The sequence below is a fragment of the Musca autumnalis genome, unplaced genomic scaffold (genome assembly GCF_047663935.1).
Source record: "Musca autumnalis isolate F117 unplaced genomic scaffold, ASM4766393v1 scaffold_2, whole genome shotgun sequence".
Lineage (NCBI taxonomy): Eukaryota > Metazoa > Arthropoda > Insecta > Diptera > Muscidae > Musca > Musca autumnalis.
In genome coordinates, this window is record NW_027411755.1 from 255,374,734 (window position 1) to 255,633,106 (window position 258,373).

General features: G+C 36.1%; 3 protein-coding genes across 16 annotated transcripts; 2 read left to right on the forward strand and 1 right to left on the reverse strand.

Moving 5' to 3' along the window:
• The first annotated feature begins 34,907 nt into the window (after nt 1-34,907).
• Nucleotides 34,908-227,199, forward strand: Ndae1 (Na[+]-driven anion exchanger 1). 14 transcript variants are annotated; one of them, XM_073971531.1, is made up of 15 exons: nt 34,908-36,373; nt 78,999-79,425; nt 178,898-179,004; nt 185,690-185,824; nt 186,023-186,496; nt 191,313-191,432; nt 193,149-193,316; nt 194,239-194,470; nt 198,409-199,219; nt 199,284-199,418; nt 199,487-199,989; nt 202,950-203,262; nt 203,333-203,575; nt 214,469-214,734; nt 214,957-216,023. In XM_073971531.1, exons 2-15 carry the CDS (start codon nt 79,139-79,141, stop codon nt 215,108-215,110), a joined length of 3,948 nt encoding a protein of 1,315 aa, XP_073827632.1. In that variant the 5' UTR covers nt 34,908-36,373; nt 78,999-79,138; the 3' UTR covers nt 215,111-216,023. The 14 variants fall into 14 exon arrangements, with proteins under 14 accessions (XP_073827632.1, XP_073827635.1, XP_073827640.1 ...); XM_073971534.1 differs by lacking the exon at nt 78,999-79,425 and having other exon boundaries at nt 191,313-191,420; XM_073971533.1 differs by lacking the exons at nt 34,908-36,373; nt 78,999-79,425 and adding an exon at nt 159,238-159,581.
• A 3,130-nt stretch (nt 227,200-230,329) lies between these two features.
• Nucleotides 230,330-233,092, forward strand: mEFG1 (mitochondrial translation elongation factor G 1). Its single transcript, XM_073971530.1, has 3 exons — nt 230,330-230,584; nt 230,695-232,715; nt 232,779-233,092. The coding sequence occupies exons 1-3, from the start codon at nt 230,513-230,515 to the stop codon at nt 232,921-232,923; spliced, it is 2,238 nt and encodes a 745-aa protein (XP_073827631.1). The 5' UTR covers nt 230,330-230,512; the 3' UTR covers nt 232,924-233,092.
• Nucleotides 233,093-234,679: 1,587 nt separating this feature from the next.
• On the reverse strand, nt 234,680-235,806 carry mRpL4 (mitochondrial ribosomal protein L4). Its single transcript, XM_073971547.1, has 2 exons — nt 235,036-235,806; nt 234,680-234,956 (listed from the first exon to the last, which is right to left on the reverse strand). The coding sequence occupies exons 1-2, from the start codon at nt 235,719-235,721 to the stop codon at nt 234,737-234,739; spliced, it is 906 nt and encodes a 301-aa protein (XP_073827648.1). The 5' UTR covers nt 235,722-235,806; the 3' UTR covers nt 234,680-234,736.
• Nucleotides 235,807-258,373: the final 22,567 nt, after the last annotated feature.

Consider the following 258,373-nt stretch of genomic DNA (forward strand, 5'->3'; position numbering starts at 1 on the left):
CTTTAATGAATGAATTATGGCATTCGATTCTCGGAAACGACCGGAGGGGTATAGATCAGGTTAAGAACATTGCTAACCCTACGTTTTACACAGTCAATGAGGACGCCCCTACCACAATTAGTGGAGATTTTCACAATTCGCCAGACATAGCCATCGTGTCACCTGGTCTGACAAATGACGTCAACCTGTGTTCTCTTGGAACACATCATCTCTCCATTACTGTCTCCATCAGTAGACCGCCCGATTTAATCACCTCCGAACGCTAACTGGCCTAGATTCAGAGAGTTCACTAATCACCGCTTCCGAGGATTGGGCAGATAATCCTTCTGATGTCCGGATAAGCGAAAGGACGTTCCGACGGCACTAGCAAATGAGTGTGATGAGTTTTGTCGTGTCAACCCCAGTGGTCCCAGAGTCTGGGAGCTGACACTGGAAGTTAACATCTTGGTCGGTGATCATAAGCGGAACAAGTGATTAAATCATCTGAAGTGTTGCAACGTTGGAGCCGAAATAAGTGAATTGTGGGCAACGGTTAAGTAACTCTCGAACCCTGGAAAGAAGGAAAATAGGACTTCAGTTAGATTTGGCGACGTTACGCTGATTGGGTGAAGGGAAGAGTACGACTTCGCATTGAATCTCTTCCAGCCGAGGTTGACAACCACAATTTACAATGCATGATGTTGCGAATGTCACCAGGAACGCTAAATCATCCAAAGCATTGGGCCCTACAGGAATCTCCATGGTAATGCAGAAACAGCTGGATGAGACGGAAGTGGAGTATCTCATTAAAATGCTCAACCTGTCGCTAGCCACCCACATCGTTCCCGAAAAATAATAAAGGGGCAGGGTGGTGCCGCTACTGAAGCCAGGCGAACATGCCAGCAAAGGTGAAACGTACAAACCTATTCCATTTTTGTCGCCCGTAGCAAAAACCCTTGAGGTTTTAATCCTCCCCAGCATCAGTGTCATAGCTCTCCAGCACTACAACAGCCCTGCACGGTATCTCCATACATATTAGTCGAGGACTCAACCAGAACTAGTCGTGTGATAGAACAGTGATGGTGGCGCTAAACTTGTGAGAATCCTTTGACACTGTCAGGCGTTCCATGCTGTTTGAGGACATGTAGCAGACTACCCTACGGTCAAGTTTGAAACGTTGGATAATCAATTATATGTTGAACAAAAAGTCCAAACCCCTTAGAGTGAAACAGCGAGTTTCCCAAGGTGGACTGATATCTCCGGAACTGTTTAACATCTACCTCTCCTGTATTCCACCCCCTTTAGACGGCATTGAAATCGGAACGTATGCCTATGATTGCACGATCTTGACGTCAGTTACCTTCTCTGATGTCATTTGTTAAAAGGTTGAGCTCCACGCTAGGAATATGCACCATATGGACTGCTGGGGTGAGCACTGATTTGAATGTCATGGCCGATGGTAGCAGAATTTCGACCACCAACTACCCCAAGATTCTAGAAATAACATTCGACAGCATGTTTACGTCGCATTATGTCGCGAGTTCATTTTAACTGTGGCCAAAAATAGAAGGAGTTCTTGTAGGTGCATCAATTTTGGTACACGTACCTATTATTGACATACAAAAAACAGGGATGGGAATGGAAAAGAAAAAACAAATCCCTCAAAAGTTGATGACCCCGTAAACGTTTTAAGGACCATGATCTGCGAATCTGCACCCGGAATGTTAGCACTCTTTATAGAGAAGGTGCAGTTTAGGCATTGGCAGACGTACTTGAAAAGTACAAGGCCGACATTACTGTCATACAGGAAATACGATGGAACAGGAAAGGCGTCACAACAACACCTAAAGGTGACGCACTGTATTATAGCTGCCATGACACAAGGCATGAGTTTGGTTGCGGATTTGTAGTTGGTCGGAGGTTAAAACACCTGGTCTCCAGCTTCAACCCAGTGAATGAAAGACTCGCTGCAATTCGATTAAAAGCAAAATTCTTCAACATCAGCTTTATTTGCGCTCATGATCCCACTAAAGACAAGGACGAACTGACCAAAGATATATTTTATGAGCGCTTAGAAGAAACATATGACCGTTGTCCTGCCCATGAAATTAAAATTATTCTAGGCGATTTTAATGCCAAAATTGGAAAGGAAAATATCTTTGGCCCAACGGCCGGAAAATTCAGTCTCCACAGTGTAACATCTGACAATGGTATGAGGCTGATAGCGGCTTCGCAGCGGCAAAAAACATGGTAGTTAGCAGCACCAGATTTCAACATCTCGACATCCAAAAGGTCACCTGGCTGTCTCCAGATCAGAAAACTAGAAATCAAGTTGATCACGTTGTGATAGAGGGAAGACATTCATCGAGCGTGTTGGATGTGCGTTCGTTCTGAGGAGCAAACATAGACTCGGACCACTACCTTGTTGCAGCAAAGGTACAAAACCGGTTAAACGTAGCAAACAAAGCACGAACAGACACAACACGAAAGTTAGACATCGGTAAGCTGCAATCACAACAGATAGCCACAGCATATTCCACTCAACTAGCCCAATTGCTTAATCAAAGCACTCCTCATCCCGATAACATATCAGGGCAATGGCAAAGCATTGCCCACTCCATGCATACAGCCGCAAAATCCATACTTGGAAACCAGAGACCTCCACCAAAGAATCCAGGGTATGATCAGGAGGGTCGTGCTGCTACCGAAGAGAAAAATGCGGCATATAGGGCTACTTTACAATCCGTAGCAAAGCGTAGCGCACGAGAGAGATATCGGGAAACAAGGAAAGAGGAGAAAGGTCTTTTCCGCAAGAAAAAGAGGGAGATGGAAAAGCGGGAGTGTGAAAAATCGAGATGTACAGGAGACAGAACGAAGTCCGAAAATTCTACCAAAGTATCGAGAATCAAACTGATGGCTTTGGAACAGGCTTTTCCTTCTGTAGAGACCAGCAAGGTAATTTGGTAACTGATGCAGATAGTGTGCTCAGGATATGGAGAGAACTTTTTCCAAACGGTTGGTACCCAATAGCAGCGAAGACGACGAAGATACCCCAGACTCAATCCCAGAAGATGGTATTGAATGTATACCGCCCAGCCAAGATGAGGTAAAGGCAGCAATAAATCAGCTGAAGAATAATAAAGCAGGAGGAGCCGATGGCTTACCTGTTCAAAACCGGAGGCGACACGCTGTTAAGGTGTATTAATCCGCTGGTTAGAACCATCCGGCAGGAAGAACGAGTACCCGACGATTGGAACCTGAGTATCCTGTGCCCCGTCCACAAGAAAGGAGATAAGACTGTCTGCTCTAACTATAGGGGCATAAGTCTACTCCCTATTGCCTACAAGATCGTCATGGCGGTGCACGCGCAATTGGCAGGCCAAAGAATAGATGGCGCAAGTTGATGAAGATATATCAAGGCGCGGTATTCCAAAAAATGCATAGATTGTGCCACTTCTTTTGACGTTGGCCTCTCGTATAACCTTTTCTAGCAGGATGTTGAAAAGATCACACGAAAGGCTGTATCCTTGCCTGAAACCTCTTTTGGTACAAAACTCTTCGGAGAGCTTCTTTCCTATTTTAACTGAAGATCTTGTGTCAGTTAGAGTCATTTCACAAAGCCGAATGAGCTTTGCGGAGATACCAAATTCAGACATTGCTTGGAATACCTTTGAACGTAGCGGGCTGTCGAAGGCTGCTTTATAATCGACAAAAAGGTGGTAGGTGTCGATCTGCATCTCTTGGGTCTTCTCCAGGATTTGCCGCAGGGTAAATATATGGCCAATGTTGGACTTGCCAGGTCTAAAGCAATGTCGTGCTTTGATATTTTTAAAGTTACGAAGTTTTTCGGCAACGTTACTAACACACTGTCAAAAGTTGCAAATATTGAGAATTTTGTGTGCCCTCTTCTTGGTCGGCTGTGGTCTAAAGCCGCATTGGTATGGTCCAATTATTTCGTTGACCATGGGCTTTAGTCGTTCGCACAATATCCCTGACACTATCTTGTAGGCGATAGGGAGAAGACTTATGCCCCTATAGTTGGAGCATAAAGTCTTATCTCCTTTCTTATGGACGGGACACATGATGCTCAGGTTCCAATCGTCGGGTACGCGTTCTTCCTGCCAGATGGAGCTAACTAGCTGATGCATACACCATATCAGCGTGTCGCCTCCGGTTTTAAACAGCTCGGTTTATTGCTGTCTTTACCTCATCTTGGCCGGGTGGTATACATGCAATACCATATTCTGGGATTGGATCTGTGGTATCTTCGTAGACTTCGCTACAGTTTGGAAAAATTTTGTTTCCATATCCTTAGCACACTATCTGTATCATTTACCAGATTACCTTGCTGGTCCCTACAGGAGGATGTGCCAGTTCCAAAGCCATCAGTTTGATGTTTCACTCTTTGGTAGAATTTTCGGACTTCATTCTGCCTCCTGAACATCTCGATTTGTTCACATCTCCCTCTTTTTCCTGCGCAAAAGACGTTTCTCCTCTCTCCTTTTCTTCCGATACCTCTCTCGTGCGCTACGCGCTGCTTCTGATTGTAAAGTAGCAGCACGACACTCCTGGTCATACCATGGATTCCTTGGTGGAGGTCTCTAGTATCCAAGTACTGATTTTGCGGCTATTTGCATGGAGTGGGCAATGTTTTGCCATTGTCCCGATATGTTATCGGGAGGAGGAGTGCTTTGATTAAGCGGTTGGGCCAGTTGAGTGGAATATGCTGTGGCTATCTGTTGTGATTGCAGCTTACCGATGTCCAACTTCCGTGTTGTGTCTGTTCGCACTTTGTTTGCTACGTTTTATCTGGTACGTACCTTTGCTGCAATAAGGTAGTGGTCCGCTTGATGCATGTCTTCCATGATTTCTTGTTATTTGATCTGGCGACAGCCAGGTGCCCTTATGAATATCGACATGCTTAAATCTGGTACTGCTATATACCATGTTTCTCAAAGTCTATTAGCCTCATACCATTGTCAGATGTTTTACTGTGGAGACTGAATTTCCCGACTGTTGGGCCAAAGATACTTTCCTTTCCAATTTTGGCATTAAAAACGCCTAGTATAATTTTAATGCCATGGGCAGGGCAACGGTCATAAGTTTCTTAAAAGCGCTCGTAAAATATATCTTTGGTCTGTTCGTCCTTGTCAGTGGGAGCATGAGCGCAAATAAAGCTGAAATTGAGGAATTTTGCTTTTAACCGAATTGCAGCGAGTCTTTCATTCACTGGGGTGAAGCTGTTTTAACCTCCGACCAACTACAAATCCGCAACCAAACTCATGCTTTGTATTATGTCAGCTATAATACAGTGCGTCACCTTTAGGTGTTGTTGTGACGCCTTTCCCGTTCCATCGTATTTCCTATATGGCAGTAATGTCGGCCTTGTACTTTTCAAGTACATCTGCCAATGCGTAAACTGCACTTTCTCTATAAAGAGTGCGAACATTCCAGGTGCAGATTCGCATATCATGGTCCTTAAAACGTTTGCGGGGGTCGTCAGCTTTTAAGGGATTTGTTTTTCTGTTCTTTCGTTTTTTCATAGTAGGCTGTTTTTTTTCTAGGGGAGGGTTACTAACCCGTCGCCAAAACCGAAGTTTTTAACGTTCTTATGGGTGAACGCGCGGCACATGTTAGCTCACTACCTTTTACGGGTGTTTAAGGCAGTTCCCCAGGTGACACCACGGGGAGTTTTGAGTTGTAATTTTCCCCTGAATCAGTTTCCAGGCGGTATTCACTGATATGTAAGCTCCCCTTATATCTTCGTAAACTCCTTAGACTTTTAATTCCTTTTTTTAAAACGGTCTATTTTTCGCTCGGCTGTTGCTAAAAGAACTTAAATTCCTTTATCCTAGCAAAAGCCCACATGTTATGCTTATTTACGTCTTTTACTTTTTTTCGAAATGATTTCCTTGTTTACAGCGAACGAATGACGCAAGGATATTAAATCTCTCGAACATAAACATTGTGCTAAAGATAGACCTCGAGAACAACCTACCTCCCCATTGAAGGACAATCTCAAGTGCTTTAAATATTTACATGACCTTTGATTGAGGCGGCATCATTTAATCCTTTCTCAAAGACACACCTTAATGGGACCCCCCGACATAATCAACATCATCGTCAGCATGTGCAACAAATGAGTAGCAGCTACGTCTTGTCTTTTTGTTATCAGAATGTGGAAGCTTGTTGTGTGTAAGTGTAGACGACTACTGTTGCCATCGTCTACACTGTATTTAACTTCTTGACATACATTTTGAATGTGCATTTTATCGACTTGCCTATCTATTGGATGGTTGCTCATGTTCGTACTAAAGGTATGGTCGGTAGGTTGCTTGGAATATAATGCAATTCACATTTAAGTGCATCCAGACTTTTGAGTGTCTCGGTGGTTTTTATGTGTTGATGGAAAGGCAAACACTGACACTGATTATGCCTTCTCAAGTGGTTAAGTTCTGGATGACATCAGAGATGTGTTGGGAAAGAGAAAAAGAGGAGGGATGGGGGTAGAATTTATATTTCATTGTGTGAAATGTAAATAAACACCTCCGCCGAAAACACACAAGAACATGACTTTTAATTTGAGCTCCGAGTTTTTAGTTTTCGAAGTCACGTTCATTATCAATGGCATAGCCCTCACCTGCCGTTCTCCATTCATACACTTCGAAATGCATTCGAATTGTAAATTTTTAATGATTTACTATGAAAACAAATACATATTCTGTAATTAGAAGACATGGGGGGTTTATTTCACAGCTTTTGGGTGACAAGCAATAGCTTGTTATATGAGCTGACTGTAGTTGCAGAATTATGAGTTATGGTTATGATTGGAAATTTTCTTGAATAAAACCCAAACTCAATTTTGGGTATTTAAAGAATGTCATTGCCGCTCATTATTCGACATTGTTTAGAATAATTTCAGGTTTGGTTTGAAAGAAGTAAGACGGGAAGAAAACAAAAACATGTTGGTTTTCGAATGGTTAATTGTGTTAAGTGTTTTACACCAGTCAAGGGCTACTCTAATGGCTGATGAACCTAAAACTCCAAATCAAGGGTAAAAGATTTTAACACCTTTCTGGAAAAACAACAACAATGACAAGAATTTTTTTTATTAATTTACAGAAATTTACAAGCAGATAATTTGAAACCTGATGAGACGAGATCTAAGCGTCAACCATATCATGACTATTTACATTATCTAATTGAGCAGCGGGCTAAATATGCTGATCACATTCTAAAACCGGAACCTTTAGCTCCAGCTTATGATATGTTCGAATTGCCGCATGCCATGAGAGCGGCACAAATTGGTTATAGGAATCCCCAAACTTTTCCGGGATTTTCTCATTTCCCATTAGTTCCCTCAATGTATCGTCCAGGAATTGGAATAGGTGGCCACAATTCTTACCGAAGAATTCCCCATAGTGATAATTGCAACGAAGGACCAACGGCTACCAAAAATAAGTCACGTTCCAGAAGCAAAGCGAGAAAAACAAAAACTAAGGCAAACAAGGATTCTCCAAAATCAAAAGAAGAAACGAGCAGAACTGGGGATAAGAATTTAAATAAGTTATGTACAGATCTTGGTTCTGCAAAGACAAATTCCACACAACAACTTGTTGTTGTTAACTTGAATGTCAACAATTGTCAAACTGAAAAGGGGATCGATAAAGCTGGAAGTAATGAAACTTCGGCAGAAAAATTTGTCAAATGTGCAGCTTGTTTTGGAGAGGAGATAACCAAGGTATTGGCAGGCTATGATAAGGCCCAAGAAAGTACAAACAAACAGAAAGGTAATGAAGAGCGCCAGGAAGAAAAGGGTCCATGGAAGAATAACGAAGAAAGCGGAAAAAGAAAGGAAGGATATGGAACAATTAAAGAAGATGGTTATGAAGAAGGAAAAGAAGGACAAACTTCTCATCTTGAATTGGAAGGTCAAGATAAAGCGCATGGAGGATCAACAGAACAAAAGAAGGAATATGGGGAAACTAAAGATGAAACAGAAGAATATGGTGAAGTCCCCAAGACCAAAGAAAGAAAGGAAGGATATGGCAAAAGGAAAGAAAAAGACTTCAAAGAAAGAACGGAAGGAAAAGGACAATGGAACAATAAAGGGGAAAGCAAAACAGGTAATGAAGGATATGGAGCAACTAAAAAAGAGGGTTTCGAAGAAGAAACGGAAGAGTATGGAGGAAAGAGCCGAGAAAGTCAAGAGAAAGGGTATGGAGACTCAAGTGGACAAACGAAAGTATATGTGGAAACTAAAGATGAGAAGCAAGGATATGATGAAGCCCCCAAGAATAAAGAAAGAAAGGAATGGTATGAAAAAGCGAAAGAGAAAGGTTACAAAGAAAGAACCGGGGAAAGAAGACAAGGTGAAAATAATGAAGAGAGCAAAACGGGAAATGTAGGATATGAAAAACCTAAAAAAGAGGGTTACGAAAAAGAAACAGAAGAAAATGGCATGTATAAATTAAGCGAAGAACAAAAGACAAAACCTCATGAATCTGTAGAACCAGTGGAGGGATATAGAGGACCAAAAGGACAAAAGAATGGAAATATGGAGACCAAGGATGAGACACAAGGATATGATGAAGCTCCCAAGATTAAAGAAAGAAAGGAAGGGTATGGACAAAATAAAGAGAAAGATTACAAAGAAAGAACCGGAGAAAGAAGACATTTGCACAATAAAGAGGAGAGCGAACAAGGAGAGAAGGAATATGGAACAACTAACGGAGAGAGTTACGAAAAAGAAACAGAAGATAATGAAAAGTATGAAATGAGCGAAGAACAAAACACAGAATATCCTGAATCTGAAGGTCATGTAAAAGGATATGGAAAATCAAAAGGACAAAAGAAGGCTAATGGGGAAATTAATGATGAGAAGCAAGGATCCTATGAAGCCCGCAAGACCAATGAAAGAAACAAAGGGCATGGAAAAAATAAAGAGAAAGATTACAAAGAAAGAACGGAAGAAACAGGACAATGGAAAACTAATGTGGAGAGCGACACTGGAAATGAAGGATATGGAACAACTGAAAAAGAGGATTACAAGGAAAGAACAGAAAAAAATGGAATGTATGAAACGAGCGAAGAACAAACGAGAAAACATCTTGAATCTGAAGGTCAAGTGAAGGAATATGGAGGATCAAGAAGACAAAAGAATGGATATGGAGAACCTAAAGATGAGAGGGAAGGATATGAAGCTCCCAAAGTTGATATGGATGAAAATGAAAGAAGCAAGGAAAAACAAACAGAGAATCATAGCACCAAAGATCCTAAGGAAAGATATAGAGGACCTAAAGGAGAAACGGCAGACTATGAAAAAACCAAAGGCCAAAGGGAAGAATACAAACAACGCAAAAGTGAAAAGAAAGCAAATGAAAAAGCTTTGGGACTCAAGGAAGAGGAAACCGAAGAAGAAAGATTTTATGGAAGGAGCAGAGGACAAGATAAAGGCCAAGGAAAAATTAAAGGCCAGGAAGTAAGTAAAGATTACGAATATAATAACATGGACTTGGAAATGTTGGCAGGAAGCATTGAAAAATCGGATACAATGGTACTCTCAGAAGATAAAGAAATTAAGACCAAGGGAGGAACACAACCTCGAGGAAAAGTATCACCATCCAATACATCCAAGAATGGCAAGAAAGAACAAGGAACTAATAGAGGACAAGATAAAGGCCGCAATATAGGCCAAGCAAAAATTGAAGATAAAATACAAGGCAAGAAACTAAATGAAGAAGATGAGGAATTTGATGGCATGGACTTGGGAAAGATGGCAGGAAGTATTGAAAACACGGATACAATGGTACTCTCAGAAGATAATGAAATTAAGACCAAGGGAGGAACACAACCTCGAGGAAAAGTATCACCATCCAGTACATCCAATAATGGCAAGAAAGGGCAAGGAACGAGTAGAGGACAAGATAAAGGCCACACTAAAGGCCAAGAAAAAATTGAAGATAACATACAAGGCCAGGAAGATAGTAAAGAAGATGAGGAATTTGATGACATGGACTTGGGAGGAAGCATTGAAAAATCGGATACCATGGTACTCTCGGAAGATAAAGAAAAAACACACAAAACTGTATCAAATTCTGCAGGAAATATATCGCCATCAAGCACCTCCAAAGGTGGCCCTGCTAAGAGTTCTAAATCCACTGACCAGAACTTCGGCAAATTGAAGGGACGCATTGAACAACCGGATACAGTGGTACTGTCGGAAGATAAAGAAATAACGCCCAAAAAGGTATCAACTTCGGGAAGAAAGATGTCGCCATCAATCATCTCCAAGGATGGCACTCCTAAGGTTCCCAACTCCACCGATGAGGAATATGATGAAATGGCCTTGGAACAATTGACAGGAAACATTGAACAATCGGATAACATGGCACTGTCGGAAGATAAGGAAATTAAGACCAATGGAAAAACACAACTTCGAGGAAAAGTGTCGCCATCCAGGACATCGAAGAGTGGCACGAGCAGAGGACAAGATAAAGACCACAATATAGGCCAAGGAAAAATTGAAGATAAAGTCGAAGGCCAGGAAGTAAGTGAAGCAAACAAGGAGATAGAAGGCGAAGAAGAAAGAACTTATGGAACGAACAAAGGACAAGTTAAAGGCCACAATATAGGCCAAGGAAAAAGTAAAGACCATGAAGAAAATGAAACAGATGAGGAATTTGATGAAATGGACTTGGAGAAATTGAGGGGAAATATTGAACTTTCCGATAAAATGGTGCTGTCTGAAGATAAAGAAATTAAGACCAAGGGCTTTACAAATCCTCGAGGAAAAGTGTCGCCATCCAACACATCCAAGGATGACAAGGGAAAAGGTAAGTGGAAACCTGAAGATGACTTTAAAACCGAAGAAAAAGGCAGAAGCACCTCATCAGAAGAAAACCTAAGTCAAGAATTTTCGGCAAAATCTGATAGTAAAAGTCATGAGGAAGGCGAAGAAGAAGGATTTTATGGAATGGGTAAATGGCAGGTAAAAAGTGAAGATAAGACGGAAAGTGATGAAGAACGTGAAGCAGCCACTAGAACATATGAAAGAAGCAAAGGCCATGGGAATGAACGCTACGACAGCAAAGAATCCAAAAATGCATATCGAAAATTGAAAGAAGAAGGAGAAGAGGAAGAAAAATATAATACACCTAAAGGCACAAAGGAAGGAAGGAAGTGGACAAACGGAAAGAAGCATAAGGCCAATGACCCCATGGACAAGGAAGAATTAGAAAAAGATGAACATGAAAAGAAAGTATATGAGAAAGAAGGTACCAATGATCAAAAGGATAGCCTTAAAGAAAGAGAAAAAGAAAGTAGAACATATAAAGGAAACAAAGACCAAGATAAGGAATACCGAGGGATACCAAAAGCTCAAAAGAAGGGATATGAAGTATCAGAAGAAGAGAAGCATATACTTAAAGAAAATGAAGAAAACGAAATGGGACAACAATCCCAAGACAAAACTAAAGTGAAAGGCGATAAAGGAACAAAAGATGCAAGAAAATATAAGTCCACAAACAAAATGGAAGATGAGGAAAATATTGAACATGATGAAGAAGACGAAAGTGAAGAGAGAATAAGTGAGAAAGAAAACGCGAAAAATCAAAAGAAACATCATAAAGTAAACGAATGGGAAAATAAGAAACAAATCAAACCCACAAAGGTAGGATATCATGAAACCACCCTTGAAAAACGAATACATGGAGAAGCCGCAAAGAAAATTGAGGAAAGTTATGAATCAAAGGAATATCAAAATATGGGAGAAGGAGGAGAAAAAGAAGAGGATGATAAAGAAAAGGCAATAAAAATGGAAAATGAGCATAAAACCACTTACAATATGGAAATCGATAAAGGAGATGACGGGCAACAGCAGAAACATGACCTTAACCAGACAGTCGGATCAACGAACCGAGGCGATGTGAATACTTCTTGGCCAGATTTTGACACATCAACAGCAGAAGAAACTGGTGTTTCCACGTCTACCAAACTGCACGACCCAAAGACTCCTCAAGCAACGGCTAGTTCCCCTGGAAAATTGCTGGAACAACACGAAAAACATGACGTTAGCCAGACAGTGGGATCTACGAACCGAGGCGATTTTACTAGATTTGAGACCTCAACCGTTTCTGAGGAAGCAGAGGTGGTAATAACTGAGGATTCCACATCAGTCAGATCTACGATCCCACACCAACCAAATTCTCCTCTACCAACAATCAGCACCACAGACTCCGAACATGGCATGGTTTCCCTGACCGTTGGGTCTGTGAGCCAAGACGATCTGAATATTTCAGAAGATCCAAATACAAAAACAGAAGGACAGCAAATAACTGGCACATCTCATAGTACCAGGACTAGCGACTCCGAAGACCTTAAAAAGCATGGTCAGATAGGTTTATCTTCACATGTCACAACCAATAACAATGTGAACAGCTCCTCATCTGGTTTGGTTTTCCCCTCGAAAAATAAGCCAAATACATCCCGATCAAGGCCTAAACTGATACAACAACAACAAATACATGGAACTACCATAAAAATTTTATTAAGGGAGGATAGTCCAAGACGAAAATCTTCACATTCTAAAAGCAATGTCAAGGCGAACATGAACTCATCTGACATGGCCATGTTTCCCTTGGAAACCCTGTCACATGACCATAACTCAACCAAAACAATATCCTCCGGAACAGCACCAGTTGGCAAAACATCTCTGAAACATCATCCATCAAAAACTTTAAATAAAACGTCTACTCCCAAGGTTCTCAACTCCGACGATGAGGAATTTGATGACATGGACTTGGAAAAATTGAGGGGAAGCATTGAACACTTGGATACAATGGTATTGTCGGAAGATAAAGAGATCAAGCCCAACAAGGTATCCACTTTAAGCGGAAAATTGTCACCATCAATCACAACTAAAGAAGGTACTCCCAATGTTCCCAACTCTACCGATGAGGAATTTGATGATTTCGACTTGGAAAAATTGTCAGGAAACATTGAAAAATCGGATACAATGGTACTGTCGGAAGACAAAGAAATCAAGCCCAAAAAGATATCCACTTCAAGCGGAAAATTGTGGCCATCAATCACACCTAAAAGAGGTATTCCTAATGTTCCCAACTCTACCGATGAGGAATTTGATGATTTCGACTTGGAAAAATTGTCAGGAAATATTGAAAAATCAGATACAATGGTACTGTCGGAAGATAAAGAAATCAAGCCCAAAAAGATATCAACGTCTAGAGGAAAAGTATCGCCACTAGTCGTCTCCAAGGATGACACTCCTAACTCAAAAGATGTGGAATTTGGTGATCTAGACTTTGAAAAATTGAAGGGAATCATTGAAAAACCGGTCACAATGGTACTGTCGGAAGATAAAGAAATTGAACCCAAAAAGGCATCAACTGCTGGAGGAAAAGTGTCGCCATCGATCACCTCTAAACATGAAATCCACCAGGATTCTAAATCCATCGATGCGGAATTTGATGACATGGACTTGGTAAAGTTAACGGGAAGCATTGAGCTACCGGATACAATTGTGCTGTCTGAAGATAAAGAAATTAAACCCAAAGAGGTATCAACTTCTAGAGGAAAAGTGTCGCCACTAGCCGTCTCCAAGCATGGCACTCTCAACTCAAACGATGGGGAGTTTGATGATCAGGACTTCGGAAAATTGAAGGGAAGCATTGAACAACCCGATACAATGGTACTGTCGGAAGATAAAGAAATAAAGCCCGAAAAGCCTTCAACTTTTGGAGGAAAAATGTCGCCATCATCCTCCTCCAAGGATGATACTCCTAAAGATCCCAGCTCCGCCGACGAGGAATTTGATGACATGGACTTCGGAAAATTTCAGGGAAGCATTGAACAACCGGATACTATGGTACTGTCAGAAGATAAAGAAATCAGGCCAAAAGAGTTATCAACTTCTGGAGGAAAAGTGTCGCCATCAACCACAACTAAAGATAACAAGAAAATCCACAGAAAACTACCCGAACAACCGAAGGGAACTGAGTTGAAATCTGAACATAATTTTGAACCCCTAGAAAGGGGATCATCTCCAGTTTCAGCAAAAGCATACGATGTAGCCACTGTCACCGGAGCTTCCATAAGCGAAGACTTTCCAATCAATAAGAAGGCAGTTCATAAAGGTTCTGTTTCATCCCATCCAGAAAAAGTGGCAACTGATAATGAAACTGAATATGTCCGCGAAAAATCTATATCCTCCCATACATCAAAATTCATTGCTGAGGATTTGGCTACTGAAAGTCCCACAATCAAGATCTCAGGTGAAATGTCATCAAAAGAAGAGATTTTCGATATTAATTTTTCATTAAATGCAACTGAGGGTTTAAATTTAACCAAAATCCTTGGAGGACCTTCAATCAAGGTCGAGGAAGATACTGAAAAGCCCCAGAAGGCTAAAGCCTCAGTATCCCGGAAAAGGCAGAGAACATCAAAACCTAAAGGTAAGCCAACCAAAGCTCCATCACAATTGTCTTCCAATTCGCCTTTCCAAACAGATTTCCCCAAAGAATCTGGCGATATAATCCACATACCTGTTCAAAACAATGGTAAATTCGAAATATTAATACTGCCACAGAATCCCAAAAAATCAAAAACTGGATCTTTGCGCCAGGAGGTGGAGAAATATTTAGCCGGAAATATTTTTCAAGATGCTCCACAAGTAAGCGATGAAGGGCATTTGAAATCTAAATCTGCCAACAAGAAGCCCTCATTCGATGATGAAGAGGAATTAAGGAAAACATCAGGAGATCTTAAGCTTGAAAAGAATGTCAACGGAAGGGGCCGTAGAAAAGAAAAACGTCCTAAAGTTACGCAAGAAATTCCACTCAGTGTTTCCCGTGACAGTAAACAGGCAACGAAGTACGAATCAAAAGAGGGATTTGAAAATAAAGAACCCAAGTCCCCGCAACAAAATCATCAGAACGTTCCTAATTTTACCAACAATGGAAAATCAGGTCCTTCGCAAGTTACTGATGAATATACAGACAAACCTGAGGTATCTGAAGGAAATAATTACAATTTGCCTAACTCCTCAGATGGTATTATTAAATATGTCCTGCCAGAAGCTCAAAAAACGGAAGAGCCTTTAACCAATAAAATCAATAAATCACCTATCAGTCCTTTCCCTATCAATGACTTAGTGGTCAGTAGAGAACATATCTCAGACTCAAAGTTTCCCGAAACCAGAAACTTACCATTTCCCACCAAGAAATGGGAAGAAGAACAAGCTGAAAACGTCCATAACCATCGCCAACTACAGAAATCTTTTGCCCATAACTTTGATAATACTGATCAGGACCACCCTGATGATTTTCATCAGCAGCATCAAACTGAAGTAAAGTACTATTCGTTCTCTAGTACAAATCGGAAGCTACCTCAAGAAGCCACCTTTTCTGATAATAGCCAACAAATTTCGGGAAATGTGTTTAGAGATTTACCCGAAAAGAAGGCAGAAGCCAGTTTCCAACCTCTTACAAAGCAATCGCCTTTGTCTGAAACCAATGAAAAGAAACCACTGGAAATTCACTTAAAATCTCACGGCAATTCGGACAACATATCACCTGGATCCCATACAAAAACTTTCTCAGAAGTCGACGAAAATGGAAGACAAACAAATTGGGCGCCATCTTCAAGATCACAAAGCCATAAGGAACCCACAGATTATGCTGATTCCTTGAACATTGAAGAATTTAGTCACCGTTCTCATAAAATCCACGAAGGTTCCACAATTGTTGAGTTTGTGGAGAAGTCCACAAAACGAAAGTCTAGAATCGGTAAGAATTTAGAAAATAGCAAGGAATTTAGCTCAGATCTAGGCCTTGGCTTTGATGATAAGGAATTTATAAGCACTCATCATCATCAGCCCTTAAGTGAAAACACTGGGTGTACAAGTTCTGAAAGTAATGGTGCTATTCACTCCCCTCCCCCTTCCTTTAAAACATTCGTTGATCATAATCAGGCATTAAACGGATTCCATCGTGGAAATTCCCCAAATCAAAAAGCAGTTTTTTATCCCTCTTCTAACAAAAACGAAGGCATTCCGTCAAAATTCCTTAAAGAAGATCCCAATGCGAAATCCCACAGTGACGTATCCTCACAGAAAGAAGTAAACATTCGAACATTTTCTATTAGAAAATCTACAAAAGAACGCAAGAAATACTTCACCAATGGCAACTTTGCGATCTTTCCCACCGAAGCCAATATGTTATTAGCCTCAGAAGAAGATAATACAAATATCAAACGAATTGATGAAACAACAGCAGCTCCGTTTGTTTCCTTTCCCACCGAAGAAAATATGCTACCACCATCAGCAGATGACAATTCACAGCTGCGATCATTTAATGGAAAAACTTCAGCATCTTCATCAGATTCAATAAAGAAATTAAATTGGATGTTTGATTCAAAATCCTCCGGTAATCAACAGCACTATGATGACGATGATCCGTTCTTTTTCTCCATTAATGGAGGCAAGAGCACCAGAAGCATTGTCATGAAATCAGTTTTGGATGATGATGATGACGACACGGACTCGGCATTAGGTAAGCTACTCAAGCATTTCCTGATGTTCATTACTCAAATTATAAGTCTAATCTGCAGAAAGTGATGGTACGCAAGTTAGGAGGCCTAATGACATGATGGGTACTGGCACGAGTTTCGTAAACTATTTGCGAAAACCAAAAAAGAAGGGTAAGTGGAATGGGTTAAATATCAAAAGATAATTGTTTTCAGGGTTAGGTTGGGAAGGGACAGATCGTATGAATTGAAAGCTATTAAATTATTTCAGGTATTTAGTCATAGATTAATATATATCCATGTGAGTAGACTCCTCCTTTATAAATTAGTCTACTCCGATTCTAATTTTTATGGAACCACGTTTTTATCACGGAGTTCGAAGTGGATTTCACTGAATGATTTGCATTAATTCAAATGAAGTCGTGAAACATTCAATATTTTCTTCAGCATTGAAACCAATTAGAACCAGTTGGATTGAACCAAGAACAATGCGATCACTGTAGGAATTGAGAATGATACTGTAACCGGATTAGGGATAGGTAATGGAACGCAATAATCGATTTTTCGAATTTTCTGTAGATATTTATGACTTCGGAGACCGCCAGTTGATGTTCGGTGTTTAGAGAGTTCGCTATCGACAGTCAGTTGACGACCGTTGGAATGACGTCTTGGATGTTCTGACATAAGAACCTTATGTCCTCACGGATGCCTCTAGATGGTCACAACATGATGGTTAAGGTAATTTGGCTGATAACATACCAGCAGATTCTGTCTAGTCGGCATCGCCTTATGTTGCCTCATTGACAGATGTGTTCTCTACTGACCACTAAGTCCTTGGCAGGAAGAGAATTGATAATGAATTTGCTGATTTGTTATAGAATCTAAAATATTCTGAGCTTCTGGGAGGACATCTTTGATAACACCATCCCTGATTGCAGATTATTTAAAATTATTTTTTTCGGATATATCTAGATTGTCTGTACATTCGCCAGCAACTTGCAAAAGAACTGCTTCCCCAGTTTTAGTAAAAATAAAGGGATTTTGGTATTCTCGTTGTGGGGATTTGGGTCGGTTATCTTCGAATTGCGTTGCCTGGCTGGTGGCACCAGAAGCTTTGGGTCGAAATTCTTGCTTAACTTTAGGACGTTTCTCTTTTCTGCATCACCTTCCATTGACATACTTTTCAGGTTTAAGATTTCCTTGTGTTTTTCTTCAATCCTTTTGGCCATCGAAGGATAACTGCTTATTGTCTGACTTATAGTGGCCCTCATGCCACGTCTTGAGAATTGACTATAACAGTAACATTCACATTCCGGTCTGCCTTAGAGCTGCTCACTATCCGAAATTTCTGAAAGATGTAGGTTAGGGACTTTGTTGCTTCCGTATCCAGCTCCGTTAATGCTTCGGAGACCGTCTGTCGATGTACGGTGTTCAGAGAGTTCGCTATCGACAGTCAATTGACGGAATGACTTCTTGGATATCCTCCCAATAGCACCTTAATTCTTTACGGATGCGTCTAGGTGATATATCTTCCATCACTACGCAATTGTTAGAGTGCCTTGGCTGATAACAAGCCAGCAGGAACAGTCTAGTCAGCAACACATTATTTTGACTGACTGACCGCATGCTGGTCCCTTTATGAAGATGCTCCACAATTCTCATCTGGACGTAGTAATTCGGAGAGCATTATTTTTCCACGTTTACGTTTCAGTCAGGAAGGAAGTTCAGATCGGGGCGGCATAATTGAAGACTGAGCGACCAATGGCCTTATACATATATTCCTACCTTATCTTTACACCAGCAGGTGCCTGCTAATGCATCAGGACTGGATTTCACCTGCTGGTTGTTGTTGTAACAGTATTTTGATATGTTCATTTATCTTTTTAATCTAGCTCTGAGTCTATCTTCAGTTACAGAAATGTGGATATTTTGATGGGATGTAATGGGGGATGTTCTCCGAGGACCGCATTCATACGATAGTGGTTTTTGACATCTGGTACTGCATCGGTGTGTATGCTATTTAAATCTGCTTGATAGGCTTGTTGATCTAGGGGTTCTCTCTTGTAAAGTTGGACCTTCTTTCTAGATATTGAAGATCTCTCCTGACATGCTAGGGGTCCTATCCTCATATGGTGATTAGGATGGCTTTCACGGTAACACCCGAGCAAGTACTGCAACGAAAGCATACCATTCTGTTGCTGCAGTGGCAGAACCTTTGTCTCCTCATGTACATGGCCCACTGAAGACATAAGTAGGCAACCTGTTCCACTTCTCAGGGAAGCATTCGGACAGGTTTGAATATTTTTTCATCGCGTTGCACTTATATTCTCTTACCACAGACCGACCTATCGCGTTATATATGGTCAACAAGTTTTCCATACATATTTGCACCCTAGTGCTACCGGCTAGGACTTGAAGACCTTATTCCTATAACTCAGCTTGTTGCAAATAGCCTGCGTAGACAACATGAGCATGCTGTCGAATGTGACCCCTAGAATTTTGGGGTAGATTGTGGTCGGAATTCTACTACCGTCGACCATGACATTCAACTCTAATCTCACCTCTACCGTCTACGTGATGAAAAGAGTGACCGTAGATTTAGTGGCGGATATTTGCATATACCTTGCCTGGAAAAATGTGGTGAGATCTGTCAAATAGCAATTCAGCCTTTCGCAAATGACATCAGGGAAGGAACCTGACGCCATGATCGTACGGTCATCCGCATTACGATCTCAATGCCGTCTGAAGATAGAAGTTAAACAGTTCTGGAGATATCACCCCACTTTGGGGAACTATCTGTTTCACTCTAACCGCTTGGACTTCTTGTCCCTGAATTCCACGTACGACCGGCGTCCACACATATTACTGATTATCCAACGTTTCAGACTTGGCTGGAGGGTTGTCTGCTCGATGTTCCATACAGCTTGGAATGCTCGACAGTACCAAAGGCTTTGGATAAGTCGACCCCAACCATCACACGGCTTGCTCTGGTTGAGTCCCCGACTAATATGTGTGGATATGGCGTGCAGCGCTCTTGTAGTGATGTGCTGGTTACGGCACCCATACTGATGATCGACAACTGGATAGATATTTCAGCCTCTGTACGATTCACTCTTGCTGGCATCCTTGCCCAGTGAGAAAGATATCCCATTTTCCAGACTTCGGAAATGATTTGAGTGGCTAGCTACAGGCTGAAATTTTTAGTGAGATACCCGACTCCCGGCTTATCCAGCTGTTTCAGCATTACCATGGAGATTCCATCAGCACCCAATGCTTTGGATGATTTAGCGTTCCTGATGACATTCAACATCATCCACTGTAAATTTGTACACTTCTCTTCGCCCTGTCGCTCCCGAGGTTCTCGACAAACTGCCGATTGGATAAGTCTGGGTAACGTTGCCAAACGTGTCTATCCTTCTTTCCAGGATTGGAAAGTGACTTAACCATTGTCCACATTTCATTTACTCTAGCTCCAATGTTGCAACTCTTCAGATGTTTAACTACTTGCTCCGCTGATGTTAACAGGCCAACCTGTTTTCTTCCAGAGTCAGCTCCCTGATACTGGGGTTGACACGACGAAGGTCATCACTCTCATTTGCTAATACCTCTGCTGGGAAGTTTGGTCTCACTTCGGGTATTCGGCCAGCAGCTATATGACAAGCGGCTGCAGCAGTGATGATGTCTGAACTTCGGAAGGGTTGGGCAGATCTATGAAGCGGTGATTTGTGAACTCTCTGAAACTAGTCCAATTAGCTTTCCCATGATTGATGAAAGTGCGGTATTTAGAGATGACGAAATCGGGTGGTCTGTTGATGGAGACAATTACAGGGAAATGGTCTGATCCAAGGGAAACGACTAGTTGCCATGTGACGTCATTTGTCAGTCCCCCAAATTTGCAAAATATATGTTAATTAATATGGGGAACAATAATCCGCCTTACGGTATTGCCATTTAGATCTTGCGGAAACTGGATTTTTGGTCTCTATATTCAAGAAAGACTTGCCTACGCTTTAGGTAGTTAGCAATCCAGCATTTGACATCATTAGGAAGAGAGATTATGATATCGGAAACTGCCATGGAATGTTCGACCGTATCGAACGCTTTGGACAGATATAGTGCTGTCACGGAAGAGAGTTTATGATATCGAAACTGCCATGGAATGGTCGCCCGTAGCGAACGCTTTCGACAGATATAGTGCTGCCACGATGGTCATTTCGCAATCTTTGTGGTTGTCTCTAGGAAAGCCGTGGTTGTGCCATGTGCAGATGGAAATGCGGTTCCAGGGTTGGAAACAATAGGGATTCTAAAATCTTTCCTACAGGTGAAAGAAGGGAAAGGATACTCCATTGGTAGCTAATCTTTGTGGCTTTCGAATGGGAATTATGGAAACCACCTTCCAAATGTCCGCAATTACTAATTGGGAAATTAATATTTCTAAGACTTTTGCAAGAAGTTCAACTCTACTGCTCCCAATTTCATTAACATTACCATTGATATGCCATCCGGACCAAAGTCTTTGGATAGTTTGGGACATAATTCTCTCAAATTCACGCGATGCGAAGAAGGTGGGCTGCAAAACACGCTTAACTGACTTGGATCTCTCCCACCAGAGACTGCAGAAATCGTTTCTCCTCCATACCAACCAAGATGACGTAAGAGTCTGGGAACTGCTGTTCGAGATCAATATGTTGGTAGACGGTAGACAAAAGAAACAAATGGCCAGAACACCCGGGAAACTTTGGTCAACGGTTAAATCGCTTTCCACCCTGGAAGGAGGAACAACCGTACACCTGGCATTGTTGGCGACGATATTGTGGCAGATTCGCAGTGGTGTGCCTGTCAATTCAACAGGCAGTTTGTGATAGGGAAAGTGGTAGGGCGAAGAGAAGGGTTTAGTTTCGAATTAGACTTTTTTCAAAGGAAATTGAACTGCCACAGTTCTTCAGTTTTAGAGTTTCAGAAGTGATTTGGAATACAGAGCAATTGGTCTATAACCTGAACTCAATTTGTCCTAAGCCATCCACATAGTTTTCGAAGCTTGGCCACAATGCCACGTGGCCACGTAACTGAGACCTGGGACAAGTGGGAGAAAGGAAGAATCTTACAGGCCAATCTCTCTCTTTCTCGCCATTAGCAAAGATACTTGAGGACTTATTGGTACCAAGTTTAAGAGGAAGTTACCTATTTGTAGATCACAACATGGTTTCCGCATTCCTATCAGTTTGGCTATAAATCCAAAAAGCCTTGCACTCTGTATGGCCGCGATCGATTCTGAGGCCTGCAAATATCACATTTTTAACGGAACGTCTTAGTATACATCATATTGGGGACATTTCCTGAGTATTTCAGTCATATAAAACTTTTCTATAACGCCGTTAGGACTCGGCTATAAAAAGTTGGTCCAATATCATGGAGCTAATGTCAATTGGGGTGCACTCCCACACAAAATTTTGGATAAGTTCAGTTTAGGACCTGCTCTCGAATCGCTTTGATTTTTGTTGCAACAACTTGTATTCACTTCCCCCTATATGACGGTACAAGTTTTATCAGGGGCAAGTCCATACTTCCTGAAAAAATGACCGGAAAGGTGCAAAAAACCCCTATGACACCATATGTTCGCTTTACATTGGCTGAGGGTATACATCTGTCAGCAAAGCCGACTGACACTTTTTTTACTTGTTTGGAGAACATACGAATGTACACGCCAACGGAAAATCAATAGTCTCCACACTTTGTGTACCTTATACATAGGCCTTGGTATGTCCACTGTTCAAGAATAGTTATCCCCATGACTTAATGAAGGTGCCACTGTGGTACAATGTTATGCACACCCACCTTGCACTCTGAAGGTCTGCAGTTTGATTCCCAGGTCAGGCACATCAAATATTCAACGTTGACATTTCCTGAGTATTTCAGCATGAAAAACTTCTCTACAAGTGGTGTCGTAAGACATGCAGTTCGGACTCGGCGATAAAAAAGTATTTCCATATCATTAAAATCCCGTGGACATTTATATTAGAAAAGTCACCCGTGTCCCTTCTGGGATGTTTCTGAAACAATTATATTATGACCTAATGAGATTTGATTTTCTTTATTTTTATTTTTGTCATTTTTCGTTATCAATCATCAATCAAAGCAATTAATAAAAAATCCGTTTCCTTTTTAGTGTCCTTTTCTGAACCCATACTTTCGGAAATATATCCCGCCCAAAGACGTTACCATGACACACCACCCAGCATTTATTGGCATACCATTGAACCACTGTCGGAAGCAATAACACCAAGACTCAACGGCCTGCGTCCATTCGATTCTGATGACTTTGAAGATCTTCCCGAAGATTTCGTCAGTGTTTCCAAAGAATGTGAGAATTATGATGAAATCTATGAAGGTGATATGCAAGAAAAAATACTTAAGCCGAATTTTCCCGAGCTGATAAATCTCCATAAGAATAGATTTAAGCAAGCTAAGAACTAGAATTTTTGAACTGCGGAATTTATATTGCGTTGTTTCTGCTGTTGTTGTTAAGTTAGAAAATAAATATTGAATTACGAAGTTTCGCCATGCGTATTACTCATGGGATCTGGGAATACATACATACATATGATAAATCATTTGTGTGACAATCTTGTGACTGTCGTCGATCAATCAAAATTTAAGTAGACAAGTCTACAGCTATGTATTGGAGGGAAAAATTTACGCAGCTCTTTTGGGAGCGTCGTTCTAGGACTTCTTAATAAAACAATGAATCGTCAATATTGCCCTGACATTAACATAACCAGGACATTAAATATGGACATGGCCACAAAGTCATTTAAAGACAAAATTATAATAGATTAACCTTAAAGAGACATCAAGGCATGAAAAGAGATTCAAGACCTGAGGCTCAATTCTGTTTCTGTGACAACTTTTATAAAGGAAAAAAGTGTCAAATGAAAAAAATTATAAAGAAAATATTTTTCAATTTAAATTTTCATAGAACAAGAATCCAGCCGCAGACCAAATACTGAATCTAAGCGCAACATTTTGGGCGTTAATGGAAGAGTTACCAAAAACACTGAACCTAAACCAATATAATTCTCATCGGCCTATACGGACCACTACACCTTGACTTTAGACTTCGTACATACCAGATTCAGATACGCAATAGCGTTTACGAGAGTCGTCAACTTCATAGGAATTATTATTTTCTTTGTTCTTTTTCTGGACTTAGCGATGATAAAGTCGACCTCGGCCGTTTCTGGGTGTCTGTCGTCCCACATGTTACCTTAATAAGAACTTAATTGCATTAATTTCTTCCACTGCAGGTAGAAGTTCGCAGAACTCAAAGGAATGAAGTTCGAATATAGAAAGGATTTTCAATGAAACAGATTTCTTAATTTTTTTAAAGATACCGCCTTCAAAGAGAAGGAAAGAGATTTATTTTCACTGATAACATATTGGCATATTCCTATACTTACAATAAAGAATGTCGTATATTAAAAGAATATATGTAGTTGTCTCCAATAACCGTGGTTGTCTCCCAATAACTTTTTTTGTTACCAACGAAACCACTCGTAAATACCGTCACAACGTAATTTCAAATTCTTCAAATTCTTATCGATCGATATGTGCGTACAATTCGCCAGGTTAAAGACAATTTTTCCATTGATTTCCACCTTCTCTTCCACCGCCTCCCTCCCCCCTCTTAGTGATGACTTGTCGGGATTAATTGATATCGACAATTTAACAAATTCAATTATAATTACTCCAAAAAACACACAAAAAAACATAAAGGCCACATTCGACAGTTATCAGTCAATATGTTTTACAGGGACATTAAAAATGCACAAAGAACAACAACAGCAATATCACTGAATAACGATGACAAACCTGCCGCCAGCCAGCCAGCCAGTCAACCAGACAACAGATCAATGGTTTTTCTGGCGCTTAAAAATCGAACCAAAATAAAAAAATAAAAACACAAATTAAAACAAAGGCGGCACAGAGAAGACGGGGCACGCGCCAAATTTATGAATTTGCAAAACTTTTAAAACAACAATTGGATAGAATGGAAATTGAAAAAAAAAAACATATGACCAGCGATAAAATAACAAACAAAATAAATCGAAAACCAATTGGAATTTAAGAATGGGACATAGTGTAATTTTATCGGCAAACAAAAAGAAATAATGGTGGATAAATTACGAGAAAATGTGGTTTGGTGTTTTCTACAGTATGGGGTGGTGGTGTTAGGATGGACGTGCTAAATTATAATATCGAAGATTGAGTGGCCGTTCAAAGCATTTATGCATATCGACACTACCCCTGGAAAAAATATAGAAAATATGGAAAACGAGTTTGTACAAAAGTTATCACTAGACATCGGATTTTAGCATGTTTTTTATTTCTTATCCGATTGGACTCAAATTTTGGATCTAGGCGTTTTGAGGGTCAATTTTTCGATATTTGGGGTCATATCAAAAATATGCAAAAAATATGCAAAAAATATGCAAAAAATATGCAAAATATATGCAAAAAATATGCAAAATATGCAAAAAATATGCTAAATATGCAAGTGTTTTTTTAACAAAAATCGTCAATTAAATTTAGAAAATCATCAAAAAAGCATTCTAAATTACGTTTTTTGACGTTTAACATAGTTTTTTGCAGATTATTATGTTATTGAGACTCTCCAGATATTCCGCCACAGCAATATATCTAGACTAACAAGACTTAAATCAATTTTCACAAGGTGAGAAAATGTCAAATAACCCAGCATTCCTATTACAACATAATTTGCCTTCTATACAAATGTAGATAGATAATGGAAAAATTTCAAAAACTCAATCAGAAATGTCAAAATCAACATGTCCAAATATGGTGATAGTCTAATCGGCCAAAATTGTCTAGCAAAAAAAAGGAGCTAGAGTTAGTCATCGCTATTTTTCTTTAGATAAAAGCGCAATTTTTTCTAGTTTTTGGAAAAAGGGTTCGTTTTTTAGCGCAAAATGGGAAAAAAGTACTAAAGTACCTTTTACGATTCCAGGTTCTGGAATATAACTATAATTAGAAGTATACGTTTTGAATATCCACCTTTGGAAAAAATGCTCTAACTGCAGCTTTAATATTGATGACATGGTTTTAGTTTAATGCACTAAAAATACATAATTTTATATGTATATTGTAAGTATACAACCGCTTAATGCAGAATTGGGAAATGTTCACTCCTCGGCGAAAAGTAATGCATTATTTTTAGATTCACTTTTGCCAGTTTTGTTGAGATGTGTATTTATTATTGTTGTAAAATAATTTCAGCTTAATCTCGGGTTTTGTTGTTTTCAAATGTTTAAAAACAACAAGTTTTATTTAAGTGGAATATAGTTAAAATTGATGCGAAGAACACCAAATGATTAGTGCAAAATGACATCACTCAGAAAAACCACACAATAGCGTGGTAGTGGTAAAATAAGTCAAACCCTTGGAATTATTTTTAATATGGCAAAACCACTCACATATTTCTGCTAGAAAAGCATTTTGAATGCTAAAAAATATAGTTTTTTCATTCCTGCTACAGGAAAACAATTTTGATAACACAGTCGAAAAGAAAATATACAATTAATTAACTTATACCTGACCGTGTACTCGATAATTTGAACTAATTATTACAAATGTTTCGAATTTGGACAGTTGTTTAATGGAGGAGTTGCTGTAAAAATTGTTTCAGAAACATTTAGAAAAAATTATCGAGTACAAGGATATAACACCTTTTATAACACATTAGTCTTGTTGTCTAGGATATAAATAAATATATTAAGAAAAAAGTTCGCCGCAATATTGTCATTAAAGTTGCCAAAGGCACTATACACCTAAAAGGCAAAGATTTCAAGGAATCTTAATTTTCAAAAAAATTAAATTTCACACTTGTCCGTGTTTTGCTTACATCCTGATGTATACTTTAAAAACGTCATATTTTTCATATATTTCACAATCTGATTGGCGTTTTCTGTAATTTGGGAAATTGAGTCTTGTTGCATGGTAAATTGGTAAAAAGTAAGGAAAGGAACAAGTACGGGCAATGCCAATAAAAATGTCCGGATTGTCGTATAGAAAAATCTCACTATTTTTAACACTTAGAGCACGTAGAGTATTATATAACTACCACGAGTTTTTATGCGAAGTGGTCTATAAATGTGACCTGTACTTTGTTTTCAAAAAGACCTGACCAGATGGATAAGTGCGAATCTATGCAGATCATCAAAAGGAACTGTGGATCTATTTCGTTTCCTTTTGCATGTTGCAAACTCATTCACTAAGACAAAATACCCTTAGGGTATTAAAATATAGTTATCAGTGCAATCATGAAAATTCCGTGCATAATTTGTTTCCTTTCCCAAATTTCACAATTTTTTTTCCATATTTATACCCAAAAGGGAATATTATTGTCGATTCGACTAGAATATGCCATCATGAAGCGAATCTAGTAGCTTTCAACTTTTAACAAATATTGATTTTAAAAGAGTTTCACTTTCTACAATTATTTTCCGTGCGGAAAATTCGGACGGAAATATTCATGATTACCCTGTATATGTTTTTATATGTTATATGTTTATAGTAAAATATGAAAGATTTTATGTAATATTCAATATTGTCCTAGTCTTAATTTCTAGCTCATTTGTTATTCTGTCACACAATTTGGCCGAGCAGAAACTATCAACATATTTGGATACGTTCATTTTGACATTTCTGATTGAGTTTTTGAACAAATTTGTATTAGAAAGCAACTTATGTTGTAATAAGAAGGCTGGGTTATAGGAAATTTTCTAAGTCTTTTAGTCCAGATTTATTGCTGTGGCGGAATAATAATTAATAACATAATAATCTGTTAAGAAATCGACGTTTAACGACAATAAACTTAATTTAGAACACTTTTTGATGACTTTCCAAATATAATTTGACGATTTTCGTCAAAAAAATTAGTTGCATATTTTGCATATTTTGCATATTTTTTGCATATTTTGCATATTTTTTGCATATTTTGCATATTTTTTGCATATTTTGTGCATATGCAAAATATGCAAATATGCAAAAAAATAAAAAATATGAGCCTGTCATTGCATTCAGTTTTCTTCAAAACGAATTTTGGTCCAATCAGAATTTTCGTATCTTTATTAATAAAAAATATGCAAATATGCAAAATCCGATGTCTAGTTATCACCCTATTGGATATTAGACATAACCCTAGTACACACGCGATCGTCTTCATTGAAAACAAGTAAAAAAGTATCAGTCAGCTTTGCCAACTGAGATATACCCTCAGTCTGCTACATAAAAAAGAAGCAAACCCGATATGGGTTGCTTGTCCCAAAATATTACTGTTGTAATATATTTTTATTAATTTTCTCGTTTAACTTGAGTTGAATGGTCGAAGAGTTTTTTGCATGTGAAAGAGGAAAGCCGAAGATTTGAACCCACAAAACCACCACTATGTGACCGGGTTTCGTTATTGGTAGCAGCTCATCAGACATATTGGCTGTGGAGTCAGTTCTCTGTCATCGAACTTTTCATCTCTCAAATGCAATGTTGTTTTTTACAGTGCTGACCTTTTTATACCCCCTGCCTTTAGGCTGATATGACCAAAAATGTGCCTCATCGAAATAACGGTTTTAGATCCCAAGTATGTTTGGACAAAATTCATTTCAGACAATTTGGAGTCGATTTAGCAATGTCCGTCCGTCTGTCTGTCTGGCTAGCTGGTGCGCACGATGACTTTCGAATGGATTAACCGATTCGGGTACCTCCCACACAAAATTCGGATAAAATGAAGTTTAAAAGCTCCTCTCGGATCGTTTTGAAATATGTTTTAGCGGGTTGTCCTTGCGGCCTCCTTTACAACGCGTCGAACGTCGCGACGGTACAATTTTTTTCAGGCACAAGTCCATACTTCCTGAGATAATGGCATAAAAGCTTCAAGACACCCTGAGGGCGCTACCTAAAATGAAAAATTCACAAGATAATTCTAGCAGGGAGTATCAGGTTGGAACATGGACTATATCGGTCACTCCTTCGCGTACCTCCCACACAAAATTCGGAGAAAGCGAAGATTAAGAGCTCCTCTCGGATCGTGTTGATTCTTTTTTCAGGACAACTTATCCTATTGGCCCCATTTACAACGGTACTATTTTTTTCCGGAGTAAGTCCATACTTCCTGAGATAATGTCTCAAAACTCCAAACACCTGTCGGCACATGCTAAAATGGTTATTGTGCAAGACAACCCTAAAACTTTTTCAAAAATTTCTTCCTAAGAGTTGACTGATATATTTTTACTTGTTTCCCATTCAACCTGCATGGCTTTCACGACAAAGCCTTTTTAGCACAGCTATTGGAAGTTATGAGTTTGGATTTGAACGCTTACACGTCGTGATAACATTTTCATAAGTTTTCAAGGACATGGGTCCAAATCCCTGTCTGGCTCAAGCTCTTTTTTATTTGTTAAGGCTAAGATCATTTAATGATGGAACATTTTTTTACAAATGAAAAAGGAAAGCCTAAAGTTTTGAGTGTCGATTTTTCGCAATCATCAATAACTGTCCAACAAAATAATTTGTGACAAAGCTGTCATTCAAAACTAGCAATGTGTACCCAGCTTTAGATTCGAACTCACATGTGGCCGATTTCGCTGATAGTTACGCAGCTCATAGGAAATGAAGTTTACAATAAATACGCGAACTCGTGTGAACCTGTTCTTAAGCCTAAATCAGCAATGGGCAGCCACACAACAAATACTGTAAGCAGATATGTACATATGTAATTGAAAATAAACTTTGGAGCCACATTAGATAACTAAACTGACATAACAGTTAGTGAGAAATGACATCCTTTAATTCTGAAAATCATAAAGAATGCCGTCAACGCTTTTTTCAAGGATATACTTAATTTTTTTAACAAAAAAAAAAAATCAAAAATTTTTCACAGTGGTTTGTGCATGACCTTTTATATTTGAATGGAGTAAACGTTATTGTCGTTATTAGTAGACTTCAGTTTAATCATTCGTGCTACAGGAAATAATTTTTGAAAAAAACCATTTTCATTTCATATATATTTTTTTTTAAATCGTGAACTTTCTTTATATTTTAATGGAATAAACGTTATTTTTTGAGAAAAAAATTTCGAAAAGTCATAATCATATTGTACATGTGCGAATGTTTGTCTTAGCTATGCCCAAGACCATAGGAAAGTTTGTACGGATGTGTGTCGGTGCCAATTGCTGGCCTAAATGTTTAAACTTTTGTGGGGAGAAGTAGCCGAAGATGTGGACCGATATATCCAGGACTCAATTTAATAGTCATTTTAGTTAGATGACCTTAGGTTTTATACAACATTAGTGAATCTCATGAAAGTGTGGACTTACCCCAGAAAAAATAATACTGTCGCAAATAAACGGTGGCCAAAAATAGAAAGAGTTGGCGTAGGTGGATGAATTTTGTTACAAGTACTTATGGCAGCGTCTAGGACAAAAAATTGGGAGGGTCGGTCAACGTTTTAGCATAGCCCCCATATAACTGTACCTACCGATTTTCTATATATTGAAGATTTACCTATGTTTCCCGACCAAATTGGCTGAATTTTTGCATTGAGGATTCCCAGAGGATAACAAAATGTTCTGATAAAAAATATGAGCACAGGTCCGCGTTTTGATATAGCCGTCATATAACGGTACCTCCCGATTATAGATATATTGAAGATTTACATATGTTTCCCGACCAAATTGGCTGCATTTTTTACATTGAGTGTTCCTAGCGGACAACAAACTTTTTGGAGGTCTTAGCCACATTATAAAACCGAAGTACCTGATATTTGGTACTTAGTCTTCGCCAAGGCTGTGAAATATTCATACAAAGAATTGTGAGTATTGGCCCATATTTTGGTATAGCCCCCATGGAACGGTACCGTCCGATTTTCGGTATTTTGAAGGTTTTAGCCACAATATCCACCCGTGATGACTGAAATTTGGTGTTCAACCTTCATATATGTTTGTGGGCTTATTAAATACATCATTACATATTTTTATACCCTACACCACTATGTGGAAAGGGTATTATAAGTTTGTTTTGGTAAAAATTCATGTAACACCGCGAAATATTCGTCGGAGACCCCCAATGTGGTATACCAATTTTCACATCACGACGAGATAAAGCCATTTTTAGATGTGTGTCCGTCCGTACGTCTGTCCATTATAAATTGTAATCAAACTCCAGGCCGCAATTATGGACCGATCATCACGAAATTTTGTATGAAGGTCGGGTTCAGACCTGAATAGATCCCTATTTTTATTGGTGATGATCGTGAAATATTTAGCGAGCGAAATGGACCAAAAACATAATTTTTGTCCGATTTTGTAGCTGATCTGTAGATCGCAATAATAGTCCGATCGCCTCGAAATTTTAAATAAGGTAAGAGTATATTGCAAAGAAGACGCTTGCAATTTGAGATGGCGATCAGATAATATTTAGAGGGTAAAATAGACCACAACTTTTGTGTGAAAATTGTGAAAGTTTTTGATATACAGCTTATATCTTCATTCCTGTAAGAGACATTCCCGGCAAGTAAGCTATACTTGGAATAGGAACGCTTGACATTTCTATTGATGTCAATTGTGATGGTGTACATGATAAGATAACAGAGTTACAGCCTAATATACGCAATTTGTAGTTTGTAGTGTAATCATAAACTTTCACCTCTAAATTTGTCGGTACAGGTCCACGCCTTCATATAGAACGGTACATTCAAGTTTCGATATTTTGAAGGTGGTGGCCTCAATATTCCCCCGAAAAGGCTGAAATTTGGTATTTAGTCTTCCTTGGGGGTACAACACTTTCCACCTTAAAATTTTTAGATATATTTCCACTCCTTCATATTGCCCTTATAGAACGGCACATTCCGATTTTCTGTATTTTGAAGGTTTGTGGCCACAACCTTCAAAATATTGAAAATCAGCCACCGAAATGGCTGAAAATTGGTATTTAGTCTACGTTGGTGGTAAAACCCTTTCCGACTGAAATTCGTCGGTATAGTTCCACGTTTTGATATAGCCCCCATAGAACGGTACTTAACGATTTTCCTAATTTTGAGGGTTGTGACGTCAATATTCCACCGAAATGACTGAAAATTGTTATTTAGTCTTCCAAGGGGTTATAAAATATTCCAGAAAAGAATTATCAGCATAGGTTAACGTCATCCTATATCCCCCATAGAAGCGTACCTCTTGATTTTCGGAATTTTGAAGGTTTTAGCCACATTATCTTAAAGAAATATAGGAAGTTTGGTATTTAGTCTTCTTTGAGTCTAAAAACTTTCCGCCAGAAATTTGTGGGTATAGATCGAACGGTACCTCCCGAATTACGGTATTTTGAAATTGCTGAAATTTGGTATTTAGTCTTCTTTATAAACTAAAGGGAACTAATTTTTCCATTTTACTTCAATACAACTCGTGGTGGAGGGTATAACAAGTTCGGCCCGGCCAAACTTAACGCCGTTCTTACTTATTTTTAATAAGACACTTTTCCTTAAAAAAGTTGTTTGAGCGAAATCAGGATATTGGTAGCGATCAGTAAAATTTTGCAACACTGTCAGTTCGTTTTGAAAAACATAACTCACAGCAACAGAAAGTAATGATTATACTCCAGACTAAAAAACAATCAAAAGAAATTGAAACTTCAACCAAAAACAAAACAAACAAAACACCTTTTCTATAAGACGATGTTTTGATATACTGTAGGAAGATCTCTTATCGGAAGACATTTTAATGTTCTACAGGAAGACCTTATGGTGTTCTATAGAAAGACATTGTGGTCATCTATGAGAAGATTGTTTGGTGTTCTGTGAGAAAAACTTCAGGACTTCTGTGAAATGACCTTCAGGTCTTCAGTGAAAAGACTTTCAGGTCTTCTATAAGAAAACCGTTTGCTCTTCAATAGGAAAGACAATTTGCTATCCTACAGGAAGACCTTTAAGTCTGCTATGAGAAGACGTTTGTGTCGTCTGTGAGAAAACCTTTTGATCTTCTATGAGAAGATCTTCTGGTATTCTATATGTAGGTCATTTAGTCTTCTGTAGCAACACCTTTTGGTATTCTATAGGAAGACCTTGTGGTCTTCTATTAGAAGATTTCTTGGTCTTCTATAGGGAGACCTTTTGGTCTCCTATAGGAAAACTTTTTGAGTTACTATAGGAAGACCTTCGATCTTCTATAGGAAGATTTTGTTGTCTTCTACGAGAAGATTTTTGGTCTTCTAGGAAAAGACGTTGTAGACCTCAATGAGAATTTTTTCTGGTTTAGTATAGGAATATCTTTGGTCATCACAAGACCTTTTAGTCTATTATATAAAGACTTTTAGTCTCCTTTAAAAAGACATTTTGGTCTTCTATAGGAAGACCTTCTATGAGAGGATTGTTTGGTCTTCTAGGAGATGATGTTTCGGTATTCTGTGAGAAGACCTTTTCGTATTCTATGAGAAGATCTTCCGGTCTTCTATGACATGTTGGAGATCTATAGGATGACAATTTGGACATCTATAGGAAGATCTTGTGTTCTTCTATGAGAAGATTTTTTTGTCTTATGTGAGAAGATCTTTTGGACTTCTTTGATGATATCTTCTGGTCTTCTGGGGGAAAATCTGTTGGTCTTCTATAGGAAGACCTTTTGGTCTTCTTTGGGAACGGGCAAAATGTGTCTCATCGAAATAATTATTTTTGACCCCAAGTATGTTTGGACGAAATCCGTTTCAGACCATTTGGTGTCGATTTAGCAATGTCCGTCTGTCTGGTTGGCTGGTGCGCACGATAACTCTCGAACGGATGAACCGATTTGGTCCATAATTTGGCTTTCGTAATATTTTGTCCAAACACAGTTTAAGTTCGAAGATGGGTTATATCGGTCCATCCCTCACAAAGGTTCAAAAATGTTCGGAAAAATTGTGACTGATTTCGTCCATACATTACACATCCTAATATATCTACCAGATATAGATCAAGATCGAATGTGGTCTATATTTTTCCACTCCTTCTGGTACCTCCCACACAAAATTTCGGATAAGTTCATTTTAAGATCTGCTCTCCAATCACTTAGATTTTTATTGAAGCGACTTGTTTACGCTGTCTCAATTACGACAGTAAAAGTTTTTTCAGAAGCAAGTCCATACTTCTTGAGAAAACAGCTTGAAAGGCGTAAAAACCCCTATGGCACCATATATAGGGGCTGGAGAGCACGATAACGCTCGAATTGATCAACCGATTTGGTATAAAATGTGCCTTCGTCATATTTTGTCCAAACTTAGTTTCAGTTCGAGGATAGGCAATACAGGTCCACAAATTCCGGTAAATTCCAAATGGTATGCACGACATCTCTTGAACGCGGTAACCAATTTGTTCCAAACTTTGGATTTCGTAATATTTTGTCCAATTGTAGTTTAACTTTGAAAATGGTCCATATAGGTCCTGTCCTTATGGGGCCTCCCCCACACAAGTTCAACATTTTTATTTAAGTGCAGTTCAGAATATTATGTTTTTCTTGGTCAAGTCCATGCTTCCTGACATACTGGCCCAAAACGTTTAAATTATACGGTGACCGACTGAAATGACTCATTAAATAAGATCTACTATGGGTTATGTCGATCTAATGGGTTATGTCGATCCATTCCTCTGGTACCTCATCCGCATTATTAGTGAGCTTTAGGTCATACGCCAAAAAGGGCCACAATATCTAAAACTCCCTAATACATAATTATTAGTGAAAAGGATTTTGGTTGCGTAGGCGTTATTCGATTCTGTTGGTCCACAGATGAAGTTTTGAACTCGCACAGGCTGAGGGTATATCTCTGTTGGCAAAGCCGACTGATACATTTTTATTGTTCTTTCCTGTAGTTGATTAAAAAAGAAAATAAAAGTTCACTTTTCACTTTTTAATTTATCTAATTCCGTGGCGTAGCACTGTATTATAACACCTCAAAATCTTGTCTGATTCCCATGGTCATAACAATAATTAACCCCCCCTAATATTTCGCATAGACTACTGTCTCCCTTATGACTTTTGTTTGTACGTCCCGCAACAACAATAAACACGTTGTATCCATTTCAGTAAATATAATGAATACTTTGACAACTATCGGTCAAATGACAATCATGATTTGAAATACCGTTAGATATCAAAAAACAAAGAGAAATTTATCGAGAGCGAGAGAAGACTTGCGCACAATGGGTACTAAGAGAATTTACCAACATAGCGCAAATTACCCACTCTATTCTGCAGCTGTTTCTGAGCATTGGAGAAGAAACAAAAAAAAGGGTACCACAAATGAAGAAAATCGCTTTTCTAGGGGAACCAAAGAAAATTCTGTATTTTGTGAAATTTAGGTGCTTCTGTAATTTTCTGATAAACGGACGTGTTCTATCGTGTTGTCGGTCGAGTGTTTTGAGTGTTGAAGAAAAAAAATTGATGTTTGAACAAGAAGAAGTTTTGTTTCTAAAAAGAAAAAAATAATAATAACAAAAAGCGATAAATAAGATTAACAAAACGGAGTGTGTGAATTTTTGGAAAGAAAAATTCTGAAATAAGTGTTACATTAAAATAAATCTGAAAATGGGCAATTGAATGGAAATTATGCGATTTTGTATTTGAAAAATCGTAACCATAACCCATTTTGTCGCAACCCATTAAAAAAAGCAAAAGAAACCTTTTAAGTGTTAAGTGTTTTTATGCCAATAAGTGAAAAATATTAAAAAAAATTAAATTAGAAAAAATATTAAAAAATATATTTATTGCAAGAAATATCGCATTTATTTTGAATGATATAAAACTTCGGTAGATTTGTTCTGTGTCCACCCACACCCACCTACTTCTACAATAAAATTTGCATGTTAATTAAAATTCAAAGAAAAGAAATCCCTGTCCTCGTCAATATCGACGACTACAGTTCCAATTAAGAAAAAAATCACAGTGGTTTCCTAGTAAACCGACAGGTCGCCCACATTTGGGCGATTTGAGTTGATTGGAAATTGAGAACAATAAGCCTTCTTTCTATAAATATGATAAATATGCCCTCCTGCTACTTCTCCTAGAGGTCATTCCCAGAAACCCATGAATAATTGTCAACTTAATTGACATAGTTATGGACAAAGAACGATATTCTGTTACACCAACAGCAGCAACAACAACAAAACCACTGCCACAACAAGCTAACCAAAGCAGCTTAGCAGTTCATCACAGGAGTGGAAGGCCCAGTTAACTTGGCTTACCTACCACAACAACAGCAACAACGTTTGCAGAGTCGACCAAAGGCAAGCAGCAACAGCAGTTACCGGAGGCAAGAGAAGAAACAACAAAAGCCCCAACCAGTGATTATAACTTTTTGCCAACAAAAAAAAAAACCTAAATATAGGCCGTTCTCTAAAAGGGTCATGTTTAGAGGGTGGCTGGAAATACAAACAGACACACATTCACACATCAGCCTCACTCAAAAATAGTAACCAATACGGACAGCCAGAACAAAAACAACAAAATCCATTAAAGCAGAAAAAATAACAACAACAACATTAGTCGACAGTAGGCCAAACACCTTGTCCTCCTATTCTGATTTTCCATTTTCTTGGTGGAACACAGAAAGGAAAAATCTCTGCCACCAATGTACATTGTCGGGGAGTGTAACTGTGGTGGTATTCTTTATGGTTTTTGCAACTAAGAAGAAGAAGCAGAAAAAGTTAACTCTTGGAATTGCCATTAAAGTATAAAAACAGAAGATCCAGCCAACAACATCGCCGGTCTTCATACTTTTCAAAAGTTGTCAACAACAAAACGAAACGAAAAAAATAAACAACTTGGTAAGTAAGAGATTTTCCATATCCATTCCATGGATTATGTCAGCCGTATTGACTTAAAGATACACATCTCTCTATCTGTCTGTTTGTATTGACAGGATATAAATTTGTTTTGAAAATGTTGTCAGAAAGGCGCGTGAAATATTTTTGTAACTTTAGAGGAAAATATTTGGAAATTATGTTAAGCCTGTGCACGAGTAGTGGAACTTTTTGATTTGCTTTATTAAAATGGTTGGAAAGCTTGGAAAGACACTATATGATGTTTGGATATATTGATGAAATTATTGAGTGCAGACAAATTGTATTACATTTTAAACAAACACTACACAACCAAAATTCTTTCTTCAATTTTGGACAAAATATTAAAATTTTGTACCAAAAAGATTGATCCGTTCGATAGTTATCGTATTCTCCAGGGCTTTCGGGATATTTTCTCAAGAAGTATGGACTTGGCCTTGAAAAGAACTTGTACCGTCGCAATGGGGACAGCGAATACAAGTTCTTAAAACAAAATTCAAAGCGATTCGAGAGCAGGTCTCAAAATGAAATTTGCCGAAATTTGTTGTGGGAGGTAACCGTAAGGGGATAGAGTCCATATTTAAACCTCATCTATGTCTGGTAGAAATTTCACGATATGTAAATTATGGACCAAATCGGTTACTACCTTCGAGAGTTAGGTGTGCACTATTTTAATGAAAAGTGTTGAACTTTTTTGGGAGAGGTACCTATCTTCGACTTAAACTATGTTCGGACAAAGTAATACGATGGCCAAATTTTAGACCCACTCTGCAGATCCGTTCGAGAGTTATCGTGCGCCCCAACCACTACACTTGGTTCCATAGGGTTTTTTACAACTACAGGTTACTTTCTCAGGAAGTATGGACTATCCCCTGATGGAACTTGTACCGTCGCACAGTGTCCGATTTTCCGAAAAACCTGGCCAAAACTCTAAAAATGAATGGATTTTGACCTAACCTTTGGTTCTTATGTTTTTCGGGCCGCTGATTACATTTTTGATATAGTTTAACCCTCAGCCGGTCATTTAAGGGGTCTTTTGGGTCCCTCCTCCTATAAAATGTGATCTTATCGGATCAAAATATTTTACAAATTTGTTCGCCATCAATTTTTACTATGGGTCCTAGAATACACCAAAACTCTATACCTTACCTAAACTCCAGAAATATGCAGAATTATAAACACATTTTAGGGTTAAGGGCGTACTTCATGTGAGTTTTGGCAAAACTGTCATACAAAGCATCATTTTAGAAGAATGCCGTCAAAGACAAAAATGTTCTCTGCTAAATTTCAGTATAAGTTAGAAAAGAAATCTCTATTTGCATTACGTACCAAAAAAATATCGGTATCAATTTTGCCAAAAAAAAAAAACCAAGAAACTAAAATAGGGTTGCAAGCTTCCACCATTTCTACAGTTTTGGAAATATTTGAGTTAAGATCACTTGGAATCCTTGCACTTTAGGTGTATAATGTCTTTGGTAACTACACTGACAAGAATTCGAGTACTTTTTTCTTAAAAAAATTAACCCTCGTGCGAGTCATAAAAGGGGTCCTTTTGGTCCCTTTTTCCACAAATCTTTGAAATCTCCTATAAAATGTGATCGGATCAGACCAAAATATTCTAGAAATTTGTTCGCCATAAAATTTTACTATAGGTCATAGAATATACCAAAACTCCAAATTATACCCAAACGCCAGAAAGTGACCCTATACTATATTCTGACATTCTGAATGAAAGAAAATCTGTACATACCTGAAAGACAAAATATCACATAAAAACAAAAAGTGCAAATATGTGCAGGATGTTTCGATGGAAATTGGTAAAAAACCCTTCCTTTTTTATGAAATGATAAATTGCACGGCCCAACTCGATGTTGCTCACAACTATTTTCATAATTTATTGTGAAAATTGATCTTGAAAAAAAAATAACAAGTACGGACATCAATTATTTAAGAACGCACAATTCATTGGCACTACTGAACATCTTAAATACGTTTCACATACATTTCATTACAATTACAAAAAGAAAATATTTAATAACCGTTGTTTATTTTGCATATTATCATAGATTTACAAACAACTTAAATATTGACAAAAAAAAAAAAAAAACAAATTCCAAATAGGGTCACTTCGACCTGCATTTATACCCACTTATTAAACAAGAAATGTATATATTTTTTCATAACTACACGCACTGGGATCCTATAAACAATATCTGACCCTTTTTAGTGTAAATTGATAAATTTTTTTTCGATTTTTGGCCAGTTTTTTTGGATAATCGGACACTGTGCGTCGTATGGGGGGCAGTGAATACAAGTTGTTACAACAAAAATCAAAGCGATTCGAGGACAGGTTCTAAACTGAACATTTCCAAAATGTTGTATGGGAGGTACCCGAAGGAGTGGAATTATTGATTCCATATTGGAAACTCATCTATGTCTGGTAGAAATTTCACGATGTGCCGCATCGAATTAATGGTTTTGGGCGAAATACGTTTCAGACAATTTGGAGTAGATTTAGTTCATCAGTGTGGCAGGCTGGTGCACACGATGACTCGCGAACGGATTAAACGATTTGGTCCAAACTTTGATTCTCGTCATATTTAGTCCACACTTCTTGAGACCAAAACACTGTATATTGTTAAATTTCTTCCAAACGTACATCAAGTACAAATACCTCTCTCCACTTTCGGGTAGCTCCCTCACCAAAGTTCAATATTCACTAAAGTGCAATTTGAGGGCTGTTCGAAGAAAGCAGAAAGTTTTGAAAATTTTACTGTTTACGGCGATATAATTTTTTCCTGTACAAGTCCATGCTTTCTGACATAATGAGCCAAAAGCTTTAAAAACCCCTACAGAGACCAATTAAAATGACTAATTGCTGCAAAAACTATCGACAGGAATGATTCCCAAATTATGAGCGGTTACAGTATCGGTTATGTCGATCCGCAACAGTTCAACACTTGCACTCTTTGTCTTTGGGGTCTTTGTACAACTCTATTCATTTTGAACACACAAAATCTTTCCTAAGGGCCCAAAAAATTCCTCCCAAGTTCTATTCTTGCAATATGAGGATGATTAAGTTTTTTTCTGTCAGTGGAATAATAAAGTCCACAGTTTATAATACCTACTCCACAAATGGTTACAAATGTGGGACGGATCTAACACCTATGAAAATGCTGATGCGGCTGCTGATAGTGTCACGACAGCGGCCAAAAAATTGTCAAAACCAAATACCTCGGAGTACAAATATATGTATATACTGATGTGAGTCGATAGAAAACATACCAATTAGAAGGATTTTGAATTTTGGCATTTGATCTATATGAGAATTCAAAGAATTCAAATACAATGTGAATTTTTCTCCATATTTCCCAAAATTAGCAACATGTATTGTCTTAAAATATTTGAATATTTAAAGTAACCGTAAATATAAAACTGATTTTTAAGGTTGATTTAGATGTAATAAAATTGGCGTCACCTTTGTTTGGAAGACAACAAAAACTGTTGATACATTACTAGTGACTCTGAAGACATGAAGATGCCGCTGTATTTTTTGACGAGAGTGGGTGGAGTTGATGATTACACTGTGCTACAGTGAAAATTTGCAGGGGTTCTGATGCATAAATTCGGTATTGTGGGAGTCCATGGAAGACGAAAATACCTTTGGTTTCTTTGGGTCACTTCGTTTTTTGATTTTATAAAGCTAAATGTAGTGAAAAACGGGATTTCTTGGATTTTCAACTTAAAACGGACATAACTTCTTTTTTCCACCTCGGTCTTATAGAGCTTATTTTTTATTTAAAAGGTGAAAATCAATATTTTGAATAAGCCATAATTTTTAAAAATCGGGTAACAAATGGTTAAGTTATAGTGATTTCTGTGTGACAAAAACACATTAAAAAACAGGAAAATGCTTTTACTCGTGCTCTAAGTTGAGCAGAAGACACCAAACTGCGTAATAATTTACTTTTATCAAGAAGAAAATTTAGTTAGCTTTACAAAATGGGGAAAACCAATGAAATCGCTTGAAAAATAGATGAGTTATGTATCGTTTTTATACCCTCAGCATTTATTTAACGGATTTGGACGAAATCCGTTTCAGACAATTTGGAGTTGATTTAGCAATGTCCGTCCGTCCGTCTGTCTGGCTGGCTGAAGCGCACGATAACTCTCGAATGGATCAACCGATTCGGTCCAAAATTTGGCTTCCATAATATTTTGCCCAAACTTAGTTAAAGTTCAAAGATGGGCTATTTCGGACCACTCTTTCCGGTACCTCCCCCACAAAAGTTCGAAAATGTTCGGAAAATTTGTGCGCACGATAACTCTTGAAGGAAGTAACCGATTTGATCCATACTTTGCACATCGTGAAATTTCTACCAGACTTAGATGAGGATGGACTCAATCGGTCCACTCCTTCGGGTACTTCCCACACAAAATAAGTTCAGATTAAGGCCTGCTCTCGAATCGCTTTGTTTTTTGTTGCAACAACTTGTATTCACTGCCACCCATACGACGGTACAAGTTTCATCAGGGGGAAAGTCCATGCTTCCTGAGAAAATAGCCTGAAAGATGCAAAAAGCCCCTATGAAACCATGTTTAATGGTTGGAGCGCAAGATAACTACCGAACGGATCTGCCGATTCGGTCCAAAATTTTGCCTTCGTAATATTTTTGTCCAAACATAGTTTAAATTAGAAGATAAGCCATATCGGTCCACTCCTCCACAAAAGTTCAAAAATGTTCGGAAAAATTGTGCGCACGATAACTCTTGAAGGGAGTGATCGGTGTAAGCTATACTCTTCACATCCTAATATATGTATCTACCAGATATAGATCAGGTTCGAATATGGACTATATTTGTCTACTTCTTCTGGTACCTCTCACACATAATTTCGGATAAGTTCACTTTAAAACCTGCTTTCGAATCACTTTGATTTTTGTTGAAGCGATTTGCATTGTCGGAGAGCACGATAACTCCCGAACTGTCCAACATTTAGTCTTCGTCATATTATATCCAAACTTAGTTCCATGGGACAAGGCCGGTCCACAACTTCCGGTACTTCTCCCCAATATTTAAAAAATGTCACTAAAATGATAGGACATTATCACTTGAATTAGGGAACCAAATTGGTCCAAACTTTGGATCTCCTAATATTTTGTTAAAATTTAGTTTAACTACTAAAATGACTCATATCGGTCCTCCCTAAGGGTACCTCCCCCACAAAAGTTCAACATTTGTGTCTTAGTGCAGTTAATTCCTAATCCACATTTTTGTCGGCAAGTTCAAATATCCAAAAAGGGCCACAAAATTCTGAAGAGACCTTAAATACATTCGATCTGTCCGTAGGTTAAAGTTTTACTTCACATTGGCTGAGGGTATATATCTGTCGGGAAAGCCGACTGTCGGGAAAGCCGACTGACACTTTTTTACTTGTTTTGGAGTTATTTATATCAATTAATTAATGGTATACAACTAACATTAATAGGTTTTTAGATAGATCTTCTTATCAGCATCGGTCCTCCAGGTAAAAATGTGTCCAATGGATAATTTAATAAGGCAAAAGTAACACAAAACTTTTTACTGGGACTGAAGTTAATATATGATATATGGATATGTACTTTAAAGAATAAGAAATACTGAATGGGGACTATACTGAACGTATTATGATATGCTTAATTTTCCTCTGTTCCAAATTTCAAACATATATGTATCTATAATATTCTAAACTCTCTCTATTGAAATTATATAGTTTGTGTCAATATTTCATATAAAATCAACTAAAAACCCTTTAAAATAGCTTTATGTAATGCTATACAACATTTTTTAATTTCATGATTTTTTTCTGAAAATGTTGTTGATAATATTAAAAGTTTTGAATGGAGATTTGATGGGTGGGCTATAAGTACACAATTTTGGATATGGGCAAAATACCGTTATCAAGAATAAAAAATTTTAAATTTTTATTTAAATTTGATAAAAAATATAAATTCTTAATATTTTGTAGAGTATATCTTTGGATTGCCACCTTGGCTCTTGGCATCTCTTCCGAAGCGAAATGTGTAAAAAGATTCTACCATTGGGGCATCAGAGTTTCCATAGTAATTTGTATGGGGCCAAAGGTGAATTTTCACGAAATTGCTCTAAAGGCCACATTTATTGTCCAACCAATTATAAATTTTTACCAGTTCATTTCTGTAGCTAATCCCACAACGGTAATGTTACAAAAAATTTTGAAAATCGTGTCGAATTTTTATATTGACTACATGGCCCATGGAAACTTTGAGGACCCAGTGGGACGTGTTAACATATTCCGATTGTGCTCAAACTTTGGCAAGCTTTAGGGGAGTGCCGCTTAAAAAATCCTGATGAGGTAATTAACCACCAGCGAAACGATCGTAGCCAATTGGTTGGGTGTGTGGAACTTCGCTAGAATTCACTTTTTCAATACAAACTCCTTAGGTCTAGCTAGCTAGCTCAATTTATTCAATTAATTAAAACTTTCATAAATAATTAACTTCGTCTTAATAAGACAACAATAAAAAAAACCGTAAGGAGTTATTTGAATTTCCATCAAAATTTAATTTTATATTTGGAAATCATTGCCATAACAGTGCTGTTCCACTCTTATATTTATTATAAATTTGCCATAGGGAAATTGGATTTTTCTCTAAAATTCCCTTAAATCTATTCTTTAAGAAAAGTTCATGGTAAAGCATGGTAAAGAGTTTAGTGATTTAAAGTTCGCCCGATATATTAGTTTTATTTTCAACATACACATCTTCCCCCTCCCAATGAATTGTTAATTTTACTTTCTTACTTCTTTTACTAAATTCTGTGAAAACAAAAACATTGTTTTCCCAAAAAAAAAAACCTTTTCAAGTTTTGCGATTCAATACATTTGTGCTACATTTTAATATTATATTATCTTCACCCCCACTACCGTGGACAACGTAGAACTTTCTGATTTATATTCATTGTGGTATTGGTGAAGATGACCTCCTCGACACTAATTTTACTTTAAGACAACTTATTAACAGCATTACAGTTTTCCTGTTTCAATAGACAATTTAATCGATACGCTACTGATTTCGAAAATAAAGGTTATTTAAATGTCAACCGTAACAAACATCAGCAGCAGCGGTGGTAGTAGTTGTGGGATACATTGTTAACAAGAAGTCTCTTGTTTCTTTTCGTTCTTTTTTTGACAGATGATAGAGATTAAATATTTAAAAAGAGATTTTAAAAATCTACGCAGAACATAAAAGAATACTACTTTCTAACCAGCAGTGCGAGTGGGCGGGAGTGCATTTGTTTGAAACTTAATTCGCTACAAATCAAGTGGCAGAAAAAAATACATACAGTGAGTGTCAAAAATATTCGGTTTTCAATTTCACCAATAATAACACCTCAGTATTTTAGAACCCCATAACCAATATTCAAAAAACCAAATACTTAAAAAAATGTTGGTCCTGTGGCTATTAAAAAATGTATGTAGCATGGATCCATGGCAAACCTATAAGCGAGAATAACAAAGAACACGTTGTTAACCCTGTTTTCTATGCGTCAAAAATATTCGGTTTTTGTAACTTTTGTTAAATATTTTGGCAAAAAACCAGTCAACATCCAACTTTTTCTGCAATATTAGTATAAATTTCAATAATTGCGAACAGAATCTTTGTTCCTGTGTGCAAAAATATTATATTTTATAACAAATTATTACAATTTAGGGCTAAGGAAAATCGCTATCCTAGAAAAGAGTAAAAATTTTATATTTCATTATAAAAACGGCAGAAATAAAGGGAATTTTTGCTTATTATTGAATATTTAGTCGAATACATTTGAAATAATGTGCAAAAGTCACGAAAATATAGAAATAATCGATTTCGTGAAACACATAAGCCAGCCAAACCAAGGCCTGGGAGGGAAGGTGGAGGAATATCCTGAAAAATTACGGCTAAACCACCCTTAATTTTCTTGAAATTGGTCACCGAGCCCTAAATGACTTTCAGAAGATAAAAAATATGCACTTACTTTCCAAAAAAATCGTAAGGATAAAGCCTTTCATGGCCTTGTAACACATCATAAGTCATTGATAAATACATGTCTCCTATAAGCTCCTTCGTACTTTTTGTGTTGGAGTACACAGAAAGGCCGGAAACTTGGTGGTATACTGATTTTCCTGCTTAGACATTCAAAACTAACTCCAATTCACCAGGTTTCTGATGTACATCAAGTTTTGAAGGTACATCAAGGCGAAATTTGAACTAGATTTTTGGTTATGTAAATAAGCCGATGGTGTGTGATGTGTTACAAGGCCATGAAAGGCTTTATCCTTTCGATTTTTTTGGAATGTAAGTGCATATTTTCTATATTTTGAAAGTCATTTAGGACTCGGTGACCAATTTCAGGAAAATTGAGGGCGGTTTAGCCGTAATTTTTCAGGAGATTCCTCTACCTTCCCTCCCAGTCCTTGGTTTGGCTGGGTTATGTGTTTCACGAAATCAATTATTTCTATATTGTCGTGACTTTTGCACATTATTTCAAATGTATTCGACTAAATATTCAAAAATAAGCAAAAATTCCCTTTATTCCTGCCGTTTTTATAAAGAAATATGAACAGTTTTCTCTTTTCAAGGAAAGCGTTTTTCCTTAGCCCTAAATTTTAATAATTTGCTATGAAATATGATATTTTTGCACACAGGAACAAAGATTCTGTTCGCAATTATTGAAATTTATACTAATATTGTAGAAAAAGTTCGATATTGACCGGTTTTTTGCCAAAATATTTAACAAAATTTACAAAAACCGAATATTTTTGACGCATAAAAACAGGGTTAACAACGTGTTCTTTGTTATTCTCGCTTATAGGGTTGCCATGGATCCATGCTACATACATTTTTTAATAGCCACAGGACCAAAATTTTTTTAAGTATTTGATTTTTTGAATATTGGTTATGTGGTTCGAAAATACTGAGGTGTTATTATTGGCGAAATTGAAAACCGAATATTTTTGACACTCACTGTATGTATTTGTAGAAATGAATTGAGATGTTATTTTGTATTCGAAAATAACATTTTATTTTACAAGGATATTTGATTACTATTTTTAAGGGGAATGTCTACAATTTCCAATTTGAATTTAATTAAGTTTGAATGGGAATCAAGCAGAGAGAGAGGAAAGGGTATCACTAATTAGTATCTAGAGATTTATGTTTGTATATAAATAGGTTTGGAAAAGAGTGACGGATTGATAATCAAGATGGTCACTCCCAATACAAAGATCACTGGTTATTGTGTGTTAAAAAAAATCAAATTATACGGATATGAAATGATCATAAATAATATTTTACTGTACAGTACTTACTAGCCGACCACAATATTGTCTGAATTCAACTGATGAATGGTGCATGTTTTTAGGCGCAAAAATTCAATGCAAAAGATGAAAATTAAGACTACCCGATTCTATATCAGCTGTAAAATTCATTGTAATTGTGAATTAATCGCATAAAAACGTAAATGAACATTTCGATAGCTAGGATATTTTTCGATTTAAAAAGTTATTTACAAATTCTAATTAAACGTTTAACGTGTTGATTTTTACCAGAATCCCATCGTTTACAAACTCAACTACTGTCCACTTTGTGACATTAAACTGGACAAAGATATTATTGGAACAATTTAAAAATTTGATTAAATAAAACCAAATGTTAAATACTAAAATTCCTGAACAACAACTCTTTGTATTAAATAAATATATTAAAATGTTGTGATTTGTGACAATCGCATATTCAGAAAATGAAAGAAGCTATCTAAATGTTCACAATACAAAAGAACCTTTTTACAGCAAATCACCCGGAACAGAGGACCTGAGGGAACAAGCTTTTTCCACATTTGCCCTTCTTAGGATTTTTAATTCCCATTTGGGTTTGCTACGATTTATAGCTTGGGCGCCATTTAAAACATTTCATGTTTTCAAAAAGAGTAGAAGCTCTAACATGTAACAAAATACAGTGGTTAACAAGTAAAAAAGTATCAGTTGGCTTTACTTTCAGCCTGTGTGAATTGAGACTATGTATATCGGCTACACAATCGGAATTCTTTCCCCAAAACTACTTTTTTTGAGGGTCTGGTCGGTAGTTTTGAAAAATTTGGAACAATATCGAGAGAATATCGAAGAATATTGGAACATTTTCGGACCAGTAGTCAGCAAATATCTGCTTCCCCTAGTAAAAAAAATATGCAACACTGTTATTTACTGAGATCTATGGTACATTTTTGTGGTAGTTTGGTTTCATGAGATTTGATCGGTTTGGTATCTATGGACCAGAGTCGAAGAAAGGGGTTAGAAACAAGTAAACATTTATCAGTCGTTTTGCAGACAGAGATATGCCCTCCGCCTGTCTGAATTGAAACTTTCATCTATTGACAATATCAACGGTATTCAGTCTACGGAACCGAAATTCTTTCCCCAATAATTATATATTAGAGGGTTTTCGGGTTTTGTGGCCCTTTTTAGAAGTATGAATTTGCCGACAAAAATATATTGTAAAAATAAATTGTAACGTTCGAGGTACCTGAAGAAATGCATAGGTCCATTGATCCATTAGTCCATTTTGGAAGTGGATCTTATTTCATTTCAGTTGGTCACCGTATAACTTTGAGGTTTTGGACCACTATGTTGTGAATCATGGACTTGCCCATCAAAACATAATATCGCTGTAAACTGGACCACAAGGATTTCCTATGTTAATCCTACATTTTGTAAATAGTGGTTTTATAAAAGGCTGAGGTTACATCAGCCGCTGCCAGGGTCGACATAAGGACCTACAAACCTTAAGTAAGGAAAACGATTAATTGTACTTCACTTCTTTGTTTATAGAATTACGGACTATTACGGAATAAATAAATAATTAGTAAATATGACGTTTAAGTGTATTTGTAGCTAGTGTATGTCGGCTTGACGCGTGCTAGTCTGGGAGCTGCATCGGACGGATGTTGTTGGCTCGATGGTGATCGGGTTAATATTATCGTTTGGATAACAATCGGGTACCTATTGTTAGATCTAGGTGATCGGATTGATATAATCGGCTCGATGGTGATCGGTAGCAATCGTCGGGAGTGTCGCTCGGCTCTGGGTGATCGGATGCTATCGGCTCGTTAGCAATCGTCGGGAGTGTCGCTGGGCTTTGGATGAAATGGTTAGACAAGAGATCGAACGGATCGCAAAGAACGAACGAATCGCAAAGAGCGAACGAATCGCAAGGAGCAAACGGATCGCTGGGCCGACGACTGTTGGTACATTCGGTTCAAGTGACTGCGGTCTACGTAACACATCTTATATTGTACTTCGTTTAACGCCAGCACTCGACAAATTCAGCGACGAAAACTAAACATCTTATCAGTCTGGGTTTACGGAGTGAATGAGAATTATTTGCAAGTTGAGTCACCCAGAAAATACACTGTAGCCAACATATCTCTTAGCGATGGTAGTACAAATTAGGAGTAGGTAATACAAGTGTGTGTAGTGTTGTTGTCTCTACTGCAGTAATGAGACCGATCGAACATTAGGGTGGGTTGCATTTAAAGTAGGTAGGACAGTATGTAACGGTCACGTTACAATCTTCAAAGGTTCTTCGAACAGAGCTTAAACTGCACCTAAACAAAAATGTTGAACTTTTGTGAGCGAGGTACCCTACGGAGTGGACCGATATAGTCCATATTCGAACATTATCTAAGATTCGCAGATATATTGCTATGTGCAAAGTGTAGACCGACTCGGTTACTGTCTTCGAGAGTTATCGTACGCACCACTTTAGCGAACAAATTTTGAACTTTTGTGTGGGGGTACATGAAGGAGTAGACCGACATGGCTCATCTTCGAACTTAAACCAAGTTCGGACAAAATATTACGAAGCCCAAATTTTGGACCAAATCGGCTCAGTCGTTCGAGAGTTATGGTGCGCTCTAGCCACTACACATGGTGCCATAGGAGTTTTTACACCTTTCGGTCCATTTTCCCAGGAAGTATGGACTTACCCTGAAAAAAACTTGTACCCACGTAAGATGGGGCAGCGAATACAAGGTATTGCAAAACAAGTGAGCCAAGGCTATAGTCGGGTCGGGGCTGACTATGTGATACCCTACACCACTACCCCTGTTCATAAGCTTTTGACTAATAAAATTCAAAATATTAAAATTGGGATAGCTTAGCGCCTTTGCTCTGAATGTCTTCATTAACACAGGTCAATTTTTTTGAATCGCATTTAAGTGCACCGACAGTACAACCCAAATAAAAAATGGAAAATTGGGATGTATGCCAACCATCAATAGGCTTCTTTCTCTGTTAGACCCCCATCAACCCCCAAAATTTCGTGAGGATCCCATCAAAATTTTGTAGTGTGATTGCACAAAAATGGAAAAAGGGATGCATTACCGACTATTGCGATATCTCTGTTGTTTGACCACCTATGACAACCTACTTCACATCGTTGTAAAGGCGATATTTTCTACTTTCCTTGCCAGGTTTTGCTTATTAACTTTTAACTATTTAATTTATTTAACTATTATTTGGATACCTACGCCAACCTGCTTTACATCATTGTAATGATGGGATTTTTTACTTTCATTGTCAGACTTTGCTTTTGGAAGGTCCCGAACCAAGGCTGTTATTTTCGTCATTATTATTAAAATTATTATTAAAATCGCAAGTTGTGTTCTATTAGCGGCTTTTGCGATATCTTCGTTGTTTGACCACCTACGACAACCTACGTAACATCGTTGCAAAAGTGATATTTTCTACTTTCATTAGCAGGTTTTGCTTTTGATATACCCCTTTTAGAAGCGGAGATATTCGCTTTGAAATAAAACGTTGACTTTTTCTCCAAATTAGTTTTTTGCCCATTCCGAACCCTGAGTATTATCCGACCATCACCAAAATCAATAGGCTTCTTTCTCTGTAGGATCCCCATTAGCCCCCATCCGATCCGATCAAAATTGCGACCTGTAGCGTGATTACAAAAAAATGAAAAAATGGGATGTATTGCCGACTATTGTGATATCTCCGTTATGTGGCCACCTACGCCAACCTACTTTGCATCACTGTAAAGATGGGATCTTCTACTTTCATAGTCAGACTTTGTTTTTGGAAGATCCCCAACCGAAGCTGTGATATTCGTCATTATTATTAAAATCGCAAAAATAAAAAGTTGGGTTCTATTAGCGACTATTGTGATATATTCGTTGTTTTATCACCTACGAGAACCTACTTTACATCATTAGAAAGGCGATACTTTCTACTTTCATGGCCAGGTTTTGCTTTTGGTATACCCCATATTGAAGCTGAGATATTCGCTTAGGAAAAAAACGTTGTCTTTTTTCTCCAAATAAGTTTTTTGCCCATTACGACCCTTAAATATTATCCGATCATCACCAAAATCAATAGGCTTCTTCATCTGTGTGACCCCGACTAACCCTCGAAATTTCGTGACAATCCGATCAAAATTGAGACCTGTAGCGAGATTTCCAAAAAAGTGGAAAAATGGGATGTATTACCGACTATTACGATATCTCCGTTATTTGGTCACCTACGCCGACCTAGTTTACATCATTGTAAAGATGGGATCTTCTACTTTCATAGCCAGGCTTTGCTTTTGGAAAGTCCCCAAACAAAGCTGTGATATTCGTCATTATAATTAAAATCGCAAAAATGAAAATTTGGGTTTTATTTGCGACTATTGTGATATCTTCGTTGTTTGATCACCTACGAGAACCTACTTTACATCATTAGAAAGGTGATATTTTCTACTTTTATTGTCAGGTTTTGCTTTTGGTAAACCCCGTATAGAAGCTGAGATATTCTCTTTGGAAAAAAACGTTGTGTTTTTATCCACATAAGTTTTTTGCCCATTCCAACCCCTAAATATTATCCGACCATCACCAAAATCAATAGGCTTCTTCCCCTCCGGGACTCCCATCAACATCGTGACGATCCGATCAAAATTGCGACCTGTAGCGTGATTACAAGGTTTAGATGGACAGGAGGACAGACGGACGGACGGACGGACGGACTGACGGACGGACACACATAGCCAGATCGACTCAGCTCGTCGAGACATTCATTTTGGTATATATAAGTATGGGTCTACGACCATTATTTCGATGAGTTACAAACTTTTTGGCCAAAACAAACTTATAATACCCTCCCCACATAGTGGTGTAGGGTATAAAAATCAAAGCGATTCCGGAGTAGGTCTTAAAATGAACATTTCCGAAATTTTGTGTGGGTGGTACCCGAAGGAATCGATATACATATATAGTCCATATTTGGCTTGATCTATGTCTGGTATAAATTTTACGATGAGCAAACTTGAACAGCTTAGTGCCTGGAGAGTTAGCGTGCGCACAATTTTAGCTAAAAATTTGGAATTTTTGTAGGGGAGGTATTCGAAGGAGTGGACCGATATGGCCCATCCTCAAACTTAAACTATGTTTGGACAAAATAATACAAGGGCCAAAATTTGAACCAAATCGAGAACCAGCTAGCCAGACAGCGGACAGACATGGCTAAATCGACTCCAAATTGTCGGAAACTAATATCGTCCAAACATACATGGGGTCTGAAAACATTACTTCTATGAGGCATATTTTGGTCGTATGGAAGTGTAAATACCATACGCTTCTTGTTAGGTTAAAGACTGAGGGTTTAAAAATTCAAAAACAAACAAAAAATACTGGAACTGCTCGCAGACCACTTTAAAGAATGAATCTCAGTGAGAGGTTGTCCTTCTAACGACAGGAGTTGTATAAATCTTGCATAACTTAAATCGCACGCTCACAGCACTGGTTGCTACGGGTAATGTCGGCTGTGGTAAGCTATGCGGCGCCAGTTTGAGGTTAAGTGCAATGCGATGTAAAGATATTCAAACTTGTCAGAATGCCGAAAGTTTTTGCGGGTATCAGGATATCATCAGAATAAACGGAAGAAGAACTAGAATGTCACGAGAGTTCCCAGCGTGCGTTGTAGATTGTTGGGATATGCTTAAACTTTAGAAAAGGGATCTCACTCCTCTCAGTGAACTTACGGAAGAGAAACTTCATGTTGCCTCCGCAGCCGCCTGTTTCCTTAATATCAGTTTTACCATTGGTGAAGGCTGCTTTCAATTGAGCACAATTGTTCATCAAATTCTGGACAAAGAAGTTATCGGTGTTTGGTGATTTAGTCGAGCCATGGAGCTCATATTCCATGACAACGCGATCCACCACATAATTCTGTACATGTGTGCGGGGTGACTTTTCTCTTGAAACATTTGCTGCAGTCGAACTACAACGCCTGTCATTCAGCTGCTATTCACCCTTGTCGTATCTGCAGCAATCATCACAATTGATGCCGACTTCTGAAATCCTTCTGCGTTTGTCATCTTGCCATATTTTAATTTGATCGCAGCAAATTTATGGTCTGTTCCAGTGCATAAAGGAGAAAATGTTATCGTAATAAAAAATAGTAGCTTCTTGCAGTTTCTGGAACAGAGCATTAATTTCATTAATGCTCTAAAGTTGTTTATAGTTACAGTGCATACTCTACTTATCCATATAAATCGCGCTTACCAAGTACTCATTAACCCGAGCACCTTTCTTTTTCTTCAGGACTTCACACTGACATGCGGCCGCCCTCAGCAGAAAGCTGATGGCGCACCGTTCCTGCTTTGTGGGACGAAAGTTTTGAGTGTGTACTATTTCAAAAATCCACGTTTATTGTCCTCATTGGTGGCTCCTAAAATATTTAAAAAAATCCCTAAAAATATTTAGAAAATCCTCGTTTATTGTCCTCTTTGGTGGCACCTAAAAATATTTATAATAATTGATGTTTATTGTCCTCTTTGGTGGCTGTTAAAAATATTTAAAAAAATCCATGTTTATTGTCCTCTTTGGTGGCTATTAAAAATATTCAAAAAATCCAAGTTTCGGTTCCTCTTTGTTGGCTGTTAAAAACATTTAAAAAATCCAAGTTTATTGCCCTCTTTGGTGGCTGTTAACAATACAGCTCTCCTATGCATAGTAGACATTACACAGATCTAGTATAGCTAGTAAGTATAGCGTTTATTGTCCTCTTTGGTGGCTGTTAAAAATGTTTAAAAAATCCACGTTATTGTCAGAAAACTCTATGGCTTAGCCAAAAGTCACCGTTTTTAGTTTAAAACTACTGTGCCACTCCACACTAATGTAAACTTCACATCTTAACATATATGCTTATTTGACTACTAAGCGGCTTCTTTTATGAAAAAAATCGTAAATTCATCCATTTCAGAATGAATTGATTGTCCTAAAACGAATAGAAATTTCAATTTAAAAATAGCAATTTCTGTTCAATTATGATGGATGGATGGAAGGATGAATGGGTGGATAGGTGGTAGGCAAGGCAAACAACAGAAAAAGTCATACGCCCAAATAGCACACAGACACTCTCACACTGAAAGGAAAATATGATACACGTTTTGTATTATTTTTTTGTAAGGACAACAAAATGGTACATGTGTGCGTGTGCTAAGAAGCAAGACTCATTGGAAACACATAAATCCTAGGGATACATACATACATATGTATATTTACCCATTAACACTGTAACCGATATATGTATGTATGAAAGTATGTAGGTACATACATGTGCAAATTATTATATAGATACAAACATAATTGTTTGTATGTATCCTAGCAAAATGTTATTTGTATCCTATACACAAACCAACTGAAGGATACACAACATTTTGGTCTATACAAATAAAAGTTTTATCATAAATGTGTACATTTTGTATGCGCGTGTATGTGTCCTTTTCAGTTGACAATTGTCATTTAAATGATTCGTCGTTTCCTGCTGTCTTCAAAAGTATCCTTGTACGTGCTGCGTGTGCTGCCATCGACAACTTGAATGTGTAAATGTTACAATTTCAATGCTTGTTGCAGCAAATCACCATCAACACGCATTTTCCTCTTGAACATGATGTTTGCAGGGGAAGTGCTGAGAATACAGGAAACCTTTTTTGGTTGAGAGGGAGAGAGAGTGAGGGAACCAATGTAATTGAAGAAATATTGATTAGAAATTATTGATTCTATTCATTATTAATGTAAAAGTTGAATTTAGGGAAAGACATATTGAAGAGAAGAAGAAATTGGAATATCAAAGTCAAGTGAGACGTTTGATGATAATTGGATTCTATTCACTAAGTTTTCAAGTGATTCAAACACACAGTAACTTTAAAATACTTGTGTATATCAACAATACAATATTTAAAAAATCCACGTTTATTATCCACTTTGGTGGCTGTTAAAAAATTTAAAAAATCCAGGTTTATTGCCCTCTTTGGTGGCTGTTAAAAATATTCTAAAAATCCACGTTTGTTGTCCTCTTTGGTGGCTGTTAAAAATATTTTAAAAATCCACGTTTATTGTCCTCTTTGGTGGCTGTTAAAAATATTTAAAAAATCCACGTTTATTGTCCTCTTGGGTGGCTGTTAAAAATATTTAAAAAAAATCCACGTTTATTGTCCTCTTTGGTGGCTGTTAAAAATATTTTAAAAATCCACGTTTATTGTCCTCTTGGGTGGCTGTTAAAAATATTTAAAAAAAATCCACGTTTATTGTCCTCTTTGGTGCCTGTTAAAAATATTTAAAAAATCCACGTTTATTGTCCTCTTTGGTGGCTGTTAAAAATATTTAAAAAATCCACGTTTATTGTCCTCTTTGGTGGCTGTTAAAAATATTTAAAAAATCCACGTTTATTGTCCTCTTTGGTGGCTGTTAAAAATATTTAAAAAATCCACGTTTATTGTCCTCTTTGGTGGCTGTTAAAAATATTTAAAAAATCCACGTTTATTGTCCTCCTTGGTGGCTGTTAAAAATATTTAAAAAAATCACGCTTATTGTCCTCTTTGGTGTCTGTTAAAAATATTTTAAAAATCCACATTTATTGTCCTCTTTGATGGCTCCTAAAAATATTTCAAAAATTCACGATTATTGTCCCCTTTGGTCGCTGTTAAAAATATTTAAAATATCCACGTCTATAGTCCTCTTTGGTGGCTGTTAAAAATATTTAAAAAATCCACGTTTATTATCCACTTTGGTGGCTGTTAAAAATATTTAAAAAATCCACGTTTATTATCCACTTTGGTGGCTGTTAAAAATATTTAAAAAATCCACGTTTATTGTCCTCTTTGGTGGCTGTTAAAAATATTTAAAAAATCTACGTTTATTGTCCTCTTTGGTGGCTGTTAAAAATATTTAAAAAATCTACGTTTATTGTCCTCTTTGGTGGCTGTTAAAAATATTTAAAAAATCCACGTTTATTGTCCTCTTTGGTGGCTGTTAAAAATATTTAAAAAATCCACGTTTATTGTCCTCTTTGGTGGCTGTTAAAAATATTTAAAAAATCCACGCTTATTGTCCTCTTTGGTGGCTCCTAAAAATATTTAAAAAATCCACGTTTATTGTCATCTTTGGTGGCTGTTAAAAATATTTAAAAAATCCACGTTGATACTCCTCTTTGGTGGCTGTTAAAAATATTTAAAAAATCCACGTCTATTGTCATCTTTGGTGCTAATAAAAATATTTAAAAAATCCACGTTTATTGTCATCTTTGGTTGCTGTTAAAAATGTTTAAAAATCCACGTTTATTGTCCTCTTTGGTGGCTGTTAAAAATATTTAAAAAATCCACGTTTATTGTCATCTTTGGAAAAATATTTAAAAAATCCACGTTTATTGTCATCTTTGGTTGCTGTTAAAAATGTTTAAAAATCCACGTTTATTGTCATCTATGGTGGGTGATAAAAATATTTAAAAAATCCACGTTTATTGTCATCTTTGGTGGCTGTTAAAAATATTTAAAAAATCCACGTTGATACTCCTCTTTGGTGGCTGTTAAAAATATTTAAAAAATCCACGTCTATTGTCATCTTTGGTGCTAATAAAAATATTTAAAAAATCCACGTTTATTGTCATCTTTGGTTGCTGTTAAAAATGTTTAAAAATCCACGTTTATTGTCCTCTTTGGTGGCTGTTAAAAATATTTAAAAAATCCACGTTGATACTCCTCTTTGGTGGCTGTAAAAAATATTTAAAAAATCCACTTTGATACTCCTCTTATTTGACTACTAAGCGGCTTCTTTTATGAAAAGAATCGTAAATTCATCCATTTCAGAATGAATTGATTGTCCTAAAACGAATAGAAATTTCAATTTAAAAAATAGCAATTTCTGTTCAATTATGATGGATGGATGGAAGGATGAATGGATGGATAGGTGGTAGGCAAGGCAAACAACAGAAAAAGTCATACGCCCAAATAGCACACAGACACTCTCACACTGACAGGAATATATGATACACGTTTTGTATTATTTTTTATAAGGACAGCAAAATGGTACATGTGGGGGTGTGCTAAGAAGCAAGACTCATTGGAAACACATAAATCCTAAGGATACATACATATGTACATATATTTACCCATTAACACTGTAACCGATATATGTATGAATGTACGTAGGTACATACATGTGCAAATTATTATATAGATACAAACATAATTGTTTGTATGTATCCTAGCAAAATGTTATTTGTATCCTATACACAAACCAACTGAAGGATACACAACGTTTTGGTCTATACAAATAAAAGTTTTATCATAAATGTGTCTATTTTGTATGCGCGTGTATGTGTCCCTTTCAGTTGACAATTGTCATTTAAATGATTCGTCGTTTCCTGCTGTCTTCAAAAGTATCCTTGTACGTGCTGCGTGTGCTGCCATCGACAACTTGAATGTGTAAATGTTACAATTTCAATGCTTGTTGCAGCAAATCACCATCAACACGCATTTACCTCTTGAGCATGATGTTTGCAGGGGAAGTGCTGAGAATACAGGAAACCTTTTTTGGTTGAGAGGGAGAGAGAGTGAGGGAACCAATGTAATTGAAGAAATATTGATTAGAAATTATTGATTTTATTCATTGTTAATGTAAAAGTTGAATTTAGGGAAATACATATTGAAGAGAAGACGAAATTGGAATATCAAAGTCAAGTGAGGCGTATGATGATAATTGGATTCGATTCACTAAGTTTTCAAGCAATTCAAACACTAAGTAACTTGAAAATACTTGTGTATATCAACAACAAAATATTTAAAAAATCCACGTTTATTATCCACTTTGGTGACTGTTAAAAAATTTAAAAAAATCCACTTTTGTCGTCCTCTTTGGTGGCTGCTAAAATATTTAAAAAATCTACGTTTATTATCCTATTTGGTGGCTGTTAAAAATATTAAAAAAATCCACGCTTTTTGTTCTCTTGGCGGCTGTTACAAATATTTTTTTAAAAATCCACATTTATTGTCATCTTTGGTGGCTGTTGAAAATATTTAAAAAAATTCACGCTATTGTCTTCTTTGGTGGCTGTTAAAAATATTTATAAAATCTATGTTTATTGGCTTTTGTGGCAGTTAAAAATATTTAAAAATCCACGCCTATTGTCCTCTTTGGTGGGTTTTACAAATATCTAAAAAAATCCACATTTGTTGTCCTCTTTGGTGGTTGTTAAAAATATTTAAAAAATCCACATTTATTGTCCTCATTGGTGGCTGTTAAAAATATTTGAAAACTCCACATTTATTATCTTCTTTGGTGGTTGTTAAAAATATTTGAAAAATCCACGTTTATTGTCCTCTGTGGTGGGTGTTAAAAATATTTAAAAAATCCACGTTTATTGTCCTCTTTGGTGGCTGTTAAAAATATTTAAATAATCCACGTTTATTATCCTCTTTGGTGGCTATTGGAAATATTTAAAAAAATCTACATTTATTGTCCTCTTTGGTGGATTTTAAAAATATTTAAAATATCCACGTTTATTGCCCTCTTTGCTGGCTGTTAAACATATTTAAAAAATCCACGTTTATTGTTCTCTTTGGCGGCTGTTAAAAATTATTAAAAAAATCGAAATTTATTGTCCTCTTTGGTGGCTTTTAAAAAAATTTAAAAAATCCACGTTTATTGTTCTCTTTGGCGGCTGTTAAAAATTATTAAAAAAAATCGAAATTTATTGTCCTCTTTGGTGGCTTTTAAAAAAATTTAAAAAATCCACAATTATTGTCCTCTTTGGTGGCTATAAACAATATTTAAAAACTCCACGCTTATTGTCCTCTTTGATGGCTCCCATAAATATTTAAAAAAAATCACGTTTATTGTCCTCTTTGATGGCTCCTAAAAATATTTAAAAAATCCACGTTTATTGTCCTCTTTAATGGCTCCTAAAATATTTAAAAAATCCACGTTCATTGTCCTCTTTGATGGCTCCTAAAAATATTTAAAAAATCCACGTCTATTGTCCTCTTTGATGGCTCCTAAAAATATTTAAAAAATCCACGTCTATTGTCCTCTTTGATGGCCCCTAAAAATATTTTAAAAATCCAAGTTTATTGTCCTCTTTGATGGCTTCTTAAAATATTTAAAAAATCCACGTTTTAAAAATATTTAAAAAATCCAAATTTATTGTCCTCTTTGATAGCTGTTAAAAATATTTAAAAAATCCAAATTTATTGTCCTCTTTGGTGGCTTTTAAAAAAATTTAAAAAATCCACATTTATTGTCCTCTTTGATGGCTCCTAAAAATATTTAAAAAATCCACGTCTATTGTCCTCTTTGATGGCCCCTAAAAATATTTTAAAAATCCAAGTTTATTGTCCTCTTTGATGGCTTCTTAAAATATTTAAAAAATCTACGTTTTAAAAATATTTAAAAAATCCAAATTTATTGTCCTCTTTGATAGCTGTTAAAAATATTTAAAAAATCCAAATTTATTGTCCTCTTTGGTGGCTTTTAAAAAAATTTAAAAAATCCACATTTATTGTCCTCTTTGATGGCTCCTAAAAATATTTAAAAAATCCACGTATATTGTCCTCTTTGATGGCCCCTAAAAATATTTAAAAAATCCACGCTTATTGTTCTCTTTGGTGGCTTTTAAAAAAATTTAAAAAATCCACGTTTATTGTCCTCTTTGGTGGCTGTTAAAAATATTTAAAAAATCCACGTTTATTGTCCTCTTTGATGGCCCCTAAAAATATTTAAAAAATCCACGCTTATTGTTCTCTTTGGTGGCTCCTAAAAATATTTAAAAAATCCACGTTTATTGTCCTCTTTGATGGCTCCTAAAAATATTTAAAAAATCCACGTCTATTGTCCTCTTTGATGGCCCCTAAAAATATTTTAAAAATCCAAGTTTATTGTCCACTTTGATGGCTTCTTAAAATATTTAAAAAATCCACGTTTTAAAAATATTTAAAAAATCCAAATTTATTGTCCTCTTTGATAGCTGTTAAAAATATTTAAAAAATCCACATTTATTGTCCTCTTTGATGGCTCCTAAAAATATTTAAAAAATCCACGTATATTGTCCTCTTTGATGGCCCCTAAAAATATTTAAAAAATCCACGCTTATTGTTCTCTTTGGTGGCTCCTAAAAATATTTAAAAAATCCACGTTTATTGTCCTCTTTGATGGCCCCTAAAAATATTTAAAAAATCCACGTATATTGTCCTCTTTGATGGCCCCTAAAAATATTTAAAAAATCCACGCTTATTGTTCTCTTTGGTGGCTCCTAAAAATATTTAAAAAATCCACGCTTATTGTTCTCTTTGGTGGCTCCTAAAAATATTTAAAAAATCCACGCTTATTGTTCTCTTTGGTGGCTCCTAAAAATATTTAAAAAATCCACGTTTATTGTCCTCCTTGGTACCTCCTAAAAATGTTGAAAAATCCACGCTTATTGTCCTCTTTGGTGGCTCCTAAAAATATTTAAAAAATCCACGTTTATTGTCCTCTTTGGTGGCTCCTAAAAATATTTAAAAAATCCACGTTTATTGTCCTCTTTGGTGGCTCCTAAAAATATTTAAAAAGTCCACGTTTATTGTCCTCTTTGGTGGCTGTTAAAAATATTTAAAAAATCCACGTTTATTGTCCTCTTTGGTGGCTGTTAAAAATATTTAAAAAATCCACGTTTATTGTCCTCTTTGGTGGCTGTTAAAAATATTTAAAAAATCCACGTTTATTGTCCTCTTTGGTGGCTGTTAAAAATATTTAAAAAATCCACGCTTATTGTCCTCTTTGGTGCTGTTAAAAATATTTAAAAATCCACGTTTATTGTCCTCTTTGGTGGCTGTTAAAAATATTTAAAAAATCCACGTTTATTGTCCTCTTTGGTGGCTACTAAAAATATTTAAAAAATCCACGCTTATTGTCCTCTTTGGTGCTGTTAAAAATATTTAAAAAATCCACGTTCATTGTCCTCTTTGGTGGCTGTTAAAAATATTTAAAAAATCCACGTTTATTGTCCTCTTTGGTGGCTGTTAAAAATATTTAAAAAATCCACGTTTATTGTCCTCTTTGGTGGCTGTTAAAAATATTTAAAAAATCCACGTTTATTGTCCTCTTTGGTGGCTGTTAAAAATATTTAAAAAATCCACGTTTATTGTCCTCTTTGGTGGCTGTTAAAAATATTTAAAAAATCCACGTTTATTGTCCTCTTTGATGGCTGTTAAAATTATTTAAGAAATCCACGTTTATTGTCCTCTTTGGTGGCTGTTAAAATTATTTGAAAAATCCACGTTTATTGTCCTCTTTGGTGGCTGTTAAAAATATTTAAAAAATCCACGTTGACTATCCTATTTGGTGGCTGTTAAAAATATTTAAAAAACCCACGTTTATTGTCCTCTTTGATGGCTGTTAAAATTATTTAAAAAATCCACGTTTATTGTCCTCTTTGGTGGCTGTTAAAATTATTTAAAAAATCCACGTTTATTGTCCTCTTTGATGGCTGTTAAAATTATTTAAAAAATCCACGTTTATTGTCCTCTTTGATGGCTGTTAAAATTATTTAAAAAATCCACGTTTATTGTCCTCTTTGGTGGCTGTTAAAAATATTTAAAAAATCCACGTTTATTGTCTTCTTTGGTGGCTGTTGAAAATATTAAAAAAATCCACGTTTATTGACCTCTTTGATGGCTGTTAAAATTATTTAAAAAATCCACGTTTCTTGTCCTCTTTGGTGGCTGTTAAAAATATTTAAAAAATCCACGTTTATTGTCCTCTTTGGTGGCTGTTAAAAATATTTAAAAAATCCACGTTTATTGTCCTCTTTGATGGCTGTTAAAATTATTTAAAAAATCCACGTTTATTGTCCTCTTTGGTGGCTGTTAAAAATATTTAAAAAATCCACGTTTATTGTCCTCTTTGGTGGCTGTTGAAAATATTTAAAAAATCCACGTTTATTTTACTCTTTGGTGGCTTTTAAAAATATTTAAAAAATCCACGTTTATTGTCCTCTTTGGTGGCTTTTAAAAATATTTAAAAAATCCACGTTTATTGTCCTCTTTGGTGGCTGTTGAAAATATTTAAAAAATCCACGTTTATTTTACTCTTTGGTGGCTTTTAAACATATTTAAAAAATCCACGTTTATTGTCCTCTTTGGTGGCTGTTGAAAATATTTTAAAAAATCCACGTTTATTGTCCTCTTTGGTGGCTGTTGAAAATATTTTAAAAAATCCACATTTATTGTCCTCTTTGGTGGCTATCAAAAATATTTAAAAAATCCACGTTTATTGCCCTCTTTTGGCTGTTAAAAATATTTAAAAAATCCACGTTTATTGTCCTCTTTGGTAGTTTTAAAAAATATTTTAAAAATCCACATTTATTGTCCTCTTCGGTGGTTGTTAAAAATACTTAAAAAATCCACATTTATTGTCCTCCTTGGCAATTGTTAACAAATTTAAAAAATCAACGTTTATTGTCCTCTTTGGTGGCTATTAAAAATATTTAAAAAATCCACATTTATCATCCTCTTTGGGGGCTGTTAAAAATATTTAAAAAAAATCCACGTTTATTGTCCTCTTTGGTGGTTATTAAAAATATTTAAAAAATCCACGTTTATTGACCTCTTTGGTGGCGGTTAAAAGTATTTAAAAATCCACATTTATTGTCCCCTTTTGGGGCTGCTGAAAATATTTTAAAAATCGACGTTTATTACCCTTTTTGGTGGTTATTAAATATATTTAAAAACTCCACGTTTATTGTCCTCTTAATGGCTTCCAAAAAATAATAAAAAATAAATTAAATAATCATCGTTAATTCGTCTTTAAAATTCTCTTGTAAATTCATGAACATTTTCATTGGATTTAATTTCAAATAATGGCCATAAATCTGTCATTTATTGCATTTCATAATATTTTCGACATTGAGATTCATTCATTCCTTAATTGTTAATAGGAAACTCGTGTTCAAGACAATAAAAATAAAATGTGCCAACGTTTTATTTGTATTCGAACAACAACACAACAAGAAATGGTTTAGACAGCAACTATTGTTGATCCTGTCTACAACAGCTTAAACGCGATTTCAAAATCATTGCTGTAACGCCCTTTTGTTACGCGGTCTAAACGAGGAAAAACAAAAAAGAAAAAAAAACAACAACGGAAAATAGAAAAAAACGATATGTTTACACATAAGACGACTAGGATGATATCATGCAAAACCAAAAAAAGAAAGGGACCATCACAAATCACATGGATGGGTGGCGGGTTGGTTTGTTTAGTTGGTTAGTTCGCAACATGGCAACAGCAGTGCGAATTTTAAAACATTTTCAAAACAGAAAAAAAAACTCAACAACAAAAAAACAAGTGTTAGTGTCGAAGACATTAGTACCACATTGCTACTGACATCCATCAGTCCGTTCCAATGCCATTGTTAACTACTGCCACAACATGGTAATGATGATGAAAACCTTGTTCTCCATATTTTGATTGGGTTAGTTAATGTCTTCTGCATAATAATAACCTTGAAGTAAACTTGACTTGTTTGATTATCCTTGACGAGAAACCCTGGCTAACGAAATTATAGTGTGGAAAAAGCGAAAAACTGTAATAACAGCTCTTTTTGGGAGGATATAGGTTTTCGTCTAACATCTAATTTTTAGGTATGTCAGCAAAGCGGCTTTTTTGGTTTGCATGTGAAATTAATGAAAATTACCAATTCCAAAGATGCCAAGGTTGAAAAATTCGTTAAAAGAATACAAACACACAAATCACTCTCGCGTATTATTCCATCCTGACATTATAATTTTGGCGCCTTCTTCTTTGACACTGAGTGGCCAGCAAATTAATGAAATCATTCGTCTTGATATGAACATCCTTTTGTTGTATTTCCTTGGAAATGATACCACCAACAGACTTGTCTTGTTATTACGATAACGCTCAAAGCCATTCATTTGCTTCACAAGTTGAGAAAATTGATATGTTATTATTTTCCATGATGTTTTAATATTGAAAGGGATTACATTATAACTGTCAATATAAGATTTATTATTATAGCAAGCAAGAGAGGTAATTTGTTCTTAGTCCTTTAACAAAGAAATTAATTTTAAAAAATAAGGGCAAACCAATAAAATTTTTTACTGCTGTTAAAATTATTTAAAAAATCCACGTTTATTTGGATACTTTAGTGGTTGTTAAAGCACAAACAAAGAACAATAAGCGTGGATTTTTTAAATAATTTTAAGAGCCCCCTATGAGAACAGTAAACGTGGATTTTTTAAATATTTTTAAGAGCCCCCTATAAGAACAGTAAACGTGGATTTTTTAAATATTTTTCAGAGCCCCCTAAGAGAACATTAAACGCGGATTTTTTAAATATTTCTAAGAGCCCCCTAAGAGAACATTAAACGCGGATTTTTTAAATATTTTTAAGAGCCCCCCAAGAGAACATTAAACTCGGATTTTTTAAATATTTTTAAGAGCCCCCTAAGAGAACATTGAACGTGGATTGTTTTAAATATTTTTAAGAGCCCCCTAAGAGAACATTAAACGTGGATTGTTTTAAATATTTTTAAGAGCCCCCCAAGAGAACATTAAACGTGGATTTTTTAAATATTTTTAAGAGCCCCCTAAGAGAACATTAAACGTGGATTGTTTTAAACAATTTTAAGAGCCCCCCAAGAGAACATTAAACGTGGATTTTTTAAATATTTTTAAGAGCACCCCAAGAGAACATTAAACGTGGATTTTTTAAATATTTTTAAGAGCCCCCTAAGAGAACATTAAACGTGGATTGTTTTAAATATTTTTAAGAGCCCCCCAAGAGAACATTAAACGTGGATTTTTTAAATATTTTTAAGAGCCCCCTAAGAGAACATTAAACGTGGATTGTTTTAAATATTTTTAAGAGCCCCCCAAGATAACATTAAACGTGGATTTTTTAAATATTATTAAGAGCCCCCTAAGAGAACATTAAACGTGGATTGTTTTAAATATTTTTAAGAGTCCCCTAAGAGAACAATAAACGTGGATTTTTTAAATATTTTTAAGAGGCCTCTAAGAGAACAATAAACGTGCATTTTTTAAATATTTTTAAGAGGCCTCTAAGAGAACAATAAACGTGCATTTTTTAAATATTTTTAAGAGCCCCCCAAGAGAACATTAAACGCGGATTGTTTAAATATTTTTAAGAGCCCCCTAAGAGAACATTAAACGTGGATTGTTTTAAATATTTTTAACAGCCCCCCAAAGAGAACATTAAACATGGATTGTTTTAAATATTTTTAAGAGCCCCCTAAGAGAACAATAAACGTGGATTTTTTAAATATTATTAAGAGCCCCCTACGAGAACAATAAACGAGGATTTTTTAAATATTTTTAAGAGCTCCCTACGAGAACAATAAACGTGGATTTTTTAAATGTTTTTAAGAGCCTCCTAAGTGAACAATAAAAGTGGATTTTTTTAAATATTTTTAAGAGCCCCCTAAGAGAACAATAAACGTGAATTTTTTAAATATTTTTAAGAGCCCCCTAAGGGAACAATAAACTTGGATTTTTTAAATATTTTTAAGAGCCCCCTAGGAGAACAATAAACGTGGATTTTTTAAATATTTTTAAGAGCCCCCTAAGAAAACAATAAACGTGGTTTTTTTAAAATATTTTTAAGAGCCCCCTAAGAGAACAATAAACGTGGATTTTTTAAATATTTTTAAGAGCCCCTATGAGAACAGTAAACGTGGATTTTTTAAATATTTTTAAGAGCCCCCTATGAGAACAGTAAACGTGGATTTTTTAAATATTTTTAAGAGCCCCTTATGAGAACAGTAAACGTTGATTTTTTTAATATTTTTAAGAGCCCCCTATGAGAACAGTAAACATGGATTTTTTAAATATTTTTAAGAGCCCCCCAAGAGAACAATAAACGTGGATTTTTTAAATATTTTTAAGAGCCCCCTAAGAGAACAATAAACGTGGATTTTTTAAATATTTTTAAGAGCCCCCTAAGAGAACAATAAACGTGGATTTTTTAAATATTTTTAAGAGCCCCCTAAGAGAACAATAAACGTGGATTTTTTTAAATATTTTTAAGAGCCCCCTAAGAGAACAATAAACGTGGATTTTTTTAAATATTTTTAAGAGCCCCCTAAGAGAACAATAAACGTGGATTTTTTAAATATTTTTATCGAGTGGATTTTTAAATATTTTTAATAGCCCCTTAAGAGAATAGTAAACGTGGATTTTTTTAAATATTTTTAAGAGCCCGCTAAGAGAACAATAAACGTGAATTTTTTTTTAAATATTTGTAAGAGCCCCCTAAGAGAACAATAAAAGTGGATTTTTAAATATTTTTAAGAGCCCCTAAGAGAAGAAAAAATAAATAAAAATCCACGTTTTTTGCCCTTTTTGGTGGTTGTTAAAAATATTAAAAAAAAAAAACACGTTTATTGCCCTTTTTGGTGGTTGGTAAAAATATATTATTGCTATCGATATAAGATTTATTATTATAGAATACAAGATACGTACTTTGTCCTTTAATAAATAAATCGATTTTAAAAAAAGGATAAAGCAATAAACTATTTTTATTACTAATCAAATTATCATTTAAAAAAATCCTAAAAGGTTTAAGAGGGAGCACATTTAAAAAAATATATATAAATAAAGGAATTGTCAGCCTTCAAATAAATAACATTTTCCTGTAGTATTTGGGGAATTATCATTTAGAATAAGCGGATTAACTGTAAGAAAATTCAAATAAAACATTTTGTATTTTGTTCAGCACAAATCATATCCTTTGCAAAACATTCACCTTCTTTGTCGTCAAATTGGTCTACATATTTTGATGGAAAACTTTTATTGATTTTCGTTTAACTTTTTTTCTTACTTCCAATTCTAGCAAAATTAGATTTCCGTTAAGAAAATTCAATTTTAACACAAATTCCGGTATTGTTTTTTTTTTTTTGTCATTTATTCACCTTACCCAGAATGTGGTTGATGCCCTTACAACGCATGGTGTAATAACGGCCTGTAATAAAAAGAGAGCAACAAATTGAGTTTTATAAAAGAGAAATTAAACAAAGAGTAACACATTTTCACACCTGCAGGCGAAAGAGTATAATAAAATTTTCTTGTAAATAAACGGAAACCGGCAAAGAAAACCCCCGAGAAAGAAAAAGAGTAAATAAATTATTTTTCAAACATTTATTCTTAAATAATGATTGTTTACATTTCCATTAATTGTTGTTTTAACAAACACATACGTACCCACGCGAACACACACACTGATAACTACAAACATTATTTATGTATTGAAGAAAATCTTTTTTTATAAATAATGTATGAGCGTGTATTTGTGGCCTAGAGGCGGTCATGAATGACAGACATTGGTATTTTCCATCATCATTGACAACGAGCGGCCTAATGATTTTCCATTTGCTTTCAAAGTTTTCCTCCATATCTTGGTATGGCAACCAATATTTTTTTTCGAATTTCATTGCCATAGTCAATGTGTTGTGTCATACATTTAAAGCTCAGTGTTAAATTATGTCCAACCTTTCCCACCCTCCCTCCAATAAGTTCAATCGGAGAAGATGAACATGGGGCTACGCCCTATACGGACATTGTTGTTTGTTTCTTACTCTCTAAACGCTGGAAGATCGGAAAAGACAGAATTCCTTCGGAGAGTCTAAAGGACTCGACACATAAGAAGCATTGCATTCTTGCTTAAGTCACATCTGGTAAATGACTAAAGACCATGTTCGTTCTGAAATCTGTTTATTAGGTCGAAGGTCTTTAGTCTTTTATCAGATATGACTTCAGCAAGAATGTCATGCTTCTTATGTGTCGAGGACTTAAGGCCTGGGTACATAAGCTGCCTCGCCTGCTTGACTTGCTTGCTTCTGATAAAAGAATAAATAAGACCGAGCCAATTTTTGAACTAGGTTGCCCTTTTCCTTTTTATTATTTTATCAGAAGCAAGCATGGCAAGCAGGCGAGGCAGCTTATGTACCCAGGCCTTAAGAGTCTATCGACAAGACCTTCTAAGGGACTTTTATAGGCAGAAGACCATCTAAGGGTCTTCTATACAAAGAGGAAGAGGTGTATTCTATAGACAAAAGTCGTTTAAAAGGTCTTCTATAGGCAGAAGACCTCCAAGAGGCCTAGGTACATAAGAAGCCTCGCCTGCTTGCTTCAGATAAAAGAATAAAAAAGAAAATGGCAAAATAGTTCAAAAATTGGCTCGGTCTTCTTTATTCTGTTATCAGAAGCAAGCAAGTCAAGCAGGCGAGGCAGCTTATGTACTCACGCCTTAAAGGAGTTCTATAAACAAAATACCTTTAAAAGGTCTTCTGTAGACAAAAGACTTGGGAAGGACTTCAACATTTGAACAGAAAACTTGTAAAATGACTTCTATGGACAGAATATCATCTAAAAGTCTTCTATAGACAGAAGACTTCATAAAGATTTTCTATGGACAGAGGACCTTCTAGAGGTCTCCTTTTACATAAGACTTTATAAAGGTTTTCTATTGACAGAAGGCCTACTAAAGGTCTGCTAGAGGTTTTCTATACACCAGAAATCTACTATAGGTTTTCTGTAAGCAGAAAAGCTACTTAGGGTATTCTAAGGATAGAAGACGACCTGCTAAAGGTTTTCTATGGAAATAACACTTGTCATTGGTCTTCTATGGAAGAACACCTGCTAAACCTCTTTAATAAACAGAAGACCTATTAGAGATCTTCCGTAGACGAAGTACCTTTTCAAAGGTATTCTATATATAGAAGACCATCAAAACGTCTTCTATGGACAGGAAACCTTCTAAAGGGTCTTTTATAAATAAAACACCTTCTAAAGACAGACGATCTTTTAAGGGTATTTTACAGATCGAAGACATTCTACGGGTCTTCCATACAAAGAAGACCCTTTAAGGGTCTTCTATAGACAAGACTTTTTAAGGGTATGTTTCAGACGGAAGACACTCTAAGGGTAAAAGAAAACCTTCTAAGCATCTTCTACACATAGAAGTTCTAAGGCTCTTCTAAACACAGATGACCTTCTAAACGACTTCTACAGACCTACTAAAGGTCTCCTATAGAGAGAAGTCCTTCTAAAGTTCTTTTATATAGAAAATACCTTCTAAACTTCTTCTGTAGAGAGAAGACATTCTTAAGATTTTTTTATAGGCAAAGGACTTTTCTTCCACAAGTCTTCTATAGACAGAAGGCCTGGTAAAGATAGTATACAAAGATGACCTTAACAAGGTCTAAATAACTTCTAAAGGTTTCCTATGAACAGAAAACTATGTGTCTTCTATAGGCAGAAAATTATCTAAGGGTCCTCTATAGGCAGAGACAGAAGACCTTCTAGACATTCTAGACAGTAGATCTTCTAAAATTTTTCAAAAGACAGAAGACCTACGAAGGGTCATCTGTAAACAAAAGACCTTCTATAGCAGGGTCAGCAAAGCAAAAGTTCTGTTTGTGTGAGTCACATGTACGAGAGTTATTCTCCCTCTCTCTGCAACCACAGCCTGTTTATTTCTTGTAAACCATAAGTGAGTTTGTGTTTGTGCACACAGCAAGCGCCCGCGTGCGCAGTGGTGGCTGAGGCTATTCTATAGATCATTTTGATCACATAACCTTCTAAAGACCTTCTATAGTCGAAAGATCTGCTAAAGCTCTTCCACGATCTTCTAAAGATTTACTGGAGACAGAAGACATTCTAAAAATCTTCTATAAAAGGAAGTGCTTCAACTTGTCTTTTATAGACAGAAGACCTATAAAGGTCTTCTATGGATAGAGAGGCACACTAAGGTTGTTCGATTCTTATCCGTTTCATGAGACTTGTCTGTACAGTATACCTGCTACAGGTCTCCTGCATATGGAAGACCTTTTTATACCCTCAGCATTTGTGCTAACGAGGGTATATACACGTTCAGACGTGCAAAATGTGCCCACCGAAATAATGGTTTTAGACCCCAAGTATGTTTGGACGAAATCCGTTTCAGACAATTTGGAGTTGATTTAACCATGTCCGTCCGTCTGTATGTCTGGCTGGCTGGAGCGCACGATAACTCTCAAAGGGATCAACAGATTCGGTCCAAAATTGGTTTTCGTAATATTTTGTTCAAACATAATTTAAGTTCGAAGATGGCTTATATCGGGCACCTTACCCACAAAAGTTTGAAATTGTTCGGAAAATTTGTGCGCACGATAACTCTTGGAGGGAGTAACCGATTTCGGAAATGTTCAGTTTAGGACCTGCCCCCGGATCGCCTTGATTTTCGACGACACAAATTTCATCAAGGGCAAGTCCATACTTTCTGAGAAAATAGCCTGAAAGGTGCAATAAACCCCAATGACACCGTGTGTAGTAGTTGGAGCGCAGGATAACATACGAACGGATCTGCCGATTCGGTCCAAAATTTGGCCTTCGTAATATTTTGTCCAAACATAGTTTAAGTTCGAAGATAAGTCAAAGTCAAAAATGTTCGAAAAAATTGTGCTCATGATAACTCCATACTTTACACAACCTAATATATCTACCAAATATAGGTCAGGTTCGGGTACTTACCACACAAAATTTCGGATAAGTTTTTTTTAAGACCTGCTCTCGAATCACTTTAATTTCTGTTGAAGCGACATGCATTCGCTGTCTCAATTACGAAGGTAAAAGTTTCTTCAGGGGCAAGTCCATACTTCTTTAGAAACAGGCCGAAAGGTGTAAAAACCCCTATGGCAGCATATGTAGTCGCAGGAGGGCACGATAACTCTCGAACTGATCAACCGATTTAGTCCAAAATTTGGCCTTCGTCATATTTTGTCCAAATTTAGTTTCAATTCGAAAATGGGCAATACCGGTCCACAACTTCCTGTACTACCACCCAATATTTAAAAAAGGTCACTAAAATGGTATGCACTATATCTTTTGAACGGGCCAAGTTGGTCCAAACTTTGGATCTTATAATATTTTGCCAAAATATACTTTAACTTCTAAAATGGCTCATATCGGTCCTCTCTTTAGGGTACCCCCAAAATAGTTCAACATTTGTGTCTAAGTGCAGTTTAGGGTCTGTTCGAAGATCCTTGGGAAATGTATACCGATGCTTTTCGTTGTGGTCCTGTTTACAGCTATAATATTTTTTTCGTGGACAAGTTTATGCTTCCTGGCATACCGTTCCAAAAGTTAAACGATGACCCACTGAAATGATTAGTGGGCGCGACATCTATCAAAAAGATATGATTCTCAAAATAAGATCCCGGTCCATATTGGACTCTGTCGATCCTTACCTTTAAGTACCTCCACCGCTTAACTTTTGAACTTCAATCCTAATCCACATTTTTGTCGGCAAGTTCAAATGTCCAAAAAGGGCCACAAAATTCTAAAGAGACCCTAAATTCATTCGATCTGTCCGTAGGTGAAAGTTTCAATTCACATAGGTTGAGGGTATATCTCCGCCGATAAAGCCGACCAATATTTTTTAATTGTTTAACAAGTAAGAAGGTATCAGTCAGCTGTGCTGATGGAGATATACCCTCAGCCACCGAAAAAATCACAATAATAACGAATTAGCTTTAAAATACATGGAATCTGTAGGTACTATACGAGTAATGTAGAGAAATACCAAATCATCGACGTATACAAAGTTTTAGTAAGCAAACTTCTGATTCTCTATGAATCGAAATACATATTAAAAACACATTTTCATTTGAAAACGAAAAGTTCTATGACAGAGAAGCCATTCCACAGTCGATACGTCTGAAGAGCTGCTGATGTGTGGGTTAGAGTCGTTTCCTTTTTCACTTGCAAAAAATTTCCGATCATCAAGCTTAACTTTAAACGAGAAGATTAATAAAAAAACGTTAAATTAATTTTGGAAGAAATTTTTGAAAAATTTCTAGAGTTATCTTGCGCAATAAGCATTTTAGTATGTGCTGGCAGGGCTTTTGGGCCATTATTTCATTAGTAGGACTTACTTCATTGGGTGCCACCGTGGTGCAATGGTATGCACACCCGCCTTGCACGCTTAAGGTCGTGGGTTCGATTCCCCGGCCAGTCAACATCAAACACTTTTCAACGGTGGCAAAATACCCCTCAGTAATGTTGGCGACATTTTCTGAGTATTTCAGCCTTGTACAACTTCTCTACAAGTGGTGTCTTAGACACGCCGTTCGGACTCGGCGATAAACAGTAGGTCCCATATCATTGAGCTAATATGAATCGGGGTGCACTCTTTGATATGAGAGGAGTCTCCCCTGTCCCGCCTGGGATGTTTGTGGAACAATTATTATTATTATTAGGACTTACTTCAGAAAATATTGGACCGTTGTGAAAGGGGTCAAGAGGACAACCTACTGAAAAAAGAATCAAAACCATCCAAGATGGGCTTTAACTTCGCTTTTACCGAAATTTATGCAGAAGTTACCCGAAGGAGTGGACCGATGTGGCCCATATTTCAACCTGATACGATGTGCATAGTCTGCACCATTCAGAAACGCCCTGCGAGATTTATATTTCTTTCTTTCTTGAAGTTTTTAGGTCAATATCTCAGGAAGTATGGACTTGCACGGAAAAAAATTTTACCGTCGTAAAGGGAGTCGCAAGGGCAACCTGCTGAAAAAATTTCAAAACTATCCGAGAAGAGCTCTTAAACTTCGCTTTTGCCGAAATGTATGCAGAAGGTACCCGAAGGAGTTCACCGATGTAGACCCTATTCCAACCTCATACATGACTGGATGAAATAATACGATGTGCAAAGTCTGCATCAATCAGAAACTCCCTGCGAGATTTATCTTGCAGATTTGTCATTTTGGTTTGTGCCGTCAGTGTTTCTTGGAGTTTTTAGGCCAATATCTCAGGAAGTATGGACTTGCACGGAAAAAAATTGTACCGTCGTAAAGGGAGTCGCAAGGGCAACCTGCTGAACAAATTTCAAAACGATCCGAGAAGAGCTCTTAAACTTCACTTTATCCGAATTTTGTGTGGGAGGTACCCGAAGGAGTGGTCTGATATAGTCCATATTCCAACCTGATACATGAGTGGATGGATGTGCAAAGTTTGGATCAATCAGAAACTCCCTACGAGAAGTATCTTGCGGATTTGCCATTTTGGTTGGTGCCGTCAAGAACTTTTTCTTGGAGCTTTTAGGCCATTATCTCAGGAAGTATGGACTTGCACGGAAAAAATTGTAGCGTCGTAAAGAAGGTCGCAAGGACAACCTGCTGAAAAATTTTCAAAACAATCCGCGAGGTGCTCTTAAACTTCACTTTATCCGAATTTGGTGTGGGAGGTACCCGAAGGTGTGGACCGATATAGTCCACATTCGAACCCTATCTATGTCTGGAGGGAATAATACGATGTGCAAAGTTTGGACCAAATCGATTGTTCCCTTCGAGAGTTATCGTTCACACCATTTTACAGAAATATTTAGAACTTTTGTGGGGGAGGTACCCGAAGGAGTGAACCAATATGGCACATCTTCGAACTTAAACTAAGTTTGGACACAATATTAGGATCCCCAAAATTTGGTTCGCATCGGTTGATTCCTTCAAGAGTTATCGTGCGCACCAGCCAGACGGACGGACAGACAGACGAATGACATGGCTAAATCGACTCCAAATTGTCTGAAACGGATATCGCCCAAACATACTTGGGGTCTAAAACTGTTATTACGATGAGGCACATTTTTGGTCGTATGAAAGTGTATACCCTCTCCAGCCTAAAGGCTGAAGTATAAAAAGACTTCTTGAAAGGCACCCTAAGGATGTTAGATTCTTATACGTTTCAAGAGGCTTGTCTGTAATCTTTTTAAAATTTATCTCACACATAGAAATTTTTATCTCAAATTGTCCTTCCTAGTTCTCCGTTCACTCTCTCCACACATACATACTTCTTTGGAAAACCAAATACTTCACTAAACAAATCTCTTTTCTTTTTTAAACAGCTGGGTATGTCGTTAGTCGGTCATATGCCGACAGTGCTGCACTTCACCACTTATAGAATAGTGTGGTTACAGGGGCGCAAGATACTTTTCAAAATACTTAACTATAGAAAAGCGTGAGAGTAAGTAGTGGGAGATGGCAGGCAGACAACAAAGACAATTTTATCTCAATAAGTTATCTGACATTCTCCTCTTAAAGGTGAGAAGATGATGTGCATCATTTGCCTATTGTTGTAATCAATGGATGAATAGATGGCTGGGCAGATAGCCGAGCAACAGTTCATGAACTATACATGGGGAAACAATGGGAAATAGTTCCTGTGGCAACAACAAAAACTATACGTGTCGAGTGGCTTGGTAGTGTAACACACCGGGACGACTATGACCAGCTAGTTCATTGTTGTTTACCGCTGTTTGCCGAGGAGAGTGAAATGCACAAAGAGTTTTAGTTTCTCCCGCCATTCAACAAAGTCACATTCACGGCACTGCACTCATCATAGAATTGCAACTTCAGTACAACGCACGGCACGACCTAACAAAGAAAGGAACCGGAACATTTTATATTCGAATGAAAAAGCACGAAATCTTTTTTTATTGTGAGATAAATTGCACTTAATGAAAAGAACAAAATACGTGATTGGAAACATAATAGAAATTTTATATAAAAGTGCATAAAATTTTTATATTTTTTATATAAAAAATTTAATTTTTATAAAGTCCCTAATAAAGTAAATTTTCCACAATAAAGTAAATCTGATAAAGCACAAAGAATTGTAACAAAGAAATTTCCATTCCAGAGAGTGCTGTTTGTGAGTGCGTGTGTTTTTATTTTTGATGCATCAATAAAATACAGTGGCTCAGTGTAAAAAACTTACAACAAAATTAATAGCAATGTTGGGATTTTTATAAATCTTCTACGCCAATGGAGATATTTGAAAGAAAATATAAAAATTAGAAAAATTAAAAAGAATCTACACACAAAGAAAACATATGGTCACTGGAATTCTATATGGAGAGTTTTTATAGAAATACATACCCAGCAAACTAAAATTGAAGTAGTTCCAGATAAATTTCTACTTCCATCAAAAATAGAAAAAAAAAAAAAATGCGAAGTGGATTACTTCCTAGCCGTGCCATCCTGTTGTAAAGCTTATCGCCGGGCTTACTACCGCTTCAACTACTTCTTTGTCATAAAACATTTTGCTGGGTATTGTTGGCTGGACTATTTAAGATGATGTCAGATTAAAAATATATGGGGATTTCTGAGTGAAATCGGACACTTTTTGTAAAAGTGGTTTTTGATTTCCTTTACATAATGATGCTACTCATCAGCAAAACTTACTTAGTCGGCCATTTGTGCTATAAGCCGAATTAAGAAAATATTTCTATTCCTCTCTGTTTGTTTTTTGGAATACCGCGTCTTTCCATCTCTTCTTCATCCACTTGTGTACCACCATGTGGCCCGTATTTATACGCCTTTTTAGCGGGTTCATCATTGCTGATTCTTATGAGATGGCCTAGTCAACGTAATCTTTGTATCTCGATACGTTTTACTATACTGAGGCTGTTGTATAGCAGATACAGTACGTGGTTCAATCGACGTTGATATTCACGGTCAACACAGATTGCCCCGTAGATCTGTCGCAGATTTTCTCTCTAAAACAACACTGTTTTATCTGCTTGCGCACGTAACCAGGCTTCGGAACCATACTTTAACACGGGTAGTATCAGTGTTTAGTAACGCGTTGTTTTTGTTTGGCGAGTTGTGGCTTTGTTTTTAAACTGCTTACTTAAGCCAAAGTAGCTTCTGTTGGCCAATACAATTCTTCTTCTTATTTCACAACTTATGTTGTTTGTTGTATTTACGGCTGTGCCGAGTTATACGAAGTCTTTTACTACCTCAAAATTATAGGAACCAACTTTAACAGTTGGTCCGAGCTCAAGAGACACATTGCGCGTCGACCCCATCAACTTGATCTTCTTGCCGTTTACCGCCAGACCCACTTAGAAGATTCTCATTCGACCTTCATAAAAATATCGGTTACTTCTTTTATTGATCGTCCCATGATGTCTATACCCAGCTGAAATTCGGATCCGTTAGTCATTACGTAACCCATTACAAAGTAATGTAAACAAGCTTCTTTTCGCATTACAAGTAATCTGAAAAGTAATGGGTTACTTCTTAAAAAATTTACAAGGCAAACCTACTTACTTTACTCCTCACTAAGCAATGAGGACGGTGGTACAGTGTGTGTGTACGACTATATATCCTACGGTTGTGTGTTCAACGCTCGCCGTCGGCACGCGATTTTTTGTCATTTAAAAAAATAACAGTTCGTGGTGCACATGTGTACTGCACATTTAAGTTCTTAAGCAATCCTTAATATTAGTGTGCGTGGCACAGTGTGTAGTGTCTTTGGCTAGAAATCAGAGGGTTCGTGGGTTCAACTCGGGCAGACAGCGAAATAAAATAAAGTAAAATAAAAGTAAGAAGTGTGATGAAATTAAAAACAAATTTTCTACATCAACTGTTCTAAAAATAGAATTTTTTTCACCTTACTTTTCAACTTCTAGTGTTCACAGAATTACTAGTTATTCTAGTGGTCATAAAATAACTAGAAACTGAGTGCGACATGCCCTTGTAAAAATAATGGGGGAGAAATGGGGTTTGTGAGTAGTTGCCAAAAATCCCTTACAGAACCCGTGATTTTGGTAGGATTTTTTGCTGGGTATCATCAGCATACGTAAGTAACATGTGGCTATTGGTGTGGATTGTGCCACTTCTTTGACGTTTCTAGCAGGATGTTGAAAATATCAAACGAAAGGCTGTCTCCTTGTCTGAAACATCTTTTGGAACTGAATTGTTCGGAGAGGTTCTTTCCTATTTTAACTGAGGACCTAGTAGTAGTTGAAGTCATCTTACAAAGCCGAATGAGCATTGCGGGGATACCAAATTCAGACATTGCTTGGAATACCTTTGGGCGTAGGGGGCTGTCGATGGCTGCCTTATAACACTGTGCAACAAAATGGAGCTCAAAGTCTGGGGGGTGGAAAATTCCTTTTGGGGTTGAAAGCTCTTGGTGAGTATATACAGAGCCCAGAAGGACAGATCCGCCGTGAGTCAAACTTTAGAGATATGGCGTGATGAATATTTTGCTGGGTACTCTATAAGCCCTCAGATATTAGCGTTATATCTTTGTCCGCTGTTATTTTAGCTTATTTTTGAGATCACATTTCTTCAGCCAAATCAAATGAGGATTATTTTCGTAGAGCATTTTGACCTTCTATCTCGCTTCCTTCAATGTCCTTTTCGTCCTTTATTTTAAGAGCCGCTATAAAAGTACCACAAGATGACGTTTTTCAGCTTCGAAATGTTCTGCAAAAATGTCGGCCAGAAAATTTTAGGTACGACTCTCATTGACAACAAATCGATTTTGTCGCGTTTTCGTGGTCGTTTTGTGTATTTACCCTGTTTTTGTTCAGAAAAAGACTATATTTTGTTTTTTGTATATTCGTTACAGAACATACAAAAACATAAAACACAGTTTTTTTCTGAGCAAACAGGGGTAAATTTAAAAAATGACTATGAAAACGCCGTACCTAAAATTTTCTGAGCGACATTTTTGTAGAATATTTCGAAGCTGAAAAACGTCATCTTGTGGTACTTTTATAGTCGCTCTTAAAATAAAGGACGAAAAGGACATTGAAAGAAGCGAGATAGAAGGTCAAAATGCTCTACGAAAATAATCCTCATTTGATTTGGCGGAAGAAATGTGATCTCAAAAATAAGCTAAAACAACAGCGGACAAAGATATAACGCTAATATCTGAGGTCTTATAGGGTCTCCAGCAAAATATTCATTACGCCATATCTCAAAAGTTCGACTCACGGCGGATCTGCCCTTCTGGGTTCTGTATATACTCACTAAGAGCTTTCATCCCCAAAAGAAATTTTCCACCCCCCAAAATTTCGGTTCACAGTGTAATCGATAAAAATGTTGTAGGTGTCGATCTGCATCTCTTGGGTCTTCTCCAGGATTTGCCGCAGAGTAAATATCTGGTCAATGGTGGACTTGCCAGGTCTATGGCCGCATTGGTATGGTTCAATTATCTTCGGGTACGCGTTCTTCCTGCCAGATGGTGCCAACTAGGTGATGCATACACATTATCAGCGCGTCGCCTCCGGTTTTGAACAGCTCGACTCCTGCTGCCTTATTGTTCTTCAGCCTGTTTATTGCTGTCATTACTTCATCTTGGCCGGTCGATATACACTCAATACCATCTTCTGGGATTGGATCTGTGGTATCTTCGTTGACTTCGTTAGTATTGGATACCAGCAGTTTGGGAAAATGAATTTCCCATATCCCGAGCACACTATCAGTATCAGTTATCAAATTAACTTGCTGGTCTCTACAGGAGGATGTGCCTGTACCAAAGCTATCAGTTTGATGTGGGCTAGTTGAGTGGAATATGCTGTGGCTATCTGTTGTGATTGCAGCTTACCGATGTCTAACTTTCGTGTTGTATCTGTTCGCACTTTGTTTGCTACGTTTAATCTAATATGTACCTTTGCTGCAACAAGGTAGTGGTCCGAGTCTATGTTTGTACCTCGGAACGATCGTACCTCCAACACGCTTGATGCATGTCTTCCACCTATCACAACGTGATCAATTTGGTTTATTGTTCTTTGATTTTGCGACAGCCAGGTGCCCTTATGAATATCGAGATGCTTAAATCTGGTACTGCTAACTACTCTTGCAGCTGCAAAGTCTATCGGCCTCATACCATTATCAGATGTTTGACTGTGGAGACTGAATTTCCTGATATTCTCCTTTCCAATTTGGGCATTAAAATCGCCTAGCATAATTTTAATGTCATGGACAGGGCAACGGTCATAAGTTTCTTCTAAGCGCTCGTAAAATATATCTTTGGTCTGTTCGTCCTTGTCTTCAGTGGGAGCATGAGCGCAAATAATGCTGATGTTGAAGAATTTTGCTCTTAATCTAATTGCAGCGAGTCTTTCATTCACTGGGGTGAAGGTGGATCCCAGATGTTTTTAACACCGACCAACTACAAATCCGCAACCAAACTCATGCTTTGTGTCATGGCAGCTATAATACAGTGCGTCACCTTTAGGTGTTGTTGTGACGCCTTTCCCCAATCCATCGTATTTCCTGTATGGCAGTAATGTCCGCCTTGTACTTTTCAAGTACATCTGCCAGTGCGTAAACTGCACATTCTCTATGAAGAGTGCGAACATTCCAGGTACAGATTTGTAGATCATGGTCCTTAAAATGTTTGCGGGGGTCGTCAACTGTAGAGGCGTTTGTTTTTCTTTTCCTTTGTATTTTCATAGTAGCCTGTTTTTTCTAGGGGAGAGTTACTAACCCAACGTCCAAACCCAAGTTTTTAACGTTCTTATGGGTGAACGCGCGGCACATGTTAGCTCACTATCTTTAACAGGTGTTAAAGGTAGTCCACCAGGTGACACCACGGGGAAGTCAGTGTCCACTTGAGATGAAAGAGGGACCAAGATAGATCCTGATCTTTGCCATGTTAAAGCCAGTCAGGACCGTTCTTTGGTATCTTTCATCCCCTACGTCACCCATGTATTTAAAAATAGTCCTCAGGTGAAACCACGGAGAGGTCAGTGTCCACTTGAGATAAGAGAGGGACCAATATAAGTCCTGGGCCTTGTCATATTAAATCCAGTTAAGACCGTTGCTTGGTATCTTTCATCCTCCTACGTCACCCAAAATCGAACTAGTTCCGGATAAATTTGTACTTCCATCAAAAATAGTGAAAAGCATTTAACAAAAGTAGACTGCATTCCTATGCGTACCACCCTGTTGTAAATATTTTGACATCTTTTAGGAAAAATATGTAGTTTGCTATGTTTTAGCTTTCATTGTGTTCTTTGTTAGCACCGGTAATATGCAGTGCTATTCCCCCTTTACATTGATCCACTGTACCTACAACCCCAACAAAGCAGTTGCATGCAATGCAAAATGTTATTGAACCCACTTCCCTAAACAAACTCAATCCAACACACATTTCACAATAGACAACAAACTTCCTATACGATAAGACATGCCGTACATCCTTTCATAGAACAGGATACAGGAATTTTTAGTAAATTAACCCTCAAACAAAAACGAAAACAATAACAAAAAGAACAGCTGTGTTACAAAAATAATTGCACCCACGTTCTTCTAAAGAACAAAAAAACACCACCACCAACAACAACAAAATAAAAACAAAACAGATTTTTTTCAATCATTTAAACAGCAGCAACACCAACAACAACAAAAATTTAAACATAAACCTATTTCAACAGGCTGGAAATAACAAAAGGGAAGGTGAGAGAAGAGAGCAACATCAAAAAGAGGGAAGAGAACATTTAAAAAAGGGGAAAAAATTCAAAATCAAACCAATTTGGACACTTTCTGCTGTCCCACCGAATAAATTTCATTCACAATGAAAACACAACAAGATCCACATGGCAATACCGAAGATGACAATACCTCCGTAGCCGATGGTATCCACCTAACAACAACCCCACCACCGCCCTCAAATGCCATTGCATGCACCAATGTCTTAAAGAAAGACTCCGAAGATGACACTGATTTTATTGCTTCCAGTATAGGGAGTGTTGATAATGCCTCAACAGCTTCGGCAAGCTCAAATCGTCAGGATTCGATTAAATTTACAAAAGCAATAGTTGTTGGTATTGTCAAGAAATCGGATAAGGATACACGAAATCGGTATGTACCCAAAAACATTGTTTTAAAGGAGTAATTAGCTACTAACACCAATGTCCTTGATACTAATTTGCGGAAAAGGGGTTCCGGAGATAGGAGTAGTTTAGCTAATATAATGTTATATGTAATTATAAAGTAATAATGTTAAATGTTAGATAACATTTTACACCTAGCGAAAGGGGATGGATGCATATGGGCAGAAAAAAATCGCTCTACTAATATCCCCACTACAAGAGCTTTGTGGCGTATTATTATGTTATGGCAAAGCCTTTAAGCCATGAAATGAGACCCCCTTAAAAAGTTATAATCAATCTAGCAATAGTAGAGGGATTCTGCCAAAAGAAGAGCTTAAGACGGATGTTCTAATGAAAGCTAACAAAAGTTCTCCTTCTATTAATATTTTCTATTTAGAGCAGGCCAATATGAGGGTACTATCAACAAGAATCATATCATTAGAAGTCTTACGTGGTGATTTTCTTAGTCAAAAACAAATATCGAAGTAATTGTGAATGTACAATATATTAAGCAGGAATTCATCAATGGAATATCTACGGGATATCTTTTACCAATACCAAATCTTTATATAGAAATCTTTATATAGATTACTACCCTGCACACATTTTTGCAAAGTCGATTTGTACATCCCTACAAGTAGCGACATCAAAACAAAAGAGTATACATTTCCAAAATTTTTGTTATAAAATTACAAATTAAATGTAGGTTCACGAACTAGAAATTCTTAAAGGAGTGCTGTTGGAGTCCATGTCGAAATCTGAACAAGTGATGAGAAGATAATAGAAAAGCTTTTGTAAGATGAAACAAAATCAGTGGCTGAGAGTGGACGGTGCCGTCGGTGCAGCGGCGGTGATTAAATTTAAATTATGGGTGTAAACTTTATACTGATAAATTAGTTCTAGTTATTTCATGAATTAGTTTGAATTAATAAAGAGTTTGGTTTGTCATGAAAATCATATCGTCTGCTCCGTCGGAAAAGGTCGTAAGTCCACTTTTTTTTGGAAATCGCGTTTTTGTTACAGGATGATAGTACAAGTCATAACACGTCGTATGATACAAAGAAAATGGTAGTATGTCGCGTTTTTCTATATGTTTAGCCCTTGTCGGAAAAGGTCGTAAGTCCACAAAACGTACAAATTTGAGTACGAAAAAGTCGTAAGTCCACAGGAAAATGTATACTTTAGAAGAATACTACAGCTAATGTAGTTCAGATATAATGTTTAACGTCATCCATGGTTGGGGTACAATGTAAAGAACTAGCCTACACTTTTGGATGATAATCGGATGATATTTGGCGGAGCCTGTGGACCAAACTTTTAAACAAAAATGTGATAATTTCTGATACAAATTGGGTTGCTGTATGTGTTCAAATACCTCATATATTGAAAATTTTAAAAAAATATATCAACATTTTTACTGTTTTTACTGTCGTATATCTTACTTAACTTTATCAACTGGTCATTTGTGGTTTCTCTAGGGACATTCATAGGACATTAACATAACGAGATTAGTTTGTATTCTGAATTCAATAAAGTAATACCTTCCAACGGACGGATAAGTGCAATATTTATATTATTAAATGATTCTAAAATAATAATTGATTGCTAACAAAGAGCAGTATGAATTTGGAATGGAATTAGACGATGGTGTCATGGGTCTAGTTCCCTATGGTTTTCACGGTGATTCTGAAAGCTCTGATGACGTCAATACCAAACATCCTAGAAGTAACAGAAACTTCTATACCATAAAAATTGCGAGCTGTATCTTAATTTCAAAAGACGGACAGACGGTCATGGTTATACCGACTTAGAATTTTACTCTGGTCGGGTATAATTGCTAAAATATGTACCCAGGATTGGAGAAACGGAATCGTTCGTAAGTTTTATATATATGTAGCGCATTTAAAAAATAGGGTACAGTTTTAACCCGCTCCTCCGAAATTCAACAAAATATATAGCCTACTTCCACCAAGGGACATTCCTGTGCATAATCTGAAAATTACATGGAATAAGTACTTAGGGTCGGAGATTCAGCAACCGTTGCCTCGCAAATTAATTTTCTGACCAATACTTTCATAATTTTTGCAAAAAAGCGTTTTTTAAAAATTGGGCCTGCCCCGCACCCTCCGAAATTCAAAAACTATAAAGCCTATTTTCACCTCGGTTGTTCCTTGTATATTCTGTGAAATTTTCAAAAAAAAAAAAATCGGTTCAGCCGTTTTTGAGTCTATGCGGAACATACAAACATACACACATTGTCTTTTACATATATGAGATTTCACACAAAAGTTTTGGTCCATTAAACCCGCTAATAATTATCTCATCACCATGTCAAATTGCAAGCTTAAACTCAAATCATTCTTAAAATTTCGCTCCGATCGGAATATTACTGTGATCTACAGGACAGCTACAAAGTCGGGTAAAAACTGTGGGTTTGGTCTATTTCACACCTTTCGATCATAACCAACATCTAATGGGGTCACTTCTGGTCGGAACCCGACCTCTCCACAAAATTTCGTGACAATTGGTCCAAAATTGAGGCCTGGAGTTTTATTACAATTGTTAATGGATAGACGGATACACATAGCTAGATCGCTTTATCTCATCAAGATGTGAAAAAATGGCAAGGGGAGAGGGTCTACGACGAATACTTCGCGATGTTACATGAATATTGGACAAAACAAACTTATAATACCCTTTCCACATTGTTTTTTAAAGTATAAATATTTTATTTTAAAAACGTCCGTAAATTGTAGGAAAAGGTCGTAAGTCCCTACAAAAATACAAAACTGTACAAGGAAAAGGTCGTAAGTCCAAGGACATCCAATTATCTCTCAAACGCGACGGAATTTTATCAAACAAAGTACAGGATTTGAAGCGGAATTAATAAACGAAAAATACTGCCTTTACCACCGTAATAAAATCTTTAATACAGAAAACGCTTGAACGTTTTTTCTTCCTCCTGAAAAATTTATTGAGAGGGACTTACGACCTTTTCCGACGGAGCAGACGATATTTCAATACAGAATTTTTCCATTTTCCAAACATGCCAGATTACTTGCACCCATGATTCAATAGCACACTTGGCATCGAACATTTTGCTGGGTATAATCTGGATTCGCGTAGGAGATCAATTCAATTGCGGAAGAGCGCACCTAAAGTTAAATGACACTGTGCAACATGAAAATTATTAACCATATTCTGACACTGCAGCGTGATAGAAGACCAAAAAATAAAAAAAACACGTGCCTCAGCATTTATGCTATCGAGGGTATATACACTTTCATACGGGCAAAATATGCCTCATCGAAATAATGGTTTTAGACCCCAAGTATGTTTGGACGAAATGTGTTTCAGACAATTTGAAGTCGATTGAGCAATGTCCGTCCGTCTGTCTGGCTGGGTGGAGCGCACGATAACTCTCGAACGGATCAATCGATTCGATCCAAAATTTGGATTTCGTAATATTTTGTCCTAACTTAGTTTAAGTTCGAATATGGGTTATATCGGTCCACTCCTTCCGGTAGCATAAAAGTTCGAAAATGTTCGGACAATTTATACGTACGATAACTCTTGAAGGGAGTAACCGATTTGGTCCATGCTTTGCAAATCGTGAAATATGGACTCCAATCGGTCCACTCCGTCGGGTACCTCCCACACAAAATTTGGGATAAGTTCAGTTTAGGACCTGCTCGCGAATCGCTTTGATTTTTGTTTTAGCAACTTGTATTCACTGCCCCCCATACGACGGTACAAGTTTCATCAGGGACAAGTCCACACTTCCTGAGAAATAGCCCCAAAGTAGCAAAAAAAAACCCTATGACCCTATACGTGTGATGTGGTTGGAGCGCAAGATAACTCTCGAACGGTTCTGCCGATTCGGTCCAAAATTTGGCCTTAGTAATATTTTGTCCAAACATAGTTTAAATTCGAAGATATGCCATATCAATGCACTCCTTCAGGTACCTCCCCCACAAAAGTTCAAAAATGTTCGGAAAATTGTGCGCACGATAGCTCTTGAAGGGAGTGACCGATGTAATCCATACTTTGCACATCCTAATATATCTACCAGATATAGATCAGGTTCGAATATGGACTAAATTTGTCCACTCCTTCTGGTACCTCTCACACAAAATTTCGGATAAGTTCACTTTAAGACCTGCTCTCGAATCACTTTGATTTTTGTTGAAGCATCTTGCATTCGCTGCCTCAATTACGATGGTAAAAGTTTTTATACCCTCAGCAGGGTATATACACTTTCATACGGGCAAAATGTGCCTCATCGAAATAATGGTTTTAGACCCATTATATCGGTTATATCGGTCCACTCCTTCCGGTAGCATAAAAGTTCGAAAATGTTCGGACAATTTATACGTACGATAACTCTTGTAACCGATTTGGTCCATGCTTTACAAACCGTGACATATGGACTCCAATCAGTCCACTCCGTCGGGTACCTCCCACACAAAATTTGGGATAAGTTCAGTTTAGGACCTGCTCGCGAATCGCTTTGATTTTTGTTTTAGCAACTTGTATTCACTGCCCCCCATACGACGGTACAAGTTTCATCAGGGACAAGTCCACACTTCCTGAGAAATAGCCCTAAAGTAGCAAAAAAAACCCTATGACCCTATACGTGTGAGGTGGTTGGAACGCAAGATAACTCTCGAACGGTTCTGCCGATTCGGTCCAAAATTTGGCCTTAGTAATATTTTGTCCAAACATAGATTTAGTTCCAAGATAAGCCATATCGGTCCACGCCTTCAGTTACCTCCCCCACAAAAGTTCAAAAATGTTCGGAAAATTTTTTCGTATGGTAACTCTTGAAGGGAGTGCCCGAATTGGTCTATACTTTACACATCCTATTATATCTACCCGATATAGATCAGGTTCAAATATGGACTATAATTGTCCACTCCATCCGGTACCTCCTACATAACATTTCGGATAAGTTCACTTGAAAACCTGATATCGAATAACTTTGATTTTTGTTGAAGCAACTTGCATTCGCTGCCTCAATTACGATGGTAAAAGTTTTTATACCCTCAGCATTTATGCTAACGAGGGTATATACACTTTCATACGGGCAAAATGTGCCTCATCGAAATAATGGTTTTAGACCCCAAGTATGTTTGGACGAAATGTGTTTCAGACAATTTGGAGTCGATTGAGCAATGTCCGTCCGTCTGTCTGGCTGGCTGGAGCGCACGATAACTCTCGAACGGATCAATCGATTCGATCCAAAATTTGGCTTTCGTAATATTTTGTTCTAACTTAGTTTAACTTCGAATATGGGTTATATCGGTCCATTCCTTCCGGTAGCATAAAAGTTCGAAAATGTTCGGACAATTTATACGTACGATAACTCTTGAAGGGAGTAACCGATTTGGTCCATGCTTTGCAAATCGTCGGGTACCTCCCACACAAAATTTGGGATAAGTTCAGTTTATTACCTGCTCGCGAATCGCTTTGATTTTTGTTTTAGCGACTTGTATTCACTGCCGCCCATACGACGGTACAAGTTTCATCAGGAACAAGTCCACACTTCCTGAGAAATAGTCCCAAAGTAGCAAAAAAACCCTATGACCCCATACGTGTGAGGTGGTTGGAGCACAAGATAACTCTGGAACGGTTCTGCCGATTCGGTCCAAAATTTGGCCTTAGTAATATTTTGTCCAAACATAGCTTTAGTTCCAAGATAAGACATATCGGTCCACGCCTTCAGGTACCTCCCCCACAAAAGTTCAAAAATGTTCGGAAAATTGTGCGCACGATAACTCTTGAAGGGAGTGACCGATGTAATCCATACTTTGCACATCCTAATATATCTACCAGATATAGATCAGGTTCGAATATGGACTAAATTTGTGCACTCCTTCTGGTACCTCTCACACAAAATTTCGGATAAGTTCACTTTAAGACCTGCTCTCGAATCACTTTCATTTTTGTTGAAGCGAATTGCATTCGCTACCTCCATTACGACGGAAAAAGTTTTTTTTCAGGGGCAAGTCCATATTTCTTGGGAAAACAGCCCAAAAGGCGTAAAAAATCCCTTTGTGACTATATGTGGCGGTCGGAAAGCACGATAACCCTCGAACTGTTCAACCGATTTGGTCCAACATTGGATCTTTGTCATATTACATCCAAACTTAGTTTCATGGGGCAATACCGGTCCACAACCTTCGGTACTTCTCCCCAATATTTAAAAAAATGCCACTAAAATGCTATGACGACATCACTTGAATGGGGCAACCAATTTGGTTCAAACTTTGGATATTTTATATATATTTTATATTTATATATTTTTTTTATTTCAAAATTTAGTTTAACTTCTAAAATGGCCCACATCGGTCCTCCCTAAGGGTACCTCACCCACAAAAGTTCAACATTTGTGTCTTAGTGCAGTTAGTTCCTAATCCAGATTTTTGTCGGCATGTTCAAATGTCCAAAAAGGGCCACAAATTTCTGAAGAGACCTTAAATACATTCGATCTGTCCGTAGGTGAAAGTTTCACTTCACATTGGCTGAGGGTATATATCTGTCGGCAAAGCCGACTGACACTTTTTTACTTGTTTTTAAGCAACTTGCATTCGCTGTCTCAATTACGACGGTAAAAGTTTTTTCAGGGGCATACTTCTTGAGAAAACAGCCCGAAAAGTGTAAAAAAAACCCTATGGTACCATATGTAGTGGCTGGAGAGCACGATAACTTTCGAACTAACCTATTTGGTCCAAAATTTGGCCTTTCTGATATTTTGTCATACTTTCAGTTCGAAGATAGGCAATACCGGCCCACAACTTCCGGTAGTTTCCCCGAATATTTAAAAAATGTCGTTTATATTGTATGCACGATATCTCTTGAACAAATTTGGATCTCCTAATATTTTGTCCAAATTTATTTTAACTTCTAAAATGGAGGTACCTTCGGGAACCTCCTCTACACAAGTTCAACATTTGTATTTGAGTGCAGTTTAAGGTCTGTTAGAAGATCCTTTGGAAATGTATACCGATATTGTTCTTTGGGGTCCTGTTTACAACGATATTATGTTTCCCATGGACAAGACCATGCTTCCTGGCATACTGGTCCATAAGTTATACGATGACCCACTGAAATGACTAGTGGGCAATATATACCAAAAGAAAGGCCGCAAAATAATGAAAATACCATAAATACATTCGATCTGACCGTAGATGAAAGTTTCAATTCACACAGGCTAAGGGTATATATCTGTCGGCAAAGCCGACTGATACTTTTTTACTTGTTTTTTGTTCTTGTTTGTTAAGTGCAGTTTGGGATCAGTTCGAGTTTTTCCAAGATCCTTTGGAAAATTATACCGATGCTACTCTTTGTTGTCCTGTTTAAGGATCCTTCCAAAATGGACTATGCCTTCAGGTACCTCCTCCGCAACACTTTTTAGCTTAAATCCACAATATGGTTGTTCCAATAATTTTACAAGAGCAAAATATGTAAATGTGGGTGCCATCGTGGTGCAATGGTATGCACGTCCGCCTTGTACGCAGTAGGTCCGTGGTTCGATTCCCCGGCCAAGCAACATCAAACATTTTTCAACGGTGGCAAAATACCCCTCAGTAATGTTGGCGACATTTCCTGAGTATTTCAGCCTTGAAAAACTTCTCCACAAGTGGTGTCTTAAGACACGCCGTTCGGACTCGGCGATAAACAGTAGGTCCCATATCATTGAGCTAAATATGAATCGGGGTGCACTCATTGATATGAGAGAAGTCTCCCTTGTCCCGTATGGGATGTTGTGGAACAATGTTTTAAAATATGTAAATGTAAACATATTGTTAGATTCGGTATATATGACCACTCCACACAACAATAAGTCTGTCTGGCTACTTTCCCACCAAGAACTTTCTCAGAGAGTAAGGGGTTTTTATTCTCTTTTACTAGAAAATTGTAAAAAGTAAACAGACACCTTTCCAGCAAAAACCAGCAAGCAATCAGCTGGCTTGCCAAAACAGAACATTTTTTCCGCCAATAAAGGTACCAAACACGTTGTATTTTATTAAAAATAAAAAAGAAAATGAAACAAAAAAGTATTTTTCCACTTTACAAATTTGTTCTGCATAAAACAATACAATTAGACTATGTTATTTCCACAATAAAATTGTTTTTAATTTTCACAAACATAAATCAACAACAAATTAAAACAAGTAAAAAAGCATTAAGTTCGGCCGGGCCGAACTTTTCATACCCTCCACCATAAAATATTCTGAACTAAAATGGAATGGAATCGGTACATAACGTGGAACTTCAAATGTCATTAACAGCTAGTTTGGAGGTATCTGGGCTATACGAAAATATGAACTTAAATGAACCGTTATATGGGGGCTATACCAAAACGTGGACCTATGTCCACAAGTTTTGTCATATAAGTTTATTGACATTTAAGAACTTTAAATGTCAAATTATAGCTACATCGGTCTGAAAATGTAGCTACAAACGTCAAAACACCGCAAATCGGGGGTACCGTTATATGGGGACTATACCAAATCGTGGACCTATGTCCACAAGTTTTGTTATATAAGTTTATTGACACTTAAGAACCCTAAGTGTCAAACTATAGCTAAATCGGTCTGAAAATGTAGCTAAAACTGTCAAAATACCGTAAATCAGGGGGTACCGTTATATGGGGGCTATACCGAAACGTGGACCCATGTCCACAACTTTTGTTATATAAGTTTATTGACATTTAAGAACCCTAAATGTCCAATTATAGCTACATCGGTCTAAAAATGTAGCTAAAAACGTCAAAATACCGCAAATCGGAGGGTTCGGTTATATGGGGGCTATACCAAAACGTGGACCTATGACCACAAGTTTTGTTATATATGTTAATTGACACTTAAGAACCCTAAATGTCAAATTATAGCCAAATCGGCCTGAAAATGTAGCTGAAAACGTCAAAATACCGTAAATCGGGGGTACCGTTATATGGGGGCTATACCAAAACGTGGACCGATATATCCCATGTTCGAACTTGATCTTCCGACGGCTAAAAAAATGGTATTCCCCAATTTTCAGCGAAATCGGTCAACAAATGCGACCTGTATGTTGCGAACGGACGGACGGACGGACATGCATAAATCGACTCAGATCGACTCCTTAGAAGGAACTATGGGTCTATCTCGCTTCCTTTTGTATGTTACATACAAATGCACTAACACATAATACCCCTTACTACATAGTGGGGTAGGGTATAAACAGATGACTGATTGTTTTCAGGAAGAAGAAGAATTGCTAGTTGCTGCTAGAAGAAATTTGTCCAGCAAGAATTTGCAATCTCTCAGTGAAAGAACTGTCAAAATGTCTCTCTCGAATCGCTCTCTTTTGCTGGTTTTTTTGTGTTAACAGACGACCTCCAGCAACAATTGGTACAAATTGTTACAAATTTTAGGGTAACCAGACAGACCTAATATGTATGATCAAATCAACTATACATACAGTCGGAAGATCTTTTTTCGATATCGTAGTAAAGAAAAAAAATTGATAAGATATTTTATATGACGATTTCGTATTTGATTTTTTACACCAACCGTGAAATTCGTATTTGATATATTTCTATCTTTCTATGGAATTCTTTAGTTTTTGTTCAGGTGAGAGTAATGTGCAACCGTTTTTAATTTACTTTGTTGTGTTACGCCAACAGAATCTTATGTATTTTTGAACAATAACAAACAAACAATTAAATAAATCTCAAGGTATCAAAAGTAATTTCTTTTGAAAATTTTAAATTTTTCTATCATATAAGCCCTCGAGTCTATAGCATTTATTCTGTCTAGAAAAATCTAAATGAAGGTTTTTTCCTTAAGAAGGTCGATCTTCTGCCCTAAATTCTCTGCACCTTCTTGCTATTACAAACAAACTAAGACAAATAACAAAGTCATTAATTCCTGTTGCCTTGCCATGAGAAACTAAATAAAAGATGTTGGAAATGTCAACACCAATTAAACAAATAATATTTCCTTGTGAAAACAAAATGAATATTTATTTGCTGTAGATTCTGGACTATCAGGTCGACAAACATTAGTCACCATGACCTATGCGTTTAGTGTGTGCTGGCAGGCCGGCTGCCAATAAAACTTTGTTTGTTAAAACCGTCGCACGTCCACATATTTTAACAGTTTCATTACGTTAATTCTCTACTCTGATGTCAGTAAGGGCAATAACAATTGCCTTAACATCCACCCTGTTCGTAGGTGGGTGTTGGTATTTGGTTGCCTTAATATCCATTCAGTAGGTTAGTGAAGATATTTGGTAGCTGGATACACGTAATGCGGAAAAAAGTAATCACAGTAAATCGTTTCATTTGTCCTTGTCAAAGCGAGAATAATAATTCAGAGGCTTTGTGACGAATATACACGATGACATACATATGTATGTAGATACGTACATACATACGCATGTATGTGTCGTGTTCGTGGTTCAACTGAGGCGCTAAAAGTAGATCCAAAGAAAATTTCAACATGAACTATTTAAGTTCAGTTAACGAGAAAAACTTAAGTTAATCACATAATCCGTAGATAAGTAGAACAAATGATAAACTTTGATGTTTATATTTATTTGAAAATTTTGCCTATTAGGCGAAGGTCATTTTTTATTAATTTTTTAATTAATTTCTCGTTAGAGACGAGCTTACTGACCAAGATGCTTTTTGAAAAAGGAAAGCCGACGATACGAACCCACACAATCACCACTGTGTGACATGCATGTTTCGCCTTTGGTTTAGGAAGGCTCCTCAGACACATCGACTGTGGGGCGGCTTCGCTATCCTCTAACTTATTTCCTCTTTCAAATGCAAGTTGTTTTTTTACAAAGTTGAATTTTTTGTTCAAATCTTTGTATGGCTTTCATGACAAACGCTTAGCGTAGCCTTTGAAAGTTATGAGTTTGATGTTTATATATCAAACGTCCCAAAAATGATATTTAGAAATTAAAAGTAAATTTTAGAAATTAAATTTTTGCAATTAAATATGTTTGTAGTAGTCTTTTAAAATTATAGATTTATATTGAATGCCCAATGATTCTTCAAGAATAAAGCGCTTTATAGAAATGTCGTTTAAATATCAAATGTAAAACTTTATCCTCCAGCAAATAAATTTTCCTCCATCCATTATTTGATCTAATAAAGCAATTTCTTAATTTAGAATTTACTGCAGAATTAAATTTTTTTTAAATTAATTATTTGAAAAATTATTAAATTGAAAAAAATTTCAATTTCTGAAGAAATCCAAACATCAAACAATTAAAATTTCTTCTTTAATTATAAAATATTGCGAACAATGTCTTTTTACTTCACAAATGAAATGTTGATAATTAAAAAGAAGAAGAAAATCTTCAAATATTCCATTAAAAATAAGTTTTGCACACAACTTGGCTTGAGAGGACCCTTTTAGTTGTCAAAGACAAACTTTAAGGAGGTCAAATAACAAAGTTAACAAAGAAATTGTTACGAGACATTGGGTTAATAAATAATAAAATTTTATTGGAGATATGTGATTGGGAGGTAGACATTGTTGCATTTCATGAAGAGCTTTAATTGGGAACAAAAAGTTTCGGAACAATTAAAAGTAAAAATGGTGTGATCATCGGATTGTTTTTAATATCAATTAAGAAGAATATATTATTTTCAAATAAAAATATTTTTCTATCAGAACATTGGTGGCGTTTTTTACAGTGTTTTATTTAACTTACTTTGGTGTCGGTTTAGTTCAAATCTGGTAACTCATTTTTAACACGGATGCAGTCGACCAATCGAACTAAAACTTTGCACACTTTTCGAATTTGGATGACAATACATGAATATTAAACCAAAACTAATATGAGTCCATTTTTTCCTATAGCCCCCATATAACGGTACCACCCGATTTCAAGTATTTTGAGGATTTAGTCTTCAAGCATTTTTATGTTTTTATATACATTTTCTGCTCAAATTGACTGTAATTTGGCATTTGGGGTTCTCAGTGGTCAAAAAAATTTATTTACTAAAAATTTGAAAATAAAAAATAATTAAAAAAATTAAGTTACAGTGTTTTATTTATAATAGCTGAACCCGGTGCGCTTTGCTGCCCCGACTACGATAAAACGTTTTTAATATTTTAAGGAATAAATATGGGAGATATGAAGGCGTTATATACCTATTCAGGGTTGTTATGGAGTTACTATGGTATTTTTGTATGTTTCAGGAGGTAACACTCGTCCGAAAGCCTTTCCGCCTATAAGTATTCCTAATGATTTAGATATATCATAATAAAACATAAATCTTAAGACGTCTCTCAAAGATATGATACTTAATAGCTGTAGCCTTCACCAATTCCTTTCCAACTATAAGTACTTGTGTAAATAATGATGACTTCTGTTGACTGCTAAGTCTTCAAAATTTCATTGAAATTGAACATATGTAACTATATTTCTATATGAATCGATATCGATATAATTTGTCAAATTTATTTTTAGACCAAATCCCGTCTCACATTCCATATTTCATTGAAATTGAACATACATAGCGTGTTTTGTGCATAAAATACAGAACATCAGCCGAAAATATATATGGGAGCTATATTCAAATCTGAACCGATTTCGATATAATTTGTCCCACTTATTTCTAGAACGAATTCAGTCACGCTTTCCAAATTTCAGTGAAATTGGACATATATAGTGTGTCCAAATCTCAACCGGTCTCGATATAATTTGGCACATTTGTTTTTGGAACAAGTTCCGTCAGACATTCCAAATTTCAGCGACATTGGACACATATAGCTTGTTTGATGCATCAAATACCCAAAATCGGCCGAAAATATATATAGGACCAATATCCAAATCTGAACCGATTTCGATATAATTTGGCACATTTATGTCTAGACCAAATCCCGTTACGCATTCAAAATTTCAGCGAAATTGGACATATATACCGAGTTTGGTGCATAAAATACAACAAATAGGCCGAAAATATATATGGGAGCTATATCCAAATCTGAACCGATCTCGATATAATTTAGCACATTTATTTCTAGAACAAATTCCGTCAGACCCTCCAAATTTCGGCAAAATTGGACATAATAGCGTGGAAAATCGGTCGAAATTATATGTTGGAGCTATATCCAAATCTGAACCGATTTCGATATATTTCGGCACATTTATGTCTAGACCAAATTCCATTACACATTCCAAATTTCAGCGAAATTGGAAATATATAGCGTGTTTGGTGCATCAAATGCGGAACATCGGCCGAAAATATATATGGGAGCTATATCCAAATCTGAACCGATTTCAATTTAATTTGGCACATTTATTTCTAGACCAAGTTCTGTAACACATTCCAAATTTCAGTGAATTTCGACATACATAGCGTGTTTGGTGCATCAAATGCGGAAAATCGGCCGAAAATATATATGGGAGCTACATCCAAATCTGAACCGATTTCGATATAATTTGGCACATGTATTTCTAGACCAAGTTCAGTCACACGTTCCAAATTTTATTGAAATTGGATATAAATAGCGTGTTTAGTGATTCAAATACATGAAATCGGCAGAAAATATATATAGGAGCTATATCCAAATCTGAACCGATTTCGATATAAATTGGCACATATATTTCTAGGCCAATATCCGTCACACATTCTAAATCGCAAACGTTTTAAGGACCATGATCTGCGAATCTGCACCTGGAATGTTCGCACTCTTTATAGAGAAGGTGCAGTCTTCGCATTGGCAGACGTACTTGAAAAGTACAAGGCCGATATTACTGCCATACAGGAAATACGATGGATTGGGAAAGGCGTCACAGCAACACACAGTGGATCCACTTGTATGGAGAAAGTGGCTAAAAATATTTAGAGTGTAAAAATCAAGCTAATGCGCCTGTTACAGCTTTGTGCTGCTGCGAAGAGTGTTTTAAGAAACCAAGAGCGTAACATGCTCCCCCCTTTCCCCTCTGGAGGGGGTATACGGAACGAATTGTTTTATGCTGTTAATACAAAATGACATGAACCAAGGTCCCGATTATCTTATGATGCAAAAATAGACTTGGCGAAACAAAACCAATCTCCAAAACAACATAAAATCCAAGCAATTTAGCGGATTAAAAAAATCAACATTTTTGTCTGAAAATTGGTAAAATTTTTAATATAGATCTTACAGCGTTCTTCCTGTAAGACAAATTTGGAAGAAGATTTCTTCATCCTGTCACTGATACCAATTATGTTAATGTACGTGGTCAGATGACGGAGATATACGCTAATATATCCATAGAAACCCTATTCTAGGGTAGTTTTAGTCTGCAACCCACCATTTATAGTCTGGCACTAGATGGCAGCTGATTTTAATACTGATTAATCTTAAACCCATGGCCTACTTTGGAAAATTATTCCCGAGGTGGGCACTGGTGGGCATCATGACTAAAACCTTAGGTCAAAATTAAGTATATGATCGAATTGGCATTACAAAATACACTAAGAAAATATGCAGCTAACTAGAATTCCACAACACGCTAAAACACTATTTTTCACTGAAAATTAAGCTATTACCTCCTCCTTGAAAATCCACTATAATATTTTGCTATACGTATTAGTTTCGCGATAATTTGAATATATTTACTTGCACATAAAATATGGGTTGTACTCACAACAAAAAATATTAGTATATGTTCCGACTTTTGAAGCTATTTTTCAGAAGATCGCGTTCGAATGAAACAAAAACTAATAAAAAGGTCCATGTCGTAGCTGTAAGAGTTGCCAGATATTGTATCAAAATTTTGACATTCTTTTTTTTATTTTTGGCCAATGGGTGGATCGACTGTGCAACACCTAAAAGTGACTCACTGTATTATAGCTGCCATGACGTAAAGCATGAGTTTGGTTGCGCATTTGTAGTTAGTCGGAGACTAAAACATCTGGTATCCAGCTTCACTCCAGTGAATGAAAGACTTGCTGCAATTCGAATAAAAGCTAAATTCTTCAACATCAGCTTTATTTGCGCTCATGCTCCCACTGAAGAAAAGGACGAACAGACAAAAGATATATTTTACGAGAACTTAGAAGAAACATACAGTTTGACAAGTAATTGTTTTCAAACTGAGAAAACGAACACTTTTCATGCATTAATTACTAAAAAATTACAAATAGTTGTGATAAAAATGTCGGGTTTTTTGCAAAAATTAGTTCGTCGACTTACTTAAGACCAAATTGAATGGATAAATAAAAAATTAACCCGCTTAGTTCAACAATAGTAACCAAAAGAATAATAAACATGTAATGCAAGGTGCCAAGAAAATGTTTTCAAAATGTAATTAAGGTTCCAAAATACCCCATGTTTTCGGTAAATGCTTAAAAATCATGACATTTTATGAATTTCATTCTTAACAAGGACTAGTTGCTAACAAGTATCAGCAATATTAGGCATGGGATATCCCCACTAAGAGGGTTACCATATGGACCTAGGGGGTATCAGATCATATTGCATGTAAACAATGTCCTATAAATCTCAAGCAGAGGATATCTAAAAACTAAAACGTTTTATGAGTATTTTGGTTTACCAAGATGGTATGACATCAATTACAATGAATATTACCTACAGCAGAACTCGATCAGGAGAGTTGCCAGATCGACTAAAAATGTACCAGGTCTTAATAACAGTAAACTGGACCTCCTAGGCCCACAGTTAGATCTTAAAAGTGGTTTATTTAACTGAAATTTAATTTAATGATAAGTATATTCACTAAAACAAACCAAAATATAACCAAGAAGTACAAAAATCGGTTAGTAATGCATATGGAAGATATTGCTGAATTTTACTGAGCTTGCTATAGACATCCAATTTTATCTATTAACAGCCAGAATGAGGAATTCCCGTAAGTTTTTTGGCTTTGATGGTATACCATGGTAACACTGTAGCATTATTTCCCCGTCACTGAGAAATTTTTGTCACAGTATTACTACACAGTACACGAAATGTCTCCAGTTGGTCATAGTACGCATTTGCGAAAATTGTAGAAATCTGTACCCCATAAATTTCTAAGGAATATTAGTCTCCAAATGGGCTATTTTCGACTGTTTCATGAAATATTCTTATCTCTTAATACAATTTGAGTTGAATGAACCACTTGTAGGCTGTGGTTGTGGGCCTAGTTGGTCCCTTTCACTGTTAATAAGACCTGGTACTTTTTTAGTCGATCTGGCAACCCTCCTGATCGAGCTATTCTGTAGGCAATATTTATTGTAATTGATGGAAGTCCATCCTGGTGAACTAAAAATACTCATAAAATGTCTTAGTTTTCAGATATTCCCGGTTTGAGACCTATAGGACATCCTTTACATGTAATATGATCTGGTACCCCCTTGGTCCATATGGTAACCCTCTTATTGGGGATATTCCATGCCTAATATTGTTGATACTTGTTAGCAACTAATCCTTGTTAAGAATAAAATTCATAAAATGTCATGATTTTTATGTATTTACCGAAAACATGGGGTATTTTGGAACCTCAATTACATTTTGAAAACATTTTCTTGGCACCTTGCATTACATCCCAGCAAAATAAATTGGAAGTAGTGCAATGTAGACTAGTTCTTTCACGGCATGTTTTTATGCAGTTCAAACGGAGTCGTGAAAAAGGCACTCCATTCCTCACATTTTAACCGCATTTGGATGCAATCCAAAGAATCACATCCATTTGTCACATTTTAACAACATCCGGAGGCAGTTCAACGGAGTCGTGAAAAAGGCACTCCAATTCCTCACAATTTAACAGCATCCGGATGCAGTGCAAACGGAGTCGTGAAAAAGGCACTCCGTTCACTACATTTTATTAGCAGTTGTTAGAGATCCCTACATGTACATAAATCAGTTTGTACATCTCTACAGGCAGCGGAATAAATTTCCAAAAAGAGATAATCGTGTTAACATTTGTTAATACAAACTAAATAATATTTAATTTGTGGACATTTTTCCGGTAACTCACGAGAAGAAAATTTCCCAATGGAGTGCTGTTGGAGTACATGTCGAAATCTTAACTAGTGATGGGAAGACAATATCAAATCCATTTAGCAGATGAAGCAAAAGCGCTTAAGCTTGGATTAAATGAAGAGCGGAGGAAACACACATGTTTGCGATTGAATTCAATAGAGAATTTTCATAATTTGTGTTAATTTAATAAAGTTATTAATATTTTTGTTTTACACAAATAATAAATGCATTTTATTTTGTTATTCAAAACACGTGCTCTGGACTGCCTCCTATTCAACCCCAAAGGGTCAGTTAAAATGCAATGCCAAAGGGTCAGTTAAAATGCAGTGCCAAAGGTTCAGTTAAAATGCAGTGCCAAAAGGTCAGTTAAAATGCGGTGCAATGGAGTGCCTCTTTCCGAGGTCACTCCCTTGTAAAAATCATGAGTGAAAATGCATAATTTGATGCACTTCCAAATCACTTGTACATATCATTTAACTGCCTCTTTGGAGGCAAACTTTTCGCTGGGATGTTAATTATTCTCTTGGTTATTATTGTTGAACTAAGCGGGTTAAGTTTTTATTTATCCATTCATTTTGGTCTTAAATAAGTCGACTAACTAATTTTTGCAAAAAAAAAACGACATTTTTATCACAACTATTTGTCATGTTTTAGTAATTAATGCATGAAAAGTGTTCGTTTTCTCAGTTTGAAAACAATTACTTGTCAAACTGTATGACCGTTTTCCTGCACATGACATTAAAATTATTCTAGGCGATTTAATTGCCAACTTTGGAAAGGAGAATATCTTTGGCGCAACAGTTGGGAATTTCAGTCTCCACAGTGAAACATCTGACAATGGTATGAGGCTGATAGACTTTGCAGCTGCAAAAACATGGTAGATAGCAGTACCAGATTTAATCATCTCGATATTCATAAGGGCAACTGGCTGTCTCCAGATCAAAGAACAAGTAATCAAATTGATCATGTTGTGATAGATGGAAGACATTCATCGAGCGTGTTGGATGTACGATCGTTCCGAGGCGCAAACTTTGATTCGGACCACTACCTTGTTGCAGCAAAAGTACGTACCCGTCTAAACGTTGCAAATAAAGCACGAACGGACACAACGCGGAAGTTGGACATCGATAGGCTGCAAACACAACAGATATCCACAGCATATTCCACTCAACTAGCCCAGTTGCTTAATGAGAGCACTCCTTGTCCCGATAACATAACAACACAACGGTAGTGTGAAAAATCGAGATGTACAGGAGACAGAATGAAGTCCGAAAATTCTACCAAAGAGTAAAACATCAAAGAGATTTCTTTGGTACAGACACATCCTGCTGTAGAGACCAGCAAGGTAATCTGGTAAAAGATACAGATAGCGTGCTCAGGATATGGAAGGAACATTTCTCCAATCTGCTGGTATCCAATAGTAGCGAAGACGATGATACCACAGATCCAATCCCAGAAGATGGTATAGAATGTATACCGCCCGGCCACGATGAGGTAAAAACAGCAATCAACCGGCTGAAGAATAATAAAGCAGCAGAAGCCGATGGCTTACCAGCCGAGCTGTTTAAAACCGGAGGCGACGCGCTGATAAGGTGTATGCATCAGCTGGTTAGCACCATCTGGCAGGAAGAACGCGTACCCGACGATTGGAACCTGAGCATCCTGTGTCCCGTCCACAAGAGAGGATATAAGACTGTATGCTCCAACTATAGGGGCATGAGTATTCTCCCTATTGCCTATAAGATAGTGTCAGGGATATTGTGCGAACTACTAAAGCCCATGGTCAACGAAATAATTGGGCCATACCAATGTGGCTTTAGACCTGGCAAGTCCACCATTGACCAGATATTTACCCTGCGGCAAATCCTGGAGAAGACCCAAGAGATGCAGATCGACACATATCACCTTTTTGTCGATTATAAAGCAGCATTCGACCGTCCCCTCCGATCAAAGGTATTCCTAGCAATGTCTGAATTTGGTATCCCCGCAAAGCTCATCCGGGTTTGTAAGATGACTTTAACTTATACTAGGTCCTCAGTTAAAATTGGAAATAACCTCTCCGAACAGTTCAGTACCAAAAGACGTTTCAGGCGAGGAGACAGCCTTTCGTGTGACCTATTCAACATTTTGCTGGAAAAGGTAATACGAGATGCAAATGTCAAAAGAAATGGCACAATTTGCACCAATAGCCACAAGTTACTTGCTTATGCTGATGGGACATCATGGGACGATCAGTAAAGGAAGTAACTGATACCTTTAGGAAGGACGAAGCAGAATCTGCGAAAGTGGGTCTGGCGGTAAACGGCGAAAAGACCAAATTGATGGTGTCGACGCGCAAAGCGTTCATTGAGCTCGGACCAACTGTGGAAGTTGGTATCTATAATTTTGAGGTAGTAAAAGACTTCGTCTATCTCGGCACTGCCATAAACACATATGGAAACAAACAACATCAGTTGTGAAATAAGAAGAAGAATTGTATTGGCTACTATGGTTTAAGTAAGCAATTTAAAAACAAAGCCACATCTCGCCAAACAAAAATAACGCTTTACAAAACGCTGATACTACCCGCGCTAATGTATGGCTCCGAAGCATGGATACTTGCGCAAGCAGATAAGGCAGTGCTTGATGTGTTTGAGAGGAAAATTCTTCGAAAGATCTACGGGCCGATTTGTGTTGACGGTGAATATCGTCGTCGTATGAACCACGAGCTATATCAGCTATACAAAGACATGAATATAGTTAATCGTATCGAGATGCAACGATTGCGTTGGCTAGGCCATATCATAAGAATGAGCGATGAGCCCGCTAAAAAGGTGTATGAATACATGCCACATGGCGGTGCACCCAGAATTGGCAGGCCAAAGAATAGATGGCGCAAACAAGTTAATGAAGAGATGACAAGGCGCGGTATTCCAGAAAGCGAAGCGAAAAACAGAGAGTTTTGGAGATCTTTTCTTAGTTCGGTCTATGGAACAAATGTTCTGTAATGAGTAAGATTTGGAAAGTGGATATAGGAAACATTAGATTCCTTATCTTTAAGACTGAATAAATGACCAAGTGGAGAACGATATTCACAAGAAAATTATAGACTGAAATGTAATACTGAAAGAAAATGAGCCAGGGAACGACAAGTGTGAGCTGGCTTCTTCTCTGAGTCTATTTACAGTTTTAGCAATGTGGCTGCTTCGATGTGATGTGCCCACAGATCTACTGGAGTTTTTTGAGTAGGTTTGGCAGGACAGTTGGAAGGTGTAGTGAGTAGTGCGGGCCTGAGCCGCATGCTGGGCAGGTGTTGTTCACGGTGTCATCGATTCTTGTCATATAGGAATTTAGACAACTGTACCATCCCGAGCGTATTTAAGCCCAAACTACTTTGGTTTGTAGTGGTAGCTGACGCTCCTCAGCTGCGAAATGGGCATCTGCGACTGCATTCGCGTGAATGCTATTTAAACCTGTCTGATAGGCTTGTTAATCTAGGATTTCTCTCTTGTAAGATTGTACCTATCTTTCTAGATCATAACGATCCCTCATAACATGTCTGATTGTGGGGGTCTTGTCCACCACATGGTGATTGAATGGCTCTCACGGTAACACCCGAGTTAGTACTGCAACGAAAGCATGCCATTGTGTTGCTGTACTGGAAGATTCTTTGACTCCTCATGTAGATGGTCCACTGAAGATATGAAGACCCACACTGTTGCAGTTCTCAGAGCGGCATTCTGACAGGTTTGAATATTATACTTTGTTATACTTTGGTGGAGTTATACTTTGGTGGAATTCTGTAACTTATTTTTGGTTACCGATAGAAATCGGTAAAATTAAAACGCAAAATTATGTCTGTAAAGTACCAATAAAAGTTGAAAACACGGTTGCTATCGGTAGGACTTAGCAACACCTTTATTTTGACTGCTAACTTACCGATAAATTATCGAGATTATAAAAATTCTAATTTTACCTACTTTTATCGGTAAGTAAAAAATGAGTAAGAGAATTCCACTTCTGATGTATTTATGTTTCGTTCTCTACTTCCGGTCTACACTAGAGTAATTTCATGAAAGAAATGACATGAAATTAAGGGTTATTAGATAAAACAACCGACAACACTCAATCTGAGAACGCATAACTTCATGATATTTCTTTAATGAAGGTACTCCAGTGTAGACCGCGACTAACATTAGTAAGTAATACTGGAAATCGCAAATGTGATGTCTTGCGATACCTTATATTTAGTTTCATGGTGGGTCACCATTGGGTGTTGTTATGTTTCTCATCCCTTTTCCTCGCACTGAAAGTTAATTGAAAGTTCACAGTCGAGTGTGGTCATTTTAGGTGAAGATTCTCGCACTAATCATAGATTGAACCCTGTAAAAATAAATAAGGTCCATTCCTTGCTTTTAACGTCCTCTACGCCACCCACATTATGAAACATGTAGTCCAACTACATATATGTGTTATTCACTTGTGAGTTTCAAACTTTTCATACATGTTTTAGGGGTACATAAATATTACTTAAACTACAAAAAATGTATACAATTCCACATAACTAGTTGACCTTTATTATTTCTGTTATTATCCTTACACGTGTTTGCAATAAAGTGACCTCCCATCCCTAACTCCCATCAACGCACAAAAAAACAAAACTTATTTATTTGTATTTCAGTTTAATCAAAAATTTTCCTAGAAATGTCAAAACAATTGAATTCTGCAGAAACACAGGAAGTTTCATTTGCATTCCGATGTGACACAAAAATGAAAGAATTTCCTTAAAAAACAACAATTCAATTGTACGTGTGGGTGTATCCTCTTGCTGCCAATAAAATGCTTACATTTTCTTTTCATTATATCCATGGGGAGGAAGTTTGCTTGGGGAATAATGGAAGAAAATTAAAGTTAAAGAGGATACAATACAAAGGATACAAACAATTTGTTGGTTAATGATGATGTAATTTGTGCTTCATGTGGACATTCGAAAAATTGGAATACGATTCGGAAATTTAGGATACAGTAGTTGATATCATTCATATAAAATATTAATAATTTTTAAAACAAATTAGAATTCCTTGACATTTTTTTTATTTTATATTTTCTTGAGTCATTGTTAAGACCAAGGTAAAGGAGAAGGCGATTTTCCGAAATAACTGCTTAAAGTGACCTCAAAGAATTGTGCAAAGTTCTGAAAAATAAAGACTTAAATGGCTTTTTGTGCGGAAGCTTTTTTATCGAATGACTTTATTGCTAAGATTTTATATAATCTTACCTAAAAAGTCATCAAAATATCATACAGAGATACGAGGTTGTAAAAAATCATAGCCCTAACGCTTATACCCTTTTGCTTTGTAGAACAAGTGAACAGTAACACCATCTACCCACAAAGTCTTTTTAATCAAAAACGTCCTGTCCTCATCGCTTTAAACATTTCTCTTCAAGGATACACAACGCGCCTTTATCTTCCTTTTAAAAAGAGCATCATATTCTTTGCCATGCTATGTGTTGTCATTTATTCTCTTTGTCGGCTATAACAAGCCCTTTCACCGAGAACGTTTTTAAAAGAGCATCGCCAAGGTGCCAGTCACAACGTGTTATTATCAGGCATTGCACGCTTTCGGTGTTGCTGCTGGTGGTTTATTGACCCCTTAAGGTCATTGTGACCACTTTTGTTTGTCATGTTTCGTTTTCAGCCTCTTTTTTTAAGTAGATAAGAACATCACCTCCTTCCACCCATCCACCCACCCAGTCTCTCTTGAGAGAATAACAACAAACAACTGCAATAAACGGGAAAACAGATGTAAAGCCATGCCGCCGACAATGACTGCAACAATTGTTTTAAATTGTTATCGAGAATGAAATGAACAAACAGCCACCATAAAGTCAGTCAGTCAGTCAAACAATCATTCATCCAACCAGGCAACGAAACAACCTTCATCCGCAACATCATCATCATCATCTGTTTATCTGGTTTAAAGGGGCAGATTTTTAATTAAGCGTTACTACATTGCATCATTGTTATAATGCAACTTTTTCGTCTGTTCGCTGTTATATATTTGTTTTTATTTACTTTTTTTTGCAAATGAGCTGTGAATTAAAAAGACCGTAGGGTTTCATTATTTCACGAAAGTCTTGGTGGGGAAAAATCTCATGAGAAATTGATATTAAAAACAAGTAAAAAGTTTCCCCTGTCCCTTCTGGGATGTTTGTGGAACATAATTATTATTAATAAGGCCGGACCGAACCACGAGTTTTATTAAAGTATTAAGCTTTTCCGCGCGTTCACCCATAAGAACGTTAAAAACTTGGGTTTGAACATCGGGTTAGTAACCCTCCCCTAGAAAAAACAGCCTACTATAAAAAAAAAACGAAAGAAAAGAAAAACAAACCCCTCTAAAGTTGACGAACCCCGCAAACGTTTTAAGGACCATGATCTGCGAATCTGCACCTGGAATGTTCGCACTTTTTATAGAGAAGGTGCAGTCTTCGCATTGGCAGACGTACTTGAAAAGTACAAGGCCGATATTACTGCCATATAGGAAATACGATGGAACGGGAAAGGCGTCACAACAACACCTAAAGGTGACGCACTGTATTATAGCTGCCATGACGTAAAGCATGAGTTTGGTTGCGGATTCGTAGTTATTCGGAGGCTAAAACATCTAGTATCCAGCTTCACCCCAGTGAATGAAAGACTTGCTGCAATTCGAATAAAAGCTAAATTCTTCAACATCAGCTTTATTTGCGCTCATGATCCCACCATGATCCCATATTTTACGAGCGCTTAGAAGAAACATATGACCGTTGCCCTGCCCATGACATTAAAATTATTCTAGGCGATTTTAATGCCAAAATTGGAAAGGAGAATATCTTTGGCCCAACAGTCGGGAAATTCAGTCTCCACAGTGAAACATCTGACAATTGTAAGAGGCTGATAGATTTTGCAGCTGCAAAAAACATGGTAGGTACTAGATTTAATCATCTCGATATTCATAAGGGCTCCTGGCTGTCTCCAGATTAAAGAACAAGTAATCAAATTGATCATGTTGTGATAGATGGAAGACTTTCATCGAGCGTGTTGGATGTACGATCGTTTCGAGTCGCAAACATTGATTCGGACCACTACCTTGTTGCAGCAAAGGTACGTACCCGTCTAAACGTTACAAATAAAGCACGAACAGACACAACGCGGAAGTTGGACATCGATAGGCTGCAAACACAATAGATAGCCACAGCATATTCCACTCAACTAGCCCAATTGCTTAATGAGAGCACTCCTTGTTCCGATAACATAACAACACAATGGCAAAATATTGCCCACTCCATGCAAACAGCCGCAAAATCCATACTTGGATACCAGAGACTTCCACAAAGGAATTCATGGTATGACCAGGAGTGTCGTGCTGCTACCGAAGAGAAAAATGCGGCCAATAGAGCTACTTTACAATCACTAGCAACGTGTAGAGCACGAGAAAGGTATCGGGAGAAAAGGAGACAGGAGAAACGTCTTTTCCGCAGCAAAAAGAGAGAGATGCAAAAGCGGGAGTGTGAACAAATTGAGATGTACAGGAGCCAGAATGAAGTCCGAAAATTCTACCAACGAGTGAAACATCAAACAGATGGCTTTGGAACTGGCACATCCTCCTGTAGAGACCAGCAAGGTAGTCTGGTAACATATACAGATAGCGTGCTCAGGATATGGAAGGAACATTTTTCCAATCTGCTGCTATCTAATAGTAGCGAAGACGATGATACCACAGATCCAATCCCAGAAGATGGTATAGAATGCATACCGCGCGCCCAAGATGAGGTAAAAACAGCAATCAACAGGCGGAAGAATAATAAAGGAGCAGGAGCCAATGGCTTACCAGACGAGCTGTTTAAAACCGGAGGCGACGCGCTGATAAGGTGTATACATCAGCTAGTTAGCACCATCTGGCAGGGAGAACGCGTACCCGACGATTGGAACCTGAGCATCCTGTGTCCCGTCCACAAGAAAGAAGATGAGACCGTATGCTCCAACTATAGGGGCATAAGTCTTCTCCCTATTGCCTATAAGATAGTGTCAGGGATATTGAGCGAACGACTAAAGCCAATGGTCAACGAAATAATTGGACCATACCAATGTGGCTTTAGACCTGGCAAGTCCACCATTGACCCGATATTTATCCTCCGGCAAATCATGGAGAAGACCCAAGAGATGCAGATCGACACATATCACATTTTTGTCGATTATAAAGCAGCTTTCGACAGTCCCCTCCGATCAAAGGTATTCCATGCAATGTCTGAATTTGGTATCCCCGCAAAGCTCATCCGGCTTTGTAAGATGACTTTAACTGTACTTACAAAGCAAAACAGTTAAAATTGGAAAGAACCTCTCCGAACAGTTCAGTACCAAAAGAGGTTTCAGACAAGGAGACAGTCTTTCGTGTGACCTATTCAACATTTTACTGGAAAAGGTAATGTGAGATGCAAATGTCAAAAGAAATGGCACAATTTACACCAATAGTCACATGTTACTTTCTTATGCTGATGACAAAGACATCATAGGACGATCAGTAAAGGAAGTAACTGATACATTTAGGAAGGTCGAAGGAGAATCTGCGAAAGTGGGTCTGGCGGTAAACGGCGAAAAGACCAAATTGATGGTGTCGACGCGCAAAGCGTCCATAGAGCTCGGAGCAACTGTGGAAGTTGGTACCTATAATTTTGAGGTAGTTAAAGACTTCGTCTACCTCGGCACTGCCATAAACACAACAAACAACATCAGTTGTGAAATAAGAAGAATAATTGTATTGGCCAATAGATGCTACTATGGTACAAAACGCTGCTAATGTATGGCTCCGAAGCATGGGTACTTGCACAAGCAGATAGGGCAGTGGCATGACATGATAAAGTTAAACGTATCGAGATGCAGCGTTTGCGTTGGCTAGGCCATATCATAAGAATGAGCGATGATGAACCCGCTAAAAAGGCGTATAAATAGGGAACGCTTGGCGGTGCACGCAGAATTGGCAGGCCAAAGAATAGATGACGCCAACAAGTGGATGAAGAGATGACAAGGCGCGGTATTCCAGAAAGCGAAGCACTAAACAGAGAGAATTGGAGATCTTTTCTTAGTTCGGTCTATGGAACAAATGTTCTGTAATGGACCAGCTAAGTAAGTAATATCAAAACGTGGACCTATGCTGACAAATTTCTGGGGAAAGTTTGCAAGCTCCCAATGAATACTAAATGCCAAATTTAAGCCACTTCAGTAACATAATGTGACTAAAACCTTCAAAATACCAAATATCCGAAGGTAACGCTCCATTGGGGCTATATCAAAACGTGGGTTTTTACTGACAAATTTCTTGGGGAATGTTTTGTAGCCCCAAGGAAGGCTAAATGCCAAATTTCAGCCATTTCGGTTAGATAATATTGCAGAAACCTTCAAAATACGGAAAATTCGGAGGAACCGTTCTACGTGAGCTATATCTAAAAGTGGACCTATACTGACAGATTTCTTGGGGAATGTTTTGTAGCCCCAAGAAAGACTAAACGCCAAATTGCAGCAATTTCGTTTGGATATTGATTCCACAACCTTCACTAAAACCGAAAATCCGGAGGTACGGCTCCATGGGGGGCAATACGAAAATGTGGACCTATACTGACAATTTTCTGGGAAAACGTTTGGAAGTCCCCAATGAGTACTTAATGTCAAATTTCGGACTCTTTTGTAAGATAATGTGGCTAAAACATTCAAAATAGTGAATATCGGGAGGAACCGTTCTATGGGGGCTATATCTAAACGTGGACCTATACTGACTATTTTTTGGGATAAGTTTGGAAGCCCCCAATGAAAAATAAATACCAAATTTCAGTCATTACGGTGTGATATTGAGGCCACAACCTTCAAAATGCCAAAAATCCTGAGGTACGGCTCCATGGGGGGTTATAAAAAATGCGGACCTATACTGATAATTCTCTACTGGAATATTTTATACCTCCATCGAAGACTAAATACCAATTTCGGTTTGGTAATGACGCTGAAACCTTTAAAATACCGAGAAAATTATGTATAACGAAGGCTAGATACCAAATTTCAGCTCTTACGGTGCGATATTGAGGTTACAACCTTTAAAATATCGAAAATCGATAAGCGGGGCTATATTAAAATGTGGACCTATACTGATAATTCTCTACTGGTATATCTTATACTCTTATAGAATACTAAATGCCAAATGGAAAGGTCTATAATCTCAGCGAAGACAAAATCTCAAATTTCAGCCATTTCGGAGGTCACAGCCTTCAAAATACCAAAAATCGGACGCTACCGTTCTATGAAGCTATATCAAAACGTGAACCGAAATAGCCCATTTTCAATACCAAACATCCTAGGAATAATAGAAACTTCTGCAAATTATATACCTCTATCTTAAACAATGCGAGCTGTATCTTAATTTCAACAGACAGGCAGGCAGATGGACAGACGGACATGGTTATATCGACTTAGAATTTTATGCTGATCAAGAATTTACTTTATAGGGTCTCCGACAAATATTTCGATGTGTTAAAAACCTGAATCACAATATAATTATATATAAATAGAATTATACGCTCCGTATTATGGTGGAGGGTATAAAAACCGGAAACACTCCGAGAAGCGAGATGGGATTTTTAACAATTTAAAGAGTTCAGTTCAATTTTATTTTAGCTTATGAAAAAGATCCTTATTATTTCCGTTAACATAGTACGACAACGCTTATAGGGAAGATTCACATCACGGTTTGAATATTCATGAGGATTCGAACGTAAGTACGGTAGTGAACGTAAGCGAGGATCTACCAAATGGAACTGAGGGAAAAAGTCCAGAAGCCCAATAAAACCTTACAAGACTTTGTTGCAGTAGAGCGGTTGGCACAGTTGGCATATCCAGAAGAGATACGTCCATTGGTGAACCTCATAATGAGTGGAGAAAGTGAACAAAAGAACTAGAGGAACTATATGAATGATGTAAATGCCAGTCCACGCTAGAGCGATTTTAATAAAATAAATTAGTAAAATTAGGCGTTCTTAGATCAAGTTCCCCACTACAGGAGTTGCATAAAATTACTTTAGTACGGAACTCGATCTAAGAATGCATAATTTCATGAAATTTTTTCAATGCAATCACTCTAGTGTGGACTGGGACTAGCTGAATCTAGTTCTCATAGTTCTAAAGGACAAGAAATGTGTGTGGGATTAAGAATAAAACACCACCTTCTTCCTTCTGCATCTATATGAAATGTTTATTTCATTACTCTTCATTCATCATTTCCTTTTTGCCTGAAATTTTTTGTTTTTTAAATAATTTTTTAATTCAGGCATGTCATAATTTATTTTTTTTTTCGATTCTCTTATTTATTAGGGATGATAGTGATATATAGAATCTCTACAAAAAAGGACCACAATATGTAGTTCGAAATCGAGTTCTTTTTAAGCGAATCAGAATGAAACAGGGGATTAAAGAAACTAAATGAACCAAAGGAACTAGACCAGTGTGCAATTAGAAAAATCTTAGAAGAGATAAGTCAAATTTCAATCCATTGGCATGTTATGATTAGAAAGATGTACTCAAATTGTTGTGAAGTTCCTTTAAAGCAAACAAGAATGAACAAATTCATTAAAGAATCTATTTGAGCCAATGGAACTAGAGGAACAAAATACGTATATGAAATATGTAGTTCATAAGTTCCTTGCAGTTTCTAATTCCACAAAGACAAAACTCCGAAAAGAAATAAGTCACATTTCTTTAGGGTCGAAATTTTATGTTAATTTTCTCACAAACATAAGGTAACCGCTGTATTTAATTCTCTTTCGAGTTGAGCTGTTAGACCTTAGATATACATTGAAAAATTAGGAGTCTACCGAAGTCCCACGCATCCAACCATTACGCTACGTTTCACGGGTGGTTAAGCCGACCTTCAGGCGTATTAGGATGTTGTCTTTGTGGCAGACGAAGGCAAAGCTTGGTAACTAGTATATATCGCACTTCATTAGATAAATGCATATGCGAAATTATGTCAGTTATTTATTTATAGCTTTAATTTTCGTATTTGTTGCTTTTAACTTTTGTGATTGCAATAATGTCATCATTTTGTTTTCGTTGCATTGACGTTCCACTAAAATTTATTTTATTTGGCAGACCAGCCCTCTGTGTGTCAGCCGGTCATTCAGTCAGCAATGCAATTGCCAATAGACAACAAGAACAACTTGCTAATTGAACTATTACATGGTTTTGAGGCAACAATGATTCAAGAATTATGATAATGATATTTTTTGTTGTATTGCGAAGGCGGAATATAATCAGTGTGCCATATAATTTTTTTAGAGGGACAATGAGTTGAAAATTAGCTGCTGCTGTTAAGTAGACTCATTAGCTGTAATTGTATTTTGTAAAATTTATATTTGGATATACATAAATAATTCATATTGAGGAAGAAAGTGCAGACAATCACTTTCTTCCGTCTGACTTTTAATTAGTCAATGAAGATAAATCAGTGGAAAAGCTTGATTTTCAGTCTGTAAGACTTAAATAATAATTAAAGAGATAAAATTCTATTTGAGGGTCAGGAAACAGACAGCATTGGTTGTAGTTTTTATAACAAAACATCAAAATATTTTCTGCTGATTCTCAGCAATGCGGGAAGTTGTTATTGTTTTTTATTTATTGTTTATGCGGTACGGTTACAAATATTTGTTGTATGTGGAATTTATTTGAAGTATATTTGGTGAATGCTCATTCAAACAAATTCACCAATCATACTTAAGGTAAGGTCACATTAGCCAAATATAGACTCCAGCGACCGGCAGTGGGCGCCTAGTGAGAGCTAGTGAGCTTAAACTTCAACGCATTATTTACGCTCACTTGCGCTCAGTAAGCGCACACTGCCGGTCGCTGGAGCAAATATTTGCCTAATGTTATCTTACCTTTAGTCTTGAGTACGTATCTATATAAAATTGGGAAAGAGTTTTGGTTTTTCTAAATAATATATATCAAACAAGAGTTTTAGAGTTTCAATAGAAAAAAGAAACCAAGAGAATTGTTGTGGATTTGTAGCAAAATCACAAACTATCCACCTTTGCCTTTCCCTAAACAAGCACTTTTAAATAATGTCCCCTTGTTTTTCCTTTTAATTCGAAAAAACTACTAAAAAGTATAGAAGTGGTAAGAAGTCACTAATTATATTCGTGAATGCGAACAAAACGAATAGCGAAAAGTTCTCAATTCCACAACAACGGAAAAAGTTCAAAACACATGAATGATTCGTTTGGTGGTTGAAAAACAACAAACACAGCAACATGTTCCAAGTATGTTGATGTTAGCTTACAGAGTTGCCATTGATCATTTCGCTCAGTAAATGTTTGCCAACAAATATTTTTGTTTCGTTATTGAATGAAACAATTCGGCACAGCATAGCCGAAGTACATATCAGCAATCGTACGGTTTTCATATTTTTGCATTGAAAAGTGTGTGGTTTTGTTTTGTTTTGAGAACGAAACGATTCAGAGAAACTGGCAAGTTTGTGACTTTGTGTGATTTGTACGGAAATCCTTTCGTTTGTTTGCGTTCATTGGTTACTTCGTTCGAGAGTTGACTTGCCCTCCAGCCAGCTAGGCAAACTGACATCGCTAAATCGCCTCCAAACTTTCTGAAACGGATTTGGTCTTAACATACATATATGTGGGGTCTGAAACCATTAAGTAAATATACCCTCATTGGCCACAAGGCTTAGGGTACAAAGAAAAACATTATTATGGTTATACCCTCCACCATAATTTGGTGGATATAATTAAATTTGTCATACCTTTTATAACACATCGAATATTCGTCGGGGACCCTATTGACTTAAAATTTCATGCTGATGAAGAATATATGGGGATTTCTGAGTGAAATCGGACACTTTTTCAAGATGAGGTTTTTAATTTCCTTTATTTTTTACTGTGGTGATGCTGCTCATTAGCAAAACATTTTAGTATATTTTCAGATTTTTTTTGACTAACGGTTCCAGAGATATCGCGCCTTGAAAAAGTCAAATTTTGTAAAAACTACATGCAAAGAAATACTCATAACTTCTTTAATATTGGTCCAATATGAAAAAATCTTTTTTGCATGTTTTCTTGTTTTATCAGCTATTAAATAAAAAATATCAAAAAAATTGCACAGTGGGCTTGGATGCTATTTTCGCGATTTAATATTTAAAATCAATTTTTAAAGATGTTCGACCCCTTCGATTTTCTTTAAATTTTTTGTATTAAACTACGTTCAATTACAAAAATTTTATAGTCATATGTAGTAATGGGGTTTGGACGATTTCTATTTTTTCAGAATTTTTTTTAAAATTTGTCAATTCAATTTTTCCTGTAATGCCTTTGGGATCCACGTCTACCGATTTTCGGTATTTTGAAGGTTGTGATCTCAATATCCAACGTAAATGCCTTAAATTTGGCATTTAGTTTTAGTGGATGGTATTAAACCTTCCATATTAAATTTGTTGAAATAGGTCCACTTCCTTCATATAGCACCCTTTTAGTCGTACCTCTCGATTTTCGGTATTTAAAAGGTTGTGACCTCAATATCCCACCGAAATGGCTAAACTTTGGTATTTAGTCTTCAAAAGGGGTATAAAATATTCCAAAAGAGAATTATCCGTATTGGACTACGTCTTCATATAGCCCCCATAGAAGCATACCTTCTGATTTTTGTTAATTTTGAATATTGTGGCCTCCCAGCGAAATAGCTTAAGTTTGGTATTTAGTCTTAGTTGGGGGTATAAAACGTCTTCATATAGCCCCCATAGAATGGTACTTCCCGAATTTCAGTTTTTTGAAGGTTGTGGCCTCAATATATATAAAACTTTCCACTTGAAATTTGTCGGTTTAGGTCCACGCCTTTTTATAGCTCCCAAAGAATGGTACCTCCCGATTTTCGGTATTTTGAAGGTTGTGGCCTTAATATTCCACAGAAATGGCTGAAATTTGGTATTTAGTATTCGTTGGGGATATAAAACATTCCACCTGAAATTTGTCGGTATATGTCCTGGTCTTCATATAGCCCCCATAGAATGGTGCCTCCCGATTTTCGGTATTTTGGAGGATGTGGCCTCAATATTTAACCGAAATCGCTGAAATTTGGTATTTAGATTTCGTTGGGGGTATGCAACTTTCCACTTGAAATTTGTCGGTATAGGTCCACGTCTTTATATAGCCCCCACAGAAAGGTACCTCCCGATTTTAAGTATTTTGAAGGTTGTGACCTCAATATCCCACCGAAATGGCAGAAATTTGGTATTAAGTTTTCGTTGAGGCTATAAAACTTCCCACCTGAAAGTTGTCAGTATGGGTCCAAGCCCTCATATAGCCCCCATAGAACGTTACCTCCACATTTTCGGTATTTTGAAGGTTGTGGCCTTAATATCCCACCGATATAGCTTAAATTTGGTATTTAGGGCCTGTTCATGTATGTCGACAAGAAAATGAATGCGCAAGAAAAACTACCAGATTTGAGTGTGGTTTTCAAATTTGTTTCTATTTTGAAGCAAAAGCGAAGGCAATAACATTTCCAAAACTAAAGTTGTGTTTCATGCGCACACATTTTCGTTTCGAAATACATAAAGAGGGGGTTAGCCTTAGCTAGAGGTATACAAATTTCCACCTGAAATTTGTCGGTATTGGTCCACGTCTTCATATAGCCCCTATAGAAGAATACCTTCAAATTTTCGGTATTTTAAAAGTTGTGACCTCCATATCCAACCGAAAAGGATGAATTTAGCATTTAGTTCCCGTTGCGGGTTTAAAATTGAAATTTTTTGACACAAGTCTACGTCTTCATATAGCCACCATAGAAACGTACCTGCCACATTGTAAAATTTTTGATATAGTCTCCATAGAACAGTATTCCCGATTTTCGTGATGTTGAAGTTGTTATCCACAATATTTAACCGGAGTAACTGACATTTGGTATTTGGTCTTCTCTAAGGGTACAAAATAGTATTACAGGTACAATACATGCCTTGCAAAAAAACCGGCAGTCTATGTCCATGTTACTGTATAGTCCCCATATAGGGTAGCCTCATTTAAAATTTGTTAAGATCACATTTTTCTAGCAAATTGGTTGGAAATTGGAATTTTGTGTTCCCAGAAAGTAGAAAACTTACTCCCACAAAACTATCCAAGTATATCCAGGTTTAAGTCTAGCCACTATGAACCGGTATTTCGAGAGTTGTTTGTGCAATTTTTGAACCGAGAATACTGTAATTTAATATTGTGTGTGTCAGAGAATACAAATCTCAATTCGGAAAATTGTTCAGATTGCTTCATGTTTTGGAAAGAACAACGATGACGCCCCACATGAACTCTTTATCAGTTAAGATACTCTGCTCCTGCATGGAATAAAACGAACTGCTTAGTACTTTCCCATTTACTTCAATACTGTTCGTGTTGGAGGGTATAAAAAGTGCGGGTCTGTTAGTGGATTAATAGACCCAAAACCTCCTCCATCTCCTGCTAATTCCTTTTAAAAATTAGGAATAAGTTCATAGGAAATTTAGTTCCACCACTCCTGTAATTATTTTGTACATACCTAGACTGAAGTAATTTGACTGTCGGCAAAGCCAGTGAAATTGTTGGCGAACTTGCGTTAGACTTGTTAAACCTATCCATTGTTAGCTCTTTCTTGATACTTTTAATGGAAGAGGATCGAATATATTGGACATTTATCAATATTTCTTTAATACAACACTTGTTTGTAGTCGAATGTGGCTAACTTTCAGTGTGACTCACTGCATAATGAAATGACTGAATATGATGATGCTAACTACCATGTTCTTGCCGCCACTAAGTCTATCGGCCTCATTTCGTTGTCATTAAAATGTTCTCACGGTCAGGACAGCAGTTATATGTTCGTTCTAAGCGCATGAAAGACATATCAGTGGTCTATTTATTTTTTCTGTTATCGGCGCGTGGTGGATAGAGATAAGACTGATGTTGAAGATTTGAACTTTCAAGCAGATTCTCGCAGGTCTTTCATCTACAAGATGATGTGATATGATGTTTAAGACTAACCTATTTAGGCAATTGGGGTGGCTCGTCATTTTTCATTGTTCATGGTGACATATTTTTAATGCATTATTATTCATATTGGCGAAAGAGCACTTTCCACGTTACCACCAATAACGGGTATTAAAAGTAACTTTCCAAATGACGTAGAGGAGAGGTAAATGTCCACTTGAGTTTAAAAAGGGAACAATATATGGATGGCATGGTTTGTTTTTCATATTTTCAAATTAATTTATAATATTGTTTGGTATCTATCATACGCTATGTGAAATGAAACTGGCATAAAAATGAAGTATTTTATTAGTATCCGCTTGCAAAATTATATAGTGTATGTTTGTATTTTCCCTTTTGTAAGTCTGCCGGTGGTTATTCCCCTTTTTATAAATAAATATGTATGTTGTGCCCAACAATATTTACTAGGAAACTCCAGTTTAATGCGAAATTATCTCCCCATAGCAGAAAATATCAAATTTATCTCAGATTTTATTTAACAATATTGTGTAAAAAAAAACAATACGGAAAAAAATCGTTGACAATATTTAGAGTTAATTAATAAAACATGCTGTTGCTAATTAATATGATAAAATGTGTGTGTTTAAAAACAATAACATAATTGTGTTAATATGTATTAACACATATGTTATATATGTCCATATATAGATAAATACATATGTATATAGGAAGAAGTAACATAAATCAAGTTAATGACGACTGTTCATTAACCGTACGGACGAAATGTTTTATGATGTTGCTAAGAAGAAGGTTTATTAGAAATAAATAAAAAATATTAGAGACAAACTATTCCAAATATAAAACTTCCCTTTAAAATTAGTGACTATTAACATTAGGAAGCAAATTACCCTTAAGAAAACGTAGCTGATCGATAATTTTTGTTGTAAATTACTCACAAGTCATTTTATTTTTATTTAGAAATAAATTCCAAATAGAAAATATTTGGTTTGGTTGCGGAAAAGGGATGACATTGCAAATTTAAAAATTGTATTCAACTTAGCCAGTCTGGCGCTACGACTTGTCACACAGTTAGTTGTATTTTTATTATTTTAGTTTATTTGATATACCCAAACCATATTTTATTGTTAACCTATAGAATCGAATCATCAATTCTTTAATTCATGAAGACAATTTAAATTAAAAAAAAACGTTAGGTTGTAATAAAAAGGAACGGTCTAAGGTATTATTGTAGATACTGGTAAGGTTTATTAATACTACCTTTATATATGTATGTACATAGGCATATTGAATAAGGTGGTATTGGCGAATTACAAAAATATGTAAATATATTATAAACTTTTAGATTCACTTTGGCAGTTTTGTTGAGATGTGTGTTTTACTTACTATGTGTAGGTAAGTCAAGCTTAATCTCATATTTGTTGTTTTCAAATTTAAAAACAGTTGTTGTTTATTTTACTTTTATTTTGCAATTTGGCCTAACAATGAAAATCGAAATATGTTTAATGTTTTCTTAAGAAGTCTCCAGCATAATTTAGACGCTTTTTCATGCGCTCGAACCAATTGGTGAATCCCTCCAATTGTAAAGCTAACAAAATTTACTTATTGATAAAAGTAAATAATTACGCAGTTTGGTGTCTTCTACGCAGAGGAAAATCATTTTCCCATTTTTTAATGCGTTTTTATCACACTTAAATCACTATACCTTAACCATTTGTTACCCGATTTTTAAAACTTATGGCTTGAAGACATGATTTTCACCTTTTAAATAAAAAATAAGCTGTAAAAGTCCGTTGTGGAATAAAGAAGTAATGTCCGTTTTAAGTTGAAAATCCAAGAAACCCCGTTTTTCACTACATTTACCGTTATAAAATAAAAATAACGAAATGACCCAAAGAAACCAAAGATATTTTCGTCTTCCATGGACTCCCACAAAACTGAATATATGCATCAGAGCCCCTGCACATAATTTTTGTCAACTTTTGTAGCATAGTGAAATTGATGTTCATGCTTGTTGAGTTTTTTAAGATCAATTTTCACAAAAAGCGTTAAAACAGTTATGAGTAAGATCGACTTGGGCTGTGTAGCTTATCATTTCATAAAAAGGGAAGAGTTTATTTTACCAATTTCCATCGAAACATCCTGCACATATTTGCACTTTTCGTTTTTATGTGATATTTTGTCTTGCAGGTATGTAGATTATACAGATTTTCTTTCATTCAGAATGGCAGAATGACGTTTGGGTATAATTTAGAGTTTTGATATATTCTAAGACCTATCTTCTTCTGTATTTGCAAATCCGTATTCGGATATTAGCGATCATACCATGTTAATTATTACAAAGTTATTTGGTTATATATTATAAAATTAAAAATTTCATTCAATTATAGCTATTTCTCTGTTTCTGGCGGCGCTTAAAAGTCTTATTTCATCTTGATGTCCTGTCCATTCCTGAATGTTTTTGATCCATGTTATTTCTCGTCTCCCTCTCGGTCGGCGTCCTTCTTTTTTGATTCTTATGATAGCTTGGATGAGATTATATTTGATATTTCTCATAAGATGTCCCAAATAAGCAGTTTTTCTCGATTTTATCAATCTGATCATTTGACTTTCGACATTCATTCGTCTCAGTACTTCTTCATTAGAGATGTGATCTGTCCAGGATATCTTTAAGATCCGTCGGTATATCCAAACCTCAAACGAGTGCAGTCTTCTCTCGTCTGCTACTTTTAGCGTCCAGATTTCTGCCGAGTATACTAAGACCTATAGTAAAATTTTATGGCGTACAAATTTCTAGAATATTTTGGTCTGATCCGACCACATTTTATAGGAGATTTTAAAGATTTGTGGAAAAAGGGACCAAAAGGACCCCTTTTATGACTCGCACGAGGGTTAATTTTTTTAAGAACAAGTAAAAAAGTATCAGTCGGCTTTGCCGACAGAGATATACCCTCAGCCTGTGTATATTGAAACAATTTTTTTTCCAAAATACGGTTTTAAAAATGTTGATTAGGATTAAAGATCAAAAGTTTTGCGGAGGAGATACTAAAAGGAATGGATCGACATTGACCATTATAGAAGTGGATCTCCAGCCACAACATATGGTGCCATAGGGGGTTTTTACACTCTTCGGGCTGTTTGCTCAAGAAGTATGGACTTGCCCCTAAAAAACCTTTTACCATCGTAAATGAGGCAGCGAATACAAGTTGCTTCAACAAAAAACAAAGTGATTCGATATCAGGTCTTAAAGTGAACTTATCCGAAATTTTGTGTGGGACGTACCTGATGGAGTGGACAAGTATAGTCCATATTTGAACCTGGTCTATATCTGGCAGATATATTAGGATGTGTAAAGTATAGACCAATTCGGCCATTCCCTGCAAGAGTTAGCGTATGAACAATTTTTCCGAAAATTTTTGAACTTTTGTGGGGGAGGTACCTGAAGGAGTGGACCGATATGGCTTATCTTCAAACTTAAACTATGTTTGGACAAAATATTACTAAGGTCATATTTTTGACCGAATCGGCAGATCCGTTCGAGAGTTCTCCTGCGCTCCAACCACCTCACACGGTGTCATAGCGGCTTTTGTAACTTTCATGCTATTTTCTCAGGAAGTATTGACTTGCCCCTGATGAAACTTGTACCGTCGTATGGAGGGCAGTGAATACAAGTTGCTAAAACAAAAATCAAAGCGATTCGAGAGATGGCCCTAAACTGAACTTTTCCGAAATTTTGTGTGGGAGGTACCCGAAGGAGTGGACCTATTGAGACCATATTAAAACCTCATATTCCTCCGGTAGAAAGTTTACGCTATACAAAGTATGGATCAAATCGGTCACTCCCTTCAACAGTTATCGTGCGCACAAACTTTCCGAACATTTTCGAACTTTTGTGGGGGAGGTACCGAAAGGAGTGGACCGATGTAGATCATCTTCGAACTTAAACTAAGTTTGGGCAAAATATTACGAAAGCCAAAATTTGAACCGAATCGGTTCATCCGTTCGAGAGTTATCGTGCGCTCCAGCCAGCAGGACAGACAGACAGACAGACGGACGGACATGGCTAGATCGACTCCAAATTGTCTGAAACACATTTCGTCCAAACATACTTGGGATCTAAAACCATTATTTCGATGAGGCACATTTTCATCGTATCAAAGTGTATATACCCTCCTTAGCCTAAAGGCTGAGGGTATAAAAATGTTCCTCGCATTCTTGTCAGTAAAGTTGCCAAAGACATTATACATCTAAAGTGCAAGGATTCCAAGTGATCTTAACTCAAATATTTCCAAAACTGTAGAAATGGTGGAAGCTTGCACCCCTATTTTAGTTTCTTAGTTTTTTGGCAAAATTGATACCGATATTTCCTTGGTATGTAATGCAAATAGAGATTTCATTTCTTTTGTGACTTATACTGAAATTTAGCTGAAAACATTTTTGTCTTTGACGCCGTTCTTCTAAAATGATGCTTTGTGTGACAATTTTGCCAAAACCCACATGAAGTATGAATGTACGACCTTAACCCTAAAATGTGTTTATAATTTTGCATATTTCTGGAGTTTAGGTAAGATATAGAGTTTTGGTGTATTCTACGAACTATAGTAGAAATTGATGGCGATCAAATTTGTAGAATATTTTGATCTGACACGATCTCATTTTATATGAGAAGGGACCAAAAAGACCCCTTTAATGACCGTCTAAGGGTTAAAAAATACGAAAAATGAAATTAGCGACCCCAAAAACATAAGAACCCAAACTTATGTCTAAAACCATTAATTTTTAGAATTTTGACCAGGTTTTTTGGAAAATTTGCCTCTGTGCATTGCTGCAAACAGGGCCACTAGGAGTACCTTCGGTAAAAATTTATAAAGGATTCTCGAACAGAACCTTAACCGCACAAAAATGTTGAACATTTGTGTGGGTGGTACGCCAAGGAGTGGACATAAACTTAGTTTGAATACATTATTCCGAGACCCAAAATTTGGAGCAAGTCGATTGCTCCTTTATGAGATATCGCGCATACCATTTTAGCGAATATTTTGGAACTATTGTTGGGGAGGAACCGAAAAGAGTGGACCGATATATTCGAACTTCATCTATGTCTAGTTGAAATATTACGATGTGCATACTTTGGCAAATCGTTAAGTCCCTTCAAGAGTTATTGTGCCCATAATTTTTGTGAAAATGATGAACTTTTGTGTGGGAGGTACCCGAGGGAGTAGACCTATATGGCCAATCTTCGAACTTAAACTAACTTTGGACAAAATATTACGAAAGCCAAATTTTGGCTTTAGACAGAGGGACGGACATTGCTAAAACATCCCAGGAGGGACAAGGGAGACTTCTCTCATAGCAATGAGTGCACCGCGATTCATTTTAGCTAATTATATGGGATCTGCTGTTTATCGCCGGGTCCGAACGGCCTATCTTAAGAAACCACTTGTAGAACAGTTTTACATTGCGGAAATACTCAGGAAATGTCGCCAATATTACTGAAGTGTATTTTACCACCGTTGAAAATTGTTGATGTTGCCTGACCGAGAAATCGAACCCAACATTTTCAGCGTGCAAGGCAGGTGTGCAAAGCATTGTAACCCCGTGTCACCCTTCTTCCAAACATACCATTATTTCGATGAATCACATTTTGCCTATATGAAAGTGTATATACCCTCGTTAGCATACATTTTTTTTACAAATGTAATTTCAATAAATTAAAAAAAGTGTTAAACGGACGAAAACGGGCGTGTACAAATGTACATAGGACACTCTCAGAAATTGTTCCCTCAAATTCCACTAAAATTGGAGAAAAATAAAATACCTCACTACACACAGAAAAAAATGGCCTCTCTAACATATGTCCCAAACATATTTTACAGCAAGCATATATTTGTTTGCAAGCAATCCCAAACATAACATACATATGTTTCGGTCCTGCAAACAAATATAAGTTTGGGTGCAAACAAATACAAACCCAAAAGCCAGAAAAAATGTCAATGTGAAACACATTGAAATGTACGCTCACTTGCTCTCAGCAAGCGCTCACTGGCTTTTTCTAACATGTAAACACATTTATAAATGGTGGTGTTTTATTGAAGGGCATAGAAAAAAAGCAACAAAGACATATAGGTACATACAAAATTCCAAGGACATACATAACACATTTTAATAAAAGAAAACCTGAATGAAATAAATTATAAAAAGTCGCTATCAGTCCCAAACAAATATTTGTTTGGATCCAAACATATTTCTAACATATATTTTTCTGCGTGTACGTGTTAACACTATGACAATTTGCTAAAACAATTCTTAAAGACAAATATCCCACCTACTGCACAAAAGAAATAATGAACACAATATCTTCCAATATTTTGACCTAACTTATTGGTTTCCTTAGTTTCAATATGTTTACTATAGAAATCCCATATAGAAATTAATAACACATTTTTCACACACATTTTTTGAGTCATGGAAGATTAACAATACTCTGACACCGCAGCGTGGTAGAAGACGAAAAATAAGAGAACACATGTCCCGACGTTTTTCCCTGTTACTTCGACTTTCGCAATTGTTTTGCTATTTTGACCTTAAATTACAATATGTGTGTATGAGATCTAAGGTACATTTTTGTAGTTGGTTGTTTGATTCAATTTTGATCGGTTTGATATCTGAAGACCAAAATCCGAGAAAAAATTCTATAGCAAATTTGACCTTGAAGATGAGGTTGAATGGATTTTGTGTGTTTACAATTATTATTCTTTGAGACGAGAGCTACAACTCTGTCTCCCCGAGTAAACCAAAACTCTTAGCGGCTTAGAAGATATGAGCCTGACAAAATGATCCTTTTGACATCAAGATCTCAAGTCTTTGGGGGCCCATAACCGCGAAAGTCGAAGTAACAGGGAAAACCGCCGGGACACGTGTCTTCTTATTTTTCGTCTACTATCACGCTGCGATGTCAGAATATGGTTGGTTAATTTTTTTGGTGTCGCACAGTGTAATCGATGACGACAAAAAATTAGGGGTTTGGGCAGGAAAATCGATTTCTGAACCATTGTGCGGCGTGTCTTCAATTGAGTTGATTTAGTTTATAGGAAGGAGCGCCTATAATGGAGCTCTCATTCTAACTTCTTACCCATAAATTTAAAACGTGTTAATGGAAATTTTCAAAGTCTGAAGCAAGTGTAAAAATTAAATTTTGCAAATTTATTTTTGCATTTTCATTGTGCACAAAATAAAAACCTTAAACAATAAAAACCCGTTTTGCAATTTTGTTTTCTTCCATTTAATAACCAACCAACAAAAACTCTGACGTCAATCATATGTGACAGAAATGTCTTCTCATTGATTCTGGGTGGGTTGGGTGACAAATAATAAATGTCAAAAAATATTATTATTTTTATTCCACAATTTGTTTTCAAGTGCGCTATCGGCTGAGAAAACAAAGCAAAAAAACACACGAAAGGAATGAAACGTGATTAAGGAGAACATTAAAGTGAAACAAAAAAAACGGAGAAGGAAATAAAAACGAAAATATTCAAATAAAATGCGTCACAGAATGGTTGTTGAAAATTGGCCAAGAGAAATGTGGCACAGATTACGTTACGCGGTGTGTTATCGCAGCTGGTAGTGGCGCTGGAAGCCAAAAACAACAACGAAAAGAACACGAGCCACCACCAACAATGGTTGGCGCTTTGCAAAACTTCACGAAAAAACGCTTGGAATTTGCTGTGAAAAATAGTCACAGCTGGTATTTGATAACGCACTTAAATGCTGCTGTGACTCTATGACTGTTACAGTGATATGACAAGTGGCGTTTAATCGAAAACAAACAAAATTACACGGTACTACAAGAAAATAGAAATAATTTGTTTCAATTGTGTTGTTTGCTATATTTTTCAAAACACTTTTAAGGCCTGGGTACATAACCTGCCTCGCCTGCTTGCCTTGCTTTCCTGCTTCATTTCTGACATAACGAAAATAAAAGAATAAAGAAGGCCGAAGCAATTTCGAACTATGTTGCCCTTTTCTCTTTCAACCTTTTATTAGAAGTAAGCAAGGCAAGTAGGCGAGGCAGCTTATGTACCTAGGCCTTAACTGCTTTCCATAGACGTTTTAGCTTGCCACTGTTGTTAGATTTATATTCAAACAATCTGTTCTGTTGTTGGATCCCTCAGCAGGACTGACCAAATCTAATGGTATCTACATATATTAGTTATATTATAGGGCCTAAATTACCTACAATTGCCCAAGTATGCATATTGGAGCAATATCAAAATCTGGGCCGATTTTCATAAATTTTTGTACGATTCCTTTTTTATTCATAACAATGAACCGGTAAGTTTTGTCATCGATTGCAACTACGGCAACTTTCGAACGGATCAACCGATTCGGTATAAAGTGTGGCCTTCGTAATATTTTGTCCAAACTTAGTTTAGGTTAGAAGGTGAGCCATATCGGTCCACTCCTTCGGGTACCTCCCCCTTAATTGTTAAATGTCACTAAAATGGTACGCGCTATATCTCTTGAACTGACATGCTTTTTATCCCCCAATATTTTGTCCAAATGTAGTTTAATTTCGAAAATGGTCCATATCGATCTTCTCCTTCCGGTACCTTCCTCATAAAAGTTCAATATTTTTGTTTAAGTGCAGTTTAATGTCTGTTCGAAGATCCTTTGGAAGTTCATAGCGATGCTACTCTTTGTGGTCCTGGTTGGAGATATATTATGTTTTTAGTGGGAAAGTCCATGCTTTCTGGAAAAACCAAATGCTTTAGATTACACGGTGACCAACTGAAATGACTGGAGGGCGCGCTATCTATAGAAAAGAAATGTCTCCCAAAGTAAAACCCACTTTCAAAATGGACTATGTCGATCCAAACCTTCAGGTACCTCCTCCGCAACACTTTTGAGTTTCAATCCAAATATATTTTTTGGCGGCAAGTTCATACGTCTAAAAAGGACTGCAAAATCTGAAAACCTCCTAAATACATAATTATTGGGGAAAAAGATTTTGGTTGGGTAGCCGGTATTCGATTCTATATTGTCCATAGATGAAATTTTCAATTCACACATACTGAGGGTATATTTCTGTCGACAAAGCCGACTGATACGTTTTTACTTATTTTTGGTTCCGACTAGTACGAACTTGAAAAAAATGGGGCCTAGGTAACACGTACTGTTGCCAATCGCCATTTGGCATTTTTTGGAAAGTTTGTCAGTTTTTAGCCAAAAAGCGAATTTAAGAGCTGTAAGGAAAAACAATTTTTCGTAGATATAAAATTTTGAAAAACACTTAAATATACATCATACACACTTCGAAGCACAGCATGAACTTATTTAAAAATTTGTAAAACAGTGTTGTTACCATTATTCACACTGTGCTTAACTCTGACGCCGATAAATGTCAGTCAGAATAAAGGCAATTGTTTATTTCATCATAAATGATTTTGAATTTGCAATAAAAAAATATGGTCATAAATCGATTGTTAACTCCTAAAACGATATTGTATGAGAGAATAGAAATTCAAAACACATGCTAAACTTTGAACTCTCTTTAATATTATCTTTTAATTTTGTTTCGGAAAGTGAAAGAAGCTTTGAGAAATTTAAGAATAATGGAATTCAATTTAAGTGGAGAAGGCGTATACTATTTTACAGCTACGGAATTTATCGCAAATAAAAATTAGATGGAATTTATAACAGTTTATCAATCACTGCAAATGATTTGCTAAAAATATAACAAACTTTTAATGCCGTTAATTGGTACTATTAATGGTATTGTTTTTCTAACGCTTAGAGCATAATTTTTTATTTGAAATAAACAAAAAAGTGTGGTTTTAGCGGTTTTTTCTAGACCGACTGGTTGCTATATTTGCACAGGAATTTTGAATCAGGAAAATACTCGTACATCCATATCTATAAAATAGGGAAATCTGTTTACGTTTGTTTGTAATTTATGGAATAACAAGTGAGCAAAGGCTATAGTCGGGACGGGGCCGACCATGTGTTACCCTACACCACTACCCCTGTGCATAAGCTTTTCACTGGTAAACATTTCTTTTAGGGAATATAATCCGAATACCATCAAACATAATATGCCTCTTTCTCTCTGAACCCCCATAAGCAACCAAAATTTCGTGACCATCCGATCAAAATTGCGACCTGTAGCGTGATTGCAAAAAATGGAAGAATTGGATGAATTGTGGTATCTCCCTTGTTTTGGCCACCTTCGCCAACCTACTTTACACCAATTTAAAGCTAATATTGTCTTCTTCTATTGACAGGCTTTGCCGTTGGAAACCCCTACTAGAAGCCGATATATTCACAAAGAATAAAACTTTGAATTTGTCGCCACATGGGTTTTTCCCCCATTCCGACCCCTAAATATTATCCGACTATCACTACAATCAATAGGCTTCTTACTCTGTGGGGCCCGCATCTACCCCCAAAATCTAGTGACTATCCGATCAAAATTCCAACCGGTAGCGTGATTACAAAAAATGAAAAAAAAAAATTGATATATTATTGACTTTTGCAATATCTCGGTTGTTTGCTCACTTACGCCAACATACTTTGCATCAATATAAAGGAGCTCTTTTCTTCTACCATTGGCGGGTTTTCTTTTTGGAATGCTCCTACCAGAAGCGGAGATATTCGCATAAGAAAAAACTTTGACTTTTCTCCACATAAGCTTTTTGCTTATTCCGACTCCTGAATATTATCCGAACATCACCAAACTTAATAGGCTTCTTCCTCTGCGGGACTCGCATCAACTCCCAAAAAATTCGTGACGATCCGATCAAAATTTCGACCTGTAGCGTGATTACAAGGAAATCGGAAAATGGGATGCATTACCGACTATTGCGATATCTTCGTTGTTTGACCACCTACGACAGCCTACTGTACATCGTTGTAAAGGTGATATTTTCTACTTTCCTTGCCAGGTTTTGCTTTTGATATACCTCTTAAAAAACAGAGCTATTGGCTTTGAAATAAAACGTTGACTTTCTCCAAATAAATTTTTGCCCATTTCGACCCCTGAATATTATCCGACCATCATCAAAATCAATAGGCTTCTTCCTCTGTGGGACCCCCATTAACTCCCAAAATTTCGTGACGATCCGATCAAAATTGCGACCTGTAGCGCGATTTTGAAAATAATTGATAAATGGAATGTATTACTGACTATTGCTATATCTCCGTTATTTGGCCACCTACGCTAACACGCTTTGAATCATTGTAAAGGTGGGATATTCTTCTTTCATAGTCAGGCTTTGCTTTCGGAAGATCCCCAACCAAAGCTGTGATATTCGTCATTATAACTCAAATCGCAAAAATAAAAAGATGGGTTGTATAAGCGGCTATTGCGATTTCTTCTTTGTTTGACCACCTATGACAACCTACTATACATCGTTGAAAAGGTGATATTTTCTACTTTCATTAGCAGGTTTTGCTTTTGATATACCCATTATAGATGCGGAGATATTCGCTTTGAAATAAAACGTTGACTTTTTCCCCAAATAAGTTTTTTGCCCATTCCGACCCCTGAATATTATCCGACCATCACCAAAATCAATAGGCTTCTTCCCCTCCGGGACCCTCATCAACACCCAAAATTTGGTGACGATCCGATCAAAATTGCGACCTGTAGCGTGATTACAATGTTTAGATGGACAGACGGACGGACGGACACACATAGTCAGATCGACTCAGCTCGTCGAGAGATTCATTTTGGTATATATAAGTATGGGTCTAGGACCATTATTTCGATGCGTTACAAACTTTTTGGCCAAAACCAACTTATAATACCCTCCCCACATAGTGGTGTAGGGTATAAAAACGGCTGAAGAGATTTTACTGAACATTTGAGAGTATAAGGCGGCGGTACAGTCAATCCATTGTCCTAATTTGAACTTCTATATTTAGAAAACGGTAGAACCTACGAAAGTACCACAAAGGTCAATCTTGTAGAGAATTTTCATGGCTACAACATTTTCTTTCGTCCCATTTCGATAGGAAATGCGGTTTCCAAACAAAATTTTTTGTTTATTCATTTTTCTCATCTATGAAATTGTAGTTTAAGAATCCGCAAAAACTTCCCCAGGTGTAAGCACCTTCCATTTAAAGTTGCTTCAAGCACCGTGTTATGAATGAAAAGTATCGATAAAAATTGGCAACACTGTTGCTGTCTTTAACACTTAGCGACAACTTTATTTTGGTTGTTAACTTACCGAAAAATTTCGTTAATTACCGAAATTATAACCCCCATTATTATAAGTCTTCCTTTGTTATAGTTTTTATAGTTTACCGAACAGATTTGTGGCGTTCCGGTCAACTTAAAGTTAAAAGTGATAATTGAATTTCAAGGAGGAGCTTCAAGTCATTAACTTTCAATGTGAAAATTATATTTTTAATGCCTCCAAATTAGTTTATTTTGCATTTTCAAAGCCATCAGATAGTTAAAGAGCACATGTAATAATGGCCCTAAGCATTTTAATTTTACCGATTTTTTTCGGTAACTCGAAAAATGAGTTACAGAATTCCACTACTGATAAAAACAAGTAAAAACTTTCAGTCGGCTTTGCCGACGGAGATATACCCTCAGCCTATGTGAATTGAAACTTTCATCTATTAACAATATCGAATTGTATACCGGCTACGCAACCAAAATCCTTTTCCCCAAAAATGTATTAGAGGGTTTTCAGATTTTGACCCTTTTTGGTTGCATGAACTTGCCGAAAAAAATAGTGTTGCGGAGAAGGTACCTGAAGGAATGCATCGGCATGTTCCATTTTGGGAGTGGATCTTATTATGGGAGTGGATCTTATTATGGGAGTCATTTCTTTCCGATAGAGAGCGCGCACCACAATTATATCAGCTTGTAATCGTATAACTTAGAGGTTTTGAACCACTATGTCAGGAATCACGGACACAACTTAATATAGTTGTAAACAGGACACAAGGAGTAGCATCGGAATAAATTGCCAAAGTATATTCGAACCGACTGTAGACTGCAATTAAACATACATGTTGAACTTTTTTGGGAGACCCTGATTTCGCCTCCTTTGTGACCTTTTAAAATAGAGAGAATTATATTATTTGATGGGTGCCACGCAGAAAAATATATGTTAGAAATATGATTGGATCCAAACAAATATTTGTTTGAGACATATCTAAATTTTATTTGTTTGGGTACCAACATATTTTTTATGTTACAACATATTTTGTATGGGTGGAGAGAGGATTTTTGCCAAAGAGAGTAACAACAGGGCTTTCGCGGCTGCGGAATGTTGTTTTATAATAAAGAGCTGTGTGTTTGGTGCTTTGTTGTTGTTAACCAACGTAGCAAGCGAAGAGGAAAAGGAAAAATGATATTAATTATGTTGTTCTTTTTTCTTCTGTTTTCTACATTCAATCGTTAAGTAAAGACGGTAAAGTGAGTGAATAAATCAGTGTTTTGTCTTTTCTGAAAGAAATGGTGCTTTTTAGTAAATTAAATGCCCAATACATTTTATAATTGAATCAAAAAGGTGAATGGAAACTTGTTATTGGACAAGGAAGAAATCGCATTTAATATTGGTAATTACATTACATATATTTTTCATATAAATAGTACATACATATCGCTCATTTACTCAAAGAGTGACACATTTCAAAAAATCAAGTTTCGAGAAAAGCGCGTTTTAAGTTGGCTGTTGAAATTTGACTTCCCAAATTAAAAAGATTATTACACAAAAACTAAAAGAAGTACTTGGACCATACTTTGCAAGCACCTAGCCAGATATCACTGCTACATTTCTCTGCAAGATCAGGCATGATTTGAAGTGTTTTAGTGCTTCATAAACTCAAAAAACATTTTTGTTGAATTATGCCAAACTCTAAGTAAATGAGCTGCAACTCATTGAGTTTTAGAGATATCAACATGAAAATTTTACACAAGATAAAATATAAGTCGTAGAAAAAATAGATATTGCTAACTCAGAAAACGCATTTTTTGAGTTATGCCACTCTTTGAGTAAATGAGCGATATGTATATTTGAAATATGGATGTACCTATTTATTACATTATGTAATCATTTGATTGCAGATGCCGATTTCCCGCTGATGATTTCATTTTTGAGGAAAATGTGTTTTATGTTATATATTTTTTTCTTTTTAAAAGTGCGACTTTTTATAAATTATTTCATTCAGTTTTTTTTTTTTTTTTTGTCTTGTACCAGACTATGAAAATGTTCATGAAAATGTTTTGAGCTTATGGGTAGAAGGGAGAAAGAGCTCCTGCACTTCCGCTCTCTCCTAAACGCTAAGAAATTTCATGTGTTATTTTCAGTGTTATTAAAGTCTGTTATGTATTTATTGGAATTTTTATGTACCTACGTGTCTGTTGTTGTTTTTGCTTTTTTTCTATGCCTTCAATAAACCACCACCATTTATAAATGTGTGTATATGTTTGAGATAGCCAGTGAGCGCGTGGAAGCGTAAATTTCAATGTGAAACACATTGAAAGCGCCCACATCAGATAGCGACCACTGGTGCACGTTTTTGCATTTGAAAAACCAACAGTTCGATGACAGAGAAGCCACTGCACAGCCGATATGTCTGAAGAGCTGCCAAACCAACAGCGAAACTAGTCACATAATTTGGTGGTTGTGTGGGTTCGAGACTTGGCTTTCCTTTTTCACTTGCAAACATTTTTCTATCATCAAGCTAAACTCTAAGGCCGCCATCAGACCATCTGCTTTTTCACATGTATGACATCAGCTGTTCTGTAGTATTAGTATACCCAAAGTCACAACAAACATGTGAAAAAGCATATGGTGATGGCCGCCTAAACGAGAAAATGAATACAATTCGTAATATTTTGTCAATGAAGATGTACCATAGCGCTCCACTTTTTCAGGTGGTTCCCTCACAAAGTTTCAAAACTTTTCACTAAAGCGGTGCTTACAACAATTCTCGAAGGAAGTAACTGTTATAGCTCAATTTTGAGCACATCGTAATTTTTATAAAAGGCCTCTCACACAAAATTTAAAAATTTTTCAAAGAAGTGCAGTTTAAGGACATATCATAGATATCGTTTGTTCTTTTTCGAGGGTAAAATTTTTCGTAGAATGTCCAAATTTCCTAAAGTAGTGGCAATAAGACTCCAAAAAACCCTGCCGACACCAACTAAAACAACCGATAAGAACGATAACATACGAAATGGGTATCCGATTTGGCCGAAACCATCCACATAGTAAAATATATTCCAACAGTTCCATGAAATTTGTCATCATAAAACTATTCACAAATTATCCTCACACTTCTGTAGTGGAATCAAATTTGGAAAAATCGGTAACATTAAAACGCAAAATTATGAATGAAAAGTATCAAAAAAAAAATTGACAATACTTTTGCTATCGGTAGAATTTAGCAACAGCTTTATTTTGGTTGTTAACTTACCGAAAAAATTCGTTAATTACCGTAATTATAAACATTTAAATTTTACCGATATTTATCGGTAACTCGAAAAATGAGTTACAGAATTCTACTACTGATATCGTCATCTATGAAGACAAAATCTTCTTTAGAGAAGATTAACAACACTTCTAATTGAACAACAACACGATTTGGCACAAAATACTAGTAGGTATTTTCGTAGAACAAGAAAAGATCAGGTACGTTTTCTTACAGAAGACCACTTCTAAAACGATAGACGTCCTCATAAAAGACCACTGGTTCTTCAATAGTCCTCCGAAAAGTCTTCTCCTAGGAAACTAATACCATTTCTCTTAGTATTCGAATAGGGTTTCCTTACAGTAATGACAGGAAAAGTGATCTTATAAAAGACCTTTTGTCATAGAAATTCAGCACGAAGTAGAGATCATAGGAGATCAATATAAATTTTATAAAGGATAATTTGGTCTTCTTATTGAAGGTGTTTCATAGAAATCTACAGGTCTTTTCATAGACGACAAGATGAATAGACCAGTGGGCCTTCTAGAAGATCTTCGCCAGGAATATGTGGCATCTAAAACAATGTGTATTCTTAACAATAAAATGTTAGCGGTTGACTGAATAACTGTGCAACCACAATTTTTTCACTACTCCGGCTCCGATTCCAGCAACATTTTCCCTTTAACTTATTTTTCTTGTCATCTTTTCTGAGTATTTTGTACGTCTATAACTTCTCTAAAAAGTTGTGTCGTACTATATTCAACATTAGGACTTGTCGATTACACTGTACAACAAAATCGAACTTTTTTTAATTACAAGAAACCCCGCACAGATTATGAAAGAGGCGTTTTGAAAGTTTACGTCGCGAAGTAACCCAAATAGGCGTGGCAAGTTCAGCCCATTTCTACAGGTTTTGAAATATTCGACATCAGATTCCTTGGAATCCTTGCTTTTAGGTATAAAGTGTCTTTGGCAATATTACCGACAACAATACGGGGTATCTTTTTATGAAAAAAATTAACCATCATGCGAGTCACTAAAGGGGTCTTTTTGGTCCCTTTTTTCAAAAACGTTAAAAAACTCCTCTAAAATGTGATCGTATCAGATCAAAATATTCTACAAAATTATTTGTCATAAAATTTTACTATAGGTCTCCGAGAACACCAAAACTCTAAATCGTACATAACACCAGGAATTTGTCAAAAGTAAAATCATGTTTTAGGGTTAATATTGTACTTTATCTGAGTTGATTAAGTTTTGTCCCACAAAACGTCATTCTAGATAGAAGACGTCAAAGACAAAAATAACTTCCATCAAATAAATGAAATATGTATTTGCAATATATATCAAGAAAATATATGGTAAATTTCAAATTTCCTTTACAATTACATAGAAAAAAAAATTAAAAACTTTTTTGGCGAGCACATCCGCCATTTTTGGTACATGGGTTACGAAAAGAAATCGTGGTTTCAAATCTGTTCACGTTCACAAAATTGGATGCTGCACTTAAAAGTTATGGAGGGTTTTAATCTCTTATAAAGAAAAAATATTTGAAAATTCCTATTGTGTTGTAATAAGAACATGTATATATGAATCGTTAACAACATTTGATATCTATTCGTAGATGCTAAAATAGTTGCTAAATTTATTTTTATTTTCGCGGAAAATCAAAAGATATTGAACAAATCATGGAGTAAATTTTATTTATTCTAACTCAGGGTCCATAAAAATCTCTAAACAAATAATTTAAAAATACGTACATCATCTAGACAACGCGCAGAAAAATGTGAGACCAAAATTATAAAGATCGCGTTTATAACTTGCATATTACAGCAACAACAAAGAACGGAAACTTATTGTTGGGAATTATTTCAAACAAATATTTTTGGTTAAATACGAAAAATTTGAAAAAAAAGTGTTGGGAGTTATTCTATTATTTCGCTAAATTTCTATACCTGAAGTATTTTGCTTAAACTTCTACAAGAAAAGTAATTAGTCATCGTGAAAGTATAGTTGCTTTCTGTGATAAGCAATAGAAATAAGAAGCAGAGAGTAATATTGAAATTACAATCAAAGAAAAAACATAAAAGTTAAAAACCGTATAATTCACGAATCCGTTTAAATTAGTTGAGGTGCACGTGATTTTCGGATACAGGGAGTCCATGTCTATCAATATGCATGGATTTTCCCATGTTTCATTCAACGGCCAAAGTGTGCCATCAGTTGCATCTTACTATTCAAAAAACCTTCAAGTGGGCAAAAATTACGCGATGTGCATATGATAATAAGGTGCATCCGATTTCAATGGCCGCCTATTAAAAATACGTCAATATAAATTATTTTAGACAGATTCGCCAAGAACTGCGGATGTGCCACCACATTCTATTTTGGGATAAATAGGGATATTACTCCCGAATCTTTGTAATGTGTGACACACCTTTTTGGAAAATATTATAATCGCGTATAAAGGATTACATTTATGCAAAAATAATCAAAGAAAATCGCGGTTCAATTCGCGGAATTGTCAAAATATATTTTTGCAGATTTTTCTACTTTCAAGGTATCTATATCCCGCGTTTTAGTAGATGGATTCGACCGCGGAAGATCTCATTAGATCCGGCACGTAAAAAAACTAAAATCACGCGGGGTTCAGGGGTACCTGTACGACAGTTGTAAATTTTAAAGCCAAAAATAGGTTTTTTCAGAAAATTTACGCACCAAATTTTCGCCTTTGGACTCCTATTACTAGGAAGCTGTACGGAGCACACTCATGAGATATACATCGAACGACGTGGAATCGCGAGTTCTACAATCCTACAAACTAGTTTGGATTATTATCTAGTTGCACCCTCAAATTATAAGAAAAATTCGAAAAACCCACATTTCAAAACTTCAAAATGTCAGCATCGATTTTAGGGGGATGCAGTGTATATATCGAAAAGTCATACATAAGAACCATGTTGCCCAAGCGGTATTCCTCAATTCTTTCTTTGAGCTCAGATCTGAATTTTCCGTGGTTTGACCAGAAATCAAGAAAGAACACAAAAAAACTTGTAAACTTCAACACATTTTTACCCATTTTTTAATATTACCACCGACACAGCTTCCACATAAATTATTTGCGACCCCGGCTAAAACACTTCAATTAATAGAAATATATTCATATTGTATAAAATATATTGACAGTTCGCGACTTATTAAATGGTGAACCTCAACTTCAACGATTGTAAAACATTTTTGAATATTACCATATACCCTCGTTAGCATAAATGCTGAGGATATAAAATGATTCCACACAAACCACTATGAAAAAGATTTTTTTTTGAAAAATACAAACAAACAAAAAGCTTTTAATTTTGTTGCGGAAGCTTTTTTCATCGATCACTTTATAATTAAGATTTTATGTAATCTTAGGAAAAAACTCATCAAAATATCATACAGGTATACGAGGTTAACCATAACCCTAACATGCATATGTATAAACAACCGTTAACGTTCGTTTGTTAGCGTGAGTGTGTAGTGTATTCGCACAGCTATTCTGATAAAAAATTAAGAAAAATCATCGCACAGTGGGCAGAAAGAAACACATGAAAAATGACAGCTTTTGTCAGTGTAAACATCTTTGTGACCCTCCCCAATACACTTTTTAACTAGAGTATTAAATACTTTGATGGGTGCCACCGTGGTGCAATGGTATGCACAACCGCCTTGCACGCTGAAATACTTTCAACGGTGGCAAAATTCACTTCACTAATGTTGGCGACATTTCCTGAGTATTTCAGCCATATAAAACTTCTCTGCAAGTGGTGTCTTAAGGCACGCCTTTCGCATTCGGAGATAAACTGTAGGTCCCACATCATTGAGCTAATAAGAATCGGGGTGCACCCATTGATATGAGAGAAGTCTCCCTTGTCCCGTATGGGATTTTTGTGGAACAATTATATATGTATTGTATTATATACTCTGATACGACCAAAACTATATCTTATCGCTATACTGGTTTCGGACCTAAGGTATGTTTATACGAAATTCACGTTTCAGATAATTTAGATTCGTTTTAGCGCTGTCCGGATGTCTGTCTTTAACGGTTGAACCGATTTGGCCCAAAGTTTGAACTTCGTAATATTTTTGAAATTTTGCCTGTTAGGGCGAAGATCATTCTTAACGTTAATTTTATTAATTGAAAATGGAAAGCCAAGGACTCTAACCCACACAACCACCAAATTATGTGACTAGTTTCGCTGTTGGTTTGGCAGCTCTTCAGACATATCGGCTGTGAGGCGGCTTTTCTGATAACAAACTTTTGGTTTTTCAATGCAAATGTGTTTTTATACAATAACGGATATTTGGCCGTTCAATTGTATTTCTTCATGACAAACACGTTTTTTGCGCTGCCTTTGAAGTTATGAGTTTGGCTTTGAACGCTAACGCGTCGTGACAACATTGTCATATGTTTTCGAATATTCGTTATTGTTTAAAAACACATTTGCATTTGAAAAACCAAAAGTTCGATGACAGAGAATCCACTCCACGGCCGATCTGTCTGAAGAGCTGCCAAACCAACAGCGAAACTAGTCACATAATTTGGTGGTTGTGTGGGTTCAAGTCCTTGGATTTCTAAACGAGAAAATTAATGAAATTCGTAATATTTTGTCAATGCTTAGATCAAGTTCGAAGACTGACCATAGCGCTCCACTGCTTCAGTTGGTTCCCTCACAAAGTTTCAAAACTTTTCACTAAAACGGTGCTCGCAACAATTCTCGAATGAAGTAACTGTTTTGGCTCAATATTGAGCACATCGTAATTTTTATTTGAGACCACTCACACAAAATTTAAAAATTTTTCAAAAAAGTGCAGTTTTAGGGCATATTCTAGATATCGTTTGTACATTTTTCATAGCATATCCAAATTTCCTAAAGTAGTGGCAAAAAGACTTCAAAAAACCTGCCGATTTTTGGTGGTAACTCAAAAAATGAGGTAGAGAATCGCACTGCAGGTATGTTTTCATACAGAAGACCACTTGGTATTTTCTAAAAACTATAGACTTCCTCATAAAAGACCAGTGGTTTTTCAATAGTCCTCCGAAAAGTCTTCTCCTAGGAAACTAAAACCATTCCTCTTAGTATTCGAATAGGGTTTCCTTACAGAAATGACAGGAAAACTGATCTTATAAAAGACCTTTTGTCATAGAAATTCAGCACGAAATAGAGTATGTTTCCTCATAGGAGATCAATATAAATTCTATAAGGGATAATTTGGTCTTCTTATTGAAGGTGTTTCATAGAAATCTACAGGTCTTTTCATAGACGACTAGATGAATAGACCAGTGGGTCTTCTATGAGATGACGAGTAGGTCTTCTAAATTATTTTCGCCAGGAATATATGGGATCTAAAAAAATGATTCTAAAGTGTATTTTGATCAATAAAATGTTACCGGTTGACAGATTTAGGCTTTGTTTGAATAAATGTGCAACCACAATTTGTTCACTACTCCGGCTCCGATTCCAGCAACATTTTCCCTTTAACTTATTTCTCCTGTCATCTTTTCTGGGTATTTTGTACGTCTATAACTTCTCTAAATAGTTGTGTCGTATTATATTCAACATTAGGACTTCTCGATTATACATATATCATTGAGCTGAAAAAATTCAAGCCACACTCAACCCACAGTTTGTGTGATATCTATCGAATCTTCAAATGTCCCTGTGAGAAAAAATTTTCTCCGTCCCTTTCAAACAGTAGCAGCCAAAAATAATGTAATCAAACTCATTTATGTCTGTATAACAAATCACGTGCTTTATCGTCGAACCACTTAAAAAAGTCACTTGCGTACAAGATCAAAGTTTAAGTGATAATTCTATTAATTATACTCAAACCCCAATGACACCTCAAACGTATCTAAAATAAAAATAATAATTAACACTTATTTTCATACCGCAGTTACGCTTTCAAACAAGAAAATAATACGAATTTTTGACAATCATCAGACAAATCAGAGGCTTTTAAGTGCCATCAATGTTAACATTGCGTTGACAAACACCTTTCGATAATCTCAAAATATTGAAACAAATGAAAATGGATTGGGTTTTTGGTGTCTTGGAGGACGTTCACGTGCACCTAACAATTATACAAAAGCATATACAGGAATACACATTTGTGCACGTCATTCGATTGCTTAACATTATGACAAAATCTGATAAATATGTCACGAAAAAAAATTCCTTAAAAAAATTGGCGGTGATTTCAATGGGGGTACTTCACATAAAATAATGACGAAAACAAATTCTCGTTTATCATTTTGCAAATACTTAAAAAAAATTAACAAACAAAATGCAACAACAACGATGTCATTATAACGTCAAAATAACACTTAAAACGTTCCGCGATGATAAGTGTTAAGTATCTACAAAATGTTTTTTCTTATTTCGTCCGATTAAAAAAAACAGGTATCGTTGAACATTTTAAAATAAAAACCACTTGTGAGATAGTCGAGCAGTTCTTGTTCGTGGTGATAATTAAATTTCTTTAAAATATAATGTTTTTCTTCGCAATTCATTACTAAGGGAGCCATGTTATATATTTCGGTGATAGATGGACGGACTTTCTATTTAAAAATATGATATTAATTCCATTTAATTATACTTATCCGCGTGTCAATAATTCCAAGCCATTTTTTCAAGATAAACCAACATTCAATTTTAAACCGCAAATTAATTTTTCTTTTTTTAATAAATATTTTTTTCTTTTAATCCAAGGATTAAGTTTACTGTCAAGGATAATACCACGTTGTTCATTTGTTTTCAAGCGAACGAAAAATGCTAGTGTAGAAAATCTATTTGAGTAGGTGTAACAACATCCAGGATATTGTTAGCACCGACATGTGCACAGTTCAGTTGTGTGTGTAGGTACATATATGTATGTGCTGGGTAAATACAAGTGTACTTGTATTAGTTTAAAGTTTATAACATTTTTGCAATTTTATGAAACTTAAAGGATATTAGAGAAGCATCCCCCACATATATATATCTTAAAAAAGCAGTTCAAAAATATTTTATAATCTTGCAAGAGGAGAACGGGAAAACTCCCGTCAATTCGATCAACATAAATATTAATAATTCAATAATTCAACTTATTCCACCCTAATGTATATTCTGTATGACTGCTTGTTATATACATATACACATACATACATATTTGCAAAGCTGTTCTGACACAAAGGATTATTTAGTTGTACGTTAATTGGACAGAGCATCACGTCTGGACAAGCACACACACAAACACACGTTGAACTATGTACATAATTTTCAAAGAAGAATTAAAAGGCTTTTACTTTGGCATTGAACGTTTAAAACAGTGTCGTTTATGCACATACCAATGAAGCATAGGCAACCAATGTAAAAGAATAAACGCGAATAATTTGAGCAACTGTTTAGGTCATGTTGTGATAACGGATGATGACTCAACAGCTAAATTTTTGTATAATACGAAATAGCTTAGAAGACCGAGATGCATGAAAATCCATCCTAAGTTCGGCATTAAGTTCTGAGGGCGCAGAAGTAGTTACTTCAAACCCTAACCCATGAAAGATTTGGAAACCACGTTACAAAATAAGCCTAAATTTTTTATAACCAGTGAAGAATAAGAGAATAGGTAATTTCTCAGAATTTAGGCTAACGAGGCACAGTGGATCAGAATCGTTTTTTTCTGGTCCACACTCTGTTACTTTTGAACTGATAGAAATATTTTCATAATTTTTTTTTTTTTTTTGTTTGACAGATAACACTTTCAGCTTTCCGACACATCAAAGCCGATTTCGGTCTAGCGGTTGTAGAGGAATTCTAGGTCAAAGTTAAGCTTTTGAGTTTTTTTTCATATTTTGCATCAAAATATGTGTATTTTTGAGTTTTTCATATCTTCTAACTATTTAAAAACAGCGATAAATAAACCATAAATATACAAAAAACAAGTGAGCAAAGGCTATAGTCGGGACGGGGCCGACCATGTGATACCCTACACCACTACCCCTGTGCATAAACTTTTCACTGGTAAACATTTCTTTTAGGGAATATAATCCGACTACCTACTTACTTACTTACTTACTTAGCTGGCCTTTTACAGAACATTTGTTCCATAAGCCGAACTAAGAAAAAATCTCCAATCCTCTCTGTTTGCTGCTGTATTTTCCCAATCTGGGATATGTAGCTTTGTGATATCTCGTTTCACTTGTTCGCTCCAACGAAGCTTTGGCCTTCCAGATCTGCGAGAACCTCCATGCGGCCCGTATTTATACGCCTTTTTAGCAGGTTCATCATCACTCATTCTTATAACATGGCCTAGCCATCGCAATCGTTGTATCTCGATTCGTTCAACTATATTGATGTCATTGTATAGTTGATACAGCTCGATGTTCATACGACGCCGATATTCGCCGTCAACACAGATTGGCCCGTAGATCTTTCGAAGAATTTTTCTCTCAAACACACAAAGCACTGCCTTATCTGCTTGAGCAAGTACCCATGCTTCGGAACCATACATTAGCACGGGTAGTATCAGTGTTTTGTACAGTGTTATTTTTGTTTGACGAGAGGTGGCTTTATTCCTAAACTGCTTACTCAGCCCAAAGTAGCATCTGTTAGCCAACACTATTCTTCTTCGTATTTCACAACTGATGTTATTTGTTGTGTTTATGGCGGTGCCGAGGTAGACGAAGTCCTTTACTACCTCAAAATTATAGGTACCAACATTCACAGATGGTGCGGTGTTTATGGACATATTACGCGTCGATACCATCAACTTGGTTTTTACGCCGTTTACTGCCAGACCAACTTTAGCAGATTCTCTTTCGACTTTTGCAAAGGTGTCAGTTACTTCCTTTACCGATCGACCCATGATGTCAATGTCGTCGGCATAAGCCAGTAACATGTGGCTGTTCGTGTATATCGTTCCATTTCTTTTGACCTTCGCGTCTCGTATGACCTTTTCCAGCAGGATGTTGAATAGATCACACGACAGGCCGTCTCCTTGTCTGAAACCTCTTTTGGTAGTAAACTCTTCGGAGAGGTTCTTTCCAATTTTAACTGAGGATCTCGTCTCAGTTAATGTCATTCTACAAAGTCGAATGAGCTTTGCAGGAATACCAAAATCAGACATGGCTTGGAACACCTTTGAACGTATAGGGCTGTCGAATGCTGCTTTATAATCGACGAAAAGATGGAAGGTGTCGATCTGCATTTCTTGGGTCTTTTCCAGGATTTGTCTCAAGGTAAATATCTGGTCAATGGTGGATTTGCCAGGTCTAAAGCCGCACTGATAGGGTCCAATAATTTCATTGACCATAGGCTTTAGTCTCTCACACAATATGCCAGATACTATCTTATATGCAATAGGGAGCAGACTTATGCCCCTATAATTGGAGCACACAGTCTTATCACCCTTCTTGTGGACTGGACATAGGATGCTCACGTTCCAATCGTCGGGTACGCGTTCTTCCTGCCAGATGGTGCTAACTAGCTGATGCATACACCTTATCAGCGTGTCGCCTCCGGTTTTGAACAGCTCGGCTGGTAGGCCATCTGCTCCTGCCGCCTTATTATTCTTCAGCCGGTTTATTGCTGTCCTTACCTCATCTTGGCTGGGCGGTATACATTCAATACCATCATCTGGGATTGGATCTGTGGTATCTTCGCCGTCTTCACTGCTATCGGATACCAACAGTTTGGAAAAATGTTCTTTCCATATCCTGAGCACACTATCTGTATCAGTTACCAAATTACCTTGTTGATCTCTACAGGAGGATATTCCTGTACCAAAGCCATCAGTTTGATGCTTCACTCTTTGGTAGAATTTTCGGACTTCGTTCTGTCTCCTGTACATCTCCATTTGTTCACACTCCCTCTTTTCCATTTCTCTCTTTTTCCTGCGGAAAAGACGTTTCTCCTCTCTCCTTTTCTCCCGATACCTCTCTCGTGCGCTACGCGTTGCTACTGATTGTAAAGTAGTCCTATATGCCGCATTTTTTTCTTCGGTAGCAGCACGGCACTCCTCGTCATACCACGGATTCTTTGGTGGAGGTCTCTGGTATCCAAGTACTGATTTTGCGGCTGTTTGCATGGAGTGGGCAATATTTTGCCATTGTGCTGATATATTATCGGGACGAGAAGCGCTATCATTAAGCAATTGGGTCAGTTGAGTGGAATATGCTGTGGCTATCTGTTGTGTTTGCAGCTTGGCGATGTCCAACTTTCGTGTTGTGTCTGTCCGTGCTTTATTTGCAACGTTTAGACGGGTACGTACCTTTGCTGCAACGAGGTATAATCCGACTACCACCAAAAATAATATGTCTCTTTCTCTCTGGGACCCCCATAAGCAACCAAAATTTCGTGACCATCCGATTAAAATTACGACCTGTAGCTTGATTGCAAAAAATGGAAGAATTGGATGCATTACCGACTATTGTGGTATCTCCCTTGTTTGACCACCTTCGCCAACCTGCTTTACACCAATGTAAAGGTAATATTTTCTTCTTCCATTGACAGGCTTTGCCGTTGGAATACCCCTACTAGAATCCGATATATTCACAAAGAATAACACTTTGAATTTGTCTCCAAATGAGTTTTTCCCCATTCCGATCCCTACATATTATCCGACTATCACCAAAATCAATAGGGCCCCCATCTACCGCCAAAAATTTCGTCACTATCCGATCAAAATTCCAACTTGTAGCGTGATTACAAAAAATGGAAATATTTTGTATATTACTGAATTTTGCAATATCTCGGTTTGCTCACTTACGCCAACATACTTTGCATCAATATAAACGAGATATTTTCTTCTTCCATTGACGGGTATTCCTTTTGGAATACTCCAACCAGAAGCGGAGATATTCGCATAAAAAAACGTTGACTTTTCTCCACATAAGCTTTTCGCTTAGTCCGACTCCTGAATATTATCCGACCATCACCAAACTAAATAGGCTTCTTCCCCTGTAGGACCCGCATCAACTCTCAACAAATTCGTGACGATCCGATCAAAATTGCGACCTGTAGCGTGATTATAAAAAAATCGGAAAATGGGATGCATTATTTACTATTGCCATATCTCTGCTATTTGACCACCTACGACAACCTGCTTTACATCCTTGTAAAGGTGATATTTTCTACTTTCCTTGCCAGGTTTTGCTTTAGATATACCTCTTAAAGAAACAGAGATATTGGCTTTGAAATAAAACGTTGACCTTTCCCCAAATAAGTGTTTGCCCACTCAGACCCCTGAATATTATCCGACCATCATCAAAATCAATAGGCTTCTTTCTCTTTGAGACCCCCATTAACCCCCAACATTTCGTGACGATCCGATCAAAATTGCGACCTGTAGCGTGATTACAAAAAAATCGGAAAATGTGATGCATTATCGACTATTGCCATATCTCTGCTATTTGACCACCTACGACAACCTACTTTACATCGTTGTAAAGGTGATATTTTCTACTTTCCTTGCCAGGTCTTGCTTTTGATGTACCTCTTAAAGAAACAGAGATATTGACTTTAAAATAAAATGTTGACTTTTCTCCAAATAAGTGTTTGCCCAGTCCGACCCCTAATAATTATCCGACCATCACTAAAATCAATAGGCTTCTTCATCTATGAGACCCCCATTAACCCTCAAATTTTCGTGACGATCCGATCAAAATTGCGACCTGTAGCGTGATTTCCAAAAAATAGAAAAATGGGATGTATTACCGACTATTGCGATATCTCCGTTATTTGGTTACCTACGCCGACCTAGTTTACATCATTTTAAAGACGGGATCTTCTACTTTCAGAGTCAGACTTTGCTTTTGGAAAGTCCCCAACCAAAGCTGTGATATTCGTCAATATAATTAAAATCGCAAAAATGAAAATTGGGGTTTTATTTGCTACTATTGTAATATCTTCGTTGTTTGATCACCTACGAGCACCTGCTTTACATCATTAGAAAGGTGATATTTTCTTCTTTCATTGTCGGGTTTTGCTTTTGGTATACCCCATATAGAAGCTGAGATATTCGCTTTGGAAAAAACCGTTGTCATTTTATCCACCTAAGTTTTTTGCCCTTTCCGACCCCTAAATATTATCCGACCATCACCAAAATCAATAGGCTTCTTCCCCTCCGGGACCCCTATCAACATGCAAAATTTCGTGACGATCCGATCAAAATTGCGACCTGTAGCGTGATTACAAGGTTTAAATGGACAGACGGACAGACGGACGGACGGACTGACGGACGGACACACATAGCCAGATCGACTCAGCTCGTCGAGACATTCATTTTGGTATATATAAGTATGGCCAAAACCAACTTATAATACCCTCTCCACATAGTGGTGTAGGGTATAACAAGTAAGAACGGCTTTAAGCTCGGCCGGGCCGAACTTGTAATACCCTCCACCATGAGTGGTATTTAAGTAAAATGGAACAATTAGATTCCTTGCGTTTATGAAGAAGACTTAATACCAAATTTCAGCAGTTTCGGCAAAACAATGTCGCTAACCTTCAAAATACCGAAATTCGGGAGGTACCATTCTATGGGGGCTATATCAAATCGTCGATCTATGCCGACAAATTTCTGGTGTAAAGTTTCTAGACTCAAAAGAGACAAAATACCAAATTTCCAATATTTCAGTAAGATAATGTGGTTAAAACCTAAAAAATACCGTAAATCAAGAGGTACGCTTCTTTGGGGGATATAGAAAGACGTGAACCTTTACTGATAATTCTTTTCTGGAACATTTTATAACCTCATGAAAGACTAAATAAAAATTTCAGTCATTTCGGTTGGATATTGACGTCACATATTTTACAATTACGAAAATTGGGATGTACAGTTCTATGGGGGCTATATCGAAACGTGGACCTATGCCGACTAAATTCAGTCGGAAAGAGGTGGGGTGGGAAAATCGGGAGGTATCGTTCTATGGGGGCTATATGAAGGCGTGGACATATACCGACAAATTTCATATGGAAAGTTGTATACCTCAAATGAGGACAAAATACTAAATCTCAGCAACCTTCAAAATACCGAAAATCGGGAGGTACCGTTTTATGGGGGCTATATGAAGGCGTGGACCCATACCGACAAAATTATGGGGGAAAGTTTTATACCCCCAACGAAGACTAAGTACAAAATTTCAGCCATTTCGGTACGATAATGAAGCTAAAACTTTCGAAATACCGAAAATCGGGTGGTACCGTTCTATGAGGGCTATATCAAAACGTGGACCGATATAGCCCATTTGCAATACCAATCATTATAGGAGCAATAGAAACTTCTATAACAAATTACAAAGCTCTGTCCTTAAAATTGCGAGCTGTATCTTGATATCAACAGACGGACATGGTTATATCGACATAGAATTTTACTCTGATCAAGAATATATATACCTTATGGAATGACAAATTTAATTATACCCTCCATATTATGGTGGAGGGTACAATAAAAAAAATAAATTAGAAACATTTTTTTTAATTTTTTTTTTCAAATTTGTTTTTCAAAAAATTTTAATTTTTTTCCAAAATTGAAAAATATATTCCTTGGGTTTTCATAAAACTCTTATAACACTTATAACAACTCATATATTTAAACAAGCCAATGTGAAGTGAAACTTTCATCTACGGACAGATCGAATGTATTTAGGGTCTCTTCAGAATTTTGTAGCCCTTTTTGAACATTTAAACTTACCGACAAAAATGTGGATTAGGAATTAACTGCACTAAGACACAAATGTTGAACTTTTGTAGGGCAGGTACCCTTGGGGAGGACCGATATTGGCCATTTTAGAAGTTAAACTAAATTTTGATAAAATATTAGGAGATCCAAAGTTTGGACCAAATTGGTTGCCCCATTCAAGTGATATCGTCCTAACATTTTAGTGACATTTTTTAAATATTGGGGAGAAGTGCCGAAAGTTGTGGACCGGTATTGCCCACGAAACTAAGTTTGGATATAATATGACGAAGACAAAATGTTGGATCAAATCGGTTGAACAGTTTGAGAGTAATCGTGCTGGTGACATTGGGGTTTTTTACAACTTTCGGGCTATTTTTCCAAGAAATATGGACTTGCCCCTGAAAAAACTTTTACCGTCGTAATGAAGGTAGCGAATGCAAATCGCTTCAACAAAAATCAAAGTGATTCGAGAGCAGGTCTTAAAGTGAACTTATCCGAAATTTTGTGTGAGAGGTACCAGAAGGAGTAGACAAATATAGTCCATATTCGAACCTGATCTATATCTGGTAGATATATTAGGATGTGCAAAGTATGGATTACATCGGTCACTCCCTTCAAGAGTTATCGTGCGCAAAAAATTTCCGAACATTTTTGAAGTTTTGTGGGGGAGGTACCTGAAGGAGTGGACCGACATAGCTCACCTTAACTAAGTTTGGACAAACTATTACGAAAGCCAAAATTTTAACCGAATCGGTTCATCCGTTTGAGAGTTATCGTGCGCACCAGCCAGCCAGACGGACGGACATTGCTAAATCAACTCCAAATTGTCTGAAACACATTTCGTCCAAACATACTTGGGGTCTAAAACCATTATTTCGATGAGGCACATTTTGCCCGTATGAAAGTGTAAATACCCTTTCTAGCCTAAAGGCTGAGAGTATAAAAAGGTCAGAAAGTCATAACCCTAGTATATACACTTTCATACGACCAAAATGTGTCCCATCGAAATAATTGTTTTATACCCCAAGTATGTTTGGACGAAACCCATTTCAGAAAGTTTGTAGTTAGCAATGTCCGTCCGTATTTCTGGCTGGCTGAAGCGCACGATAGCTCTCCAACGAACCGATTCGATTTGGCCTTCGGGATATTTTGTCTAAACTTAGTTTAAGTTCGAAGATGAACCATATAGGTCCACTCCTCACTAAAGCTCAAAACTTTTCGATAACTCTCGAAGGCAGTAACCGGCATCGTGCTATTTTTACGCGACATAGGTTAGGTTCGAATATGGACTATATCGGGCTACTCCTTCGGGTACCTCCCACACAAAATTTCAGAAAAGTGCAGGTTAAGGCCTGCTGTCGAATCGCATTGGCTGTTTTGCAACAAAAAGCTGTATAAGCAAGTAAGAAAGTATCAACTAGTTGTGCAGATATACCCTCAGCCTCGGACCTAAAGAAAAGAAGCAACACAATACTTCTGATGTCTATCGATTTTTTTGAATTTTTGGGCCAATTTCTCAGGAAGTACGGATTTGCCCCGAAAAAATGTACCGTCTTAACTAGGGCCGCATACACAACATGTTGCCAAAAATATAAAAACGACCCAGAAGAGTCCTTAAACTGTACTCTTTCCTAACTTTTTATGGGAGGTACCCAAAGGGTCGTCCGATGTATGTAGACAATATTCGGATATAATTCGATGATGTAAGAAATAATAGGATGTACAACGTTTGAACCAAATCAGTGTCTCCCTTCGAGGGTTATCTTACGTACTACACAGTTCAGTTGGTAACCGCAGGCTGTTTTAAGGATGTTGGACCACTATCTCAGAAAGTACGGACTTGCGCGTTGTAAAATGGCTCGCAAGAAGAACTTTTTGAAAAAACTGCATTTTTCCAAATTGTGTGTGGACGGGACCGATATAGTCTATATTCCAATCTGATACATGAATATATGAAATAATTTGAAGTGCAAAGTTTGTACTGATCAGAAACTTCCTTCGAGAGTTATCATGCGGATTTGCCATTTTAGTTGGTGTCGTTAGGATTTCTTGTAGCTTTTAGGCTATTATCTCAGATAGTATGGTTTTATCCCAGAAATTGTACCATTAAAGGGGCCGCTAGGACAACCTGCTAAAAAATTTTTCAAAACGATCTGAGAGGAGTTCTTAAACTTAATTTTTCTGAATTTTATGTGGGAGGTACCCGAAGGAGTGGACCGATTTAGTCCATATTCGAACAGGATCATTGCCTGGAAGTAATATTACCATATGTAAAGTTATGACCACTTCGGTTACTCCCTTCGAGAGTTATCGTGTCCATCATTTTAGCTAAAATTTTTGAACTTTTGTGGGGGAGGTACCGGAAGGAGTGGACAGATATGGCCCATCTTCGATCTTAAACTAAGGACAAAATATAACGAACGCCAAATTTTGGACTCGATCGGTTCGGGCCTGGAAGTAATATTACCATATGTAAATTTATGACCACTTCGGTTACTCCCATCGAGAGTTATCGTGCCCATCATTTTAGCTAAAATGTTTGAACTTTTGTGGGGGAGGCACTGGAAGGAGTGGACCGATATGGCCCATCTTCGATCTTAAACTAAAGACAAAATATTACGAATGCAAAATTTTGGACTCGATCGGTTGCTTCATTCGAGAGTTGTCGTGCGCCACAGCCAGACAGACGGACGGACATTGCTCAGTCGACTCCAAATTGTCTGAAACAGATTTCATCGAAGCACACTTAGGGCCTAAACCCATTATTATTAAGATGAGCCAAATTTTTCATCGTTTCAATGTGTACATACCCTCTTTAGCCTAAAGGCTGAAGCAGCAATTATAAACCATTAACTACACATGGTGGCTGTTAGACGACAACTTTCGAATTGTATACTGCGTCGGTCCAAACATTTTGTATTGTAATAGTTCTGCTAATCTGCGATAAAGCTCGGAGATCGTGTTTTTCGGTCCTCTCCATCCGATACCTCCCACAAAAGTTCACAAATATTCGCTAAAATTCTACCCGCGATTCTGGCAGGTTTGAGTATTCGTCCACTGCGTAACGATAATATTTGCATATGACACTGGCGCCGAATAGCTTACTACAGACCGGTATATTGCTTTATATGAGGTCAACAAGGATTCTTTGTCAGCACCCCAAGTACTGTCGGCCTCCGACTTAAGAAACTTGTTCCTGATCATGTCGAAAATAGGCGAGGCTTGCGTGAACGACTTAACATGCTGTCGAACCTTACACCCACCACTTTAGGGATAGTTAGTGGTCGGAATCGGGACACTGTCGACCAATATGTTCAGTAGGAGCCTCATTTCAGCCGTCCAGATGGTTGTTGTAGCAGCATATGATGCTGCATTGGTAGCCACTGGCCTACAATGGAAGAACTGCAATAAGTCTGCAATGTAGACATTTAACCTATCACATACGAGTATGTCATCGACTATTGGTCCCATCGCGAAGATCGTAAAATCATTCGCATAAATTACGATACCTATGCGGAGGGTGTGGAGTTTCAGAAAGGTAGATGTTACTCCCCGTTTCATTCTCCGGGTCTTCGACTTCTTATTTCTGAGGAGGGAACTCTCCTCTATGTCCACTAACATCTACTGGTGTCAGGTGGAAAATCAGCATCTGCTGGCATCCTTACTTGGCTTCAGTAGCGTGACCACCCTGTAAATTTTCAGCCTTCCCATCACTACTTATGATGGGAAACAACTACTATAATGGGGATATTCGCTACTGGTGCCAGGAGGGAAATCGGCCATCAGTCGTTGCTTGGCTTCAGCAGCGGGAACACCCTGCAAATTTCCAGACTTCTGGTATAGTATGGGTGGCTAACGATAAATTGAGCCACCGCGGTACAGTGGTAATCATGAACGCCTTGCACTCAGAAGGTCTGCGGTTCAATTCCTGACCAGAACATCAAAATTCTCGGCAATGACACATCCCCACCTCCGGGATCATTCAGTTGTTTAAGCATTACCATTGAGATTCAATGTGGCCTCAACGCTGATTATGCCTTTCGGATGACATATGCAAAATCGGCTCATCGTAAATCGCGGTGAAACTTTCTGGCTGAGAGGACCATATACGACGTAGCACAATCCTGGAAAGTTATCTCAGCTACCCGAGGATTGGAGAAAATGAGCAGCTCTTTGAAGCGGTTATTGGTAAATTTTCTGAACCTTGTTAATCAGCTTTTGCATGATCGAAAGATGGTCTGAGTCAAGGAAAATGACGAGTTGCCGGGTCATTTATAAGATCGGCTGCCACAATACTGATGCCTTGCGAGCTGTGGCCATCTCCTCTTATTCTCGTAGCACCGTCTTCGTTCGCCATGCAAAATGTGGAGCTATCAATTTGCTCGACCAGCGCTGTATCCTCTGGTCATTGCCAAGGTTGAAATGCCAAAGCTCATGCCTATCAAAAGACTCCTGATCGTTGTTGTTGTTTTTGTAGCAACGGATATATGTTTATTCGTGTATTATTTCAGTTATCAGGTTCTGGTTCCTTGGTAGCAAGACTAAAACATTATACAATCTGGACTGGTTACGTCCATGCTGGACAGTTAAAAAAATTCAATGTGTCGTGTGTCCCAATCTACATGTCGATCATGTGTTGAGTATCGTGGCATCAAGTCGGGCCTATACGAATTGAAGCGGCATCATCGTCCGGATCTTAACTGTGTTAAACCCATTCGTGTTTGCCTTGACTGCTGGCGTTCTTCTGCTGCGATGGATGGGGGTCAAGCACGGCATTCACACTGTATCTCCGTACTGCCTTAGCTCCTGAAATAAAATAAGTCGCATATCCAACGCATTCTGTCCTTGAGAACATTATAAATCAGCATATTTGCTTCTGCTCTTCTATGTTAACAAAGTATGGATGAAGAAGTGGACCCTATAACAACGATATTAAGAAAATTCTTGAAACTTCTATTAATAGCTTTATATAACAACAGAACCCAATTTCAACTCCAAAAGTAATTACATTAAATAATTTCATTTCAGCAAATGTACTTATTATTGCATATAGAAAAAATATTTAAACAAATTGAAAACAGCAGGCAATCTTCGAAGCACCAATGGCCGCTGATATAGGGACAAAGCAAAGAAAAGCTAACAAATGCAAAAAAGGCATTACGTTTTCCACTTAACGCTTAGCAGCAGCAAGCACACTTCTAAAGTGGTGTACATTGTATTTTTAAATTTGATTAAGTCACTGCTAAGTAGCGGACAAGTGCTGCTATTGCTGTCTGTCCGACTGTCTTCCTGCTTGTTTGGTGAAGTGGCAATGGAACTCGGGCAATACGGCAAGTAATATGGAATTACCCACAATTTTCTTTGTGTGGGAATAAAATCAGGTGAGGATGTAGAGTGGCCTAGCTACCACTTACATTTTACATCTTCCATAAGATAGAGTAGACAAAATGATTTCGTTCTCTTTATTTTCCATATGTTTTCAAATAAATATTGTTTCCATATATATAATGAGACGTAAACGACAATATGTCTGGCAGTTGTCATTGCTTCTGTAAGAAAAACACCAGAGCAGATAAGAAAGCATATCATCTCATGCATACATAAATGCATACAAGTGACTGAGTCGGTGTGCTTGCGTTCCTTTTTTTTAAATGTTTACAAGATTAAGAGCTTTGCTTGGGATATTTTAAGAACTGTTTAAAGTTCTTAAAATATCCCAGAATTTTCCCTTGAAATATCGCACAGACAATTTTGTAGAATAATTAAGCAATTCGCCAATTAACCTCAATACATTATTAATGAAAATTTGTTTATTTATTTCTTTCGAATCCATCCCTCCAGAAGTAAAAAAAAACAGACATTTCTTATATACACGCCACGTGCTGTTCACAAAGTCCAAGTGTTTTGCAGAAATGATAAGATTCCGATTTTACCAAAAAATATATCTCCTGACTATAGAAGACATCAGTCAAGAGGTCTTCAAATCTCTTGGAATCTAAACTGTTCGCCACTCGCTATCTTATAATTAGTGTACGATTCAATAACATTTGCTCTTAATCATCTTATCCAAATCCGAATTCTCCAATTATTCGCAACGAAATATTGTCAGTCATTGTGGGGTTAAACTAATCAGCTGATATTCAACAACCACTTCTTGATAGGTTATCAAAAAAAAACGAAAACAATTACGAAAGCAAATCGAAAACACATTATCCGTACACACCTTTCTTTGCGCCAAATGGCAAAATAAAACGAATATTTGTTAGAAATTAAATCAAGATATTAATCCATTAGGGACCGCATAAAACGCGTTTTACGTGGCCTAAAAAATTAACCTTGGAACAAAGACTTTATCCACGTTAGTGGATAATTTCCAAATTGGTAAATCCACGTTGATGAATTCATGTTTGTGGATAAATTATCCATGTTTGTGGATAAAGTTATCCACGTTGGTGAATAAAATTATTCACTTTGGTGGATAAAATTATTCATATTGGTGGATAAAATTATCCACGTTGGCGGATAGATACCCACGTTGGTGAATCTACGTTTGTGGATAAATTATCCACGGTGGTGGATAAAATGTTCCAAGTTGGTAGATAGAATTATTGACGTTGATGGATAAAATATCTACGATGGTGAATAAAATTATCCACGTTGGCGCATTTATTATCCATGTAGGTGAATCCACGATCCACGTTGGTGGATAAAATTATCCACGTTAGTGTGTAGAATTATCCACTTTGGTAAATAAAATTATCCACGTTGGTGGATAAAAATATCCAAATAAGTGGATAAAATTATCCACGTTGGTGGATAACTTATCCACGTTGGTGGAAAAGTTATCCACATTGGTGGATAAAAATATCCATATCTGTGGATAAAATTATCCACATTAGTGGATAAAGATATACGAATCCACGTTGGTGAATTAAATTATCCACGTTGGTGGATAAAATTATCCACGTTGGTGTATAAAATTATCCACGCTGGTGGATAAAATTATACACTTTGGTGTATAAAATTATCCACGTTTGTGTATAAAATTATCCACGTTTGTGTATAAAATTATCCACGTTGGTGTATAAAATTATCCACATTGGTGTATTAAATTATCCACGTTGGTGTATAAAATTATCCACGTTGGTCGATAAAATTATCCACGTTGGTGTATAATATTATCCACGCTGGTGAATAAAATTATCCACGCTGGTGGATACAATTATCCACGTTGGTGTATAAAATTATCCACGTTGGTGAATAAAATTATCCACGTTGGTGAATAAAATTATCCACTTTGGTGTATAAATTATTCACGTTGGTGGATAAAATTATCCACGTTGGTGGATAAAATTATCTACGTTGGTGTATACAATTATCCACTTTGGTGTATAAAATTATCCACATTGGTGTATAAAATTATCTACGTTGGTGTATAAAATTATCCACTCTGGTGGATAAAATTGTCCACACTGGTGGATAAAATTATCCACACTGGTGGGTAAAATTATCCACGTTGGTGTATAAAATTATCCACGTTGGTGTATAAAATGATACCCGCTGGTGGATAAAATTATCCACGCTGGTGGATAAAATTATCCACGTTGGTGTATGAAATTACCAACGTTGTGTATGAAATTATCCACGCTGGTTGATAAAATTATCCACGTCGGTGTATAAATGTATCTACGCTGGTGGATAAAATTATCCACGTTTGTATAAAAAATTGTCCACGCTGGTGGATAAAATTATCCACGCTGATGAATAAAATTATCCACGTTGGTGTATAAAATTATCCACGCTGGTGGCTAAAATTATCCACGTTGGTGTATAAAATTATCCAAGCTGGTGGATAAAATTATCCACGCTGGTGGATAAAATTATCCACGCTGGTGGATAAAATTATCCACGTTGGTGTATAAAATTATCCACGCTGGTGGCTAAAATTATCCACGTTGGTGTATAAAATTATCCACGCTGGTGGATAAAATTATCCACGTTGGTGTATAAAATTATCCACGCTGGTGGATAAAATTATCCACGTTGGTTTATAAAATTATCCACGCTGGTGAATAAAATTATCCACGTTGGTGTATAAAATTATCCACGCTAGTGGATAAAATTATCCACGCTAGTGGATAAAATTATCCACGTTGGTGTATAAAATTATCCACGCTAGTGGATAAAATTATCCACTCTAGTGGATAAAATTATCCACGTTGGTGTATAAAATTATCCACGCTGGTGGATAAAATTATCCACGTTGGTGTATGAAATTATCCACGCGACTGTATATGAATAACAAATAATCTACATTTGAAGTTATCTTGAAGTTATCCATGTTGATGGATTAAATATTGCAAAATTTTTTAATAACATTATATAAATATGCAAATATATTTGCCCATGTCAATTTTTTCATCAACCATAAAGGGTTAAGAAAACATATCCTCATAAAGTGCAAGTGAATGACAATTAAAAACCTCAAATGGCGATGGGGGCAATAAATTTTAATTTTCTGGCAACGGTTTAAAAATCTTTCAAATATTTGTTTAATGTCGCCATGTTTAAGTTATTTAAAAGATTTATAGCAAAATTTTCACACTGCACACATATACGGAAGTTACGCCTGTGAAAGAAATACAAGAAAAAATGACTCAAAATTAAACATTTTAAGCAGAAAATCAAATATTATAAATATCTATATATCGCAAATTGTTTCAGTTAACTGATTAAAAGAGGTTAATAACATTTCTGGCACATTATCAACATTATCTGGAAATTTCTCAAAATTGTAATAAGTCAATAAACTTTACATCCAACACCCTTATCTCTCCTTCAAATATCTATTAAAAGTTTTGAAAATGAAACGCCCCGTTTTTAATCAAACAAAAAAATCAATTCTCCAACTGATAACTTAAATCACCAAATTCTTCCACAAAAACGCCACAGCACGCCAACCAACCAACAGCAGAGTGTCCAGTCCATATAAATGTAACAATAATTGGCCATAATTGACATTTAATCGCCGTGACATTGCCAACGACATGCCAAATCTAGGTGCGATAACAGTCCAAAAGAATGACAACAACACCTTTACAACAAACATATTCTGGTGACAGGTTGATATGTTTTTCCAATTTTCAAATGCAAGATATTTTAATTAATGCTTATCTAAACGAAAGTGTGTGAGTGAGTGTGCGAGAGTAAGCGATACCGCACGAATCAATGAGTGTTGTTATTATTGATCTTTTGCAGTTGATCTCTTCGATTCTAATCAAAGCAGTCTTTACCAGTTACTCATTCATACTTTGTTTTTCATTTTTTTCATCTTCTTCTGTTCCTATCTTTACAACATTGACATTTAAACGAGACACAGACAGTGATCCCTAGACGATAATCACCAATAAGTTGGCGAGGGAGAGAACGACGAGTGGGAGAGTTAAACAATTTTACAGGTTGATAACAACGTATTGGAGGTATTCGTCGTAATTCCTGCTGATGTTGTCCCTTGATAAGCAGCTATTGTTGATGAGAAGAGCAGCACCTCAACTGTTCCAATATTTATTATAAATTCCACCATCACTAAATACGTCGTCTCTCGTCAGAACCGATAAGACCAACATTTATTTCGAAGTGTTCTTACACGATCAGCAGACGAACGATTTCTATTGTCACCGAATGTTGTTTAACAACATCAAACAACAACAGTGGCCAATAAACAAAACTCAAACACAGTGGCATGGAATCGAATCATTATCGACTAAAATAATTGTCTAAGACACCACACTGGTGGATAAACATCTGCGCGTTGATGGATAAAGTTATCCACGTTGATGGATAGAGTTATCCACGTTGGTGGATAAAAATATCCAGGTTCGTGGATAAACTTATCCAGGTTGGTGGATTAACTTAAAACTTAACTGATCCAAATATGTGGATAAAATTATGCACGCTGGTGAATTATATTATTCACGATGGTAAATTAAATTATCCACGTTGCTGGATAAACTTATGCATGTTGGTGGATAAACTTATGAATGTTTGTGGATAAACTTATCCACGTTGGTGGATAAAAATATTCAGATTTGTGGTTAAAATTATCCACGTTGAAGAATAAATTATCCACGTTGGTGTATAAAATTATCCACGTTGGTGGATAAACTTATACACCTTGGTAGATAAAGTTATCCACGTTGGTGGATTAACTTATCCACATTGGTGGATAAAATTATCTACTTTAGTGGATAAACACACGTTGGTGGATAAAATTATGCACGCTGGTGAATTATATTATTCACGATGGTAAATTAAATTATCCACGTTGCTGGATAAACTTATGCATGTTGGTGGATAAACTTATGAATGTTTGTGGATAAACTTATCCACGTTGGTGGATAAAAATATTCAGATTTGTGGTTAAAATTATCCACGTTGAAGAATAAATTATCCACGTTGGTGTATAAAATTATCCACGTTGGTGGATAAACTTATACACCTTGGTAGATAAAGTTATCCACGTTGGTGGATTAACTTATCCACATTGGTGGATAAAATTATCTACTTTAGTGGATAAACACACGTTGGTGGATAAAAATATCCATATCTGTGGATAAAATTATCCACATTAGTCGATAAAAATATACGAATCCACGTTGGTGAATTAAATTATACACGTTGGTGAATTAAATTATCCACGTTGGCGGATAATCTAATCCACGTTGGTGGATAAACTTATCCATGTTGGTGGATAAACTTATCCAAATTTGTGGATAAAAATATCGAAATTTGTGGATAAAAATATCCAAATTCATTGATAAAATTATCCACTTTGGTGGATAAAATTATTCACGTTGGTGGACAAAATTATTCACATTGGTGGATAAAATTATTCACATTGGTGGATAAAATTATCTACGTTGGTGGATAACCTTATCCATATTGGTGTATAAACTTATCCACGTTGGCGGAAAAACTTATCCACGTTAGTGAAAATATCCACATCTGTGGATAAAATTATTCACATTGCTGGATAAGAATATCCACGTTGATGGATAAAAGTACTCAAATTTGTGGATAAACTTATTCACGTTTGTGGATAAAAATATCCATATCTGTGGATGAAATTATACACGTTTGAGGATAAAAATATCCAGGTTGGTGGAGATAATTCTCCACGTTGGTGGATAAAATTATCCACATTATCCATTTTGGTGGATACCTTATCCATGTTGGTGGATAAACCTATCCACGTTGGTGGATAAAATTCTCCACGTTGGTAGATAAAATTATTCACATTGGTGGATAAAATTATCCACATTATCCATTTTGGTGGATACCTTATCCATGTTGGTGGATAAACCTATCCACGTTGGTGGATAAAATTCTCCACGTTGGTAGATAAAATTATTCACATTGGTGGATAAAATTATCCACATTATCCATTTTGGTGGATACCTTATCCATGTTGGTGGATAAACCTATCCACGTTGGGGATTAACTTATCCACGATTGTGGCTTAACTTATCCATGTTGGTGGATAAACTTATCCATGTTGCTGGATAAAAATATCAAAATTTGTGGATAAAATTATCCACGTTGGTGGATAAAATTATCCACGTTGGTGGATAAAATTATCCACGTTGGTGGATAAAATTATCCACGTTGGTGGATAAAATTATCTATGTTGGTGGATAAATTTATCCATGTTGGTGGATAAAAATATCAAAATTTGTGGATAAAATTATCAAAATTTGTGGATAAAATTATCCAAGTTGGTGGATAAAATTATCCACCTTGGTGGATGAAATTATCCACGTTGGTGGATAAAATTATCCACGTTGGTGGATAAAATTATCCACCTTGGTGGATAAAATTATCCACCTTGGTCGATGAAATTATCCACGTTGGTGGATAAAATTCTCCACGTTGGTAGATAAAAACGTTGGTGGATAAAAATATCCATATCTGTGGATAAAATTATCCTATTAGTGGATAAAAATATACGAATCTACGTTGGTGAAATAAATTATCCACGTTGGTGAATTAAATTATCCACGTTTGTGAATTAAATTATCCACGTTGGCGGATAAACTCATCCACGTTGGTGGATAAACTTATCCATGTTGGTGGATAAAAATATCCAAATTTATTGATAAAATTATCCACGTTGGTGGATAAAAATATCCAAATATATTGATAAAATTATCCACATTGCTGGATAAAATTATCCACGTTGGTGGATAACCTTATCCATATTGGTGTATAAACTTATCCACGTTGGCGGATAAACCTATACAAGTTGGTGAATTAAATTATCCATGCTGGTGGATAAAAATATCAAAATTTGTGGATAAAATTATCCATGTTGGTGGATAAAATTATCCACGTTGGTGGATAAAATTCTCCACGTTGGTAGATAAAATTATTCACATTGGTGGATAAAATTATCTACATTATCCATTTTGGTGGATAACTTATCCATGTTGGTCGATAAACCTATCCACGTTGGGGTATTAACTTATCCACGTTTGTGGCTTAACTTATCCACTTTTGTGGATAAAAATATCCAAATTTATTGATAAAATTATCCACGTTGGTGGATAAACCTATCCAAGTTGGTGAATTAAATTATCCATGCTGGTGGATAAAAATATCAAAATTTGTGGATAAAATTATCCACTTTGGTGGATAAACTTATCCATGTTGGTGGATAAAATTATCCACGTTGGTGGATAAAATAATCCACGTTGGTAGATAAAATTATTCACATTGGTGGATAAAATTATCTACATTATCCATTTTGGTGGATAACTTATCCATGTTGGTGGATAAACCTATCCACGTTGGGGTATTAACTTATCCACGTTTGTGGCTTAACTTATCCACTTTTGTGGATAAAAATATCCAAATTTATTGATAAAATTATCCACGTTAGTGGATAACCTTATCCATATTGGTGTATAAACTTATCCACGTTGGCGGATAAACCTATCTACGTTGGTGAATTAAATTATCCACGTTGGCGGATAAACCTATCTACGTTGGTGAATTAAATTATCCACGTTGGCGGATAAACTCATCCACGTTGGTGGATAAACTTATCCATGTTGGTGGATAAAAATATCCAAATTTATTGGTAAAATTATCCACGTTGGTGGATAAAATTATCCACGTTGATGGATAAAATTATCCATGTTGGTGGATAAAAATATCCAAATTTATTGGTAAAATTATCCACGTTGGTGGATAAAATTATCCACGTTTGTGGATAAAATTATCCACATTGGTGGATAAAATTATCCACGTTAGTGGATAACCTTATCCACATTGGTGTATAAACTTATCCACGTTGGCGGATAAACCTATCTACGTTGGTGAATTAAATTATCCACGTTGGCGGATAAACCTATCTACGTTGGTGAATTAAATTATCCACGTTGGTGGATAACCTTATCCATATTGGTGTATAAACTTATCCATGTTAGTGGATAAACTTATCCACGTTGGTGGATAAAATTATCTATGTTGGTGGATAAATTTATCCATGTTGGTGGATAAAAATATCAAAATTTGTGGATAAAATTATCAAAATTTGTGGATAAAATTATCCAAGTTGGTGGATAAAATTATCCACCTTGGTGGATGAAATTATCCACGTTGGTGGATAAAATTATCCACGTTGGTGGATAAAATTATCCACGTTGGTGGATAAAATTATCCACCTTGGTGGATAAAATTATCCACCTTGGTCGATGAAATTATCCACGTTGGTGGATAAAATTCTCCACGTTGGTAGATAAAAACGTTGGTGGATAAAAATATCCATATCTGTGGATAAAATTATCCTATTAGTGGATAAAAATATACGAATCTACGTTGGTGAATTAAATTATCCACGTTGGTGAATTAAATTATCCACGTTTGTGAATTAAATTATCCACGTTGACGGATAAACTCATCCACGTTGGTGGATAAACTTATCCATGTTGGTGGATAAAAATATCCAAATTTATTGATAAAATTATCCACGTTGGTGGATAAAATTATCCACGTTGGTGGATAAAAATATCCAAATATATTGATAAAATTATCCACATTGCTGGATAAAATTATCCACGTTGGTGGATAACCTTATCCATATTGGTGTATAAACTTATCCACGTTGGCGGATAAACCTATCCAAGTTGGTGAATTAAATTATCCATGCTGGTGGATAAAAATATCAAAATTTGTGGATAAAATTATCCACTTTGGTGGATAAACTTATCCATGTTGGTGGATAAAATTATCCACGTTGGTGGATAAAATTCTCCACGTTGGTAGATAAAATTATTCACATTGGTGGATAAAATTATCTACATTATCCATTTTGGTGGATAACTTATCCATGTTGGTGGATAAACCTATCCACGTTGGGGTATTAACTTATCCACGTTTGTGGCTTAACTTATCCACTTTTGTGGATAAAAATATCCAAATTTATTGATAAAATTATCCACGTTGGTGGATAAAAATATCCAAATTTATTGATAAAATTATCCACGTTGGTGGATAAAAATATCCAAATTTATTGATAAAATTATCCACATTGGTGGATAAAATTATCCACGTTAGTGGATAACCTTATCCATATTGGTGTATAAACTTATCCACGTTGGCGGATAAACCTATCTACGTTGGTGAATTAAATTATCCACGTTGGCGGATAAACCTATCTACGTTGGTGAACTAAATTATCCACGTTGGCGGATAAACTCATCCACGTTGGTGGATAAACTTATCCATGTTGGTGGATAAAAATATCCAAATTTATTGGTAAAATTATCCACGTTGGTGGATAAAATTATCCACGTTGATGGATAAAATTATCCATGTTGGTGGATAAAAATATCCAAATTTATTGGTAAAATTATCCACGTTGGTGGATAAAATTATCCACGTTTGTGGATAAAATTATCCACATTGGTGGATAAAATTATCCACGTTAGTGGATAACCTTATCCATATTGGTGTATAAACTTATCCACGTTGGCGGATAAACCTATCTACGTTGGTGAATTAAATTATCCACGTTGGCGGATAAACCTATCTACGTTGGTGAATTAAATTATCCACGTTGGTGGATAACCTTATCCATATTGGTGTATAAACTTATCTAAGTTAGTGGATAAACTTATCCATGTTGGTGGATAAAAATATCAATATTTGTGGACAAAATTATCCACGTTGGTGGATAAAATTATCCACGTTGGTGGATAAAATTATCCACGTTTGTGGATAAAATTCTCCACGTTGGTAGATAAAATTATTCACATTGGTGGATAAAATTATCTACATTATCCATTTTGGTGGATATCTTGTCCATGTTGGTGGATAAACCTATCCACGTTGGAGTATTAACTTATCCACGTTTGTGGCTTAACTTATCCACTTTTGTGGATAAAAATATCCAAATTTGTGGAAATTATCCACTTCGGTAGATAAAAATATACACGTTGGTAGACAAAAGTATCCAAATTTGATGATAAAAATATCCACGTTGGTGGATAAACTTATTCACGTTTGTGGATAAAAATATATAAATTTGTGGATAAAATTATCCACGTCGGTGGATAAAGATATCCACGTTGGTGGATAAACTTATTCACGTTGGTGGAATTTGTGGATAAAATTATCCACGTCGGTGGATAAAATTATCCACGTCGGTGGATAAAATTATCCACGTCGGTGGATAAAAATATCCACGTTGTTTTATAGAAGTATTCAAATTTGTGGACAAAATTATCCACGTTTGTGGATAAACTTTTCCACGTTGGTGGATAAACTTATCCACATTGGTGGATAAACTTATCCACATTGGTGGAAAAAATTATCCACATTGGTGGATAAAATTATCCACATTGGTGGATAAAATTATCCACGTAGATGGATAAAATTATACACGTTGATGGATAAACTTATCCACGCTGGTTAAAAAAACTTATCCACGATGGTGAATAAAAATAACCAAATTTGTGGATAAAATCCAGGGTGGTGGTTAAAATTATCCACGTTTATGGATAAACTAATACACGTTGGCGGATAAACTTATCCACCACTGTCCATTTTATCCTTATAACTTTGGTGGAAGAAAATAATCCCAGCTGACCCCGTTTACAACAGATTGTTTTCGCGGTTTCCAAACACTGTGCTAGACGATATAAAACAGTAAATATTGAAAAATATCAACACTCATAATAATAATAAAAAATTGAAATGTTTTCTTTTTCTCGTTTTAATTTTCAAACAGTGACTCTCATGTCAGCTGTAATCGGCTGCGATAATGTCACACACAGTGTCGTGATCGACTACTCAGCAGCAAACTCGACTCGACTGGGGCAGTAAAACAAAAAATTATTGAAGGGGTGGTGTTGGCGGCAATATTGTCTGACAGCCTTCATCACACGAGAGAGCAAAAACGTCGTCAACAAAAATAACAACAAACACAATAAATGGTCGAGTGATCGCTTGAAAAAAAAAACAAAAAGCAAACACTGTTGCTGTAGTTGTTGTTGGTTTTTATTCTTCTCTGTAATCATTTATCAGCCAATATTTGGATTTGGCGTTCCTTCGGAACCAAAACGATTTGTTTGTTAAGCAGTCATTAAAAGTAGCAAGAACCCGATCGGGCGAGCAACCTCTGAGACTCAGACGACGACGTCTGGTGGTAGTCGTAGCTGCTGCAGATACAATCAGCCTTAACCTGGCCACTAGAAAGTGTTGAGACACATAGTTTATGACACCGTGAAATTAGTTCGCCTTCGTATGGGCTCTGGTAAAGTCGCAAAAAATCGCCAAAAATAGAGTTTCAAAAAAAAAAAAGAAAATAATAAGAAAAAGAAAACACGGGAAAAATATTTTCGAATTTTGAATAAAAAAGTTATTACATGAATCCGGATAAGAGAAATACTAGCGATCCCAATCGTAATGAAGATATAGAATTGTAAGTGCAAGAAGACAAAAAGGAGGAGAAGAATCAAGGAATATCAATATAATTTAGTTTTCAAGTGTTTTGTTAATAAATTAAAAGAAACAGCGACGAAATAATAAATTTAAATCATTTTCCCATTATTGACAACTTCAAGAAGAATTTAATACCTGGAAAGAAATACAACTCAAAGAACACAGCAACAAACGACAAATAAATCTTATCAAGGCGGAAAAAATATATAGTCAATACACCAATCTAAGGCAAACAAATATCTTCAAAGTTAAAAACAAAAAAAAAAACTTGATCAATTCTCCACTCCACGGCACGTGCTGCTAATTCGTGCAAACGTTCGTTTGGTTTCCATATCGTAAATATAACAAATTTAAAAAGTTGTATTTTTTAGTGGTAAAAACAACTCATATTTCTTTCAACTTATCATAAATTTATAAAACAATTCATTTGATCGCTTAATGAATATAAAATTTAAGTTTAGTTACGTTTCGTTATCACTTTTATAAATTAATTCCGAACCCAGTTTTATTTTACAACCTTCTTTTGATATTATCGCGGCAATTAGCGGGGCCATTAGACGGCAAAAAACGAACGAACGATTTTATGATTAGACGATGGATAAATATGCTGATATTATTTCTTTAATGTAATCATCATTTCGAATGGCTAAACTAAAAGTTGACACATGTTTACAGGGTTTTGGAGTGCAAAAAATTTATATTTTAAAAAATTGTATAAGTTTGAACCAAAAAAAGTGAGAAAGTGAACTGAATATAACTCGTTTAGTGATCAATTTTAGAATTTCCAGTTTACAGTTTGTAAATTAGTGTAAATTTAATTAGAACTTGTGAAGAGGTTAAATGGAAACTTTTGTCGCTGTCTATAATTCATTTGTGACAATGTAGAAAGTTATATAAGAACAATTTTATAATTTGTGAGAAGTTTTGTCGTGTTAATAGCACATTTTAGTGATTATTCTTAGGTCAATCATTGATACAATAACCGTTTATATTTAGGTAAGGAAATTACATTCCATAGAGACGGATTTTTGAAGAAACAGGAAACATTAACCCAGAAGAGACAATGAGAGATTTATATATATATATATATATATAAAAGAGCAGTGAGGTGAGGTATTCATTGACTGACTGATTCATCAGCGCCCAGACGAAAACGCTGAAGCTATAAAGTTGTAATTTTGGGTTTTTGGAAATTCGACCTAGAAGTGTACGAAAAATATTAAAAGGTACTAAATATGGTACCTTTTGTATTAGGCAAACGGTAAGAGCTAGAATTCTGAAATTTGGAATGATGAAGAGCTAGAAAGATGTGCCAAAGGGTTTTTGGAAGTTCGAACTATAAGTGCAGGAAAAGTACTAAATGGTACTAAATTTAGTACAATTTTGATTTGGGTGGACGGATTGAGCTGGAATCATGAAATTTGTAATTATGGTCACTGATGAAGAGTAAAAATTAAAGGTTTTTGGAATTCGTACTATAAGTGTACGAAAAGTAATAAATGGTACTAAATTTAGTACAATTTTGATTTGGGTGAACGGATTGAGCTGGAATCCTGAAATTTGTAATGAGGGTCACTGATGGAGAGTAACAAAGAAAGGTTTTTGGAAAGTCAAATAAAAAGTTTACGAAAAGTACTAAATGGTTCTAAATATAGTACAATTTGGATATGGATTAACAAATAGGGCCGGAATCCTGAAATTTGGAATGGGGGTTACTGATGAAGAGTACGAAAGATGTACCTAAGGTCGAAAAGTCCTAAATGGTAGTAAGTCTAGTATGATTTGGATTTGAAGAGCTGGAATCCTGAAATTTGGAATTAAGATTACTGTTGGAATACAGAATTGAGATATGGAGATAGCTTTGGAATATTGTTCTATTGTGCACGAAAGTACTAAATGGTACGAAATTCGCTACAATTTGTATGTGCGTGAACAGATTACTGTTGGAGTGTAGCATTGAGGTAGTTTTGGAAATTCGTACTTATGGAAAAGTGCTAAATGAAACTACATTGGCTACAATTTGAATTTAGGTGAACGGATAGAGCTGAGATATGAAAGTAGTTTTTGGAAAATCGTGTACGAAAAGTGCTAACCACCTTTTGGTATTTGCTATATGGTATAACTGGAATTTTGAAATTCGGTATTAGATTAGCAATTGGTGTTTAGAGTGGAGGTAGGGAGGAGGTTTTGAAAATTCGTTCTTATTTATACAAAAAATACTAAATAGTATTATAATTGGTTTCAGGGGAACAGACAAAGCTGGAAAAGTGAATTGGGGTTAGTATATATGTTGAATATAAAGAAGTAAATTTTGAAACGTTTATCAATGTCTACGAAAAGTTGGGTAACATGTTGGTACCAAAACCATTTTGGCATTGTGTAAACAGTTAAGGTACTAAATTTGGTGTTGGTTGTAGGAACAAAGCTGCGATTGTATAATTTGGAAATACGCTATTTGTACAAAAAATATGAAATTGCAAAATATTTGTTATGAAGATCACTCTAAAATTTGAGATAAAGTTCTGAGTTTGAAAAATTGTACTGAAAAATTGTACTGATTATTGTTCCATTGATTTTATGTTAACGCCAAGGAGTTTCTAAATAATGTACTGAAATTAAGTAGTCAAACGTGAAGTATCTTTTCAAAAAATATTTTTTGTTCTGACCGCTTTGGTATGTTAATTTGAAAACGTGGTCCAATGCGACAATTTTGTTAACTAGAAGGTATATACCCCCTGATAATAAAAAAGCCTAGAATGAAATATATAATAATAATTGTTCCACAAACATCCCAGGCGGGACAGAGGAGACTTCTCTCATATCAGTGAGTAAAACCCGATTCATATTAGCTCAATGATATGGGACCTACTGTTTATCGCCGAGTCCGAACGGCGTGTCTAAGACACCACTTGTAGAGAAGTTGTACAAGGCTGAAATACTCAGAAAATGTCGCCAACATTACTGAGGGGTATTTTGCCACCGTTGAAAAGTGTTTGATGTTGACTGGCCGGGGAATCGAACCCACGACCTTTAGCGTGCAAGGCGGGTGTGCATACCATTGCACCATGGTGGCACCCCCTAGAATGAAATGCATCAAAAAAAATTGGGCGTTATATACGGTTGACATATCCGTACAATTTTTTGTAAAAAAGTTTTTCTAACCTTTCGTGCCACAAATTCCGAATTTCGGTTGGAAAATGTGAAGAAGGTCTTCGAGATACTCTAAATTTCTCTTCTAATAAATGTGGATTGAAGTGGACATTTTTTAAATTAAACTTTTATATCCTCTGAAAATTCTAGGTCCAAATTTAAAGAAAATTGGACAATATAGATTTGTTCTTCTTTTAAAATACACTAACTCCCTGTTTTTTGTAACTAATTTTTGTCGTTCGTCTATATTCGTAATAATTTAGGCATCCACAGCTCAGCCCTTAGATGCCGTACAGACCTAATTTTTCGTAGATGCGTTGCATATTTAGTAAAAAATCACTCATTTAAAAATCAGCGCTCTACATTTGACAATTCGTGTGAGAAAAAAAATATTTTTACAAAAACAGGGGTAAGTCGAGAGGTACCATTATACGGGGGTATACAAAAACGTGGATTGTTGTGGCCATTTTCAATGGCGAAAATTTTACGGACCTATTCGGGTTCTGGGCGAAACCGCTAAAAACACTTGAATCGTGAATGTGCGTTATTGTTGTTGTGAAGGGGTGAGATAATGTCTAGTGTTTAGAAGTTCGTACTGGAAGTGAATGCTGTGTTAGTGAAGGGGTAAAACCAGGAGTCAAGTCTAAAATTTGCAATATGATTCGCTGTTGGTCTATGTCTGTGATATGAGGTCGTAGTTTTGGAAATTCGAAATAAAAAATATGGTAGCTGTGTAAGGATGCGATACGGCAGATCTTTTTTTTTTTTTGAAATTCTGACTACAGTGTACAGATCTAAAAGGAATTAAATCGAAAAAATGGGTCTTAGTACAACAGAATCTCCAGTGTTCTCCATCTCCATATTAAATATTGTTTATATATATTTTGTTCCCTTTCCGCATACGAAGTAGCGGGCATTTGCTAGTTTAATATAAAAGAGTACTGCCGTACCGTAGTTTTAGCTTCTTCTTACCATCGCAGATAAACTTACATAGATTTTTTTACAGTTGATCGCATAAAGATATTCAAAAAATGTTTTTTGTTGGACAGGAAACACCTTAACATTTTATCAAATTCTAATTCTGTAAAAACCCTAGTACATAGTTGCTGAGGAAATTAAAGTCATAGTGACATACGAGTGCTAATCGAAAAATGTCGCCTAATAATTAAAACGCTAATATTTACCATCAAAAGTAGTTTTTTTTTAACAAATACCAATTGTTTAAGCATTTTTTTTTTTTTTTTTTTTGAGACACCTCCGAAAATGTCCTTTTCAACGCTTGCCTGATGCTTTTTCGGGCTCATAAACATATTTTCATGATTCGTCACCTGGGACCACCTTATAAGCGTCGTTTGAAGCAGCGTAATCGTATTTTCTTCGAAATTTCTTGGACCGATTCACGCGATCCAACGAGAAATGCCCATTTTGAAAATGCCCAAGGACGCCTCTGTTTCACGGTATAAAACGTGGCGATCTTGCATTATCCGTTCACGCACAGATTTCTGGCACAACGGCCGTTTTTGAACGATCCTCACGACCTTCGTTTTTGAGCGATCATCAGCCACGATTGAATTCATTAATCATCATTTCACATCATTTTCACAGTGCTATAGTATGGCTTACAACGATTTAATTTGATCGATGCACTTTTGCCGCGATAATCCACGTCGAAAGTTGCGAAGAATGATCGGACGAATATCTTGTGAACATTCCATTTTTTAACAAATTGATTTTTTGCGGTCACTGTAAACAGCGCAACGCATGGTCGTACGTCGAATTGTACTGAGCAAGTTTATGCTAAAACATATCAAACTTTCCAATGGATCAAATGGGCAAATGGCGCCGTATTGTTGCCTAGGCTCGAAACTCTTCGATTAGCCCGTGTACACCTATAGATTTTCTCCCAATAGTCGGAACTCCCGATTCAATTTTGTATTTGGTTAGACTGTCGCTAAAGTTCCGTGTGGGTAGCAGACTTCATTTTAAAAAGACCTTACAGTGGGTCCCCTTTAGGATAGAGCATACTTTATACCATGTCCGCGATTTGAGTTATTTTTCGATTTTAGTCACATTTGTCAATCGACTTTATTATACGTTCCTTATAACTCCCGATTCGAGGTATTTTGCATATATTAGTCACATTGTTAAACGTATTTTTTGGTATTTTTGCTTCCACCTTGAAAACAAAATATGGACATGGCTACCTACAAAATCGTCGTATTTTTGACGCTTAAAACATATTATGTAACAGATGCAGCTAAACTAATTTTCTTCTGTATGATCCGTAATGAGTCCCACAGTGATCATTGAAGAGATAGTTATAAGTAAAAAAGTAGAGAGTCGAAGGTTATGAGGGGTTTAAAATAGTGAGGGTTAGAAATCTGTCGGATATACAGTATTCTTGTTCAGGTTGCGTTGTCCCGGCCATTTCAGATTTCTGTTGATATTATTGATGGTAGCGAGTTCAATAGTTGAACAGAAGGTTAGACTTAGTGGAAAGTTAACACCCATTAAACCATGCCGCCTGCAAGCTAGTATGGATCAGCGATATAGGAAATGTTCAATTGTCTCAGTATTTTCTTCGTCTTCACAGAGTCTGCAGTAATCGACACCGTCAACGGCAAAATTGGTCTTTTCGCCGTTTACCGCCAGGCCCACTTTCGCACATTCTGCTACGACCTTCCTAAAGGTATCAATTAATTTCCTTTACTGATCGTCCCATGATGTCTATGTCATCAGCATAAGCAAGAAACATGTGGCTATTGGTGTAAATTGTGCCATTTCTTTTGACATTTGCATCTCGTATTACCTTTTCCAGCAAAATGTTGAATAGGTCACACGAAAGGCTGTCTCCTTGTCTGAAACCTCTTTTGGTACAAAATTCTTCGGAGAGGTTCTTTTCAATTTCAACTGAGGACCTAGTATCAGTTACAGTCATCTTACAAAGCCGCATGAGCTTTGCGGGGATACCAAATTCAGACATTGCATGGAATACCTTTGATCGGAGGGGACTGTCAAATGCTGCTTTATAATCGACAAAAAGGTGATATGTGTCGATCTGCATCTCTTGGGTCTTCTCTAGGATTTCCAGCAGGGTAAATATCTGGTCAATGGTGGACTATGGTCCAATTATTTCGTTAGCCATTGGCTTTAGTCGTTCGCACAATATCCCTGACACTATCTTATAGGCAATAGGGAGAAGACTTATGACCCTATAGTTGGAGCATACAGTCTTATCTCCTTTCTTGTGGACGGGACATAGGATGCTCAGGTTCCAATCGACGGGTACGCGTTCTTCCTGCCAGATGGTGCTAACTAGCTGATGCATACACCTTATCAGCGCGTCGCCTCCGGTTTTAAACAGCTCGACTGGTAAGCCATCGGCTCCTGCTGCTTTATTATTCTTCAGCCGGTTGATTGCTGTTTTTACCTCATCTTGGCCGGGCGGTATACATTCTATACCATCTTCTGGAATTGGATCTGTGGTATCATCGTCTTCACTACTATTGATACCAGCAGATTGGAGAAGTGTTCCTTCCATATCCTGAGCACGCTATCTGTATCTGTTCCCAGATTACCTTGCTGGTCTCTACAGGAGGATGTGCCTGTACCAAAGCCATCTGTTTGATGTTTCACTCTTTGGTAGAATTTTCGGACTTCATTCTGGCTCCTGTACATCCCGATTTTTTCACACTCCCGCTTTTCCATTTCTCTCTTTTTCTTGTGGAAAAGACGTTTCTCTTCTCTCCTTTTCTCCTGATATCTCTCTCGTGCGCTACCCGTTGCTACTGATTGTAAAGTAGCTCTATATGACGCATTTTTCTCTTCGGTAGCACCACGACACTCCTGGTCATACCATGAATTCCTTGGTGGAGGTCTCTGGTATCCAAGTATGGATTTTGCGGCTCTTTGCATGGAGTGGGCAATATTTTGCCATTGTGTTGTTATGTTATCGGGTCGAGGAGTGCTTTGATTAAGCAGTTGGGCCAGTTGAGTGGAATATGCTGTGGCTCTCTGTTGTGATTGCAGCTTACCGATGTCCAACTTCCGTGTTGTGTCTGTTCGCACTTTGTTTGCTACGTTTAATCTGGTACGTACCTTTGCTGCAACCGAGTCTATATTTGCACCTCGGAACGATCGTACATCCAACACGCTCGATGAATGTCTTCCATCTATCACAAAATGATCAATTTGATTACTTGTTCTTTGATCGGGAGACAGCCAGGTGCCCTTATGAATATCGAGATGATTAAATCTGGTACTGCTAACTACCATGTTTTTTGCAGCTGCAAAGTCTATCAGCCTCATACCATTGTCAGATGTTTCACTGTGGAGACTGAATTTCCCGACTGTTGGGCCAAAGATATTCTCCTTTCCAATTTTGGCATTAAAATCGCCTAGAATGATTTTAATGTCATGGGCAGGGCAACGGTCATATGTTTCTTCTAAGCGCTCGTAAAATATATCTTTGGTCTGTTCGTCCTTTTCTTCGGTGGGAGCATGAGCACAAATAAAGCAGATGTTGAAGAATTTAGCTTTTATTCGAATTGAAGCAAGTCTTTCATTCACTGGGGTGAAACTGGATACCAGATGTTTTAGTCTCCGACTAACTACGAATCCGCAACCAAACTCATGCTTTATGTCATGGCAGCTATAATACAGTGCGTCACCTTTAGGTGTTGTTGTGACGCCTTTCCCAATCCATTGTATTTCCTGTATGGCAGTAATATCGGCTTTGTACTTTTCAAGTACGTCTGCCAATGCGAAGACTGCACCTTCTCTATAAAGAGTGCGAACATTCCAGGTGCAGATTCGCAGATCATGGTCCTTAAAACGTTTGCGGGGTTCGTCAACTTTAGAGGGGTTTGTTTATCTTTTCTTTCGTTTTTTCATAGTAGGATGTTTTTTCTAGGGGAGGGTTACTAACCCGACGCCCAAAACCAAGTTTTTAACGTTCTTATCGGTGAACGCGCGGCACATGTTAGCTCACTACCTTTAACGGGTGTTAAAGGCAGTTCCCCAGGTGACACCACGGGGAGGTCAGTGTCCACTTGAGATGAAAGAGGGACCAAGATAAATCCTGGGCTTTGCCATGTTAAAGCCGGTCAAGACCGTTGCTTGGTATCATTCATCCCCTACGTCACCCACAAATTGATTTTAAAAAATATTTTTTATTAAAAATATATGAAATGGAAAAAATTCTCAAAAATTATTTCCTGTTGCACGAATGAATAAGCTTAAGCCTACTAATAACTAAATTAAAATATAGAAAAAGGTCATGCGCAAATCACTTGAAAAAAATTTAGATTTTTTTTTGTTAAAAAATTATATCTTTGAAAAAAAGCTTTTACGAAATTTTTATGATTCTCAGAATTAACGAAAATTATTGAGAAACAAACTCTATGTCTGTTTGGTTATTTCATGTGGCTCTAAAATTTATTTTGAATTATATAGCTGCTTATAGTGACTTAAAAAATTTTTTGTGCGTGAGGATTTTTGACCGAATCACCTTATAATTAAGATATTATATAATCATATTAGAAACTCATAACCCTACTGTACATACATGGATGAAGGAATAGGGATTTAACAGCACTCCAGTTATTGTTGTAAGTCAGCAAAGCAGACAGAAAAGAAAATAATTTTCCATTTATCCCCTTCAAACATTTCTAAATAGAGAAACATTAAAAACGTTTAGTTTACAGTATTATTCCATAGAAGAAAATTTGCATTACAACATCAAACTTTCATATAAAATGACGTTTTAATTATTTGTTTAGTTTTTTTTTTTTTTTGTTATTGCAAATGAGATTTTTTTCTTCGATTCTAATCAGGTTGTGTGTTGTTGAAACACATGCACGTGCTGATTAATATCGCATTCAATGACTCCATATACAATTCATATTATAAACAAAGATGTAGGGGCGTAATCAATATGCAGCAACAAATATAAAATATTTGCATTTTCAATAAAAGGCAATAAACAACAACAGCAATAAATAATAAATGTAATAACAGCAAGTTATACAAATTATTAAAAAAAACTTATTAGTATTAAACAAATTACACAATGCGATTAGCTTCTTATAGGCATGTTTATGTAATCAAAGCGTATAAAAGTTTTAAAATTAAAAAGACTTTAAGTTTAAAATTAAATCAACTGAAAAATAAAATTTGCAATTCTGCACTAGCGATTTTTCGGAAAATTTTGCAAAAAGATACACCGTTTTGATATTTCGAATTGATATTACAATAATAGGAAGAAACTCAAGGTATATGGAATGTTGATTAGAAAACTGCAAGATATGTTAGATTTTGAAATTAAACAAACATTAGATATATAGCTATTGCCAATTGTGGTTTAAAGAGAATTCATCATCTAGAGAATAACATTTGTGCCTATTCTTCATTTACGAAGTTTTGAATTCTTCACATGATTTGGATACAGGAAATTTTGATTTGATTTGCATTTTTCAACCAATTCATTTCCAATTTCCAACGAAAGTACCAAAAGTACTTTTGTAGTTTGTTTTCATTTTATAAAAATCCCATTAATTTTTCACAATAAGGAAAAATATCTGCAATTTATTCTGTTATTTCTTATATTGTGTGTGATTGCTGAGGAAAATCTATTGTCAGAAGCGTAAACACCGCAATACTTTCAATAGAAAATTAATTGCGTCGTTTTGTTTTCTTTTCGTGTTCTCTTGTGGCCAATACAAAGATGCATTCATTGCCTTACCTTTCTATCGATGAATGTTATTGCCAACAAATGGCCAATAAATTACTTCTTACTACCGCTGACTGACTGACCAACGATGAATATCAAGGTGATGTTTTACAGAATTGTTTGGATTGCTGAGTGGTGAGTGTAGTGTATCGATGGGAAAATGTGTTTCTTTTTTCCTTTCGAGTGTTAGTGAATGAAAAGGTGGCGAAGAAACAGGGTACCAGGTTGCTTGTTAATTGAATGAGGTATTAATTGCAAACCTGTTGGTGTAACCTTTTTGCATTTGCGAACGCTCAGCTCATTAGTGGAAAAGTGGAGACAAAAGAAGAGGAACAAAAAAATGAAAATACATTTTGTAAAATATAAGTTGTAATTAAGGCACTACCCCGAAAGCTGGTAATTTAATATTGAGAACAATTTGTAATCTTTTGAAAGGGGGTAATTAGTTTGTGAAGACAAATTAGATACTTTGATACTTTGTCAGAACTTTTTAATACTTTAAAGGTGGTACAGACCATTGAAGGTCTTCGGTAGAGACAAGTTCTCCACTAGGTATTTTATTAATTGAAAAGCATTGCAATGTTTTATATAGATAAAAACTTTCCCCGGTTATTTAATAGATAAACGACCTATCATAGATCTACTCCAAACAGAAGAGCTATTGCAGGACTCCTCAGGACAAAAGGCCTTTTCCCGATCTAAATAGAATACTTTTCTAAATATAAAGCTTTACTAACGTTTTCAAATGATATAAACCCCTCTCTATTCCATAGACAGAAGAACTTTCCCATTTCTTCTATAAATTAAAGACTTTCCCCGGGTTTTCTATAAAGACAGGTCTTCTATAAATACAGGTCTTCTATAAATAAAATATGTTTGATAGACCTTCTTCCCATCCCTTCCCTTCTATAAATGAAATACCTTCAGTGCGTCTTCTACAAATAGAAGACCTTTTCTTGGTCTTCAATATAAAGAAAATCTTACTCTGGTCTTCTATTTCGCAGGTTTTCTACCTTTCCTAAGATTATATTTGTTATTTATTCCATTTTATGCAATTTAAGCCTGCCTATGGGCCGATAGCAATTCAATTGCATTTTGAACTTCTATAGCAGATCTTCCCCTGTGTACAAGATCCGATAAATGCGTATGGACTTGTAGAGGTTGTAATTTTACAGAGTAGTTTTAGAACCGAAATTAATGTTTGTCCAAAGACGAAAATGAATGTAGACAACACAACTTGATCTATAACTTGCGTTTTATTTTCTTCTGCTTCTGCTTCAAAGAGTTGCAGATTATTGTTAGGGGTAGTTTACACTATATGTAAATGTCATATGACATGACATTTTCCATCGTTATATATTCGCTAATATGCGTAATATTGGTGATTTTCCTTACGCCATTTACTCTGTGCGCCCACACCAGCAAAAATGTAAAAAAACGACGTCTCCACATTGCCTTCGTGGGTAAATATGGAATATTTTTATTTCGTGTCATATGACATTGATAGCTAGTGTAAACTACCTCTTAGTAATGACTATTTTCTTAGGACACATGTTATGCCGTCATATATTGTTAGTGTTACGGATTCAGTAACTGTGATATATTTTAAACGTGACGTCAGACAACCTTACATTACGTCGCACTAACTACTTAACTTACGTCTTCAACAGAAGAAGAAAGCTACCATCTACCACGCATTGAAACATCTCCAAAGCACCAATAGGTAAGATATTTTTGCATGTCTTCTGTAGATGGAAGACCTTTTACCGATTTTCTATGGATGAATATTTTCCTTGGTCTTTATTAAATAGAAGAATTTGCCCAAGGTCTTCACTAGATCAGCATCTTCATCTTCTGGTTATCATAGTCCAATTAATGATGTTCAGTTTTCTTAGTTTTCTTCTTCTTCTTTATTTGCGGATCCGTTTTTCGGATATTAAGCGACCATACAATGTTATAGTATTACATCTGAATATGTTTTAATATTTTATATTATGAAATTATTGACAGCTCTCGGTTTTTAGCAGCATGTAGCAGATTTGTTTCACATCTATATCCTGTCCACTCTTGGATGTTACTTAGCCAGTATATCTCTCTTCTGCCTCTTGGTCGTTGTCCTTCTATGGTACATTTAATAATACATTGCATAAACTTGTATTTATAATTCCTCATCAAGTGTCCAAGGTATGCGGGTTTTCTTGATTTGACAATGTGCAAGAGTTGTCTGTCGAGATGCATTCGTCTTAGAATTTCTTGGTTTGAAGTGTGCGATGTATAGGGCACCTTTAGAACTCTTCGATAGACCCATATTTCAAATGCTTCAATTTTTTTTGATCTGCACTTTTGATGGTCCAAGTTTCTACAGCATATAGTAATATAGACCAAATATAGCATTTTACAAATCTAATCTTAGTTGCGAGACTTATTTCGTGGTTGGTAAGTGTGTTTTTGTATTTAAAAAAAGGCGTTTCTGGCCATCTCCACTCGACGCTTAATTTCGTTTGATATGTTCCATTGATCGTTAATTAAAATGCCAAGGTATATAAAAGATTTTACACGTTCGATATTTTCGTTCTTAATAATTAGTGGCGTTTCACAACTTACATCTTTTCGACTTACAACCATGTATTTTGTCTTTTTTATATTTATTTTGATGCCATATTTTTCGCTTACGAGAGTGAGCTTGTCTAGGAGCTGTTGTAGTCCAGTTATACTGCTAGCAATAATTGTGGTATCATCAGCGTAACGTATGTTATTTATAATTTTCCCCTGAACTCTTATCCCGATCCGCTCTCCTTCAATTGACTCTTGAAATATTTTTTGGGAGTATATATTAAAGAGAATCGGGGATAATATGCAACCTTGCCTAACTCCTTTTGATATGGGAATTTCGTCTGTCAGATCTCCATTTACTTCAATTCTTGCCTTTTGGTGCCAGTATAAATTTCGTATGCATCTGATCTCTTTCTCCGGTATTTCTATTCCCCTCAGTATATCGATTAATTTCGTGTTGGACGGTATCAAATGCCTTTGCATTATCGATGAAACATATATAAACATCTTTTTGGACTTCCCGGCATTTCTGTACCAGTACTTGAAGGGATAATAGGGCTTCTCTGGTACCCATACCTTCCTTGAAGCCGAACTGTGACTCTCCCATAGCGCTTTCACATTTGGCGTATATTCTTTTGTGAATTATTCTCAAAAACATTTTTAATATGTGGCACATAAGGCTAATAAGCCTGTAGTCAGAACACTTTTTTGCGTTCGATTTCTTCGGTATCGCAATGAAAGTTGAGTTCAACCAATCGTTCGGATATTGACCATTATCATACACATAATTGAAAAGTTGTACAATGAGTGATATGTTGTCCTCATCTATAAGTTTTAAGATTTCAGAAGGAATTTCATCAGGTCCGGTTGATTTCTTGTCCTTTAGTGATTGAATCGCATATTCCACTTCGGATTTAGTGATTGGATTTCCTGTTATAAAAGTATTTATGTCCTGGTAATATCTTGATCGTTGATCGTCAGTGAATAATTGTTCAATATAGTTTTTCCATTGATCCTTTATGTGTGATGTCTCGAAAATGGGCTGGTTGTTGTCATCCGTTAGTACTGCTGGTGATGCCTTCCTATACACTCCTGCGGATTCTTTTAGTTTTTTATGTAGGTTATAATCGTTTTAGTTTTTTAGTTTTTCTACTCCATCCAGTCATCTTGTTCTCGGGTTTACTTTTGAGTACTGAGGGGATTTGCGCTTAGAATTTGCTGACTGTTTTCAGACATTCTCTCTACAATGATGTCTACTTTCTTAGGACACATGTTACGCCGTTATATATTATTATATACGTTACGTCAGACAACCTTACATTACGTCGCACTAACTACTTAACTTAGGTACAGATTTTTTTATGAATGAATATTTTTCTTGGTCTTCACTAGATCAGCAACATCATCTTCTGGTTATCATAGTCCAATTATTGATGCTCCGTTTTCTTTGTTTTAGTATAGTTTTTCTACTCCATCCAGTCACCTTGTTATTGGGTTTACTTTTGAGTACTGAGGGGATTTGCGCTTAGAATTTTATTTTGTACTCTGTTTTCAGACATTCTCGCTACATGTCCTGTCCAACATAACTTCTGGGCTTTTGTGTATTCTGCGAAGTCTTTTCCTTCGAGTATTGCATTAATTTCATCATTATTTCGTACACAATCTTCGTTTTCTCACTCGTCTTGCACCCAATATTTTTATACCCTCCACCATAGGATGGGGGTATATTAAGTTTGTCACTACGTTTGTAACTACTCGAAATAATCATTGTAGACCCCACAAAGTATATATATTCTTGATCAGCGGGCAATTCTACATCGATATAGTCATGTCCGTCCGTCTATCCGTCTGTCCGTCTGTGGAAATCACTCTAGCGTCCGAACGGATTGACGTAGGTTGATGAAATTTTGGGAAAATATGTTATATTTACGTAGGACTTTTGGTATTGAAAGCGGGCTATGTAGGTCCACGCTTTCGTATAGTGCCCATACAAAATGACGCGTCGTCGTTTTAAAGAATTTTTAAGATATTTGGCCCATTTTACCTCCGAATTGGTTGTAATTTGGTACTTTGTGTCTCCAGAGGCCAAAAAATATTCCTACCAAAGTTGGGTTATATAGGTCCACGTTTTGGTATAGCCCCCATATAAGGCCCCATATAAAGTACGCGTCATTTTAATATATTTTGAATGTATTAGACCCATTTGACCACAGAATTGGTTGCAATTTGGTATTTTGTGTCTTCAGAGGCCAGAAAACATTCCTACCAAAGTTGGGTTGTATAGGTCCAAGTTTTGGTATAGTCCCCACATAAGACCCCTTATAAAGTACCCGTCATTTTATTATATTTTGAATGTATTAGACCCATTTGACCAAATAATCGGTTGTAACTTTGTATTTTTTGTTTCCAGAGGCTAAGAAACATTTCTACCATAAAATGTTTATATAGGTCCACGTGTTGATATAGCCCCCATAATACGATATCTCCCGATTTTCGATATTTTGAACGTTTTAGCCTCATTATCACACCGAGATGGCTGAAATTTGGTATTTAGTCTTCTTTAGGCGTATAAAACTTTCCCCCAGAAATTTGTAGGTATAGGTCCACGTCATCATATAGCCCCCATAGAATGGTACCTTCCGAATTTCGGTATTTTGAAGGTAGTGGCCACATTATTCCATCGAAATGGCTGAAATTTGTGGTGGAGGGTATAAAAAGTTCGGCCCGATCGAACTTAACGCTTTTCTTACTTGTTATTACTACTTTTCTCTCGAAAATTCTTAAAATCTTTTCAACGTGACAGGTTTGTTCACTGAGATAGCTAGCTATCTTTTTCAAGAAGTTTAGACGACATGTGATCAAAAATACATCAATCTGTTCAAAGTTAATTGAAGCCTTGTATATGTATGTGTTGCCAACTCTACCGTTTGGAGTGTATCGTCCGAAGAAGTTTGCAGAGTTTTACCCTTAAAATATCACTTTTTAAGAAGTTTGGGACACTTCCCATCGAAAATACACAGATTATATAAAAGTTAATAGCGTTGTAGATCTGAACAGGAGCCAGTCTTTTGATAGTTTCAATCAATCCTTTACATCCTGCATTGACCTTTACTAATCTTAACTCTAAAACCGAAGTTTTCTCTCCTTGAGGAAAGTCTGTTGATCAAGTCGGTCAAGTTGATCAAAAGATTGTGAAAGGTTTTGCAAAGTCCGGCCTAACAGTCAATGATCTCCATTTTAATTTATACAGAAGGCAGGCAATGCATTTGTGAGTGTTGAAATTCTCTGTTCTGAATCCGATTTGAACAGTATTCTTACTCTAGCGTTAATCGAAATCGTTCAATTAACTACAAAGTGGGCGAAAGTCAGGAATTTGGCTTATAACTCCCACATACTTGTGTATGGAACCGAAATCACTATTGCTTCCGTCTGATGGTGTAGCCGATATTAAATCAGTTTTTGAAGATATTGGTTAAAAAAATATGACGACTTACGCTGCTTTCTTTAAAGCATTTTATGGATTCTAATTTTTTTTCAGCGGTGACATAATACCTCTGAGTAATATTGACCTTCATTTCTTAGGTTTTCTTCCAGTGTTATCATTAGATACCACTTCCGTTCGGATTGGGCGATAAAATATATAGTACATTTATTATTGAGCCTGAATCGGGCTCATTAATTGATATGAGAGTAGTCTCCTCTTGTCCCATCAGCAGGTCTATTCTGTAACTTTTATCGATTGAAAAGTTGTTAAAATTTCTTTTGTTTTTTAACAACTACAAAATGAAATTGTTGTAAAATAAACAATGAGTAAAGTTGTTAAAAAGTTACAGAATAGGCCTACAGGAGTGTTTGTGGAAAATAGTTCTACTTTTAATGTCACAAAACTTCTAAAGAGGAATCGTTTGCTATAGCACATCCGAAAATGCCTGGAGTAATCCACAACTGTTTCTGCGGCCCATCTCTTTTTGAAAAATCGACGCTGAAACGCGTCTCATAATGGTATTTGTATCGTACTTTCCTGATATTTCAGCTCAACTCAAAATTAGCGTGGTTCATAGTGAAGAGATCAGCCTATAGATATGATAAAAGTGGATCTTGTTTTCCAAGGATAAAGAATTGCTAGGGAGTTGCATGTTAAATTAATTCCAAATCTCTTCTTTGTCGTTTATTGAGCTGAAAACTACTTATGAATTTGCCTGATAGAGAAGATCCATAGTTTTCAGCTTTTGGAGAAGCAAGAAAAACATATATCTTTACATTTAAAACTATGGATATATTCTAAATTTATGCCATGCTGTTTTACCCTCAGTATGAAACAGTTTCATATAAAAAATATTGCGAATGATAGATTATCTTGGAAAAACTTTGTAAAGGCCCTATGCTCCCCAAGGAGTTAATTAGAAATAAAGAAGATTGAACAGTTTCATAGCTTTCAGTTTTGTAAACACAAAAAAGCAAACCAAAAGCTGAGAACTATGAAATTGTTCGAAGCAAATAATTGCATTTAATCGAACAAATGCATATTTTTCATGTCTTTAAACTGAAAATTTTTAAGATATACGTTCCGTAGGTTATTCAGGAAGCTGAAAGAAAAGTAAAGCGTTGAAATATACAAAATTAGATTAACAAAACCGAGCAGTTTCATAGTTTTCAGCTTTGTCGAAGGTCAAACTAGAGTGGTTTCATTGGAATTTTTAGGCGTTCTTAAATAGTGTTCCCCAATACAGCAACTTCATATTACTCTAGTAGGGAACTCGACCCAATTATCCTTGGTTTCATGAAATTTTTTCAATGAAACGCATCGTAAACAATTTTGAAGGTTTAAGAAACCAACAGCTAACATTGCAGTTATACCAATATAAATCTTCCTTTAATGCAAAAACATCCACAAAAATGGGAAAATTTAAAATTTGAAAACTGTGAAACTTTTCCTTTTATCACAACCAATAACTAATTCAAACTTGTAATATTACCCTTAGAAATTAAATCTTTCTCATCCTATTTGAATAACAAATTTCCTTTTAAATTATTTGTGGCTCTATGAAATACATTCCAATCAAATTAGCCTATTCAAATATCCTTGCTTCCTCGTTCCATAAATAGCCCAACTATTGTCCATGAGATTTTCCACTTTGGAATTGTTTTTATGAATCATTACACACAAAGACTGTTCTGTTCCTCGTGTTGTGGTGGCTGGCTGTTTGTTATTGTTATGAAAATGCTAATCATTTGCAGTTTATGGATGGTTTTATGCAAATATGAGTATGCCTTTGCTCTTTTATCAGCAGCAGCAATGGAAGCGGTAGAATTATCATCACCACGACCACTGCCGCCGCCACTAGGCATCAATGAGGTCTCGTCATCAGCACACTCATAATCTGCATTACGTAGATCTTAGCAAATATGTACTAAAGTGAGGGTGGTGGTGTCCGGCATGTTTTTTGCTTCGACATGTCAATAAACATGTCTAAACAAGTTGAAATAATAATACAGGTTGATTATAAGTCTAATTCATTCAGATTTAATCGCTCAATATGAATGGCTTTTAAAAGCATGCTACTCAGACGAGCAGACACAGTTAGCCAATTAGGTGTAATGGAGGGACGATTACATACACGATATTACAAGAAAATGAAAATTCAACAAAAATAGGTATAAACCTTCAAGGGATTTAAAATCTGACAATTCATCAAAGGGGATATAAAAATACGTGAACAGTTATTAAACAATTTTTTGCAAATTTTTCCTTTTTTCGTGGAGACTCAACGAACGCATAGCAGTGGGAAAGATTTGGTTTTGTTTGCAAGTGAAGTTGTTCGAGTTTAGGTAGTGCCAAAGAAATTCTCGATCAGAGTGTTTCTTTGGACACTTATCTATTTGAGCGAGCAATTGACACTTGTTGAAAAACAAGGGAACTGATGAAGATTTGTGCGAGATCTAACACTATAGTCTTCCCTGCCTTACCCCCCAATTTTTCCCACTAATAAATTAAAGTTGTTTTAATAAAATATTAAAACAACTTAAGCCTGACTATTTTGAAAAGCAAAACAGAAGTCGTCATCCCAAATAAAAAACGCCAAACCACATAAATAAAAAAATATATACTGGTAATTAGTTGAATTTTGACACTTCAGAAATGGAAGCTATTTTAAGCTATTTTATTTAATTTGCCCTAAAAGATTGCTGAGATATACCGCCACCTATATTTCAATATCAATATTATTATTTCAATAGTTAATTAAAAATTGCTGATGAGCATAATTTTGGGCGGAATATTTAACTATTACTACGTTACGGGTTATTATTACAAATTGATTGTAGAATTAAAAATATCTAGAACGAAATATTTACAAAATATTACCGCATCTTGCTGCATTGTGTTATACCCAGTCCATTGAGTGACATTACTAATCGTATTGAAATTGATGACAACGTAACGCTAAGTGCCGAGGGTGTAACCGTTCATAATACCGGCAAATTAAACTCTTAACAGAGAAAATAAAAAACGTTAATTCATTTATGAATATTTCTGTTATTGTATAAAATTAACAACAAATAGCAATGTTTATATAATTTATTGCATCATTATACCCTCTAACACCTTATTCAGCCCTTGATAAGTAAAGTTTTTTTAATTCGTAGGACGTTAATGGTGCTATTGAGATTACATTTTATTTAAACAATTTACACTTAGTGTCGGGGTTTTTTAGTCATTAATTAATTATCGATATAGTAGATAATGTATTCGCAATGAGAAAAGTTTGTTTAAGTAATTAATGGGTGTTTTGCAATAATTAAATATTTATTATAACTTCAAACATAAATTAATTTGATATTTTTACGTCTTATTTTATTTACAGACCCTGGACCATGCATACTTCCAGCGGTGATGATGAGGCCTCTAAGGATCCTCGCATAATAGGCGATCAAGATTTTAGTCAACAATTTACAGAAAATGATTTTGAAGGTGAGTAAAACAAACAAAAAATATGTAAAAAATATACGGTAGAAAGATATTTCAATACGACGTTACTTGCAAGTTCTTGCTAGAAGAAATTTCTCCAGCAAAAACTTGCATGTTTTCAATGAAGAACAGCGAGTTATGTTTGGTTTACATTTACGAAATCCAATCGATTTCAACTATCAATTCCTTTGCGTATACGTCAAATGAAAACTTATCTGAAATCCATTGGATTTCATTTGACGTTTAAGCAATGAAATTGACAGCTGAAATCGGGTGGATTTCGTAAATGTAAACTTACTATTAACCGAGAACAAGTGAGTTAACAGACAACATTCTGTAACAATTTGTACAAATTGTTGCAAACTTTTGAGTAACCAGACAGACCTAATCTTATGGCTACAGAGTACAGTATTGTTGGAGTTTGTCCATGGAATGCAGTTCCGCACAATGATCAACACATACATATATTTAGCGCCATCTGTATAAGTAATACAGAAATATTTCGATAGTTTAAGATCGATAATGCATTTAACCCACATAAAGCCACTGGTCGTGTAAACGCCACTAAAAACGGTTGCAAAAATGTACGTAAAACTCGAATATTTTCGCAAATTTTTGTGTTTTTTTTTTTTTGCATTTTGTCTGTTATTTGTCGTTCCATGCTTCTATAGCTTCATTTGGCCTACGTGTTTCCACGCAATTCAAGCAATTCAAAAAACTCGAATTTTTTGTCATTTTCGACTTTTGATGAAAAATTTAAATATGCGATAAACATTTTATCAGTTACATTCATATAAAAGCTCTGTTCCAGATCAAAAAAGTTGTTACAATTTTTAGCACTTTTACACAAAATGCCCGTTCCAAAACCTGCAAGAAGCTACCATTTGTTACTACGATAACAATTTTTCCTTTGTGATATCAAAAAATTTATATGAAAATCGTTTACTACTTTTACAACTTTTACTACTTTTACCACTTTATAAAGTGCGGGAACAGGCCAAAAGTCAGGGATTTGTTAGGAATGATGTACGAGTATTTTCTCAGTCACAGGCGAAGGAATTGGCGTGTAAGAAGATATTACCCTTCAAAGTTTTCAGCACTTTTAAAAGAAGGCCCGATTGCAGGAAAACTACACGCTTTAGAGAAAAAAGTTAATGCTTAAAGTAAAAAAAAAGAAAAAAACAAAATTTTAAGTTTTCTCGCAAAAAAAATTCTCGGCGCTAAATGGATTAAGTAGTTATCGAAGTATCGAGAAATGAGGCCAGTTTAATAAAGATAGAGGCACAAGAAAGTTAAATATTCACGTTGCCATTGAGGAGGATGAATCTCAGTGAGAAGTTTTCCTTCTTGCGCCAGGAGCTCACAGCACTGGTTGCTTTCGGCAATGCTGATTGGAGTTTCATATTTCTTCCAATTGGGTCTTCAAGCATTTGAGAGCTTTTGGGTAGGCATTCAGTCCTTACTTACCCATTATTTTAACCCCTTGCGAGAAATAAGTAGTTGTTGTTGGCCACTAAAATAAGTAGTTAATCTTTAGTAACTAAAAGTCGTAACTATTTAAGAGGTCAAAAATAACTACTTATTTCTCGGAACATATTATGATTGTTCTACAACCATCCCAGACGGGACATGGAAAACTTCTTCTGTATCCCGACTTATATTAGCTCAATGATATGGGACCTACTGTCTATCGCCGAGTCCGAACGGCGTGTCTCAAGACATCAGTTGTGGAGAAGTTTTACATGGCTGAAATACTCAGGAAATATCGCCAACATTACACTGGTGGGTATTTTACCATCGTTGAAAATTTGATTTTACCTGGCCGGGGAATCGAACCGACGACCCTCAGCGTGCAAGACGGGTGTGTATTGCACCACGATGGCACCATTGTTAACATAATGGGTTATTAAATACATTTGTAATGAGTTTTTTTTTCTGGATGCAATTAGTTCTTCAAAATATTCAGCGCGGAACAATTGACTACTGAGAACCAATGATAAGCTCATGAGTAAGCAGAATAAATGGAATTAGAGCTAGGATGGCACGAGAGTGTGCATTGTAGATGTTTGAGATCTGTTTAAACTTTGCAAAAGGGATCTCACATCATGCTAAACTTGGGTGAGGGTTGAACTTTCTCTTCAAACATTTGTTGCAATCGAACTACAAGGACTGTCTTGTTGCCGGTATTAACTCTTGTTTTATCGACCACAACGTGTGTAGGAGCACTCAAAGCATACGAGTTTCACAAGCAGTTTACTCTCCACTCTTTTGCTTTATGTGGCTGTGTTAGCGAGTACTCCTTTTTGAAACATAAAGGTGGGAGTCAATGTTCGAAATTCGAAGTAGTATAACAAAAACAAAAAAAGTACTTTGCAGGAGTATAATCAGCTCGATTTTGAACGTATTTTGATCCAAGTCGAGCAAATCATATACGCTCTTATGCGAATGTCATAGAAAAATAGAATATACTCGATTTATTTTTTCACTCGCAGGAGTACATCCGCTGGTATTCGAGGAACATTCGAGCGAGTATTTCGAAGTTCTGGCAATCATCGCAATTGATCCCCACAGTTTGCACTCATCTAACACATTCTGTAGATTGTTTGAGCTTTCCAACCTAGGACCAAGGTCTGACATTCAAAGCTCTCAAGGTTTTTGTCGTCACAGTGAGATGGAGATCTCTCCAGAAAAAACGTGCTTACCAAATATTATTTTATCCGAGCCTTTAACTCCTATTGAGTATATGGAGTTATATATCTAAGTTGATCCCACGTCTATCATTTCGGCTGCTGTGTAACGTCTTCAGGTTTTCTTTGGTCTTCCAACCTTTCTTCCTTCTTGGCTGAACGAATTCCAGCGTAGAGCGTGTTTTGCAATATTGTTGCCGCAATGTCAATCCATTGCCATTTACATTTTCGGATTTCAGAAACCACATCCATCTGGTTTGCTTGGCGTAAGAGCTACGCGTTCGTTATTACACGCTGTCAAAATATGCTTAGAATCCGGCGATTGCAAACTTGTAGTCGTTCTTTAACGCCGTTGGTGACCTTCCACGTCGTACATTCATACAGCAATACAGATTTGACATTTGATTCGATTATTCTGAGCTTTGTTCGTAACTGTTGTTTCGCCAAATTGGTGCCAGCATTCCAAATGCTGCTTTAGCTTTAATAATTTTTGCTTCTACATATATTTCTGTGCCACCATCCAGATCCACCAAGCTTCCCAGATAACATATGCATAGCTTTGACCTCCTTCGTGTAATTATTGGTCGGTGTAGGTCTTAATAATCATTTTATTTTTGTTGAATTTATCTGTAGGCTTGTGCCTCTCAGTTGTGCGTCTCTGTTTGACAGTTGGCAAATGTCATATGCATAGACCAAATAATTCAAAAAATGCGACATTTATTCGCCATTGTATACCTTTTCGATCAAACGAAGTTAGTACGTCCTCGATGACATGCAAAAAAAAGATAGGGGGAGAAATCGACCTTGTCTCACTCTACTCACAACTTGAAAGGTTGAGACAATTTTCCTTTATACAAAACGTAGCCAGTTTAAGGCATTGTAGCTTTCTGTTATAATGTGCATAAGCCAAATGCAAACACGATTAATTCTGTCGAAAGCCTTTTCAAAATCGATCGAAAGTATATGTACCTCTGAATTAAATTCAACAGTCTTCCTTTTTAGCAACTTGTACAATTATGTCATCTTTCCATTCACTCGGAAAGGTCTCTTGCTCCTAGCCTTCAAATATCAAAGGAGGATGTCAGCACTAACTTTCAGCGGGTATACTATCTATTCGGTAGTTGCTTGATGGCAGAGGAGACTTCACTTATTGCGCGTATCCTTGAATTTATATCATAGATGGTGGGATCAAAATGGATATGATGTTGTTCAGAATTAATTTCAGCATTCAGAAGGCTTAAGTGTTGCATCCAGCGAGAATATTGATCTTGGTCATATTCTACGGGGTGTTGAAGAGGTGTATTGCGGTTTGCCAATTCTTTGGTGATCCTAAATACTGTACGGGAAGTCAACAATGCTTGCTGCCGTTTCTGCTTCATTTGCCAATTTATCAATATGGTTGCGTTTGACTGAGCGCTGCATCAGATTATGAAGGGATCGATATTCCAACGCTTACTTGGCTAATGTTGCGGGACTTATATTTTCCTTGTTGATAGCCTTGCGGAATTCTGACTGACATTAAGTTCAATACGCTTGTTGGGTCATGCTTCTTTTGCACGTTGATGATGCATTTTCGGAACAATTAGGTATTGCTGGTCTATGGACACCGTCGCTTCCATTGTCCTCTTTTGCTTGAATGGGAGGATGGTACCAACAGTTTTGCCGCTGGAGAAACCATATCGGCCTTTGCTCACAATTCGCAGTTTCTTTGCACATTTATTTGGTGATGGCAAACAATTCCTTCCTAATAAATGTTTCATTGTAGTTTCAAATAATTGTTTTCAGCTTAAAATAGGTATAACGATAAAGAAACTCCTCCTACAGATAAATATTCGCTTATATAGCGCAAAGTGTGTCCGCTAAATAGCGTATTCGCTAAAGTAGCGTGTGTCTTCGCTAGTACACATCGTTTTTATCTTCAGACAGTTATTCTTTACTTTGTTAGAGTCCGTTCCGCCTTGAATATTTTTAAAAAAAAATAATCTATTATTTTTCTTTTACTGTACATATGTTACGTTGCTATGGGTTATTTGGCTCATGCATCACCCAAATGTTTGTTGGGTACTTAAATTAATTTACAAACAACTAAGCCAATAAGACGCTTATTGGCTTAGTTTGTTCTAACCAAGTTCGACTAGATCTGAAATCAAAAATGAAGTAAACAAATAAAATATTTAATATTGTTATTAAATATATGTATGTATGAAATATGTCATATTGCTATTAAATAAACAATCCCTTAATTTTGTTATTATTTAACTATTAATGATATTTATAATTATTGTTCATAACAATTAACTACCAACGCATTTGTCACTTTAAATATATAGTTATTCATTAAATGTTTATTATTTATTTAGTTAATTTGCATGGCTGCTTGTATTTGCTTCAATTTTCAGTCATAGACAATTTGACGCCTATGAAGAATTCGGTCTCTTTTGTGGCTTTATTTTAGTTTTTACAGCTGTCATAGATAAACATAGGTACAAATATAAATGTTAGAAATGCTGTACGACAACAAGCAATCATATAAACAATATTTGTACTATGTTTATCTGGTGATTAGATTTCGGTTGGTTGGTTGGTTTGTTTGGGTGATTGTAGCCGATAACCCAGTAAACAAATTAGATAGAATTAGATTGGGGAAAATAAATAATAATAAGTAAAAATAAGGCAAATGAATTTTCATTGTCCATTAAAAATAATAATAAAATAGTAATAATAATAGTAATAAATAAACAATAAAAATATTTATAATAACAATAATAATAATAACAACATAGTAACAATAAAAAGAACAATAATGATAATAAAAACAATTAAAATACATAAAATGTAGACAAAATAATAATAATAATAATAATAATAATAATATCAATAATTAAAACCAACTGTATAAAATACCCTACTGACAAGCGCCACCTATATTTCAATTGTATTACGTGTCTTAGATGTTATTATTAAATAGTATAAATTGGAACTTTGCATACTTTTAGGAGCCATTATATACAAAGTATAAAGTAAAGTATTTAATGCCGGCTTTGAGCTGAAATTAGAATCTAATATTACTAATGTTTTTGTAAAATCTTTGTAAATTCCTAATTTGACTTAATTTTATTATCACAGCGTACATTGACTTCCCCTTCATTCCTTCTATATTGAGTCACCATGTTTTCCTGATACCTTAAAAGCTGTACAGTTTTTATGGTCATGTAAATTATGACACATTTACAACGGAATGACAAAACAAATCATTTCCCACACTCATCATGGAAAGCTGTGGTTGCAAACAAGTCAGTGTTTATTTCCTCAACAACAACAAAACTAAATTCGTTTTAAGTGTCGACATAATTACTTGTAATTAATTTCAATAATTTTGATTGACAGTTTAGATATTTTTATGAAAACCTACTGGCTTCGTGTGTGGCAAAAGTATAGCAAATATTTCTTTAAAAAAAGGTCTAAAATATTTAAAAATTTTAACAAATGCTATGCATTTAAAATCAACTTCTTCCTCCCTCCTCTGTATCTAGAATACAAATTTCAAGGCTATAGCCGAATAAACTGGCCCACCAATGACCAAATTAATTAAATATTTTGTCAATGGTTGTTTTGAAATGTTAATGAAAAATACCACGCAACAATTTCATTCACGCATAATTGTTTGGACAGTTAAGTGATCGAAAAGTGTGTCGGCATACGCAGTTTAATTTAGTTTGACCCGAGGCGGTTAGAATGAATTTTAATACAAGTTTGTTTATGGCAACAGAAAAACAACAACAAGAACTTAATTACAAAATGTTAGATAGCTGGCACTTGATCCATACAACTTGAATCCAAAAATCTAAGGGTTAAGGTAAAGAAGGGCATCCATATTTACCTTTATCCCCTTTTAATAATCTTTTATTTAATTGAATAATTTTTAAGTATTTTTTATATAAATCCTCATAAAAGATGGTTGTGAAAACTAATATCTATAATTTTCTAAACATTTTTTGCAGGACACCGGGCCCACTCAGTCTATGTAGGTGTACCCTTACCTGGTGGCCGTCGCCATTCCCAAAGAAGACGTAAACACCACCATGGCAAAAGTGATAGCAGCGGTGATGAGAGACAACCAGAAATTGAAAGACCGGGTAAGTCAAAATAAAAATTAATTTCACTTAAAACAATTCGCCAAAACAATAAATTTCCCAACAAAACTGGCCATGGACATGCAACGCCGAATGGGCCTGGCCACAATTCAAAATTAAATGACAAACACTCAACTAAACTTCTAAACATGAACAAAATAACAAAAAAATCTCTTCTCTTTCTCTCTCCCTGCCCCACAGTTACCCCACCCGCACAACGGGTACAATTCATTTTGGGTGAAGATGCCGATGACGGAACACACGTCTCACATCCACTCTTCTCCGAATACCTAACTTTGGTTAAGGAAGGCGACGAAATCGAATGGAAAGAAACAGCCAGATGGATTAAATTCGAAGAAGATGTTGAAGAAGGTGGTAATCGTTGGTCTAAACCACATGTGGCCACATTGTCGCTACACTCACTGTTCGAATTGAGAACCCTGCTGTTAAACGGCTCTGTGATATTGGACATGGAGGCTAACACATTGGAACTGATAGCCGATTTAGTTTGTGAAAATATGGTAAATGCCCGCACATTACCAGCCGACTCAAGGGATAAAGTTAAGGATGCACTGCTGCGGCGTCATCGTCATCAACATGAATACAATAAAAAGACAAAGCTACCAATTATACGTTCACTGGCCGATATTGGACGTAATCATTCATCATCGAAAAGTAAGTTTGTTTTGGAAAAAATGGATTACAAGTAAATCTCATTAAATATTGTAATTATAATTAAACCATAAACATTTTAATATCAAATCAAAGCACAAAGGGAGAAGTTTTATAACACTGCAAAAAGGATCACATCTTTACTATAAATATATTTACATTAGAACTTTTTGCCGAGTTAGCATCCGTTGACATTTTAAACCCATTGAATTTAATAATTTGAGTACAGCGCAAACGTACTTTTAGAAAGCTCTTTTTTAAGTCAACTTATCACAATAAGTAATTTAAGATCCTCCACCCTTTGATCTCAGTGGAATAATGACTTCTCTCTTTGTGTTCATCCCATTCCCCCATTGCCATAACATTTGAAAAGATTTCATCTCTGTTTAAAGTCATTTTGTAATGTAAACATTAGCGAGAGAGTAAGTAAGTAATATATTCTTGCTCTCTACACTATGTTATGTCTATTTTATTGTCTTTGATTATATTTCTTTCATCATTAACATTTCTATCCCATAATCTCACATCAAGCCAAGAAAGTCGTCTTTCAGAGCCCCTTAACATGTTTGTAAACGTATGTTTAACTCATGGATATATGGAAATTAGTAGACAACGTAACGTAATGTATTCGTAATTGCAGTTTAGAGTTTGTAGTTATTGGTAATGTATCATTTACACTATGTAACATAAGACTTATACTAACAATATATACATATGTATATATATTAAAGTATTTACAATGGTACTGATCGGGTTCGGGTAAAAAGAAAGATTAGACGAAAAACGAAGTCATCTACTATAGAGTAGACAAAAAACGATGACATCTACTATAGAGTAGGCGAAAAACGAAGTCATTTACTATAGAGTAAAGGACAAACGAAGTCATATACTATAGAGTAGACGAAAAACGATGACATCTACTATAGAGTAGACGAAAAACGAAGTCATTTACTATAGAGTAAAGAACAAACGAAGTCATCTACTATAGAGTAGACGAAAAACGAAGTCATCTACTATAGAGTAGACGAAAAACGAAGTCATTTACTATAGAGTAAAGGACAAACCAAGTCATCTACTATAGGTTAGTCGAAAAACGAAGTCATATATTATAGAGTAGACGAAAAACGATGACATCTACTATTGAGTAGACGAAAAACGAAGTCATTTACTATAGAGTAGACGAAAAACAATGACATCTACTATAGAGAAGACGAAAAACGAAGTCATTTACTATAGAGTAAAGGACAAACGAAGTCATCTACTATAGATTGGTCGAACAACGAAGTCATCTAGTATAGAGTAGACGAAAAACGAACCCATCTATAGAGGAGATGAAAAACGAAGTCATTTACTATAGAGTAAAGGACAAACCAAGTCATCTACTATAGATTAGTCGAAAAACGAAGTCATATACTATAGAGTAGACGAAAAACGATGACATCTACTATTGAGTAGACGAAAAAAGAAGTCATTTACTATAGAGTAGACGAAAAACAATGACATCTAATATAGAGAAGACGAAAAACGAAGTCATTTACTATAGAGTAAAGGACAAACGAAATCATCTACTATAGAGTAGACGAAAAACGAAGTCATTTACTATAGAGTAAAGGACAAACGAAGTCATCAACTATAGAGTAGACGAAAAACGAAGTCATTTACTATAGAGTAGACGAAAAACGATGACATCTACTATAGAGTAGACGAAAAACGAAGTCATTTACTATAGAGTAAAGGACAAACGAAGTCATATACTATAGAGTAGACGAAAAACGAAGTCATTTACTATAGAGTAGACGAAAAACGATGACATCTACTATAGAGTAGACGAAAAACGAAGTCATTTACTATAGAGTAAAGAACAAACGAAGTCATTTACTATAGAGTAGACGAAAAACGAAGTCATTTACTATAGAGTAGACGAAAAACGATGACATCTACTATAGATTAGACGAAAAACGAAGTCATTTACTATAGAGTAAAGGACAAACGAAGTCATCTACTATAGAGTAGACGAAAAACGAAGTCATTTACTATAGAGTAGACGAAAAACGAAGTCATTTACTATAGAGTAGACGAAAAACGATGACATCTACTATAGAGTAGACGAAAAACTAAGTCCTTTACTATAGAGTAGACAAAAAACGATGACATCTACTATAGAGTAGACAAAAAACGATGACATCTACTATAGAGTAGACGAAAAACGAAGTCATTTACTATAGAGTAAAGGACAAACGAAGTCATATACTATAGAGTAGACGAAAAACGATGACATCTACTATAGAGAAGACGAGAAACGAAGTCATTTACTATAGAGTAAAGGACAAACGAAGTCATCTACTATAGAGTAGACGAAAAACGATGACATCTGCTATAGAGTAGACGAAAAACGAAGTAATTTACTATAGAGTAAAGGACAAACGAAGTCATCTACTATAGAGTAGACGAAAAACGAAGTCATTTACTATAGAGTATACGAAAAACGATGACATCTACTATAGAGTAGACGAAAAACGAAGTCATTTACTATAGAGTAAAGGACAAACGAAGTCATCTACTATAGAGTAGACGAAAAACGAAGTCATTTACTATGGAGTAAATAAAAACGATGACATCTACTATACATTAGACGAAAAACGAAGTCATTTACTAAAGAGTAGACGAAAAACGATAGCATCTACTATAGAGTAGACGAAAAACGAAGTCATTTACTATAGAGTAGACGACAAACGATGACATCTACTATAGAGTAGACGAAAACCGAAGTCATTTACTATAGAGTAGAGAAAAACGATAGCATCTACTATAGAGTAGACGAAAAACGAAGTCATTTACTATAGAGTAGACGACAAACGATGACATCTACTATAGAGTAGACGAAAAACGAAGTCATCAACTATAGAGTAGACGAAAAACGAAGTCATTTACTATAGAGTAGACGACAAACCATGACATCTACTATAGAATAGACGAAAAACGAAGTCATCTACTATAGAGTAGACGAAAAACGAAGTCATCTACTGTAGAGTAGATGACATACGAAGTCATTTACTAAAAACGAAGTCATCTGCTACAGAGTAAATGACATGCGAAGTCATTTACTATAGAGTAAAGAACAAACGAAGTCATTTACTATAGAGTAGACGAAAAACGAAGTCATTTGCTATAGAGTAGACGAAAAACGAAGTCATCTGCTATAGAGTAAATGACATACGAAGTCATTTACTATAGAGTAAAGAACAAGCGAAGTCATCTACTTTAGCGTAGACGGAAAACGAAGTCATTTTCTATATAGTAGACGAAAAAAAGTCAGAGTAGATGACATACGAAGTCATATACTACAGAGCGAAGGACAAACGAAGTCATCTACTATAGAGTAGCCGTAGAACGAAGTCATCTAGTGTAAGGTAGACAAAAACCGAAGTCATTTACTATAGAGTAGACGAAAAACGAAGTAATCTACTATAGAGTAGACGAAAAACGAATGCATGTCCTATAGAGTCCTCTAGAGTAAAAGACAAACGAAGTTATGTACTATAGAGTAGGTTACATACGAAGTCATTCCTTCAGAGTAAGGCACAAACGAAGTCGTTTATTATAGAGTATGCGAAATACGAAGACATCTACTATACTGTAGATTACATAATAAGACACACAACGTTAATTACTATGTCCCGGTCCACACTAGCGTGAATTTTATTAAAAAATTTCATAAAATTAGGCGTTCTTAAATCGAATTTCCCACTACAGCAATTTTATGATTTTACTCTACTCTGGAAGTCGATCTAGAGACGCATAATTTCATGCACATTTTTCAATGAAATACCTCTAGTGTCGACCGGGACCATGGAAGACGAGACAAATTAACCACATTTCCTCTTAAAGAAGTTATATATGTTGCTATATTTTGAGAAAAAAAAGTTAATCACTTTTGTTACATAGTGTAAACATACGTATATAGAAATTTTAATAACAGGGTTTATTTTCAAAACTTATACACACACACTAACACTCGTAACTGAATACTAATCAAATGTTAATATGTATAAGATTTACATGCCTCTACCAACTCATTGCATGTGAATGTGTCCTCAACAGGACTTGATGGCAGCAATTTACTCTATGCATCATCGACGACGACAACAACGCCTTCTTATTATGCCACTAGTAAGGATCAGCGTGGTTGTTATCTTGCTGTGCCCACCACAGGTAGAGCCAATTTGTTGTTATTCTCTCTCTGATTTCCCAAAATCCTTGTAAAATTCTTTTGCTTGAGTTAATCATTATCCATCCATCATTATTTGATGGGTAAACAATACACATTATTGTTGTTGTTGTTGCTGTGTTAACGTTCAAAATTTATTTTTTGGTAAATTTGTATACATAGAGAAATTTCCATACAACAACAATCAATGCAGAAGCAACAGCAGAGTACTTAGCTATCAAGTGTAGCACCTGTAAAAAGTGTAGCACCTTGCATACCTAGAAAAACCAACACCCACCACCAGAAGGGATAATAAATGAACATAATTTCCCTTAAACAGGTTCTAGGGGTGTTAAAGTAGGCTAGTTTTTTTCCACATCACAACAAGCCATCTTTGCCATTTCTCACATTCACCACCAGCAGCAATAGCAGCACATTTTCCTTTTCCTGTCATAAATCAAATTTTCTAAAATCATTACCTCATGCCCTTGCCCTTTCACAAGACAAAATAAAAAAAGAAACAAGAAAATTGTAAAGAAAAACCACAAATTGTATTTATTTACAAATATGCTTCCTTCCTTCCTTCCGTAATTATTATTATTAACTTAATAGCTGAACTTGGTCATATTGGTGTAACCACTTGGTTTCATGCCGGCTCCTCACATTCTCCGCATGGCTCCACCTCACATGGATACTCATCATCATCGTCGAACAAACAACGTAAAGAAGAAGGTTTTGATGGTGTTTTTGTCTCTCTTTTGTGATGAAAAATAATCTTAGCAATTTAAAAACAAAATGTGTTTACTCTCTTTTTCCCCTTTAATCTAAAAAACACACACACTTTGTCACATCTAAACATGTTTCTCTTTAGTGATAGAAGAGACTATTTTTAAATATTTTTTCTCTGAATTCACATTCAAAAATCTGTTGTGTGCTACAACTTTCACTTCTTATTTTTTCATCTCTTTATCCATGTTGTTAAAATAATTGTGTGCTGAGTATAATTCCCATTTTTCTAATTTGTTCTCTTTATTATATCACTGGTTGCAAAAATTCATTTATATTTCTACCCTAATATATATAAAAATTATAAGATATGTGGGTCATTTCACACATATCAAATAAGTTTTAAATGAGCGTAAATTTATTGTTAATATCCTAAACTATTTATGATTCACAATAAAAAGATATAAGGACAGGGAGTCGTGGGCAACAAAGTCATCTCTATCTAGAAATATTCATACATATTTACGAATGGGTAATGCAAAAAAAAATTGAAGTTAAAAAAGTCATCTACGATCAAACTACGATGAAGTCATCTAGACTACAAGTCATCAATGACTTTCATGTTATCTATGACTTTCAACTCATCTATGACTTTCAAGTCATCTATGACTTTCAACTCATCTATGACTTTCAAGTCATCTATGACTTTCATGTCATCTATAACTTTCAAGTCATCTATGACTTTCAAGTCATCTATGACTTTCAAGTCATCTATGACTTTCAAGTCATCTATGACTTTCAAGTCATCTATGACTTTCAAGTCATCTATGACTTTCAAGTCATCTATGACTTTCAAGTCATCTATGACTTTCAAGTCATCTATGACTTTCAAGTCATCTATGACTTTCAAGTCATCTATGACTTTCAAGTCATCTATGACTTTCAAGTCATCTATGACTTTCATGTCATCTATGGCTTTCAAGTCATCTATGACTTTTAAGTCATCTATGACTTTCAAGTCATCTATGACTTTCAAGTCATCTAAGACTTTCAAGTCATCTATCTGACTTTCAAGTCATCTAAGACTTTCAAGTCATCTATCTGACTTTCAAGTCATCTGTGACTTTCAAGTCATCTGTGGCTTACAAGTCATCTGTGACTTACATGTCATCAGTGACTCAGAAGTTATCTATGACTAATAGTGTAAATAATATATGATCTATTATAAAAATGAAAGATCATACACAGGTCTACTGAAATTACAACCCCTTCTGAAGGGTTTCTAGACAAGAGATTATTCTACCGGTCTTCTAGGCCTACTATAAGTTGTCAATAGTATTCTATAGGTCCCATAAAAAAAGACCTTCCACAGTTGCTCCAATATGAAAACCCCATTTGATAGTTCTTCAAACAAAGATATGCTTCTACAGGACTTTAAAAATTTGAGGATCTCCGGTAGGTCCTCCTGCCAGACTTCTATGGAAGACTTTTTTTGACAAAGAATTCCTTCTTTAGATCTTCTATATCAATAGAAGATCTTCAGCTGACGCTCTATGAACAAGATAAATACCTTATAGGAATCTTCAGTTAAAAGACTTCTTAATCTTCTTCTATCGATATAACAAAATGTCACAATTTTTGGCAATGTTTCCTTTCCTTTTTTCCATCTTTCTTTTTATGTCTCTATCTAACTTTTTTCTATTAAAACTGAATCAATTCTAGTGGAAGAGCATCAAAGCGCTGCATCGACACCGGGTTTACTGACAGCAACATCGCCTAATTCCGTTACAACCACTAATGGTTCAAATGGAAATAAAAGCGATGATCATACCATGGGTGGACGTTTCTTAACCGTACCAAAAAGTCTCAAGACTCATATTTTAACAAATGGTAAACAATTTTTTGGCAAATGATGAAATTTAAAAGACGTTTAAATTGTTTTTGGAATTAGTAGAAATTTACACTATGAAACAACTATTACATTTGAAGCCTGTTATCATGATTGATGTTACTCAGGAAAGAAATGCGTTTGAATATACTATAACGCACTCAAGTTAAAGCCGTGCTACATCAAATAGATCAGTAGCGAGTAATTATCATGAAAATGGGCCCTAATGTAAACATAGCCTAAATATACTGTTTAATGTAAACACAATTTTAACTTGAGTATGAAATTTATAGGTTATGTTTTGAATATGATTCTCTTCCCGAATTGGTTCCCAAATAAATAAAAAATTTAACACCCAAACAATGCATGAAGAATGATATTTTTTAAGTCTCTAATTGTTATTGTAAAATAAAAGCTCTCTCACTTCTTCAATTGTCTTACACTCCCATAGATCTCTCATGACATATTTGGACAGTGAAATTGTCAAACCACTATCAACAAAATATCACTCTCATTTTCTCCCAACTGCGCAGCACAATCAAACTCTCTTACTTCACGCTCACAAAACACTTACTTTTAAGCAATACATATGTAAATGTGCGTTCAATTCACATCACAACCCCTAAAAGCATGCACTACTTTTGTTTTATTTTGTAGAGATTTTTATTTTTATTAATTTTTTGAATTTATTTTTTTTTATAAAATTTTCTTTTATGATTTCTCCACAACTGTAATCCACAATCCTCTTTGCACTTGCACTCTTCTCTGTTATTTTATTTGAAATCTTTTTTGATTTGTAATTTGGTGTTGTTCGGTAATGTTGTTAAATTTTTTAATGTAAAAATTTTGAATTTTCAAAAACAAAAAACCTTAAAGAAAAAGCTAAACAATTACGTAAAAATAATAAAATGCCTGTTATAACAGAGGACATGATCAAGAGTCCAAGCAGTCAATCGATGCAGAGGAATAGCAGTGGCAATGATCTCAGCGATCATCGAGCCAATATGAATTTCATGAGGAAAATCCCACCTGGTGCAGAGGCCAGCAACATTTTGGTGGGTGAAGTTGATTTTCTACAAAAACCATTGGCCGGTTTTATACGTTTGAAAGATGCCGCCGTTATGGGTGATCTCACAGAAGTTCCGGTACCAACGAGGTAAGTGGTATGCTTTAGAAAATAATAAGAAAAAACGCAACAGAAGAAAAAATAGTACCCACAACAAAATACAAATGAATTCATGTAGTAAATGACCAAAGAAGTCACACACTTCGCCATCGATGACTCAAGAAGACATATACTGAAGGGTAGATGATTCAAGAAGTCATTTAAATTAGTTTAGATTATCCAAAAAGTACTTGAGAGTAGATTACGACGTCATCTACATTAGCGTCGATGACCCACGAAGTCATCTACATTAGCGTCGATGACCCACGAAGTCATCTACATTAGCGTAGTGACCCACGAAGTCATCTACATTAGCGTGGATGACCCACGAAGTCATCCACATTAGCGTAAATGACCCACGAAGTCAGCTACATTAGCGTAGATGACCCACGAAGTCATCCACATTAGCGTAGACGTACCACGAAGTCATCTACATTAGCATATATAAACGTCGAAGTCATCTACACTAGCGTAGATGACTCACGATGTCATCTACATTAGGGTAGATGACCCACGAAGTCATCTACATTAGCGTAGATGACCCACGAAGTCATCTACATTAGCGTTTATGAACCTTGAAGTCATATACATTAGCGCAGATGACCCCCGAGGTCATCCACATTAGCGTATATGACCCACGAAGTCATCTACATTAGCGTAGGTGACCCACAAAGTCATTTACATTAGCGTTGATGACCGACGAAGTCATCTACATTAGCGTAGGAGACCCACAAAGTCATCCACATCAGTGTAGGTGACCCACGAAGTCATCCACATTAGCGTAGACGACCCATGAAGTCATCTACATTAGCATATGAACGTCGAAGTAATCTGCATCAGTGTAGATGACCCACGAAGTCATCCATATTAACGTAGATGACCCACGAAGTCATCCACATTAGCATAGATTATCCACGAAGTCATCCACATTAGCGTTGATGACCCACGAAGTAACAACATTAGCGTAGATGACCCACGAAGTCATCTACATTAGCGTAGATGACCCACGAAGTCATCTACATTAGCGTAGATGACCCACGAAGTCATCTACACTAGAGTATATGACCCACGAAGTCATCAACATTAGCGTAGATGACCCACGAAGTCATCTACATTAGCGTGGATGATCCGCGAAGTCATCTACATTAGCGTAGATGACCCTCGAAGTTATCCACATTAGCGTAGATGACCCTCGAAGTCATCTACATTAGCGTAGATGACCCACGAAGTCATCTACATTAGCGTGGGTGACCCACGAAGTCATCTACATTAGAGTAGGTGACCCACGAAGTCATCAACATTAGCATAGATGACCCACGAAGTCATCAACAGTAGCGTAGATGAGCCACGAAGTCATCAACATTAGCGTAGATGGCCCACGAAGTCATCTACATTAGCGTAGATGACCCACGAAGTCATCTATATTACCGCAGATGGCCCACGAAGTCATCTACATTAGCGTGGGTGACCCACGAAGTCATCTACATTAGAGTAGGTGACCCACGAAGTCATCAACATTAGCATAGATGACCGACGAAGTCATCTACATTAGCGTAGGAGACCCACAAAGTCATCCACATCAGTGTAGGTGACCCACGAAGTCATCCACATTAGCGTAGACGACCCATGAAGTCATCTACATTAGCATATGAACGTCGAAGTAATCTGCATCAGTGTAGATGACCCACGAAGTCATCCATATTAACGTAGATGACCCACGAAGTCATCCACATTAGCATAGATTATCCACGAAGTCATCCACATTAGCGTTGATGACCCACGAAGTAACAACATTAGCGTAGATGACCCACGAAGTCATCTACATTAGCGTAGATGACCCACGAAGTCATCCACATTAGCGTAGATGACCCACGAAGTCATCTATATTACCGCAGATGGCCCACGAAGTCATCTACATTAGCGTGGGTGACCCACGAAGTCATCTACATTAGCGTAGGTGACCCACAAAGTCATTTACATTAGCGTTGATGACCGACGAAGTCATCTACATTAGCGTAGGAGACCCACAAAGTCATCCACATCAGTGTAGGTGACCCACGAAGTCATCCACATTAGCGTAGACGACCCATGAAGTCATCTACATTAGCATATGAACGTCGAAGTAATCTGCATCAGTGTAGATGACCCACGAAGTCATCCATATTAACGTAGATGACCCACGAAGTCATCCACATTAGCATAGATTATCCACGAAGTCATCCACATTAGCGTTGATGACCCACGAAGTAACAACATTAGCGTAGATGACCCACGAAGTCATCTACATTAGCGTAGATGACCCACGAAGTCATCTACATTAGCGTAGATGACCCACGAAGTCATCTACACTAGAGTATATGACCCACGAAGTCATCAACATTAGCGTAGATGACCCACGAAGTCATCTACATTAGCGTGGATGATCCGCGAAGTCATCTACATTAGCGTAGATGACCCTCGAAGTTATCCACATTAGCGTAGATGACCCTCGAAGTCATCTACATTAGCGTAGATGACCCACGAAGTCATCTACATTAGCGTGGGTGACCCACGAAGTCATCTACATTAGAGTAGGTGACCCACGAAGTCATCAACATTAGCATAGATGACCCACGAAGTCATCAACAGTAGCGTAGATGAGCCACGAAGTCATCAACATTAGCGTAGATGGCCCACGAAGTCATCTACATTAGCGTAGATGACCCACGAAGTCATCTATATTACCGCAGATGGCCCACGAAGTCATCTACATTAGCGTGGGTGACCCACGAAGTCATCTACATTAGAGTAGGTGACCCACGAAGTCATCAACATTAGCATAGATGACCCACGAAGTCATCAACATTAGCGTAGATGACCCACGAAGTCATCTACATTCGAGGGTCATCTACGCTAATGTGGATGACTTTGTGGGTCATCTACATTAGCGTAGATGACCAAGGAAGTCATCTACATTAGCGTAGATGACCCACGAAGTCATCTACATTAGCGTGGGTGACCCACGAAGTCATCTACATTAGAGTAGGTGACCCACGAAGTCATCAACATTAGCATAGATGACCCACGAAGTCATCAACAGTAGCGTAGATGAGCCACGAAGTCATCAACATTAGCGTAGATGACCCACGAAGTCATCTACATTAGCGTTGATGACCCACGAAGTCATCAACAGTAGCGTAGATGAACCTCGAAGTCATCTGCATTAGCATAGATGACCCACGAAGTCATCAACATTAGCGTTGATGACCCACGAAGTCATCCACATTAGCGTAGATGATCCACGAAGCCATCTACATTAGCGTAGATGACCCACGAAGTCATCCACATTAGCGCAGATGACCCACAAAGTCATCTACATTAGCGCAGATGACCCACAAAGCCATATACATTAGCGTATATGACCCACGAAGTCATCAACATTAGCTAAGATGACCCTACTTTAGCGTAGATGACACACGAAGTCATGTACTTTAACGTAGATGACCCACGACGTCATCCACATCAGCGTAGATGACCCACGTAGTCATCCACATTAGCGTAGGTGACCCACAAAGGTCATCTAAATTAGCGTAGATGACCCACAAAATCATCTACCTTAGTGTAGATGACTCGCGTAGATGAAGTCAACGAAGTCAGTTTAATTAGCGTAGATAATATAAATATTTGTATTTTTTTTAGCCTTATGGCTTGGAGTATTTGTAATTATAGGATTATATTATATACCTAGTTTTATATGCACTCTGAGTAGTGATAACATACACATATGTAATATAATGTAATTCATTTAAATTGGCCCGATGGCTTAGAATTATTGTAAAGTTGATAAATAAATAAAAAATAAATAACCTAGATTCAGAATTTCTTTTAATCACCGATAGAACTTTCAATATTTTAATCCTCTCTCTTCTCACTCTCTCTCTCACTTACAGATTCATTTTTATTCTCTTGGGTCCTCCCGGTAGTCAAAGTAATTTCCATGAAATTGGTCGTGCCATGGCCACCCTAATGTCTGATGAAATATTCCACGAAGTTGCATATCGTGCACGTAAACGTGATCACCTCCTAGCTGGTGTTGATGAATTCTTAGATGCAGTTACCGTACTGCCACCCGGTGAATGGGATCCTGCAATTCGTATTGAACCACCTGCAGCGGTACCATCACAAGAGGTACGTAAACGCCCACCAGAAGCACCCAAAGAAGAAATCGACGAAGAAGAGTTGGAAGCCCAAATACGCAAAGAAACTGGTTTATCAAGATCTGGTCGCTTATTCGGTGGCCTGATCAATGACGTAAAGCGTAAAGCACCATTTTATTTATCCGATTTTACCGAAGCATTCTCGATGCAATGTATTGCCTCGTGGATCTTTTTGTACTTTGCTTGCCTCTCGCCCATCATCACCTTTGGCGGTTTGCTGTCACAGGCAACGGGTAAAAATATGGCTGCCATGGAATCGCTGGTATCCGGCTTTGTTTGTGGTATAGGCTATGGCTTCTTTTCGGGACAACCTTTAACAATTTTGGGTTCAACGGGTCCGGTGCTGGTGTTCGAAACAATTGTCTATGATTTTTGTCTAAAACAAGGCTGGGATTATATGACATTCCGGTTTTGGATTGGCACATGGATTGCTGTGATTCTGTTGATCTTGACAGCTGTGGATGCCAGTGCTTTGGTGTGCTATATTACCCGGTTCACAGAGGAGAATTTCGCCACACTTATAGCATTTATATTTATAATAAAGGTAAGTCCATAAACAAGTTAGAAATGGCGCCCAACCTAAATCCATCACTCTCTTTAATCTTTAGGCTGTTGAAAATGTTTTGAAAATTGGCAAAACATTTCCAGTTCACAATGACATATATGATTGTGTGTGTACGCCGCCGACGGGCAGTAATTCCACAATTTTGGAATATGCCAAATTTAGTAAAGATTATTGTTTGGTAAGTCCTGAGCACCCGATTATTTGATCTTAAAGCGATATTGATTTCCTCCTCTTTCCTCATTGCAGGCCAACAATGGCACTCTAGTCGGCGTTGATTGTGAACATCCTGATACCTCAAATGTATTCCTAATGTCTGTGTTATTATTTATTGGTACCTTTATAATCTCGACCATTTTGAAAGATTTCAAAACGGCACGATTCTTCCCCACTGTTGTACGCCAGTACATCAGCGATTTCTCGGTCATCATTGCCATTGTCAGTATGTCTGCCTTTGACTACTTCATGCGCGTTGAAACTCCCAAATTGGAGGTGCCACACGAGCTGAAACCCACCTTGCCGACACGTGATTGGATTATCCCGCCCTTCTCCGAAAAGAATCCTACATGGTCGATATTTGCTGCCGTCTTCCCCGCGCTGTTGGGTACAATTCTCATCTTTATGGATCAACAAATTACCGCTGTCATTGTCAATCGTAAAGAGAATAAGTTGCGCAAGGGTTGCGGCTATCACTTGGATTTGTTTGTATTGTCAATTTTGATACAAATTTGCAGCGCTATGGGTTTGCCATGGTAAGTAAACTAGTAGGAATATTTTTATAGAATTCTGGAACGGAGTCGTCTGATGCAGAACGGGTGGTCTGGGCCCCCGAAGTTAAATTTTTTTCATACGCTTTTCGAACACCTACTCTGTAGTAAATGACTTTGTGAGTCATCTACTCTGTAGTAGATGACTTCGTGAGTCATCTGCACTATAGTAGATGACTTCGTGAGTCAAATACTATATAGTAGATGACTTCGTGAGTCAACTATTCAATAGTAGATGACTTCGTGATTCATCTACTCTGTAGTAGATGACTTCGTGAGCCATCTACTCTATAGTAGATGACTTCGTGAGTCAACTATTCACTAGTAGATGACTTCGTGAGTCATCTACTCAATAGTAGATGACTTCGTGAGCCATCTACTCTATAGTAGATGACTTCGTGAGTCATCTACTCTATAGTAGATGACTTCGTGAGTCATCTACTCTATAGTCGATGACTTCGTGAGTCATATACCATACAGTGGTAGTGACTTCGTGAGTCATATACTCTATAGTAGATGACTTCGTGAGTCACATACTCTCTAGTATATGACTTCATGAGTCATATACTCTATAGTAGATGACTTCGTGAGTCAACTATTCAATAGTAGATGACTTCGTGATTCATCTACTCTATAGTAGATGACTTCGTGAGCCATCTACTCTATAGTAGATGACTTCGTGAGTCAACTATTCAATAGTAGATGACTTCGTGAGTCATCTACTCAATAGTAGATGACTTCGTGAGCCATCTACTCTATAGTAGATGACTTCGTGAGTCATCTACTCTATAGTAGATGACTTCTTGAGTCATATACCCTACAGTGGTAGTGACTTCGTGAGTCATATACTCTATAGTAGATGACTTCGTGAGTCACATACTCTCTAGTATACGACTTCATGAGTCATATACTCTATAGTAGATGACTTCGTGAGTCATATACTCAAAAGAAGATGATTTCGTGAGTCATGTACTCTAAAGTAGATTGCTTCGTGAGTCATATACTCTACAGTAGATGATTTCGTGAGTCAAATACTATATAGTAGATGACTTCGTGAGTCAACTATTCAATAGTAGATGACTTCGTGAGTCATCTACTCAATAGTAGATGACTTCGTGAGTCATCTACTCTATAGTAGATGACTTCGTGAGTCATATACCCTACAGTGGTAGTGACTTCGTGAGTCATATACTCTATAGTAGATGACTTCGTGAGTCACATACTCTCTAGTATATGACTTCATGAGTCATATACTCTATAGTAGATGACTTCGTGAGTCCTACACTTTAATGTAAATGACTTCGTGAGTCATATACTCAAAGGAAGATGATTTCGTGAGTCAAATACTATATTTGAGATGACTTCGTGAGTCAACTATTCAATAGTAGATGACTTCGTGAGTCATCTATTCTATAGTAGATGACTTCGTGAGTCAACTACTCTACACCATTTTCACATGTAATTCGAAGAATTTCAGTTGTAATTTGATTATTTCATTTGAAATTCGAAACATTTTACTTGTAATTTGAGAATTCCAATTGAATTTCGAATTATTTCATTTGTAATTTGAGAATTCCATTTGATATTCGAATTATTTCATTTGTAATTTGAATTTGTTCATTTGTAATTCGAATTATTTCATTTGTAATTCGAATTTTTCCATTTTTAATTTGAATCTTTCTATTTGTAAATCGAATTTTTTCATTTTAAATTTCAAATGAAGAAAATTCAAATTACAAATGGAACAATTCGAATTACAAATGAAATAATTCAAATTACAAATGAAAAAATTCAAATTACAAATGAAATAATTCGAATATCAAATGGAATTTTCAAATTACAAATGAAATAATTCGAATTCCAAATGAAATTTTCAAATTACAAATGAAATAATTCGAAATTCAATTGGAATTCTCAAATTACAAGTGAAATGTTTCGAATTACAACTGAAATTATTCGAATTACATGTGAAAATGGTGTATAGTAGATGACTTCGTGAGTCATCTACTCTATAGTAGATGACTTCGTGAGCCATCTACTCTATATTATATGACTTCGTGAGCCATCTACTCTATAGTAGATGACTTCATGAGTCCTACACTTTAATGTAAATGACTTTGTGAGTCATATACTCAAAAGAAGATGATTTCGTGAGTCATGTACTCTATAGTAGATTGCTTCGTGAGTCAAATACTATATAGTAGATGACTTCGTGAGTCAACTATTCAATAGTAGATGTCTTCGTGAGTCATCTACTCTATAGTAGATGACTTCGTGAGCAATCTACTCTATAGTAGTTGACTTCGTGAGTCATATACCCTACAGTAGTAGTGATTTCGTGAGTCATATACTCTATAGTAGATGACTTCGTGAGTCATCTACTCTGTAGTACTCTATAGTAGATGACTTCGTGAGCCATCTACTCTATAGTATATGACTTCGTAAGTCATCTACTCTACTCGTGAATCATCTACTCTATAGTAGATGACTTCGTGAGTCATCTACTCTGGAGTAGACGACTTCGTGAGTCATATACGCTATAGTAGATGACTTCGTGAGTTACATATTCTCTCGAGAGGAGGTCTTCGTGAGTCATATTCTCTAGAGAAGATGACTTCTACTATTATGTATATGACTTCGTGAGTCATGTACTCTATAGTAGATGACTTCGTGAGTCATCTATTCAATAATAGATGACTTAGTGAGTCATATACTCTGAAGCAGCTGACTTCGTGAGTCATCTGCTCTATAGGTTCTGACATCATGCGTCATCCACTTTGTAGTAGATTACTTCGTGAGACAACTACGTTTTAGTAGATGACTTCGGGAGTCATCTACTTTGTAGTGAGTGCTTTCGTGAGTCGTGTACTTTGTAGTAGATGACTGCGTGAGTCAATTTGGCCAACTTCTTCTTACTAAAATATTTCCCTTAATTGTCCTTTCAGGTTTGTGGCCGCCACTGTACTTAGTATTAATCACGTCAATTCACTGAAGAAAGAATCTGAATGTTCAGCACCGGGTGAAAAGCCACAATTTTTGGGAGTGCGAGAACAACGTGTGACACACATTATGATTTTCCTTAGCATTGGCTTGTCCGTTTATTTGACACCGATTCTGAGTCATATTCCTATGCCGGTACTGTTCGGTGTCTTCTTGTATATGGGTGTGGCTTCGTTGAAGGGTTTGCAATTCTTTGATCGTTTGCTGATCATGTTTATGCCAGCTAAATATCAACCGGATTATATGTTCCTGAGACAGGTGAGTGTAGAGTGGAATACCTTTTTCCATGGAATTTCTTAATATAAATGATGTTTTCTATTGTTTCCAGGTCCCCATCAAACGTGTCCATTTGTTCACAATTATCCAATTGGCTTGTTTGATTTGCCTGTGGCTTATTAAGTCATTCTCGGCCACATCTATTCTCTTCCCCTTGATGTTGGTGGTTATGATTGGTATACGCAAGGCTTTGGATTTGGTCTTTACACGTCGTGAATTGAAAATTCTGGATGACATCATGCCGGAAATGACAAAACGCCAGGCAGCTGATGATCTACATCAATTGGATGCTGAGGTGGGGTGCTTTAGAAAAATGTTACCTTGTTTTGGTGGTAGTCGTACTTCTGCTTCACATCCCGAGAAATCCTCTCCAAAGAAGAATGGTAGCAAAATCAACATGGCCAGTTTTACACAGGCCAATGAAAAGGAATTGGAAGCCCAAAGTGCATTGTTGAAGAAATAAGTTGTGTCGCTCCTTTTTGGTGAAGGAATTGAAAGGCCATGTTTACTTTGCTACTATGCCATGCTGTTTCCATTCACACATACACTCTTCTGTTGAAGTAAAACCACTTCTACCCTAATACTACTACTTCATTTACGTTTCTATGTATGTGTATTTTGTGTTTTATTTCGAGATCACTGTTAGTTAAAACGTTCTTTTGAAATGCACTGTAGTCTCCACCACCAACATCGCCAAAACCACAAAACACTGCAACAAAAAACGAAAGAAAGCAACAAAGTTTTGTGCTTCACTGTAATATTGATTTATTTTATTTTTTGATTTTTAATTTTTTTGTTTTTAAAATCAGTATTTGATTATTTTATTTTATTTTTTTCGTAATTTTAAGCTAGTTTAATTATATATATTTTAATTATTACAATTATTATGTTTTTAATATAAATATTAAATAATAGTAATAATATTAGTTTGAATGCATTTATAAATATTTACAAATTTAACACAATTTGAGTCTGCAGCATTCTAATTAATCGTAGTTCGTGTTCTACAAAATTTTATCCCATCTATGTATGTTCTAATTTTATTGTTTCTAACTAGAATATGTACTTTCTCTTCTCTTTTTGTTGTTAAAAGAGAACAAATTTTAAAATTTTTATGAAAATTTATTTGTATTTTATGCCATAACAACGACTAGAACCAGCTTTTAGTCATGTTTTTTATTAATTTAATTACTTCTTCCTCCTCCTCGTCCTGTTTTTAAATGTGTGTTTTTTATCAAAAGTTTATTTTTAATTTTAGAAAATCGAAACGTTGTACTAAGTCAATATAGAGAAAAAGTACCTAAAACGTATTACAATTATACATACATATATGTGAAAGCTATACATACAAATACATTTTATATATTTACAACAAAGAAAAAAACCACCCACAAATATATGAAACACAACAAATATATATAAACAAATTTTACCTAAATGAAAAAAGACAACGATTTTGTAGCGCATCCATTTTGCATTAGTCTCCATTCAAAAATTATAAAAATTACATTCTACATAGATTTTATTGTAACAAATAAAATAAAGCATAAAACAAAGAAAATAGAACAATTATACAAAAGCGACAACAATCTCTGGAATTACATTACATACATACATATATAAATTAGCAAACCATTGACCACATATAGGAACTTTACACGAATAGAATACATCAGGAAGTAGTGAAAATCCATTTGAGTTTATACATATATTTGCCAAACAGAGCTTTGAAATGGAACCACTTGTTTTTTGCATATTTTTTAATTGGCTATTTGTTTATATAGTCGTACCTAGTTAAAGAACCTGTTTCGTTCAATTACTACCAGGTTGTAGGGTTATCCAACCAATAAGAGCTTTCAACTACAAATTGCACAGTAATTTTCGCCACGACATTGTATGACCTGCAATGCCAATATTATGTACATATTTCCATTATTTTTGCAATTTATTTTTCTAAACCTAAGGCATTTTCAAAATAGATCTTTGTTTGTTTAATATTTCGGACACATATTTCAATGGACTGAACTGACATTTGACATCTTGCAAAAAATAATAGAGGTTATTTTTGTATTCTCGGAAGGATTCATTAAACCCTCCAACTCTTAGTTATGGAAAATCAAACAAGCAGAAATGTTAACAAATGAAAAAGTATCAAGTCGACTTTGCCAACAGAGAAACTTTCATATATTGACAATAGGTGTGTCTTTTTACGTGATACTTTTGGTCTGTTCCTTTAATTTTGAAAGTGGTAAAACCGGCAAAAGTTGCAAAAGTTTTAAACAGCTCCCATTATGAATTGTATGGTGTCTGAAGTAAAGGAACGCTTTTCGAGTAAAAAGTGGTAAAACTAGAAGATTCTTGCACGTAAAGGAACAGAGCTTTTGTAATAATTATTATGAAATGTTAAAAGAGCGAAATGAGAGAACAATTTTGACAGTTCTTTGCTGAGAACTTGCTAAAGGTTGCTAGAAGAATTTTTCCCAGCAACATTTAGCAAGGTCGATCAGCTGATTTTCAATCACCTGTTGTCAATGATCAGATGTTCAATGTTTATGTGATATTTGTAGAAAAATACTGCAAATAATGCGATTCAGCTATATTTATTGATTATTTTATTAAAAATTTAACTATTTCTTATTTATTTTACTTAAAATTGAAGAAGTTCTTTAATGCTTTAGATTTAGTTTTTCTTTCATACATTGGAGCCAATGTTTTTCTTTTGGTAATCGACTGTTAACAAGTTACTGAATAAATCTTACTGAAAAAGTAAAAAGACAAAGCTAATATTGAATACCGGCCAAAATCCCTTTCCCAATAATTACTAGACAGCGGAATTTTATGCAACCCCTATTTTTGGTCCGATTCATGTCAAATTTTGGGACTGGGCATATTTTTGGCTTCTGATTAAATTGCAATCGAAACATATGACATATGCAAAATTGTGCAAAATGCATAAATTTTTGCATATGCAAAATGCATAAATTTTTGCATATGCAAAATTTATGCATTTTACATATTTTCTTTTGCAACAAATATTTCAATATTTCATTTTTCTGTTTAAAATTATTTTCAGGCAAGTCAATAAAATATAGAAATGTATAACCACAGCCTCAACCTTCAAAATATCGAAAATCGGGGGGCATCGTTCTATGGGGGATATATGAAGGACTGAACCTAAACCGACAAATTTTAGGTGGAATGTTGTTTATCCCCAAGGAAGACTTAATACCAAATTTCACCCATTTTGGCGGGATATTGAGGCCACAACCTTCAAAATACCGGGAATCGGGAGGTACCGTACTACGGGGGCTATATGAAGACGTGCATCTATACCGGAAAATTTCAGGTGGAAAGTTTTATACCCCCAAGGAAGACGTAATACCAAATTTCACCCATTTCGGACGGATATTGAGGCCACAACCTTCAAAATACCAGAAATCCGGAGGTACCGTACTATGGGGGCTATATGAAGACGTGCACCTATACGGAAAATTTCAGGTGGAAAGTTTTATACCTCCAAAGAAGACTTAATACCAAATTTCAGCCATTTTGGCGGGATATTGAGGCCACAACCTTCAAAATACCGGAAATCCGGAGGTACCGTCCTATGGGGGCTATATGAAGACGTGGACCCAATCGGACAAATTTCAGGTGTAAAGTTTCATACCCCTAACGAAGACTTAATACCACATTTCAGCCATTTCGGTGGGATTTTTAGACCACAAATCCTTGTATATATTTTTGCATATGGTTTTGCATATGCTCATTTGCAAATGCAAACATGTACAAATATGTCAAAATATGCACGATATGCAAACATTTCTGGGCCTAATTCGTTTTATTTTGTGATAAAGCGAGTTTCTGTCTAATCAGATTTTCTCTACGACCATCCTAACCATATGCAAATGCATTAGGATTCCGTTGTCTAATAATTACATATTTATTTAGGAGGTTTTCAGATTTTGTGACCCTTTTTGGACGTATGAATTTGCCGATAAAAATATATTTGGATTGAAGCTCAAGTGCTGAGGAGAAGGTACATGAAGGTATGGACCGACATAGTCTCTTTTGGAAGTGGGTTTTATTTTGGGAATCATTTCTTTTCGATAGGTGGCGCGCCCTCCTGTCATTTCAGTTGGTCACCGTATAAATTAGTCAGGAAGCAGGGACGAAAAACATTATGTCGCTTTAAACAGGACCACAAGACATTTAAACATAGACATTTAAACAAAAAATAATGTACTAGATATCCTAAGCAGAACACCGATATCGAATCGAATCGGCTGATCCATTCGAGAGTTATCGTTCGGTCCAGCCTTTACACATGCCATATAGGTTTTTTTTTACAGCTTTCGAGCTTTTTTCTCAGGAAGTATGGGTTTGCCCTTAAAATAAAACTTGTACCGTCGCAATGGGGGCAGCGAATACAAGTTGTTTCAACAAAAATCAAAGGGATACGAGAACAGCTATTAAACGGCACTTTTCCAAAATATTGTGCCGAACTTTATCTATGTCTGGTAGAAATATTACGATATGCACAAAATATGAACCAAATCGGTTAGTCCCTACGGGAGTTATCGTGCACATAATATTTGCGACAAATTATTGGCATTTCTTCGAACTTAAACTAAGTTTGGACAAAATATTTTGAAGGAAAAAATTTTGGATCGAATCGGCTAATCCGTTCGAAAGATATCATGTGCTCCATCCATCGTAGGGGTTTTTATACCTTTCGGGTCATTTTCTCAGGAAGTATGAACTTGCACCTTAAAAAAACTTGTACCGTCGTAATACACGGTGCGCCTTAACTTAATTTAAATGAAAGGTGCTTACACATGGGAAGTTTTTGTGGATTTTGAAACTACAATGTTCATAGATGAGAAAAATCAAAAAACAAGAATACCGACAGAAGAGAATAAACTTGTCGAAGAAAAGAGAATAATATTGTTCAATTGACAAAAACTATGGTTGTATCTGTCAAAAACAATTGTTGTAATTAACAAAAAACATTGTTGGAGTTACAATGCTGCATACGGAATCTAACAATTTTTAAAATACATATTTTGTTCTTCAAATATTGTTGAATCAATCATATTTTTTCTCTGCGTGCACTACCTAGCGTTGAAAGCCAAACTCATAACTTCAAAGGCAGCACAAAAAAGCGTTTGTCATGAAGAAATACAATTCAACGGCCAAATATCCGTTATTGTATAAAAACACATTTGCATTTGAAAAACCAAAAGTTCTAGGACAGAGAAGCCATTACACAGTCGATATGTCTGAAGAGCTGCCCAACTAACAGCGGAACCGGTCACATAATTTGGTGACTGTGTGGGTTCGAGTCCTTGGCTTTCCTTATTTACTTGCAAAAAATTTCGATCATCAAGCTTAACTCTAAACGAGAAAATTAATAGAAATGTGCTTATACCTGGGAAGTTTTTGCGGATTCTGAAACAGCAATGTTAATAGATACGAAAAATCTAAAAACAAAAATACCGACAAAAGAGAATAAAGTTGTAGAAGAAAAGATAATAATATTGTTCAATTGACAAAAACTATGGTTGTATATTGCAAAAAGAATTGTTGTAATTAACAAAAACCATTGTTGGAGTCACAATGCTACATACGGAATCTAACAACTTTTCTTCAAATATTGTTGAATCAATCATATTTTTTTCTCTGCGTGTACTTGGGGTCTATAACTATTATGAGGCAGATTTTGGTCGTATAATAGGCTGGGGGTATAAAAATCCTCCATTTTATGCTGGAGGACATAAAAAGAAAGGAGTAAAAAACATTATCCTCCACCATGAAGTGTTCTAAACTAACCCCCAATAATTCGCAATAATTTAGGCATCAATAACTCTGCCCCAGTTGACATACAGACCTAATTTTTCGTAGACGCGTTCCATATTTAATAAAGAATTCCTCATATAAAAATCAGCGATCTACATCAGCGATCTGTTTTTTACGAAAACAGGGAGTAAGATGTAATAATAGTTTCCTTTCCTTCAAAGGGTTACGTTATAATAGATAATAAAAGAAACCCACTCATTAACGTTGGAAATACGAAGAATAAAATTATAGTTATGTAGATAGATGTCGCCGTGGTGCAATTCCCGCAGACAGACAGACAGGTCAAACGACATCACAATTTTCAGCGGAGGCAACAATGCCCTTAGCGTAATGTAGGCGATATTTCTAAGTATTTAAACCATGTAAAACTTCTCTACCGGCGGTGCACAGCGGCCTAAGAATGAAAAATTCCAACTTTGGTCCATATCGGTTCAGATTTGGATATGGCCGCCACATACATATGTATATCTTTCCCCGATTTTGCTATAACTCAATAAATTTTAATTGAATAGCTTTCAAATTAAATACATATGTGATATTTTCTTAGGTCCATGATCTGTTTTACCGATTTTGACAAAAATCAGTTCAGACTTTGATATAGTCCCCATATATCATTATCCGATTGAATAGCCTTCAAAGTTTATATGCGATAATTTCTAAGGTCCCTGTTCAGTTTCAGTTTGCTTTTAACAAAAATCGCTGCAGATAATAACGGCCCTTTTGCTTTTTAATATTCCCTCTTTAATAACCTGCCTGGAGTTGCCACATAATTTGTTTGAATTTGAAATAAATTTAATTGAAACTACACTTTTTCAGATGTAATTCGATGTAAAATTGTAATTCGAGAATTCTATCATTTCAAACTCTCCCTTGCCGTAACTCCAACTAAAGTTCGGCAATTTTGCTCGCGAGAAAGAGAAACAAATCAAAATTCCCCATTAGTGTATGTGCTGAAAAATCGGAACATTTTAAAAAACAAGCACAGGAAATTCTTAAATGAAATATTGCTAAAAATCGGCAAAAAACTGTTTATTGGGGAATTACAACTAAAATTTTTCGAACTACATCTAAAAAAGTTGTATAGTCATGTCAAAAGTTATATTTCCAAGAAATTGTTTAAATGCAGTAGATTGAACAAAAGTGCAATATAATTTACCTACAAAAGATTTTGAGGAGCTATCTATATATATACAAGAGCTTGGTGATGAGTGAGTGACTGACAGATCATCGCCCAGACGAAACGGCTGAAGCTATAGCGAGAAGAGCTAGAATTCTGAAATTTGGAATGAAGGTCACTGATGGAGAGTTAGAAAGATGTACCAAAGGGTTTTTGGAAATTCGAACTACAAGTGTACGAAAATTACTAAAAGTTCTAAATTTTGTATCAATTAGGAGGGTTGGCGTTTTTTGTTTGGGATGACGACTTCTATTTTGTTTTTCAAAATAGTCAGGCTTAATCCCATAGTCGTTGTTTTAATATTTTATTAAAACAACTTTAATTTATTAGTGGGAAAAAATTGGCAATGTTTACCAAGGGGTAAGGCAGGGAATGCTATAGTTTCAGATCTCGCCACAGATCTTCATCAGTTCCCTTATTTCTTGTTTTTCAACAAGAAACTTTTTATACCCAAGTGTCAATTGCTAGCTCAAATAGATACGTGTGCAAAGTAACGCTCTGATCGAGAATTTCTTTGGCACTACCTAAACTCTAGCAACTTCACTTGCAAACAAAACCAAATCTTTCCCACTGCTATGCGTTCGTCGATTCTCGACGAAAAAACAAACAGTATGCAATACCAACAAATTAGTTATGTGTTTTTTCGTCGAGAATCGACGAACTGATGAAGATCTGTGGCGAGATCTGAAACTATAGTATTCCCTGCCTTACCCCTTGGTAAACATCGCCAATTTTTCCCACTAATAAATTAAAGTTGTTTTAATAAAATATTAAAACCACGACTTTGGGATTAAGCCTGACTATTTTGAAAAACAAAATTTTGTATCAATTGTATATTTTTAACGGATAAAGTTAGAATCTTGAAATTTGTTATGGGAATCAAGGTTAGGAAGTGGTTTTGATGTAAGGAAATGGTTTGGAAAAGTCGTACTTATGTGTACGAAAAGTACTAAATAGTACTGAATTTAGTACAACTGCGATTTGGGTGAACGGATAGAACTGGAAACCTGAAATGTGGAATTAGGATTACTGTTGAAGTGTATGATTTAGATATGGAGGTAGTTTTTGAATTTGTGTGAACGGATAGAACTCTTGAAAATTGGAATTAAGATTACTGTTGTAGTACGGGATTGAAGTAGTTTTGGATATTCGTACTTAGGAAATGTAGTAAATGGTACTAAATATGGTACAATTAAGATTTGTGTGAACGGATAGGACTGGGATCCAAACATTTGGAATTAAAATTACTGTTGGAGTAAAGAATTGAGGTAGTTTTGGAAATTCGTACTTATGTGTACGAAAAATCCTAAATGGTACTAAATTTGGTACAATTTGGATTTGGGTGCACTTGAATTTTGTGGTGGTGTGGAAATTCGTAAATTTGGGTGAACAAATAGATATTGAATCCTGAAATTTTGAATTAAGATTACTGTTGGAGTATAGAATTGAGGTAGCTTCGGAAATTCGTACGTATGGGTACAGAAAGTATTAAATGGTACTAAATTTGGTACAATTTGGAATTTAGTGAACGGATAGAGCTGGAATCCTGAAATTTGGAATTAATATTACTTTTGGAGTTTAGGACTGTGTGAGTTGTGAAAATTCGTACTTATGGGTGCGGAAATACTAAATTTGATACAATTTGGTTTTCAGTGAACGGATAAAGCTGAAATCTTGAAATTTGGAATTAAGATTACTGTTGAACTATAGGAAAATTTGAAAATTCGTACTTATGGGTACGAAAAGTAATCAATGATACTAAAAATGGCACAATATGGATTTGGGTAAACGGATACAGCTGGAATCTTGAAATTTAGAATTATTGTTACTATTGTAATATAGGATTGAGATAGTTTTGAACATTCGTACTTTTTTGTTTTGTTTTTGTTGTATCCTACTCCACACTGTGGTAAAGGGTATTATGTCTTTGTGCATAAGTTTGTAACATGCAAAAGGAAAAGAACTAGACCCATAGTTCCCTTTAGGGATATACATAGAATAACTTTCTGAGTCGATTTACGCATGTTCATCTGTCTGTCCATGTATTTTTGTAAACAAAACAAACAAATACTACCAGTACGCATTTATTGTCCGTTTCGCATGAAAATATGGGAAGAAAGTTGTTTTGGCCCAAGGACGAACCCTATTTATTTTAGAAAAAATCGGTTCAAATTTGTATATAGTCCCCATATATATTTCGGCCGATTTGAGGTATTTGATGCACCAAACAGGCAAATTCTTTCCGAATTTGATGCAATTAGGAAAATATCACCGCATTTGGACTAGAAAAATGTTTGCCACATTGTATTGAAATCGGTTCAGATTTGGATATAGCCCTCATATATATGTATTTTCGGCCGATTTGAGATATTTGGTGCACCAATCACACTACGTGTGTCCAATTTTAATAAAATTTGAAATATATGACGGAATTTGCACTAGAAAAAAGTTTACAAAATCAAATGAAAATTCTTGTTTCGAGCTTGAGGTCTTTATGTGTTCTTTATTTCTTCTCCAATATTTCGGAATTAAATTTATTTACTAAAAAGTTTAAAATAAAAATAATTTTAAAAATAAGTTACAGTGTTTTATTTATAAAAGCACTAAAAACTAGAACATAATCGTTCAGCCTCAATAAGTATATTCTTCTTCATTGTGGAATCTCTGAAATAAAACGCTTGCATTTAAATTAAATATGATTACAAGCGTTTTATTTCAGAGATTCCATCATGAAGAAGAATATACTTATTGAGCCTAAGCGACTATTATCTACTTTTTAGTGCTTTCAAAAATAGAACACTGTAACTTATTTTTAAAATTATTTTTATTTTTAACTTTTTAGTAAATACATTTTTTGACCACTGAATTTTTGACACTAAAACACTGTAACATAATTCTTTTAATTATTTTTTAATAATTATTAATAATTATTTTATATAACAAAACTAGTTTCTTTGGGGAAACTTTCTTAGAATCGTTTTTATTTTCTTATATGATATGGTTTTGTATCCGCTGTCGAATGTTTAAACTGGAAATATGAAATAAAAGTCAACTCCTCCGTAACTCCTTCAAATTAATTAAATAATTTCGTTACATTGTCAATTTGAATCGAATTTGTTCCATAGAAGCTCATATCTTACTAAATTTTCTTTAATTATTGTATAAAGTTTCACTATATTATTCTATTACAAAAAAATAATAGGCTAGTTATATATTAAGCTAATGGTATGTTTAATTTAACAAATAAAATAAAATTCGCACAAAATATACAAAATTCATTATCACACTTATTCTTTGTACTTTCTTCATATATATTTTCACATTATTCGAAATTATATTTATTTTTGGCATTTTATTGTTTTAATTAGCATACTAAAATTGAAATAGGGGGTTATTTTCAAAGCTATTCCAGTGTAATATGCTCGTCGCATAAGAGAGGCCTTCAGAATCGATTCTAATAAGAAATGTTGTTTCTGAAAAATCTTGCAGTCAGAAAGGATGGGGGGTTTTCAAATAGGAAAGTGTGCTTTAAATGCTGTTCCAAGGAGAATAGATTCCTTCACGACGACTAAAAAGGTATACATTAAAGGCAATTTCAACCATGTTCTTATTTTTTACTCGCCCACATTTGTCGTGTTTTAAAAGAGAGCGTCATTCAGCGCCATTTTTGTTTAAAGAGAAGTGATCATTTTACAACTTTTTTGTGTACGGGAACGCTTTTTCGTGTAAAATGTGTAAAAGAGGTAAATTTTTTAAAAACTTTTTAGTTCTGGAACAAAGTTATTATTCAAAATGTTTAAACGTTAAGTTTATTATACAATTTCATCAAAAAAATATTTTATAAAGAGAACAACATTTTCGCATACACCTTATTTAGTCTGAGATTCCCCTCTTGCTTTGTTCAATAAAAATTGGCATAAAAACATAATTTTGATTTTAAACATCAATCATATTCAACCTTTTCTAATATCTATTCACAAAACTTCACTAAAGAACTTTTTGAAACTTCAATTATATTCACTTACCTATGGCACCTATATTTCCCATCATAAACCTAAGCTAGATGTCTGCGCAAAAACAAAACAAGGTCAATAAAAAAATAAATAAAATACAAACACAAAAAAAAGCAAAAAAACTATGAATATTATTTTTAAGGATCACCATCAACACCACCATCATCATCATGATCGATATGATAAATACAACTCTACAATAAATCCGGGACCAACAACAATCCACATACCGTTAAAAGTTGATTCTAGCGAATCGTCAGCTCTGGCGAATCAACAACAATCCAAATCTGTAAATGTACCCCAAGAGGTTCAAAGTATTTGGGAGCAACTGCATGAAGATGGTAGTTCAACGGAGCAATTAATAATACCAATCAACTTTAAAGTACGACAAGTTAATGGCAGTCATAAGTAAGTTCAAGTCGATTTCTTTTTTGTTCTTCAACAGCAAATAATTTTAGAAACATTCAATTCGACAAATTTAGAAATTAGTTAATATCCATCAAAGAAATAAAGCTAGAAAATTGTAAATTGTATGTTTCATTTTTTGTTTTTCGTTCTTCTCGTTATTCTCCATTTATGCATATTTATCACTCATTTAATATCCCCAAAAAAAAATATGGAAAAATACAGTAAACAATCTCTGACCACCATGAACGAAGAAGAGGAAAATTCAAAAACACCTGGAAAAGTCATTTGTAAGAATTCTTCAAAAAGTGACACTCTCCATGTTAAGGAGTCATCAAGTGATGCCGATAATAGTAAAAATGTTATAACGCCGGTATAAGGCGCCAACTCAATCAGAATTATTAAGTGTTGTTTTTAGTATGAAAAAAGAAAAAACAAAACATGCGCACAGTGGAATCGCACAAATAACAAATTGTATTATTCAATGTAAGGAAATCAGTAAAAAATTAACAGAAAATACCTTTTTGTAAGGGGAATAAAGTATTTTTGTTGTAATGAACTTTGATCGCTTTTATGGATATAACAAAAAATATGAAAGGATATAGGAAGGACGAAAAGGCGCTTTTAAATATCATGTACGATGCGTATTTTTTTAATATTTTCTTATTATAAAAATTGTTCTTAAATGGAATAAAGTTCACAAAGGTTACGTTCGGAAGATATACCTTCAAAGACTATTCCACTAAGAAAACTTGCTTCTGGAAACTCTTCCAGTAAGAAAGGTGTGATGATGTGAAATGTGCTTTATAGACAGTTCCGAGAAGAATGGATTGATTCATTGGTGCTATCAAACACGAAAAAGTGTTATTTAAAGACAGTCTCAATCAAAGAGCATAATACGCCATATCTACCCACACATATCAGTCGTACAACAAGTTCGAAGATGAGCGTGGACAATTGAATTATGATATTAAAAGTGTATAAGCGACATATGCGTGATATGTATGGACGCCAGTCGTTTGTGGAATTAAAAAATAAGAAATCGAAGACCCGTAAAATAGAGAGTTCCACAAGGCGGGGTGATATTTCCGCAACTGTTTAACCTCAACCTTTCTGAAATTCCAAATCCTCCAGAAAAATAACAATCGCAATGTGTTAGGGATAGGTAATAGAAAGCAATAAAATCGCCAGTAATGAGGTTAAAACCGTCAAAATACCGAAAATCGGGGGGTACCGCTCTGTGGGGGCTATATATAAAGGAGTGGACCTGTACGACAAATTTCAAGTGGAAAGTTTTATACCCCCAACAAAGACTAAATACTAAAATTCAGCCATTTCAGGCTAAAATCTTCAAAATACCGTAAATCGAGAGGTGGGGGCTATATGAAGGCGTGGACCTATATCGACAAATTTCAAGTGGAAAGTTTTAATCTTCCAAGGTAGACTAAATACCTAATTTCAGCCAAAACAATATTCATTAAAAGAGGGCTTTTAATGTAATTAGGAATTAGAATTAAGTTTAAAAAGAGACTTTCAGACTCACCCCTCAACCATTTAAGATCCTTCAAATATTTTCATATTCACAGAATCTACAGTTCTCCAGAAATTGATTTTTGGGTATTTACGGTGAAAATATGATTTTATTCCTGGATCCTATTAATTGAAAGGCTGATAGTAAGTTAAGTTGTCCCGCGGCTTCCCTGCCAGAGAAATATACGTCAATGTAAGTGACCTCTTTCCACAGTGAACTTTAATATGTTGAAAACTTGTTTTACACAAATTATATTGGTTGATTTGAAATCCATATAAAATATTGGTATCAGCCGGTTGCTATGTCCTACCTTGTTCAATGGTAGTAGTACTGGGAGTAGATTCTCGTTCTAGTTTTATCCTTAGGACCTAGACCCTGGATTTTCAAATATATTCTTCAATTTTTAAGTATTTTCAATACATATTTTGAAGATGATTCCCAGCATGTTTATTTCTAAGATAGTTTAGGTTTGGGGATGTGCAGCCACTAATTTGTGACTGCGTCACTCGGAGAAAAATTTTAGAAGAGAAAAACTAGTTTTAAAGAAGAAAGAGTTTGGGTGGTAATGGTTGGTAGAATATTTGAAATACAGTTCACGTGTTCAGGTTGCGCTGTCCAAGTCATTTCAGATTTCTGATGATGTTGCATATTATAGCAGGTTCCACAGTTCAATAGAAGGTTGAACACAGTGGAAAGTGAACACCCACTAATCTATGCCGCCTACGAGCCATGGCTGGACATCGACAGAGGAGGTGCTAGATCATCTCCTTCTCATCCTCACAGAGTCTGCAGTAGTCAGTAACAGCCTCATCCAATTTTATGGCCCTGATGTAGCAGTGTCCAGTGATGACTCCCGTCATTACTCTAACTTCAGCTTTACTCAGGTTCAACAGAGATTTCGTTCTTTTGACTGACAGAGACGGCCAAATGGATCTTGACACAATGCACCTAGGTTCATTGTGCCATAATTCACTGGCTCTTTCGTCAGAGAACGTTTCAATTCTTTGGAAAAAGTGATAAATGGGTGATTTGAGGGAGTCAGCGATTGCTAGATCTGTAGACTGCGATCCTCGTCTAGCTAATTCGTCTGCTCTTTCATTACCCACATAGTCGCGGTGTCCTGGTAGCCAGCATAGCCGATAGCCGTTAGTTAGCGTTCCCAAAGCTGTTCTACACATGAGGACGACATCGGACTTGATGTTGCAGGATTTGGTGGCTTTAAGAGCCGCTTGACTACCCACAAAGATAGTCACCGGTTCAAAGATTTCTGCATCCAATTTTTTTATCAATTCCGCTGCCTTCCAAATCGCGAAGATTTCAGCCTGGAAGACACTAGAGCTGCTATCTAGCATGTAAGCGTACTCAAGAGATAGCCTTTCACAGTAGACGCCAGCCCCCGTACCTTCCTCCATCTTGGAACCGTCTGTATAAAACGCCAGACCGTCCAGAGGGGGGTTACTGTGGTTCCAGTCGTCTCTACTAGGTATAACGACATCTATATCGTCAAATGTCACGACTGGTGATATATAGTCGCTCAGTTTTCCGCGTTGGTTCACATTGAGCTTACGCTTCCTCGTGAACATTACCAGTTCTGTCTTAGTTGGGTTTACTCCAAGCCGTTAGCCTTTGCCCAGCGCAACAGCGTCGATAAGGCTCCTTGCATAAGCTCCGAAATGGTTGACGGGAACTTAACGAAAATCAGTAGTACCACGTCATCCGCATAAGCAACAGCTTTGATACCTTGATTATCCAGCTCCGTCAGAATATTGTTTTTAACAAGTAGCCACAGTAACGATGAGAGCACTCCACCCTGGGGAGTGCCTCTAGTTGCTGTTTTCCTAATTTTTGTCTCCCCAATATTGGAATTTATAATTCTGCTTTTTAGCATATTATATATCCAACAAGTTAGGGTTTCGGGTATGATAACTTTTTCAAGTGAGAGTTTTTGGACTCAAGTTTTACATTGTTGAAAGCTCCTACTATGTCTAGAAAGGCAGCCAAGGCAAATTTTGAGTTTTTCATGTTCCTCTCAATGAAACCTACAACCTCATGCAAAGCAGTCTCCACAGACGTGCCTTTGACATATGCGTGCTGCGAGTTGATTATAGAGGCGGTGACTACATGACTCCTTATCTCCAGATCGATCAGTCTTTTGAGAGTCTTAAGGAGAAAGGATGATAAGCTAATGGGTCTGTAGTCCGTTGGTGCAAAGTGACTAGGTTTTCCCGCTTAGGGAATATACGTAACTTTTACCTCTTTCCACAGACCCGGTACAAACGAGAGAGTCAAACACGCACTATAGATCTCCTCCAGGATTTGATATAAGCGTGGCGATGCAAATTGAAGCATCGCCGGCGTTATAGCATCCGGTCCAGGTGACTTATATGGCTTGAAAGTGTTGACAGCCCATTTAATCTTATTTCTGCTAACCACCTTGCCAATGAGATACAGATCCATTGGCTCTTGGATTTGGAAGACGTCACACTCACTGTTGACGGTGTCCGCATCCTTACAGCCTGGGAAGTGGGTCCCTGCAAAGAGGTTAAGAGTCTCTGTAGTCTGTCCACGCACCATCTGTCTGTCCACGCACCATCTTGTTTCTTGATACTTCCAATGGATTTAGGGTCCTTGCAGAGTAATCTTCGAATCCTAGCTGCGTCGTTGACTCCTTCTATTGACTCACAGAAATTAGCCCAAGACTTTTTCTTTGCTCGCTTGATTTCACTATAGTATTTATTGAAACTCACCTTGTAGGAGTCCCAATCAATGTCGAGTTTAGTCTCATGCGCCTTGTTATACAGTCGCCTGGTGGTTTTTGTAAACTCGCCAAGTTCCTTGTTCCACCACACCGGCTGAGATTTCTTCCCTGGATAGGTTAGTGGACAGGATTCCGTATGGCAACGGAGAAGAACGTCTGTAAGATTCTTCACAGCCCCATTAAGTTCCTCAGCTGTTTCTTTATTATTATTAAGAGTCAGTTGAGAACTCGTTAGTTCCGTGTATTTATTCCAGTTTGTTCTTCTTCCGGTTCCGGTTTGGCGACCTCCGTCAAAAAAGACATCGAAGAATATCTTCATATGATCCGAGAAGGAACATTCGTTAGATACCCTCCAATTCCTTAGGACGGAGGGTTAGGTCAATGACCTCCTCCCTATCCCTAATTTTAAAAGTTGGATCATTTCCCCTATTACATATTCGTAAATTATATGTTAAAATAAAATCGAATATAGACTCACCCCTTTTGTGGGTGTCCTTGCTGCCCCATTGAAAATGGTGAGCGTTTGCGCCGCCACCCAGGATCACGTTGCTGGTGCCCATCAAATCCTCGAGCAAACGTCGGACATCCATGTTTGGTGGGTCTGGGTCCTCAAAAGGCATGTATACGGATGACAGTAGTGTGGCCATCCCCGTACCATGCTCCAGCCTGACCGTGCACATGTCACCGTTGCTGTAATTAGATAGAAAGATTAGATTTAAGCTCTTTCTACCTACTATACAAGTCCTCACCTTGTTCCCCTCGGACGCGGCAAAGATGTCGAAATTGGCATTACTTAGTCCAGCAACCTTATTCTTATAGATATGTCTACTTCAGATGTCGTGAAGGACAAGAGTAGTTCAGCGGCGGCGTCTTTGCAGTGATGCAAATTAATCTGCAAGATGCGCAGCCTTTGCCGCTTCCCTACTCTTACTGAGTTTCATGGGGTGGACTCAGTCGAAATCGAACCCATCCTGAACCGAAATTCACTTTTCCCTCATGTTCTCTAAGATATAACTCCCCAGGGGGGTCAACCGCCACTCTTGCAACCATCCCACCGTCCTCATTACAGGATGCTAGACTTATATCAGTCCAGTCCGATATAGTGAGGTTGGGATTTTGCAGTCTTAACATCCTCAGCAAGAGTTCTTTGTCAACAGCAGGTGGGGGAACCATTGCTGAAAGAATTTTCCTGGACGTAATATCAGATAAGAATACCACCATCAACTGCCCGAACGAGAAAATCTCGTGATTTCCTGTTCAGGCACTTGATCACCTTGACACCCTTTCGTATGAAGGCGCTGCCAAACTGACGATCCTCCTGATCTTCCGGTCCAGAAATTATGGCAGACCGAAGACCGATTTCAAAAAGCAACCAGTGACTGTCACTGATTCTCCCATTAGGGTCAGCTCTGTCGATGATTGCCACTTGAAGGTCTTCATCATTCGCCACTGTGGCCGGCCTATTGTACGGCTTTTTGCGTCCTTGACCGTGCGCCTTGGAGGAGGTGGATGCCTTTTCCGTACTCGGTTGCTTCCCCTTGGTTGTACGCTCAACAGCTGCCACATACGAGGTTGATGGTTCAACCAGCTGAGATGTCATCGTCTTCTTAGGTGAAGGCTGTGGACCCTCGGAGGAATGAACGCGCTTCACAGATTTATGCTGTGGGGCATTGTTCGTTCCACCAGAAGACAATGTTTCCTTAGCTGACCTTACCATCTCCCTGTTAAGACCAGCATTTCCAGTCGCTTCACTTTTGCTTTTCGGAGCAGAATCGGGCTTTGAGGCAGAGTCCTTTACCGGTCGATCACCCTTATGGCTGCCCATTGGTTTGGGGGTGCACTCAATAGCCTTTTCCATTACCTTTCTTCTCGGGTTAGGCTTCGGAATTCGGAAGAATTTGGCTCAGCAAATTTGCCAGAAGCAGTGGGCTTAGCCGGCTCTTATACTTTGCTCGGGAGGAATATCCTTTCCACCTGGAGCTCGCGATGAAATTCAAGTGAGTAAGTTCTCTCGAACTTTCTTATGAATTTCAGCTTACTCCTGGTGAGGTGGACCTCCCTCGCCGAATGCATGTTCGCATCTCTCCCTACGAACATGCGAAGATAGGATACGGCACGTTTATATTGTTTTGTATCAGATGATTCTCGTGCAGATGCAACCTTTGAGTCGCTGCCCGTTGTCGGGGTCTCGTTAGATTCCCCGTCGTCGGACATCGCTTCTGTTGCCGTCTGCCTTTGAAGCTTGTTGTCGGCATGTGTCGACACAGGACCAGTAGGAATCAGACTTGCCTTCGGTTGGACAACAAGGTCCGTACTCCCTTTGTTAGAGCCACAGCAATCTTCCTGTGTAGACTTGGCCGGAATCACCGTGGTGTCCAGCTCATCGTGAGTCAGGGTTAAATTGTGTAACAATTCCTTCGGGAGTATGTCCTCACTATGCTCAATCGGGACAAGCCTGTCCAGCTGATCGAGAAGTTCCCTACTCTGCCTCTGTTGTAAATGTTGATATTTTTTATTTCGGAATGTTAACACACTATAAAATTTCCTTTATAACAAAATCCGATAGATCTTTCATTGTAGTCGGCATATAAATTAAAGAAAGTAACCAATTAAGCGATCAAAGTTCAGTTGCAAAAAAATTAAGACATATTGAATATGGAGACATTTATTTTCCATCACATTTACAATGTAACTCAACTATTGAGAAATTTTTTACCCTTAAAGAATCTTAAAAATATACTTTTAAAAAATATAGAATTAAACAATTTTATATGTGTAGTAGTCAAAATATATATTTGAAGTAGTAGCCGTACAACACGAAACACTGAAAAAACATAATGTCAATTGAGAGAAAGAAAAATTATAAAACATACTCAATTTTTAACACGGCCGGAGACAACATTATTTATTGCGATCTCACAAATCAGCCTTTATAATAACTCATATGTTCCGTAAATTGTTAATTTTATTTAGCAAGTAAAAGAACATTAAGGCTGTGCTATTTTAATTTTGGTAAACTTAATTTAATTGTTGGCGTTCGACGTTGACAAATTTGTAAAAATTCATATTTCGACAAAATGTCCTAAACAAATGTTTAATTCATGCACTAACGGCCCATAAAGACAAGTCAAAAATTTTTATGGCCTGTTTCACTAAGACGACTTGAATACAAATTCGTTTGAAATACTATCATACTTCTGATTTTTTTTTTAAAATATTCGAATTGTCTTAATTTCAGTCAAAAAAAACATTTCCCACAATGCATTAGTTTGGTAGTAATACGAATGAATTTGAATTCGAATCGTCTTAAGGCCTTGACACATAAGAAGCATGGCATTCTTGCTTAAGACATATCTGCATGGTACAATAAGAAAGGTAGATGCATCGGCGAATTGCTACAACAAAGCAACTTTTTTTGTAATGTAAACTGTCAAACTTTTCGCCAAATGGTCTCTTGTTGTCTCTTTTTATCGCTTGTGTTTGTCTATATAAGTGTAGACATGCTATCTCTTTCTTACCGAATCATATGGATTTTTGTTTTGATTTTTCATGGCGAATTCCTAGTTTTTTGACGTTTTAGATTCGATCAGCTGGGCTGAGGCATCTACCTTTCTAATTGTACCATGCATATCTGGTAAATGGCTAAAGACCAAGTTCGACCTAATTCAAATGTGATTCTGAAATCTTTTTTTTTTTAGGTCGAACATGGTCTTTAGACTTTTATGAGATATGACTTCAGCAAGAATGCCATGCTTCTTATGTGTCGAGGCCTTAAGAGAAACAGGCCATTAATATCATACATATTATTAAAACATATTTTCTGTTGGTTCGATTTTTTAATTTTTTTATATAACACTGTGCAAGCCAAAGACTAGTTACGAGATAATTTGGGTAGGTTATGAAAGGGGAGCCCTCATAGGCCAATTATGACCTTTTGAAGGCAAAATGTTCAAAAAGTGTACGAAACATTGTCATTTCTAAATAACAAAAAATATATAATAAATGAAAAATAATAAATGATAAGTAATAAATAAGAAATAATACATAATAAATAAAAACAAACTTGTCGAATCATTTTTTAGCGTCATTTGACAAATCCACAACTTCAGCTCTGAGAATTGAAATAAATGCAGCAACCTTTGGAAAATATTACTCAATAATTTCCGTTTACAGATTTTATTGCCCTTCAAAAAACTATTTTCTTTGAACAAAAATCATATTTTCATAAAATTATTAACTGACAAAAAAACCCAACAACAAACATCCAAAAATTCAATACATTGGTCAACACACAAAAATCTTAAAAATCATAAAAATTACCAAAAAAAAAAGTTGGTGCAAAACAAAACAATTTTCACAAGAAATCGTACAACATTTAACAAAATTTATATTCACTGACAAATACATAACCAGGGTGATTATGAATGTAAACTCCCCGTGAGTTTTGTCTTTCTGCCGTTTCAACTTAAAGTAAAAAGTGAGAAAACTCACGGGAAGTAGATATTCATAATTGGGCTAAACAGCATTTACAATAGCAATTACATAAATATACAATAAATGATGTAATAATAACTACATTTTGGCATTTATTTTGTTTTAAATCTTACGCATCAAGGACATTTTGAACAAATGATATCACATTGAATAAGATTCATTTTAGTCATATTGTAATCGAATCTAAAGAAAAACAATGTTAATCACATTTCTATACACCCATTGTAGTAACATAATTAAAACAATAAATGTCAATAGAGAGAGATAGAAAAACAATTTATAATTTTAAAAAGCATTTTAACCCCGAAAACTAATAATAATAAATTACATTTTCAATAAAACTTTCATGGTTTTATTTATTAAATATAAAATGGTTGATTTAGGTTTGATGTAAAATTATATTTTGGTTTTATTTTAAATATATTTCCTCTTAGATGTTGTGTGATTTGATTGTATTTGTATTTTTATTTTGATGTCTTTTTAATCCTATCGACTTGTGTAAAACAATAATTACTGCAAGACATAAGATGCTGCATGCTGCATGCTGCATTCATCACGTCATCCAAAGAGATAATCCATCAGTGTACTTTATAACTGACATAATTACGGGTTGTCTACTCCTTTGGCAAACTTTACATCAAATATCGGCAAAGAAAAAGGAAGGAACTTTAGCCACAATGACTAATTGTTAATTTATCTTTGTTCTTTTTATTTTAACAAAAGACTTAAGGCACAAACGTCTAAGAGATATCTCTAATCTAGAAGCATACTTTTAAGCGCATGATTTTTCTTGATGTTTTCTAATACCCTACACCAGTGGTGCCAAGTTAGTGGTTTTCCCGCTACTTGTGGTGATTTTTGACGTACAAAAACACTAGCTTCGTTCCAGAACTAAAAAGTTTTTACACATTTAACACATTTTGCACATTTTCCCCAAAATGCGTTCCCGTACACCAAAAAAGTTGCAAAATCTTCACTTCTCTTTGAACAAAAATGGCGCTGAATAGCTTTCTCTTTAGAAACTTTTTACACGACAAATTTGGGCGAGCAAAAATGTGCAACATGTTTGCCGGCTTCTGATTGGCAGACATGTCGACTTTGACATTTGTTCTAGATTTGTTGACGTTTCTGTCATTTTTCCGTTCCCGTACATTTTGGAAAAATGTGTATGTTGGGCTCATTTTCGACAGTTTGCTCTTTTGTCACTTTTATCATTAAAAAAGTACTGGAACGAAGCTACTGTTTACGCAGGAATGTCAGCTGTTTTAAGGTAAAAATCGCTACAGACCTACGGTACGTATGTGGCCGTAGCGATTTTTACCTCGGAACAGTTGGCATCCCTGCCCTGGACAGACGGCAGCGTTAATTTGCATTTATCACCCTTATTACGGTTGGCGTTGTCGTATCCAAAATTGCTAGCTGACGTGTCGTAACGTTTAATTGGTATTATGTACGTTTTTGAACAAAAAAGCAAAAATTTCAATTTTTAAAGAATTCTTTTTGTAACAAACATAATTAGAATTATTAGTAGATCATTCTTAAACTTTTAATTCAGAAGAAAAACTAACCCTATAGTTTTTACAATCAAAATAAGTGTTTGGCGTAGACGTTTTTGTGGTGGTTGGCGTAGTCGTTGTCGTAGGGATATTTTTTGGTACCACGTAACATTTACGACAACGACAATTTTTTTCTCATACAAAATTTAAAAAATATATATTTTTTAATTGTAAAACTATTTGTTTGAAATCATCTTTTGAGCAAGAACTAAGAAATTTACATTGCATCAATCGTTATATGAGGACTCTAACAGATTTTCAATAGAAAGTTTGTCATCTGATAAAGACACGAAATTTATCTTATGCAAATGAATCAAAGTAGTAATATTTGTATTTATTATAGTTATTTTCCAATATATTTTAATAATCATTGCCAAAAAATTCTTTTGAAATTAATTTGTTTTTATTTTTATATGCTGTCGTTTACAAAATCGGTCACGACTCTTTCCTCGTATTTCAACGCCATACGTAATACCAATTTGTCGTGTTACGCCATACGTAATACCGATTTGTCGTATCAAAAAAATAAATGTTGTATTTAAACCAAGAAATGCGTTCTGGGAATTACAAATGTATTTCTTTCGATTTTTTAAGGATATAAAATGCTATAAAAGACAAAAAATGTCGTTGTATATAATTTTTCATCATATAAAAATGTATCTTACGACTAGGCCAACGTCTACGCCTACGACAACGTCTACGTCACTTGAACGTCTACGACTACGCCAACCGTAATAAGGGTGAATATGTGCATTTAATTTTAGCCTAACAGGCGACAGTTTCTGTTTTGTTGTTGTTTGCACTGTATTTTTGTTTTCCTTGTGTCTCAGAGCAGATGCCAATTGTTCCGATGTAAAAATCGCTACAGCCACATACGCACAATAGGTCTGTAGTGATTTTTTACCTTAAAACAGTTGACATTATTGCTTAAACAGTGGTTTTTGTACGTCAAAAATCACCACAAGTAGCGGGAAAACCACCGACTTGGCACCCCTGTCTCAGAGCATGAATATCTCTCCCTCATAGTCCGTGTTTAGACACACAAATTTCTCGGGAAAGTAAATTCAGCTTTTAGGCAATAGGGGGTAGGAAAGAGTATTGAGGAGCTCTTTCCTCTCCGCTCTCTCCCAAAAAACTCAATTTACTTTCCCGAGAAATTTGTGTGTCTAAACACAGACATATGAATATGGGACGGTATTGCCATATTGAAATACCTAAATGCCCTTAAAATTCAGTTTGATTTTGTGCATTAAGAATTTGGATAATGTACGAATTAATTTGAATTAAGGCAGTTAATGCAAATAAACGCTGTCTATCTAGGGCAGCATTCGGCACACAACAACAACAATATGAGGAAACACTGTTGTCAGTGCATGGTGCAATTAATGAGTGGAGTGAGTGGAGAGAGAAGCTCTCTTTGCTTGCTCGCGAGTAAAGAGGTGCCAAACTCTGATCTAGGCCATAAGTTTGACAGCACAAAAACTGTAAAAAAAAATACAAAAAAGGTTTATTTGGGAAGTCTTGTGCCAGTCTATGAACATTTTAAGATAAGAAGGGAGAAAGGGAGCTCTTTTACCCCGCCCTCTCCTAAAAACTTAAAAAAATGCATGTGCTATTTTTAATTTCTGGCACAAGAGTAATATAATTACAGTAAAAAAACAATTATTTTAAGAAAAGTCCACTAACACTCAACTGCCAAAAGTCAAAATTATATACCTACATGAACATTTTGTTTTGCACAACTCCCTATTTTTCTGAATGTTCTTTCTATAGGAGAATAAACAACAAAAATTATTACTGTATCACCTTTCTTCTTTACATCCTCCTATTAAGACAGGAATGCCATTAGAATCACATTTATTGTAAGTAAAAAAGTAAATGGAATCCATTAGAGATGCATGATTGATATCCATGTACTTCTATTTCATGTTAAGTATTTAAACAAATGTCATTTAACAACAACAACATTACAAACATAACTAACTGACATATTTTAATATTATTTTGCAGCACAAAACATCTGATACGTCAATACGAAAATGGGACGGATATACAAATAATCGACGCCTCTACGTATCGTCAACAGAAACATCCGTTTGAAACGATGGTGTGATTAAGGCGACAACAAAGAATGAAGGAATAAGGATAAAATTACAAGAATAGTATCACAATTTTTATATAAACGAAAAATAAAAAATCATAAAAAATCCAAGAAAATCCAAGAAAAAAAGCCAAACGACCAGGACCACCGTGCCAACAACGATACACAATCATCCAACTCCTTTGTTTAATTTACACGCATACAACCGGGTTTGAATTTGGAGTCGAGACGTTTTAGGTTCCGATTAATTACAAACACTCTGCCAAAGTTTTGATTTGTTTCGTTGCAGTCATATTACAGCTTGGTTCCGGAACAGGTTCTGATCATTGTTTTTAAAACGCATTTTACATTTAACATGCTTGATAAAACATGCATCAATTAAGTTGTCAATTCCATAAAGTATGTGTCAAATAAATGACGTAAACTCCCAAAACACCTGTTATAAGTCCAAGTGTAAAATGCATTTAAAACGTATGCAAGGATCATCAACATTTGTTTGTTCATAATAGTGTGTTTTTGTAATGGTATATTACAATTCGAACGCCTAAATCAATAGTTTTTTATCGTTCTCATAAGTGAACATGTTATTTTATAGTTCACAGCCGTCAATGACTCCCCTTGTCGATTCGTGGATCACTTCGAATAACTCTCCCAGGACCCTTTTATTGGCTAGCTAAACAATATATCCAATGACATACCACTTTCCGCAACCAAAACAGAACAGAACGTGTGTCCTTCCAGCAACTCGGCCTTCTGCGGTATTTTCACTAATGCCACGTTCAAGATGGCGCCCTTCTCAGAGTATTTGGCAATTTACTAGAAAAAGTTCAAATTTCGTAAGATTTCACGCATTCAAGTGTTAGATTCACGGACACTATAAAGATTTTTTAAATTAGTTTCGTTAAAATTATCCTTCAATTTTGAACTATAGGATTTTGTCCAATGATTGATTATAAAACCGAAGCCCAAACTGTGGTTTTTAGCGTTTTATGGGTGAACATGGATAATATGTACCCAAAAAACCCATTACACGATATAGAGTCCCACAAATTATATTCTTAAAATGTCCTTCTTACAATATCCTAAATAATATGACCTCTAATCCTTCAGCCATGTCAAAAGGACATCTCACTTGTATGTATGCATGTGTGTAATTCAAAACAATACATATCACCATCCAAAACATCCATATCCCCTAACAAATATTCGAGTAATATATTTTAATTATTAATAATAATTGTATATTTATAAAATAATATTTATAAATAAATTTCATCTAGATTTATTATTTGTAAATGTTTATTCATGTATTTAACAAATTCACAACATCCATGATCATAAAACTTCTCGTATTATATAAAAATAATAATAATTGTATGTACGTGAACATTAATTGACAAGAAATTTTAAAAAGTCAAGATCCAAATCCAAAAATAACACCATTATTACATACCTATATACCTCTTCATGTTAGTGTAAAACAAATAATTATTATTGTTAATAAATATACACGTATAATTTAAAAAAAAAATATTATTAAAATGTGTTTTACTTAAGAATTTATACAGGAAATAGCAAGGAATCATTTAAAGCCTGATTTTCAACGCACCTCAATGGAAATTAGTTTCGTTGAGGGCTTTGACGTAAACGGAGCTTCAACAAGTAAGAAAAGTGTTAAGGTCGGTCGGGCCGAACTTTTTATACCCTCCACCACAATTTTCAGTCATTTCGGTGGATTAATGTGGCCACAACCTTCAAAATACCGAAAATCGGAAAGTACCGTTCTATGGGGGCTATATGATGGCGTGGACCTATACCTACAAATTTCTTGGGGAAAGTTTCATACCCCCAACGAACACTAAATACCAAATTTCAGCCATCTCGGTGTGATAATGAGGCCAAAACCTTCAAAATACCGAAAATCGGGAGATATCGTCCTATGGGGCTATATCAAAATATGGACCTATATAAACGTTTTATGGTATACATGTTTCTTAGCCTTTGGAAACACAAAATACAAAGTTACAACCGATTCTGTTGTCAAATGGGACTAATACATTCAAAATATATTAAAATGACGCGTACATTATATGGAGCGTTATATGGGGGCTATACCAAAACGTGGACCTATATAAACCAACTTTGGTAGGAATGTTTTTTGGTCTCTGGAGGCACAAAATACCAAATTACAACCAATTCGGTGGTTAAATGGGACAAATATCTTAAAAATTCCTTAAAACGACGACGCGTCACGCGTCATTTTGTATGGGGGCTATACGAAAGCGTGGACCTACATAGGCCGCTTTCAATACCAAAAGTCCTACGTACAAATAATAGATTTTCCCAAAATTTCATCCACCTACGTCAATCCGTTCGGACGCTAGAGTGATTTCCACAGACGGACAGGCGGACGGACATGGCTATATCGATATAGAATTTCACGCTGATCAAGAATATATATAGTTTGTGGGGTCTACAATGATTATTTCGAGTAGTTACAAACGTAGTGACAAACTTAATATTCCACCATCCTATGGTGGAGGGTATAAAAATTACAAGCAAATCTATGGGCTTTGTACTGTAAATATCTTAGACCATGTTTACATTATAGGTTTTTGCAGGGTTAAACTTCTTAATGAAGATTTATTTGACGTATACACAAAGGAATTGACATTTGAAACCTAGTGGGTTTGTTAAATCCGGTTATATATAAACGTACTATTAGTTAAAATGCTGAAAAAGTAATTAATTGTATGAAATTTTTGTGATGTTTTTATTTTTTTATATTTCTCATCTTAATTTTACGTTATTTATTTTATTAAAAGGCAAAAAACATCGCAACCCCATCTGAAATATTAATGAGAAACGTCCCTTGCCATTTCTTCGTATTTCTTTTACCACCATGAAATGAACAAAATTCCCCCAATCACCACTTCATGCCAGAGATGCCAACTGTTCCGAGGTAAAAATCGCTACAGCCACATACGCACCATAGGACTGTAGCGATTTTTACCTTAAAACAGTTGACATTTCTGCTTAAACAGTGGTTTTTGTATGTAAAAAATCACCACAAGTAGCGGGAAAACCACCAACTTGGCACCCCTGCTTCATGCGTGAATGAAAAGTCGCAACATACGGTTACTTACGCAAAAGTAACCAATCTCACCTGACATAATCACACATTGGCAACCCTACAATATCAACTGCCGTGAACAGCTGTTTCAGCTGTCTTTCTTTACGTTGTTGGTTTGTTGGTGGTGCAGTTGAGGACCATAGTTCTGTGTAAGATTTGTGTGATTTTTTCAATTGGACAGAAGAAAAATAAATAAAACCAAACGAAAATGACATTAATAAAACGTTTGGTGACTAGCAATCTAGTTAATCGATTAAATAATCTTAAAATCGCCAACAATGTAAGTAATTTTCATTGACAACTTTGTGGTCGAGAGATTTCACAAGGAAATGTAGGTTATGTAATATTGCCTTGTAAATGATACGATTTTCTGCTTTTCCCACTTTTTAGAATGGTTATTGTACACATTTGAAATTTGCCGAACACAAGCCAATTGAAAAAATCCGCAATATCGGTATATCAGCTCACATTGACAGTGGTAAGACCACTTTGACCGAACGCATTCTATTCTATACCGGTCGCATTGCAGCCATGCACGAGGTACGCGGTAAAGATAATGTGGGTGCAACTATGGATTCTATGGAGTTGGAAAGACAACGTGGTATAACAATTCAGTCGGCTGCAACATATACCTTGTGGAAAGATACGAATATTAACATCATTGATACCCCCGGTCACGTTGATTTTACCGTAGAGGTTGAAAGAGCATTGCGTGTTTTGGATGGTGCAATTTTGGTCCTTTGTGCTGTGGGTGGAGTTCAAAGTCAAACACTTACAGTTAATCGTCAAATGAAACGTTATAATGTACCATGTTTGGGTTTCATTAACAAACTGGATCGCATGGGTTCTAATCCCTATAGAGTTCTATCACAAATGCGTTCCAAAATGAATCACAATGCAGCTTTTATTCAGTTGCCCATTGGTTTGGAAAGTGACTGCAAGGGTATTGTTGATTTGGTGGGCGAAAAGGCCATCTACTTTGAAGGTCCCTTGGGAACAGACATAAGATACGATGAAATTCCCAAAGATATGCGTACTGAGTCGGATGAAAGGCGCCAGGAACTTATTGAACACTTGTCCAATGTTGACGATACCTTGGGAGAAATGTTTTTGGAAGAAAAGACCCTAACTGAAGCTGATATTAAGGCTGCCTTGAGAAGAGCATGCATCAAACGTACATTCACCCCAGTTTTGGTTGGTACTGCTTTAAAGAATAAAGGTGTCCAACCCTTGTTGGATGCTGTACTTGATTATTTGCCACATCCCGGAGAGGTGGAAAATATCGCCCTTATCGAAGAAGACGGAAAAGAGCCTCAAACTATTGTATTGAATCCTGCTCGTGATGGCAAAGATCCCTTCGTTGGCTTGGCCTTCAAATTGGAAGCTGGCCGCTTCGGTCAATTGACATATCTCCGCTGTTATCAAGGTGTCCTGCGCAAAGGTGATACCATTTTCAATTCCAGAACTCACAAAAAAGTACGTCTGGCACGTTTAGTACGTTTGCATTCCAACAACATGGAGGATGTGAATGAGGTTTATGCTGGTGATATTTTCGCCTTGTTTGGTGTTGATTGTGCTTCTGGCGACACCTTCACAACCAATCCACGTGACGGTTTAAGTATGGAATCTATTTATGTGCCCGACCCTGTTGTTTCAATGGCCATCACCCCAAATAATCCCAAGGATCGTGACAACTTTGCCAAAGCTGTACAAAGATTTACCAAGGAAGATCCAACTTTCCATTTCTACTATGACAATGATGTTAAGGAAACTTTGGTATCCGGTATGGGAGAATTGCATTTGGAAATCTATGCCCAACGTATGGAACGTGAATATAATTGCCCTGTTACTTTGGGTAAACCAAAGGTAGCTTTCCGAGAAACCTTGGTAGCTCCCTGCTCATTCGATTATTTACATAAGAAACAATCTGGTGGTTCTGGTCAATATGCCCGTATTATTGGTGTAATGGAGCCCCTGCCACCCCATCAAAACACCTTATTGGAATTTGTTGATGAAACCATTGGTACAAATGTACCCAAACAATTTATTCCCGGTGTAGAAAAGGGTTTCCGTGAAATGGCACAAAAGGGTATGTTGTCGGGACACAAATTGTCTGGTATTCGTTTCCGTTTACAAGATGGTGGTCATCATATTGTGGATTCAAGTGAATTGGCGTTTATGTTGGCTGCCCACGGTGCCATTAAAGAGGTATTCCAAATGGGTGCATGGCAAATTTTGGAACCCATTATGTTGGTGGAAGTTACAGCCCCAGAAGAATTCCAAGGTGCCGTTATGGGTCAATTAAATAAACGTCATGGTATTATCACCGGTACTGATGGTAATGAGGGATGGTTTACTGTTTATGCTGAGGTGCCACTCAATGATATGTTTGGTTATGCTGGTGAATTGAGGTAAGTGAATGGAATGGGCATATTGTGTGGGCAATTGAATAATAAATTTCTTGATTTTTGCAGATCAAGCACCCAAGGTAAAGGTGAATTCACAATGGAATATTCCCGTTATTCACCATGTTTGCCAGATGTCCAAGAACAAATTGTTCGTCAATATCAAGAATCACAGGGATTGAGTCAACCCGACAAAAAGAAAAAGAAGAACTAAAGCTCTTCTTTGTATTTCTAATTTCTTTATGTTATAAGTCGAATAACCTCCCATACCTAGAAATATGTTTATATAATTTTTTGTTAATTTAATTTGTTTAAAATACATACATTTTTTGTACAGCTGTGATACAAACAATAGAAGAAGAAAAACAAACCACAAAAGAAAACTATGATGTCTAAAAAGCTAAAAAGTGGTTTGGAATGGGTTACATGGTAATGAGATATTGGAGAACAAAAACAAATCTATGGTACCAACATGCAACAACGTTATATAATTCATCAGAGATAACAGTTTCGAGCCTTAGTGACAAGGAAAAGTCCACCATCCTCTAAAATGAACAAATTCCGGCTATGCTCCGTATATCCTCTTTCGATTCTCCTAATAAAATATGGAAAAGTACTCGTTTATGACCCTTTGTGTCTCCTTCTAAAAATCTTTAAAAATGGGTTATGCCTTCTAAAAATATTTCAAAAATTCAGCATTATCCTCTTGAGGTATCCTTTGAAAAAATTTTTAGTTGTATTATTTATGCCCTCCTACACACCTTTAAATGAAATATATATACTTATTGACATTTTTAAAACACTTTTATTTACCGCTTAATAAACATTTGAGATTTTCCTTCTCAAAATCATTAAAAATCGACGGCTATTTGGATCCACCTAAACATCCGTCGAAAATCGCCAACTCGTTTTCTCATTAGGGAAATTCAAAAACTACTTTTCCTTTAGAAAAATATTTACAAAATCGAAATCGCAATATCAATTTATCAGTACAAACCGACAGTGGGAATGACCACGTTAACGCAACGTATTGCATTCAATGCAGGAAGTATTGTATTCTAAGTGAGGGTCAAGCACTAACATTTTATCGTCAAATGCTGGGTTGCATGGCTTGGAACAAATTTCCTTTAGCGGCACCTAAGGTAGGAAGACCACATTTTGACCACAGGTAGTCCTTTCGGTCCTGATTCCAACGGTATATAACTTCTGTCCCGGGAAATGTACACTCCCCGAGATAAAGGCTTCGAAATTTCCGAAAAGACCCTAACTTGGGCTTAAGTTAAATATATATTAAACTCGAACTGTATGAAAATTTTGTTATTATAGGAAGTGTACAATATGTATGAAGAAAGTCCCACACTTCCCGAGAAAGAGGCCTTTTTTCAATTGTTCTCTATGTAGCCGGCCTTCTGCGGGGATTTAAGACTTTCTCCTATGGACAGGTGCAAATCTCGGGAATGGGAACAAAAAATATTTTAAATTGTAAATTTGTCTCTAATTAGCCGGCCTTCGGCCGGGGATTTAAGACTTTCTCCTATAGACAGGTGCAAATCTCGGGAATTTTAACAACATTTCTTTTTAATTGTGAATTAACTTTAGCCCATCTTATGGTTTTCCGGAATTTCGAGGCCTTTATCGCGGGAAGTATACATTTCCGGGACAAAAATTATATATCGCTGAAATCAGAATAGAAAGGGCTACCTGTGGCGAAAATTTGGCCTTCCTACCTTAGGTGCCGCTAAAGTAAATTTAAGCCAAAATGCGTACTTTAAAACAGCGTTTGTAATGCGTAATAGACGATATTTCTATCAAGTTTCCAATCTACATACTTCAATCAATCTTCCAAAGAAATTCAAATCTAACTACCATGAAAGTAATCGAAGCTGAACTTACGTGCATCCAAAAACTCAGCAACTTGATAGTTTTCTCAATTTGTAATTCCATTTCGTGAATTCTTCAACGATAACCAATTCTTGCAAATTTTGTTTTATTAATATGTAATTCTCTTATTCGCACTAATAACAAACTTAAACTTGATCCAATTTGAATTTTTGGCCCTTGGCCATGGCGTCTGTACGATGTAGTTGGTACAGCAGACGATCTTCAATGTGTTTAACAGCGTCAACAGTTAAAACCAAAGTGTCATGTTTTAACATGGAATAACAATTTAAACTAAATGCTGGCATTAAATTGACATAGCCCAAGGAATCGGTGGCATAACAAATGTTTTCGGGGAACTCATCATTTCTGAAAAAAAAAAAAAAAAAAAAAAACATAAATTTAGACACTATATCCAACATCATGAATTCCAATTGCATTAACTTACTTGTCAACAATCAAAACGGATGGACCCCAATTTCTTTCTTGTATCAAATCTTTAATGAAATCAGGCTCCCTGCTGGGTATATCCACATTGCTTATAATGTGCAAATCATCCTGGGCCAATTTAACACTAAGTGTCGATGTCAATCCCATAACTCTCTTGAGAAAAGGTAACATATAAAAGTGTGTAGTTGGAGATCTGGGACCATGTGCGACACCACCACCTTTCATCAATGGAGATCTTATCGAACCATGACGAGCACGGCCACCACCCTTCTGGGGCCATGGTTTACGGCCACCACCACGTACTTCAGCACGATTTTTGGTATTGGCAAAACTTACATAACGGTATTTCCTCTGCCACTCAATATTCTCCTGTATTACGTCTACTCTGGGTTGTGTTGCAAACACATCAGGATGCAATTCAATTAAACCCACTTTACGTTCCTCCACTGCATCAATATTTTCTATCCATGCTTGGCGACAATCTTTGAGATTTAATGGTGCAAAATCTTTAAAAGTTTGTGGTATCAATAGTGCCGGTCCATCGGCGACTGGGGATGGTGGAGGTGTTGTTTTCTCAACGACTTGGGGAGCTTCTTCAGCGGATGTTCGTAGGACACTAGTGCTGGATATGCTCCGAACGGCAGGAACAATTACAAGTTTTGCTTTATTCAATAAACCTAACATTTTCCGCAATGTTTTGGAATTTTTCTACAAACGATCCGCGCGTGAATTACATGAATTAATTCTTTAATTCTAACGTACGTCGTCCCGTACATTTTTAATAGTAGTATTACGTTTACACTGTACTGGATGTAGTAAATCCAATTGATTTAAATTGTCAATTATAGTACGTTTACATATATCACAATTAACCCCGACGATGAAACGATACCTATTAATCATGATGCTGTTCCAGAATCTGCAAGAAGCTACTATTTTTTATTACGATAACAATTTTTCCTTTATGATATCAAAAAAAAAAAAATAGATTCTTGCAGTACTGGAACATACCAATTGTTTTTTTATTAAAACTCTTCAATTGTGACGTACGACCAAGGCATATTTATATAAGGGGTAGTTTACACTATATGTAAATGTCATATGACATGAAATTTTCCATCGTTATGTATTCCCTAAAGGGCTGTTTACACCATCTATCAATGTCATATGAGCTGTAATTTCTTTCACCCATTCGACATTCTCTATGTTTGTCAAAATTGACGTCATCCATACAACTTTCAAGTTGTGCGTTTATACCTATAAGTGTTACCCAGCAAAAAGTTTGCATCCACGGAAGCAGTTAAATCACTGGTGCAAGTGTCACGAAGTGCTTCTTTTTCTATGAATTCCTCAGTGAATTTTACAAGGGAGCGCGCAGAAAGGAAGCACTCCATTTTGCTTCCGCAGCACGCAGCTAGGAAGCACTCCATTTTTACAATTTTTACCACTTTTACGAGTTTTGCGTTCCCGTACACAAAATTTGTATGAAAATCGTTTACGACTTTTACCACTTTGTAAAGTACGGGAACAGGCCATTAATAAGACATTTTAGTTTTATTCTTATAGGCCGTTTATATATAACAAGGTTGACCCAGTGGGTCTGGGTTTCAAATGTCATTTCCATTGTATATACTTCAAACAAATCCTCATAAAGAAGGTTAACCCTGCAAAAAACTATAATATAAACGCCGTATTACTTTAATTTCATTTGTTGAATGAAAATTCAATTTTTTTCGTTTATACATAAAAGTGCTTGTTGGATGTAATCCAAATGTGAGGAAAAGGATTGCCTTTTTTATTAGTCCACTGGAAGCGCATCCATGCATGTAATGAAATCCTCACTCCAACTTGCACCACTTCCATTTTTTTTGCTGGGTGTTTAATGATAAAAGTGTCAAAAGAGCAAACTGTCGAAAATGAGTTCCACATACACATTTTTCCAAAAAGTACGGGAATGGAAAAATGACAGAAACATCAAAAAAACTTGAACAAATGTCAAAGTCGGTGTATCAGCCAATCAGAAGCCGGCAAACATGTTGCACATTTTTGCTCACTCAAATTTGTCGTGTAAAAAGTTTCTAAAGAGAAAACTATTCGGCGCCATTTTTGTTCAAAGAGAAGTGAACATTTTGCAACTTTTTTGATGTACGGGAACGGATTTTGGGGAAAAAATGTGCTAAATGTGTAAAAACATTTGAGTTCTGGGCAGTGTTGCCCAAAAAAAATTTTTTTTCGGTCCAAAATATTCCTAAAAACGGCCCAACAATAAAAATTAAAATAAATATATTTCTCATAGATACCGTTTATTACTTTTAGAAGAAACGAAAAAAATATTGTCTATTTTTACGTAAAGGCATGGTAGAACAAATATAAGGTAAAGTTAATACTACAACAAATACAACTCAACAACAACCACATTGAAATTTGTTTTTGTTTGTAAACCTTAGTGTCAACGTACATGTAAACAAAACAAGGAAAAGTCTATAAATAAACTCGTTAGATTTTTAATTTGAATGTTTCCGTATCATTCCAATAAATGCATAATTTCTCGCAGAAAGTAGAATACTTGCAAAAATTTCGCTGGTAATTCATTGAAAAAGAGGAGCTTTTTCAATCGTTTGCTTTGGAAAACAAAATAAGCACATGTTTATTAGTCCATATTTGCATTAGGCAATTTTCCTTGCGGCAATTGTCCGTTTGATGGAGAGAGAGGTGAGGCAAATGGTAACCCTTTGCTTCTCAACACCCTCACTCACCCACAAATAGACAATTGCCGCAAGGAAAATTGCCTAATGTAAATATGGAATTAGGGCTTTATTCTTTTCAAGTTTAACAAGATACCACACATATTAACAAATATTGTACCGCCTCTATAAGCGGTGTTTTAGTATGCGGCATGTCGTTCGCACCTGGAGGAGGTTACATGTCAATGATATGAAGCCGTATTTATGTGAAATAGTTTTTTTCTGATGAATAAATTTGTTCTTCAAAAATATATATCCCTAATATACATCGAATATAGAAATAAATACATAAAATGTCGTATGGAATTTGACACTAACACTACAACCCAGTTCAGTCAGCTGGGTATTGCTGCTACCTTTTCTTGTCCTACCATGACGTAAAGGTAGTATGCCGCAAAAAATTGTCTGAGATACACTAGCGGTCATCTGAATAGGTTTGAATTTTTTTCTTTTTATATGTTAAGGTATCTTCTGATGTGTTCGTATTGCAGATCCATACTATTTAGTTTTTGAGAGTCCTATACTATGCCAACATACCCAAGAAAAAACTTGACGGTGTTGCCATATTTTCGGAAAATATCCCAATTATAATAAAAAATGTACAAAAAAGTGACCAATTTTTGCGATCATCAGAATAGGTTTGAATCAAATAAAATTGAAAAATTGTACTATGCAAGCAAATATTGCGCAATTTTTTGGTTTAGTTTAGTAAAATGGAACATTCTGATAAATCCTACACAAAATTTGACCCGCTTTATTTGGAACGTAGGTTCAATTCTCAAAATTGAAAAGTTACCAAGAACTTTAAGATAAAATCAAGAAATATTCAAACCAAAACGTTTTATAAACTTGCTTTAAATGACTTTTTGATTTTGTTAGATCTCTTCTAAGCTTCGATAATTGTCTGAAAGCAAATTCCAAGTGTAGCCATATTATTAGGATCGATAAAATAGAAAGGTCATTGAAAATAGTTGGTATTTTAGTACAAGTTTCATTTTTTAACTATCCTTGCAGTACAAATTTAAGTATTATCATGCTCACAAATCCACCATAGTTGCCCACATGTATCATAAATGTTCGAAAATTGGTCTGGAAGAATGTTTCATCGACGACAATAAAGTAGAAAATTGTAATTCAAATTTAAGTCAAAGGGGCATGATATCACCGACTGTTATAGTGCTGTAATACCTATATAGTCAGGTCAAAAAGTTTTTTTCTGTTCACAAGTCATAAAACAAACACGAATAAGTACAAAAGAATGGACTACTGAGGTTATACAACACTATAAAAGTCGACGATATCATGCCCCTTTGACTTAAATTTGAATTACAATTTTCTACTTTATTGTCGTCGATGAAACATTCTTCCAGACCAATTTTCGAACATTTATGATACATGTGGGCAACTATGGTGGATTTGTGAGCATGATAATACTTAAATTTGTACTGCAAGGATAGTTAAAAAATGAAACTTGTACTAAAATACCAACTATTTTCAATGACCTTTCTATTTTATCTATCCTAATAATATGGCTACACTTGGAATTTGCTTTCAGACAATTATCGAAGCTTAGAAGAGATCTAACAAAATCAAAAAGTCATTTAAAGCAAGTTTATAAAACGTTTTGGTTTGAATATTTCTTGATTTTATCTTAAAGTTCTTGGTAACTTTTCAATGTTGAGAATTGAACCTACGTTCCAAATAAAGCGGGTCAAATTTGGTGTAGGATTTATCAGAATGTTCCATTTTACTAAACTAAACCAAAAAATTGCGCAATATTTGCTTGCATAGTACAATTTTTCAATTTTATTTGATTCAAACCTATTCTGATGATCGCAAAAATTGGTCACTTTTTTGTACATTTTTTATTATAATTGGGATATTTTCCGAAAATATGGCAACACCGTCAAGTTTTTTCTTGGGAATGTTGGCATAGTATAGGACTCTCAAAAACTAAATAGCATGGATCTGCAATACGAACACATCAGAAGATACCTTAACATATAAAAAGAAAAAAATCAAACCTATTCAGATGACCGCTAGTGTATAATGATTGGAAGGCAGCAATTTATTGTGATTTGAATGTAGCATATAAACTTTAGGTGCGTGTTTCTCGAAATGGCGTTGTTGAAGTCGGTGCCAACGATACCTCTAAAACGAATTGACCGATCTTCATATGACCTTATTATATTATTCATGTGAGCTTATTAAATACATAAAACGATTGCCTTTAAGCGAGACAAATAAAAAAATTATTTTGCCCAATTTTTTGACAAAAAACGGTCAATTTTTTTCGTTAAAATCGAAATTTTGACTTAAAACAAAACATTGTTCCACAACATCCCATACGAGACAAGAGAGACTTCTCTCATATCAATGAGTGCACCCCGATTCATATTAGCTCAATGATATGGGAGTAGGTCCCATATCACGCCGAGTCCGAACGGCGTGTCTTACCCTGCGTTTACACATGACAGGACAGTTGAGTACATGTATTGATTGTCAAAAACCCAAAACTTGCCTGTGTGACGTAGGCGTCCAGACAACTGCAAAAACAGTTGTAAAATTATGAATGAAAATCATCGACACCTTTTTTTACATTCACATATTTTGTTTTTGTCCATGTTCTTTTGTTTTCAACACATTTCAATTATTAGGTGTGTTCGTTTACTCAACAATTTGTGCAAGTTCAGTAACTTCTTGCAATCGGCTAAGGTCTTCTGCATTGTACTGTAGAGTAAACGAACAACATTCAGTAACAATTTGTACAAATTTTGAGTAAACGAACAAACATATTATCTCACTTATTTTTGCAAAAATACCAAAAATTTGTCTTCCCTACTGTCTGTGAAAAAATGATGGACAGGTGGGAGACAAAAGACAAATATATGTATGTGTTAGTAAATCAGAGTTGTATTTGCAGACAGTCTGTGTTGTGTAAACGCCTAGTTAAGACACCACTTGTGGAGAAGTTTTTCAAGGCTGAAATACTCAGGAAATGTCGCCAACGTTACTGAGGGTATTTTGCCACCATTGCTGTTTTATTAGGTTCCTAAAACACTTACAAAAATATACTATGATCGGCCCATCAGTTTTCGAGCTATCGTTGGCACCGCAAAAAGCAGATAAATGGCTATCCTCATGTTGAAGCGAGTTCAACAACTATTCATGATACAATACATTGTTATGTCAATTAGGTTTAAATTTAAAGTTAAAGTCGACAATTAACTGATATTTATTTCAATAATATGGCAACCTTATATCCAAATGAGCTTTCACTCACTGGAGCAAATGCTGTCATTTCTTCTCTATTCCAAACGTTTCTGTATTTACACAAAATGTCTAACAAATAAAACAATAAAAATAAAAAAGACTGCCTTTTATTTTCCCAACAAAACGCTTAAAAATTGAAGAGTTGCCACCGCAGACCCGCTAATTAAAACTTACAGTTCACTTAAGGCCAACTCTCTAAATTGTTCACCTCAAGAATATGCACTATTTTCAACAACAAAAATTCCAAAGGTATTATAAGATGTGCTTTTTGAGATGAAAGAAAGTACAGATTCACCGAGTCTTAGCAAATTCCAAACTGTTTATAAAAAAAGACAATTTGAGTTGACACTCGGATATAAATAGGATAAACCTGAACTATCTGCTTGCAATTCATCCTTAAGGTTGTTAATTATAGGTAAAATATATGCCAAAAATAGAAGAAAAAACCTCTAGCTTGGCATGATTCCGTTGCCACCAAATTATTATGAATTTTTTCTATTTATGAACAAAATGCATGAATCTTTACCAAATGCTTAAGTATCATGAAAAATATATTTCAAAACTCGGGTAACTTAAAGTTAAAAGTGACCATTAAACTCCTAGGAGGACCTTCTTGGCATTATGTTTTAATGTGAAAATTATATTTTTAATGCCACCAAATTGCTTTATTTTACGTTTTCAAATCCATCCAATAGTAAAAGTAAGCAAAATTAAAAATTATTTTTTATTCGGCCCAAATTTGCAACACTGGTTCTGGAACGAAGCTTAATACCCTAGACAGACGGCAGAGTTAATTTGCATTAAAAATGTCCTAATTTGAATTAATTTTTTACCCTGACAGACGATAGTTTCTGCATTTATGAAACAGCTGTTTGTGTTGTTTGTTTGTACCCAGCAGACCATTTCATAAAGCTTTACAAAAGGTCGCCAAAATATGCGAAACAAATACACTTTCTACCCTTGACATTTTCAACACTATGAAGCAAAAATAAATTTAATTTATTCGCGATATGTTTGAGTCTTTTTAATATTATAAAAATGTTGCAAAACTTAAAAAAAAACATTTGAAGAAGATATAATTTTCGATAGAATTGGTATGGTGGGTAAAAAAATTTTTGTGAAAATAAAAATTTTAAAAAGAGATTTGTTAGAAGGCTTTAAGAACGATTAGCTGCTATTCTACTCGCGAAAGGCCTCTACTAATTTTGAAGAAACGCGAAAATTGCTGGTTTGCTTTCCTTTTTTATTTTCTTAAACATGGAAATTTGACAAAAGACTATTGATTTTCAACAGCATTGCCATATTGAAATTGCTAAATTCAGTTTAAATTTCCTTTGATTTTGTGCATTAAGAATGTGGATAATGCACGAATTAATTTGAATTAAGGCAGTTAATGCAAATTAACGCTGCTGTCTGTCTAGGGTATAAGTGTAAACAATGGGATGTATATCAGGATTTCGTGAAATCCAGTGGATTTCGGAGCATAATATTATTATATTATATATTATATTATTATACGCAAAGGAATTGACATTTGAAACCCAGTTAATTTGCTAAATCCGATTATATATAAACGTACTATAACCCGGCAAAAAAACTCTAGTGTAACCCATGGTACAATCATTACAAGGTAGGACACAACAAACATATGATTACAATTTTTTCCTGAGGTCCTCCTATTGTGTCAAAACTGTTTTGACAAATGACAAAATAAATTGATTGAAAATAAAATAATAAAATCAAAATATGTATGTATAAATAAAAACAAAAGACAATAATACATTATTTGAAAACAAATTATCGAGGAATGCTTTTAAGCAATTGTTCAATTCAGTGGAATGATTGCAATTTACCACATCTTTATTAATGGTGCCCTTATGAAAGTGAAGACACTTTAATCTGGTCTGCTGTTACCGTGTATTTTGTAGATGCGAAGTCTATCTTCCTCATCCTTAGTCAGATGTCATATGCAGGATGCCGATCATTTGTTTTTTTTTTTTTTTTGAGCACTCGTATAATGTATCGCTGGTCTGTTCTTCAATGTATTCGGTGGGAGCTTTCAAACTTCAAATAAAATTGATTTTGAAAAACGGCATCTATCCAATTCAGCAAGTCTTTATTCGGGGTGAAGCTGGATACCAGATGTTTTAACATCCGACCAGCTACAAACGACGGAACTCATGCTTTGTGTCATTGCACATAATACAGTGCGTCTCTTTGGGTGTTTTTGTAACGCCTTTCCTTATCCATTTTATTCCCTGTATTCAGTAATATTGGCATCGTTCTTTATAAACAGTATCTGCCAGTATCTATGAAGAGTCCAGAAATTCTGGTACAGATTCGCAAATCTTGGTCCCTAAAACGTTTGCGGGAGTAATAAACATTTGATGTCGTTTGTTTTTTCATAGTATGATTTTTTTATAGGGGTGGGTTAGTAGCCCAACAGGGTCCACTTGAGATAGAAGAGGCAGCATATAATGCTCATAACATATGTCATGAGCATTATCATGTTAAAGCCGGTCAGAACCGTTGCTTTTTTTCTTTTGCTCTACGTCACCCTCTCCATAAAGAAGTAAACTAACGTTAAATTCGTCCGGGCCGAACTTTTAATAAGCTCCCCCATGACGTTGTTCACTACAACACATTTGACCAACATTTTATCAGTCACTTCAATCCGTTCGGACATTAGATTGATCTCTACAGGCAGACGGACGGACATGGCTATATATGTTTGTCTTAAATGATTATTTCATATGGATGCGTTAATAAATGAAAAAAAAAAATAAATAAATTGTATTTAAAATCAAATGTAAACAAAACAAACATTGACAATATTTCAAATAGAATACTTGTTGCTTTTGTTATTAGTAATTTTGAAGTTATAAGCAAACTGGCTTCTGAGTTGCTTTTTTTAAAATTTCATGAACCTGACCAACCTTCTAATAATTGAACCATGGTGTAACCGTACTATAAGTATAAACCATCTATTAGAGGATTATCAAAATAGGTCTGTTCGATAACCCAAAAGTTTGTACTTGTTATACCCTCCACCACGAGTTGTATTGAAGTAAAATAGAATGAATAGTTTCCTTTCGTGTATGACTTAATACCAAATTTCAGCAATTTCGGTAAAACAATGTGAGGCACGTCGGTCTATACCGACAAATTTCTGACGGAAAATCTTTAGACTCAAAGAAGACTAAATACCATGGTAGAGCAAGAAAAGGTAGCAGCAATACCCAGCTGACTGAACTGGGTTGTAGTGTTAGTGTCAAATTCCATAGGACATTTTTGGTCTGTTCCTTTACTCTTGAAAATAGTAAAACCGGCAAAAATAGTAAAAGTTGTAAACTGCTTCCATATGAATTGTATTGTGTCTGAAGTAAAGGAACGCTTTTCGAGTAAAAAGTGGTAAAACTTGAAGATTCTTGCACGTAAAGGAACAGAGCTTTTATGTATATATTTCTATGTTCGATGTATATTAGGGATATATATTTTTTGAAGAACAAATTTATTCATCAGAAAAAAACTATTTCCCATAAAGACGGCTTCATATCATTGACATGTAACCTCCTTCAGGTCCGAACGATATGCCGCACACTAAAACACCGCTTATAGAGGCGGTACAATATTTGTTAATATGTGTGGTATTTTGTTAAACTTGAAAAGAATAAAGCCCTAATAAACATGTGCTTTTTGTTTTCAAAAGCAAACGATTGAAATGATATGGAAACATTCAAATTGAAAATCTAACGAGTTTTCATTCATGTTTTTCAAAATATTCAATCAAATGTGAAAAATTATTAGTTTTTTAAATTCCAATATTTTGTAGACATTTCCTTGTTTTGTTTACATGTACGTTGACACTAAGGTTTACAAACAAAAACAAATTTCAATGTGGTTGTTGTTGAGTTGTATTTGTTGTAGTATTAACTTTACCTTATATTTGTTCTACCATGACTAAGTCCCAATTTATATTAGGCCATTTTCCTTGCGGCAATTGTCAGTTTGAGGGTGAGAGAGGTGAGGCATATTGTAACCCTTTGCCTCTCAACACCCTCTCTTACCAACAAACTGACAATTGCCGCAAGGAAAATTGCCTAATGTAAATACGGACTAAATACCAAATATTTCGGTAAAGGGGAGTACACACTAACAGTCAAAACTGACAGTCAACGTACATTTAGGACAATTTTCTGGCAAATAAAAACTTTTTGTTAGCTAAAAATGATTGAAATACAACATTTAAGGTATAATTTAGTGATTAGGAAAGTAATTATTCCGTTAGACTTTGATATTAACGAAATAGACCTCGATGACTGTCAGTTTTGTTGGACCGTGTGTACTATGCTTAAGAGAATGTGGTTAAAACTTAAAAAATACCGCAAATCAAGAAGTACGCTTCTATGGGGAAATAGGAAGACCTGGACCTATACTTATAATACTGTTCTGGAATATTTTATAACCTCTTGGAAGACTAAATAAAGAAGTTCAGTCATTTCGGTGGGATATTGATCGAAACGTGGACCTATACCGATAGATTTTAGACGGGAATGGGCGCAATATGAAGGCGTGGACCTGTACAGACATATACCTGGGGAACCATTTCGGTGGAATATTGAGGCCACAAACCTTCAAAATACCGAAAATTGGGATGTACCGTTCTATGGGGGCTGCATGTAGGCGGGGACCTATACCGAAATTCTGGGAGAAAAATGTATACCCCCCACGAAGACTAAGTACCAAATTCCAGCTATTTCGGTGTGATAATGGAGCTAAAACCTCCAAAATACCGAATATCGGGAGGTACCGTTCTATGGGCCTATATGAATGCGTGGACTTACACCAACAAATTTCAGGTGGAAAGTTTTATACACCCAACGATAACTAAATACCAAGTTTCAGCCATTTTGGTAGGATAATGAAGCTAAAACCTTAAAAATACCGAAAATCGGGATGTACCGTTCTATGGGGGCTATATCAAAACGTCGACCGATATATCCCATTTTCAATACCAACCATGGTTCAATTATTAGAAGGTTGGGCAGGTTGACAAAATTTCAGAAAAACAACTCTGAAGCTGGTTTGCTTATAACTTCAAATATTATAATAACAAATGCAACAAGTATTGTTCATTTGAAGTCTTGTCAGATTGTATTGTTTTCATATTTTCTGAAATAATATTTGTATTTGGGTAAAAGTGGTAATTTTCGTATTGCCCGTGCCTACAGTGCCGCCAGAAATTACTGCAGAGGATGTCGGTCTGGAGCTGGTCTCTTTGAAATCACGAAAATTGGTAATGATAACTTCACTACCAAATGCAAGGATCCCAAGGCTTGTACCATTCTGTTGAGAGGTGCTATTCTCAATGAAACTGAACGCAATTTACAGGATGCTTTGCATGTTGCACGTAACTTGAAATTTGAACGAATTTGGTTCCTGGTTGTGGTGTCAAATGGCTATGTAACAACTTTTGACTCGCAGCTGCTGTCGCCAAAACTTTGCCACAAAACTGCCTTGAGAGCAAAAAATGCTCCCACTCGGGAGAGATAGATATGAATGACAAGGACATTTGAGAGTCATTGGCTGTAAAAATGCAAACCATTTCTGATTTTCGTTTTTTAAAAAGCTTATATGAAATAAAACGCTATATATATTTAAGAAAGATCTTTATAATCTTTTATTATTTTAAGGATGTTTGGTATTTAAAATAGAACAGTACCTCCCGATATGGTGGAGGGCATAAAAACGTTTGCAAACGTTTTAAAGGCCATAATCTGCGAACCTGCACCTGGAGTCTTCGGACTCTTTAAGAGAAGCTACACTTTACATACTCGCAGGTGTGTTTCCAAAGCACAAAACCGATATTACAGTCATACAGGAGATATGATGGACAGGGAAAGGTGTCACAACCACACCTAAATGTGACGCGTGTATAAAGCTGCATGATATAAATCATAAGTTGCTGATTTTCAGTTAGTCGGGGGTTAAAACATCTGGCGCCACGTATGAAAGACTTGCTACAGTTCGAAAAAATGCTAAACTGTTCAATCTTGAGGTGAGGTGATAGTCTTCGCCGCGAAACCTGGCCGTATCCATATCAAAAAACAAGAATTCAAATAGATGGACGGCGTTCTTCTAGAGTGATGAATGTACGATTAAAAGTTGCAAAAAAGTGCGAACATACACAACACGGAAGTCCACTCATCTGGTCCTATTGCTTAATTACAGACAACAACAATATTCCACAATTCTTGCTTTCCATAATTAAATATGTATGTATGTACATATGTATGTATATTTATTTTGATTTTCTTTTATTTATGTATATATTTTGTTTGTCATATGTCAACTTTGTCAAAACTGTTTTGACACAATAGGAGGACCTCAGGAAAAAATTGTAATCATATGTTTGCTGTGTCCTACCTTGTAATGATTGTACCATGATACCAACCATACTGCAAGTAATAAAAACTTCTGTGCCAAATATTGACTTTCTATCTTTAAAATTGCGAGCTGTATCTTGATTTCAACAGACGGACGGACGGACATGGTTAATATACTTTATAGGTTCTCCGACGAATATTTCGATGTGTTACAAACGGAATGACAAATTTAATTACACTATAATCTCGATAATCCGAACACCACATGTTTCAGCGGTGCCCGGATTATCGAATTGTCCGGATTACCGAGTAGTAATAAAAATCATTAATAACGGACGTTTAATAGATAATACCCAAGGCGAATTTAACAAGGTGATCCAATAGTTGACGTTAGGTTGAGTCTTCATTTGCTGTCAAATTTTTTTGCGCGAAATATCCACAAAAGTTAGAAGAAAACGTTAAAATATTATTCGCGAAGCTTAAACAAAGATGTTGTACACAGATATTTTTTATAGAAGCGAAATATTTGTTATTTATTTTTGATTGAAAATATGTTTTGACATCAAATGATGACAAAGGTTGCTATTATTGTATCACCTTCTTTCTTACACCATGATAATACCCTAATACATCTAGGGTAATCGAATTCATTTTAAGCAAATATCACGCGCTGCGACCATTTTAAGACTGGGAGCTGCTCTCCTGGCTACCACATTTACTTCTTATATTCCTCCAGTATAAATTCGGTGACATTTCCTGATTATTTTTGTTGCCTAATGTTTGGTTTACATTCGGCGTCTTTTCGTGATTTCGAAAGCGTTTCGTGATTTCGCGCGGAATCTAGCAAAAATTATCATGATTTCGCATACAAAAATGAAATCATCTCATTTCGTGATTTCAGCGAAATCAACATCGAAATCACAGTACACATGATATACAACCCTGTTTGTGACTGAAAAAGTACCAAAAGTTGCAACACTTTTCACGTATCACAATAAACAAGGTAGATGGCCAATTGCTGCAATAAAAAATTTTAGAAACAACATTTTTAAACAATGTGAAAAAATATTAGATTACTTTGTTACAATGATATTTTTCATTGCGTTCTCGTACTTTTTTAATGGTAATGTTAGAAAAAGAGCGAAATGTCTAAAATTGCTTCCCCATACAAATTTCTTAAAAAATACGGGAACGAAAAATGACGGAAATTGCAAAAACTGTAGCAAATCAACGTATCAGCTATCGTATTTAGATGATAATGAACATGTGGTTGGTTTCTACTATGCCAAAATTGTATGGCAGAAAACAGGAGAATAGGGTATTATTCGGCGCTATTTTTGTTTAAAGAGAAGTGTAAGTCTTGCTAGACTTCGGAGTGCGGGAACGGGTTCTATACACAATTAATACGATATATAGATAATTTTACGATAATTTTCGAAATAAAGTTGTAAAGTTCTATATTGTCATATTTTTGATGACTAATTCAACTTGCAACAACTTGTTTTGAAATTTCATGTTCGATCAGCTGCGCGTATGCATCTACCTTGATCATTGTGGTATGTATGAAATCAACAAAAAAATAAGTGTAAACACCGGGATGTATTTCAGGATTTCGTGAAATCCAGTGGATTTTAGAGCGCAAGTGTAAACTTGGCATAAAACCCCTGTACAATTAATTTATATTTATTCAAAGTGTTTTTAAGGATATAACTTAACTTATACTATGTTTACATCTACGAAATCCTCTCGATTTCAACTGTCAATTCCATTGCTCAAACGTCGAATGAAATCCAATCGATTTCAAATGAGTTTTCATTTGACGTATACACAAAGGAATTGACAGATGAAATCGAGTGGATTTCGTAAATGTAAACATAGTATTAACTTCGTAGCCTATGTGTATACATTGATTTCACGACTTGTGGACATGAGCCTCTTACGACTCGAAATAGAACTTCAAAATTTAAATGCACGCATCTCATTATGATGAATTTATTTTAGCCATTTCTTTGAACATCAACAAATGACTTCATCTCGTCGTCAAAACAAAAAGGATATATTGTTTTATATAAATTTTATAGCCTACCAATAAGACAAAATGGAACTTAAATCTATTGGTTTCATAATTGCGCGAGTACAATACAACAATCCCTAGCCCTACCTGTGATTTTGAATGTCAAAGAAAGAAAACAAGAGAAACGAACCATAAGCATTTTTTAATAATTTATTGAAGGTCTCTACACGTTTCCACGTTCAAATTTAAATCCCAATAAACTAATAGCCCATTTAGATATGACTTCAATAGCCGGATTTAGCACATTATCAGGTTTTATTTGCTAAATCCAGCCAAAATCTACCACATTTCCCATACAAAACTGAATCCACGTATTGAGTGGTTTTGTTTTAAATCTGTCATAAATCCTCGTATACAACTCTGTTTTTTGCAACATGTTACTAGAAAATACAAAAAGTTGTAAAAGCTGGCACAAGAAGGAAGGTAGATGCATCGGTGAATTGCTACACTAAAAATAATGTAAAATGTAAAAATTTGTAAACAAGGCGGAAAAATTAAATTTGTTTCGATATACAAAGTTGATTTTAATCAACCAAGACTAATATTTTCGATGTCTAAACGATAAAATAATTCGTTTATTTATTTTAGATGGGCAAACTGCGATAAAATAATTCTTTTGGTCTGTTCCTTTACTTTTGAAAGTGGTAAAACCGGCAAAAGCAGCAAAAGTTGTAAACTGCTCCCATATGAATTGTATGGTGTATGAAGTAAAGGAACGCTTTTCGAGTAAAAAGTGGTAAAACTTGAAGATTCTTGCACGTAAAGGAACAGAGCTTTTATTTGCTCTTTCGTTAGCATTAGTAGCATAATGTGCTAACATTTACAGTATTAAACAATAAATTTGTAATTTGACGTATGTTTTATGAGACGAATTCAATTTACAAAAAATTCTTTTGACGTTTCAAATTCGATGAGATGGGCTGATGCATCTACCTTGCTAATTGTGCTATGAACAAAAATCAGCTGACTGTCACTTAAATCCTCCAAAATGTATATCTAAATGCAATGAGATTTTTACTGGATTTATTAAATTCAATCGAGGATTTATGGCTAGTCTAAATGAAATATAAGCAATAAATTCCAAATCGTTAGACCCGGGCCACACTACAGTAATTTCATTGAAATTTTGATATGAAATTATAGCTCTGTTCCAGAACTAAAAAGTTTTTACAATTTTTACCACTTTTACACATTTTGCGTTCCCGTACACAAAATTTATATGAAAATCGTTTACGACTTTTACAACTTTTACGACTTTTACCACTTTATAAAGTACGGGAACAGGCCATATGCGTCTCTAGATCGACGTAGAGTAAAATCATAAAATTGCTGTAGTGAGGAATTCGATTTAAGAACACCTAATTTCAAGAAATTTTTTAATGAAATTCAAGCTAGTGTGGACCGGGACTTAAATGTTTTAAAACATTGTACGTAAAACATTCTTGGAATATATTACGTGGTCCCAATGGACATTCTCACTAATCGGAAGGCTAATGAACTAATTCCTTTAGAGGAAAGGAAGACTCAACATTAATTTTTGAGGAAACTAGACTACCCGACACTAGGTTTTAAATACTGTTACGAATGTAATTTTAATTTAATTTCCGTTAATTTAAAAATTTGAATTGTAACGTAAAGATTTTATTACGCAGTTACTTTATTTAAGCAACAACAACTACCATGTAGAACTCTCTTCATCATTCTAGTCGTTACATTACCTTTTGTTAATGTTCTTTTGTTTGTTTTGTTTTGCAACAATAATGTAATTATCGTTTAGTTCCTACTTCTTGTATTTCGTGTAGTTGTTTGTTGTTGCAGTTACGTCATTACTGTGCTTGTATGTATGTGAGTATGGATGTTCGCTTAGTGCGAATGTGAGTCTGTGTGTTCGCTGCACAGATTCGAGTTGTTGCCATATTTCTAGATATTTCTAGACCAAGGAGATTTTGGGTATAAATAGAGTTACGAATGGCAACATAGGGTGAGTTGTGTTTTAAGCGTTGAACTGAACAGATCGGTAAAAGAGTAGCTGCGTGCTAACTAGAGACTTGCTGTGTGCTTTGTAATTAAAGTCGGTTCTGAATAAGTGTAATAAAGTAAATAAAGCATTGTAGAAACGTAATCTAAAACGAACCCTGTTTTATTTGGTACAAATCGTGTCGGGGAATAAAACAACGTCTACACGGACATTAGTTAAATCTAATTCCGTAACAATTGGTGTCAGCAGTGAGATTACGATCATCCTACAATGAAGTTTAAGGATCTACGAGTGGAAGACTTGAAGAAGGAGCTAAGTAAGTTGGAGTTGTGTTCTACTGGCAACAAGGCCGAACTACAAAAACGCTTGTTGGAAGAGTTCGAGCGCCGTGGAATGAACATCGACGAATATGAGTTCGACGGTAAGGAGGAAGTCGAGTTATCGGCAAAGGGCGAATCCAGCGTTGAGGAAGTTTCGTCGGTAGCTGCCAGGGGTGACGATTTGAAATCAATGCTGGCTATGATGATGCTGGAAATGAAATCTGACAACAGTAAGATGTTAGAAGAGATGTCTAGAAAGAATGAAGAAACTTCCAGACTTGTGATGGAAATGAAAGCGGAAAATTGTAGAATGGTTGAAGAAAATTCCAGTAAAATGATGGAGAAATTAGATGCTAAAATGGAAGAAAATTCCAGAAAGAGTGAAGAATATTCCAGAAAATTGGAGGAAAGATTCGCCAAATTCGACGACAAATTAGAGGAAAAGTTGGAAGAGAATTCTAGAAAAATTAACGAGAAACTCGAGAATATCACGATAGTGATTGAAAAGAGAGTAGAAAACGTGGAGGTACAAATTAAAGAGTTGGATAAAAAGATTTTGTCTGTTGACGAGAAATTTCTGGCTCAAGATGAGAAGATTCTGGGCATAGAAAAGAAAATGTCGGAACTGGAAATTAAAGGCGGTCCAGTGAGAGCTATTCATAACACGTTAAAAATCAAGCCTCCAGTGTTCGACGGCTCCACCTCTTTAAATGTGTTCAAATTACAGTTCGAGACATTGGCTGCTAGAGATTCTTGGAACGAAAACGACAAGGCGGTATCACTCATTATGGCATTGAAGGGTGATGCTGCTGACATATTACAGAGTATTCCCGCCGCTTCTAGGAACAACTATGGAGATATAATGGCTGCTCTTGAACGTAAGTACGGTAGTGAACACAAGCAAGAGATCTACCGAATGGAACTGAGGGGAAGAGTCCAGAAGCCAAATGAGACCTTACAAGACTTTGCGGCTGATATAGAGCGGTTGGCGCAGTTGGCATATCCAGGAGAGACACATCCATTGGTGGACCGCATAAAGATTGAGACATTTGCAAGTGGTATTCGTGATCCAGAGATAAAATTTGCGACGTATGCGGCACCGATAGAAACATTTGCAGAAACCGTGTCATTTGCCCTGGCCCAAGAAACCGCGAGGATGCTGGTGAAACCTAAAGCTTACAACGTGAGGAGGCTGCAAGTTGAGGACAACAATTCCCAGACCGTTGTCGATCCGCTAAAGGATGCACTAATGCGTGTGAAACGAGGGGCTGGTAAAACGAGAAAGACTTGCTACAACTGTCGTAAAGCTGGACACATTGCACGAGAATGCATATTGCAACGACCAAGGCTCAGATCCACCTCACCGCCCTCAAAAAGCGACGACCAACCGGTTGCCAAGAATCTGGAAAGAGAAACATCAGGTGAATCAAATAAAATGAATTCCGTCAATCACGATGCGCCGCTGGCAGAGGATGAAAACGATGGTCCCACAATTTCTATAGCCATAGTCCAGCAGGAGAATCACAACCTAACGGTTAAAGGCTTCGTCAATGGTGTATTGCGTACCTTGACATTGGACACCGGTGCAACAAAGTCCATTATTAGACCGGATTTGGTAAAAGGGAAGGTATTGCCGTTAAATGGAGTCAAATTGCGGACGGCCACAGGCGAGACTACAACGGTGCATGGAAAGGCCTACCAAAGGCTGAGCATGGGTAGAAAATTGGTAAATTTCGATTTTATAGTGGCCGAAATTGTGGACGAAGTTATACTTGGCGTAGACTTCATGATTGCCTTCGATATCAACCTGGACATAAAGCACCGTGTCATGACTTGGTCCAATGTGGAAATACCGATAAATGTGGGCTACAACGAGAAAAGCAAACATCGCCCTAAGGCAGAATCCGGCGAGATCGCTGTCGATGTCCGTACGCTGAAGGTGGAAGCCGCCGACAAATGGCCCGCAGGAAAGTGGAAAAATCTCGCAACGAGGAGGAAAAAGCGAAGATGTACGTCGAGGAAAGGTCCATCGAAGAACGGCCGTACGACAAGGAAGGACAAGTCCGGGGAAGACCAGGTGGCACTTAGGAGGGTGACCACAAAGAAAGAAGGTATAGCGTCACGATTCCTGGAGAGAAAGCAACGTCGTCCAGTAGAGCAAAAGTCCAAAGCTGACGCAGTAGAGGTTACATCTAAATTAGTTGCCACCACTATAGAACGAGAACTGCGTCTAGTCAAGAGGAACAGGCTTAAGCGGGAGGCAGTGTTACCAATGCCCATACCACAGAGAGGGAACTGTGCCTATTCGGGACGAACAGGCTTAAGCGGGAGGCAATGTTACGAATGTAATTTTAATTTAATTTCCGTTAATTTAAAAATTTGAATTGTAACGTAAAGATTTTATTACGCAGTTACTTTATTTAAGCAACAACAACTACCATGTAGAACTCTCTTCATCATTCTAGTCGTTACATTACCTTTTGTTAATGTTCTTTTGTTTGTTTTGTTTTGCAACAATAATGTAATTATCGTTTAGTTCCTACTTCTTGTATTTCGTGTAGTTGTTTGTTGTTGCAGTTACGTCATTACTGTGCTTGTATGTATGTGAGTATGGATGTTCGCTTAGTGCGAATGTGAGTCTGTGTGTTCGCTGCACAGATTCGAGTTGTTGCCATATTTCTAGATATTTCTAGACCAAGGAGATTTTGGGTATAAATAGAGTTACGAATGGCAACATAGGGTGAGTTGTGTTTTAAGCGTTGAACTGAACAGATCGGTAAAAGAGTAGCTGCGTGCTAACTAGAGACTTGCTGTGTGCTTTGTAATTAAAGTCGGTTCTGAATAAGTGTAATAAAGTAAATAAAGCATTGTAGAAACGTAATCTAAAACGAACCCTGTTTTATTTGGTACAAATCGTGTCGGGGAATAAAACAACGTCTACACGGACATTAGTTAAATCTAATTCCGTAACAATACTGTTGCTTTAAGAAAATAACGTTATAAATTTATTTTTTATTTTTCTTTTTATTTATTTATATCTTTATTATTGGAAAACACAAAAATAAGAAATTCAGAATTTAATAAACAAAAGTTAAAATTCAAAAAACATTTTAAAAATTTTTTTGGTGGAAATGTTTAACTCAAAATACTGAAAATCGGGAGGTACTGTTATATGGGGGCTATACCTAAACGTGGACACAGATCCACGATTTTTGGTGGAAATGTTTTGCGATCAATAGGAATACAGCTAATTTAGTAGGAAAATGTGGCTTAAATACCCAAAATACCGAAGATCGGAAGACCGCTATAACGGGGCTATACCAAAAAATTAGCCGATACTGTTCATATTCATCCAAAAATGATGCTACAGCATCCTCTGGTAAAATACAAAATCGCTTAGATTTAAAAATTAGACGCCGGCTTATTCAGTCGACGACCAGCAAAAAACCTTTAATATAGACAAAAAATGAAGGAGCCAGACTGGAATTCTCCAAGACCCATTTGAACTGGATTGTAAAAAATGGAGGACTGTGCTGTCTTCCGATGAATCTATAGCTCTGTTCCAGAACTAAAAAGTTTTTACAATTTTTACCACTTTTACACATTTTGCGTTCCCGTACACAAAATTTATATGAAAATCGTTTACGACTTTTACAACTTTTACGACTTTTACCACTTTATAAAATACGGGAACAGGCCATATGTTTAATTTAAGCTGTGTTCCATAACAATTTTTACGACTTTTACACATTTTACTCGAAAAACCGTTCCCGTACACAAAAAAGTTGTAAAATGTTCACTTCTCTATAAACAAAAATGGCGCTGAATGACGCTCTCTTTAAAAACTTTTTACACGACAAATTCGGGCGAGTAAAAAAATAGTAACATGGTTGCCGGCGTCTGATTGGCTGATACGCCGACTTTGACATTTGTTCCAGTTTTTTTTGACGTATTTTCCATTTTTCCGTTCCCGAACTATTTCAAAAAACTTGTGTGTGAGAACAATTTTTTTGCAGTTCTCTCTTTTACGAGTTTTACCATTAAAAAGTACAGGAACGAAGCTATAAAGTATTCAGATGTAAAAGGCGTGGGCTAAATGGGCTACGGTTAAATCTTAAATATTGCAAAGACACTGTAAAACATGGAGGCCGAACATAAGGGTTTTTTTTTTCTCAGGCCAAGGGATTGGACCAATTTATAAAATTAATGAAATTATAGATCGTTTCAAGTATCGTAATGTATAAAAAGGCGCGATGTTGCTTTATGCCGAAGATGATATGCCACTTAGATGGACGTTCACGGAGATAACGAGCTAAATCATGTATCGAAAGTGGTTAAGGAGTGATTCCAAAACAATTCGACAGAAGTTCTCCATTGGCCTTCCCAATACCGTCAACTTACCTCCCCATTGGGACTTGTGGGAGATCGTTAATTCAAAAATCAACCGAAAAAAAAATTGCAAAACCAAAGAAAAATTTTTTGAAGCCACAAAAGTAGCCAGAGAAGCAATATCGCCAGCAATAATTAATAATTTAATATACTCTATGCCTAAAAGATGTGCTTGTGTCATCCAGAATAGAGGATTCACGACGAAATATTGATTTCAATAGTTTTTGTTGTACTTTAAATTGGGGGTGCTTTAGTTTTGTCCGCTTATATTTACAATCTAAAATTTTTTTTGAATAACTTTTGAATTAACTTTTGTTAATTTAATACGGCGTTTATATTATAGTTTTTTGCAGGGTTAACCTTCTTTATGAGGATTTGTTTGAAGTATATACAATGGAAATGACATTTGAAACCCAGACCCACTGGGTTAACCTTGTTATATATAAACGGCCTATAAATCTGGTTTCCTTATTTTTGTGTGTTTCCAATAATAAAAATCTAAATAAATAAAAAGAAAAAAAATAAATTTATAACTTTGTTTTCTTAAAAAAATATAATTTTAAAAATGTACTGCCGACACTGTAAGACAACAGTGGCTAGCTAAAAAGTCGAGATTTGGACCGAAAACTTTGAAAAGCTTATTTTTTCTTATTTATACTCCAATTTTTATTGCTAAGAACGAAAACATTACTTAAATAAATAAGAGTCTAATGCTCACGATAGAAAAAAATTGATGTCCGGATTATCGAGGTAAGAAAAATACAGTATGCAAAACTCATATACCCCTTGGCGAACAATGCCAAACCTTCTCCACTAATAAATTAGTTGTTTTAAATATTAAAACAACAACAATGGGATTAAGCCAGACTATTATGAAAAATCAAAATTGTAAGAGCTGTCCCAATAAAAAACGCAATAATTGTTCTATTATATTTAATTATTAAAAATTGTGATTACTACTTCCTTATATGAATACAACATGAGTATGTGTAGTAGAAGATATCAAGCATCGGGAAGAGCCAGCACATTCACATCATTTGGTGACAATTGGAAAATCATTTCTTTGTTTATTTTGTTTTCCCATAGTGCGAATGACTTTAAGAAGGCAAAAATTCCCATTACTAAGAAAAATACCCATAAGAATAATTATGGTTTTAAAACACATTACGGCAAGCAAGCAATATCAGATACATAAGTGCGTCAGTACTTTGAGTGTGTGTCGACAGTTGGTTGCAGCACAACGACAAAGAAATAACCCGATAATTCCGCAACAAAAATCCAAATTCTAAATGAAAATATCACAAGATAGGTACAAATTTCCTATTGACGACAGCGGCGGCGCTACATAACAATAACAGATGGAGCGTGGAAGACAATCGGAAATAACACATAGAATATGCATATGAGCAACATCAATTCCATCCATCAATTCAGGGCCAATAAACCCAACCAAGAACTCGACAAATATTTAATTATCTACCAAAGAGAGAATTTTTAGATAAATTGTGTGTGCAGTTAGCAGGCAGGTAGTTTCTTCGACATGCTCAACTGCTCCTATTTTGTTAGATTTAAATATTATTGCTGTCTCTTTTTTTTGGTTTTAAAACAAGGATGATGTGTCTAAACCTTTGACCTAACCGATGTGTTTCGGTTTTCCCAAAAGTAAAATATTTTCTTCTCTCCCTTATTAATTATATGACGAATTCTTTGTTAGAGGTTAGTAATATTTCAACACTTCAAATATCAACATCTTGATCAGAGTGTAGAAAATTTCTTTTAACAGAAAATTAAATTATAAGCATATAAAATTACTAAAATTAAAAAATTGTATGTAAGTTTATAGTTAATGTGTTATTTTTGTGATCACGATGGTGTTGACAGTGCGGCGGTTGCTGGTGTAAGAAGAATTGCAAATACTATGGACAAATTGTGGATTTTATACTTAAATTTAAAAAATAAAAAGTAAACACATATCTCAACAAAACTGTAAAAGTGAATCTAAAGATTTTATAAATACTTATTATTCTATCATCCCGTCGGAAGAAAATTTGCATAATCAATTTATGATTTCAACGGATTTCGGAAATATATGGGCTTTCAAAAAGTTTGTCTGTACGATCTTCTCAGCAATACAATGTCTCTGTTAAGTTTATATATATTTTGATACCACAA

Excerpts from the sequence above, each read along its gene's own strand:
- mEFG1 (XM_073971530.1), top strand. The coding sequence starts at position 230,513 with ATGACATTAATAAAACGTTTGGTGACTAGCAATCTAGTTAATCGATTA. Across the intron at positions 230,585-230,694 it reads ATCTTAAAATCGCCAACAAT|AATGGTTATTGTACACATTT; the intron begins GTAAGTAATTTT and ends CCCACTTTTTAG. Across the intron at positions 232,716-232,778 it reads GGTTATGCTGGTGAATTGAG|ATCAAGCACCCAAGGTAAAG; the intron begins GTAAGTGAATGG and ends TGATTTTTGCAG.
- mRpL4 (XM_073971547.1), bottom strand. The coding sequence starts at position 235,721 with ATGTTAGGTTTATTGAATAAAGCAAAACTTGTAATTGTTCCTGCCGTT. Across the intron at positions 234,957-235,035 it reads TCCGTTTTGATTGTTGACAA|AAATGATGAGTTCCCCGAAA; the intron begins GTAAGTTAATGC and ends TTTTTTTTTCAG.
- Ndae1 (XM_073971531.1), top strand. The coding sequence starts at position 79,139 with ATGAAAACACAACAAGATCCACATGGCAATACCGAAGATGACAATACC. Across the intron at positions 199,419-199,486 it reads TTAGTAAAGATTATTGTTTG|GCCAACAATGGCACTCTAGT; the intron begins GTAAGTCCTGAG and ends TCCTCATTGCAG. Across the intron at positions 203,263-203,332 it reads ATTATATGTTCCTGAGACAG|GTCCCCATCAAACGTGTCCA; the intron begins GTGAGTGTAGAG and ends TATTGTTTCCAG.